We start from the raw sequence: 250,131 nt of genomic DNA, 5'->3' as shown, positions 1-250,131 counted from the left end.
TGAACCGGCTCTTCATAGCTGACATTAAATATAGTGCAATACCAGCGTATTAAACGTAGGCGAATCCCCTCTTTAACCAATTTAATATCATATAATTAATTTCATAAAGACGAAATAGCGTAGTCCATAACGTCTCATACTAGTAAGTTTGAGGTTGAATTTTTATTTATAAAAACGCACTATTGTTAAAAAAAAACCAGTCCCATCTGCAGTAACATCTATTGATTATAAATAGTATAAAAGATAATAATTTATAATTAATAATATAGATGTCACCGATTCCCAGACTTTCATTCTGGTGGTTAATACTTACTTTGTATGTATTCGTTATGTCTGATTGACTTACTCAGATGGTACAGATTTACCCGTTGTAACGCATTGGATTTACGCTTGTTAGATTACAACAGAAGATTTGATAAAAAAATTAAATTAAAAAAATATATAATTTTAATTTTTCATATTTAAATATATTATTCACAGCGGATTTATATTTTTATAAATATATTTTAGTTTCCTTAACTATAATTTTACATAATAGCACGATTGTTTTGATTATGACCCATCCAGGTAGACGGACTAAGCTTAATGCAAGATGAAAGTGACCGCACATGCTGTTATCGTAGCAAATCCGCGTTTTAGCTTTTAAAACTGTATCTATTCAAAAAAATAGTCCATATAATTTATGGCAAAGTGCTTTTTGAAAAATCTATTTTATCCACCAAGAACATACATTTTTCTTTATTCGAAGCATAAATTAAATATAAATACTTATGAAGGAGTATTTGTGAATGTGAAGTTGTAGGTGAAGGACGGTGCAATAGCGAAACCGGAACTTTAGTCACAAAAGTTCTGAAAGCGTTTTTATAATTGGAGAAGGATGGAATATTGGAAAGAGTTAATCGAAATTAAAATCATATTATTTCAGTTCAAACTGCTAAAGAAGTTTTTACGTTGATTTAACAATGTAATATTTTATCTTTAAGTTGATTGAAGTGGAAGAAAATCGTAAAAGACTTATAAGACTTAATCGATAAAATTTTAACATTTGGAAAACAAAGCAGGAATTTTAATAGACATACATAGTTGATAGTATAACCAACGAAAGACATTTTCGAGAGATTTTAAAATTAAGGATTCGAGCAGGAAATAAAATTCTTGAAAAATCATTTTAAACATGCATCTGCTGTAATATACATATATAATATCTAATATTTTTTCGCAGTTTCTAGACTTAAGTCTCTCACCTGCTTGACGAGGATTGGTGTCTGTGTGTGTTAACACGCATCACCTTTTAATTATTATTTTATTTATTAAAGTTTAAGAAATATTAACTGGAATTAATCAAACAAATCAGCTATTAAGCCATTTGCATGATTTTGTATTCGTTCGCGGTGTCTATTATTAAGCCTTTCGAAATGATTTTTAAGTGTGTCTATTTTTAGATCCTGATGCAACATCGAATTGCGAACATACCAAGGAGCGTTTGCTGCGATTCTCAATGAAATATTCTGCTGGGCTTGTAATTTTTGAGGGTATTTGCGAGTATTTATAATGTATCCCCACACAGGGGATGCATAAGACATTGCGGGTCTGATTATTGCTTTATAAATTAGCAGTTTATTTTTTATACTTAGTTTACTTTTGCGGCAAAGAAGGGGGTAAAGCTTAGCTCTTGTGTATTTAACTCGATGAATTAGAGTGTCTATGTGTGGTTTCCACGAAAGTTTAGAGTCTAAGGTAAGACCTAAGTATTTGGCCTTATTATGCCATTCTATCGGTTTATTATACATTTTAATTTTGGCTAAATTTTCTATAGCAAAGGCTTTTTTTCTTCTAAGAGAGAACATTACTGCGACGCTTTTTAGTGGATTTGCAGTGACCAGCCATTTGTCGAACCATTTTTCAATATTTTTTATTTTATTTTGAAGTTTAATTACCGCTCGATGAGGATTTTTATAGGTACACAAAATAGCAGTATCATCAGCGAATAGAGCAGTTATGTCGTTACCGCGGTGCTTGGTTGGAAAGTCGCTCGTAAATATAGTGAATAATAAAGGACCCAGTATTGAGCCTTGGGGCACTCCAGCAGTTATAGGTCTGGGATTTGACAAATGATTTTCAAGTTTTATGTTGAAATTTCTCCCATTTAAAAAAGAGTTGATTAGTTTAATTAAATTAGCAGGGAATTTGAAATGTATTAGTTTGAATATGATGCCTGTGTGCCAGACACGATCGAAGGCTTTGGCGATGTCCAGGAACACTACTCCAGTGGACATTCTCTTGTCAAAGCCCCTTTGGATATGTTTCACCACTCGATGAAGTTGATCAGTAGCAGAGTGTGCGTTTCTAAAGCCGAACTGTTCGTCGGGCAAGATTTTATTTTCTTTAACATGAACTAATAATTTGGCTTGAATAATTTTTTCGTAAATTTTGCTTGCAGCGGGTAGCAAACTTATAGGTCGGTAACTAGAGGCTAATGAAGGGTCTGTTCCCGGTTTGCGAAGGATTATTACGTTTGCTTGCTTCCACACCGTCGGGAAGTATAGGCACTCGAGAGAAGAATTAATTATATTTAAAAAATAATTGATGGCACTTGGGGGGAGGATTTTGAGAGCTTTATTTGGTATGGAATCATTGCCGGGTGCTTTTCGATTAGGAAGTAGACGGATGATGTTTTCTAGTTCAGGTAGTGTAATTTTTATATCAATATTAGTATCCACTGTTTTTTCAAAAAAGGATTTTAGGCACTTTTCTGTTTTATTTTTAAATTTACGTTTAAGTTTACTTAAATCGACCGAGCATTGATTTTGAAGACTGTCCGCTATAGTTTCGCACTTTTCTTCAACTGTATATACAAAGTTACCCGTTATTGTTTTAATTTTACATATGCCAGTGGATTCGCGGCGAAGAATTTTTGAAGTGTTCCAAAGTGAATTATCTTCAGGTTTTAGATCTCTTAATTTGGTTTCCCAAGTAGTATTATTATGTTCAGCAATAGTGATTCTAATTTCTTTTTGTAATTTGTTAAGTTGTCTTTTAACCGATTTTTCGTGATAATTTTGCCAAAGATGTCTTAAATGATTCTTTTTTTTAATTAATTCTTTAATTTCTTTGGGTAGGGGGTCATGTTTATTAATTTTGTTTTTAACGGTGCACCGTTCAATTGAAGATTTAATCACTTTGTTAAATTTGATTATTTCATCGTCGATATCAGTTTCAGTTCTTAAGATGTTGATACCAGGAAGGGATTTCTCAACGAAGTAGGGGAAGAAGTCCCATAGTATTTTATGCGATTGTGGGGCTGGATTATTATTTCTTAGATTAATTTCAAGCGTGAATATTACCGGGTTGTGGTCTGATGCGAGACTATTATGGACTTCTATTTCACACGCGGGCAGATCTTTGCAGATGGCAATGTCTAATATGTCCGAGCCTCCGCGAGTAGAGAAATGAGTTGGCACGGACGGTATTTCTAAGTGTATGTTACTATGAGAAATGTCATTAACAAAATTATTCAAAGTTCTACCGTTGCGATTGGTAGCTCGGCAATTCCAATCTTTATGTTTGGAGTTAAAATCACCTGCGGCAAATATGGGTTGTGAATAATTAAACAGTGATTTAATATCTTCTATGGGATATTTCGGTGTGGGAGGAGTGTAAACGGAATGTATTATGACTGGAGAATGCTCATCGGTTTTAATTTCTATACTCGTTACTTCTAATTGCGCGTACGCGTTTATTTTCGTTTCATTATGTTTTATATTATTTTTAATATATACTGCTGTTCCGCCGCCAGCGCCTAATAATCTATCCGTGCGGTAAGTTGTAAAATTGGCAAAGTTAATTTTTATCGAGTTCTTTAAGTGTGTCTCGGAGATAAGAGCAATATCTATATTTTGATCTAATAAAAATTGATGGAGTTCACTTTTCTTATCACGTAGGCCATTTGCGTTCCAGGCCATTATTCTTAGTATTTTACGATTTGGGTTTTTAATGTCATTAGGATTAGTCATAGGGGCTTCTTTTTTTTTTAAGTTAATTTCTATATTTTTGTTCGCGAGTTTACTCTCGGTCTTAGGATTATTATTATACTATTGTTATATAAGTCGTACTTCATTGATTTATGTTAATTAAGTGTTTAGTTATAAGCGCTTGTATTTGCTGCTGCATTTCAATTATAGTTTTAACTATATTAATATCCTGTAGTGGTGCTGGGGTATTTTCTACTGGTTCAATAGGTACGGACTGAGTGGTCGGTATTTCAGAGTTTAGGGACTGTGAATATGTCTTTTGATTTTTTGTATTATCATTTTGTTTACTGTTTTTTGTTTTAAAGAATTCACTTTTTTTATTATTAGGATTTTTAATGCATCCGCCATAGCTAGCAGGGTGTTTACCACCGCAATTACCACATAGTGGGTTATCTGTTTTATTACCGTGTGGACATTCTAATGCCACATGAGGGCCTGCACACTTAACACAAACTGGTGCTGCCCTACAATTCACAGCAGCATGTCCAAAGACTTGACAGCGGTGGCACTGTAAAGTATTTTTTGGTTTATTTTGAATTTCGATTGAAACTTTTTGATGTAACAAATGGGTTAAATTATATATATTTTTATTTTGCTCACTTTTTTTTAATGAAATGGCAAACAATAACATCGGCTGGTTGGTAGTTTTATTTATTAATTGATGAACATGGAGTACATCGAAATTTAAACGAATTAATTCTTCTTTTATTTCATCTATTGTGAAGTTGGAATTTAATCCTCGAATTATAACGCGCAGAGGCTTATCTTCGGGCAATGTATAGGAGAAGAATGAGAATTTACGTTCGTCCAAGACTTTTGTAATTTTTCTAAAGAGCTCTATAGTAGGTGCAATTATTTTTACATTGTTTGGTTTTTGAACCGAGGTAAATAAAAGACCGTTGTTTAATAGGGTCTGACGAGCCGCTTTAAAGTCGGAGGGTTTATTAAGAACAATCGGAGGAATTGATTCCTTTTTAGTTTCGACTGTTTGTTGAATTGTCACGGGCTCGATTGAGCGAACAATTTCGGAAACATCAGACATTTCCGGAGAATTTAAGCGTGGTCTCTTTTTAACTGGGGGCTTTTCTACTACTTTAGGAGCTGCAATTTGCGATGTAGTAGTCGCAGGATCGGATAAGTTATTTTTAATGTTAATTGGCGATTGGTTAGTACGAGTTTTAACGTTAGTTGGCAATTGGTTAGTAGGAGTTTTAACGTTAGTTGGCGATTGGTTAGTAGGAATTTTAACTTTAGTTGGCGATTGGTTAGTAGTATGTTTTTTAGTTTTAATTTTTTTTCGGAGATCTTCCATCTCCTTTTCTAAACTAATCCTAAGGCGCCGCTCCTCAAGGAGTTCATGGCGCAAGGCTTCCATTTCCTTTTTAAGGTAATTAATCGATACATGGTCACTCACCTGCCCGGTGTCCATAATAATGGAATCGGACGATGTTTTACCAGTCGACATGTCGTAGCTTGCGAAGGCGGCTGGTGAGTCAGCGGGAATTCCCACTTTTTATCACAAACACTAGTTATCAGAGTGACAGATAGCGCGCGCGACTAACTCGGTCGAATGCCAAAGCAAGACTAATATACATATATTGTATATCTAATACAATACAAAATAGTATTATTGATTGTTGTGGTAAGGAAATAATCGGAAAAATAAAAAAATCATGGTTGAATCTAAATATTATTTTGTAATATTTGAAGAAACAACAGATATGCCCATACTATCCTTAAAGGAGTGTGATAATTCGGTATGCTTACAATAATGAAATCAGAGAGGATTTTATTGATTTTTTTACTTACACGAGATGATTTTATTGAATTCTTATTGAATATGCGGAGTTTAACTCAGAATATATGACTAAAAGTACACTAATAAAAAAAGTCTAATAGTCTGGGAATATCAACAGGTTGTTATTTGAATACTTGTTCTATTATGGTAATAGAGTTACATTATTTGTTAATATAAAATGATAAAATGGTATTTAACACATCGTACACAATGAGCTAGTATAAATCGGTGTAAAGAAAATAATATAAATATAAGATAAAGAATAAAAATAAATGTCTAAGATTCATTGTTGTAATTTTTGTTCCCGATCGTTATCGTTTTTTATTAAAAAAAATATAAAATAAATAATGTTTTTTATTTTCGAAAAATCAAGGGATTAAAGAAAATACGTGGTAAACTACAAAAACTACTGAAAAAACAAAGGGTTATTTTAAAGTTTGCCACTTATAGAATTTGTATTTCTTATTAAATAAAAATCGTTGACAAAATGGAAAATCTAGCATCTTTGCATGTTGATGAGTTACAAACAAATTACAAAAGTCTTACCATACATAATGATCAAATTTGTAATTTATTTTAAATAAACAACATTGGAAAATTGTTAACATATCTGCATGTTGATGGCATACAAACGTTATATACACAAATTATATTACACAAGTACCATTTTTAAATATTTAAAAAATAAACGAGAAATCTACTTTTTCTCCTCAATGCCTATACTGCTATCTATTTCGAAGGATTATATAGCTTTGAAGGACATATAATATTAAGTTTATACGGATGTTGTTTTTCAGTATTGAATCGAATTGATACACAATTATTAAAGGAGATTGAAGGTGGTAAATTATTAAATTGGAAATGGTAGTGTCAACAATTAAATTGATTGTAAGGAATAGGATTTGGAAAATATATACATTGAAAATTAGATTCTTATTTGAAAAGGCAATTTGTAAACGCCTAAATAATAATTGAAAACTCGATTCAAATTGAAAGCATATTCTAAGAATTTAGCTTTTTACCTTTATATATGTAAATTTATAGCTCAAATATCACAAAAACAACAGCGCGACAAACGAAACATCTGACAGCTGTATGTTTGTCGCACTGGCAACACTTGTCACGAGTAGGCGTTTTTTTACGTATGGCAAAGAAGAGGCAACCGGCGGCCGTCAGCTCTAGTTCTTTCTCGAAGTTTAATCCGCTTCGATCTGAAGATGGTGGCTCCGGGAGCTCTTCGCGCGCCGCGCCCTAGCGGTCCAGCCCCACGCAGCGGTAACAGCGTCTACAAGGACAAGAGCAAACCGACGGATATCCGTCTCAGCAACATCAACGCCGCCAAGGGTTAGATTTGTATTTGTATCCCTTGCGCAAAATAAACGTGTCCTTGAAGGGCGTTGGATTATTTGTTTGGATGGTCAAACTGTACTTTTGTCCGTTTTCATATATATTTTTTTGTATTTTCAAAGTTATCGATGAGTTTTAATTCGTCTTTTATTTTATACACAGTAAAGTTTTGGCCGTAACAAATACATATTTTAAATTATTCATTTATATTTATTTCACTAGCGAAATATCCGGCGTTGTTCTGGCTCTGCATTTAGAAAATGTGACTACAATTATTTTTATTAAACATTGCAAAAGGTTAAAGGCACATTTTAAAAACCTCTTCGCCTTTTGTGCAGCTGGCTAAAATTGTCGCCTCAATAACATTCAATGTGATGATGCTTGAAACATATTAACTATTAAACCCAAATTATTTGGCGTTATTCTAGAAGATTCTAAAATAATTATGTACAATATCTTAAATGATATCAATCGATATTTACCCCCCCTTTCGCCTAAACTTGACCATATTCAAAATTACAGGTTCCTGTCTGAAACGGTATAAAAGTAGTTATGTATCACAAAACAAGACAATATACCAAAACTGCCTTTTTCATTTTGAATAATTACTTTTTAATAAAAATATTAATGCAACAACTAGCGAAGATAAGTCAGTAGTGTTGACATGTACTTAACTCCAGTTAAAGGGCCCTAGGCCATGAGCTTTTAACGGACCCGGCTCCCTGGAAGAGTGAAAGCAAATTCTAAAAAAATATTGCAATATAAGCGACTACAAGGATTTTAAGATCATTTAATTTTAAATACATAAATTCTATGCCGAACGGGGGTTCATCTGAAATATTAATTTCCTGGTATATAAAGCTAATGTTATTAAACATCTACAGTGTTCTTTAGGTGTAAAATAAACATAACCATCTTTTTTTTAAATATACTTCTTTACTGTATTTAACACATTGGGACCCGTAAAAATCCGTTTTTTGTAGTCTGTTGCTAGAAGTCGGCTCACGTGTTTATCACAGTTCCACCAAATGTATTGTACTAATTTTGATATTGAATTTTTATACCGTACAAAAAGTTAAATAACGAACTATAAAAAATTCCTGTTATCCCAAATATCTTCCATTATGTTCAATCGAATTGATACACAATTATTAAAGGAGATTGAAGGTGGAAAATCATTAAATTGTAAATGGTAGTGTCAACAATTAAATTGATTGTAAGGAATAGGAATATTCTATTCAAGATGCTTCGAGGAATTACTTTCTACCTGTTGTAAAAGAAGGGATTGTCGGGAGTGAGAAAAAAAACAAATTCCAATGAAACTTGATCTGGAGTAGATAACAAGCAACGGTCATTGCGACATCTGTCACTTGTTATAAAAAAAAAACATCATTACAGTTCCGCGGCTGCTAAAAAATAGCCCGCGCCAGGCTTAAAACAATGCGCGAAATCACCCGACAACAATGTGTTAAAAAACAATATAAAGTAAATTATTAAATTAGATGAATGTTAACTCCAAGAAATTTCTATCTGACTTTTTTGTTTGCTTAGCACATTTGTTACACATATACAATAAGGAACAATAAAAAAGTGAATATAAATACTTTAATTAAATAGGAACTTTCCTGCATTTTACTGAGACAAATTCATTGATAATATTATTACAATTTAATTGTTGCGCAGTATCGTTTTCAATGTAAAGCAAAGATAATGTCAACAACTTTTGTTGAGCTAAACTGCTCCGTAAATAATTTTTCACTCTTTTGAGGGCAGAAAAACTTCTTCGTTGCTAACTAGCATCATTAGAAATATTTTTAACAAAATTTCTATGTTCAGAAATGTACTAGATATATCATTTTCTTTAAAAAAAAACACAAATTTAAGCATATCGTTTAAAAAAAATATTTATCGAACAGGTTTGATGTGTTTCATTAATTATGAAAAATAATATCAATTAAATAGCCGTCCCTGGATCTTTTGCAGCAGCTGATCCTTTCAATGCAATTTCGATGACTTTTTCATACATTTTGGACGGTATATCGGCTATAACTTGGAGAATGTTGGGTTTTAAGTTCTCCAACGTTTCGGGATTGTTGGTGTAGACACGATTCTTAGCGTAACCCCACACTACATAATCCAACGGCGTTAAATTTTTTGATCTTGGCGGCTAGTTAACGTCACCAAAACGTGAAGTAATGTGACCTGGGAACTTTTCACTCAAAACGTTCACAACATTGCATCCGACCACATGTTTTCCACATTAATATTTTCGATTTCGTGCCAAAATTAATCTTATTATTAATGCGTCTATAGCGCTCATCATTGACTGTAAGTCTGACCTTCATCGTTATCAAAAAGAGTAAGGTCCAATAACGCCACCTGGCCACAATGCGCACCATACCCACTTTTTAGACATGTAATGGTTTCTCGTGAATCACATGAGAATTTTTTCACCCCATATGTGGCAATTTTGCTAATTAACATACACAGAGAGGTGAAAATGTGCCTCATTAGAAAAGATTTTATTTGAAAAATTGACATCAACTTTCTGCTGTTCTAACACCCTATCTTTATATATTCTTCGCTGTCTTTGGGCTTCAGTTCTTGTCTTATCTGAATTTTATATGGGTGTAGGTGCAAGTCCAGATCCAAAATGCGCCAAAGAGAGTCATAAGAAAAGCCCAAAACGCCAATGAATTGCAATTTTGCTTCTTTGGCCACACTTTCTTACCTCCAACTATAACTCTTCCAGTCTCTTCATATTTTTTCACTACCTTTCGAATTGTTAGCTCTGTAGGACGATGAGAACGTCCATAATCTTCCCGTAAATTTCGATACACAGTTCGTATAGAATTGTTATTTCTATAGAACAATTTGAACGTATTCACCGGTGATTAAATGATTCATTTCGTAAATATGTTGTTGCAAATTCACATTTGCCACTTTGAACGCGCGTGATTATTGACAGCTGTCGAACTTACAGTGCTGTCAAAATAGGAAACTCAAATTGGATTACTCTGTATTTTATGTTTAATATATCAAACCATTTTATCTCTCTTCTGTAAATTTTAATTGAATTTGATGAAAATAAAATGTTGATCTGGTTTGAATTTTTAAATTAAATATCTAATGATTGTAAAATCATTGTCAGAAAGTACAAACAATTTACAATTTTTATAAAAAACATTATTTTTTTTCTAGCTATATCTGATGCAATCAGAACTAGCCTAGGGCCACGCGGCATGGACAAAATGGTATTTTTATTGTTTTTGACTTAATTTAGAATAAAAAAATATAGATCATTTGTTATAATGTAATATTTTTTAGATCCAAGCCGGTAACGGAGAAGTGACGATCACAAACGATGGTGCCACTATTTTAAAACAGATGAATGTCGTACACCCAGCAGCAAAGATGGTCAGTTTTTTTTTTAATTTTACTATTGAAAATATGTTAAAGATGTTATACAATAATATTTTCGACAGTTGGTTGAACTTTCACGTGCTCAAGATATCGAAGCTGGCGATGGTACTACTTCCGTAGTCGTAATCGCTGGAGCTCTCTTGGACGCCACTGAGAAATTGCTGAACAAAGGTCTCCATCCATCGATCATATCCGATGCATTCCAAAGAGCTGTTCAACAGGCTGTCGTGTATTTGGAGAAGATTGCAACTCCAGTTAAGATGAATGATGAAGAAAGTCTCATTCAAGCTGCGGCAACTTCATTGTGTTCAAAGGTCGTGTCACAGCACATCAGCTTGCTTGCGCCAATTGCTGTAAAAGCTGTGCTTTCAGGTTTTTATAGATTGTTTTAAAGTACTATTTTTATAACATAAATCTTATATTTATGATATCTCTCAATTCTAGTCGTGAATCCCATTCCCAAAGGAGGTTTAATGTGCAATTTGAATGATGTTAAAGTTATTCAAAGACTCGGCGGCACTCTGGAAGATTCTGAACTCATTCAAGGATTAGTGTTGCCAAGGGCAGCAAATGTGGCTGGCCCGAAAAAAATTGATCGGCCGTTGATTGGTTTGATTCAATTTTGCATTTCTCCACCCAAGACTGATGTACGTAATATTATATATATGTGTATATGTATTTCTTTAACGTTACACTCTTTTTTAATCACTGGAAACATTTATTTAAATATTCAAATATTGTATATTTTTAGATGGATCATAATGTAGTCGTTTCGGATTATGCCGCCATGGATAGGATTCTTAAAGAAGAACGCGAGTATATATTGAATATTGTCAAAAAGATAAAGCAGAGCAAATGCAACGTTTTGCTGGTGCAAAAATCAATTTTGAGGTAATTTTACTTGATCAAATATAACTCAACATATTACCAGTAATTGTAAAAAAATTTGTTAGTATGTGGTACTCATGTCAGTCATGGTTATTACACTTGAACCAATTACATGGGTAAAATCAACACTAGCTACAGATATAAATAGTAGTAAAAACTTATTTGACTAAATATGCGTTGTTTTGTAATAAAAAATAGCTATCTTCGTATGTTTGGTTTGATACACTAGTTTGGCATGGACGAAGTATACATGTTATTTAACTTTTACTAATTTATTTTCATATATTTTTGCAGAGATGCGCTCTCCGATTTGGCAATTCATTTCTTAGATAAGATCAAAGTTATGGTCGTAAAAGATGTTGAACGCGAAGATATCGAATTCATCTGCAAAACACTGGGTTGCCGTCCAATCGCTTCGTTGGATCATTTTGTACCAGAGAATCTTGTCAAGGCTGAACTGGCTGAAGAAATTAGCGAACCCTCCGGAAAGTTTGTAAAGGTAGGTGTCTATATCATCTTAACCCCTTGAATACGGATGACTTATATAGAAGCCATCAAGAAAAATCTCCAGAATTAGTAATTTATTGAACTATAGTATTTAATTTAATTGAGTATAAATAGGTGCCCACCACATATTTGCAAAGAACTAAATGGCGTTACAATCGTTAGTATTTACATTAATATCGATTTTACATTATAGATAACTGGAATCGCAAATCCCGGCCGCACTGTGACAATCATCTGCCGTGGATCGAACCGACTGATGTTGGCTGAAGCGGAGCGTTCTCTTCACGACGCATTGTGCTGTGTACGTTGCTTGGTGCGAAGGCCAGCTCTATTACCAGGCGGAGGTTCTGCAGAAAATGCTGTGGCTCTTCATCTGGCTGATGCGGCTTTACATCAATCGGGAGCTGACCATTATTGTTTCCGTGCATTCTCCGACGCTCTGATGGTCATACCTTCTACACTTGCTGAAAACGCCGGTGATTATCGTTTAGATCGAATGAATTAGTTATGTATTAAAAAATGGTGATCATAACACTTGTTCTTTGGTTGTTTTTATAGGGTTAAACCCGCTGGCGACTGTTTCTAACCTGCAAGTGGCTTTCGCAACCGGTCAGACAAATGCCGGCATTTCTGTCAGACGCGGGTGCATAGCTGATATGGCTGAAGAGCGCGTTTTGCAGCCCCTACTCGTCACAACAAGCGCGTTAACGTTAGCGACAGAAACTGTTCGATCAATCTTGAAAATCGATGATATTGTAAGCATTTTGGTGGTGTTTGTATTTTTTTTTAATTTGAATGAATTATAATTCTCTTTTTATTACAGGTTAACACAATGACTTAAGATGCTACCTCAATGGTTTAAAAATCAAGTATTAATTTTTGCTTATTTTATATTCACGAGCATTAATATAGTTTTTATATTGTATTTAAATTCTTAAATGATTAAAAACAAAAAACTGTAATAATTTTTAACCTAGCACTGACGTCTTATTGGAAATACTATTCAATCAATATATTGCATAACATGTACTGTAATGGAATTTTCTTTCCATAAGTGTGAATCGTAATATTTTTTACAAGTTCCATCTCACAAAATAAAGCTTTACTTATTATTATGCGTTTATTTTAAATTTAAATTCCACAAAATAATACCCTTTAACCGCCCTACCCATACGAACGTACGTGATACGTTCGTATTGGTATTATAAAAAATATTCGGCGACATCTTTTTTCGAGAACCTCAGACTGGCAAAGGATACAAAAAAGGATCACAAATGAGTCTATTGCGTATTTTTTTCTGTTATATTGTAAACAAGTATTGTTATTGTGAAATCTAATGAAAAAAAAAACCAATGTATTTTTTAACTATCTTTTGAATAATAACCCAAAGGTAGGGCGATTAATCCATTTGCTGACATAGTGAGGCAAGGTGATAATATTAAAACGAAACAAATATATTGTATTAAAACAATATATAAGACTCAACCAGTTAAAAAAAAGTAACCGTCGAATTTTTGAAAAAAATGTATGTAATCGTTATTTAGCTAAGTTGTATACCTATTTTTAATTATCAATAGTTCTGATACGAAAATACTATGTAGTTTCTCATAAAATTTTCTAATTTACTGTAGTGTTGCCACCTGAGGCATTATTTCTTCACTACTATTGAAATTGTCTGCTTTTCGTTTTTGTATGATAATATACAATATTTCATCATTGGGAAATGGTCCTTTAGGTCTACATGATGGAACACTTAAACTTAATCGTTGATCATCATCAGAGACAATCCAACCAATATAATTTCCCAAATCATTTTGAGCAAAAGCAGAATCAGCTAGTAGTTGTGGATATGTACTAATCGACGGTTGCATTGATCAAATCTTGAATCGGAACCAGTATGTTATGGTCGATTGTTTTGTTGTTTTCTTCAATTCTACATTGTTTCTTTTAGTATAAATTGGTCAAATTTCGATAATTTATTCAATGCATTGTGTTGCTGTTTTTTGTTTCTTTTTTGTTCAATTGTTATTATATTCAATTGATATATTTTATAAAATTTATAATTTTTTCACTAATTTAATTTAATGAAATTATAAACTTAAATGTTTTTCGTTTATTTAACGAAATTATAATTATAAGAAATCTAAAATAAAATTATACTATAATATTATACACCCATACCTCGCTATACGGCCGCTCTTTATACGGCCTTTCGCTATAACGGCCCTCTTCAATTAAGGCACGTTTTCGCTATAACCGCAAAAAAACTTTTCTTCGATGTCGATTTTTAAAAAAATTTAAAAATAGATTTAATTTGCATAATTTTAAAATGAAAGGTGAAGCAGCTAGCGCCGATGAGGCCGCATCTAAGGAATATCCCAACATTTTAAAGGGAATTATTGAAAGAGGTGGTCATAAACCTGAACAAGTGTTTAACGTAGACGAAACAGGGCTTTATTGGAAGCGAATGCCTGATTGCACGTACATTTCAAAAACCGAAAAATCTGCGCCTGGTTATAAGGTGTCTAAAGAACGATTAACTTTGCTACTTGGTGCAAATGCCGCGGGTGATTTTAAGCTAAAACCACTTTTAATATATTTGTCCGAAAATCCAAGGCCTCTTAAAGGACTAAATAAAAATCAATTACCCGTCATATGGAGATCCAACAAGAAAGCTTGGATGACTAAAGCTACTTTAGAGGATTGGTTCAAAAATCACTTTTGCACAGAAGTGAAAAAATATTTGCGAGACAATAACTTAAGCAGCAAGGCTTTGCTAATTTTGGATAATGCACCAGGGCGTCGTACTAATTTATCCGAACTATCTGAAGATGTCATGATTGAGTACCTTCCGAAAAATACAACAGCCCTGATCCAACCAATGGATCAGGGTGCAATAGCCACTTTTAAGACATTACCTACGCCGAACTTTCCGACAACTTATAAGGGAAACCGATGGTAAATCTTCAATTAAAACATTTTGGAAAAACTATAACATCAAGGATGCTGTTGACAGCATCAGTGAATCATGGAAGGAATTAAAATTAACAACAATGAACCATGTTTGGAAAAAAATATGGCCAGAATGTGTAAAAAGTACTGAAGCAGAAGTTAATTGCCTTCCTGAAATTAGGCAAAACATTTTGGATCTAGCACATGATCTCGGCTTTGAAGGTTTGAACGAACGTGATGTGCTTGACCTATTTGAAGCTGATAGGGAACCCCTTTCATATAAGGAACTCATTCAGTTGCTAGCAGAACCGGCATTTGATGAAGAGACAGAGCCTGTTGTATTCAAACAGCTAACATCAAAAAAATTGTCAAAAGCTTTTTCCTATTTCGAACAAGGAATAAACATCTTCCTTGAAAACGATCCTGACGTCGAACGTAGCGCTAAAGTTTCTCGAGGAATTAACTCAGCCATTAGCTGTTATTAATCACTAAAGAACGAAAGAGACAAAAATGCAAGACAAACAACGTCGGACAATTTTTTTAAGCCAGGCCCATCCTTACCAGCGAAAAATGAGAACGACAGTGATCTGCAGGTTACCATTTTTTCATCGTCTTCAGATTAAAGCCATTTTAAAAAAAATATGTATGTATTCATACACATATTTTATGTAACATGAAGTTGTTTCATTTTTGTTTATGGATTATTGTTGGTTTTTGGAGTCTGTTATTATTTTATGTACAAATGTATGTACTTGTTATGTATGTATTTTTGATTTAAATGAAATAAAAAGATAAAATGCATTTTAAATGATAAACCATGTTACATATTTAACAGATTTGGAACCGATCCCATTGAATTTGTATTATAATAATTGATTCGTTATACGGCTTTTCGCTTTGCGGCCAAGTTTCGTGGAACGTATCTAGGCCGTAAAGCGAGGTATGGGTGTATTATAAAAAATTCCCAAAACAAAAACGCATAACTCATGTTTCAAAAGCGAGAATGTGCCACTACTATTTATTTAAAAAAACGTAAAGCTTAGAAAGTTATAAATATAAATGCAACGAAAAAATTGTATTATTAAATTTTCCTCTTTTGAAAGAGCACTACAACAGATGTTTTCAAAATCATATAAAATTAATAATTGTCAACATAATCCTAGATCTCTAACCCTAACATCAGGCGGTGACTGAATTAATGCATATGTGATACTGTATCACTGATACATAACATTACAAACCAGCATTATTTATTAATTCAATTTTATTTTTATTTTAATATAAATTAATAAACGATTGATTGAAACAGGAAATTGACAAAAATGGATGTTGATGTGAGAATAAGTTAACGTGAGGCAGAAAAAATACCGACCCGTCGTTAAAAGGTTTTAACATAGAATGTCATAAAATATCCAGGAGTCAATGATTCACCGGATTCAGGCCATAAAGAGCTTTTGATTAATAATTTAAAAAAATACAATAGGCAGACGTATCAAAGGACATTTTCCGTTTTATATTAATTTTTTGTTCAGGTTTTATTAAAACAAATTATAATTTGCTGCTTTATCGTTTTTATTAACTATTACTTTTTGAAAATGAAAAAAAATATTTTTCTTTACTTTTCATATTTATAATAAAGAAATGACTGCAAAAAAATATTTTTCGTTTGTTAAAATATTCTTATGTTTTGTGATTTATTATTCGATATTTAAATAGTTGGATCAGATGAATATTTGGAATATCTACCCTGCGGCAGAATAGTTACGACACCATACACCATTTTGGGTCATTATTACTTATATTATTGGGTGGAAAAATAAGTAGTATAACATAATCAAATTTAATTTATTTAAAAAATACACATATTGGAACATAATAATATATACACATTAAGTGATTCGGGCACAACTAGTGACAACATTTTATGTAACCGATATTAATAGAAAAGTATGAAAATTATTTTTAAGAAGTGATTACTACAATTAGCCACATATTATAAATTGAAAGGTTAACATTACATGAGTTGATTGGGAGGAAGAAACTAAATATTGATAAAAAAAATAGATTAATATTGACTGGGATGGAGTGTATGTTTATGAGTTGTATTTACAGTACATATTTAATTACTCTTAACATAATGAATTTTAATAGGTTATTAACGTTGATAAGGATGAATTTGTGTAGCGGCTTTGATATTAGTTTTAATGGCTGACGGAGGTTTGGGTAATTGCGGAGCCGGTAATGGCGGAGGTGCAGCTCTCGGTGGACCAACGACTAACGGTACGTTACTAGTGACTCCGCGCAATCCTTTTCCAGTACCGACTGCAGCAACTAAAGTTTGAGTATCTGTGATACTGTGGGTTTGCTGTATGCCTAAAAATTAAAAAATCATAAATCTCTATTTCATTACTATAGAAATTAATACATAAAAATAAGAACCTGATCTCAAACCCTCTCCATCCCAATCTTCGCGTCCTTTAGAAATAATCTCCCAAACATGTCCGACGACTTTATTAAATTGGCCAGCTTGTTTCTAAAATATCAAAAGATTAAATAAATTGAAATATAAATTATGCTTATTAATACTACCTGTGCTGCTTCGAAATTTAAAGTCGTCGCTTTATGCGTCAATTGTAACATTCTCTGTTCGGCCTGCGGTTCCGGCTTTGTACGTAAATAATCCGGTACTAAGTCGTGAGCGAAAGCCGGCACTCTCCCTTCAGTTAAGGTCACTAAAGCTTCGTCCCTGTCACACGACAGTAATAAAGGTAAAACAGCTAACCCTCGGAGCATTGGCGATAGTTCCATAGATAAGATTTTGCTTAACCCTGTAAGCTATAGCGAAACATATCAATCTCTTCATAATTTTATTAGTAAGTTATTTATTTGTTAGGTACTTGTGAAGATAACAATGCATAATTGTCTAAAAACGTGGGCCAATTGATTGCTTCATATTCAGTCTCTAATTTATGAATCATGGCGGCTATGGCATTCTTCAGCTCGTTCACTTTCTGAATAATCGCAGTCAGCGCAGTGTCTAATTGTTTTTCTTCGCGTTGCATTTTATGAATTTGTCACGCAATTAATAACTGACGCACAACTGACAACGTTAGTCGTAAAGCAAAATGGCGCTTGGCCAAAACACTGGTTCGCTTTTTAATGTTGTCCATTACAGTGAAATTTAAATAAAACGTTTATTAATATATGTACATATAAATAAAAATTACATGACAGTTCAACAAATGACAACTAAACACACGACAGTTGAACACAGAAATCACAAATTAATTTAAAAATATTTTGATAATAATAATTACATGTACATAATATTATTATATTCAACTCAATTTTATTAATAAAACGAAATAATCTACTTATATATTTTTTTATAAATTTTAATTACGTTGAATCTCAATATGAATTGATATTTTAATATTTAAGGCTAGTTTTTGAGGAAAAGGCAAACGAAAATCTAATGATTTCCTATGTATACGATTACTCAGTTCAGATTAAAAAAAATATTGTCAATATAAATGTACTATAAAGCTACTAAAAACTTGTCTATGAAATAATTGAATTTGAATTGCCGTTGACCAATATGGCAGATTAGAAATCTATTTTACCGAATAAACCCTTTTTTTTCTTCAACGGTTAAAACGATTTATCACAAGTCGAACTGGTCTTTTTTATAATTAATATTATGAGTTAATCCCTCCAAATATAAATAGAAAAGTGTTTCAAGGCGAGGTTTCGACGGTTAAATGCGCATGAGACAGAGCCGGCCTTTTATATCTACCCGCGGCGGAATAATTTTATACTAACTGATTGACACCATGCAACATACACCTACAGTATATCATATCGGAACAGTAATGTTAAATTATAATAGTTTCAAGATAACATTTAAGGTTAAACGAGAAAACATCTATAGTGCACCATGATATTCAATTTAGAGTTAGAACCACAAACCCAACATCAGGGATTTTATAGGATGAAACCTTAATGTGTGTTTATGCTAAGGTGACCAGATTTTGAAAATATTAAAAGAGGACACTAAACATAAAAAGCCATCTCGATTTTTTTTGTTCTAGGAGAACGAATTGCTACGGGAGCTAATAGAAAAGGTTATCTCAGAAATTTTTGTTTGAGGAGGATAAAGGAGATCAACATTTTTGAGGAGGATAATCGTCTGGTCACCTTACTTATGAGGATAATATGGTCATACCAAACCGGTCTCAACAAATATTGCTGGATCACAGGCGGATCTTAGAAGATATTTGACAGTAATACATATTAATAAAGTTAAAACTAATCACTTGATTAGCACCAGAGAGCAAAGTATGGCAGACAGTGGCGTAGCTATGGTGGGGCGGAGGGGGCGGGCCGCCCCGGGCGGCACTTGCTTGGGGGCGGCATATTCGCGATAGGATCGTCTAGTGTGGTTCTTAACCCTGAATGCACTAAAACATATATAAACTCACGAATAACAAGATCCTAATAATAACCAATTTATTATTTTAAGAAATGCTGATTTTATGACCCTGCAAAAAATGTATGGGGGGGGGGGGCGGCAATTTTATGGATCGCCCTGGGCGGCACATGCCCTAGCTACGCCACTGATGGCAGATAATTGACAACATATACTAAGGAGTAAATAAATTAACTTATGTAGGATCAATTTTGAACCCTCAAAATACCAAATGTTACCGTGTTAGTAAAGGCCGGGTAGGATACTGGGGAGAAAAAATAAAATCTTAAGACTAATCATCACATATGACTGTGAAACATGGGTTTGTCATTGGCGAAAGAGAACAGACTGGCAATTTCCTATAGAAAATCTTGAGTAAAATATGTAACTTATGGAATAAAAATAGATTTCGGATTAGGAAAACTAATTAATGAAACCATTATCAAATTATGTAGGTCACAAATGCCCATGATAAGTAGACTACCTCTAAAGAATGGACGAAGCCATCATCAGGAGCGAATTAAACAACAAAATGCGTCAAATTGCATTTCAGAGGACAGTTCCGTGTGAGGGTTAGTGATTGAAATGACTGACCAACGCTATAAGGAAGCATAGAGGCTAATATATATTTTACTACAGGATTACATTTGATGTTTTATTTTTTTGTTGATCGAAGTTTAATAATAAAAACGAGCAAGGTTTTGTATGCATATATGATTATATTGTGTTTACATAATGGTGAATTCCAACATTAACTATATAACATATTTGTAATTAAACATTTGATCTATAACAATATCAGAATTACATATATATCTCAAAACGTATAGATATACATTAATATTATGTGAAGACCTTACGAGTGATATAATGCATTTAACAAATTTGATCATTCAACATGTTACAATAAAAAAAATATATCTCATATTTTGCGATTTGTTAAATAACTAAAAAATACAATCTAGAGAATCAGTTTCAACGCTTAAACATTTCATAGTATTGGAAGGAGAACTTTGTTCTGGTATTCGCTTTTAACGGTAGACTAGATGCACAATAAATTTAACGTTTCGCAATATGTAGTTTAATAAACATTACACAATATCATAGCATTCACATTTAAATAAAGGAAGAAACAACAATTAATTTAATATTCTACTATAAGCAAGTTAACAATTATTGAGTTAATGGTACTAAATAAGAACAAACAATGTATCAATCAGTATGTTCAAATTATATAGTTTATATAAAATATTGCAAAACAATTATTTATGTGCTAGTAAATAGTTTAACATTGCTTATGATAAGTCTTTTTAAAACCAAAAACAGTTTTAAAGACAAATATGAAATATTAGAAAAAAAATCATTCCATGAAAACTTTTCATTGAAAAGTTTACATATGTATATGGTGAAATACAAATGAAAAATATGTACTCATAAACGAATAGCAATAGAACTTCTGTATGCGGAAACAACCTTTTCCTGCACACATATTTAAATTTAATTTGATTTAAATATTTATTTAAACCTATTTGTCACATGATTCATATATGTATACATATAAATAATGATAGATATATACAATGATATTTTTTAGCTATTTGATTGGATTCAACATTTAAATATATTTATACTCTCAACATATTAGCTCCGAGTGTATATTTGTTTAATAAAAAAATATAATATAAAAGCAGTAAGAAACATTAATTTCTTATTCATATAAAAGCATTAAATCATATTTTAAAATCTAATAACGAATGTGGAAAGCAGATAACATAGGATTTTATAAAACACACGTGAGTACACAATAAACTTGCGCCTGAATGATATAACACTACATATTTAGATTCAGAAGTGAGGATGTTTGAAGTCTACATCGCAATGCATTTGAGTCAAATTGTATTGAATGGGTAGTAAAATACAATCGTGGTTTTACATATTTTTTACTCTATATCTGACGATACCAACCTCCAGTCTATTTAATCAAACATTAACAATGCTTAAATAATAATAACATTGCAATAGGTGTTTATGCTACATGTCAATAACTTGTCTTTTATGTAAAATTGCACTCTGATTTAAAATGTTATTAGTTTTTTGAAGTTTATGATATAATACATGGTTTTAAGAATTATGATCGATAATGATGCATAATATACATTGCATCAAATTAAAGCTGAGTTTGGAATCTAGATTATGGTTATGGATTTTTGAAAATATTTATTCTAAAATATTATATGCTCAGTAATTTCTAGCAATTTACAAAATTATAATTTTTGGCATCATGCATATTACATATTGCTGAGAGTTTCATATTACAACTTTCAAAACACTTCAATGCTGCTTCCTTGGTTTTCATAAATTTCAATAAAAAAAAAATTAGTTACAAAGCTTTTTTTATAGTCGATTTTGTAATTTATTATGATAGCGTGCTATACCCATTTTTACACAAATGAATGAAACAAAATCGACTAAAAAAATACGATTAATAATCTTTACAAAAATGTGTAAATTTAAAAGAAAACTATTTGTGCTAGCAAAATATGAATTTAAAAAATAGACAATATAAATTGAGTAGTAAAAATTATTAAATAAATAACTAGCAATTTTTCTACCTAAGTAATTAACTTTTGGCTTTTAAAGATCCTCAATTTTAAGATAGAGGTTGAAACTTAGCCGTAGTATGTAGCATGCATCATATCGATGATAAAACTCTTCGCATTAGACAAACCTAATAACATTTGAAACCAGCTTGGATTTTTACATACAAACTTAAATTTTTTTACTTTGTGTAAATAATAAACATAAACGAGAAAAAAGATTCCTTTTAACTTAATATCACAAATAAATTAAAATTAAATAATTTTTGGAAAGCTATATGCATATTTTTATGACGGAGGTCTCGGTCTCGCCGGCAGAGGCGGCGGTTGAGCTTGGCGAGACGGAACTGGAGGAGGAGGCGGAGGACCGCTCGGGGGCGCCGCAGGCGGAGGAGCCGGCCTCGGCGGCGGCACTCGCGCGGGAGATGGCGGCGCTCGCGCCGGTAACGGTGGCGCCATTCTCATCGGAGTCGAAAGCTTTCCCTCGTCGTTCAACGGAATGGTATTATTGGAGCAAAGTTCAATTTCTTTTTCGATAATTTCGGGCCAGTCTAAAGATTTCAGCTTAATGCTTAGATTTTCGGAGCAAACGGTTATTTGTTCAGCTTTTGCCGCTTGCAAAGCGCTTTGCCCGTCTCTGAACGTTATCCATAACGAATTTTCATCGCTGAATCTCACGAGAGTCACTTCGCCGAACGACGTCAGATCTTGTAAGAGAGCGGACATCAGGGTGTCGTTAAAAACGCCAGTTTCGTCGTATTCTTTCGATTCGCTCGGTTGAATGATCACGGTGGCGTCGGAAGGACCGAGATCTTCGATGACTTGGTTCAATACTAACTGACGCCTCACCGGATCGATTTGGTTGACTTCGACATCTAGGATGGCTATCACCGGTCTGTGATCGCTCTGCTTCAACTCAGCACGACCGTAAAATAAAAGTTTGCCGATCCCGTATTCCGATACGGTATCGGGTTCGGTCACAGATTTCCGACTCTTCCACAATACTCTGTCGGTCCAGGCGGGAGCTCTGCATTTTTCGCTAGTGTCAAATTCGTCGCTGAAAATATCATATTTATACGTGGGAGGAAATACAATTTCGGCTTCGAAGCAGTTTTTGAAAACATTTCCGGCATTTTTTTGCTTATTCAGCTGGTCGTGCTCTAAGATCTGCGTCAGATTATTTTCTTTCACCAATTCCTTAATCTCTTCTTTGTCCATGTCGATGCGATAGTTGAAATCTCCACACCAAAATACGTAATCGTGAGAATTTAACGTTCGACCCATAGGAAAAGCGATTTTTCTGGTTATTTCGGAGTAATCGGCGTTTCTTTCGGTGACTTGCGATTGACCGGCGGCGAAATGCGCACAGACGAAACACATCGAAGTTCCGTGTATGACCATTCTTATGGCAGTTCCGCCTTTATTTCCGGTAGCTCCGCCAAGACCGGTTTTCACAGAATCCGTCGCTACGTCTCGGATGTGCGGTATCAACTCCGGACGGACGAAGACATACAGGCACACCCCGACCAATTGTTGAGTACTCAATAATACGTAAGGACGATCGCGACAAATGACTTTCTCCAGTTCTTCGGCCCAAGCTTTGGCATTGTCCGAACTGGCAGCCATTATATTGCTAGCGTTCAAATCGACGATTTCTTCAAATCCTATCGCAAATATATCGGTGGGAGTGTCTCCGCTGTCCGCCGTGGCGACCAACGACGATCGAGTACAATCCAACAGCCAGTCCGATAGAGACAAATCCTTATACACGAGGGATCTGAACTGTTTGCCGCCGTTGACGTTGTAAGTTCCGATGGATATTCTCAATTTCGACGGTGTGACGTATTCGTTGTATCGTCTGCACATTTCGCGTTGGATAGGCGTAGATATGTGAAGCATGTTATAAGGCAGTAGAATTCTCGTCCTGTCGGAGAGTTCGGAATTTAACGTGGAGCCTAAAAGTAGAATGTCGATGGCTTCCTGCTTGGAATTATCTAATAGATTGTTTTGAATGGTCCTAGCGGCCGATCTGGCCCCGTCGATGATCTTCGATCCGCCTTGGATCGCTCCGGTGCCAGCGTAAATTTTACTAACCTCGTTGCCGTTGTTGGACCACATCTGGCGAAAGACTTCCTCGAATCTCGATACGCTCTGTTTCTTTTCGTTTATATCTAAGAACGCTAATTGATGGTTTAAGATTTCGAGTCCTATAAATAATTGGACGCAATTTGTTCTATCTAAGCAATCGAGACAGTTGGTTCTTATGGTGCCTCTTTGGTCGGTTTTGACAGCGCCGTTTTGATTGCAAAATAGCGACATATACTCGAAGTACGGTTCGATGATGGTTTTGAATCGGCTCAAAGCGCCGGGGATCCCACCTCTGGCTTCTTGGTGATAGTCGAATATTATTTGACTGATATCTCGATGACTAGATTCGCTCAGATGTTTTTGAAACGCGTTGCTGAGCATCGCTTCGCCTTCGCTGCTTCCGATCAGACTGGAACCCAAAAGGTTGACTACGGCGACGTTGCCGTAATTTTGTTTCATCTGAGCGAAGTGGCGTTCGAACGCAGACTGAGAAGCGCCGAAACTCCTCGACATTTTGACTTTATGCGAACCGACTTGTATTCCGGGCTGCTCCCAAAATAGAGGGACGGAACCGCGGGTTTGGACGTACGAGGTGACGTCGTTGTCTAAATAAATGGCCTGTTCGGTCTCGACGAAGTTGGCGACGTTGCCGTCGTCGTTGGATCCCCGGACGTTGAATCTGGTCCCGGCGCGTTCGCAGCTCAAGCGAGACACTAAAACGGCTCTGGCTTGTCTGTGGCCGACGTACATGGTGCGAATTTCGACAGACCCGCACATCGCTTTCAATAACCATCTGTCGCAATCGACGCCGAACCTCAGCAGGTGGATGAATAGAGTGCGGTTCCAAAAGAACCTGTTGTCTACGGAGTCGGTTCTGCTCTTTCTCTGGGCGCACAGAGTCAAATCGAACGAGGGTTGTGGACTGGCGGTGTTCGAAAAGTAAAACGTGCCCGAATTGAGCAGCTTTCTCACTTCCGATATCCTGTCTTCGCTCTGGGACTGGTAAAACAGCGGAAAGAACTGAGTCTGCGTGATGCGAAATATTTCCACATCGTTGACCTTGCCGACGGAGCAGCATCCCGTCGCCGTGACCAGATACAGTAGAGTGGCGTCTCCGGCGTTGAGCTGCAGCACGCCGAGGCAACCGTAAGCGTCTGCGACTTTCACGTATTGCTTTCGCAGCGTTTCGGTCTCCTGAGGCGTGAGGACGACGACGGCCTGGGACTCGAACATCAGCGTCTCATCCTTGTTCCTGTGCTCCAGCAGGATGCTGTGCGGGTTGGGCGGACACGATTTCTCCAATATGCGAAACCCCTTGGACATCGCCATGTCGAAGCCGGGGGGAGAACCGAGCGGCTGCTGGAGAGGACGCCGCCCGCCGGCTCTCCTGGTCGTCCGGTCGTCCGGTTATCCGGTCGCCTGGTCGATGCCTGACACAACACCGCACAATATGGCAACACTGTACAATTCATCTGCTTTTCTTTTCAGCGTAATAAAGAACTAATTAAAAGTTCGGATTATATACTTAATACAAAATACAAAGTTTTCAAAGGGTAACAAAGACAACTGAAAACACGACAGTTTCAAACGATATGAATAAAATAAATTATAAACCATTCTTTCGTATCATTTAACCATAATGAGGTCCTCTATCCTTTCATAACATATTTTTTTATCATGATCAATTGCTACATTTATTTATTTATGTAATTAAATAATTTAAATGTTTGTGACAATAGCAAAATGAGCATTGTTAAAACCACAGAATAAAGAATATATAGAAGCGGCGTTCGCGGTAAAAAACAAACTTTGTCCATGTCGTACAGGTTTTTAATTTCAAATTAAACCTTTTACAAAATAAATTAAACATTTTAAAAATTAATGTAAGCGTGTAAATTTGAGCACAGTGACCCAGAAGATCGGCAATTAATAATTTTAATCGACGAATCTGGATTAAATTGTAATCTTCGGTGAACAAAAGCGCGATCAAAGATTAACACACTGAACTGAAGGAATGTTGTGGTATGAAAAAATTGCGCCCCATACCCAGAAAGTGCGTTAGTTTGTTGAGCATAAAAATCATATTCTAATTTTTCTACCATCGTATTTGCCAATAATGAATCCAATTGAAGAAGTCTTTTCAAAAATCAACTTGTAATAAACAGTATATAAATAAGTGCATGAAATAACCTGCAGCTGCTGCAAAAAATTTATAAATTGTGAGTATTTAAATATTACAATGTTGTTCATGGCCAGAGCAATACAATACGCTTACTGTAGACCAGTATTAAAAAATAACGTCCGGCGTCGGCTGTCAATATAGCAAGAATGTGTTATAACGTGTAACGTAATTGTAGTGGTATAGCATCGCAAAAATCCTCCAAGAGAGACACGATGAGCACGCCGCCGCTGATGCCCCAGTCGATACCTCCGATGCCCATGCCCCCGATGCAAACGATACCGCCCAACTTGGCTGCGATACCACCTCCGATGGGATACTCCCCCATGATGCCTGCCTTCTCCATGCCGCCGCCGGGTTTCGCTTCGTATAAACCGGTAAGACAAATTGCCTTTTGAACTTTATCTACTAAATTAAAATCCCTTTCTTTTTTTTAGGAAGGAATCAGTACATCGGGAGAGAATGTAACTATGGATAAAACGTGTCCGTGGACTGAGCATAAAGCTCCAGACGGCCGTACATATTATTACAACGCCATAACCAAACAGAGCGAATGGGAAAAGCCAGACGAACTTAAAACACCATCAGAGGTAATTAATTTATAGTGGGTTAACGGTGGCGTTGATTATTTTATTTTATTTTTTTCGTATTGAAGCATTTATTATCGCAATGCGTTTGGAAAGAATACACATCAGACACTGGAAAAGTATACTATCACAACGTAAACACCAAAGAATCCAGTTGGATCATACCTAAGGAGTTGGAAGAGATAAAAGCCAAGATCGTCGCCGAAGAAAGCTCTTTGTGAGTTACGATTGGAAATTCGTTCAAATATTTATATAGTACTTTAGAAATTCTGTCATCAGTATTCCAGGTACGGCCAATCCGATGGTACATATCAATAGCAATCAATCGGCTCTCGATCAAGCTATGGCTGCTACGTTAGCAGCTATCGAAACACCAACATCTGCACCGCCTCCGGCAGGTATTTTTATTAAATGTGCGACTTTTATCTATTTTTCATTTATATTAATATTATAAGATGCCGTTTATTGTAAAAACATTTTTTACAGCTGTCGAGCCCGAGATCATTAAAGAAGATCTAAGCTCTGTTCCTGAACCGCAAACCGAAGCTCCCGAACCTAACTTTGTTTTCAAAGATAAAAAAGAAGCTATGGAAGCATTTAAAGAGTTGCTCAAAGAAAAGGTATCTCCATTATTCCATATTTACAGACGTGTATATGGCGTATGTGTTATGTAATTGAAAATATTTTTTAGAATGTACCTTCGAATGCTACATGGGAACAGTGCGTAAAATTAATATCTAAAGATCTTCGTTATCCCACTTTAAAAAAGCTGAACGAAAAAAAGCAAGCTTTTCATGCATATAAAACTCAGAAGAGCAAAGAAGAGAGAGAAGAGCAAAGGTATACTAGAAACGTTTATTTCAAATTTCAATTTTTTTTACCTTATTATATTACTTTTTAATAACTTATTAACTGGGTGTTTCTACGATTGCATCGTTAAAAATGCTGATTTAGCGCTATGACGTATTATTACATCCCGTCCCGTTCTATGATACCAGTTGTAAAAAATGTCATGCAAAACTTGGAAACACAATTCGAGTTTTACAATTTTTATTATATATTCAAAACTTAGAATTTATGTTTTTGAATAAGGATCAATAAATAAAAGAAGAAAATATTTAAAAAAACTTGTAGCGCAAACTTTAGAAATACAATAAATAGAAATTAAAAAAAGAAAAATGTAAAAAGTCACTTCATAATTTGGTTTTCGTGTGGTAAATTTTAAAACAAATGTTCACACCCAATGCAACCCCACAATCAGGACACCAGTATCTGGATTCTCTTCTAACACCTTTCTTGTTACAATCCTGGCACTTTCTAGTGGTATTCTTTTTCATTTGACTTAATTCATTCATAAATAACTTGTATATGTAATCTCATGGTATTAACCATTTATCACGGCTGATATTTTTGTGGGCCATTTCAAAATTTGTTAATGTTAGGGGGGCACCTGTTCATGCCATATTTTTTAAAATAAATAAAACTTCTATAGAAGCCATCCGCGGTGAAAGGGTTAAATACAAGTTTTGCAGCACTTAGAATGTGCTTAAATAATTTATTCTAGAACTATTTTTTGCCCATGTGAGTAGTTATTTGTGCATCCATCCTCACTGCATCTCTGCCTTGGATTTAAACGTATTTCCTTTCATCACTCTTCAACGATCCAAAAGGTGTGAAAATTACCTGGGCCGAGATCTAGCAAGTACAGTGAATGTTCAAATTGTAGATCTTGGATTTGTTGCAAAAGTTGAATGGGCAGTACGGGACCGGTTTTTATATCAGATGCTTTCTAGAATTTTTGGGTATTTTGTCAAAAATTTTCAAATATATAAAATCGACTCCATAGGAAATAACTAACTAAATGTAATTTTACATCAATTCCTTGCAATTAAAACCTTTGCATGATTAAATCTAAAAATTGTCTGTATTATCACGAAATTTAATTTACTGATTTTATCCAAACTTCATTATATCTTATTAAAATTCGTATTTTAATTATGTTTCAGATTAAAAACGAAGAAAAACAGAGAAAATCTTGAGCAATTTCTACTCAATTCCGAAAAGATGACTTCTCTGACAAAGTATTATCGATGCGATGAAATGTTTGCAAATTTGGAGGTAACATTTGATTGTTTATAGATTTTCGATTATGTTTTATCCAATTATTTCATTTTAGATATGGCGCTGTGTACCTGATGCGGACCGTAGAGATATATACGAGGATTGCGTATTTTCGCTTGCCAAGCGCGAAAAAGAAGACGGCAAGACGTCGAAGAAGCGCAATATGAAGATGCTCGGTCAGGTGCTCGATAACATGACTGAAATAAATTATGCTTCAACTTGGAGCGAAGCTCAAGTGATGCTTCTGGAAAATGGTGCATTCAAAAACGACGTTAGCTTGTTGGGAATGGATAAGGAGGACGCTCTGATTGTTTTCGAGCAACATATCAAGACACTAGAGACGGATTATTTAACCGAAAAAGAACAAACAAGAAAACGGAACAAAAGAGGACAGAGGAAGAATCGCGATAGTTTTTTGGTATGTTTTTAATGTATATAAACTGTATCGTTCAACTTTAGCAGAGGCCAACTTAAAACAGCTGATATATTCCTTACAAACTAATTAGATATTTATAAAATGTATACGAGAAATTTATCTTGTGTTGAGTATTGAGAAATGCGCAGGCTAGTTATAAAACTAGATATGCACATATAGCATGTAAACTTGGCGGTAACATACACATGACATTACATGACAGTACATAATGACCGATACAACAGCGGGTCTTACATAGTGTTCATCCTCGCGCTAAAACCTTTTGGGAGATGAACGCCTTGTAAGGCCCGCTGATATATTATTTTGCTTGAGTTAATAATTCACCTTGCTTATATTTTAATTCATTATATTATAGGCCCTACTTGATAGTTTGCACGAAGAAGGAAAATTGACTTCAATGTCCCTGTGGATGGAATTATATCCATTGATTTCTGCTGATATTCGCTTTTCGGCAATGCTAGGTAAGGGTTTTAAATTATTTTATATTGTAAGGTCAAAAAATTTTCTGTTTATTCCATATCTTCTTAGCGCTTACAGAACGTTTTAGGTAACTAATTCTTATAAATTTTACCTGTATGAAACAGTAATACCTAAAAGTACATTATCAAATCGATTTTAATAGGACAAAAGACTGTTTATTTAAAAAAAGTGTAATGGTATTTACTTTCAAAGAATGGAATGATAGTGTCTCGGTGAAATCAAAATTAAAAATAAATTTACTTCAATTTTTATTGAAGCTAAACATATCTTTTCATTTATATTGTAATTTAACGCAAAATGATCTTTTTTAAAGCAAGTATGTGAGAATTTTAGCTGATAGAAATGGGTATGTTGTAAATGCATTCAAACACATTTATGAAAAACGGGATGATATTTACAATATATTAATACGAACCCTTATCAACAGATTTCACTAGTTCATCTTAATTTTTATCACAAAATTAAATGTGGTCCTCACGCAACGCATTGATCCTTGAGCATTGAAGGATCTTTCTACATTCCATATCCTTGACCGAGTATGATACTCTCAACTTCAGTTTTCATCTTTTTCAAATCGGTTTGAGTGTCAATTTTATAATTTTTATTCGTAAATTTGTCCTACTATTTTTGCTAGAGATCCTTCTTTCTTGAAAGTAGCAGGTTAATAATATTAATTATTTTGATAAAGAAGTGGCTTTTTATTTGACAATGAAGATTTATCATGACAGAAAAACATCTCGAAGATTATTTGTTTAGATTTGATTCTAGTTATAAAACACAGTATACAAGAAGTCAGAATATTACACTAGGAAGATAAAAAATATACCTTCTGGTTTAAATGCTATTCATTCAACCTGGTTGTAACTACATCTGAAGCCACTATCACGACACTGGTGTTGCTAACATATCGTTCATGGAAACAATTATATCTGTATTGCACACTATCCGCATAGCGCTTTTGTACATTCCATAAAAAAGTGAAGGAATAAAATATTGTATTAAAAAATAATACGATAATGATTTACATCTAAATCATACTGTTATCAATATAGTTTCGATATGATCCATTGCAATTATTAATAAAAAATATGTTTTTATATAGGTCAAAGTGGTTCTACTCCTTTAGATCTATTTAAATTTTACGTTGAGGACTTAAAAGCAAGATTCCACGATGAAAAGAAGATAATAAAAGAAATATTAAAAGAGAAAGGATTTGATGTGACCACGAAAACTTCGTTTGAAGATTTTGCTACAGTCGTTTGCGAAGATAGTAAGTCGGCATCTTTGGATGCAGGAAATGTTAAATTAACATATAATTCGTTATTGGAAAAAGTAAGTAGAGCCGAAAACAACATTAACACTCGAATCGGGCAGAAACTTATTAATAAGTGTTTCGTGGCCCAAACGTTATCGGCCGCACGCTTATTAGTAAATGTTTAGAGATCCATTCACAAACCGCTGCACACTTATTCGTCAGTGTACATTTGAATAAGTTAGCCAATGAAATCTGAGATTTGAATTGTATACCAACAATTTTCTTTTTATTGGATGTCTTTATTGTGTCGATAATAAATTATAAATAACCATTAAAATTCGTAATATTTATTTTCTATTCAGTGTGGGAATTTGTTTTTATAAAAAAATATTTCGCTCGATTTGGGTCTATGGTTCAATGTCTTGCACACATGTTAAAGCACTAAAATTGTTTAACGACCAAAAATGGAGTTCAAGTGCACCATGAAGACACTCAGGTGCTTGTTTTGGTGTATAAGGTCCTTTACGAGTCTGACACTTGGCATATATATACATATATTGTTTTTTATAAAAATAAGTGAAGTTAGGTTTACGCTTTTATTGTTTACAGCTAATAATAAAGAGTTCTGATTATTTGTTCAACTAAAGAAAGTTCTGATTAATTTTTTCAACTAAAGAAACCCATGTGACACATCTGGTGCATAAATATGAGAAGTCAGAGCAGCCAAACCTTTTTTTAAATAATTTTTTTTTTCTGTTTTTAATCTTTTAATTATGTATGTTTAATGATAGATAAGTACTATATTATACAATTATATATGATTAGTTATTTTGATTAAACAAGTAAAAATAATGGGAATTTAAAAATTATTTTTGCAACTAAAAATATAAGACCTATGATTTACGATTCATGTAGTAAAGAAACTTGAAAAAAGATAGTAAGTATCTAGTTATTAATTCACGCAAAAACTATAAAATAAACTATCGTAAGCAATCGCTTTTTTTTTAAAAGTGCATATTTTGAGGGTATGCTTCGAAATTTTTTGTGCTGGAACCAAAAGGTTGTCAATCTCTGAGATTAAGAATACGGAAGAAAACTATTTTCTGAGTGCCCACATTAATTCTTATAATTATTAAAAAGGTAGTTTTAGTAATATGAAAATTTAAAATTATAATAATTTGTCATTTTTTTCGATTGCGCAAAAATGTGCCGGCTGTAGGTTGTTTTTTTCGCGCGAGCGTGCGGCCGATTAAGTGTTAATATATATCTAAAATGTTCGTAATTTTTGTATAATATGCATTTTTTTAAAAAGCGATTACTTACGATAGTTTATTTCAGGTTTTGCGTGAAAAAATAACTAGATACTTACTATCTTTTTTCAAGTTACTTTACTACAGGGATCGTAAATAATAGGTATTGGTCTTAAATTTTTAGTTGCAAAAATAATTTAAAAATTCCCATTATTTTTACTAATTTAATTGAGATAACTAATCATATATAATTGTATACTATAGTACGAATCTATCATTAAAAATACATAATTAAAAGATTACAAAGATAAAAAAATATCTTATTTAAAAAAGGTTTGGCTGCTCTGACTTCTCCTATTTACGCACCAGATGCGTCACATGAGTTTCTTTAGTTGAACAATGAATCAGAACTCTTTATTATTAGCTGTAAATAATAAATGCTTTGGTCAATAAGCGTAAATCTAACTTCACTTATTTTTAGAAATAAAAATTTATGTATATACATGCCAAGTGTCAGACTCGTAAAGGACATTATACACCAAAACAAGCATCTGAGTGTATTTTGTGGTGCACTTGAACTCTGTTTTTGGTCGTTAAAACAATTTTAGTGCTTTAACATCTGTGCGAGATGTTGAGCCATAGACCCAAATTGAGCAAAATATTTTTTTATAAAAACACATTCCCACACAGAAAAAAAATATTACGAATTATAATCGTCATTCAAAATTTATAATCGACAAAATAAAGACATCCAATAAAAAGATAATTGTTGGTGTACAATTCAAATCTCAGATTACATTTGCTAAAGTATTCAAATGCACACTTACAAGTAACTGCGTGGCTGTTTGTGAATGGACCTTTAAACACTTACTAATAAGTGTGCAGCCGATAACGGTCAGGCCACGAAACACTAGTAAGTGTCCGGCCGATTAAGTGTTAAGATATATCTAAAATGTTCGTAATTTATTAATAAATTTAGGCCGAGTCAAGAGAAAAAGACCGCCAGAAAGAAGAAAACCGTGCCATAAAAAAAGTTGAATCAGCTTTCAAATGGGGCTTGAGGCAGTTGCAAATCAATCCCCTTCTTCCATGGGAGGAAGCGAAGGATATGCTGAATGTTGAAACCAAAGAACTGGAGGCTGTTATTAACGAAGAAGACCGAGAGCGACTATACAAGGTATATGGTTGTGTATAATTTAAATTCAAATACATTTATTAAAACGTTTAACATTCATAGGAATACCAACACGAAATGGAGGAAAGTTGCACGCATTATCATTCAAGAACTAAAAAATCTAAACGAAACAAGAAGAATAAAAAACGATCAAGATCTGAAAGTCCACAAGTAAGTTTGTTATATAATTTAATAAATTGAACTGATTATAAATGTCTATTAAAATAATTAGTAATTCAATTCATCAAATTTTGAAACCATTATTGAAATATTTACTATTTCGGTCATTGGTTTCACTTTACAAGGGTATTTTTGCTAATTTACGTTTCTTTTAAAATGGTTTCATACGAATTTTAGTCCATGTTTAGTTCTCCGTGGCTCATAGTGTTTTTAAATGAAAAATTAACAGTGATTAGCTGACCAGATTTTATGTTTAATGTTGAAAGATTTTCTTTCTGAATTTGTAGAACCAAAATTATGTCTTCCTCACTTTTCTGGTTTTATTTATGAACTTTTAAGCATTCAGAAAATAATCTTATAACTTCTTGAAACAATTTAATATGTTGCTTATAATTATTTAGAATTCCGAAAGTGGAGGAGAAAATGCTCATGTTCCAAGATCAGGAAGACGTACTCCCCAATCTCCTACGGGCTCCATTACTTCTTGGAGTTCTGAGGAGGGCGAGAGACGACCTAAAAAGTCAAAGAAGTCAAAGCACAAGAAACATTCACCCGTTCCGGTATTTGCACATTTGAAAATGTAATCTTACACGATTATTTTTTTTTAATAATTATTTTATAGCGTTCTCCTAATGGATCGCCGCATCAATACAATTCTTCTGGAGAAGAAGTAAAATATAAATCCAAAAAATCTATGAAGCGTTCAGCACCTCAATCTCCTGACAGAGAAGAAATTGTATATAAATCTAAAAAGAAGAAGGATAGAAGGAAGAGCAGTGAAAAGAACATAATAAGGTTATTAGTTGTATTATTTCCAAAGAATAAAATATAGTTTATTACCAAGATATTAATTATGATATTATTTAATAATTATGCTTGTAGATCGCCACAAGCGTTGGAAACATCCGGGTTAAGCGAGACAGAGCTAGAATCGCAAAGAGCTGCACTTTTAGCTCAACTCAACGAACATGATGCCGAATAGTTTATACATTTGTAACTTACATATTGAAAATAAAATATTGACTTAAGCTATGGTCTTTTTTAAATATGAAAATGGAAACTACAATATTGTTTTGCCATATAGATAAGGTAACTCTAATTATATATGTAAAATTACACACTAAATTTAAATTGATTAAAAATATAATAAATATACTAGTAAAAACGGTAGTACTAAACTTTAACATCGCCCATAATAAAAAAAAAATACCTAAAACACTGTATAAACCAATGACAGTGTGTGTATTAAAGTGATGAGATTTATTTCACAACATGATTTACAATTAGTAGGAAGAATGCACCGCTTTAATGTAAACCAATTATTAAAAATCAATTTTTTTTGTACTTAATTGTCACAGAAAACGGAGCAATGGCGCTTCACTATGTTAAAAGAGAAAAAGGGAATCAACAGAAGTGCTTTATATAGGTGAAGTACACCCAAATAGTACTTTTTGAATATATATAGGTCCCATGAACTCTTTAAAATTCAAGTTATAAGCAATAAAATCGTGCTGTCAATGTCGCAGTATAAACACTCGTTTATCTAGTGTTCATATTAAGACTATATATTACAATATTACGACAATAAGTGAGAATCGAATGAAGCATATTTCATCAAAATTTTGGCTAATAGGAAAGTGCAAAAAACAAAACTCATTACCAAGCATTCCCACTGCAACGATGCTGACACGATTTTATTGCTTTTAACGTGGATTTTTGATTTCTGGGAAGTGATTATTGTTTTTGCGATCTCATATTGACCAGGTGAGATACTCTCGTCACCTAACATGCGAGCGAGGGAAAGTGACGAGAGTGAGTGAGAGAGTTAGTTTTTCTTACTTTGCTTCATATAATTTTGTATGAGACCATTTTGTGCAGCAACATCATTACTACTTCTTCCACTTGTACTCACTCCATTATTAATAGTTTGCTCTGAATCTAATTTTCGTTTAATAACAATTTTATCCATTGTGGGGTATTACGATATTAAAAAAAATCTAAAACAATTTAGATTGATTAGAAATGAATATTATAATTATACAATTTTAAAACACACTATAATAAAAAAAAGTGATTCACTAATAAAAAATGTCTCACCTGATATTAATGTACGATATCATCTGAATTAAAGATATTATAAAACATAATGTTATAAACAGCACACAATCCAAATAAAAACACATTAAAGGTAGGGAGGGAGCAGATATTCGGGGAATTTCAGGAAGTAATTAGAAAGAGAGCGAAAGAACGAATGTGCTATGCCGGCTTTACACTCTTGTCGAGAACTTCACGAAAATAAAAGTATCACTATACACTCGCGATTTCTCAGTATCATTTACGCACTAGCACAAAATGATTCTTAGGTTTTGTTTGATAACCCATCGTCTCCGTCACAAAATACTGACACCGATCTGAGAACGAGTAAGAGCCAGAACGAGAACACTGCAAGAATAATGAACCGTGTCTTTTCTTATGTTCTCAGCGAGAGTGTAGATGATCTGGCATTCAATTTCGGCTTTCATCATTTCGCGGTGCACTTGCAATAAGTTCAAATTAAAACGAACCAAATAAAAATTTGTGACTTAAAATAACTAAGTAAAAAGTATTTGCTTTTAGTGGGAGGGTTGAACCTGGTGCTTTGATAATAAAATTTCAACCTAAACCTACTCAAGTGAGATCCACTATAGTTGACCCTCATGTACATCTCATGGACCCCCAATTTTTTTTCGCTGACAGGACCCCTTGCAAGTCGTCATTGACCCCTGGTGGTCGATATTGAGCACTTTTAGAATCACAGCTCTAGAGCACTTTTTTAAAACATGACCACTCCCCCCTCTTCGTCAATGGTGTCCCGCTTCACTAATGTTAAAATCTGGTCACCTTATATATATACGTATATATTGTTTTCAGTTAAATTAAGTTAATTATATTAAAATGCAAATAAAATTAAATTAAACTACAATGTTAAAAAAATACATTAAAAATGGTTTATCACAATTCATAAAAGTAATAACATTTAACATACATAAAAACGATTTATTGTAAATATGAAAACATTCTTAATTACCTGAATTCATATGTAATTTCGTACGATAGCAATATTTTTAGGAATTTGCTCCCACTCTATTTAAATTATTATATTTATAACCTTCACGGATTAGTAGTTCAATAGTAAGTAATTTCATTCATAGCAGGTAGGATAGCATTTTGACTGATAAAAACGAACACCAAATGAGTAAAATTTAACCATATATATTCTTGAGCCTCTCATTCATAAAAAAATTTAGACAATATGTACGGTACGAAACTATGTGCACCAAATAAAAATCAGTTATACATACAAAATACTAAACTCAAGCAAAGCTCACGAAGATAGATTACATAAGAGTTTATTAGCTAACAAGCAAACTTTAATAAAGTTAAAGGGCAATATTGTCCAAGTATTAGAGTATCGCTCTAACTTGTTAAGGAGAAGGTTTAAGAAGTAAAAAAGAACAATAATTGTTATATTATATCATTTATTCAAATAGTAAAAGAACAAGATAGATTCGAGAGGTTTTTAATTTATTTTATATATTTAAGTATATATTTGTACTCATAACAAGCGAAGACTAATGACTAAACGGTAGAAATGGCTTCGTTTACTTCTTCTTGGATGGTCAACAACTTTTTCCACAGGTCGACCGATAAGCTAATGCCCTTTCGTCCCGGAAGTAGTTCTCCTTTCTGCTCGTAAAACTCTCTAATATCTACGTAAACTTTTCCCTTGAATTGCCTAACTTTAACGAGCTTATTTTTCTGCAGAACCCACGTTGGTTCGGCATCTTCGGTCCTGGTACCACTACTCCCTTTAGCTTTCTTCGAAGGCGGAGGATTCCTCTGAAAACATATTTTTAACAGGTTTTAATCTATGTCGAAAGAAGAATATTACAACTTCAACAATTGGAAATGAATCGAAATTTTAATATTGAAAACAGTTGACAAAAATTTACGAAAAAACTGCGACAGCATTTATGAACGAAGTCACAGGTTTACGGCTGTCTGGCACAATGTGATACGAGCAGAGTAAAAAATTCACGAAAATGCCATGCCATAATTTATTATGCCAATAATCAAATTCAAGATATCGATTGTATTCATATAGTTTATTCATTTTGTTAACGGTAAAAAACAGTTCTGGCTGCAAATTTGCATAAAAATTCGCACCGGCAAAATTTACTTGCCGCCATTTTATTTCGGCATTGTGCGTAAATAAGCTAAACGAATGTCAGATGGGAAATTAACTCTAAGCTTACATCTTCAGGTCCATTATCGCTGTCGCTGGATTCGCTGGCTGCTTTCTTATTCTTGGGCATCTTGAGAAGCGTTGACCAGACTGAAACGAAACTTGTTTTTAAATTTTGGTCCTAACAACTTGTTTACCGTTCATTGAATAATAATTAAAAAATAATGGTAAAAAATTACATAAATAACAATTAAATAAATTTATAAAAACGAGAGCAATTTTAAAATTAAAATGGGAAAATACGTTAAGATAGTAAGCAATTTTCTATTTCGAAATTTTTAATTTCTTGTATGAGTGATAAGTATTGATATAAAAAAATACGTTAATATATTTAAATAGTTATATTTATATTTTGTGTGTATATTACGTGTATTTTAAAATTTACTCATTAGTAAGAACTAAGACAGGAGCCACCCATTAATTAAAAGCACAATTAGGATAGCTTCCATAAATTATGTCACAGGTTTAGAAAAGGGGGGTCAGCCGAATTGAGACAATGAAACAGGGACAAGCGATTACCTGCGTTCATGCGATCCCCAGTTGCAAGCCCCAACTGATACAATCAGGTGTCAGACTACTATTGGGTATTACCTAAGTTCTGGCACCATGCGATAGCTAGAGCGAGCGTTAACATTCACACAAGCCCATTGATATTGAGACTCTACGAGTCCATCCCTTCGGGTGGGCTCCCGAATTTTTACATACAGTAAAACGGTCCACACTTCTCCGTAGTACTATTTATTTTTAAGAGTTTATCTAGTATATTATCTGAGTATCAATGATCGGGCATTTGTTAGCTTGTATTATCATAATCGTTATATATCGTAATTTAGGTTTAATTTTTATGGATATCTTTTTTATCATTTATTTTTAATATTATTATTTGTAAATAAAAAATATATTGTGTTTTATCGCAAACGTTTGAGAAGCCGCGCGGGCTTGACGTCATCGGATCTGAGTCTGAAATGCATTTGCGTGCGCGCATAAGCAATGACATAAAGGCATAGCATGGCCTCGTTCTGCGCTCGATAAAAAATATTTTTGTCTCTGATATGCCTTATTTTACGAAAATAGTTTATAAAAATTATGCGACTGCTTCAACTTTCCAGCGGTACTTTACAGGTTATTCATGTAGTTATTTGTGACAATTGTGTCGTGGTAATTTTACTTTGCCTCGATTAAGAAAAACAGTAATATTGTGATAAAGAAAAAATACTCGAAAAATTAACTATCCAATATGCTGTATATCATTATCCTTTCCAAGTATATTGGCTTACGATGGTTATATCGGGATTGTCCCGGTTTCACAAAATTACCAAGATGATCTTATATTTTAGCTCTCGCCAGCATCTCGCATTCCAACCCACACATATCGGCTTCTTTCAAAATAAACAAAGATTACCATTACGACCTTTTTTTAACTTCATAAATATTCTGCATTCCAACTAAGTATATCTTAACATCCCAGAGTGTAAAAATGTATGATGAGATGACCTTTTTTAGCTGTCCCGGCTTAGAGATTCATAAATATGGTAAGCCTATTGATTCCGATACATTTATACATAAATATTATTGTTAAAAACCAGCAACAGCTGCAAAATTACATATATTAATTGTAAATTATATAGATGGCACTGATTAACCAGCCATCATTGGCACTAATGTACCCAGTTGTAACGCATTAGGATTACGCCTGTCAAGTTGCAACAGAAGATTATTATTTTTATATCATACATATAAGCAGGGCCTTTTTTGTTTGTAACGCGGTGGAACGGCGTTCCGGCACCTATTGTTATGGTATTAAAGTATTTTTTTCAATTAATTAAAAAAAATGATAAAAAATCCAATTATTTCTCAATTGCCAGTCCTATTAATAAATAATCCAAAACAATAACAAAAATGATGACAGAAAATATGAAAATATTGGTGCAAGTTGATTGATTGAGTCTTAAGCTGATCTTGAGGAAAAAGGCCGAATTCAATATGATTGGCCGAATTGCTGGCCATTAGATAAAAAAAACACCATTGCTCAAAAATGAATAGTTGAACATACAAAAAATGAAACTTAACACACCTTGCAGAAACGTTGGAACTCTTAGAACTGAAATGAGGATGGGAATGAAAATTTCCGAAGAATGGGCCAGCAATGAAATCACCTATTCTGGGAAAGAGAAAGTTATAATTGTTAGATGCTGTTTCGAAAGTATTGGAATGAATTCACTAACTAATTTATTTTTGGACTTAAATGAACTTGAAAACGTAACGGCAAAAGGAATATTTGAATTCTCACTACAATGTCTTTATTTTTATGGGATGACAGTAGGTTATTTAAAAAAATATTATGTTTCTGTATAATATTATTACCACGCTACTGTGATGTTAGGATGTAAAAGTAGAGTGAAAAAAATTCTTTTATTATAGTTTGGAATTGTGCTGATCACATTAGAATTTATTACCAGTAAGTGATGTAAAGAAAATTTTAGGGATTAATATATTCAAATCATTTATTTATAAACTTTGTTTTATACCATATGTCGCCGAAGAATAATAAAGATTTTCACTTTGTGCAAAATCACTAAGCGTTGAGATGCTGAAAATTAGAGGTGTTTTAAGTACCCGATGGGTTGCATCTGTTTCGGCTGTGTGGAATAGTTTTGAATCTATTGTGCGTCATTTTGAAGAAGCCATGAATGATAATACAAGAGATATAAATGGTTAGTATACTTATGATGACTGAAAGAAAAAATATCATCTACAGCCTTTTTATTAGATTGACGTACGATACTCGACAAGAATTGTCAAAACTAAGTTTGGACTTACAAGATCGTAATGTGAACCTTACACTGCAAATCAAAAAATAAATGCAAAAGTTCAAGAAGTTTTTGAAGGAAGGTAACAGAATTTTGGACCCTAGTATAAATGTGCTGCAGCAGCTGTACGCGATCTATGTTTTTGTGGAATTTTCCTTCATGAAAAATTTTCAAAAAATGATACTCCTGACCCAAAAACACTTTATTCCACGTTAAAAGAGTCAATTGAAAAAAAGGATGCTAGCATCCTTTTTCTTAACATTTGTCTCATGCTCGAGCTCGTAAATTGTTTGCAGGTTGTGGACACAAACATTATTGTAAGGGTATGATGTTTTTACAAGATATAAATGTATGATTCAAATAAAACGATAAATTTTGTCATCATATACATATATTTTAATTAATTAATTTTTTAGTTCAAATACATAAAATTAATATTATTCTAATTAGTCACTAAATTATATCATATGAAAATATATTTTTTATTAATGTTAAAATGTTTATAATTAAAGTAGGTAGTCAAATTATCGCCAGTTTGAAAATGCAGGTGATCTGAAAATAAAACTATTTTATTACCAGAAATTATACTTATGAAATAAAATAAATAAATAATACTAACGCTTGAAATTGTGAAGCAGGCTGAGGAAGCGAGGGTGTCTGCTGAGCGAGATTTCCAAATGATGGACTACTTTGTGTTGCTAAATTTTCAAACGTAGTCGACTGTTGATTACCTATTCCGAATGCTAAAATAATAATTAATTTCACTAACTCTCTTCTGTATATTAAGATAAGAATTATTAATACTTGATTGCATTCCGAAAGCAGGAGTCGTGCAGAAAGCAGGTGTTGCTCCAAACGTAGGAGAGGAACCAAAAACAGGAGCTGCGCCAAATTCAGGGTTACTGGCAAAACCACCTGTAGAATTTATTTCTATCAATATAACTAATCTTGAAATTATGAATATTATTAATATACCACTTGGTTTTCCAAATGAGCTCGGAGATCCAAATCCTGATTGTGTTACACTTGGTTGAGAGCTATTAAACATTCCAAATGATCCAGAAGGCGATCCAAAGCTAAACAATGATTACAGTTAGTTAATAAGTATGTATGAGAGATATTCAGAAAAAGGATACATTGAAAATGAGTTTCTCAATTCTTATATCTTTATTTTCCGAATATGGCGCATAAATAATTTAATTTACATAATTATTTAATTACCTTGAGGATTGACCAAATACTGACTTGGAGCCAAACGATGGAGATCCACCAAATACAGGTGTAGCTGAAAAAGCAAATATTTTTTTTTTTTATGTATTTAACCTTTTATCACTAAATGGGGGAACGATGATATTGCCGCGCGAATTTTTTGTCACTATCGCAAGAAACTATTATTTATGGCTAACTCAAATGAGCTTGCGCGCCATATACGGCCCGCAGATCGGAGGTTCCCTATAACTGTTTTATAGCGTGGTTGTAATTTATTTTTTCTATATAATATGTACCTGGAGCAGCTTGAGTTGATCCAAAAATGGAAGACGATTGCGTCGTGGGAGATCCGAATGTGTTTTTTCCGAAAGGATTCTGGTCCGCACTAGGAGTTGAGCCAAAAGTATTTATGGATTGCGTGGTTTGTCCAAATATATTCGAATACTGGGTAGTAGCTCCTGTTCAACACAAAAAATTATATCCTATAATATGTGCTCTGCATGTTAAAATATGTTTAAGATAAAAAAAACAAGCAAATACATCAGTATGCGAATCAAATGAAAACCTTAAATATTTTTTATATTATAGAAGAAAAATATTTTGGCTGATTGCTCATCAACTTGTGCACTATCTACTTCACCTCTAGTATATATGAGGGATATCTAGCAAGTTTTGTGAATCAAAAAGCACTGTGTACTGTTGGATCGACCGATTTAAAACGGCGAAACAAGCCTGAAAAACGATGCAGCGGTGTACCAAACTAGAAGCAAATATTACTGCTGTGGAAAATCTAGTTGTGGATACTATATGTACCATTTGAAAGATCTCTAACGAGGTGAGCATCAGTTACAGAAAAGTTCAAGATATTCTGCATGACCACTTGGGAATATATAAAGTTTCCGCTAAATGGGATTACATCAAAAAACTAACTACAGCATGATTATCTAATAAATAAAGTTTTTGCAAAGCTGCGATGGGTATCACTTTCACATGCACCTATTGATTACCACCTTATTTGTAGAACGGTGATATTATCTATTTTCAATCTCTCAACAAAATGAAAGATGATTGCACATGAGCTATTTGATGGAGGTTTAAAAAAAATGCCCGTTTTTCATTGGGTAAAGCGTATAGATTTAAATTTGGAACATGTTGAAAAAAATGTGGAATTAATATTGAAAATATGAATAAATGAGTTACTAAAATATGCAGGTGTAAATTGCATTAACCACTTCACCCTTTTATACGCACGGGCGCGTTCAAAATGTTTTTGGCGTTAGACGCATGCACGCACGGGCGCGTGTGAACTCTATATTAAAAAAAAAACACTCTGCGTAATACCTTGCGTTACTACGCATTCTCTCATATATGCGTTTGTATCGAAGACATTTGATCCTCATAAATTAAATAAAAAAAAATGATACTTTTCGACAGGGGTGGCCAACCCGCGGCTTGCTTTGAACATTTTTATATTTAATTACTAGTGTTATATATTTTTTACAATTAACGTTTAGTATCATTATTATTATACTATCTATGCTTACATGTAAGAATAATAGTAAACACAATAATAATAACTCATTACGTTTTAATTTTTTCGCTCCAAAAAATGTCTATAGTGTATCAAAATCAAAAATATGGGGATATATAATTTTATATGTGGCTCGCATTTCCGCTATGATGCATTTCCAAAGTGGTTGCAAGATCATTTGGGTAGGTTACCCCTGCTTTACGATGTTTTACATGTTTCTATCTATGCATTCTCTCACATGTGCATTTATATTGAAGACATTTACCCCTCATAAATCAAATAAAAAAACTGACACTTTAAGATGCTAGTATTTATTTTACATTGATGTCATCATAAATTAGGTAACAAAACAGAAACTGTAAGTTTCAAATATTTTCTCAGAGGATCTATTCATTCAGAACTGCGTATTATAACCAGATGGTAAAATATATTCGTGTAAAATCCACAAATATCAGAACCAAAATTTAGTTTGTTTGACGCGAATGGGGAAAAAATTAGAAGAGACACACAATACCATTGTCCAGAATGCATGGTTGCTTTATGCGTTACACCTTTTTTCAAAAATCACCATACTGTATTATAAGATAATTTTTTTTTATTTGACAACAAACATTACGTATACATACACACACATACATATGTATTTCTATGTTATGTTTAGAGTTTGGATGAAAAGAAACAGCAAAGAAGGCAACTTCTAATTTTTATTAATTTTTTTTTTTTTTTTTAAAGTGTAATAATAATAATTATAATGAATAAATAATTTTAAACTGATTTTTTTCATCATTCTCATAACACATCGCATAATAAATCGCAATAAAAAAAGGTGATTATTTTTGACCATTTTTTTAAAATAATCCCGAGGATGAAGTGGTTAAAACAAATCAGTAGAAAAGATTGTATAAAAAATAAGAAATAAATATTACAGAAAGTGAAAAAAAAATAGAGAATAAAAATCGGAAATTTTCCATCAGTACAATTACTTACCAAATCCTCCAAATGTCGCGGCTCCACCGAATACGCCGCTTTGAGGCTGGGCTTGTCCAAACGCCGAAGAAGCACTACCGCCGAAAATTGAACTGTTTGTCTTGCCAAATGTGGTTTGGCTTCCAAACACTGCGCCTCCTCCGAAGACGGCAGATGCTGGTTGAGTTTGATTTTTGAACACGGAACCAGCGTCGGATGTTGTTATACTTGTGCTACCAAACATGGAAACCACGGATGTATCAATAGCTGCATTAGCTGCACCGAATAGTGAAGAAGCGCACGTGTTAACAGGAGCCGGTGCTCCGAAAACACTCGAAGTTGTAACCGGTGTCCCGAATGTGGGTGTTTCGGTGGGTTTGCTGAACATTGGTTTTTGAATGGCTCCAAAAAGGGGAGGAGTAGTCGCCGCCGATGCTTTCTGCTCTGAAGCTGCTTTGATAAGGCTCAGAGTTGCTGCTGGTTTAGAAATGAGTTGATCAAATGAAAATACAGCCGGTTTGTTGGTTGAATCTTCAGCAGCTGATACTGCAGGGACAACTGCTATTTTTTCGGTAACTACGGGTTTTTCAACTACTGGGGATTTTTCTTTAACTTCAGTGATGACAATAGGTGAGGCTACAGCTTCAACTGGTTCGACTTTGTGTTTCGGTAAGGTTACCTCAATTGCAAGAGTGGGCTGTGGTACTTTAGTCACTATCAGAGATCCGCTAGTTGTAATATCATTATTGGAACTGATAGCAGTGAAGGACGTGTTGCTGGAAGGCGACCCGAGGGGTGTTGCCTGAAACGTTTTGGGAGTTTCAGGTATCGTCACAGTCGTTTGGGTTATAGTCATACTATTTAAATTCTTTGGAATTGAAGCAACGGTTTTTTCGACAACATTATTGTCACTGGACAAAACTGGAGTGATGGTCACGCCAAAGTTTTTACTGGCATCGGAGATCCCAGCTTTTTGAAAATTGAATGCGTTTGGCACGTTTGTCGATTGGGTTGTGGTAGGGGTTTTAGTAGATATGTTGAAGAAGTTGAATTGATTAGCAAAAGTTCCACTTTTATCTTGAGATGGAAACACCGGAGCGGGTGGATTGGCAGTTAAACTACTCTGAGTTTTGAAAATGTCCTTAGAGATTGTTTGATTAGGCGTGGTATCCTCTTTAGCCGGAACAGCTTGCACAGCAGAAGTTGAAACTGGCGCATTAATGGGTTTTTGTAATAGCGCTTTCAAATCAAAAGTGGGAGCTTGAGTAACAGCTGAGACATTTGACGGAAAAGTTGGTACGTCAGATTTTGTATTGAAGAAAAACGATTGAGCTGGTTGAGTATCAGCTTTGGTCGGCAGATTAGGAGTATTTTTTACTGCAAGTACATTAGGTCTCATCTCAGGTTGTACAGGCTGAGGTGCGGTGATATTTGGAGTAACTGTAGGAAAAGCACATAGATTATTGTATACATATATTCAAATTATAGTATAGTTTCTAAAGAAAGATTGAGATATGGTAACATATATTAGATGAATATTATAAAATGCTTACTTGTGATGGGATTTTCAATTGGCTTTTCAACTTTTGAGGCAATTGGTTTAACTGTGACATTGGTTTGGTTATTGGTGTTGAGATTGGACACAAAATTGTTTAACGTAAACAATGGGTTGCTTTCATTGATTTGAACTGCTTTGGGTTCGACTTTCGGTTTTGGAATCGGAGCTTTCTCAGGTGTTTCTTTTTTGACCTGGCCCACAGATTTAACAGAATTACTGGTAGGAGTCGCAGCTTTATTGACAGTCAAACTCTTATTGTAGAATTCCAAGGACTGGAAAATTGTCGGTGTTTCAAATTTGGTCGGTTTAATGACAATTGTGTTATAATTTTTCAGTGACTTCCTCAGATTGTGGTGTTTTAGTTTTAAATCTTTGTATTGGGGTTTAGTCACATTGGATTTTAAACTTAAATTGAGTAAATCTTTGGTCAATTCAGGCATTGGTATGCTGAAATGAAGTAAAAATAAAAAATTACATTGATATTGATTCAAAGTCGTTTTGCAGATATTCTACATACTTTTTATTATCTTTAGACGATGACTGCTTATTGCTGACATTTTTTGAATAACCCAAAGACTCTACAGACTTTTGCAAAGACGATACGATCACTTGCTGTTTGGCTAATATGTCAGATTGTTTCAAAAGCGGTTTATATATTTTGTCTAGAGTAGGCATCTTCATATAATCTTTATCGTTGACACCTCGTAATGCCCTAAATACATAAAATGAGCATCAACATGTTTAAAATAATGAAAAACTTTTTTGTCATACATTGCTTTCTTCATGCATTCGTTTTGAAACATTTCCCAATGTTCGTCTAATGCAGAGTTGATTTGCTCCAGTTGTGATTCTATATAATAAGATGACACCTTTATCGAAGACATCTTTTCAGAAGATACTGGATCTAGCTGCGCTAATTGTTCGAATTCAAGTGCCCTGTTGATAAAATTGTTTCAATTTAATTAATTGTAGAACATGGGGCGATATCTAATGGAAACTTACACAGGCTGCATTTTGGCCTCGGCTAAGAAAGCGCAGGTCTTAATCAAATTATGTTTCAAGTAAATCATTCTGTTTTTAATTTCTTGTTTAGACCAATCTTTCTTCAATGATTCGGCGCTGTTCTCCGATAAAACAGTGGCTATTTTATTCATCTCTTGTGCGTTGCCTATCTATATATGATAATTAATGTTATAAATTTATAATGATGTTTTAATAGTAATTTACATCAATGATTGGAAACACATAGTACACACTATAACACTTCTCCATCAAAATAAAAATCTATTCATCACTTAATAATTATTAACCATTTGGCTGCAGAGTGCCGATTTTTCGATCTTCTTCATACCATTATTAATATGAATATCACATTTATAGTCACATTTATGTGACGTCTGTGGTTTTTCAATACAGATTAAGATAGTGTGGTGCTATACTGTTTAATATTTTATGCATTGAAATTATATCAAAATACAAATCTTTATACATTTAAAAATGTGTATTTACAACAGAAAAAAGTTAGTGGTACAATTTTATTTTGATATAATTAACTCTTTTTTAGGACATATTAGGTAGGTCAGTATAGTTACAAAAAATATCTCCAAATATACAAAACTGCATAAGTATCAAACTAGGGGGCTGTGGTGATCCTAACAGGACTATTTTTGCTCACCAGCCTCTATGCATGGTAAATATTTTTTTAATCTTTTAACCGAGCAGTTTCTTATTACGTTATTAAAAATAGACAGTTTAATTTGTCAAATTTAAATGCATTAAAATTAAAATTCATGTCATAAAATAATCAGAACGCAGAGAGGATCACTTTAAAATTTGTCACAAAAAGTTTCGCACTGACTGTTGTGATGATAAGAAACAATTTTTTTTTAAATTCAATGACAATGGAATATTATTAAGGTGCCTTTAGGCGTCATGTCAGGTAAAGAGGGCAAAACAGAAGATGCAAATAGATTATGGACACCAAAATAATCCAAAACTATAATAAATTTATGGGAGGTGTCGATACTTGAGAAAATTGTCCTCATGTTCCTTTTTTATGATTATTTTTCTTTTATAAATAAGTTAAATTAATATTATAGGATAATATTAAAGAACTTTCGGCTGATTCCAGGACTGCGGAGTCAGAGTCGTAAAAAATCGACCAATTCCAACTCCTTTTTAACCCTTTCCAATATTTTTTTAATTGTTTGTCGTGCGCCATGCGTTTTAAGTCGGTAATATGAAGTAAACAAAAGTTATTATGTACTTAATTAAATACTCAACAACAGCCACCACCCGGCGTGATCACATGTAGACAATGGCGCAGCACTAATCGAAGCGAATGACATCCAGGGTCAGGTTTCTACACTGGTCATATTTACATATGACATATTAGAAATAGCATGTATTTACTAATTACTTTCACGCCTAATTCGTTAACACATCATCTGATTCACATCCTGTCATTAAATTGTGAGTCGGTCCTTGCGAAAAAGACAGAGACGGGTAAAATTTTCAACGACCGATTCGATTGATGTATACAAATGTTTTACAGATTTTTTCTTCTAAAATTTCAATTTTTATAGTGATTTTTTGAAGTAAGAAAGTATTAAATTTTTAGTGATTTTTAAATTTATGTTAAAAAACATTGAAAAACATATTATTGAAAAAATCAACTAAAAATTACTATTTTCGGTACATACTTGAAAAATACGCAGTCAAAGGGTTAAATAGATTTTTATGTTGTATCGACAAAAAAAACCTTAAATCTTTAGTCAATGTCGTACTTTGTGAATTGTGGACTAAAAGGACACGAGTGTAAATTTTGAAAAAGACCAAAAAATTGATAGGATTTGAGTATTTTAGTACCCAATGTTCCTATTTATTATACTATATATTCAATATATTTGTATTGAGTGAAAATTAATATTAGATTATACACAACTCTATATATGCCACTGTAAATACTAGTACCTTACTTTTCGAAAATTTATAAAACAGACAGAATTTTTTTATATATGGACCAGTGCCGGTCGGTGAAATACTTACCCTCTCGATCGCTCGCGTGTTAGTAACTAGAGTGAGAGTCTCTCATCTCTTTCACTCTAGTTGTTAACACGCGAGCGATTGAGAGGGAAAGTATTTCACCGACCGGCACTGATTGACCTATTTTCAATATGAAATTAAATTAAATTTGTATTTTTTTAACATACTTATTAACATTAAGGTATGAAATTAAATGGTTTTTGAATAAAAATAGCATCCAGTTAGAATAAAAATATAGGACTATCAGAATTAAAATAATGGTCATAATTATATTATTCAGGGTTAGAGGAAATATCAAATGGTCAGAATAAGAATAGCATTCGAACAGAATTAAAATATAGGACGATCATAACTGTTGGACAGGTTAGGTTTGAACGCTGGTCTGAACATTGAAAACCCAATGAATCTGCAATGAATCAATTTAATTTATGTAGGACGCAAAGGTATTCAGATGGAACGAACGAATGGACAGCTGTGTTGACATCCGACAATGTTTTGAGCCCAACCGAACTAGTTGGTCCTAAAACACATTTTGCCAGATGAAAAGAATGATTCTGACCATCTGTCAAAATAATTCTTACCATTTAATATAAATTCTGACCCCAAAAATACAACCCTTATATTAATACAACTGAAAAAAGTATAATAGGTAAATAACTTCAAGCAAGTTTAAAACCATTAATGAAATATTTATTATTTTATTAGTTGCGTTCCTGTATGTGTTCATTATATTATTTAGCAATATGCTATTCGTATTCGTTTCTATACCGTTTGTTGAATTCTTTTGAAAATAGTTATATCTGCTTATTTGTTTAATTTATCAGAGGAACTATGTAAAATATCTGAATTTAATAATCGACTAAAGTATTTATTTGTTAGGTAAATATTTATTAGTGTGTTGCGGCTTGAGAAGGTTGGGAAATACTGCTTTATATTGTCACGACTTACGATGGTTTTGATATTTTTACAGCGATCCACCAGTTCATGCAGCTCCTTTTGAAAATTATTTACTTCCATTATGATGATAGGTTTAATCATCTCACTTGGCATAGTTTCAATCAACTCGTTAGTATTTGAATTACTTTTTGGCTTTTCTACGTTTGCAGGCTAAAAAAACAGATTATTATGTATGTGATAAAAACAAGATTTGGCATAACATGTTATACTGTGTAAGGTTTGGCTATAAAATAAACTGGACTGTATGAAATATATGGAAAGGTTTATTGCATTTGGATATAGATTCAACGCTAATACTGCAGCAATTGATAACAATTCTAGCTTGTAAACAAGATAATTGGTATTGAACAGTTAAAGGCAGCGGTTTTCAAACTGGGGGGCAAAAAGATTAACCTTTAGTCTTATATTATAAATTTATTACTAATATTTTCAAAGAATGACATTTTTTGACTGATTACAAGAGAAACCAGTAATCGATAAGATACTGATGTTATTACGAGCTAGTAGGACTAAAATAAGAAAATAGAAAACCTGAAGCAAGAATATATGATTTATCTTACTTATCATTGGGATTCGCAAATATTACGATAAAATGTCTTTGAGAACACATGTTTGGTTTGAAGGAAGGTTTTGGTTGGAGATAGTATGAAACTATGTAAATTAAAACGGCACATTGCAACTATGCATTGTAAATCCATAGATTTTTAAAAATAAAATTAGACCAGTTTAATAAGCAATAGCGAATGTGCAAAACATATTTTTTGTTCTATCGAATGTATTACGAGCATCGTATCAAGTTTCACTAAATAAATGCAAAACGTAAAAAGAACATACAACAGAAGAAAAGCTTATTTTGTCAGCAGTTATTGATTTGTTTAAAATAATGTTACGTGAATCATATGCAAAACAGTTGTGCAGATACCGCTTGCTGATAAAGCAGTTTCTTGGTTGCGTACTACGAAATTTGCTATACAAGTAGATATGGCAATGTACGTAGCAAAAGATGCTTAATTAATTACAGTATCATAAAGTTTGGAATCCACTGGTTTAATGTGTATTATGTATAATAAGAAGGTTTTGAATTTATTTCTCGATTTGATTTAAGTTACAAGTCACATAACTTTAGCAAAAAATAAATCTTGTAGAACACGGTGCATATGTCCTTAGACCTCACCGCGCTTGACTTTTATTTATGAGGATATTGTAATCAAGTGATTTAAAAATCTAAGCCATGTCCTACTAAAAGTGAATATTTATTATGAGAACTGATAGCAATATACTAGTGAGAAGATTGAAAGCTTCCCTTCAGTCCTACTCCAGTTTTTTACTTGCATGTATGTACAATCCAGTAATTTAATAGCCACACTTCCTATAACTTACTTTAACAACTGCTTTGGGCTGTTGCTGGCTCTGCATTGAAAAGCCAGATATATTTGAAGAATTTGTATCTATATGAAAATGTATACACATTAATGAGCTGTAATTGTAGATTAGAAAAGATATGAACCGACCTTCGTACACTGATGCACTAATAAAGTTCGCTGGTGCTTGATTGAACGTTGTACTGTGTTGAAATTTATTCTCGAAGGATGCGGAAATTTTTTCCTCTTTCACTGCTACATTGGTTTTAAACAAATTATTGGTGGTAATACTGGGTGCCGGAGCAGCAGGAACACGTTCCGTTTTAGGAACCTGAAATAAACATAATTATTTTCACAAACCAGATCAGATATAGTATAACTTTAAAATACGCACTGTAGGAGTGGAAGTTATTAAGTTTTGGTTCGCCGCAAATGAGAAATCTTTCTGTGGGTTCGATTTTGCATCCGATATATTTATATTTTGACGCACAACAGGAAAATCTCTGAAAAATAGACATATTTTAATTTACCCATATTTAAGTTATAATTTTTTTGCTGACAATACGTACTCGGTGAGAGAGTTTGCTGGTAAAACGAACGGATTTGGTGTGTTGCACAGCTGTGGTGCATTAGGGGTAATGTTGAGAAAGAAATATGTGACGAGAAGTCCGGTGTGCGATAAAATATGTATCATTGGCATGTGAGGAAGCGTTGCACTATCACCTAAAAAATATACACGAAACATAAAAAAAATTCAGCAATAGAGACGTTGTGGAATATTCAGTACCCCAAGGTAATTGAACTGTGGCCGAGTTATCGTAACACACTCCGATAGGATAATTTTCCAGCTTATCGTCTGTCAATGGTAATTCAGCACGTGCTTCATCCATCTGTAACCATTGTTGCCAATTTGTTTGATCAGTCGTACCGAGTTCTCCAATTTCTATACTATTTGCCGACGATGCTAGTATTATTCCCCTAAAAGTATTCAATGATTTATGTAATGGTCTATTGTTCAATAGAAGCACTTACATTAGGAGAGATGGTCCATAATTTTCCTTACTTTTATAGAAATATAATTCCAAAATAGGTAAATTTCAATAAAATATATTGCCCAAGAATTAAAGTGATTATTAGGTTTAGAACTCTCATTCGGTTAGGTTTGTGTTTGAACCAGGGCTGTGGAGCATTTTAAGCGGAGTCGTAAAAAATCGAATGACGTCGCATCTTGCATATGGCTCCATAGTTTGTTGTTTTAAAAATATGATAGCTATCCTTACCGATATTACTACAGACTTTTAATTTGTTTATTGGTCAAAGTGTATTCAAACCGAATTTTGGTCAATAGGAGGGCGCAAAATAAATTATCACTTCTCAGAAGTCAAAAATTCATGTCAAAAGCAATAATAAAATCATGTCGGCACTATCGCAGTGGGAATGCTCGGTAACCATCGTTCCTACTGCATTGGCACGATTTTTTGTTTTTGTTGTGGATATTTGACTTCTGAGAAGGGGTAATTGTTTTTTGCGCTCTTCTATTGGTCAAAATTCGGTTTAGATATGCTTCATTCGATTCACACTTATTGCAAGTCATAATATTGTTATATAAATCTTAATATTAACGTTAGATAACTGAGCGTTTTCACTGCGATGGCAAGATTTTATTTCTTTTAAAGTGAATTCTAAACATCTGATACTGAATTCTATATGAATATTAGTATTATTCTTTTGATAATAATTAGTAATCATGCCATAAAACTGTTAGAAAACAGCTCTTTTGGCTGAATAAGTTATAACACTAGGCATCTAAATCCAAAAATAGTGAATTTCTGCAATGATAAATATATACAACAGGAATTTAGTTTCGTCTCCGATAAATTAATTTAACAAGGTATACATTAAAAATTATGGACCCTCCCTCTTTGGATTTTTCTTACCAAGATGGTAAATGTACTAAATAATAGTTGAGCTCTCTGGCTGCACTCATACTGTAACAAATATCTTCATAATTCACGCAGTTGGGGTTGCCCGTCTTTGGCGTATTTATAACCGTCACGCCTATTATTACAAACAATATTACATTTTAGTAAATATGTACACAATTTAATAACAATATATATAAAACGATGATTACATGTTCTGCTCTCATTTTCTGAAGTGTTGTTGAATACGACGCAAAACTGATAGTTTGATATCCAATGTATGGCAATGGCTTCGGTCGTATTGTTTTGATTGAGTTGAGGAGCCGGGATGTTCTTGACGAGAGACAGATCCGGTTTGTATTGGCTGAGAGTGCCATTTACATTGCCCGTTACAATTTGCTTTCCTTTAGGACTCCAAGATAAACATCTATATTTAAATAAATTAAATTAAATATAAAAAAACATAAGTGTGATATATTTTTAGGTGAATTAATAAGTAACCTAGCTGCGGTAGCTTTAGTTTGCACGTCGATTGAGTTTGGTTTACATTGAAAGATCGATAATGAACCGTCTGATGTGCAAACGGCCAAAGAATCCTCCTGGCAAGGATTCCAAATAAGATTGCACAAATTGGCATTGAGAGAGGCATTGAGTTGTATTTCTTTGTAAATAGATAAACCCTGGAAAATGTCATCGATTATTTTACGAGTTGACCATGTGATATATACATATATTAAGGTATACCTCAGACAGAAAATCTTTCGTTTTGTAAATGACGATTGCTAGAGTATCGTTTTTACACAAAACAATGCTGAGTAATTCGTTGGTGCAGTTTAACGCGACGTGAAGAGGCGTCGACGGTAGGGGTATTATTCTCCTCGCGCATCTTTTTCCGCTTCCATTTATTATATCCTTTATTTGAAGGACTGATCAATAAAATACGTTAATATTGTCGGTTTTACACTGATTAAATTATCGACTCAAAACATACTATGTAAATTTTTATCAGGCGCTCCTACAAAAACGAGTCCATAGACGCTGGCGGCTGCGACCAAACACAGCTTAGACGGCGGGACGCTACAAGAAGAATCGAAAATCTGCACGGATCTTTGAAGCTTGAACTGGAACTCCTGGAAAGGCGAAGTAAGTTGATCTAAGTAAACATAGACAGCGGTCGAAGTGAGGTTATGAAAATCGATGCTACCTGAACGTCCACGGCATCGGCGGCCATGTGGGCCTCCATCGCGCCGCTATGACGTGAGAACAGTTATAAATGGAGAGTTTTGCGATTAGACACAAGCCAGTGGGAACCGACTGTATTGGAACATACAAACTGTACAATCAAAACACTTGGAACATAAGGTGAAAAACGACGGCCATCGACCATTGTCCGCTCGTCATTTTTTTTATGTATATTTTGAACATAATACAGAATAGAAATTGTTCGTTTTGCACATAATCATATCTCTAATATTTCTAACTTTATTATATTGCAATTTATTAGCTTTTATAATAATATAAAAGCGATTGTTAAAACCTAATATTAATAATAAAAACTTATTAACTAACCTTATATTTATTTTTACTTTCGCATTTGTCGACATAGTCAGGGCGAAGCAACTTTAATATCACAAACAAAAACGCGGTAAAATGTTTTGAGATTTATTAGAATAGAGGTAAATAAATTAACTTAAAGAAAAAACGCGATTTATTGAGTTCATTTTCACAAAAAAATATTTCAAAAGCTGGTATTTTTATTCAAGAAAATCACGGGAAAAATAGTACAAAGAGTCGCATTAATTTATAACTGCATTTGTAATTCAAATGTCGTTTAAAATGAGCATATTTAACAATTGCGGATATTAAATGTATTGAATGTTTTCACTTGAGCAAAAAGCCTACAATTCAAAAAATCTATAAAGAAAACTTTTGTATTGATTTTGTAGTTCTGGTTTAAAGCGATTGGGGTACGCAGATTACTAATTAAATATGTGTGAATGTTTTTTTAAAAAGTTCGACTACTAAAGTTTAATCACTTTTATACATTATGTTTAGCTTTTTGGTGACGGATGGTGATGGGTGGCAATTAAACACAGATTGAGCCATTTATTGAGAAGTAGTTTAGTTTAGATAATTTTTATAATATTAATATACAGTGAACGAGAAAGCAGGCCGAACTCAAAAGTTCGTCCGGCAAAGTTTTCTAAGAAAATGTGCCTACGTCACTTCAGTATTATCAGCGTGCCGCCAAATTTTTAATACATAAATGTGTAATAAAATAAAAATACTTTTTTGGCCCCAGGCTCCATCTGTTTCTATTTTCACCAGCCGTCATTTATTATAAAAAATGTTTTTCTATTTAAGATTCATAATGTGTACATATGTCTGAGATATTTTGTTATGACAACACTGTCGTAAAGTGTCAAATGTATCGACGCCGGATAGGCTAGTCGCTAGTGACAAGTGATAAAAGTAAAAATGGAGCAACGAGATTCGCGCAGGGAGGTAGCTACGCGAATTTTGCGCGGCTATGGAAAATTTTTAAAACAGCAAGAGGCTGACATAAACGAAGTTTTGAAAAAAAGTGACATATTCACTCATGAAAATGTGAAAACGTTCACTCCGATAGGTTTAGCCGTAGAGCCGCGCGAAAACATATCTGTATTAGACGTGATCGAATCTGACAATCGGATGTTGAATAAAATAATAGCCGTGTTTACAGTATTGTGCGAGGAGATAAAAGCTTTACAGCAAGAAGCCGAAGATAAGTATGTACACTTGTATTTAAACCATGTTCAAATTATTTTAATTGTAATGTAAAAATAAACTGGTTGCAACCAAATTATGATTGAGTATTACGCTTTTTTCACTTTTTAATAAACAAAATACTATGATTACTGTAAAACTGAAAAATAAACCTTTCTAAGAGAGGAGCAAATACAAAAAATAAAAATTCTATTATATGTACGAGGCGTTAAGTGCTGCACAAAAATAAGTTTTACAAAATTATCCCTTGTTCATACATTACTAAAAGTTTCTCAGCACTTTCTTTCCTGTAGATTAAAATGCAAGTTTCATTTTTAGTAACAATTCTTCTCAGGAAGACGGCATCTTAATGCATTTAAGGTTAGCTACAACTTTTCTGCTCTGTTTGTAATTGACTCAATATTTTGTTGAACTTATCGCCAGCTGGAGGGTATGTGCCATGCAATTTATTGCAGTGAAGTTAGCAATGTGTCTAATGCTACCTATGTATATTAGCAGCATATGTATACGTCAGTTCAATAGTATTATCTGCTGAATAAGCTTAACCCTTGACGAGTGTGGCTGTACATGTACACCATGCTGTCCTATTTTTAATGTTATGCTTGTAATTTCTAATAGAATTTTATAATTTCTTTCAATATATATACTAAATATTATTTTTATTATATCATTACTTATAAAAACTCTGTAAATAAATATATTCACTTTGCCACATCGCACAGTAGAGAACATCTAATCACTAATATAATTGATTATAACAAAAAACAGTATATGCTAGAAATAAAAATAAATTAATATTTTAAATTAAGTTATAATTTTACAATACAAATTATCGTATCTTTATAGCAATAAAACTTATACTCCAGTGTTATGAATGTTTGTAGAGTCTAATAATGAGTTTTTTTGTAGGCATTTCATTTTTTTGGTTTTTTATGGAGAGAGCTGCAAAAAGAGTGATGTACTACCTGAAGAATATATTGGAAGCCACATAAAAAATTTGCATATGCTAACTGTCTTTGTTAAACGGTGCTATGAAGTAATATCAAATTTTTGCAACCAGCTGGTCGCTTTATACGGAAGCAATCTTTTAAATTTGAGTAAGTTTACTTTCAACGCAACTTGTTCTTGTTTTTTTTTCTTTCTAATATTGATTTAAATGTTTCAGAAGTAATGAAGTTGGACTATTTAGTTTCTCAGCTAGGCAATTTGTTAGTTACATTGATAACGATTGATACATTAGTGAATTGTTCGCCATTGCAAAGTCACTGGTCAATGTATCGGAAAGCGGTTAGATCGATGAACTTTCACAGCGAGGAGTATAGCAAAACTATGAGAAATTCAAAATCTTTAGAGGTCGTTTTGAATAACATAGAAGATAAGATATTGTGCGATAAAGCTTTTCAAAATTGCATCGATACATTGACCAATGTTAAAATTATGTTGAATAAAAGCAGCTTTCCAGTCGCTGATGACTTTTTGCTATGCTTGAAAAAAAAGATTAGCGATTTGGAGAAGACTCCGGCAGATTTATGTGAATCGTCACAATCCATAGAATGGGTGAAACTTAATGCGTTATTCGTGTTTCATTTTCACGTATTTGGTAGTGCCGATAAAAAACTCTTGAGGAATCTATTCGATGTAAATTTGAAGGTATTTATTTATTTACTCTAATAATGCAATATTATTAGTTTGTCTTTTGTAAAGTGAAGCTCAAGAAAATTACATTTTAATCAATTATATTTTACTACATTATCTACCACATATAATTATTAGTAGATATAACAAATCAATATAGATAGTTCTGTAACTTAACAAAATATTATTTCAGTTCCGGTCAAAACCAAAACTTTATGTTGCAAATACAAATTTTAGTATACAGGAGTATGAAAATTCTAATCAAAATCTTACATATATTTTTATCTAACATATATAACGAAAAAAATATATTTTTTATAGTATATAATATGTACAAATATTATGTTTAACATCTAATTAATTTTGTAGGTACACACTGTCCCACTATTTGGTACAGCAGTTTGGCATCCAGAAGAATTTTTACAGCGTCACGCAAATATTCTTTGCAACACGAGTAAAATGACACAATCGCTGATGAAAGCTCGACAATTGTACGTGCTAAACAAAAAGCAATCATTGCTTAAAGAAGTTTACAATGCCCAGGTCCAGAGCTGTCGATGGACGTTTGAATTGATAGAAACGTTCAGCACGGGCGAATCTCAAATAGACGTAATGAACATGAATCACAGAATGGAACTGCTCACTCAAGGCGTTAAATTTGTGTCTCAGATAAACTATCTAGTGACCACATTTATGAGCATACATTTTTCGCAAAGAGCGCCGATCACAAAAAGTTCGCTTATGTCTATTTGCAAGCTGATCGAAATCCTTAAGGGTATGATGTCGGTTTTCATGAACCACTTTGCGGCGATTGTTTCGTCAATCAATCTGATTGTGCAACATTTATTATATCAAATTATATCTCAACTCACTTTGATCAAAAAAAAGTTGATGGCTGATAAAAATTACTCAAATCGTTTGGACGAACTCACGGCGGTCGTTATAGCCGAAAGATCGCTGCGCGGCCCTCCTACGTTTCAAAGAAGGGCTGTAGCCAACGTAGCTTTATCGATAGTTTCTTTGGCATTGTTTTCTGATGAAACTATTCTTAAAATTACGACATTATTAGACAAATTAGAATACATCTCAAATATTCACATACAAATTAAATCACTATGCAACTGTTTGTTTATGTACTGGCACAAAACTGTTATACCTGTATATTTACAAAACATATACAACACAAAAAAAGATGTTACGAGAATGAAATATGTTATCAATGCGTTGAACGATTGTGCCGAATCGATAAAAATATACGAAAACTGCTTTTCGAGCAGTGATAACTTTGATAGTTTTCGCAAAGAGATAAAGGGATATCTTAATGAAGATGTTTTGAAACCGCTGAGTCAACAGATTGAAACGAATTTGCGTTTACACGTCCATTCACATTTGCAACTGGACTCCATGAATCCGTTTACAGTACCAGTTGAAAATAATTACGCTTTACTGAGTATGAAACAGATGAAGTTTGACAATACGTATTTATCTATAAACTGCGCTGTAGAACATTATCTTTCGTACATGTTTTATAATTTAACGACTGTTGTCCTTCATGATTGGAGGACATACGGAGAGATGAGACAGTTAGTCAAATTTAAATTTAATTTGACTACAATCGAGGACCATTTACCAACGCAGACGTTAGAACAAGGCTTGGATGTTCTTGAGATAATGAGGAACATTCATATATTCGTTTCGAAATATAACTATAACCTAAACAATCAAGTGTTCATTGAACAGAACAGCAACAGTAAATATTTAAATACTATTAACATTCGCCATGTGGCGAATAGCATCCGAACACATGGAATAGGCATCATGAATACGACCGTCAACTTTACGTATCAGTTTTTGAGGAAAAAGTTTCATACGTTTTCGCAGTTTATGTACGATGAACAGATCAAATCGAGACTCATAAAAGACATGAGACATTTTAGAGATGTCACTTCTATGTCTGAACAAATGTATAGTTACAAAAAAGCAGAGAAGTTCAACAAGGGTATCCGTAACTTAGGTCTGAATGAAAACGGTCAAAGCTATCTAGATTTGTTTAGACTTTTGATCTCGCACATTGGAAATGCGATGGGATACGTACGTATGATACGGTCTGGCGGTTTGCACTGTTGTGCGAACGCCACCACGTTTTTACCATCTTTGGATGAAGATTCTTATGGTGTTATATCTGTGAAAGATGATGCTGACGAGTTGGTAAAAGAAGCTGTGGATAATTTGTCTTCAAATATCAGGAACCTGACGTCGAATTTCTCTCAAGGCACGGATTATTTCAAGTTGCTGGTCAACGTGTTTACTCCCGTTTTTAGGAATCCTGATAATATGCATTTAAAATCATTCTACATGATTGTGCCTCCATTGACAGTAAACTTTATAGAGAACATGCTATTGTCTAAAGATAAAATGAGCAAGAAGAACAAAACTGGAGCTGGATTTACCGACGACGGCTTTGCAATGGGACTTGCGTATATTTTGAAATTGTTAGATCAGGTAAATCATATATGATCGAGGTATCGCTATTTAAAAAACAAGGCTTTCCGAAACTGTCTTTTACTTTTGTCTAAAATCGAACCGGTTATTGTGTTTCAATTTTGGTGGAAACTGAAACTACCAAATGCATTATGGATACAAATAGTTTTAATAATTGTTACCATTAATGTAACGGAGTTCACCTTTTCCTTACATTTTTAGTCTTGTTTTTAAATAGAAATATTCTGTATTTGCAGTTTCGAATCAATATCAGACATGTCAGAATTAAAAACAAATAATCGGAGATCAGTGCTAGGTTATAAAATTAGTTTAACCAGATAATAGTTTAGTCAATTTTGTAAAAATTATTAAAAAAATAGATAAATATTTAATGATTGATAATAGAACGTTTTTTTAAGAAAAAATGTAAATGCGACATGATTGATATTGATTTTAGATGGCACATATTTATATTTTTTTCAAATGTACTAATGTTCTACAATTATGTTACAGGATGAAGGTATGGATTCTTTACACTGGTTCGAGTCAGTAAATATGCACATAGCTGAAGAAAGAAAGTCGATTGCAATTCAATTAGCCAAAGGATCGGATCATATCCAACATGCTCTAGCTTTAACCGAAAAAAAAATAACTGTTTTAGAGCAAGAATTTCAGTTATTACATTTTAGTTTTAGCAGCGCTAGAATTTTTTTCCAATAATGGTTTTAATTAATTAATTTATTTTTATTATTTATAATAACACATATATTCTTGAGTTTGTTGCTTTATTAGCTCTTACTTTTAGAAGTATTAATGAAAATAAATGCATATTATAATATATAATTTTAGCTTTCGCTTACAAATACATAAATAATATATTTTGGAAGTATTATGTATTAATAAAAACTTGTTAACTATCATTCCAATAGTTGAATCTAATTTTTTTTCTTCAAAGTATTCTTCACAATTTTGTTTAGATGAAAATGCTTTTATCTTCTTTTTGAGTATTTTTTTATCAGTTTAAAAAGCATTATGATTTGTTTTTTTTTCATCAAGTTAATACTAATATACTATTAATTACATGATTCTTTCATTAACATTAAAAAAGTTGCTTTGGCCGCACCGATGGTAACTAAAATGAAGTTTATGATCATTTAATGATAACTTATTTTAATAACAACTGTTTAATTATTGTATATATACATGTGTTGCAATCATAGTTGTCATAAAATTTCTAGACTAAAGTTACCCAATAGGTCAAAGTCGACAATATTGTGTTTTTATTATTATTTATATTAACGTAACATATTTACAATGTTCTAGAAAGCTTATGTTATAATATCAATCGTTAAACTTGTATGTATTATGTAGAGAAGATAAAGTGCCAAATTTAATTTAGAAACACGTTGAGCATTAAATATGATTTAGGTCACGAGTTACGACTTATACAAGGGGAGTGCCTTAAATCAGACGTCGCCTTAAAATTAAACTGGATGGAAATAAAGTCATAAATCTGGGTAAATAATCTTGTTGACTACTGAATGTATCTAGGCTGTTTCGGTTTCAGGGTATAATTAAAGAAATATGAGAGATAACATCATTTTGGATATTAAGGTGTGAGAAGGAAATTATTTTTATTGCTATTTTGTTTGTGCATATGTAAAATGTAATATTCTATATTCACTAGTCAATTATTGCAAATTGTATATGTTTATTTTTGTTAGAATACTCCTCAAATTGAAATTAAAAACAGTCAGTTCTATGAAAAATTATATATGTTAACCAAAGATTATTTTTTTAGTAATAAATGTTTTTTGTATCTATGCGAATGCGTTAATTTTGTATATATTACATTTTGTATTCATTATTCTATTATGTTATTTACACATAGATAATGTTATCATGTTTTTATGATATTCATGAAAAAAATATCTTCACATTCAATTATGTTTCGGTGATATTAAATATGTACATTCCAAATGTTTTTTAATACTACTCTTCAAAAATAAAATATTTTATAATATGAATATAATTTTAATTCTTAAACCCTTTGGTTTTACAAAAAATGTCATTATTTATTAGATATTTTAAAACATTTGATCTTGAAATGATGACACATCTGTTGTACCTAAAACGGAAAATTATTATACATTTTCAAGTAAAAGTATTTCAATAATATGTGTAAAAATGAGCTATGTTATTTTATCATACAAATAATTCTCCTGCAATTTTATGTTATATAACTTATATAATTTAATAATTTATTTAGCAGTTAATTCAATATTTTAGACATAAAAATAATTAAACCATATTGATAGTAAATCTATCATTATTTTTACAAATCATGATCTACTGGGTAGATTTTAAACAGCATGTCTTTATAAAATATATATATTAATATAATTTGAAACTCATTTATACACCTAATATTTTATCGTTGTATTTTACTCACAACTCTCGCTCCATAATGAATATGTGCTATTGTCATTGAAATGCTCAATGCATATAATATTAACATCTCTAAATATTTTGATATTGGCATCGTTAAACATACAATTGTTGCTAGAGTGAATGGATAAAACATCATATTGGATGCTTCACATCTGGTATTACTCATTTGAGAAACTATTAATCGGCACTGAAAGTAATTTAAGGTTAAAAGTAACAATGATGTACATATACATGTGACGCCTAGAATTAATATTAGAGATGCCCATTTTTCTATGTTTAATTTTATTTTTCAACATTAAATAAATACATGTACGAAACAATAATTCAAATAGAAATAATAATATATAAAAAAAGCCCACCTATATCCTTGTATAAGGTGTGAAGATAGTCACATAACATATGATTATTTTATAAATGTTTTTAAGACTCAGCTAAACTATTTAAGAATATTTTAATAATTTTTTGAATATATCTATTTAGTATAGGTAAAAATGAAAAATATTTTAATAGATCAATATAAAAAAATACTGACCATTTTTATAAAATATAGATATACAATAGTAGTTCATAAATATTTTTCTTTTCCTTTTCAAAAATGAAATTTGATGATATACAATATAAAAAACCTGTATGAGAGGATCTGCTTGTAATTTTACATATAATTCTAGATAACCTGACATTTTGGTAAAAGTATTAAAGTACAGTGTAGTATACATTATTATATTAAATTTTACTCTAAATTAAGTATGTGACATAACTAATATTGATTCTAGAAATAAAAAATATTTATAAAAAAACATTCATTACGCATATATTTGAAAATATGGTTCCTGTCAGTAGATAAAACATCCTGGGATCATAATCAATTATGTTATTCGGAGAATAACTAGCCCATAGACAACTGATTATTGCAAAGTAAAACAGTGGTACTAACGGTCGAATTGCTTCTGTGAAGCTCCTCATTTTACCAGTTTTATCTCGATATGATCTGAAATTTAAAAATGTTTATTATACAATTTAAAAACATACATATATAGATGTATGTATGTTATATAATACTAACTTATATATGTTCCATAATATTACAGTCTGGCTTGTGATCATGGCCGATGTATAAAGAGTAAATTCAAACACTTTACCGAATGATATGTTTCCGGTTAGCTCAAAATCCCAACCACTTGGACCTATCCAAGCAGTCACCAGCAATATTAAGGTAGTTCCCTAAAAATAAGTATCTGTTTGTAATAATATATATAATTAATAATTTGAAATAGGAAAACTATGCAAGATAAATATCCGTTCATGATCAAACAGAGTTGAATTCTCATACTATCATGGTAAAATCATATCCCCACGGTAGAAATAAAACTCCTGTATTGTATTTTTCCCAGTGTGTCAAATAGAAATTGATGAAGATATTCCAATTGAGAAAGTACATTCGTAATGGTGATATTTCATTCCTTCCAAAGACGCTGTACAGGCACGCCGGTATTAGCACCGAGGAGTAAGAATCTAATCCGTGGTCAAAGAGCTCTCCGAGTGGACCACTCCTGCCTGTTCTCCTGGCTTGCTTACCATCAATACCATCTGAAAAGAAAGTATTAAGAATAACTATATAAAACTAGATATCTAGGTCTATTTCATAGAAATTCGCGCTATGGGTTCATAATCTCGAGCCGAGCACTCGTAATTTTGCGCTCATAATTTTACTTCAATATAAGTGGTAAAATATTTATAATCTGCACGCATATAATGCGATTAGTTTAATTGTTGTTTATTTTGTTGAATAATAATTAAAAATAATCGTATCGAAATATTTGCTTGACATTACTTTCAGTTGATAATTAAATTCATTCAGAAGAGGTTATAAATAGGCTACATTTTGGAAATTGTTCTGCGAATTTTTACTCAAGAAAAGAGTGGGATAATTTTCTTTTGTAATAGATGATTAATCGATAAGTCTTATAAATAATGTATAGAGGTATTTAAAACTGCCTTTTATGAACAGGTCACCGAAAGATTTGGCTATCGGAAACATCTGGATCCGAAAAAGAGAGCATTCGCGAGATTATTCGAACTTCCAGATTAGTCGAATGCATTGTGGCCATATTGACTGTGTCAAATCAAGAGGTGCTATAACACAATTTATTACTTTAGTCAACAATGCCAATATACGTGAAATGCTTTATAAATATTTTATGAATTTTGTATATTTACTTTCTGAATTTACCCTTCTATATATATGTATGTATATACTTTTATATGTAGTTTTTCGATTTATTTACTCACCGAGTGTGTAAGCAAGGAACATGTTAAGACCCGACAAAACCCACACCCATGTCGGTATAAAGTCGCTTTTGCCTCCTAAACTTTTTCCGCGAAAGTCATAGTCGTACCATGAAAATATGACAAAGTTTACAACGGTAAGCAAGAATCCCACAAACGTAAGCATATTTGGCGCCAACCACAGTGGACAAAACTGAAAAAAAGTTTTTTTTATGAATACCTTTAAATATTAATTTAAGTTTATTTTTAATTTTATTTACTTTGACACATTGGTTCCAGAAAGGGTGCATCACATAATTACTCAAAACACTCGTGTCGACTGAGCTGTACTGAAAAAAAAAGTTCAGAAGGGTACTTATTATAGTCATATAAAAAGGGTGTTGCTATTTTTATTATTATTATTTAACCTACGCTAGGGATGAATTTATTACAAGGTGTAATTAAACTTTCACATAAAGATAATATATACACAGGTCTCATTGGGTGCTTCTCTAGTTTTTATAATGGTATAAATTCTAAATTGGGAGTGGATTCAGAAACACTTATGAGACGTTATAATTAGGTTAAAAACTAAAAAATAATACCTTATATTTTTCAAAGCCTCTCAGTTGTTCCTTGGATAAATATTTAGTAGCCATCTTGTATTCGTGCGTATCTGTGAAGCAGAGATAAAAAATGATTACATTTAGTTATAAAATATATGTGTGTTTAAGCAAATTAAAATATTATATAAATGTATGTTTTTTTGTGTACGCGAACAAAAAACGTTATCATTCAATATATTTTAACAGTTCAAGGGTGAATGAAATCAAGTATTATAAATTGTATCTGCAGATAGATTGAACCCTATATACAAAAATAGTCATTTAATAAAAATGCGACTAATATTAAAATATATATTCATACATGTAAATATAAAGCATTAAAATTATACGTACGAATTAAGCAATCATCAATGATTAAGGTAATTAAATTTTATTAATAAAGATTACAGCGACGTTTTTTTTACTGATCATTAATATTATTAATTCACCTTTAATATTTATTTATTAAAATAAATACCAAAAGAAATTACAGTACAAATATTCGCGCATTAATGTGCGCAGTTCAATGTCACTGTGTGTTTTAACTGAAATGGTAAAGATATCTCATAATTTCGGTAAATAAACAATCGCAGTGGTGCTTTCAAACATACTTGTTTGAAGTATTCTAATTTGTTTTTACTAATATGTAAAAAACATGAAAATTTTGTCAATGATTTTTATGTACATATATATGTATATGTCGTTAGACATTTATGTATATGGCTATGTATATGTGCGTCGCGCACGCTAGCCGAGTCATTGCATTCTTAAACCGGTGTGCATTGTAGCAGAACAGATTGCGTTTTGAGTCAGAGTGTTTCTCAAATTGTGTGTTCATAATATATTGCTTTTACTAAAACAACTTACTATTAATTAATGTCAGCCGTTAAGTTATCTATATTACTTGTACTTAAATGCCTTATTATTGTTGCAATATACAGTGCTAAGGAAGTTAAGCTATACTATACATCAAAGTTTGTTATTTGTTTGCCTGTTTTACTAAGAACTAGCGAGTGGAACACTAGTCACACGATTTTTCCCAGACAATGCGTTTTATTTTTTCTTTGTAGGTAAATACTTATATAATCATTTAAATTACAAATACAACATATAAATTCTCTCCAAATACAAATGATTTTTATTATTTTGTTTCCTATATTTTTACTTACACCAGTCAATAGAAAAGTCTATGTAAACAATTTTTTGATTGAACAGATTAATCCAGTTGGAGCACGATCATTTTATTCAATTGACAACAATGGACCAAGAAAAAGCACACTTTTTTATTCAGTTATATTATTGAAATTCCACGAATTCAAGTGGATTATCTAATCACAAACTAGCCCTCAATGAAAGTATTTTAATTATGTTAGTGAGGAATTTGGATACACCAATATTGTCAAATGAAACGCCATTGCTTATATAGAAGTTTACTTGAAAGATGAATGCTTTTCTCATGATCAATTTTATGACTATTGAGTCACGAGTGGAGCATCCGACACTTGTAGCAGCAAATACAGGGCCGCCGGAAGCAAACCTGGGCTCTGGGAAAATAATGATTTCGAGCCCCATGACGTAAAAAGCAATTTATGTGTTTCTTAACATCGTAATATAATTTTTTGAATAAATATTTGTAGGTGCGAGTTAATTAACAGGAACTTGTTTGAAACGATGTGTGCATTAAAAAATATTTAGCATTAAATAAATATATACGTTTATGAATGTTATTTATTAAATAATAAAGTAATATTTTATGGTTTTAACATATAGTTGTTATAAAAACATTCTTAATCCTTGATAAGCTACTAAATGGTTGATCAACTTGAGCCACATCTACCAGGAACGTCTTTTCAGCTATCAGGGAAGTAGGAGGGGGGGGGGACAAAAGTTGTCCAGTCAGTAATTGTTTTTTTTTATTATTTTCATTTTATTAAGATTCATAGTATTTCATTGAATAACATTAATTTTCCTGGCTAAATTCAAGGGGGAGGCCAAATACCTCTACCTGCCCCCTCCAAATGACGTCTCATACAGTAACTGGTAATGTATAAAATAATCTTAAAGCAATAGCAATATTGAGAGCTGATTTATTTTATTTAGCAACTGCATATTTAGGTATTTGATCTAAATTTTCAGATCGATGGAAAAGGAAGAACATTTCATAAAGTTATATAATATTTCATTATAAGGTTCAGCAAGCAATAAAAGCAACAATAATTTGCAAACAAATTTTAATACAAACGGAGCCGCATCAAAAAATACACTAATTGTGAAAATATTTCTTAGAATATGGGTGCTTTTGAAGGCAATGTCCCACTCCTTTTATTTCTTGTATGTATTTATGTATAAAAAATGAAAAAAATACACACATCACAAACAACTGGTTTAGTTCCGATTCCTTTTTTTAAAACGGTTTTTGTTTTTTTTTATAAATGTATTCTTGATATGATTTTTTCTAGAGTCGGGTCCCTCAAGGTAAACAGGAATTTATGTTCTCTTCCCCCCCCTCTCTGAGCAGATAGCAACATTTCGCAGAAAGCATCGTCTATGTTTTTAAATAATATACTGTAACTGAAAATAAAACTCACTGGCGAAAGTAGGGTATGTAAACTAGTTATATGTTAGAATATGTTTACATTAAACTGTACAAATACCAAAATTAAAATCACTATAGTATATGAATACATATATTATAAATAAAAATATTTTTTTACGGTTGAAATTTACATTACACATGAGAATATTAATTAATTTGTGTACCAGCCGTAAAATGCTAATGTTGGCATTTATATTTTACGAAAAGTATACTGTTCTTTGTTTCATGTATTTTTGTTAATTCTCTTAATATCTTGGAAAAAATATTAATTAAAATAAGAGATAAATTTTAATTAATTTCGAGCGAATTTAGAGGTCCTTTGCTTTATTCGGAATAATTAAGAGTTATCTCGTTACGATATGATTTCGTTCATTATTGTTGTAACCTATGATATCTTATGGCTCTTGGTGTTGTAAAGTAGAAACTTCACGATAGCTTGAATAATTATAATTAAATTTGAATTAATTCAATTTTAACTTTAATTATAAAAAAAATTACCGTAAAATAATAACGGTTTAGTAAATGTTTACCTATTTATAAAACTAAATTTGGTTAGATTTTTTTTGGTTTCAACATTTGGTATTTTTGGAAAATTTAATAAAATGACAAGAAGGCAATATCTGTTTATGCAAAATTACTTTTTAGACTTTATTGACAGCTTAAAAATTCCATACACTGCCTAATTATTGCATTCGGCAGATAATATCGCTCTAATCTACTAATGTCGGATTTTTTATGGTTAATTTTATACTAATGTTTTCAATTTCCTTACTATATGTTTTTGTTAACCCTTTACGTGCGGAATTAAACTCTTAAATCAACTACTTTTACTTGATTTAAGAAACCATCAATGAATAATTCCTCCAAAATTTCGGGTGTAAACTCGGGTTCGGAGCTTCTTTGCTGTTTATTGTCCTGGTCTGTTTTGGTTATAGTAGTTAATCTGTAACGATTCTCTTCAAGGACGATTTTCTATTTTATGGGAGAACTAACAAGTAACAGACTTCAAAACGATGCTGTTTTTCCCTTTCCGTCAATTTGTGTGGTATCCATTTATTATCACATTCATCCAGATGTAAAACGGTTTCTGCTGCGAGAATCAGAACAGTTGTTATTTAAATTCAATAGTCTTTCTTAATCTCTTTTATACAAAAGCAGATGGAGGTCTTCCACTGGGATCATTATGAAATATCTCGATTCAACGCTTTACAGTTATTTTACTATGATGAACTTTTCGTGTCCGCATAGTATTTGTGGAATAATATAAAATAACGTAACATAATTATTTCCTATAAACTTATTGTTTTAAGATAAATTGCTATACAAATTTAAGATGCTGATGTATCGATTCCTATAGAGATATTGACAGACGAAGCGAAAACAAAATTATGACTTGTATAGATCGGCACACTGAATTTTCCGCACATTTTTATTCGATATTATCCAAATTACACGCCATTCTACAAAAATAAACTGGATTGAGTCATAGAAAATACAATAGAATAATATATTTATGCCACAAAATTTATTATTAGATGTTATTTTAAAATGGTGGTAATAAGTTTGAAATTAATTAAACTCTATCGGAACTGTTAGAAAATTAATTCCATAACACCAGTATATAATAAATTATTATTTTTAATATGAGTAACGCTACTGTGAACATTTATAACGGCTGATAAATTAAAAGATAAAGCTCAGTAACGAAATATAGCTTACGAATTGAACACAACGCTTGAATGAACATACTGATCTGACTTAACAATAAACACATTTATATAAAAGTATAATAAAATAAATTATAAACGAAAATGTATGCACTTCAATGTCCTAAGTATAGGGCTTACTTAAAACGACTGAATTTTAGATACAAACACGTAAGTTTATTAACCATACGCTTAACAATTCAAATGTTTTTTAAAAATTTATTCAATTGTCAATTCATAAAAAATACTTATTTTTTACGCAGAGAACTTGGTTCAATTTTTGTGTTACATTTTCTGAAATTCGTTTGAATTTGTTTAATCTCATTTTTCTATTTTTACAGAGCGATAGAGTAATAGCCATAAGACGTGAAGATCAATCAGTATGGGAAAGAAGAGCACCCTTTTCACCTACAAATGTAATGAGACTAAGGAAAGAGAAAATAAAAGTGATTGTACAACCATCAAACAGAAGAGCTTATCCTATGCAGGTATAAATACAATAGTAAAAACATATTTGTTATTAATTAAAAAATTAATTGCTTAAAATTTTAGTACGTAAGTTAAATTCGGCGTAAATGTGACGTCAATGAAATCGTTTTATTGGCATTTCAATACTGTTTTTTATTATTATTAAACTAGTTTATCTCTGTTTGTTCTCAGTATTCGGAATAGTTCAAGGGATTTTTTATTTATATAAATTATATAATTAATTATTATATGGTATTTTAAAAAAATAATACAATTTATTTGTAGAGTTGCATAGTATAGATTTTTATGTTAAAAAATTATAGCACACACATTTACATATAAATTCTATGTAAATAAATATTTTTATTATTTATAAAAGTATGATGTGAAAAATAAACGCTAGAAAAATAGATATTGATCATATTGAGTATATCAGAAAAACATTCATTAAAATTATAGTATCTTAATTAATTGAACATATAATTACCAGTAATATAAATCATCTTGGTTCAAATTTCTGTCGTGTCTGGGAGATCGTAATTACTCATTATTATATAATAATAATTACGATCGATCATCATAAATTCGGTTTTCCTAGATTTCCCTAATCTCGCGGATGTATATTATGACGCATAATTAAATTAAAATTGATCTAGTCCTGCATAGTAACATTTGCGTTCCGTTGATTTTGAAAGTGGGGCAAGTCCATTTTGTTAAAAAAAGAGTTATATCTAATTTATATTAAAAATCTTAAAATTTCTGTTTTTAATCAATTTACAATCATATCTATAAATAAAAGTGTAATTTTCTTACTAGTAATTTATTTTGATCAATAATATTTGTTGATTTTGAAAGTGAAGCAAGACCACTCAAAATAAAATAATTTTATTAACAAATAAAAAGCTTGCTGTGTCCATAATTATGAGAAAACAAAATTTTAGATTCTTACAGACTAATGTTTTTACACAGAAGTGTGCTAAGAGAAGACGCGACCAAGAAATTACAGGAGAACGTAAAGGACTTGCGGTTTTAAATATTATTTAGAAATTTTAGTATGCAAAATATATTTTTGGTCTACTGGACCCTATTAAAAACATGTTTTTTGTTTAAATAACACGAATATAATAATTGCTTATGAAATTTTTATGAAAAAAAACCGTAAACAATATAAAACAAGTCTATTATTGCTTACTAATATTTTTAAATCAATTCAAACGCAAGCCATTAATTATCAAACAATAACATAATATGGACTTACCCCACATTCAAAGTCAACGGCTCATTTATTGATTTAAGCTGTAATAATTGTTTTAATACATAAAATATATAAAAACAGAGAGACTTTTTAAACTTAATTTATATTAATTCTAAGCACTTGTAACATTTGTATTGATAAAAGTAATTTTTTATTTAATTTTATTTTCTCATTAGCTAAAAATTACTGTATCTTATAATTTTATTTATTACTACAATAACATCAGTAATTTCATAAAAAACTAAGCACACATACGTATAAATAGTGAATAAACATAATGTTAAAATATACTATAATATTTAGTAAAATATTAAACTTCAGTTTGCACAAAGTTAAATACATATTATATATTTTTAACTTTGTGTATGTTTAAAATAACCATATACATTACAAAAGTTTGTAATGTATATGGTTATAAATATATATAAAATAATAAAAAATATTGTATTCAATTTGAAATGTCTCTTTTAATTATTGAATTAATTGTTATAGGCTTATATAAATGCCGGAGCAGTCGTCCAAGAGGACATTAGTGAAGCGTCTGTAATTTTTGGGGTTAAGCAAACCCCAATCGATCTACTGATACCGAACAAAACATATTGCTTCTTCTCGCACACCATAAAAGCTCAAGAGTCCAATATGCCGATGTTGGACGCTATATTACAAAAAGTATAATATACATACATACACATGCGTATAAAGTTACTGCATAAGTCGTTATAATAATATATTAAATTAACGTGCGTTTTTATGTTATTTTTATAACACGTTTGCATATCGCGCCTTTTCTTTCTCTAACCTTGTTTGCCGAAGTTTCGACCACGAATGTTGAGATCATCATCTAGACCGTAATCATATGCTGCATCGTCTTTAATTCGATCTTGCGATTGATCACCAGATCGAATAATGTAGATCAGATAAATAATGGTGGTTAACGTTTTTGTAAGGATTGAGCTATTCGGTGTCTATGTAATATTTTTTTTGACGTTGGTCTTTTGTAATACATATATCTCTCTTCAGTTGTGTATTATGTGAGGTTTAACTTTCGTAACGGAAACGATCATTCGTTGTTCTAGTAGTTGTTATGGTGACCTTTAAATTGTGGAAAGTATGTTAGGAGTATTTTACTTGACTTTTTTTATTAAGGCATGTAACCAGAAGAAAAAAGTAAAGATTAACTTTTTTTTTATTCAATTGTTAATTGAGTAAAATAATCGTGACTCAACTGGTCGCATATATTACTTGTTTTTAAACGATTTATTGTAGATTTTAAGGTAACTATTAAAATTATATATTCCAGAAAAATAAATAAAGTTATCTATTTTAAATTAATATTACATTATTGATATATAAAAATATATCTATGTACATAACAATAATTATATAAAATATCTTTGGGCTGAACTTGAAACTCGTAGAAGAACGTTCTGTAAATAAATCATATCGCTTCAAGTGCGAGCAGTGATCCTATTTTTAAGGTCAAAGTACACCATTTAGCAACATGTATTATTTTGCTATATTTTTTTGTTATCAGCTTTTGTCGTTATTACATACTTAAAATAGTTCACTCTTTCTTTTTTGTAATTCACTTTAACTGATTGCTCTTTACCATATATTTGAGTTTGTATATATTCATTTCTAAAGCAAACTGTAGCTCTTATAAAAGAACCACTGATTTAGATTTCTATATTAGTATATATCCATAGAGGCGTATATCTCAAACATTGTATTACGAGATTTTTGAGAGATTACACAGAAAGTGACTTATGCAGCAACATAATAAACATATTTAACCAAGTCTTTTATGAGTGTATGAAGTATTACGTAACACAATTTTAATCTGGTCTCCCTACAGAATATTCGTTTAATAGACTATGAAAAACTGGTGGACGGGAACGGACAAAGGGTTGTGGCTTTTGGCAAGTATGCCGGTGTGGCCGGAATGATTAATATTTTACACGGGATAGGACTTCGTTTGCTTGCTTTGGGGCATCACACACCATTCATGGTAGGTAATAAAGGGGTGTAGAAAAATACATTATAATCTCAAATGAAATATATATATTTTTGATAGCATATCGGCTTGGCACATAACTATCGCAATTCCATGATGGCCAGGCAGGCCATAAGAGATGCTGGATACGAGATATCGCTAGGTATGTTTTATTGTATATTTGAATAAATTTTTAGTTGTGCGTGCGAGTGATATAGTAAATACACTTGCGTGTGGGTAATTTGCGAAAGAGCTAAAGGGCAAAATTAAACTTAAAGTTCTTCATGTGCGAAGTTAACTTCGGCGGTTTTAATAAATGAAAATGAGAAAGTAAAATTTGGTTCAGCATAAGGGCTGTATTGTTATATGCGAAACTGATTAAAACTATTACGCGTTGGTAGTTACTAAAATCGCTTTTACAATTTGCGCGCGTGGACCGTGAGAGCAATTATTACTTTCTAATTAAATTTCAAGATAGATTTTTATGATATTAAATACGTAAGTGATAAATGATATATTCATTATTTAAATTTTGTTATATATCATACTATCAGTCACAACGATGTAGACTTGGTTAAAATTATTATAAATAAATCAAATGTTGGTTATTAAACACAATTATGCATTTTTTAAAATGATTTTTATCTTAATAATTGCATAATTATCTTAGTAATATTAATATTTCATAACCGAATAAACTTGTAATAAGGATTAATTTATCAACAATATTTTCGCATTTTCAAGTGTATTATGGATTATAATTCGGGTAAAAATTACATAGTAAACTATTAATTAATAGCCCCTAACAATCCTACTTTTTATTAGAAAAAGTGCACAACCACTCAACAGAAAAAAATTAAAAATATTTCATTACTAAATTGTTTTTTTTTAATTTTTCGGAACTCAAGACTATTTTTTCAAAGACAATACATTCAAGACACTATAACTTAAACGCACGTTACATTTTACATACATATGTAGATTAAGTTAGACAAAAAAAATTAAACGAGGGGAAGTTCTGATAGTTAACATAATAATATTGTGTTATTGAAATTAATATCATAAAACCAAAGACAGCGTTTAGAATTTTATATAGACAATAAGAAAATGCACATATTTTTATTTAATATTATTTTATTTTTGTAGGAATGATGCCAAAATCCTTGGGTCCGTTAACTTTTGTCTTTACGGGCTCCGGTAACGTTTCTCAGGTACGTTTTTGTCGATAATATTATAACGTTGTATTTTATGTAAATTAATTTTATCGTCCTCACGATTTAACACTAAGGTAGTTACTATATAATTATATAATATGCAAATCGAGCAAAACCTCAACTAAAACCCGGCGACCCTCTGACAATGTATTTCGATACACAAAATGCGGGAGCTTCATTATGGGAGCTTATTCAAGCTTTCGGCGGGAAAAATTTCACCCCCAACCCTAAAAAACCACCCCTACAGCCGTAAGTCCGACCTTCATAAATAATGCTGCGTTACAATATCCAAAATGGAGTCCACGCACGAACAGCTGCTATCGGATGCCACAAATTTTGAAATTGAATAAGGAAAACGACAAAATTTACCATTTTATACTAATTCATACTTATCTATGATCAGATAAGTCGAATGTGCACAGTATCGATATAATGCTCCAAATAACACAACCACATGTTAATATCTGATACTGGAATGTATACCTTAACCCAAACTCGGTTTATTTAATATTATAATGAAATACAGAAAAATATCACTTAAAAAATATTTATGACCTGATTGAGATTTTTATTTTTTTTATCAACTATTGTATTAAGAAAATTAAAAACATTGAAACGTACTTTTATTCATAATATTATCAAAACAGTTTAATATGGAAAATATAGGTATTGTTTATGTGGATGTGCTAAAGAAATCTGCGTTAAATAAAAGAGAGAGAGAGATAAACTGAATAATGAAAAATATTTCTAATTAAAATCTAGTTAATTATGAGTCAGAAACAGTTGTGAGAATAAGTTTTGTGTGACGTTTACAATTATATTTAACAATAAACAAATTCTTATTATATATATTAAATATTTTAATTTATTAAATAATTTACAAAAGGCGAAAACGTAAATGACCTAAATGTGCAAATGCAAATTCTTTCTTTTTTTCACCACGGAAAAAATTACTTGTGGTTTCAATGCAGTTTTTAATTTCATTATGTTTCGTTTTTTTAGATCAATATTTATAATTATTACATTATTTATAATAAAGGATTATATTATAATAAACGATTATTAGAACATAAGTTCGTCATTTCTTCTGTTCTGGCATAAAGTGATGCTGCATGTAAATATTTATTATTGTAGTATATTTTCCGAATAACTGTCATATGGAACTATCTGGTTTGTGTTTCAGTTTTAATTTTAAGAAAATAGGTAATTTGTTTTGTTCTAGTTCTGCAGTTATTTTTTGTTAAATGCGTTCATTGAAAGTATAAGTTTTCATTTGATTGCTTATTTTAAATGTAGAATTTACTTAAGACGATAATCTAACATAATAACTTTTATTAAACAGCAGCTGTGAGCCAGAAAATATTACTTTATTTTAGTTTTTTTTATCATTTTTAAAAGCAATAACGCATCATAAGATTTATTCGGTTTTTCGACTAACTTATATATTCGGGTATATTTTTGTTAAAATCCTTATTTCTAATGTAGTAAACGATATTATAATTAATTAACTACATACCTGTCGTTCCACTGTTAACGAGCTATGAGTTATATTGCTATTGCTATACTGTGTATAAATGTATTAATTTAATGTTTATATAATATTTACAGGGTGGTCAAGAAGTCTTTCAGGAACTTCCTCATGAATACGTTCCACCTGAAATGTTGAGAAAAGTAGCTGAACATGGAAGTAAGTCAATTTAACTTTTAATAATCATATGCAATTACAATAAAAAATATATAATATAATTTTTCGCAAATTATTGAAATATTTAGGTATTAATAACGTTGCCATCGTTACACAATAAACGTTAAACTGAAAAAGTGTGTATTTAATTTGTGAAATTAATTCTTGGAGGACTGTAGTTATGTGAAGGCTCTATGTCGAAACCTTTTATGTAAATTTTATTTTGCGAATACGAACGAAACGAAACACAAGATTAATTATAAACAATGGACGAGAGTGGAACGAATGTTAGCTCGTATTAAAGTCGTGACAGACAGGAAAGTTTATATTTGGGGTCTTATTCAAATTTGGGTTGAATCTATGCAATTTCATATGTAATATAAATTTAATAAGCAACCTACTTCCAGTCTTTATGTTTTAAATATATTTTTAACTTTTCCGTTAGTTTTCATATCGGAGATGTGCAAACGATTATTGTCTAATTTATCAACTTCATGGTTTTCCTACTTGAATCTTTGAGTTTTAGAAAATATTGACAGAGGGACATTTCCGTACTTATTTTGAGTTAATGCTATAAGCTTTCCAACATGTTCCATAGAATATTGAATCATCGTTTATGCGTCACTAATATCGTCTACGCTTCGCATCCATGAATAGTTATCGATCTAATTGCTTTTACATTCAGAATGTTTATAAAGTCGCTATATATTCTAGTGAAGTGACACAGATTTAAAAATAATGTTTGGAAAAATATATATGATTATTATTGTTTGATAATTAGAATTGTTATAAGAATTCATGTATTTTTTTTGTATGTTCACATTTATTTTTGTTATCTTTTTGACGCACATCAGTGATGATGAATTAGCAAGAATAATTTTGATAGTATTATGAAAGATAAAATAAATAAAGAACAATGAAAAATATGAAAAGTTAAAGTGAAAGAGGAATTAGTATATTTTTATATAATACATATTAGTTTGCTTAGTTAAATTTAGTATAAATTAAGCAAAAAATTTAAAATTAAAATTCTAAATGCATATGAAATCGTTATGTTATTGTATTTTTTAAAATCATTTATTTAAAATCGATGGTAGCATATTTCCAGATATATTTTTCAGGGTTAACGTAGTAGGTATAAGGGGTTTCAAAATTATATAATATTCCATTGTTTTATTTTTATCAATTTCAGTAGAAAAAAACACTGCAGTTCGCTCGAAAGATTTAAGCACGTTTAAAATCACAGTTATTATTAATTTATTTTTTATTTTTTTGACAAAGTCATACTTTAGTAACATTTATATGTAAAGGTATTGTGTTATAATAATATTCCGTTTCTTTATACAGGAATTTTCAATTTTAAGTGCAGTGGAAACTTTTTCATTTATTCAATTTTAAAGCATTCCACGTGCATTTTGGCTCATGCTGTTCAACATCATGTGTCCAACTTGTGTCAACTCGAACGAAGAATTCGTAACAAACTTCCTCGTTTCGAATAAAGGAAAAATCTTACATACAAATTGCTTTTCTGCCATGATCCTTATTTTAAATTTAATATATCGAAATCAGCTGTACTATTTATATTTTATATGTATCTTAAGAATATAAGGTATGTTGCTGTTTAATTTTACAAGTGTACTTTTTATTTATAGGCCCAAATAAAATATACGGCTGCGAGGTACGCAGGCGCCATCATTTAGAGAGGAAAGTTGGAGGCGGATACGACCACCAAGAGTACGATGAACATCCAGAAAGATACATATCCACGTTTAGCAAAAAGGTAAGAGTGACTATTTCCATAGTGGCATACTATGTAGCTCTTTTAATCCACAGGAGATTCGCGATTCTTTTAAACTTCTAGAACGATCTCTTAAATTGCTTAAATATTATCAGCGATTATACGAAACAAGAGGAAACTAGAATATTCTTGAGACCAGTTATATTTTAAAGTAAAATTTTGTAATCATTGAAATTTATAAAGTTATCTTATCATACATATTTTTTATAAAGATCGTTTTAGTCTGTACGTTTTATAAATTCTTCGAATATTATTCTTTCAGAAATTATCTCACATCGTGAGTGTTTACGAAAATTATCGTTATATTCTGAAACTAAAATCTAATTTTAACACGTAAATATCTATTATTGGCATACAATTTTAGTATTGAGAATATGTTCCATTATTTATATTTTGATCGTAACGGTAATTTCAGATTATTAAAATCACTTTAAAATAATAAAATATAATGAGCAACTAGAAAGTCATACAGAATGGATTTTATATGTAAAATAGTTTAACACAATATTATTCTTAAATAGGTAATTATCAATTACACCGTATTATTTAATTAATAAAATATTTTTACAAAACGAGTTAAAGCACATCATTTTAAATAACGCTTTAAAAACAAGTTTAGTATTGTTGTTATATTTTAAATTATTATGTACTTTTGTGAACTTTCAAAAACATTACATTTTAATAAGGTAAAAATGCAACTCGGGTTTCTGGACACTCTGGACATGGGTCATTATCGAGAATTTTTAGCATGATTGAAAAATAAAGCGCTTTTTTATTTATATCCAATAATTTTTTAAAAATAATTTGTAGTTTTTTATAGGATATGTTTATTTTATAAATATACTCTTTTTGCTAATATTAATAGACATTTGATTTGAGTAGCCAAACGGGTTACAATTTCCACAAGCGATTTCCTTTATATAAATTCATATCGACATTAGAGATCCGATTTTACTTATTTTAAATGGATTACACTCTTTAACTTTAGATCATTAATAAGTTAAGCCTTGATATGAGTGACCTTTCATTAAAGTGGTACTTCGACTAACGAACCGCTTAACATACAAACTTTTTTATATGTTGATCAATCATTTTGACTTCTACATACGAACTTAGATTCGAGACACGAACCGTGATGCATTGCGTTCAAAAGTTTTTAATTATGTTGCTTAGGTACAAAATAAATCCTATCTATCGATATTCAAGTAAAGAACCAGCTGTGTGGTCATGGTTTTTGACTAGCAAAATAGTGACATGAAAAAATTTATTTTGCAAAATATTTTAATATATTTAATTAGATGAAAAATGTTAAAATAAAACAAACACAATTTTTTTTCACAGTTTAATGTTAGCTATTTAGCTTACCATTTAGTGTTTCAAAATGTACTTTGCTCGTTTTTAAAGATAACCAATAAATTATTGTATAATGTAATGAGATGAACATTTTCAAAATATGTATCTTGTATTGCCTACTCTTTAGTATCAGCTATGTATTTTTTATTACTGAGTACTTTTGATATCATTCTTATAAACAATGTATCTAATTTATACGTTCGGAAGCATGTAAATTTTTAAAACATTATTTACGGAAACCCTCATATTTTCAACCCTTAAATATTTCTCTCATGGCTATTTAATATGTTACGTATTCTGGCGTAGTAAATTTCCTTTATCAAAAGTACGTAATTCATTCTTTTACGTTTGCCTTATTACTATATCTACTATACGAGCTTTCTTTATTTTTACGATTTCCACTTATTTTTTTTTATTGTTATATTATACTTGAACTCGATATTTTTTGTATGAATAGTCGAGATTGATAGCGAGCAATCGAAGATAATTGATATTTTCGCAACATTTTCCGTGCAATAATTTTTTACTATAGTACTGTTACTCACGAAAAGCAATCGTCAGATCGTAGGCGATACTTTGGTACGCATGCCGCAGTTTGTCGAGCCCTACCATAAAATATTGCACTGTATAATATATTATGGTATATATTGTAGAACGCCGCGTTTTAGTTAGACGCTGTTTGTTCAATATATTTTTATTTTTCTCTCACAAAAGTACTTTTATAGAGAGGGAACAATATTTACGACCATCGCGTTCATAGAAACTTTATGTTACACCGGCAACGCTGGCTAGAAAGAGGGTGTAAAATTTTGTTTCGCGAAAGGGTTATTCCATTTTATGAATGTTTTCTTGAGGAGTGGCAATTTAACGGACGCTTCGGTTCGGCTAATGTACGTTGTGTTTACGTACATCGCACGTATCGGGTCAGTCTGTATTTCAGTGTATCTATAATAAACTTGGAAACATAGTAACATCATTTTAACAATTTTTCGTCGAAATGTCGAAAGACATTTTCATATATTACACTTCAAATATAAAACAAAAACGTTAGTTGATTCATTATTTTAAATTGCAAAACTTGTTCATAAATATCAGTGATCATGTCAACTCTTGTTTAAAAGGATAGACAGCCACTGGTTTTCGATTCTGATGAACCATGTATTCAGCGAAAATAGCACCGTGTACCGATCATTAAAAGTCACTAAGCTCGTAAAATAGTTTTCGTTATATTTTTCATTCGGGAGTAGTTTAAATAAAGCGAGATCGGAGTTATTTCGGATTAGGATACAATAACAATAGTAAAAATGAAGCAATTTGCCGTACTTGAAAGAATTATTATAAATAATTTGAGCTCGAGTAAGAAAACACAGGAATACTCCTCATAAAAATTAGATATTGTATAAAAATTGACAAAATTTATTCGCAGCCGAAGTGGAAAATTTTCTCATAAACAATAAATAAACATTCACCCTATCAACACCCTTCGACCAATAAATAATTAGTCTTCCCTTCAACAAGGGCAATATCTGAAAATTGTTTTAATTACGCCCAAAGTACAAACGAAAATTCGCGCGTATTTATTATATTCAATTTTAGGTGAGGGCCACGCGAAATATTGGAAGAAATAATTTATTATTTTCATTACACGAAGTGCTCACGCCAAGAATATTTCAACATTTTCATTTTCAATAATAACCAAAATGTCTACGTCAAAATTGGCCATTATAGATGCGAAATAAAAAAATAACGCATTTCAAGACGATTGAATTTAAGATAATTATAATTTTTTTTTTGATAAAATAGAGTTTAATTAAAATTTTTAATGCATACTCGTTACATAGTCAACCGTGTAATTATATGAAAAATATAATTAAAATATTATTAAGAAAAGATATTTTTATTATTGAATGAACAATGTTTTTATTTGATGAAAAAGTAAAATAGCGATTATATTAACAAAAAGTAAAATAAAATAAAATCAATATTATATTTTAGTGTCAGGGTGCATACTTTTATATAAGGCAAAATTATATAATTATTAAATTATTTTTATTGCACAAAAAATTATAATAACGTGAAATTCTCATAGCCAAATCTCACCTCCAAATTGAGAAACGGCTGCTTTTTCGATAGTCTCAGTCTTTGTTTACGATCGGCATAGCTCAAATTGTTTTGGTGTAAGTTTGAATAAAGTCAATGATATCAGAAGGATGTTCTTCATGAAGTGCTGACGGAAGCGAATTTCGAATGGAAAGTAAAGTATATGCGCTTATATACGTCTGTTCTAATCGAGAAAGGGTTCGTTGCTCGGTTACTCTTGACACAACTGTCAACAAGATTTGAGGCTTGAAATTGGATTTGTTTATTTTCGTTTGATTTCTTGTTAAATAGTTACGTAAGTAGAGATTTGGCAACATTTCACTTAAAATTTAATATTTTGTATATATGAATTAAAAGCATCAAACGGCCGTTATGATGCTTTTAGCTAATCTTTAGGATTCTCATCACGTACTTGCAGGCAAATCGTAAAGACTAGTGACATTTTTGTTTATTGCGCTTTTAACGTGAATCGCGATTTTTTTGTTCACGGTCAATGTGTTCCTTACGCAAGCATAACAATTATATATATATATATATATATATATATATATATATATATATATATATATATATATATATATAATGTTAAGATCTGAACAACCACATGCTGGGCTTTGCCCACACCGGATGTTCATATTCTCAATTTTCCCCTGAGGATGGCTGGGCGAATCTGGCCGAAACGTAGGGACCATGATTCCACACGGAATCAAAAAAGTACGCGGAGTAATCCGACTCCTAGAAATATTAATCATATATATATATATATATATATATATATATATATATATATATATATATATATATATATATATATATATATATATATATATATATATATATATATATATATATATATATATATATATATATATATATATATATTTGGACAGCCAGTATATTTATGTTATATATTATATTTAAAGTTGTATAAAACAAAGACGCAGCAAGTAAAACGTGCAATATGTTAAACGTCAAAATTAACCCGTAAAATCATTCCATTCAGAAAAGGGTTAATCATATTATGAACTCATAAATTCGCCATTCGGGTTTATTGAAAGCCCCGCTCGGTTCAGCGACTCTCCGAGTCCTTTTGAGAAATTCTATATTTTTATTTTCGGAAGAGAGAGAGAGAGAGAGAGAAAAAAATACTGAGAGGGAGAGAGAGAGAGAGAGCGCGAGAAACATTCACTCATCTCTTCGTATGGCTTCCCGGGACGGGTTTCCATTAATTGTGCCCAGGGGCGGACTGGGCGGCGGGAATTATGAATATTCGAGGTTTGCACAGTGACTTTTGGTAATAATTAAACGATTGCCGTTCTGTATCATACAAGCGATCGGTTTAATGACAGGCTTTCGTGTTTTGAAACATGTAATACTGTAATGCATAACCAAATGTCAATTGGTAATCTAGTGCCTATAAATACTTTCATTTTTTCTTTTATAAAACATTGACCGCACTATAAGACGTGTTATTTAATTTTAGATTTCCTGGAATTTTCTCATATTTATAATGAAATAATGTTGCTTTATAATTCTGTGAAATATTATTTTTATTCTTTCATATTTTTCTAATAAGGTTGAATTTGCTTATTCAATAAGATTTAAAAAATACTTTTTTGTATATATCTATATCAGTTTAAGTAGCGAAGTATTTATAAATTTGATACTTAAAATAAATTCGGTGTATCAATTATTATTAATATTTCTATGATAAAAAGTTGTATTTAATGAAACATACAAACATACGCTAAAATTTCTTTCTTTAGTAAAAATAATTTTTTAAGAATTTCTATTAAAACCGGAAATTTTAGTAAAAAAATGTAGATACAATTATACAAATTTGTAATATTTTGCTAGTATAATATTATTCAAATTTGCAAAGCTAGATATAATTAAAAAAAAATCCTAGTAATAAAACATCAGGGAGTGATATGCAATAAAATTTTTGTATTCCATAAATAGCTAATAGAGAGTACAAATATGAGAATTTATTAAATATTTTAATCATAAATTGCCACTATATATCAAATAAAATTGAAGGTTTAGTTGTTTGCTCAGTAAATGAAAATATTTTTTTTTATCTAGCTAGTTTTAATAGTAGTCTTCACTAGTGTTAAAATTACTTCAAACACCAACTCAATTAAAATTTATTAGGATGTAACCATTAAATTGATTCTTACTTCTATTTTTTTTATATATATTTTCAATAAGATATATGATACAATGTATCTAAATTTAAATATTTTTTCAATATCTGTTTGTATATATGTAAATAAATTCCAAGATCTTAATCTGATGAAGATCTCGAATTTTTATTTTTCCTTGGCTTGGAGAATTTTCCGAAAAAATAATTACGAAGGAATCTCACGTCGTCAGCCGTATTATTGTCGCGAAATGTTTCTTTTCGAGATTACATATTTTCTTATTTTCACTGTAATGTTTTTCATTATATTATATAAAAATACACATATTAATAATTCCGTTATTAAATTTATTATTAAAATATATATATATATATAATAAAACTTAATATTTCTATGAAAATGCCGTTAATGACATTGAAAGATCACTCGTTTTTACTCGATGGTTTTTGATTTAAAAAATTAAATAAATAGTCAATATACAGTCAATATTTTTATATAATATTTCGTAATAATTATATGTTTAATATAATAATACATAACAAAATAATTTTATTGTTTTCTCTTGCTATTTTCTTGCCATTTAATTATTGTCATAATACAACATATTAAATTCATGCTTATAGTATTACTATTTTAATGTCCTTGTTTTAAACACTCCTTATATACGCAATAATTAAAAAATACTGTTTAGCAGATATGAACTAATTCGCATATTCTCACAGTGGCAATGAATCTTTTTTGCAACAAGGCCATACACTAACCATAGCCTTTGTTAGGGGTTTCTCTATAAATATAGCCATAACGGGCGTGGTCTTTCGCTTCGACGCGTTAAACGCGTTCAGAAATGCACGGTGCATCTGGACATGTGCGCATTTTCTTCGACCGCAAAGTGTAGTAGAGCTTTCGCACCCTGTAAAGGCACATGGTAGTTTTCCGGCCGGGCGCAAATCCCGAGACCTTATGAATATAAACCACAGTGAAATATGCACATGCAAATCCACAGAATAAGTCCTAGCGCCCTCTGAAGAAAATCTCTTTCAGTTGAGGACTAGCTGAAAAATATAACAATATGAATTTTATGAATATTAAAGAATTATTATTTTAAAAATAATACAAAATTAGTTTTGTCGCAATTATTCTTTAATTAGAAAATTTAGAATATAATTAAAATATGAATAAAAATAAATTAAAGGGCTTTTTACTATTTATGAGTTAGGTAAAAACTAAATAAATCGTGAGAAGTTATAGTAAAAACAGAAATGTTATTAATATTTTCGAAAGGAATTTTAGTTTGTTAGCGTTATAAAAATACGATATAACGGTTTTTATATTGAATTTCGGTATATAAACATGGTTTCGGTTACTGGCAATGAAAGCTCTGTGACTGGTAAATACCGATTTGACACTCATAAACCCAACAAGATTTGCCTGCCACTAGAGGTAGGCAAGCAAATCTTTATTTCATATAAAAACCGCGTTCAGCAAATCCGTGTATAGTAAGTTTTTGCGGATATATACATAGCATGATTGGTTTTACGTGTGAAAGCAAGCTTGAGTAACGATCGTCGCACACGGCATACGAGAAATGCATTCACAGTGGGCGTAATTAATTTGCTCGGTCGATTTACACATTTGCGCAAATTATGACCGCAAATAACCGCAACCATTGTTCTCGAATGGTATAAATGTTCAATTATTACGATAGTTAATCTAGAAATGTCTTTTAAACAAAATAGCCAATATAAATTTATACAGTAAAATACTGCAAAATAACTTAACAACACCTTATCCTATGTAGTGCAATTTTTTGTCATTTTCTAAGAAGAAAATGTTTAGATGTAATTAACCCTATTTATATTTTATTAATAAAATTGTTAAATTTGAATAATAAAATAAAATATTTAGGTTTTAATTAATGGCATATATTGCTATTGGTGAATCATTAAATTGAGTAACAGAAACGCGGGAATAGTCGTTAATTTGTTAGGTACAACAAAGCACGCATATCTACAAGTGAGGGTACATGTCGTATACGTATTCCTATACTAGTGCCTTTTTGCTAGGAGTAATATGAATAATAACTGTTTTTTTATTAAAAAAAATGTTTATATAATGACCACGATGGCGCATTGAAAAATCCTGTCAAGTCATAATGGTCAGATTTGTTTAAAAAAATGTGTGTGTTATGTTACCGCAATCAGTTACTGTCCGGTGATACAACCTATGTGCCACGTTTTCGTTAGATATTATTAGTCTATGTTCACAACCCATTTAGCATTTATTTTTTTATCTGAATGTAGGGATATTCAACCTTATTAATTAAAATTTTATTTAAATTGTTCCATTTTTAAAATAAGTTGCCAATTTTTACACAAAATACAGACGAAATATTTTCAATAAATGAAAATTTTTATTTTTCTTTACATATTTCATTTGAACTATATCCTGTTTTATTCTTGGTTGTTGTTCACTGTTGTATATTTGTATATTTTTACACATATATCACCTAATGCTTTTAAATCGTTTTCATAGCATTCACACTGAGATATTTATGACTCGCTATGGAAACCGCAACATTGCTCACACTTTCAATGTTAATAAAAATATGATTTTTTTGTGTTGCAGATAGCCCCTTATGCCTCGGTGATCATTAACGGGATTTACTGGGCTGTGGATAGCCCGAAATTGTTGACGATACCCGATGCGAAATATCTATTGAAGCCCGCCGACACACCATGGCTACCGACGAGTGTGGGTGCACCTGCTTTGCCACACAGGTATTTTTTTATAAATTTTATGCAATAGAACCTTACTACACACGTACATAAAATATAAAGCATTAAAAATAGTATGGGCAGACTAAACAATATGTATATTTTTTTATTAATAATATTCCTCAAACTAAAAAAAATATCAGTAAAATATTAGTTTAACAGTTTAGGGATTGAGAAACTAGCGAACGCGCTGGTAATAACTCAATTTACAATTTTTGAAATAAATGGTTTAAAAATGGTGGTTGATTTATATCGAAAACTACCAGGTAGACATACGTATATTCAAGTTTAATTATATAGTTATAGATATAACGTTAAAGAATATGATAATTTGTTCGAAAATAATTCAGAAGTAGTATAATATAAAGAAAATACTTAAATGTAACGTTAAAGTTACGCAAACCATTTTATTAAATACGATTCAGTGACTTTGGGATAATTTTAAAAGTTGTTCTACATTGCTCTTTAGTCGTAAATGAATGATCCGTTAAATGCGATAGATTTTTGGCTAGGATCCTGAAGAATAATATTTCAGCAAATGCGACAACTTTTCATTTTGGCGACGATGAAAGGAGCAGACGAAATGTCCGCAAATGTAAAAGGCAAATAACGGTATTCTCTTATTTTTTACAACCACTCATTTTTTTAATGATCATTGTGCCGCAATCCATCAACGTCGTCGGTCACAGGGAAGGTTGAAAATTAACCGAAAAAATATTTACATTACAGAAATTTCATATTCATCGTTATGTTGTATAATCTGCAAAAATTTTTGATCGATACCTCTCGCACCACGAGAGTAGATTCGATAAAAACACGCTTGGGCATTAGTATGTATGTGGACTGTTCAAAATGTTCCTGTTCCTTTAGATTTAGCTGCTATTGTTGCTTTTGAGCATACCTCACTCATTCATATTCTTCCGCTGATACAACTTTTAAATAGCTTAAGAACAAAAGGCCCGATAAAAAAAGCACGCGAATAAAATAGCCCCAGCTATAAAGTCGAGTGCAGAACGCGAGTTTATGAGCTAAACTAAAAAAATAATTGAACAGCTCTAAGCAGTGGTTTTCAAATTTTATGATACTGCGTCCCATATTTTAGGAGAGAAATCTTGGCGTCCCCCCTGATTTCCAAAAATAATTCAGGTACATTTATAAATAGTAAAAAATGTTTTTCTTTAAAAATGACTTGCTGTTAGACTCCACTTTAACAGCAGTTGTGATCATTTGTCAAAGTTGTGTTGAAAAAAAGACATGGATGTTTTTATAAATTTATTTTTGAATTCATAATTAGTATGTTTTGTTTATATAACAAAGTTAAGTTAATATTTGTCTACAACTCATTAGACTTCACTTTCATAGCAGTTTTGTTAGGTTGTAAAAATTGTGCTAGGACATCGTTTGCAGCATTTAGATAAGTTAGGTTGTGCTAGCACATTGTTTGTTGTTCTCTTAAAAAAAGGCAATTAAACCATAACTAATTGGACGTGGGTTTTCCAGAAATTGGATTGCAAAATGACATACATACATCCTCTATTTTTTATATATTATTTTAATTACCATATCAAACATAATTTTTTTATGAAAAGTTTAAGGTGCGCAGTCGAGAAACTAGTTGATCGCAAATATTTTCAGTTCAATCAATAATTCATTTTTTACTGAATTTTCAGCGAGCGGTATCTGTCACAACAAAAAATCATCCTAGAAATATAGGGCAGCTAATTTTCGTACGAATTTATTTATTATTAAAATCAATGAACAGAAACAACTTAATAAATACATTGAAATGATATTTAAAAAGTTCGGAAACTTTTTGAGCGGCATATGTACATATTTCTCTTATAATTTGGGCTTTCGTTCATATTTAGAGAAAGAAAAGGAGAGAGAGAGTGAATGATGAAATTGTAGCGATAAAAAAAGATTGAATTCATGGCGGGATTCTTTTCTGTGGAGAGTTTCCATTGTCCGAAGACAAAAGATTTATTGGCGATGCGCCCTCTCTGCGTTAACGTGTTGCCATAAATCAAGGGCGTCGATCTTAGATATGAACAAACAGAATAAATTATGTTAAAACATAGCTCGATACTCGTTTGATAATATGTACCCTATATTTATATAATATCTACATATTGTATATATCAAACCATTTCGTTTTTGCAAGATAAAATAAGGATGTTGTGACGAAAATATTCATTTCATTCGGTATCTATGTCTCCCAAATCGCGGAGGAAAGCTTGTGTAAAAATATTTATAGAAAATTGTGTCAAAACTTCTATGGCAATAAGTAAGTCGCAAGAACATTCCTTCATTTTAATTGCAATTCATTTTAGATATTAATTGTTCTCTCTCGGTCAATATTATATCGTAATATTTCGAACAGAGCATCTAAAACATCTACTATATGTTCTATCAGATAATGTAATATCTTATTGATAGTTAAAAGTGATAGTGATAAACAAAACGCAATCGAAGCTGGGTACGATAGAAAATATTTTAAGAATCTAAATAATTGTTGAATTATTGAAGCAAAATTTACATTATTAAAGGTCGTTATTTTTATATACAATTGTAATAGATGTAATAGATTATGATTTTATAAAAATTAATAATTACATAATTGTCTATAGTAAAAGTTCCCAATATCGTTTTTGATTAAATAATAAATTAATTTAGGTGTTTTTATTTAAAAATATTTTTTTGCCAGTTTATAGTATGTAAATTATATTATTAATAGTGATTGAAACATAAAATAACTTGAAGAATTGTAAAAAAATATTATTTATTAAAACATATTAGTAGGTACATTATCACACATTGTTCTTAAAATAACTTTTTAAAAAGCACATACCATCTAAAATTAAATCGGCCATATTTTTTTCATTTTTTTTTGTAGAAAATTTTGTCTTTTCGTTTTGTGTCGATATTGGTTTATTTAACAAGAGAGCAGCAATCCAGCACCGTTAGTTGTTTGTACAGTTGCCTGTCGATTTAAATATTTTTAATTCTTTCACCATTAATCTGGTAAGCGGTTTCTTCTGATTATGAACGTGATTCATATAATACCAAAGCAAATATAAAGCCGAATAGAATAGTTGAGAAAAATGTAAACAATATTTACCATTCAAATAACCCGTTTAATAGGTTCCGTTAAAACACCGTGTAAAATGAAACCATGTAAAGCGGTACTACAAATGAGAGGGGAAAAAAGAGGGATAGGTTATTTTTTAGAAAAAATAAAAAAGTTTATTTGTACTTTTTTATTTTTTCCGCATTAGTAAATCAGTAATCTGTGTTCATATTTTTTAAGGATTCTTGTAAATCTCTTCGTATCTGGTTAAGCATTGTTTAATTTCTCGTTGAAATTAAAAACCACGATCCATACCTGGGTCATTATTTAGGAAACACATTTGCATATTTTATGCGATTTGCTTTTCATCTTTTATTGTTTTTACACTAATCGTAGAAATTGTTGCTCTGGATGTCATTTGAAACTAATGAAGCTATATCATCCAAATATTCTTCAGTTAATTTATGTTCTTCTAGCAATTTATCAATTTAGTTGATTTTGAAATCCTCCAATCCCTTATCTCATATTCAACATGTGATGTTAAAAATTTCCCAGTTTATAGATTCTCTTGATTCAATATTATTATTACTCGAAACTATTGCAAGATATATTGATTTCCAGTATGCATTTAAAGTGAATAATATTAAGATGATCGCGAATATTCAGACGTTCAATATTATAGGAGTGTTCTGGTGATTTTCAATCAGTGGCAAAATTTTGAATTCAGGATTATTTTCTCTCGTGTAGATTTCAGCTTCAGAAACGATGTGTTGATAAAACCAGTTTTAATAAATAATACTACTTTCATCCATGATTGAACTGAGAGTCTATTTTTATTTAATCCTTGATTAAGTATACGGTTTATCAATATAAGCTTCATAAGTTAGTCATCTGACGCGTTACTATTATACATAACAATAACGTGATTAGATCTTTAGCTGTTTTAAATCTGCTCGCCGTATTTTTAGTCTTGGACACAAAAGTTCTTCTCACCATTTATTCCAAAGGAGACCCGTTTTATCAGCATTAAAAATCTGTTCAGGAGAATAAGACTTATTATTTTAGCTAGTTTTGGAGAATATTCTTCTGCAGCTTTAACGTCATCTGATCTTCTTTCACATTTCATTTTGATGTTGTGTAAATAATTCGCTTTTTAAATTTCTCAAGCAATCCCACCTTCATTAAAAATTTGGTGTGTTGACTTAGTGATGGTTGATTGTCTTGATCGATCATAATGTGATTTAAAACTGTTCTTTTTTTTGTTGTACAGTAGAGCTGTTTATAGGCAATCCTTTTCAGTTATTATCCTCTATCCAAATCACTAGAGTCTTTTCCATCCTTTCTATGTTCGCATCATGTGTGCGATTTGTATGTTTTATTAATAAAAAAAACTAATTGTATAAATACAGTTCGTCAAAAATAAATTGTTTAGACTGATTTACATATTTTTCATTTTAATTTTAGAAATAAAATATTATATTTATATACACGTGTTCAAGCGAATGTATGTAGTATTTTGTACCGGAAATCTTTTGAACCGATCGTTGTCGCAAATATACATTTTTTCTATGATGTGAGTAAGGATTTTTTCTCACATATTGAAGGCCGGTCTGAGGAAGATATAAAAGAGCGCCTTGGGCACCCCTACTGAGAGTATGAAGGTAGACGGAAAAAATAATATAAAAAGCTTTGTCTAAAACACGACACCATTTTCCGCATATTGGTTCGGATCTATTTGAGTGTTTCCGTAATATCAGTTTATAAGCCCGCGAGAAAGGAAATATTTGCATGGATTTTGCGCCGTGCATATTTGCAAATATTATATACGAATGTCGGTTTTTATAGGGGCGAAGGGCTTTCGATTCGATTATATGATAAAAATGTTATTTTTCATAGTAAACAACGAAAAATAAGAGGCTTTTGCGGAGATTGTATAAATTTCGCGCCCGTTTGTACCGTCGGTTGTCCTTCTAATATATTATTCAATGCTGATATGAATTTTTATAAGCGGAGTCCGTCGAGAGGCGAAGGTTCGAATGTGAACCGTAAAGGGATTTTTTAAGGCAATATCCATCTATAGTCGAAGCAGTGTCGTGTTTGGGCGAATAAAAAAGGGACGCGAGATTCGGTGGGCGAAGCTGGAAAATCGCAAATTGAGATTTTTGCCCTTTAAACGGCGGAGAGGGTCGATCTTTAAAAGATGCGCTTTAAAATAGAACCCACATAAAGCTTTTTTACACGTCTCGTAAACGACTTTATTGTGATAAATTACAGATTTGATTTTATAAAGAATATATTTTATAAGAATATATTTTTTGGTTTGATTGTATGTTTCTATTTGAGTAATATATTTCAAAGAATCTTAGGCATTAATTTTACTAATATTTATTGATTTGATAAGTTTTTTTTGCAATATGAAGGTACTCAAAAGCTTTTCATTACAGTTTCAGATATTTTACGAGTGTGCTAATTTACTTTTTTTTCACATAGCACCATAAAAAAATGAAAGAAGTAACTTTAAAGATCAAATGATAACAAGCGCAAAATTATTTTATTGCAATAAAGTAATTTATGCCGGCGCGTTGTACTAGATACTAGGCCACCATGGTAAAACCATGTGCTATAAATACATTGCTTTAGAAAAAAGGTAGTTTAGAACCTGGCATAATGTAAACTATTGTATGTTACAGTGAATAACTTGGTTTCTATTGGACGACATAAAAAATATTATATATACACTCGATAGTTTTATTAATTACCGAAACAGTTAATGAGATTCTACGCTTAAATTTTTCGTTAACTAGCATATATTTAAGAAACATAAAATCATGTAAAGCTGCTAGCTTTAACACACAATTATGTTTCTAGATAAAAACGTTGAAAATTAGCGTTGTGGTAATTTTATTTAATAGTCACGATGCTTAATTCGCTTAATGGTATTTTACAAACCAGAATGTACTTTGACTCCTTAAATACAAACCAGAGGTGCTTTTTATGTATCTAGTTGCTTAGTTCTTGGGGCTTAATATATATACACGCATGTATGTACTCACTATGTACGTATTTTATTAACGTTGAATACGCACCGTAAATAAATACATAGTTTCATTTTATAAGGTTATTAGTGGTCTGTGTTTAAACTTTGTGTTATATTGTGTGATTTAGAAACTCTATTACACAATATGTTTGTGTTTGCTCTCTAGTGTATTTTTGGACAATGTAATGAATTAACATACAATTTGTTTTATTATAGCAGTGATTGAAATTTCTATTAAAACAGTTTTTATAAAGTTTTATGTATACAGAAAAAGAGACTGAAATATGATAATTATGTATTTGTAAAAATATATAAAATTTCCCATCATAAAAAAATACAATAGTCAATTTAAATATGTATGTATGTATATAATATAAAAACTGTTACTTTTTCTATATTGTAAAAAACTATTATATTGCCCCTATTTCAGTTTTAAAAATGTTTGTTTAATATTTATTTTTATTAGTGGTGGTGAAATTTGTTGATAAAATACTTCCATAATATTAAAAGTTCTAATAGTTGTTAGTAAATGTAGAAAGGAAATCACTGGTTGATTAATGGTTTAGTGCAGCTGTAATATACGTTACACTTTTCTTATATTATACAATAGTTCCAGGAATTATAGAACTCGTTATTAGAAATTAATTCAATTTTAATGTTTGTTCGAGTAAGCAAAAAACTAGTATGGGAAAAAAATAATCGGAAAATGTAATGTAATCTTTATTCGATACTCTAACAAGTTTATCTGAAAAAAATGTGAAATAAATTCGAATATGAAATTCAAGTTACAATTAAAATACTAGCCATCATCATTATTCGAATAAACATGCACAACATTACAAATATGCTTTTTAACTTCTCTCTCGCTTGAATAGGTTCTATTTAAAACGCATTAATATATTTGTTATAAAAATACGTTAATGCTATTTCGTTTGTGCAAAATTAAAAGTCACTTAAATCAAAATGCTGTGAATTTATTTATTTTTTAAATTAAATTTTTATTACAAATTACACCATCATGAACTAGCAAGTTTACTATTATTGATTAAAAAATGGACAAGCAAACATTTAAAAAATAATAATAAAAATAGTTAAAACACATAAAATATATGAGCACTATCCCACATACATTTTTCCGGTTTCTAATAGCTATCGTTGAGAACATCCCTGTGTTTGGCAAGGTCGATGAGAAGCTGGAAAGCTCGTGCAAGAGAAGTATTCTCAAGCACTGTCGATTGTGTCTTTAAGGCAGCGGTGTCTAACCGAAATTGTTTACTAGGGCAAAACAAAAAAAAATACACTGTGGGACACACATATTTATTTACACAAAACATGCTATGTATTTTTTAAATTATATTAAAAAAATTATATTTCAGAAAAAAAAACCTTTATAATACAGTAACATAACATTTATAACAGAGTAATATTTTTATGTGAAATTCATTTTTTTTAATTCCCACTTAAATATTTAATATTAACATGTATTTTTGACGTCATACAGTGTATTTTTTTAATGTTATCTGTCAATTTATTACGACTCTTAGATTCCATTATCTTTAATTTAAGAAAAAATATTCACACATAAGTTGTTCCAATTGCAGGTGTAGCGCTCATCGCCATTAATCGTTTTTTTAAGTTAGGGAATTTATCAATAATTTATCACTTTGTCTTTGGTCTCAAACATATATTTTAATTTAGAAGATAACTGGAAGTCTAATAACTCCATCTGTAAATTTAATGGAACTGATTCCACAGTAATGTGCGAATGGACATTCAATAAGTATTACTTTAACGAATACTATTAATAAAAAATATTAAACATATTCTCATCATTCTCTAAATATAAAAATCTCTACTGAAATTCTCGCAATAAATTAGGAGTAGTATTTTCTTTATGCATATTTAGAAACAGGTACAATATTGTCATTTAAAGCCTTTTCTATTACAATAAATCTTAAAATGCACCTTTGTAATAAGTATTACTGTAACAAATACTTTTTTTAAATATAGGAAGTGCCCACTTATTTTATGAAATATTCTAGAGGCTTGATATTTTCACACATATGTCTGTAAATATTAAAATAACAGTAAATAGTTTTCAAACAGAAGTTTAAGATACTTACTATTAATTTCATGCGTTATACTCATATCAGATTGTGAATATATTAATTATTATTATTCAGGGCATACAAGCTCGAAAACGCTGTTATTACATAAGTCATCTAGTTTCTTAACGAGCTTGTCAGACACAATGCTGTTTTCAGTGATAGTTACAAGGAGCTGGATCAACCGTGAGATGGTGAACTATAATTGGCGTCACTATAACTTTTTTATTTATTTTATTTTTGCAAATATTTTTTTGCGCTTTTGTAATTATATATTTTTTAAGTCGTGTATACATATATTTAAATATAAGTGTGTTTATACGCAAACCTATATGTAAATAAAATATTATGTATAAAGGATATTATGACGTATTTGAGAAACCTGTAAATTTTTGATGGTCAGATTTCTTATACATATTTAAATAAATTTCAATTTTCCAAAGTTTTTGGGATTCATATAGTATTTTGACTCATGACATTTAAATTGTTAGGCAATGATTTTTACTATTGAAACATTAATATTATATATTTATGAGCCTTTTGATACACAAATCAAAATGAAGAAAAAACGTCTTTAATTACAACATCAGAGTAATCGACAATTGCGAAAAACTCGCTTCACTTATCAGTCCTTCGTGGATAGCTCGCATTACGCGTACGCGAGATAGCTTTCGTTATAAATCAACGATACGTTTAACGAGCCGTGAATTCGGGCTTTCGTTTTTTGTATTCGATGCCAATGGATAAACGTCAATATTTTTTGATTAATATCGTCGTCTCGGGCTCCGAAACCAAAGGAGGTCCCCTCGCGCCGACAAGGGGAAGAAGAATATTTTATTAGTTCAATCAATCACCGCATGCGATTCAATTCACCCTGTCGATCTCTGGCGACGCCCACGGGGTGGGTCATTAGCATCCCTCGTCATCGAAATATGGCCGGCGTTGTTATGGATGATTTTTTAATGAGGGCGGTTTTTTTCTCTCTCTTTCTCCGAAGCCGGAGTGTTGAGTACGAAAATTAATATTGACTGTAATATAACGTTACATATACCCTTTCTAAATGGAATGACGCTTATACAAACATTGAAAATCTATACTAAATATATTTGTAATTATATTTAATTTTACCCATTAAAAAGCTTTAATCTTTTTATTTATTCAGGTGAGATGTTAATAATGATTCTCTTACGGGTGTTTTAAATTGAGATTATTATATTTGTTGTGATATTTAAGTCGTTAGATAAAATCACAACAGATTATACATTATTTATTTATAATTTGAACGCAGGCATTTTACACCTCTCCTTGTTGAGTTGCATTTTGGAGTGCTCGTGTGTCGCTAAAAATTTTTATCGCTTACTTTATAATTTAAAGAAACGTTAAAAGTATAATACTTAAATATTATTCGATCATTTTATTACAAAATTTGTTATATACCTCGATTTACACATTTAAAAGTGCAATTTATTTTTATCTAACTAAACCTCAAATAAATTCAACCAATACAAATAGGGAAACATATAGAGAGATTTATCTGCAAAGGGAATGATCTGCACTAATTTTTTATTGACTCAGTTTAACCCTTAAATGTATTGCAAATCTGCTACAGTTTATTTAAGCGCTTATAACTCAGTCTTCGTTCAATAAAGGAACTCTATTGCATAGTGTTACATATGTGTAACAAACGCCAAGCCATTGTGTTTTAAAATTATTCCGATAGATGTCTCTGTACGCGTGATAATGCTCGTTGGGTGCAGGTGTGTCACATTTTTGGGAATTTCAACATTTGTTTTCATTGGTGCTAGTGGATTTAAAATGAAATAAAATTAATCAATATACTCCAAAATGGTTAGTCTATCATTGTTTATTTATTTTTGATTTCAATTTTTTGTAATAGTTGCATAAAATAAACAAAATATGCAGTTGTAGACACTGGCGCATATTGACCAAGAGGAACAGATGCAAAATACCAAAATGCAATGGAGTTTCATAACCAATGTGTGAAAACTGTGTTGTGGTCTTATGTTTTAATAATAAGAAAAATTGCTTTAAGAATTTTCACTTGTATATGTTTTTAATTAAAATATATTTGGTCGCGTTCTGCATGATATTGCATATTTACGACAAGTATTTTTTTTAATAAATATAATCCGCAAATAAGCCTAAATATTTTTGCCGTCATTTTTAGCCTAATTTTAGTATAATTTTTTTTTTATTTTTGAATTTGAAAAAATCATGCATTTAGGGGTTAAATAATGATGTGTTAAAAATGTTATGTAATTTAAAGGTTCACTTTTATTCCATTTATGATAATAACTTAAATTTGTTTTGTGTAATAAAAGATATGTATATATATTTTTTAAATATACGTGCTATTTATAATTAAGTTGTTTTATACTGTAGTAACAAAAAAAACAGTTATACCTCTAAAATTACCGGTAAATCTATATTTACTTAAAATTTTATCGATTTACAGGTAATGAAATTTTCCGGTGAATTCTCAGGCAGTATCATAACGAAAGTAAAATATAATTGGTTGTTTTAATTATCTGGTTGTATTATTTTCTTGAAATTCATCTGATTTTGGATTAACGTAGATAATAAATTTAGCTTTCAATATTCATCAATTTTACATTCCTGATTTTATTGTATTTATATGTAATAGATAATCTCTAACTTAATTTAAAATTAATGTTTATTAGAAAGCATTACTGCGGTAACTAAGCTATTATTAAATTATTATTTGTATCACCGCATATAAATTTTCACATTGATTGTTTAATCATAGATTTATTTTTCATATAATGTAAATGAGTCTTTTTATTAGGTTATTATCAAAAGTAGTTTTATTTATTAGATTAAATCTATTTATAACTTAGTATATACATTATTATTACATTGTAGATCAAAGGCTTTACTTTAAAGTACAATTTTCGATCGTCGTCATTAATTAAATTTCAAGAACCCTCGAACTTTTAAAGTAATTCAAAATGGCGTAGAAATTACGTAATATAAAGTCGTTAATTAAAAGACAATTCGTTACCTAACATATTTATTTAAAAATGTGTTTTTAGAGGATATATTAAAACTGAGATTTTATATATGTATTTCTGTATTTATATATTATATTGTTGTCAGTTTTTTTTAACTATAATTACAATATGATTTAAAAAAGATTTAGAATCAGGGATATCACATTTACTTACTACTTTGTAAAATAAAAAATATAAAACAATCGAGATATAATATATGTATATACTATAATAAAAAAATGATCACAGTCAATTGATTGCTTATTTTATACCATTTTTTTTATTTTTTATTTGCAGAATGTTGGCGATATGTGATATTTCAGCGGATCCAGGGGGCTCGATCGAGTTTATGAATGAATGCACAACAATAGACACTCCGTTTTGTCTCTACGACGCAAACAGGAACAAAGACACAAAGAGGTATTAATTTTTATTTGTAAAAGCAACTTCAAATATTTATAGCGTTTTGTAAAGATAGCGAGGTACGTACGAAAGAAATTTTGTTTATATAAAACGCGTTTAATATTATATTAATCGCATTCCCAGTATTCTTCTTATTTCAATTTTGTATAATAATATTTAGGTATATATAAAGCAATAAGTAGTGTTTAAATAATCTTCAATTAAATCTTATAAGTAGGTACCAAACACTAGGATTATGCTCTAAATAGTAAAGGAGAAATGATTTTTCTTGAAAAAACTGTATTCGTTAAAAGCGATATTTGCAATAATAGGAACAAGTGGGTTATAATGATTATGACAATAGTAACTCGTTAATGTTAGCACAGTAACTCGCTTTTTTGTAAAAATATTGGGTAATATAAATTAAAACTTCTGTCGTATAAATTTCTTAAATAAAATAATATATTTGTCCTGTTATCTATAACAATAATGATCTAATATTTTTTAGTTTTTGAGTTATCTCTAAACATTTATTACGAGAATTCAGAAAGTATTGTTTTGATAGAACATATCTTGGTGCAATTTTTTTTAAAAGTAGTTTTTTCTAACAAGAAAGGCTTTCATAAGGTAGTTCTTTCTAACAAAAATAACAAAAAAATATTCAAGCATCAGTAATAGTCTACCAAAGTACATAAAGTATTAATTTAATTATATTTCTTACAAATTTTAAAAATAATGCCTTGATTTTGTATTTCTCATATAGTAATACTCGCAATATAAAGGCTCAATGGACTTAAGAGAATAATATGTTGTATTAAAGCGTCACAGATTTAAAAGCTTAAAACTTTGTCGATTTATTGGAAAACCAAACATTTTAAGCAAGTCCATGAACTATAAAGCACCGTTAAAACAAATACCCAAAAAAGCCTTACTTCGTTCAACTATAAACTTAATTTATTTTATTATGTCGTTTTAATGTCCTTACATATATATTCTGCGTTACAAATAATATTATTATTAAAAAAATAAAAGCGAGATCATAAAACTAACCTTTTAAAAAGATCATTTTTAATACACATCGATAAATATATTATATACAGGTACTCCTCATTTAACAAAGTAGTAGTCATATACTTTTATATTTAATATTATTATTTATATTTTAATAATTAAGTACATAGCGAGAAAACCTAGACATGGTACATTGATTATTAAAATGATTTACCATAATTTTGTATATTTTAATTTATATATATGATCATAAGTCAAGTATTTAAATATTTATTTTAAAAATATTACAAATTTATTGCTAGGGTTGTGTTATATACAATATGTATATGTACATGTCTAACACAACCTTGGCAAAAATTGGTATTATTATTTTCTGAATTTTTCGGAATATATTGATATAAAAATAATATTGAAAGTTGTACACGACTTGGCACTTACTTTTTATTTGCTTATTAAAGATCAGAAATGCTGCATTTTCTTTCGTAAAATACACAAAGAAATAAAATCTTAGAATAAATTTCCGTTAACCGTCAACGGCACAAACGTGGGATAAGTTAATAGAATACTTCATCTTAGAATATATCTGTAACTGAAAGCTTATGTTGTTGATAATATTATTACAATAATATTAACAAGAATATATAAATATTGCTTATGGTGTATTTAATCTATCTTATTAATATAAATTTACTAAAACAAACACAGTAAAAACGCAAATAGGAAAATTGTGATTTAAAGTCTTGTCAATAGGTTTTGCGGGAGAGCAATAAATCACTTAGAGTTAGTATTTCCTCCGAGGGAAAAAGGTGCATTCAAACATTTTTCTGTTTAACAAATAGTCGTTTAGGCACTGCCTCGGTAATTTATTCCAAGAATTTATTATTCTTATAATAGATTTATTAAAATAGGTATTGTAAATGTCGCAAGTCATCTTTTTTTATCCGCCTCATAATTTTCTGGTTTAAGGTATTCTTTCGTCGATCAATCTCTTTCGATACAAAGTGGCCCAAAATGCTTTTTAGATACTGTTACTGCTATATATGTATAATAAATAAAATCGTTTAATAGCTATTATTTTATACATTTGATGACATAAAATCAAAACAATCGGCACAAAAACAGCTTAATTTTTTTCTCAAGTATCAATGATAAACTGTTTTTGTGTGAAATTCGCTAACATAAATTTATATTTTTACCCATCTAAGATATTATTTTGTATAATATATTTTATTGCAGCTTAATATAAATTTTTTGTAAAAATATTTTTAATTGTAAGTTTATGGATTAAAATGTGAAATAGCTAAAAGTTTAGGTAAAAACTCCCGAGTTTCATAACATCAAAAATTCTTTGAATATCAACTCAACGAAATCGTTCGATTTAAAAAAAAAACTTCTGATATATATTATTAAGAGACTTCTATGTTTTCGTTCTGTGATAGAAAAAATAATTCATAGAGGACCATATTTTTAGGTAGTATCGATTGTCATCAATGTATTTATAGAGTCATTGACACATTTAAAATTTTATATCAAGCTGAAATTTAAAATAACATTTTAATTTTAGTTATGTTTGTGCAATTTTATGCAGGTAAACAATAAAAAGACAGTCTAGATTGGGGTTTTGCCCCAAAACGCCACTAGTATTTATTATATTTGAGTGCGAACGATATAACGAGATGTCGGCGATAAATTTTGCAGAACGAGGAGCACTTTCAATAACGGCAGTTAATTTGATTTGTTGAGGCAAGAGAGTAAAAGGAGAGTATCGGCCGTGCAATCAATGTCATAAGATCGTACATAAATCATGATTTGTTTTTCTCTTGTTCTTTCGACTCGAGGATGCGAGCTTTATCTTGGGGTTAGAAATAAAAAAGCTCGGAAAATCTTTTGTTCGCGACGTGAAAATCGAGTAATAGATAAGGGAGGGAATTTGTGTTCGTAAAATTTAATAAACAAATATCTTATTGCATTGTACAATATGTATATACTGAATTATTATATTATTTATTAGCTGTACTGTAAGCTGTTTGTATTAAGTATTGGTAAAAGTTGGGTCTGCGTTGATATATTAGAAATATAAATTTTAAATTATTTTATGTTGTTTCTACAATTATAATGTATCCGATAAAATAATCAATTCTTAATAAAGATGTTCTATCTCTAAATTTGTATGCAATGTAATTAATGATCTATCATAGCTCATAGTTCATGCGTTTCTTTGTTCTCAAGCCGTTCAGAAAAATGTCTCACGAATAACGTAATTGGCAACCATTCACGATGACGTACGACTAACCAGGGAGTAATTCGTCAACCGAGCAACAAGTTGACTACCAGTTTGATCATCCGGGAATTTATAAATTCAGGACGTAATCTGTTTACGATGTTAGCGACAAAGGACGGGGATTTTTCCCTTTCACCTTTAATGTTTCACACATATGCGATCAAAGGAGTGTGCCGACCCCGATAAAAGTTTCAGACGTCTGTGGCAATAGTCCAACGCCAGATGCGAGTTTCGCTTGAGAGTGATATATCAAATTGCGGATAGGGAGAGAGAGAAAAAAAATAACCAGTTAAAATTTTAACCGAAGTTTTGCGCGCATGCGAAGTCTTATCGCGCGAAGTTAAAGAACTTTGGGTGATTTGTCAGCGGTGGAGAAAATTAGATGTGCCAAATTATGTGATTTTATTTATGCTTTAGTTACAGATGCGAGAATAAAGCCGAATTTATAGTTGAATAATTTTGAAGCAATTTGTTTGCTCTTAAGTTGCTAGGTGAGACGTTAATAATTAATTATTTGACTGAAACCATTGAAAAATTAAATATAATGAATGAAAACTAAACGCCCTTCATTAAAATATACTTTTAATAGCTTCGTTAAAAAGTAATACTGTTTTTTCACAACTTTATAGTTTGTATAATATTAATAATATAATAATCACGTTAAGTTAAGGTTAGATGATTACCAATGAATTAACCAAATAAAAATATGCTGTAAATATTTATCTTCATTCAGCAATAATGTTGTATAAATATAAATATTTATTAGTAAAATTTAATTATATATTACAAATAAATTATAAACTATAAATGATCAATAGACTATACATCAATATGGTAACATTAATGATTGAATTGGAAAAAAATGATCTTTAATGTAGGTTTATATTTTTTATTTTAAAAATCCATAATTATATTTTAGCAACGATCACTTTAACTAGCTTAATATATCGTATAAGTCAGTTACTTAGTGCTTTTTACATTTTTATTGTCTTGGAGGTCGGTATAAATGATTATTATATAAATTTAATTCTGATAAATCATCATAGATTTTCTTGATTTTCCTAATCTCACAGATAAATACCGTGATGATTAATTAAAATCGAGCTATGTCGTACATATTAGGTATTGAATATTTTTTGGAGGATAATAATTGGTTATTCATATTTTCTTTATTAAATGCTAATTTTGATATAAGTAATCAATTTATTATTATTATTCACACTCATGGAAAAGTATATGTGCATATAATTTTAATTTGCAACTAACTAAGCTAACGATTATCTTGTTACAGTTTCAAAGGTCCCGGCGTGTTAGTGTGCTCCATAGACAACATGCCGACCCAACTTCCTCGCGAAGCCACAGACTTCTTCGGCGATCTACTTCTTCCTTACGCCCTAGACATAATGAAGTCAGACGCTACTAAACCTCTGGAGGATCACGAACTCAACCCGTCGGTGCACGGAGTAAGTTATTACTAATTTTATAGAGCATAGCACTCGTAACATACTACATCACTATTAGGTATAATAATTTAATAAATAATCGCTTATAAACGAAATTATTAAAGTTGGACTAGTAAAATTAATTACATCCATACACCTGTTCTATAAGTGTTCCATGTACGTATTAATATCGCAAGATTTATTTCCGGATATATACACGAATGAATCATTACCATGAAGAGACACTAACTTATAACACGGTTACTAATCGATAGACAAGTAAGTGTACGTGGTGTAGTGGAATATTGATGCAATTTGCTATTCATGTTTAATTATTAAAAGGATATTTAAAAATATATATAAATGATCTAAAATCGTGTATGAGTATATATTATTAACAAAATAAAATAATATACTAAGTTCATTCTTTTTGAGGTTTTAAAAATATATACACCTTTATTGATGAAATGCGTCTTATAAGTGTTTAAAATTTAAGCTAGCAAATACATACTCGAATTTTAATTAAAAATAATAAATTAGAGTAGTAGTATCAACGAGGCACACAGGTGCTATTGCGAGAATTTGTCCGTTTGACACGCTTGTTATAGATGCCAAAGGAGGTTTCAAAACTTTTCAAATTTTAAATAAATTATTATTTTTTATTTAATACTATTGAGTAATCCCAAAGTTCGTTTTTTCAATGCAGGATAAAAGAAACATTTATATTTTTTTTTTTTTATTTTAAAGATTCAAAAAAATTTTTTTTCTAAAAATATAACATTCTCTCTCCTCTCAATTAGTATAAACTGTTGAAAAATTTGATGCAAAATTTCTGATAGTCCATTTTATACATCACTTTGAGATGGCAAAAAATATTTCAGAATCACTCTTGTCTTGCCTTTTGTTCGTAAGCGTGCGATAATTTTAATATATGAATTTGCCTATCGTAAAAACACGTAAAACGGCTCACCCGTCCCATATTGTTGACAAAAAGAATATGTTTCTACTAGGAGTCAAAGAATTAACAGAAACTTTATGAAGTGCCGAACATTGTCAACTCTCTCGGATTTTCAACTTTTCAGGTTGGAATGATAATTGTATAATCTTTTATTTATGAATCACCTAATTGTACAAGCAGAATTTGCTCATTTCATATTTGAAAAAGTAAAGAATAAATATTTTTTGGTACTTCTAAACCGATAATAAATATTAATCACCTAATCAAATAATTTATTCTGTGTAATTGATATCAAAATTGCATTGCATCTCTCGTTAAAGAGCTAACCATCAACCGATGGATAAAAAGCGGTCAAGACTAACGATCATAAATCATTGATGGCAAATAATAACAATAGACTTAAATGCCGTTTTTTTGTGTACGACCGTCCTCCATGTGCAATAAATGTTTTTTTTCTTCATTTTATTAAATTCATATAAGTATGACATGTTTGATTCTAGACTAATATATAATTTGATGTTTAAAAGCTTGGGAAACTATGGTTGTTCGTTACCAAATTGTATGTTATACTCTAGTGCGAAAGGTATGCTTCAATTGCGAGTATCGCGCTTGACTTGCGCGCTGTTTGCGCGTTCGAGTATTAACACCTTATCGTATACACACACCTATAAATTTTGCAACACATTAAGGTCGTATCTAGTAAGGCATAGTTGATCTGATGATTAGTTTCAACCGGGGAATATAATTGTATCGATGCGAGATTTGCCTCGACATAACCGTTAACATAAAATTTTATTATTTCCGAAGAATTTAGATTTATTGGTTTCGTTATCATAATTAGCAAATGTGTATATTATGATTGAAGCCACTTTGAGGTCAAAATTAATTGTCATATAAATATATATATATCGTGATAGTAAGCAAATCTCCAATTAATTTGTGGTTTAATTAAAATTTGTTAACCAATCAGGAATCTAATTTCAAAGCTCGTGGCGATGGTTTCACTTATGTATTATATGTACACTAAAGTGAGTATACAACTATACGTATACATATTATGTGTATTATACATATATGCAATATAACTGATTATTTTCACCTTTATACAATAGAAAATTAATTCAACATAACAAAGGATTATTGCAATAGAGATTGAAATATACGAAAAAAAAAAATAAATGATAAGAAAAATATTAAAAAAGTACGCGATATTATTGCTTTAAATTTTCATGCTAAAATAATTCTTACAGAAAAATAAGAATGTAGCTTTGCGTCACATATATGTGAAAAAAGATAGAATGAACTCAATCAAATTTTTCAATTTTGTAGTAACATATTAAACATATTTTTACCAATAACTTAACTTGTTCCAGTAACAGTATTTTTATAATTGACCTATATTATGCACTATAATAAAATATGTCTTTATTCTTTTCGCAGTACTGTGTGGCGTAGTCTCAAAGACTCGGGTTAAACTGATTATTTAGACAAAGTCGACGGCTGGCTAACATAATAGAAGTTTTAAAACAAAAATATTATATAAAAAATGACGTAATGTTTGTTAAAAAATACCAAACTTTCATTATTTAAATTTACATCATACATTTTTAAAACCATCCTGTTATTGATAATTCTTAAAAATAAATATAATTAGGAGTCTAAAAACATGTTTGAAATACTATGTTCTTGCTCTCACAATAATTTAAGACGTTAAAGAACATCAGCACCTTTGAATTGCAGACATCTCTAGCTTATTTCGACAGTTACTTCAATTATGAAGTTCGGTCAGGTATATTATCTGATCGTTTACCACGACATTGTCACGCATTTATAATTAGCATCTGAACATAGTCGCAGTCGTTTGGCTTCAATTCCATTGGTATAATAGAGAGTACGTGCGAAAATTTCGAATACATTCTTAAGGACAAACCGTCACGTACCGTAACTAAATGTGTACGCAGTTGGGCGACAAAAGCTCTCGGAAAGTTTTTCTCATTACACGCGTCCGTATATGGCATGCGAAAAGTTCGCAACCGTATCAAATGTTTTCTATAACTCGCGGCGAAACTTGGATGCGGAATTGATATGGCTGTAATTCTGCGGAGCTACGGTAATGACCGTAAAAGTGAACGAGAGTTTCCTTTCGAGGCCCAAAATAAACTTATAATTGAATAGTGGCACGGAGAAATAAGCCAAGTCATGTAATGGAATATGAAATTCTGCGATTGGCTTATGCCTCAAACGTGATTATGATTAAACATATTATTGGGAAAATAATATAAGGCGTAGTAAAGAAACGCGATAACTCAGTCGCAATTTACATTGCACATAATAAGTTAAAAAATATATGGGTATAAGAGAGATGTGACCAAAAATCTACCCCTATTGTACTATTAATTATAGAACACAATGTGAATATATAACAGTAACTGTGAATAATAGACAAGGTCTTGTCCCACCATTGTTATGATAATTGCTTTAAGAGAGTTCATATTTACATTTATATCAAAGAGAAAATTATAAGCTTAATTATCATAAACATTACAGATTACAAAAAATATAATTAAAATATTTGTTTTATGGCTTAAACAAGTATTCAGTTCAATTCTTGTGATTATTTTAAGGCACATTTTCTTACTCAATTATTGCATTTAGTTTCTTACGATATTTGTTTTTAATAAAGTTGTAATATAAAGCTCTCTTCACCAGCTCTGTACTTGAAAATAACAACAGAAACTTAAGCGCCATGCTTAAGTTTCTGTTGTTAAAGAAAGCTGCTCACATTCCCTGCCAATGTATGTTCAAAACTTATTGTATAGTTTACCTTAGAATTCTGCTTTTTAAAGTAGTATAAGTTACCATTTCAATTAATACTTATCTTCATTATTTGATAATTTAGCTGCAAGGAAATACGGGGAAGCAAAACACCCCTTTTTCAGCTAATTTTTTTAACATCTTTTGGTAATACTCAATCTTAGTATTTATTTTTCATTAATTACCGTTGGATATACTTTAATTTCAGCTCGTAAAACTATTTCTTATCCTAAGTTATTTGGTTTACTTCAAGGCTCATCCTTAAAATCAAAAACGCCAGATTTAACTTTGTAAACCATCTCGAGCTGACATCCAACATTTTTTAATCATTAAAACTGGTTTTATGATAAACAATTAATTATACTCTATATTTAATTATTTATGTTTTAAACACTATGTTCACCTATTGCTGTCACAAAGTTTTTTATTTTACACTACGCAATCACTAATAGTAAATTAATTCTAGTAATGATAACTAGATTAGTTCAAATAGCTTAGTCCTCTTTAGCCGTCTATTCAAGTTCTCTACATTAAGGAGTTTGTTGCTTTGATGTTGAAGTGCTCGTGTTTAGCAGTAAAACATCTTCGACACCCAGGTCACGTTGTATATCTCCATCGCGAGCATTCACATTGATTCGTAACATTTTTATATGGCATTGTTTGTCACATCCCCAGAGTTGTATGCTGTAGCCCTAAACTGTATTATATTGGAATTTGATTGTATAATCTAATTTTAATATATATTGATAGTTTATAGAGTTTCTTATTAGAAGCCAATATAGTTTTCTATATTTTATTTCAAGTTTATTCCACCGTAATTTGGTGTCCAAAGTCATGCCAAGGTAGCTGTATTTACAAGTAGGATAGTGTATATTTTTTAAAGTGAAGTTGATATGTACCGATTTTAATTCATTAAACTTTATTTTATATATTTTGCTCCGATTGGTGATCTTATTAGCGGCTTGTTGATTTTTTTTTTAAATTCTTTCCTTACTGCCAGGATTGCTGTATTATCTACAAATGTTGCAATTGTGACATTCTCTATTTGCCACAAATAGAGAATGTCACAATTGCAAATATTCTGGGTATTAGTAAATAATAATATTTAAAACATATAGTTTTTACTTAATCGGTGTGCTAAAAAAATAATTATAAATATATAACGTAAACGTGTAAGCAGTTTTGTATCATATTACTTAAACTATATTCATTTTATGGATAAAGTTTAATAAACTATATTTTCGCATTTTATTAAATCTAGTCATGGAACCAATGCGATGGAGACTGGATATCATACATGGAGCGTTTCAAATGTCCGTCTTCATGTTTGTCAAAGAAACTAGATTTTAGAGAGGAGCGGAAATCAAAATCGTGGCTTTGGGTAAAGTTTCTTTTGAAACGACGAAATTATACCAATCCAACGACTGAGAGAAATCTCCGCGTCGTACGAGGGTTAAAAATCATCAAATCTGATATTCTATTATACGAGGTATATTTTTATTATATAATATATCGATTTTATTATATTTTAATATTAGAAATGGTTGTTTTTGGTTTGAGTATATTTTTGCATAGATTTTGAGATAAAACTTTTCTTCAAATATCATCCCAAGTATCTTTAGGAAACAAAAATTACAATGTGCCTCTCTTGTATGTATTTCCTGTTTTAATTTAGATTAATAAAATGTGAACAAAATAAACTGTTTAATAGTCACTTATTACTACACATAAGGAGTTGGAAATATTAAGAACGAACGCAACAAATACCTGTTTCTGACCATTAAGACAGGTTTCATTACCAACTAAACTTATGGGTCTAAACATTATAACCAGCACGACTAATAAGTCGGCGACTAATACCTATAATACACGGGTTTGAATCCCATATGAACCCTAGTGCTTTTCAATTTATATCGTATCGTATCGTTATAAATTAAAATATAAATTATAAATTATAATATAAAGTTCTTGGAGAAGGCAAAGACACATTTTGGATTGTCGAGTCAAACATGAAGACGATATAATTTTAATTATGATCGATCATGACAGATTAGCTATTCCTAGATTTTCGTAAACTCACAAAAAATATTGGTATATAGTTTAAAAAATCTAACAAAGCCGTTTTAGTGACATCTTTTGATTGTAAACTGTAATAATAGTTAATAATTAATAAAATAACGGCATTGATTTACAGTTTTGATTTCAGTCTGCTGTCTTACAACTAACTTAGTAGTTGCTGATTGTGCTTAGTCCGCGATAGAGCATTAGGTTAACGACTGCAGGTTGCAATAAAGATTTATAATGAGTAAATAAAGCATCAATATCGAAGTGTTGAGACGTGGCTAAAATCACGCATTTCATGTGAGTAATTTATTTGCCTTTTAAATTTTGTAAATTTTCAATATCCACCTGATATTGTGAAACAGCAATGGGTAGTTATTTTATATTTTATATACTTTAGAAATTTATTAGGTATTATTTTATTATACTAAAATTAATTTAATAATTAAATAATTACTGAGACATTGTTGAGTTCATACAAACATTTTAGAACCTTTTATTAATATTGCACGTTTAATTAAAATTATTGTTAATCTTGTGTTTCAACAAGATTAGCATTATTTTAATGATTAACAACGAGCCAACAATCAACACGTAGGGGTAGGTATTGAAATAATCTAGTACTCAGCCCCTTCCAGATTACGCTATTTTGGTTCAATTTCTAGTAAATAGTATATACAGTCCAGAACGAAGGGGCTCTAAAATAATATTGATTAAAATATGTAAAATTTATATATGATAACATATTTTATATTTCGGCAAAAAAAGACTTATAATCTTAATTATCTCAATAGGTATAGACAAGATTTTATAATAAATAGAAGAGCTAACCTTATATAAAAATGGGATCATGAGAAACTAGAAATATATTGTCTTGGCCAATTTTTTCTTTCTTTATGGCTCATATTTATATATTATTATATTTATGGCACATATGCATATGCAAGCTAAAATATGAAATTTGAGGCTTTAAGTTTCAACAATAATACAAAACTTCAAAACTGAAACTTTGCTTGATATTTTACCCTCTCCATAAACTTGTTATTAAACATTATTAAAATTAGTGTATATCTAATATTCATTGTTGCTCTACAAATATTTCTTATTCGTTCTGTTTCTACAATACTTCTTTGCGTGAGAATGATCATCTAATAGGTCCATATTTTTTTCATTTATTGATATTCTGATATTAAAATAATTTACATTTGATATTTATATATTAGAATTTTAATAGATAATTTTAAGATATGCACTGATCATATATCCGCGAGTCATACAAGTGTTCACTATTGTATAAAAGCTTATGTTTGACATTTCTCCTAGTGAAACGCCATATGGGAAAAGACCTTTTATCTTGTGGGCACATTGGACCATAAGTTATTCAAGAAGGCGGCCAGTCATTTCCCGGTAGAAATGCCCTTCATCCGAGCCGGCTAATTGAAAAGTTTACCGGACAACTTTCAAAGGGGAAAACATAAGGCTTTTGCTTTGGCCTCGAGCAAATCTTACAGCTTTAACTATTGCAAATTCAAAAGCAAATGTTTTTGAGTTTATTAAAATATAGAAAAATATACTGTTTATAGCAAATTAAATGGCGTAACTTATTATTTATGGATAATCGTTGCAGTAAAAGTGAGCATTTAAAATATATTTCTTTTAATGGATTCATTTGCAACGCTATTCAGTCTTAAAGGTGTCGTTGTCAAGCGCAGTCGTGAGTTAATTTTTTTGCCTTATTTCAAACTGTATTATTTAGTAAAAAAAATATTAAAAAAATATACTAAGACAGTGAGAACAAAAATTATGTTTTGTTAAGTTGGAAGCACTCAATTTTTCACCGTTGTACTCAAACTGAATATGCAAGGTTCGTTCAATGATTAAAAATGCCATACAAAATAGTTTATTTTACGTTATGATTACTACAGTTAAAAATTGGCTCGTAAGGTTTAAAATAGTGGGCATACTTTTTCACATTGTGCATATGTGTACACTTTACTGTTATATTTTTTTCAACGATGTCATGATTTTTTTAGTTTTTGATTGGCCACCATTTTGTAAGAAGGTGGCATATTTTATATTTTTACCAGCTAAAATCGAGGTATTTAGGAGTTCTATTGCCATTATTTTCAATATTCGATTTCGTATTTTTTTTTATAATATTCGAATATTATAATATACCTACACAATTTCTTTTTTGCAATAAATAAAATGACAAATAGTTATAAATTATATGGTTTATGTATCGCTACAATGTATATGTACATATATACAAAAACATCTAGGAAATATATTTACATAATTTCTTATATCAAATTGCAAGGAATACGTAAAGTTACAAACGTATTTAAAAACGATTACAGAGACATCCTTTTGAGTTTTGTTATCTTCAGCTCGAAATCGATTTCCTCATACACTAGATCCGAATAAAATATTAGAATGCTAATGGTTGTGGCGAAAATGCCCGCAATTCACAAGTCCCGGCTTTTAATACACTTGATAAACGATTTTGGAGTCATTTATCAAGATTAAGTATCATTTAAGGATACGCCTAAAAGACGTTCTAGGAGAAAATCGAAAATCTTTTGTACACGTAGCTCTCTTCCTAATCACGCAGAAACGATATCAGACTTTAAAATAATGTAGATATTTTACCATTGCTTTTGACATTTGTGTAGTATTAGTATTATATAATTAAATATTACGCAGGGATTAATATATCGTATATTATTAAACTTTTATAAAACATGTATATTAATTAATTACGTTGTAAAAAGCGATACCAAAAATATATTAGTTTTAATTTTCTAAGTAAAACAATGTAACACTAAAATAATGTTTAAGCGCAGAGCATTGAAAATCTTGTTAAATGAAACCGAGTATTTGTTTATGAAATGTTTTCACTGATAATAAAATACGTACACACATTATGACCACATGTACGAATATGCGTGTATTTTTTAAGCTTATGTAATTAAACTTCAAACAAAAAAATGCCTTAGGAGATTTATAAAGAGCCGCTGCGCATTTAAATTTACTATGATACGAAATTCATGTCGTGGCTTTTGAAGAAAATTACCACAACACTTGAATTTGACAGCTGTCATCTAGAAATAGCCACTAAAGTTAACGTACAATTTGAAGCGCCTTACTTTTGTTAATTGGATGTAAAAAATAAAAAAAAAGCACATTTTAAGTGGAGCCATTTTTAACTCAATATTAATAAAGAAAACGTTTAAATGGAAATATTATATAAATTCCTACGCATTTGATAGTATACTGTATAGACTACTTTTATAAAAGCAAATTTGGTACAGCTTCTATATGCAATTTTTGATGCTCAGTATAATTATAAGCAACTTTTTTTGCGATATTATTAATTTAGACTTATCTTTGAACCTCATTTATTGCACACCTAAAATTTGAATTGTATTAAAAGTAAGAATTATTTTTATATCCCTATAGTGAAGACAAAAACTTTTGCGAATTTAATCATGTTCGTAAATTCTAGCTATCCACAAACGATTTTATTTGTTCAGCATAGTCAATATTCCATTACAATGTAAAACAAGATTGATTTATATTTACATGTTTAATTTAAAATTAATTTATTTGCGATCTATGACACGCTATTTTTCTTCCATTATGGTGTATTTTTTAGATATAAATTGTAGCGTTATTATTAGTGAGAGTCACTATTATGCGAATATGCTATACAAAACTAAGCTAAAATTATGACATGTTTCCAGAATAGTGAAGGCATTCATTTGTCTCATATTGTATTCTGTGTGGAATACAATGTAATTTGTATAAATATATTAACAATTTTTACGAAATTCGTGCGCAATAATTACAATTTAAAAATAACATTATAAAAACATATCTCATTACTCAATTTTCAGTAAATTATATTATGTCGTATGATCGCGCTACGCTATTTATTTCTGTAGTATGTGTTTGCTTTTAGGTCATGATTCGTTTTTTGGACTTTATTAAAAAAAGCTCTTTGATACTGTATCGTGAGCCCCAAGCTAAATCGAAATTGAATATTCCGAATAAATGAGTGGCACCAAGCCCCGTCTAGTCGATTGTTAGCCATCCCTGCCGCACCAAAAGTTATGGTGATTTCGTAAATTGAATTTGTGAAAATTCGCGTCACGCAGTCGTGGACTCAGACTTTGAGGGTCGTTCTGAAAAAATATGCCGCGACCGTCATTTGACTTTTGATTGTGCCATTGTATAGTAAATGTTTGTTTTTTGGTATCAATTTATATATATATATATATAGATTGCTATTAATCTGGTAAAACTCAATATACATTAGCAAGTGAAAAACCTGAATCAAAGTAATTATATTTTATTACCATCTTTGCTACAAATAATATAATAAACTATTATATATATATATAACCTTAATATATTATGGTGAACGTTTGCAAACGAACAACGTTTCTTAGAACTAAATTTTAAATTACCTTCCAACGGTTCTCATAGATGTTTTTTGCTATCTACAATATCATTAATACTAACCTATTGCAAGTTAATCAATATATGACAAGGTCAAGGATGAGAACGTCAGTTTCTGAAATTTCATGACCATGGTAGGAGTATTACTGTCGAAATATCTAACAAAAAGATCTCATCGGGATGAATCTCGGTATTCTAATAAAACATTTTAGCATATTAAATTTTTAAAATGCATACACAATAGTTACGTTCATTTAAAAATAACATTAAAAGTTATTTTTAAATGAACGTAAATTAACTGATTTAAATGACTCTTTACATAGCTAATTACAACAGCAATACTATTTTTTTAAATACAGAGCAACTTATTTGTAGCTATATTTGTAATAAACTTATTTTTCTACTTAATTTAGATCCCAAAAAATTATCGCATTTTAATAAAAAAAAACCTTTAATATCGAATTAGAAAAAAATCATAAATTTTATTTTTTCAAAAAACGAGTCCTGTTTACCAATAAAATAATATCTTCATTAGTTTAATTATCTAATTTCATATTATTAAACTTACTTTGTAGTCTGAAAACTTTAAATCAATGCAATTTGTATTAACTATACAATAATAAAGCAATTTAAAAAGTATTTGTTGAATCAAAATATAATAAAGAAATAATGTAATTAATATTCATAAAGTTACCCACACGCTATTACGTAATTATATAACTTATATTAAAGTTAATTTGAGTATGTTTAACATGGAAACGTACAATTGTATTAACCAAAGTGATACATACGCAAATAAGTCCTTACACCAAATACAGAAAATTAATTACATATAAAAGTGTTTATAATATATAAATACGTATAAAGTGAAGCTTTTCTATTTATTTAAAAACATACTGTCTTATGGTATATAACCTGTATTATTATATTCTAAATATATATTTTGTGACATATATTGTAAATGCATATATATAATGGCAATCTGCCCTTTTGACATATTGAATTTGATTGCTTTCACTTTGCGTGATCGAAATAATAAAGCAAACAATCGGACCTTACAATATTATTTGCCATAAAATAACATAATAATTTGGCAAATAAAAATGTGTTAAGTCAACGTAGTGCGTGTTGTCAATAAATCACAATCATAAATTAAAAAGGATGACAAAAACCGTCTTGAATATTTCAACATCTCATAAATTCATTCAGTTTATACAAATACACAATTTTATATATTTATTATTTATGGAATATATAATGTGCTCCTTATACATAATTTAATTTAAATTTATGTATTGTTTTACTTTATAAAATAAACCATATGAAATAAGCTTAATCGAGTATGACTCGTGGGAATAGAAATAATTATGTTTATTTGATTAAAAACCTTCATTACTAATAATATAGTAGTAAAATGCTTCATTAATTAAAAATATATGATATCATTGCACATTGGAAAAAATAAAACAATTGATAAATAATTATTACTTACAAATCATTTCTTACTGACTTCATATCATGTTTTTATATACACATGGAATACGCGATTTAGCAACAAAATGCAATAAATATCTATGTTAGTGTTATCCACTAGCAAAGTTATACTAATTGCTACATTATCATTCCCATTCTTCAGATCTAGCATAGCTACATCATATTATCATATATTTTGGAACTTTACAAGAAAACAAGAAAGGGCAACTATTTTTGAACACTGAAGAAACATTTTATTAGACAGAAAGCATGGCATTACAGGATATATGGATAAGTGTAGATAGTATCAAAAATAGTAAAACAAAGTTATTACCGATTTATTATTATTATTTATATATTCGAATATTACCGTTTCTGTTAAAATGTTTATTCTGTTAGGTTGTAGGTTTGCAATGGCGACAAGTTCTATATTTAATACAAAGGTATTTAAAGATCGCATTTCATTTTATTTAATTTTATTGTTTGGGTTTAGAAGAGATATTAGTGATTCATGGTGTATAATATCTTTTTAAATTTTGTTGAAACGTTTGGTAATAATTTTTCTGAAGGTATTCTTAATCATGGATATACCTATATGATATCTGTTATACGTGAGTATTACTTAAATTCATTACCTAAATGGAAAATGTGTGTAATTAAACGATAAAACGTTTGACTTGGACGGATTAGTGACGTACATAACAAACGCTGTGTGGAAACGAACGCTTACAATGATTTATTGTGTTGGCGCACAATGTGTATAATAATAAGAAAATACAAACGCGATTGTTGTGTTCATTTTGCAAGTTTTAACGTATTGTATTATTCGTATGCTTTATGAAATGCGACTCGAAATTGCATGTAATAAACATAGGTACAGACAATACAAAGATTTACTTAAATTATTCAATATTACACGTCTATTATTGTGATTCATAATTTTATTGTTATTTAAGCAGATATACTTAGCGTCACTCGAGACGAAATCAGTTATGTATATTCTTATTTTATATATAGATATTCATTATATCTGATACTTACTCTGTTGGTACATTTTACCACGTTGTAACGCATTGGGTCAGGTTACAATGTAATATTTAATAATTAATAAAAAATAATCATCAATTAAAGTTAGTAAGAATAGCAATTTTTAGGATAGGTTTTGGATGAATACCTTAACATTAAATTTACTAGATTTAAAAAAACACAATATTATTCACATTGCTGTTGTTTTTATTTTATTTTAAATAATACATTTTATTTTCAAAAAAATTTTTGGATTTTGAAAAAATATTGTTTAGAACATGCTTAAATAATTTGCTTTTGTAATATTATATTGCGACCTGGTATAATTGAATTGTATGTCAATATAATTAAAAGAAAAGCTTTATTTTCTTATATTTTTTTATTACGGATTCACGCGAGTCTCTTCAATTCACAACTTCTTGTAGACCGATTTTATTATAAATGGAAGCGTAAGTTCCGTAGCCGGTTTATGAATAACTCTTGCGGCAGCTTGCTTCCAAGCTGTTGAAAAGTAGACAGGCAAGAAACTTGTTTGAAATGATTAAAAATATTAATGGGTTCATTACGTTATCACTTTATTATTGTAAGTATCTAGGATATCGAATTCTTAGTTGGAATAAATTATAAGTAAACGCTCAAAACGACTAACTTTTATTTGTGTGTTGGAAGTCACGTGATCATTCGTGTCACGTAATCCGCTCGTTACTCAGCGTATCACCGCCGTTGAGGTGACAATGACTAACTCGACCCGACCGCACACTCCTGCCATAATTCATCTTACGTCCAGATTTGTCGGTCGGATAGTCTGGCGTTTGAGCCGGTAATCCACCGGGCGAGTCTGTGGGAAATTTAGAAAAGCGCCTTCCGATCACTTGTATCGTCGTTTTTCTCCGTATTGTTTGAACGGTGCGCGTGACTTGGTATTTTTATTCAGCGAACTTGGAATGCCGCCAGCGTATGGGGGTGTTTATCGTTGTATGATTGTCTGTCGGAAATCATGTGTCGTAAATATCACCATCGCGATGGATCATGAAGTATTCCATAAAATTAATTGCGTGAAATTGTAATTATTTTTTATTATTATTCCATAACTACTTAAATCTTATTAAGTAAAAATTTCACATTAATAAAATAAGTTCAACCATTTTTTTAAATTGGATTTAAAATTTAAACGTAGGAAGTTTTTAATATTTTTTTTGGTTTGATTTTTTAATAGAAGATGTTATAGATTTTTTAGCAGAAAAAGATGCGGTTCGCATGTCCTTATCTCACACTCACGCGAGCGATCGAGAAGGAAAGTATCTCACCGTCCGCGCCTGAGTGTATATATGTATTTATATTATTGTATTTTTTGTTTTTATTTGTATTTCCTAATATTTGTAGTATGGATGTTCAAAAGTATGTCAATTTACTTTATGCTTTTGATTGATTTTAGTATTCTGAGATTGGCGCCACTAGCGGCGACTGGAATGAGGTAACGAACACTTGTTTTTAGAATTGAATTGTCACGAATAAATACGAAAGCTTTGTTATGCTTACTGGTACAGTATTTTTTTAAAATATTATTATTTCTGTATGTATTTAATACAATCAAAGCTTTTAACTATTCCCCTTATGTGAACATGTATTATATTGAATGCCATTTGTTTGTTATGATTTGTTCTTAGTTGCACTCTAGGAGCAAAGTAAAGATATAGTCACTTAACTCTAGTCCTTAAGGAAAAAAAGGAAAATAATTGCATCATTAAAATAAAATGTAAATTGCTTTGCCGTCTGTCTACCCTTTTTGAAGAACTGCAACTCATTTATTACTGCTTGGTTTGAAAATCGAAATGCTACTATTAATGCTATCTTAGCTACGATGTCGATATCGTCTACCCCTACATATACGGGCATTTAGATTGATTTATTCAATATAGTGCTTAACTTACTCTATGTAAGGCGGTCATTAATCACTCTGAGATATTGGACTAAATTTATGCATATAAATGATTGTTTCAAAGCAATTTAAAAAGTGAAAAAACTAATGGCATAACCTGTATATCTGAGAGTATAGTATTAGCTGTAGCTAACCTAGTTGTTAGAGTGTTGATTATTTATGTAAATGGTAAACTTACTAATCACACTATAATTAGCAGTCCCCGAACTGTGCATTAGTCTATGAATGTGTGTTGAAATTAAAGGCATACGTTTTAAAACAAATTAAAGCAATTTATCATATACTCCTCTCTCATGAATTGTGAGAATATTCGTCAGTCGTCCATGCCACCTGAACTACAAATCCAAAACCACCCAACTCCGCAAGTATGGTTAACACATGGTTGCGAAACATTTTCACTGTCGGCAACAGCACGCGCAGGCCGTTCGTTACAACAATTGCCGAGCATGGCCCGGTGCCAAATGTTTACGACTGCTGCGATCGAAGATAACACACGGTGGATAAGCCGCGGTATCTCTGTCCGAACGTGTTTTTTCCACGATCAAACTAATTGGATCAAAATAGTGCAGCTAACGCTGTACGCCGTTTTACGACTGGATGACAAAAACAAAAGCAATCTGCATTGCGTACACTGGTGCAATTTTATTCGCGGATAGTTCACATATCAATATATATTTTGTGTTAGGAAATTTTCAATCGTGCAAAAGTTTCTTTCGTTTTGTGCCAATGTTGCTTTAATCAACAACAAGGCATTAAACAAGCACTGTTACTTGTTTGTTCTCTTTAATTAAAATATATTTGTTTTTCTATATGATTTATCCTAATGATTCTGTGGACTCGCGAGAGTTCATAGAATCCATAGAATCATAAATCGATTAATAAGTATTTCTCCACCCATCTGACACATTTTTGCTTTGGAAGAAAAACTAAGCAAATTTTATGGCGTTACTCTGTGGAGAGTACCCATAGATTTTTACAATCTGTCGATTCTCATGCAAAGAGGTTTATAATTCTTTTATTATTACTGTAGTTTCTAGTTGTTAATAAAACGTGAACAATATTTTGCTATTAAAATACTTCCGGCCTTTATTAAAAGCTTTCAAGAAAGCGTTCATATTTCCAAAAATCTGGCATAGACTTTTTTATGCAGTAGTATATAATTGTAAAACATTTGAAATTTTCGTAAAAAAATATATTTTAATCAAAAAAAGGCTAGCATATGATTTTTTTTAATTTTTGAGAAGAAACACAGATTATAGGAATAGGTTGTGCTGAAGTAAAATAGAAGAATTTGTGAAAAACAAAATTATTTAACATGTAACATGTGGTTTTTTTCCTAATAAGAAGCTTATTGATATATTAAAGTCTTAATAATTTAAATAATTTTAACGTATAGATACGAGAATAGGTCAATAAGTCCTTAGAAAATCTAAGAGTAGCGCTAGTAGTATGGAAACAAGTTTGTTTCTGAAATTTAACGTTTCTCAATAGATTGCTGACAAATTGTTAGTCCTCGCGTCCTTTTATTTTTACAATTACTTGAAGTAAACAACGTTTGATATTTTCGAACAATGGAAAAAACAAGTTTCGTGTAGTGATGAAACACTTTCATTTGGATGGCAAAACAGCGGAAGAAATCAATGGCAAGTTGGATGAAGTTCATGGCACATCTGCACCAGTGTTTAAAACTGTTTATTATACACGTTCGGGACGTTCACTTGAGGTGACTACGCCAATAATGATCGACAAAATCCAGTATATGCTCTTGAATGATCGACGAGTCAAAGTGCGCAAACTTGTTGAGACCACAGGCATGTCATATGGCTCAGTGATTGCAATTTTTTACGAAAAAGATATTGGAAAGATAGGCACCGCGTTTCTTCACAGTGCATAATAAACGCCATCGTTTGGTCGATTCAATGGCTGGTTTGGCGCTTTTTCGTAGCAAATCTAACAAATTTCTGCATCAATACATAGCCGTTGATGAATGAAGAATCCGCTACTATACTCTAGAGACAAAGAAACAGTCGAAACAGTAGGTTTCTGGAAACAATCCGGCTCTAAAGAAGGCGAAGACGGTGAAATCGGCCGGCAAGGTAATGGGCACGATTTTTTGGGATACACGTAGATACGTCCGCATTAACTACTTAGAAAAAGGACAAACAATAAAAGGAGAGTATTATGCGTTGTTATTGAATTGGTTGAATAAAAAAAATCTAGAAAATATGTCCATATTTGGCCAATAAAAAAGTACTCTTGCGTGCGAAAATGCGTGAATTACGCTTCGAATTGTTGCCACATCCACCGATTTCTTTTCTAGTGATTTCCTGTTTTTAAACGTTAAGATATAGCTCGCCGGAATAAGATTCATGTCGAACGAGGACGTCTATTTTGAGGGCCTTCCAGAATCTTACTTTTTGGATTGCTTGAAAAAGTTTCGAGCTAAAATAATACTTTGTTGAGAAATAAAAACTAATTAACCCAGAATAATGTGTTTTTCTATTGTTTTTCAGGGACTTATTGACCTATTCTCGTATTTAAAATTGTCAACGAGATATTTTTTAATGACGATTCGAAGTCAACATAAATAACCATTCGATAGAAAATTATCGTTGCCGATAAAATTAATTATACATGAATAATTATTAGGATTCGATTTTATATTAAATTCATTAATTTATTTCATAAGCATACTTCATGCATACAATCCCATAAATTATATATGTGTGTGCGAATATTGCGCTAATTATTTATGTATAACTTTTTAGGCAATTATTGCCAGCAATGGAAAGCTTACTCCCGCCTATGAATACATTAATGATTTGCGAAACGCCAACAGGTAATTTATTAATAATAAGCAATAATATTAAATGCTATAGTTTTAATTTATTTTATAGTGTTATACAAATGCAAGGGATGTATGTATGTTTTTATTGTAAGTACAGTTAACGTTCAAACAATATGTAATTTGACTATTGATAATATAATTAATTCATAACGCATCAGCGAAACGATTGAATTTTAAATGATCATTTACATATTGTGTTTTTGTCAACATGTGTAATAAAATGCCATTAAAAGTAAAAATATTTTTAAGTAACTACATATATCTTACTTTAGAAATGAGAGCGTTTTAAAAATAATTTAATCAAAATATAAAATTTACCATTCACGATTCACATACTAATTTATATATTAACTCCTTTCCTGTTAAATAAAATAAAATGTTAAATTTTATTCATAAGTGATATTAGCATAAATGGATTTTTTCACAATACAATTTTGCTACATTCTGCAACTGATAACCGCCTACTAATTTTAATTTTTCTTCACTTTTGGTTTATGGTGTATTTAGGTGAATTATGGATATATTAAGTATATTTTTACGTAATGTACTACTTTTGCATAGCCCCGAGGGATTGGAGCGTGGCTTTAAATCCGTTTCGCTGCGAAGATAAATCGACTTTGTTCGCAAACATCAAACAAAAGTTTGATCTCGTCGTTTACGATTTTACAATTGATCGCAAATAAAATGGATGCGTGGGGTGCTTGAGTTTTTATTTTATTTATTTTAGTCGTACGCCCACAATACTCATTGGTTTCAATCATGTCGCTTCACGTTTCAGGCAATCGCGTCACAAGACAGAGGGTGAGATTGGGGAGACTGAGAAGCATGTGCTAGTCTTAGGAGCAGGTTTCGTCTGCGCACCCTTGGTGGAGTATCTTCATAGAGAGAAGAACATTGCCATCACTGTTGGTAAGTAAAATAATGACGTGTAAGAGTGAAAAGGCAGTATTATAACATTAAACGCAACTAAATATTCCATATACATTTTTTATGTATTAAAAATATTTTCAATGTTTTCATCTAAATTAAGAATATGATTGTCATCGCGGAATTGTTAGAAAAATAACTATATTTATTAAAATTAATTATATCCGTATACATAATCTATGTATATTTTAGGCATGAAATATGTGGGATAATAATAGGAGCAGGAGGGTAAATAAAAATAAATTTGATCGGGTTACAAAATATTTTCTCATGTATTTATATTTTAAGAATCCATATTTTACTTATAAATTCAAACTCATGTTATATACATAGTCCGAAACCTCAGAAGGATACCCCAAAAACAACATTTGGAACATTTCTAAATTTAACATACAAATTTGTTCGAATCATTTATACTAGTGATACATGTAAATGTTGTACAATAATAAAATATAGCTATAAATTATCTCAAATAAATAGGGCTTCTTTTCATTAATGGCATCATTTTTATTATAAATAGAACTTCGGTTCTGGTGCGGGAATCAAATCAATTACCATCGAGTCTTATAGCACAGTATCTTGCAGATTTCGTATTTAATATTACATCAACTAATTTTATTTTATTATTATTAATACTTGAGAAGCTTTCTCAGTATGAAAATTATAAAGCAATTTATATTTAATATAATAAAAAAAAATGTCGTGTCATAAAAAAATATTTAATTGATTTTTAGAGCAATTTTATTATATTTCCTTAAAAAAATTATTATGTTATTATTCAAGTTACTTTTAAATAAAATTAAATAGGCGTTGATTATGAAAAAGTTTCTAGTTTTTGCTGTAGTATAAATGTTAAACATCAAAATATTTACAAGAGTTTATGATTCTCAGTACTATTTTGATTCTCTCATTTTGATAAATCCCAAGAACTCGTTCCATATATAAAATTACATTTTTTTAATATTATTAAAATGTAGATGTGTATTCTTAAATAAATATTATTATTGTGTATTTTTATATAAATACTAATAAAAATATACGTAATAATTATGGAACAACTACCGAAAATATCTATACATTTATTTTGAGTTTTATAAATTATTATTTTATATGTTTTTCATCAAAAGTCTGATACTTCAGCAGATAATATATAAGCATTTCTGCGATGAAGTACTTTAATAACAATTTTAACTGAGGTTAGATTTTATATTTTAATCATTAATTTAAATTTAAATAATATTGTGTATTTAGAAATAATTTGAAATATATAAATGTATTTAAGACTGATTTTTAAAACATTTATCTTTTAATCTCGATTGAGAAATCCTAAGATAAAATTTCAAACTTAAACTTAACTGATCATATTGTCGAATCGTCCATTCATAGATTTTTGTATGTGTATTTAATAAAATAAGGAATGAATAACCCATTTTTTATTATTATAATATACATATAAATCACCTAAGCTGGACTTATAAAAACTTATTGTTCAATATCACATTATAAAATGTATTACCTCATTATGACGAGCGTTGCTAAAACTGCGAACCGTTAACTCAACTTTGAGTGTTACCGCTCGTTTTGAGAGCTTTCTCGTGTATGCCCACACTTTGTATTATTATTATTATCAAGTTGATTTTTTTCAAGTTTTTTTAACCACTAATTGCGGCGAATGCTTTGTGTGAAATTTTAAAGCTTCGACGGTAAAGTTTATGCAATTATCGCTAGTTGTTCGAGCCGCGTGGGGACCCAACAAACGTAAAGTTTTTGCGAACAAAAAAGTTGTCGCAAATTGACAAACAATGTAATTGGGTCAAAACCGACAAAAGCGTTCACTTTATCAGCGTTCAGGTAAACAACTGAAAATTGCTGTCGACGCGGGAAAACTTATACTGTATTGGAAAATTTTCTTTATCCACTTTTTTTTTAAATTAATTAATTTAAATAGGTCTCTAACTTAGCTCTATTGCAAATAAAGTAAGTCGCTCAAAAAATATATTTTATGCAACATATATAAAAAATAATATATTCAGATCTCTTTTAATAGTAGTAAGTAAATTATTTTAATTGGTTATCTACGTGAACTGTAAGTAATATATCATATGTATTTTTTGAAACCCTTTAAACTGGTGATAATATTATTGAAACCATGACATTGAAAAACGGCTTAGGATATGGGTCGGCTATTTTTTAATTCATTCGTTGAATAAAAAATTGGTGATTTTTAGATGTTTTAGATTATATTTTTATTGCTAAGTCAATCTTAGACATTATCCGTGGATGTTAGAAGATATTATAGTAATATTTCAATATGTTTTTTAACCACAAAGTAGCTTCTTATTTTTCACTGCAACTTCTTTATTTCCTAATGCTATTTTTGAATTCTTCACGTGAATATTAAATATGTTTATGTAGATGTTCTCGCAAGACTAATATGATAAGATTTAAGGCCATGGATTTGAGTCTTTGTAGAGGACTCAAGTTTTTATTTACAAAAATGCACTATTAATAAAAACCATCAACATCTGCAAAGTTATATATCGAAGCTATGTATCCATAATACATATAATAATTTATTAATAATTATATAGATATAAGCGATTCCCAGACTTTCAGTCTGGTAATTAATACGTACTTGTCGGTATTCGTTATGTCTGATTGACTAACCCAGTTGATATTGATTTATCCCGTTGAAACGCATTGGGTTACAATGGAAAATGTGCAGAAACATGTCTAATATTTAATCTAAAATTATGGATATCCTTTTAATCTCTAAGGCTTTTCGGATGAATATATGGAGTTCAATATGAAGTTAGGGTAAATTTTAGCGTTTTCATAATCAATCTTCGATAGAGTAGATTTAATACTCTGTCTGATCCGCCATATTGTTGCTAGGTGGAGTTATTGTTTTTTTTAATTCCGGTAAACTGTTTTCTCATTGTAAAGTATAATTTTTTACTAGTTTTTTCAATTGTTAAATTTTTGCAAAGCTCTAAAATTATTACAAATCGATATTTAATATTTTAAAAATATTAGTATAATAATAATTTAAAAAATGTATGGTATTATGTATAGATTAATGTTTGGGTACATAATTACTGGCACTATCTTTTACAACGATTCTGAAAATTCTTTTGAAAGTCACGTTTTGGTATATAATCTCTCTCATTTGGTCGTGCTAATTAGTGAAAAAACTCGACGAACATCAGCCGCAGGCATTTTAGCAAATCGTTTAACGATTTCAACTTTTTCACTAGAAAAGCATTAAAAATCATATGTGTAGGCTTTTACATAAATATGACTTTTAGAGATGAAATATTAAAATTTAATACCTGTTTATTCGACTCTTTTAATAAGAAACAAATATAATATTTTAAGTTAACTTGATAAGCACTGAAGCTAAAATTCAAATTATTTTTTTAATGCATTCGTAATTCAGTCAGCGTTCCTATTTAGTTCTCTATGAAACACCTTAATTGTAACTTCGTATTACCCTAAACACTGGTCGTAAAAAATCTATATTTTCTTCTTCTTGGTCGTTGCATCGATGCCTTACGAATGTCGCGATTGGGTTTTGGATAAAAATTGGATAAAGTATTTGAATATATTTGTAATTTTCTCTCGGTTTTTATCGACATTGATATATTTAACCAACTAGTGCAAAAAAAATATTTGCCTGTAAAATATTTAATTAAAAAATATTTATTGGTTAATATTAATTATTCATATTTTCACAAATGTAAAACTTTTTAAATTTTATAAAATATGGATAACATAATGCTGCACAATCAGTGGTGTTGTCAAAAAAAAAATGTTTAATTTATTATTTTACATAACTTTTGATCAGGGACGTCATTTCAGATTTTTCTAAGGTGGAGTGAAAGTTAGCCAGTTTGTAAATTTATATATAAAATTAAAAACCCTCTTCATGTTTAAAAATTTTACCCCCTTGCGTATTATAATGAATATATACGAAAATTCCTCATGTAATTATACAGTAACGAAATTTAAGAAAATATGATGCACGTATTCCAAGATCTATAATGATAAAGAATGAACAATTCCATCGTATATTTTACCGAAAGTGCACTTTAGCTAATGGCTAATTCCAGGAAATCATATTGAATCACTAGGTTATACTTATATTTTAACACTTATATTTTAGATAAACTGTTGCCTAATAATTTAATAATAATTGTTAACATTTCCATCAGTCTCTTTCTTCATTAAAGAATTTTATTTGCTTTTTACTTCATTTGGTAAATGGTTCGTTATATTATCAATAACTTTCTATTTCTTTTCTAGTATATAATTTGCCTTAGTTTGTCCTATATTGATTCTACAGAAACTAGTGTTTTCACTGAACTAATAACTTTTTCTCATTTTGACTTAAATAAACTATATCTCCATTGTTATTAACCAATAGTTTACCAGTCTAACAATTTGTTTTTATGAATTTATTTTTACAATGTTGCTTAAATCATTATATAAGATTTCGCTACAATTGATGAAATTGTAACGAAACAAATTTTATGTAGTTAGACTTAAAAAAATTTCATAGTAAACTAACGAATAATTGATAACCAATGATGGGACGAGTTGTCGTAAAATTACTAATTATTCATCAAATATGTATATGTTTATAAATTTATTATTTATAATAAATATAGTATAGTATAGTACAGTGCAGCATAATATAGCTAAACTCGGATTATTTTATTTTCACTGCCATTGTACATTTAGGGTTGAAAATAATGAAAAAAAAATCCGTCACTAAAAAGCATCACTGATACGACTACTGTTAACAAAGACACAAAGAACACGAGCACTATTGACAATTTACTAAAAGTTATATGTTTTGCAAACGTGAGAAAAACTTTTGAAAGGTTAAATTAGTATGAAGTTTAATTTTAATTATACCTGGTGCTACAATTTCGTAAAAATATATTTATATATTAAAGTTCTTGGGACAGATTTTAATTGAAAAAATATTGTATTGATTTCAAATAAATAAAAAAATAATAACAGTCATTGAGCAAGTCTATTAACTTGAAAATATAAGTAATTTCTGGAATTTCGGCTGTTGCAAAGTGTTTCTTCCAAATATTTTGTTTGCCGATTGTTAGTTGTTTTGGCCACGGTAATAAATAATATAAATATGAGAAGATACATTCCGTATAACAAAATAGGGCATATTATGGCTATAGTTAATGCTTGGTACAAAAAAGAAAAAATAACTACCTCAAAAAGTAATACACACTGTATTTTTAGACTAATTTTAAAAACACAGTTATGTATTATTTCTTGAGATAGTTATTTTTTATTTGATGTACCGCTGCATTATCTATGGACAAATTATGCCCCTTTTTGTTATGGGAAAGGTATCTTTTCATCTTTATGTTTGGGTTTCGGTATTTTTAGAAATTAAATATTAAAAAATATTGCAATGCAAATATAAGCAAAAATATTCGAATTAAAAAACAGACCAATATATTTGGTATTGGAATATTTGAAAAGTAGTTGTGAAGTCTCTAATGGTTACTTTCGATTCTGGAATGCCATTTATTTATCTGGTTGTTCTTTATTTTAAAGGTCGTTCTTTTACTATATCTTTCGCAATACAGCTCAATCAAAAAGATATTTTTCTTCTGCGCCTCACAGTCCAAGGGAATCGCCACATTTATCGCCATTGATTGATCTAAGCTAACAATGATACAAAAAGAGGTTCTTTGTTTTTCTTTTATTTTTTAATAGTATACGAGACATATATAAAAGAAAACATTATAATGGTAGAAGGAAATAAGCAGTCTGAATTAAATAAAAGAACATTTATGTTATAAATTATTTGTTCTAAAAAGCTATTGCGACATTTGTATTAGTGAAATTTTGTGCAGTAGTCTTTTAAGATATTGTTATATTTTAATTGTCTGATGCTTTAAATTGTCATAAATAATACTTTATAACATCTCTTCTTAGTAATCATTTGTGTTGTTGATTGTTTTATCCATCCAATGATTTGATCATTATGTCCTTTGATATATACGTATACAACTGTCTGACTGCGAGCATAGAAAGCGTCTTTAATCATTTTAATTATTATTTATTAATTTACAGTTAATGTTTCTTGTATGTAAATTTATCTAAAAGTATGTCTGAAAATATTATATTGCCTTAATTATGTCAAGAGTCAGGACGAAGCCGTTCTTTGGCGCTTAATCACTGGCGTATCTCGGGCCGCTTTTGAACTTTCGCCCACTTGATTTATACCAGTTATGAAATTTCACGGACAAAGAGTTCAATCTCGACCCGGAACAATTCGCAAATTGCCTCTCTCCAAACGAACGATCCGACCCTGTATCGCAATGCGGATGCGACTCAGAAGAGTTAATTGTTTCCAGTCCCGCGGGAAGTTTCCGTAGGTGAGCCAGTGGGTACCGAGTGTAATGTGTTACTTCAACGCGGCTTGTTCGGTTCCTATGAGAACCAATCCAACTTTAAGCAAACTATTCAGTAAGTCGATGTGGTGACACGTTCGCTTGGAAAACACACATATACAGACTAATTTATATGAAATTAATAATTTAACGCGGAGAACTAACTGTTGTGCCAGCGGCAAGCGGCAGTCGAATTTATTACCGCAGGCGCCGTGATGTACACAAATTTGCTACACTTGGTGTATGATGCAAATGACGCGTGAAAAATTAAAGCATTTGTTACTTGAATTAACGTTGAACATTAAAAAACTTGAGCGGCTCGTACAAAGAGCTGATTTATCGTCTAATAAAATTTTAACAGAAGTATTTAAATTTTTTTTTCATGTACTGTATCAATTTTGAACGTTCAACGTGTTTTTAAAAATATAGTTTGTTTATTTTTTCAGGCAAACGTCTTTAAAATTAATATTATTATTTTTTGTCGCAACACATTCCTTTATCTATCTTATAAAACAAGTTATATTCCAATAATCTCAACAGTATTTTTTTATATTATGAAATTTGAGTAAGAAATGAAATTTGTGGATTTTTTTTCTGCTTCAAAATGGCATTGTAGTATTAATATTTGTATTCAATATGCAGCAGGCGCGTACGGTAAGATATATTTCCTTTCGCTCGCTCGCGTATTAAGTGACGAGAGTGAGTGAGAAGAATTGGGCGTGCAGAATGTATATGACGCACGATCGTATCTCTTATTCACTTTCGTCACTTAACACGCGAATGAGCGGAAAGGAATGTATCTCACCGTACGCGTCTGATATGCATCTAAATTTTCTTTTAATATAAATATTTTAACCTTTGCTTTTATTTACAATTGAATATTATATGTCAAATGTAAGACTGTCTAAAATATGTTAAAAATAATAATTTTATTACAAAAACAGATTAACAGTCGATTATTGTACTAAAAATAATTTGATATTAAACTATTTATTTTGTTAAATTAAAAATACTAAATCATCTTCTGAATCTTATGCAATAGTCATAGTACAAGATACAATGTCACGAGTATAAAACATACATTATATTAGATTAATCGCCATCATATGTGTGAAGATCTGCTCTCGTTTCGGCCATGTGCTTACTCGTGACCGACCAACAAATCGTATTAGGGGAAAAGTCATCCGGAGCGGATTGCGAAGAGACAACAGATAAAGTTAAGCGACCGCGATTATTTTCTCTCCAACTTTTTTGTTCGGTTTCATCTTGGTTAGGTTCAGACGACGGGTGTGGTCGTTTGGAAAGAGTTACGAAAAAACTTCTCTTTGGCAGTGGTTTCAAGGATAAACCACAAAATAAAAACACAACAACGTATATAAATTACTTAAGAGAGTTCTTAATATACAGAAATATTAATTATTACTACTATCATTTAAAAAATATTTTTTTCATGTTTTTTCAATAATCTGTTTATCATCATAATTTACATTTAATATAAATAAATTTGAAATTCTTTTTTTATATTAATAAAGCATAATATATTGTTGATATGAATAAAAGATACCTTGATTGCTAAAAAATACTTACTAACATACTCTCAACAAGCTTTAATGAACCAGCAACAGGTTTTTTTTTATTCACTCTGTTTAATGGTTCTTCAATATCTTTTGCTTCTCGAACGCACAATTAAAGTCCCTCGGTAATATTTTTTTTACTTTTATTACTAGTTTTGCATCCGTTATATTATATATTAAGTAGCTTCGGTTTATCTAATGGCCTTGCCAGCAGTGGCAGCAGCCAATACTTTAACTAAATATTCGTCTTTATATTCAAAGCGTTTGCCGTCTACCAAAAATATATAAAGTTGCTGTGAAGGCGGATGGCTTGGAAGTAACGTTCAAGCAGGGATGGAAATTTTGTATGCACGAGTTCGAATATGCTCAGTTTTGTCATGCGGATCGCGTCTCTTTAACAATTCATTGGCGATTCAGGCTCTGTACGATATGCTAGTTCGTAGTGTCTGAGAACATAGCTCTAATTTTTAGAATTCCAGCGAAGCTAAGTACTCATTGTTGTTGGACAGGACTTAAAAAAAATTATCAGTAAGAGTTGAATTTGTATTTGTTTCGTACTGCCTTTTTGCTAGATGAGCTATAATACAATATATAAAATTCTTAGCGTAAAATCTATTAAATGAATCACTAATTGAATTTATGGTTACACAAAGACAAGAAGGTTGAAACGCCTTAATTATTACTATATTAAACATAATGTGTGTTCTGATTTAAAGTGTTGTATGTTTAGCATCCCATTTGAAGGAAGAAGCTGATGCTCTGGCAGAGCGTTATCCAGGCGTCAAGCCAGTGTACTTTAACGTGCAGGAATCGAATGGCAGCTGCCTTGATGAGCTCACTAAGAAGCATCACGTAGTTGTGTCACTTTTGCCTTATCATCTTCATGCAACAGTAGCTGCCACTTGCATCAGCACCGGGACGCATCTCGTTACGGCATCGTATGTCACTCAGGGCGTTCAAGAGCTTCATGCGGCGTAAGTCTCGAATATTAATATTATTATTGTAAGGCTATATAATACACAAAAGAGTTTTAGCGCAATAACGATATGCAGACACTAATTAAAACATATGCTATTTGTAGTGACTATAATCAATATCAGATATATACATTTTTATAGCTTCTTTACGCATGCTTAAATGTGGAGCAAATGAACATCTATGTAACTAATCGTATAAATCAGAAAATCACACTATAAGCATATATAAATTATATGCTATTAATATCATATTATATCTAAAAAAGAGTTCGAATTTGATTACTTTATATACCATTGTTTTATGGATTCAGCTTTTATTTGGCCACTCGATATTAACTGATTTTTATTTTATTTTGGTTTTATCAAAATATTTTTAGATTTATTTTCACAAAGTTATAGATATATACACAGATACGTTGACGTATCAGAGGTGTGAATCAATCAGGCACGTACGGTGTGGTACATTCTCTTTCGCTCGCTCGCATGCTAAGTGACGAGAGTGAGTGAGAAAAAATGGGCGTGCGGAACGCATGTAACGCAAGCCCTTATCTCTTATTCACTCTTGTCACTTAACACGAGAGCGAGCAAAAACGCGCTTGTAATCAATACTGTTGCAAATACAGTTTTTAATTGGTTGTAGTAATTTTAGATTTGTTGTGATATTATTAACTTAATCTAATCTAATCTAATTACAATTATGCAGCGATTGTCCAGTCAATATATGTGATTTATTGTTTCCTGTGACCGTTTCACAAGAAAGAAATGTTCTTTCAATGACGGAGAATATTTACAATAAGAACACTTGCGTGTTATTTATGTGATCCTTTACGCTACAGTCTTGTTTCCTTGTTGATGGATAATTATTTTGGTCACAGTAAATTTCACATTTTCATATAGGCTTTCGACAAATTTTCCAATAATAAAAACATATACAAAGTAATGTCTACACGAAAATCTGAACCATGTATAATGTAAAATTAATATGATTTTTTATATAATACACCTACAAAATATAAAGTAATATTCACTCAAATATCAGAAAATAAAGTCTATGTATAGTGAATGTTTTATTAGTAGAAATTATATGAAATTCAAACAAATGTGTAAATACTCAAAGAGTTTTTGTCTTTCTTATAAAATATATTCTAACAATGTTAACTAACTTAAACGTTAGTCAATTAAAATTACTTTAACAGCTTCACATATGTTGGATTTATTTAAAAAATAAAAAAATAACAAAATGATCAAAGGTGTTGAGATCCATCCCTAAATGAAACGCCACGGTAGGTCTCTGTTTCATTTCGAGTTTTTAATACTGTAGCTAGTTTAATAGGGTGGTTGCTTATTTGGCGGTAGCTGTGTGTGCACCTGACAGGTTATTAATGATGATATTGTGGCCGGATAACTTTTTTGTTTTCGTTTCTTCCATTTTGCCTTCCGTGTTTTATATCTACCCTCCCTCGTTTCGTAATATCATGTTTGTATATTATAAATCACGAAACTGTGCGTAAGTAACTTGAAAAAATTAAATTGAATCCTGACGTGTCACGGTTGCGTTGTAATCAAAACAGAATTTTAAATTGATCGATATGATTTTTTCAGTCATAAATATATAATTTTATTCGAACACGTACTCATTATATTTATTTTGGTATGACGCGTGGAATTAATTACGTTATAAATATTTTTACTATTATTGTGCTATAGTTTTATTAATATGAGCAATTATTATTAGTTATATTTTGGATGACTGAATATTTATAATCTTGTCTAGTATGATATATCATACACATATTGTTTTAAGAAATAGTAATTTATTGATGTTTTATATTTATTAGTATATCGGATTTATAAGTACGCTGTACAAATGTTTTTATTTTCATAAATGGTATGAGTGGTCACTGTGAAAATTTGCAAGGTGTGGTGGCGGTGTGCCATCATATCAATTACAACTGATTAAAGCGAATGCCGTTGAAAGCATAGTGTAAGATTATTTTTTCTTTGTCTTGATATCAGATGTTCCTTTCTTGAAAATTGTATTGTATAATTGTTAATACGTTTTGATATAATCGTTTTTAGTATGCCGGATTGTTCTACGTATTTAGCAGCAAAATTATAATGGTTCAATGTTTGTATAACTAAGAAATTCTTTCATGACAAAAAGTTATCAATCAATTTAAAAAGACACTTTTAAAAATATATAAAAAAGTGAAGCTTTACACTAATTTCGAAAAATCACTTCGAAGATAAAAGCCCTCTTCGCATATGTAACAAGACTTATTTAGGCCGAAACAATGTTTTTATAAACCTAATTTAAATTTAAATTAAATTTAATTTTAATTCAATTCATCGTGACCTAACAGGTTGCTCCGCAATACAATGGCTTGCCGTGACTTTTTAAACAGGAGACTAGGTAGTTTTAGACTTCAGTAGCTTAAAGAAATGCTTAGCGACGTACAACTTTTTGTAAGAATTCAGCGAATCCTATCCCAAGGCTTCAAAAATATAACAGCCAAATATTCTCTTATAAAGGTATTTAACATAAAGGTATTTAACATATAAAAACAATTTTATTGTATTTTATGTATTAAAGATAAAGATGTAGTTTTTTTAAATAATGATACATGAAGCTAAATATTGATTGCCTACTTTTGCTTAACTCTGCAATACATTTTTACTTTTAGATTATTCTATGAATTTTTGTATGATTTATATTTTGCATTTTAGAGTTTTATTTGAAGATTTATAATTGCACGAAGCTTGATAATGTTTTTAAGGCTTAACATACATACATATAAAACGCCATGTTCCTCTGACATGTGACCTTACATAAATTATTTTTTAATGGTAATAAATAATAACACTCGAATAATTTTATACGCATATTTTAAAAACCAGACCGCGTAAATGACACTTTTGCGACGTTATCGGTAGTGTATTAAATATTTATTGTCGGAACACTTGATAACGGCGTTTAATAATCGCATCACATACGCCATTAAAACTTTTAGATGTCATTCTATATATATGGCAAAATAGTATTAAAAGAGAAAAAGAACACAGACTTGGTAAAATTTGTACGTGGAATAATTTTGGCTATGATAAATAGCGCTCAAATGAAATGAAGTCTTATCTGGAGGCAGCTTATGCTTTCTGGTTAAATTGCGCTTATGATTTGCTTTAAAAATTATGAAGACAAATCATGAAAAATAATAAAATGTATGTGAATATGTTTCACTAGCTTTATATACTAGTCCTATAATACACTTTTCATTATTTGAAACCTGAAAATTGCTAAATTAGCGTATTATTGTATTACTTCCATCTATCAAAAGTAGATAGTAGATAGTATATGTAACATATATTTATATAAACAATTTTACATATGCAGATTTTTGTTTATGTAGGCATCAAAAAAATTTAAAAAGCATTAATTATACAATATTTAAAAGACAATCGAATAACATTTTTCGTATTACATTTCAAATTGCGTCTATTCTTAGTTTCTCTCTAGCCACTATATATTTTGTATTTTTACTTTTTTGTTTTTTAATATTGTTTGATAAGTACTAGTCAAACGAAAAATAAATCGGAAAACGGAACTCAATCAGGCGTTTGATTGTGTGAACAGAAGTGAAGCAAAAAATGTTTATAAATGAAAAGCGATTACTCCTTTGGTGCTACAGAGAGAAACGCTATGTGTGAAAAAAGGGGGAAACAAAGATGGAAACGACGTCTAGCTGCAATTTATTTTCCATCGTCTCGCTTTTTATTATGTACAAATTCCTCTACAAAAAAGGCTTTAAAAGGATTGAGTTTGATAATAATTTGTTTTTTTTTGTATGTTTTAAGTGCCTCCCAGGCGGGTGTCACGATTCTGAACGAGGTAGGCTTAGATCCGGGCATTGATCACCTTTTGGCTATGGAGTGCATTCACGAGGTGCAAAACGCTGGTGGCAGGATAGAGTCCTTTGTCTCGTATTGTGGAGGTAAGTGCTTTATATATTTGCTTCTTTATACATTATGTATTTGGAATTGGTTTATTATTGAATGTGGAAGTAAGAAGCGTATACAATTTAAATCAACGGTATATTATTGTTTACGTATTAAAAATTAAGTTACAAGAAAATATGTACACATTAGAAATTAGGTCAATTTTTATCATTCCTTATATTTTTTAATCGTAAAGTAATATATTTTAATGTAACATTACAATAAAATATTACACAATATGTTAAAATGCATAAAGTGTTTAATTTTATTTAAAGTAAATGTGTAGTGAGTGCTTACATTTTTAATAAGTATATTGTAGATTTAAAAAAAATTTGTGTTTGTTAGTTAAAAAAATATTATTTACATACAATAAAAATATCTATACAAGTATGTGATAAAATTAAAAGTTTGCTACTGATCAAGGGGGTAATTGTTGTTAGTAAAAATATTTTAAAGATATAAAATAATAAAAATAGATGGTAGCTGTGCTAAAAGTAGCATTACCTATATATTTTATAAAAGTTTGAGTTTGTAATCACACTTTATGCGTTTCAAATTATGCGCACCGCACTTATAATTTTTGGTTTCGGTTTAAAATCTCAAACTTTACACTCGAAATTTCGCCCTTTATACTATCTTCCTGACAATTTAACGATAAGTATAAACAGGGCAGCTTATTATCTGTACAGAATTATATCTACCTGTAACATATTATTATAGTCAACGTAGATACAAAACCACTATAAAATTATCACACTCAATATATTATATATATTTTAAAATTATTTTTAGAACATTGTTTTTTAACTCACAATTAAAGAGTTTTAAGACTTTTTATTCGTAACAAACGTTTATATTATACATATATCTAAATATTCACACAAAACATAAAACACTGGTTGAATCCGATTTACTACGATAAACTTGGGAAGCTTGCGGGAAAGTGCTAGAATTTACTTTCGACAAGCTAAGATTTTGTTAAAATTTATTCTTGTATTTCAAGAAGCGATGCGAATATTGTTATTCACGATTTATTTAAAAATCTGCTTTAATAATGGATTTTACCATCTACATTAATACGTGATAATTAATATGAATTTATATATAATTTTATTATATAATAAACGTCAAAGATTTTTTAACATTATAACTGATATTTAATAAATGTTTGTTTATATTTAACTAAAATAATAAGTGAGCTTATTATTTTAAAGAAAAATATTAAATTTATGACAATTTTAGTAGAGCTTTGATAACGATGTTCGCAATGTATCTTGATATTTATTAGTATAAAATTAAATACATATAATAAGTAAGTTTTAAGAAACAAAATAGAAACGCTTGATAAATACATTTTTTCTGTAAATTTATTATAAAGTATACGAATAGGGAAAAACTTTTTATTTATAGTTATTTTATATTGTGACATTCAAGTGATTTCTATGTCATGGTATTTTCGATGCGATAGTAACATACATAAATTAAAATATTAACTATATTTACTTACTATAAATTCAAGTTAACTATTTTTTTATTATTTTATACATATTTATTATGTAATAGAAAAAAATATTTATATTTATAATTATTATAATGTATTGTCTTCTTTATTTGATACGCAATATCACCTAATAACTTATTTAAACCTACATCGGTAGACCATTGATTGAATCATAAAAATACATATTTTAAATTATAGACTTTTTGTTTAATACTGTAGAATTATAATGTATCATTAATACGTGAAATCTCAGTATAACAAAGCTTTTCGTTAATTGTGAAAAATTTCATTAAACTGAAAATTCGTTTTATTGACTGTAAGGAAAGATATATTTTTATTTTATTTTTACTTATCATATTACTACAGCATCAAAATAACATTTTAAAAGATTCACAAATCGTTTTTTGTCCATTTTCATGGATACAATAAAACTTGTTTAAAAAGTTTTATAAAAAAAGTTTGAGGGTCAGCGAAACACCTTGAATGTTGCTTGTGAAACATCCGCCACGCACCAAGTCAAGGACTATAAACGCATATAATATTTTAAATATTAAAAAAGTATTTAATATTTTATATTATATAAAAGGGGCTATAGATTTTTTAAAAAATAAAAAAAAAACAATTTGAATTATGGCTACTAAATGTTAATTATGATGATAATTATATAATATTATAAATTAATAATCGTTCAAGTAAAAAAATTTATTAGTTTCTTGTATTGTTACTCGTGTTAATCTTATTTTATTTTTTATTAATTATTAAACTAATGTTGGTTTATATATTTTTTACAAAAAATATTATATATATAACAGAACACGAATGTATGATATAATATATTGAGATGTCGAATTACAAAATTTATTACGTTAAAAAGACTTTTGCCAAACTTTTTTTAACACAGAACGGTTCGGCGAAACGCCTCGAACAAAAGTCAGTAATTCGACAGAAAAAATCAAAGGATAATCCTGCAAAAAAGTTTCACTACTCAATCAACTTTGAAAATCTTCCACCGTGATTTGCGACCGCTGGAACAAAAAAAACGAAGAGGATGAAAAGCGCAGAAATAAAATCGGCAAGTGAAAAAGCAAAGAGGAAAAACCTACGGTGACATCTGCGTTTGCACTGATGATATTTCCCTGAAAGAGGAAAAAATAATAAAACCCGTCCCTAAATTATGTTAATATAAAACGCGGATAAATTCGTCGGTAGCGTTTTGAAAGAACCGGATATTTAGATTTTCCTGTTCCTTTGTGGAGTGTACGAAACGAATTTCGCCATGCGTATAATTCCATGTGAGCCTACGTTTCCTGTACGTGTACACAAAACGTACGAGAGTAATGTATGTATGCCTGTTGTGTATTCATAACTCTGAAAAAATGAATGTAATATAGCCGTGTATAATTGCCACGCATGCGTAATGAAAAATACACAAACATTTGGAATATTTAGAATTTAAAATATAGCCCTTGCCGCAAGCAGAATTCTCGCAATTTTTCAGCATAAGTCATTTAACAAATCAAGATTTTTTTATGAAATAGGATTTCAGACCGAAAATGTTCTTATAAAAAATCTTGGTTAATTTAATTTGTAAGTAAATAAAAAAATCAGTAATTCACGTAGTTTTATTTTAATTTATTTTACTACTTTTTTGTGATAATATATTTTAATAATTTATTTTGATACTTTTCTATTATAAAATTTTGTTAATTTATTTATTGTACATCTTTCAGCTTTTGTGAAGTTTTTTTTATATTTCAATACAGAAGCTTTTAATATTTTTTTTATTAAGTAAATATGAAATATTTTTTGCTATGTTAATTTATTTCGTAGTCTTTAATTTATTGAAATTATTTTCAATAATTTAAAATATTTTTTTTTTATGTAATTAAATTTTTTTTTGTATATATTTATATTTTTTTAGATATATGTATATATAATATATAAAAATTATATTATAAGTAAATTTAACTATCTGGAGGTACCTCAAAACAGTAAAAGATCGACCGCCGTACATGTACGGCGATACTCCTCAAAGGGATATAGGTTTCAAACTGTCGACGATTGCTCAAAAAACTCGTATATACTGATTTTTCAAAATCTGTATATACGAGAGATTTCGTGACAGTTTTGTTGAAAGATGGGAGATAGTAACATTTATAGGTAACTTTGTTAGTCCAACAAAACTTGCCGAAAGTGAAACTATGGATAATTATTTTTAATAATTTAGCGGGAGCGACTGGTCTACAATTTAAACATAGCTGTTAGCATTTAATAAATAAAGATGATTTTTCAAAAATGTGTATTTCTAAAAGTCAGATAATTATGATGTCTCTATCATCAGATCAAAATATGCTTAAGGGAAGCAGCGAGACTGACTTCGTAACCCTTAAAAAATGTAATTAGTCCCAGTCTTTTTTATTTTATCTTTTAAAGCAATATGTAAAATAATATCTAAGCGATTCAATAATAAAGACCAAGCAAAGAAGAAGAAAGCGACTGAGCGGAAAGTATAAAAGATTCTTTGTAAATAAAATGGAAATATTGCGTGAAACTCTTAGCAATATTTTGTAAGCCGTTTAAAGTCCTTCCATAAAAAAATCCTTTTTGGCGTCGACTAATTCGACGCCCTTACTCAGAATGAATGACGATTGGTATGAATTATCTAGCTATACAGACTGTCGCAATAATATTTAGCGATTACTATAAGAGTTTCAACTTAAAGCTCTCTTAAATGCAAATCTATTACCATTTATAATTTTTTTAAATTAAATTTTATAAAATACACAGTAGTCAAGATCTTTATTTAAGCCGACGATGTGAGTTAAACAATATAATTATTTATTGGCTAACACGTATTTGAATAAATAAGCCAAATACTTTTAGGCCTACTTTATACAATATTTAACATATTACTATTTGCGCACTAATTATATTGTTGCATATATTACATTAAAAAAACACTTTTATTTTTGTACTATCGACGATCCAACATCATTTGTAGTTACGGTTTTATAAATAAACTTCATGGGCTAATTCTATTTATGCCATATATTCATTGCCATCTAAACAATATAGCTAATTTTAAACTTAAATTGAAAACTTCACAGCAGCGAAGTTTCTCGCACATTAAAGCCCACCGGATCCATACGAGAATATAGAGCCTTCTAGTTTAGTTAATTATAAGCATAGACCCGATCGGGCACCTGTGAATAATAATTGTATCGAATCGGCCAACGGATAGGCGCCAAAGTCTGATCATTAATGATTCATGACGTCTAAAAGGTTTTCGGGTGTATATAATTAAACGCGCAAATACATAATATACTGCATAGAATTTATTCAAAAGTAGTAAGGTCACGGTACGTAGAACCTTTTAGATTCTGGGTCACTTTTGTATTAGGTATATCTTGATATATGCGACGCCTCGTCTGAAGCCCGATGAATAAACCGCTGAAAACGTAAGCAGTGTTGTTATACACAAGTGTCAATTATTAAAATGGTACGATTGCTACCATTGGCAGTGTATTAATGCGTGGATAATGTTTTGTGTGGATATGGTATTACGGTTCTTATTCAGATGGAATTCATCAGATTTTGCGGTATACGCTCTCAATTGAGCTGGTTATGTTGAATATATCCATTTGCAAAATGAAATTATTTTATACATTCAAGATATTTAAAGCAATTATTTAATAGAAAATATTTTGTATATTTATATATATATAACATATATATATATACAAATATGTGATATTTATTATCTATGAGCTAAATTTAGCTCATTATTAGAGAATTTTTCATACCATCGACCTATCTCGATTTCAATTAATTATTACGATATTCATTTGTGAGATTAGAACAAACAAACATATTATTATATAGTAATCACTAATTCCGAAACACCATGGTTCGTGTAGGATTTTAATCCAGGCCATTCAGGTGTTTTTCATAGATTTAAACCACTGATCTACAAGTGGTTTATTATTTTAGTATCATCACTAAGTATAAATGCGAAGGCTAGAAATAATATATTGCTTAATATGCAAGTATGCTATTAAAATAAGCAATAGAAAAACTTTAAAGTCACAAAAAAAAACTTATTTTCTAGATTGATTTCAGAATTGATATCACCGCTCGCTTTGGTGTAAATAAATAATATTATAACCGATATAACCATTTTATTTATTGATGACACATACATTTATTGTTAATATATAAGTATCCAAGGAGTGATATAAAAGTAAAATGATTTTATAATGGTTCGATAAATAAGTCACCGCAAGTCGCACTAAAAGCTTCGCAGTAATGTTTTTCCGCACTTTAATTAGTTAAATTAGAATATACTATAACCTTGAGCGCATTTTTAATTCATAACTTTTACGGTTAAATCACATAAAAAACAATACAAAGAATTAAAAACTAATGTAGCTAAAAACCGCATCCCATTTTTTTTTGTCCCGAAAGCATAATAAATTTTAAAAACGAATTACTAATTTACAAAACTAAAACAAGACCTGCTCTTTCGCATGTTTCTCCGGTCTAGGGGATACATAATTAACACTCGTAAGTACATAATAAAACTTTTAAGCTAGTAAAATATTTTACTAAGAATTGTGTCAAATGCTCCATGGTTAATTTATCATATTTTATGAGACATAATAATATACTCTTAACTGACACTCCAGTGAGATTAACGTCAAAAATTTGCAACGAATTTATTTTTACAAATTATTATCAAATTTAAAAAACTATAACTAATAATTTATCATTCTAACAACCATTTTGAACAAATAAAAATATACACAAGCCTTGAAAGTTAGTTCTTAATAATGAAAGAAAGTGTTTGGGACGAAGCAATTGCGTTAATAATTGTTTTTATTTTACGGAACATCTATTAGCAGATCTGTCCCGAGACTTTAATCATTCGTAATATCTAATAAGTACCGAAAAAAATTACCCGTCTGTGCGAAAAGAATGCGTAAAAATACACGATGCATTCTACCCTGCGCAAAACGACGATTGTTATTCTTACCCCATTGTTAATGATCATCGAAAGTAGCCACCGGACAGTTTTAATTTTAATGCGTAAACATATTTCGTGGGTGTGTTAAAAAATCTTTATTAAAACTTACGTTGCAATCAGTAACTACTAAATAATACTGAAATCAGAGCATTAGGTACATATATTTTACTAATTTTAAACTTTTATTAAAGCTCGATTTTATTATTTATTTTTCATTACGATATTCATCAGTGAGATTGCGAAAATATAGAAAAACCTAATATGGTTTAATCGATCGAAATTATAATTATATAATAATTATTAATTCCGATCCCTCAGACACGATAGATAATTAAAAAAAACATTAGGGTCCATATGGGACGCAAACTGACCGACATGAACTCGACTCGTGCTAGTATAATTTATTTTCTCAACTTGTGTACGTTACAAATGTCTTTCATTTATGATGTTTATTCCTATTATTTGATTGTCATGCGAGGTTTGCTTTAATGTGAAAGTCATAATTCGCTGAATTTTAGTCGTAAAAGATTCACGACAGAATTTTAAAATGAAGAGTCATGTATATAAAATACTTTATATACATTGTTAGATAACCCTTAAACTCCATGATTCACTATTCATTTCTAAGTAGTAAAGACCATTAATGTCGATAAGCGGGGTCGTAAAGTTTGAGAAAGAGAGACGTTGAACGTTTTCTGAATAGCAAAGGTTATAAATTGAAAAAAATATATATTATACCCGCTTTTATGGAAACGGTAGATTATATGTACTAACAGAAAAAACATTACTTTTATATACGATTATATTGTTGAAGGTATGTATTGTATGTTTATGTTATATGAAAAAAATACTATAGTGAAGCGATAGAAAAAAATAAACACACCCTGCACGAAAAAGGTTCTTTCCATATTTTACATTCAAATCTCGATTGATTTGTTGCTGTTTTTCTCTCTATTTTTTCCCTCTACTTAATGGTGTTTCTTACCTTGAATTTTTTCTCCCTTTATCCACTAGCCACAGCGGAGCGAATGTCTGCGAAGTTCTATTTTTTTCTGTCGAACAAACGGCGCTATCGGGAAATCTATTATTTTTGTGTTGTATTTATGTCCTCGATACCCGAAGGTAATTCAATATCTAGTTTTTGATTACGTTTGTTTTCAAGAGCAGCAAAATCTTATCACAAACATGACGATCGTTTTATCGGATTTGATATTTTCAATCGCCAGAATTTTTTTGCATATTTTTAATCAATGAATTGCTGAATTTAGAAATAATTAGACGAATCAATATATCGAGTATGTATTCAGTAACAGGTTAAAGTGGTACACACAATATCAATTAATCGTACATTACCATCTGATGAAGACATTAGAGATATATATTATACATATAAAGAGCACTACATAATACAGTAATTAAATGAATATTGTACATATTTTGCATTCACTGGGGTTGAAATGGGAAACAATCAGCCAACGAAGTAGAAACGTAACATTTAATCTCGGGTTCATTAGGTACGACCTGCATATAAACGACTTTTTTAAAAATGTTCCCTCTGTTGGTTTGTATTCTTGTAAAAACGGTCATCGACTATGTAAATTTATAGAAAAAATATTTGCCTGTTTGCATACATTTTTCCATTCTTTCGCTTTAGTGCTTCAATTGCAAAATAAGAATTTCTTTCATTAGTATAAAGCAAAACATTAATTTGTGCTCTGATTTTATAATATGTATTTGTTATTTATTATAAATAATTAAATTGAATAATTATTAAAAAATACAAAACATTTAAGAGAAAGAAGATGAAATTTAAATATGTATCATTAGTATAATATTTCAAGTTTAACTAAACATAAAGCATTTTTCATTTTAAGTTTTACTATTATATTTATATTTTCAGTATTAATAATTAAACATTATCTCGACTATATTTATAATAAACATATAAAAATATTAAATTTAAATTTATTGTTTTTTAATTATTTATTTATGTAACATTTTCTATGAGATAATATTATATAAATAAATATTATAGATACATATATCAAGCACTTCACAATTAAAAAAAATGTTTGTTTTAGCTTATTTGTTAAATATCTGAGTACGTGACTATTACAGTGTTAAAATAATCTATCAGTTATTCATTTTTAATATTATTTCGTAATTCATTTCCGTTTCAAATTAATACTCTCAAAGATAATATGTATTTCATTATTATCTATCATAGATTATGTTTAATTATAGGACTACCAGCACCTGAACACAGTGACAATCCACTTCGGTATAAATTTTCCTGGTCTCCTAGAGGAGCTCTTTTAAACACAATGTCAGCTGCAAAATATCTAAGCAAAGGACAGGTATGAATTTTGTATATTGTAATTCATAATTATTGCCATAATATATTTCAAACATATGTATTATAGATTGTAGAAATATCTGGCGGAGGAGATTTGATGTCTTCTATTAAAGATTTAGACTTCTTACCAGGCTTCGCTTTGGAAGGATATCCAAACAGAGATAGCACTTTGTATGCTGATTTATATGGAATCAGTTCCGAAGTCAGCACAATAGTTCGAGGAACAATTCGTTTCAAAGGTAATGTGTACATTTTAGAACCATAGCATTTTTTATCATAGAGTTATTGACAAGCTATTAAAAATTCATACACAATATCGTTAAAACAAGGTGCGATCATAAATTTGAGTCAAACGTTAAGAAAATATTATTTTTGACGGCAGATGTCAAAAAGCGATATCAACCAACGAAGCGGAAAAAAATGGTTTACAGACGAATAACCGTCTTTCGTGATAAAATGAATGTTTAATCACAGTGTCGCTATTGTCTGTTTTCGCAATATTGGAACAATATAGGTAGGGTTTTTTTGTTTATTTTCGCAAGAAGTGAAATTCCACAAAAACTTTCGTAGGGTTGAAATACTTGACATTTTGGACATGACTGAAATCGTAACAACGTCTGAAGAATTTTTGCGCTCTCTTATAAAATTTATTTATTTATGTTAAAAGTATCTATATATAAAAAAATTCGCCTCAGGAATAGTAATAAAATAAACATATAAGCTATTTAAACTTACCCGATTTATGTGGTTTTACTAATTGAAAATTTAATTATTAATAAAATTACTATTGCTTTGAATTATCACTAAATTGCTGTATTAACTATTCAGGTTTATGAAGCTTACAACGTTTTATGTAATATTAATTTTAGTAAAAGTAAGATTCGACTATGTATACATTGTGTTAATTAATTAAATACTGAAAATAATATAATACATACTTAAAATTCAATAAAAAATATTAAAACTGTATTTTTTCGTGTTATTTTCAAATTAATTTTTATCGGTTATTTATCATTTTTTTTAAATAGTCATATGAGTTCAGAAAGCTATTTCTTCCAAGAATAAAAATATAGTATCTACCTTCTTTCTTGTGTTGCGAAATTAAATTGCATTTTTCTCACTTCAAATCTTAAATTTCATTAGCAAGACCTATAAATCTGAAGTTCCATAATTCTTTAGATTTAATGCTAGTTTGTTTACTTATTTTAAATTCTAGGTATCTTTGCATAAAAGATTTCTATGTATTTAATATTGGTGTCCTAAGTTAATCAGTGCTCGTTAGGACTTTGCTTTTATAGCTATATTAATATAATCCTTCAAAATGAATCAATCTATTAAAAATCGATTTTAAAATATAATTAGTTAATAGTAATCAAACACTGAATCATAAAATCCTATTATTGCATTATATTTAAAAAAAATCGCAGATAAATAATTATTAATAATTATTATAATAAATGTACACATCAATGGAAAAAAATATAGCTGCATGCGCACAACTTAAGAGCCGCATGCGGCTCGTGAGCCGTGGTTTACGAAAACACAGATTTAACCAAAAAAATCAAAATGCAAAAGATGTGAAAAAGAGGCTATTAAAATATTTCGTATCAAAGCTTCTAAAATTTTAAGCTAATGTTTAAAAAAAATGACCGAGAATTGGGAGAAGGTTATATCTTTAGAATGAAATTATATTTTGAGTTTTTCAAATTAAAATCAGTTTTTGATTCATTCAAAACGACATTCATTTTAGTATTACATAATAAAAATTTAATTTACTTAATAAAATGGCGATGAAAATTTATTTATTTTTATGAAAAATTAATTTTGCGATAAAAAAATATTACACAACTGAAATCAGCGTGAAAATCTAATAATTTATGTTATTTTATCATTATTCCTAAAATTATCATATAGTGTTAATATGTTTTACTAGTAAAAAACGAAAAAACTTTTTTATTTATTAGGTTCCAATTATAAAACTGCAAGCAAAAATCAATTCTGAATTGAATAAAAACAATATATGTATGTATACGCATAGTATTATATTATATAATATTATTTAGCCTGAATATATATAGATCGAAATATGAATTTGACTCTGCTTGTAGAACAGCTTCGTTTTTATTATTTGAAGCTGTTCCAAAGATTAAAAAATTAAATTCAAATTTATATGCATAGTTAAAAAAACAGAAATATATTTTTAATAATTTTATTTTTGAGCTACCTGTATACTCAAGTATGATTTAATATGTATTCGCAATACCAACCCAAAGTTTAATTATAAAATTTAAGTCCCTTCCGAAAAGTCAGAGCACATTTTTTAATTTGTAGAGTATTATAACTGTAAAAATACCAATTAACCTTAAATTAAACTGTTGTTTTTTTTGACAGGATCTTTGCGTGATAATAAAAATATTTATTAATTTAATACTATACGATATGCTTATGTGTTTTTTTTATACACGTAACACGGACCTAGAAAATTATATATTTACATCTAAACTGTATTATATGTTTCACGTAAAATCAGGTTATGCTGAGTGCGTTAGGTGTATGCAGCTGCTGGGTCTCATAGACCCCAACCCTCATCCGATGTTACATCCGGACGGTCCCGAAATCACTTGGGTGAGTCAATCTAATGCTGGATTACTTTTCTTTCTTACCTCTCCTATTTTTTTCCGCACACTTTCGCTAATCCAATAAAATGTTTTTCCTGATGGAAAAGCGTGTCGATTTTATTTATTTATTTTTAACGTTAATTTATTGAACTGACGTTCCGCATTGTTTGTACATATACACGATGTTATAAATCAGATGGATAATATTTGTTTTAAATCCGACAGAGAGAAATGATCTGTGAGTGTCTCGGACTGGCGGACAGCAATATATTTTATGAAAATTTGAAAAACAGACTTGTGGAAATCGGTGGTCTGACCAGTGCTGCAGCTTTGGAATCGTTGGGACTTTTGGACGAAGCTCCGGTGAAAAAGCTCGGTTCACCGCTCGATACATTGAGTCATTATCTGTCGAAGAGACTGGCTCTAGGTAATTTAGTTTAATTTGAAATTTGTCAATTGTTGTAAATATACTTTTTATACGAATTTTTTTTGTTACAAACAAAATTTCATCAATATTTTGTAAATTATTATTTTAAAGAAAATAATATTTTTTTTTATTTTACAAAATTTTGGATTTTTTTTCTTTTTCATAATAATTGAAACTATTTCTTTTTACAGTTATGTTTCTCATAATAAAAATGGTTTACTTTATATAATGTTTTTAGAAAAAGATGAGCGCGATTTGATCATTCTTAGGCATTCATTGGGGATAATGTGGCCAGACAGCAGAAGAGAAGAAAGAGGCATAAACCTGGTGGTATACGGTGAAGTCGGTGGTCATTCAGCGATGGCTAAAACTGTAGGATTTCCTGCTGCCATAGCCACAAAGATGATTTTGGACGGTGAGCGTTTTCCTTATTAATTTTTCAGTAAAGATTTGTTTTTGGAATTTTCGTTGGCCCCGCACGAGCCTTGCCCTTGAATATTTAATGTAAAGCAACACCGAAGGGCGTGTGTGTCGCCCGTGGTCTTTTCCAAGAAGGTTTATTTGATAAACTTGATACAAAAGACCATAGGATGAATGGATAAAGCGTAGTACGCACCTGGGTTTCGTTCGTTAAAGATTAAAAAGGTACGTTCGGAAACGCCTCATGAATATGTATGGCGAATGTATGCAAGCGAACGTTTTTTTACATCTTTCGCCGACGACGCATGCAAATGTAAATATTTACGCTAAGAGTAGTAAACATTTTTAATATGAATTTCAGGCGAGATACAACAGAGAGGAGTCGTTTTGCCGTTCACTCCTGATATCTACGGACCTATGCTGTCGAGGCTGAGAGCTGAAGGCATAAAAGAAGTGGCTACTTCTACTTGGCTTTCTTAAGAATTTTAATTATGTATTGACTTAGTACTACAGAATTTTGAATATTGCAAGTACGTAAATTTAAATGATGGCATAATATTTGCGATATAAACATCTTGTATTAAAATTAAATAATATATATAAGTTGTTTTTTATTGTAAAATAACGATGCATTATTATTTTAATTTGAATAAATATTTATTAAATAAAATTTTATTTATTTCTAGTAGTTTTTGATACAAACTAAATTTTGATGCTAATTATTTTTATTTGATAATAAAATCTATGATCTGTTTAAATATAAAAAGTTATCCCCGCAACGTTTAACGATAAAAAATAAATTTGTAGAAATTTTGATAATTGATTTTTGTGATATCAGGTATTAATTCTATCAAATTTTAGATTAAGGTTTGGTATATTATACAGTGATGTATCAAACATTATTTAGCAATAAAAGTATATTTAAAATACATTTCTATCCATGTCTATGTTTATTAATGTTTCATGCAATAAAATTGAAATTGTAATATATTTTATAATTTTGGCCATCGTGACGCATAAGGTTAATCTCTCAGGTCACGATGGTTATAATTTTAATAAATAAATAAAATAAATGTTTTTTTATATAATAATACATAAAAACATATTTTTATTTAAAAAAAAATAAAAGTTAGTTATTTATGTTTTTTGTACCACACATTGATGTATTTATTATTTTTTATGATTTTTTTGCAGTTTTTAAAATATAAAATAAAAGATTTAATAAAATGCGCTATTTCCTTTTATTTATAATTTATTTATTAGAAAGTCGCTTATATATAATAAATTTAACAAACATATTTACGAGCCTCCGAACTGTGAAAAAAATAAATGCGTAAATATATCTATTTATTCAAGCAAAAAAAATCTGGGCAAAGCGGGATTTTTTCAAAGTGTTTTATTATTCTTAGGCAGAGTTATTATCTCATTTGGACGAATTTATTTTCGATTGCGGTATCTGGCGTTTGTTTTTACAGGGGGTGAAAATTTGGCACAGGGGTTGCGCGAAAGGGGGCGCGGACGGCTATCGCCGAAATTGATATTTATACCAGAATAAATATATTTTTATTGATTCAACGATATTGGAAAAGCGTTTTTGCATGCGAAAAGCCGTAAAAGTTAATATACTGGCGTAGCATATGAACTGACTTTTAAAATGTACAAACAACGTTTAAAATTGATACGTAAAACGCCAAACCGTTCGATATACATACATATGTATATTAATCGTATTAATTTCATTTATTTATTTATTATGTAACTAATTATCAAGCCTTATAAAAATAAACAATGAGTATATGAAATTAGCATTTTTTTGATATTACCATTAAAAATAATATTGATACATAATTTTATAATATATTAATATTATTGGCTGATTGCATTTTTAAGTTATGTAATATATTTTGTTCATCTCTATTCAGAATAAACATTTAGTTGCATTTCAGTCATTCTCACTTATCGACCTAGTCATAGCATCGTGAGGGTATCTGTATATAGTACGTTATCAGATTGTTTACCGTTGATTTACCAACAGGTGTTAAATATATATCATATTATATAAAAATACAATATTGGCACATTATTGAATTGTATTTTTTACTATCAATTAAAACAATAAATTTAACTTCACCGTATCTACGTAAAGCCGACTTTATCGATTTGTTATTTTCTTGTCAATCTGATTTGTTTTTATCGTCGCTGATATTTCGTGTTACTCTTGACACTTGAGAGGTTACGCAATCTCCGATTTATAAATACAACGGTTTACGTACGCTCTAGTGAGTTGCTCGACCATTTGCCGTGCACTTGTGGCAAATTGAGCAGAAAATGTTAGCAAAATTAATTGGAATCTTGTCTGTGTTTATTCTGGCGGCTTATGGCGCCAATGTCGAAGAATGGTGGGAGCACATGCAGTTGTATCAGATTTATCCGAGGTCTTTCATGGATAGTGACGGCGATGGAATAGGAGACTTAAAAGGTAAATTATATTGCGGTTTTTATGTGTATTATATTTATGAATATTAAGATCAACTTTAAAATGTGTAAACATATTAGGAATAAAACAAAGAATTGCGCATTTGGCTGACATTGGCGTACAATCCACATGGCTGTCGCCTATTTTTAAATCGCCAATGAAAGATTTCGGCTATGATATCGAAGATTTTTATGGGATCGCTGAGGAATACGGCACATTAGAAGATTTGCAGGAGCTAGTAGCTGAAGCGAAAAAACATGGTAATTCATTTATAATTAAAGTTTACTGTCTTGTCATAATATATGTATAAGTAGAAATGTATAGAGTTGATAACCTATTATCTAACAAATACTACAGTAACAACATATTTTATTTTTTATAAAATACAATTTATCTATTTAGACAATAATCAATTTTTATGGTATATGTATATCTTTCATTCTCCTTTTTCCCAGCAATTATGCATTTGAGGAAGGAAAAAAGATAAAGATGTTTTATTTTAATTCTATAATTAGCGCTATTTAATATATATTTTTCAAGTTTTTTCAGAAAACTCCACACTACTTATAATTAAAAACATTACACATAATTTTGACTTATTAACTGCATAAAAATACATTATTAAACTAGTGATTTTATTATGATTCTAGGCGTCCGTGTATTATTAGATTTTGTACCAAACCATTCATCAGATCAATGTGAATGGTTCATTAAATCAGCAAAAAAAGAATCCGGTTATGAAAATTATTACGTATGGCATCCTGGAAAGGTCAACTCATCAGGACATAGAGTACCACCTAGCAATTGGGTTATTATACAAATAGTTTTTTAAGATCCGTTATTTGTATTTAGTTTATATAAATTTACTTATTCAACATTGTAAATAGGTATCAGTATTCAGAAATAGCGCTTGGACTTTCCACGAAGGACGCCAGGAGTATTACCTCCATCAGTTTTTGCCAGAGCAACCCGATTTGAATTACAGAGATCCCAAGCTGGTTGCCGAGATGAAGGTTTGCGTCAATATAAACCACTATCTATTTATAACATATATTATATTTAATGCATATTATTTGTTTGTGAATAGAATGTACTTACGTATTGGTTGAGTAAGGGAGTAGACGGATTTCGTGTCGATGCTATTCCTCATTTAATCGAAGTCGATAAGGATAAAAACGGAAATTATCCCGATGAACCGCTATCAGGATTGACTGATGATGAAAGTAAATAAAAACATATATAATACATATAATACAATATTTATATTTTATGATTAAAATATATTATATATAATAGATGATTATAATTATTTGGATCATATATACACTCGCGAGAGGGAGGAGACTTTCGATCAAGTATTTCAATGGAGGAAAACTTTGGACGACTTTGCTAAAGAGACGAAGAGCGATTCAAAGTGAGATTATATTATTTATAAAGTAAATGAGCAATGTTGATATATTTGATTAAATTCAATAGATGTTGTATTGTATTGTTTTAATTAATTTCGATGTTACGACAGAGTCCTTTTGATGGAGGCAATGAGCCAGATACAGATCGTGATGCAGTATTACGGAAACTCCACCCACGAGGGAGCACACTTCCCATTCAATTTCGAACTAGCTTTTCTCAACAAGGACGCTGATGCGGCAAGGATAAAGAAAGGAATAGACACGTGGTTTGAAAATGTACCCTCCGGTCGCGTTTCAGATTGGGTGGTAAGTCATACAATTTAAAAACATTTATATAATTAACATATTAATTGCAATTTTAAAACTTTATATTATAAAATTACAATAATTCATACATTGAATTAGTAATACATAGAGATAAGGTGTGTGATATAAATTTAATATGTATTATAAACCTTGAGTGGAAATATGATTAGATCTTACACGCGTAATTTAGAAAACTAATTTATAACGCTCGCGGGTTTTGGTCATTAAGTTGTAATGCGTTGATGACTTTCTAAAAGTGTGATTATCAACTTTATTTATTATACAGTGAATATACTAGTCTAGTAAAAGGGTAGCTGAAAAGTAATTTCTTGTAGCCTACGGTAGAATAACTATCAAATAAGTAAACATAAAATAAGCAAAGAGTAATGTGGCATTGATAATGTAATTAATTTGCAATTTTAAATAATTTCTTGATGTGTTATTTTATTTAATCAGTGATAAATAGGGCTTAACAATTTAGTTCATATTATGACTGCACTATCCGAATTAGATATCTTCTTAAAAATAAAAATCTATACAAATACATATATATGTTTCGATATTACTAGTACGATAAAAATCTGGGTTCGAAATCTGTACATATATTAATTCTAAAACTCTAGACTACTAGCAAACTATTATTATTATTTATATACAAGCAATTAAAAAAATATTTTGTTTCATAGATATACTTTTAATTCTATACATATTATATGATGCATATAAGATAATAAAACGCAATTGTAAAACACAATTATAAATTGCAGGCTCAATAAAATATAGTACTTTTAGTAATTAAAAAAATGCCAGCGGATAGTTTTATACATGCGTTACAATCCTATTATTAGTAAAATTGGCATTTAAACCAATAAAAGTATACATTTATTGTAGAATAAATATGATGCCACAACCTTTGTAAGATAGAAGTGGACAATTAAACTAAATAAACGTACGTTCGACAATGGGCTTTGTACATTTTTTATTTTGCGACTTACGCTCTCGCATAAAGGCAGCGCTCTGTCAAATTTTGACCAAGGAGAGCGCAAAAACAATGATCTCTTCTCAGAAGGCAAAAATTCACGCCAAAAGCAATAAAATCATGCCGTCGCCGTCGTTACACAGGTAATCATTTTTTCTTTCAATATAATCAAGTAACTAGTGCCGCTCCAAAATCTATGGTCTTGATACGCTTTTATTTTGTTTCGAAATGCATGATAATGAGACAATTTTTCTCAAAAAAATATGATTTTAGTCCTTTAAAAAAATTGCAATCCGATTATTTATATTCAGTCAAATGACGAATTAATGAGAATTATTGTCGCGTAGCAAAATTTTATTATTAAATAATAATTAATTACAACTGTTGTCACGGTACTGTCGGCCATCTTGTTTTATATTTGAATGCTTATTTTTCATTGGTCGAAACAACAGAATGCGTTACCGGTGCCTCGGAAAGCAATGAAGCAAATTATATTTTTGTTTTTATTATTATTTATTATTATAATTAAATATATTTCCTTTATTTACGTGTATTATTATAATACACCGTTCATACAAAACGATACGATTTACAGAGTAGAGAATTAATGGAGAATGTTTCATTTTAAGTTATGTGCGTCCGGAACAATTATATTATACATAAGATAATAATTGACAAAAATGCAGCGTGTGATCTCACACACTCGCATTCAATAACCCATGAGTTCAGTTACCCTTAACTATTTCATTTCTTAAAAATATTCAGAAATACGCATTTGGTAATTATATGTAGTGGAATATTATTGTTAAAATTGTATTAATACTCTTGTATTATTTTCCGTTGTGTAACGTGAGTAAATTTATATTTTTCACGTATAATAAATAGTTACAAAGTAGGACATCTCTATAAATTAGTTTATTTTTAAAAATATATTCGTTATATTTCCATTTAATAAAAGTAATATACAAAGGTTATATAAAATTGTATCAAAGTAGTGCACGTTTTCCATAACATACAACAAGAGCATTGTATAAAAGTCGTTGAAAGTCGCATCAAGTTCAAACTCAACGATCCGTGCCATTTCATATCTAATATATTGCACTTTATTGTTAATAATATTATATTTATTTTTATAATAAATATTACATTACACAATAGGCAGGAAATCACGATCAACCGCGTGTCGCGAGTCGATTTGGTCCAGAGCGATCTGATGGTATCGTCATACTAGGAATGACTTTACCCGGTGTCTCAGTTACATATCAGGTTTGGAAATATTCATAAAATAAATATTTAAACTCACCTTTATTAGGATGTAACAAAATCCTTTTGATTTTAAGGGTGAAGAGATTGCCATGCTTGATCAATATCTGAGCTATCAAGATACTCAAGACCCTCAAGCCTGCAAAGACGGCCCAGAAATGTATAATATTACATCGCGCGATCCACAAAGGACGCCGTTCCAGTGGGATAGTTCCAAAAACGCAGGTATTTCGATAACGTTCTAATTACTTTGGGAAAATGCTTGTTATGTGCTTAAGTAATAATATTATCGTTAATAATCTCAGGGTTTTCCACCGCTGCCAAAACTTGGCTGCCTGTTGCCGATAATTATCTAACATTGAATTTGGAAAATCAGAAAACGGCCAAAAGGAGTGCTTATAAGGTTGGTATTAATATACAATATATTGTATGAAATATAGAAATACAAATATTATTTAAATACTATATAACATTTAAAATACACATATTAAATAAAAATTAAAACATGTATAATTTATTTATAGATGTACAAAGCTTTATCAAAGATACGACGCTCTAAAGTGATGAAAAATGGGAAATTTAATATAAAATCTCCAAATAGTGATGTTCTTGCTTTCACCAGGTATTTTAATTTACAATGAACAGAGTTAATAGAGTTTATAAAATAAAAATCTTATTATTATTTTTAGAACTATGGAGAAAGAATCGAGCGTTGTGGTGGTATTAAATACCAGCAAAAAATCTCACGTTGTAAATCTGAGCAAATTGTTTGACGGCCTAGGTGTTAAGCTCGAAGTTTTGGTTACATCCGTCGATTCGCCTAAGAGCCAAGGGTGAATACAATTTACGTATTGTTTGACGAAAACTACATTTTGACGTCGTTTAAATGACCCGAAACATTGCCTAAGTTTCCATTTGAATAAACAGTCAGTTTGAAACTGTGCTTGTTTTGGTTTACGCGTAATAGACTTTTAGTTTGCATACTAAGCAATTTCCGCGCGAAGGGAGCGTAATTATTATAGACCTCAAAAAACTATTTAAACCGATTTAGTAAATATTCTCATTTCGGTTAAACATGTAAAACAAAGCTCATTAAGATTTTATTAGGGTTAAAAGTGAGAAAAGCATGTAATTTAAACTATTTTTTTTGCAGAGATATTGTGGATACCAATTCGCTGACGTTGGCGCCGTACGAAGCTTTAGTTTTTAAGAGTGTATAAAATCATATAGCTTAGTTTTTATAATCATACTAAAATCTAAAGCATGTGTATATATTACATACTTATATAAAATACAATATTTTAAATCAAAAACTTTTTTCTTGCAATTCCCACAAATTGCTAGCTTTATTACCCGACTTTACCCGAGAAAAAAGTTGAAAGTTGAAAATATCACCGCTCACCATGTGGCACCTATAAAATATAGTCCAGCAATTAATAATGATGTTAAAAGTTGCAAGTTGAAAATAGCTCACTGATCTAAAAATGGCAGCCAGAATGATGGTGCAAATGTCACGTCACTACTGTTCACCGTTTGAGTTCTTGTGACGGGCAGACTAACAGACACATATATTTTCTGATTTATAGTAAAAGTAGAGGACTTTAAATTATAGCGTACATTATACTAAAACAAACAGTCGATTCAAGATATCAATATCGCATTGTTTTATAAAATCCCGAAAATTCTCAAATATTCACAATTATACCCCAAATATTCCCGAACTTGATTTACGAGTTTGACCTAATTTAAAATACACAAACAAATATTGCAGGGACAGGATATGGTCATAATACTACCGGTAATTTTGAGATACATTTAAATAATAAATATAAGCGCAGCATCATCTCCTTAATGACATTGTTTATTGATGTATTGAAAAAGTAATTAAAAACACATAAATACATTCTAGATAAACATTGAAAGTATGACAAATCTACGAGATTTATAAGGAGTTAGAAATTATCCTGTCGTTAGCAATTTTGTAATAAAAATATTTTTGTACTACTCTTGAATATGTTAAATTATTAGTATCAAAGTAGTGATATTTATATTATGTAAATATTGTTTTTTAAACATTGAAAATAAATCTTAATTTGAAAAGCTTAAACTGTAACTGACATTATCTTTTAAATTGAAAAATTGAGCTTATCTGCATAAGTGAAAAGTATTTTAAAAATTATAAATAATTGAATTTAAAAACCATAACTTGTAGCATAAGAAAGTTATTTTTCAAAATCAGTATTTACATATTATGCTATTTTGCGTTAATCAAGAAAATAATAAAACACCATATAAAAATAGATTTTCTATCACTTAAGTTTTCCATTTAAAAGACAGTAAACATAAAGACTAACTTAGATTATCATATTTAATTCACGCGTTACTTATTAATTTTTTATTTTGTCGTTATTTTATGAATCAAGTTCTAGTTATTTATTAATTATTTCAGAGTTGATTAAATATTAAAGTATTACTCATGGGACTATTATCATACCTTTTTTAAAGTTAAATTTAACAACAAAGCAATAATCGAACAATACATGAATGTCATTATTAAAGTCATACACACTTGATTATGATGATTCATGAAATATTATTGTTTTAATGATTTGTGCCGAAGATAGCCTAATCTTTACGATATGTTGTTGCGCATGTTGAGCTTATTTAAAGTCAGACATACGACACATCTGTATCAGTTTATTTAAAATATTCGGTCGTTATTTGACTACAAAGTAAAACGTAGATAAAATGCAGCTGTTGTGGTATACAGTTTTCCTTGTGTTTTTCTCTCATTGTAAATGTGAGGAATGGTGGGAAAACTCTCAAATTTACCAAGTTTATGTAAGATCGTTTAAGGATTCTGACGGCAATGGGATAGGCGATATAAATGGTGAGTTTTTTTTAACTTAGGTTGGGTAAAACATTTTTCAGGGCTTCAGTTACAACAAATTTGCGAATATATGCATTTTCGTAAATTAGCCACATGCCTGCTAAGAATTACTTTATTGCCTTTATTATTAATATTATTTAATCTCTATGAAGTTCAACTTTTATCTTGCTAACATTTAGTTTAGAGTTACTTTTTTATTGTCAGTAAAAAATATGATTAATTTATATTTTAACTCAATATTTTATTAATTTATCGTCAATATTCCGATAGTAATCTCAGTGATAAACCCAAGTAAACTCAGGTAACAATTTAATACTACTTTAAAATATCCAAGACCATTACATTTCTTTGTTTGTTTGTTATATGCTATTTAACCCTTTTTATGTTTATAGATAATAATTATTCTAAAAATAGAGTTTGCACAACTAAAATTAAGGACTTCTTAATGTTTATCACTAACTTTTTAAGAAAAATGGTAATCGTTGCAAGGATTTAAATTTGTGTGTAACGGTACTAGTTAATACTAGGTTAAAACATATATCATTAAAATACTTTAATGGGTTGTTGTTGAAATTGAGCCTTTAAATAAAGTTTTTGCACTTAGAGGATATGACAATCTGAATAAAAAACAGCCAAATTTTTTTAAAAAGATAAAATAAACTACATTTTATATGCTTATAAGTTTTACCGTTTTTATTTATGTATTTTGGGAGCAATGCTAAATGACAAAATTTAAAATAAAAATAGGAATAAAGTCCTTGATACTAAATAATTATACAAATACTATATCATTTTTTTTCTAAGTTAGATCAATATTTATAATTTAGAACCTAAAACCAGTTTAGGATAAATGAACTATTTTGTATGTAACCGACAATTACGTTATTTTTACATATTTTTTTATTTATATTTGTATTCAGTTTAATTAAATATATTTATTTCTGGGTGTTCAAGCTAATAATCACTTTTTTATCATTGAAAAATGTAAAAAAAATAATTATCATGGTAAAAAAAGGGGTACAGATCCAATTTTACTACTTAAGAAAAAAAATTGACTGGACGTTTACAAATGGTTTTGTTTTGCAACCATAATATATGTGATGAGCAGTGAAAACCTTTGAGGTAATTCGATACGCAAAAACTATTTTTTTTATAAACGATTTTGTAAATTTGTTATAGAATTTCTTGACTCATTGTAATTGATGTCATAAAGGGTCGGATGTGTCGTATAAATTTCAAGTACATACTTAACTGCGGGATAATCGTTAATTAACCCAATATAATGGGCCGTTTGATGTATGGTTGGTTTAATTTTAAAATAATAAAACGATCGTTAATCATAATGCGAAATGATGACATTAAATTTTGTGTTCGGTCGACCGTACTTAAGGGTTATGGAAATCAACCCTTTAGTGAGTATTATGTTTGCGGAAACGCAAAGCTCGTCGCTGCGAGGTTAATCAACATACGTTAGCGGTTAGATTTTATAAGAGGATATAAAATTTGTGGAATGTGACAATTAAAATCGAATGAAAACGACAAATTACATATCATCTGATAACACACATGGGTAACGCGATTAAGGAGTCTTCCGCCTCAAATTATACTCGAATTGCTTTAGTACGAAAAGCATTATGATTGTAATTATAGGTCGGCGACGTTTGACTGTTCGTTAACATTGCCCGTGGAATATAATTTGTAAGATGATAACGGAATAGCGGTTGGATTTGATGTTGAATTGTGATAAAAAATATGTGACATATCAGATGCAATAAACTTTTATATGGTTATTTATGATGCTTAAATATTTGTTTTCCAAATTTCGATTCGATGACAGAACGTCAGATTAAATTTGTAAATGTTGTTGATTTATTTATTGCAGGAATCAGAAAGGAATTAAATTACTTTTCCAAAATAAAGGCGGATGTTTTGTTGTTATCTTCGATATACGAGTCACCTAGAAACGTATCTTCAATTGGATACGATGTGAGAAATTATTTTGCAATATCTCCTGAATACGGAACCATTGATGACTTTAAAAAATTAATTCAAGAAGCAAAAGCAAAAGGTAAGTAAATACTATTAATTAAATAAAACATTTTTTAAAATTATTTAGACAAATATGAACAGGTAGTGTAAAAAATTAAATGCTCATAGTTTATGAAAAGAACAAGATAAAACACTTATTAAAAAATCTATATTAACATTTATTTCAGTGTTAGGAATATTTTATAGATATTTTAAAATAAATTAAAAGTTGCTGGTTATATTTTTAATACAAAAAATTAAATAAAAAAGATATTCTTACAACTATAGAAATGTAAGAATAAAATATTCTTGTAAATTCTTTATATTTTACTTTTCGTAAAATGTTGCTATAGAAAATAGGTAAGAATAAAATTAAAAAATATATAATTAATCATTAAAACTTATTTTTTATTAATAATCCTATATTTATCATAAAAATAAATTTTTATTTGCAATATATATTTCAAACACTACACTAAGCAATGTATTAAATTTAAATTAAAAATCATTTCGACCATAAATTAGATTTTATAAACTATAATCTAAAGTTTGGTTAAAGTCGGTGTCATAAATTTTCGTTATCGCAGATCCCATAAATTTTGATAAGCAAACATGTACAACATTGTGAAAACTCACAAAACGTCACTTAGACATGACATGACATTAAAAAATCAACGACAAGTACATAAATAGAATTTTATTAAAAAAATAATAGATTTATTACTCATAAAAATATCATCTATTTATATTTATATTAAATTAAAGTAATTTATACTTTTATCAATAAAAGCAAAATAACCATATAATAGTGATTTTTTGATTTAATAAAAATAATATAGATTTCGGGAATACTTAATATATTATGTATAATTATATGTTATATTGATTTTTAGAGAGTAAAATATATCAAAAATGGCTTTTGATTAATATTTTTTCATAAAAATGTACATTTTATTGTGTTGCAAATTAGATATTGTATCTTAATAAAATCTCGATCGTTTTTGTAAAAAATATTTTGTGAATGTGATACTGCATTTTAATCAAACATACACATAGAAATATATATATATTTTTAGGAATTAGCATAATATTAGACTTTGTTCCAAATCACACAACAAACGATTGCGATTGGTTCTTAAAATCTGTCAAAAAGGACCCAAAATACAAAGACTACTACATTTGGCATGATGGAAAAGTTTCTAGCGGTATCCGAGTGCCACCATCTAATTGGGTATAATTAGCATGTCTTAAATTTATATTATTTATTAAAACAATAATTGTATTGTTATTCTTAGAAATCTATCTATGGCAATCCAATGTGGGAGCTCAACGAGGAACGAAACCAATTTTACCTGCATCAATTTTCTACAGAACAACCAGACTTAAATTTCAGAAATCCGGATGTCCTTCAAGAAATTAGTGTAAATATTTATCAAATAATATGATTTACGATTGTGATAATAAAATTTATTTTAAATAATTTGTAGAACGCTTTGAAGTTTTGGTTGGAATTAGGCGTAGCTGGATTTTCCATAGATTCTGTTTCTCATTTAGTAGAAGTTGCAGATACTGTAAATGTATATCCTGACGAGCCAAGCACTGGATATATACAAGATCCAAGTAATTTTTTTTATATATATTTACATTTTTACCTTGACTTGAAAAATCTTACAAACAGCGAAAATTCTTGAATTTTGCTGCTTGTAGAATTAACTAAGCGTTACAGCTCATTTAAAAATATTACAAAATTTAATAAATTTTGAGATTTTTACTAGCCTTTTTTTATATGTATATTTGTTATTCTGCATTTATAATTCTTTCGTTATATATGAAATTATTTGCTATTTTTTTATTATTTTGTACAGTATTATTATATTTTTTTAAGCCAATTATGATTTTTTGGAGCACATTTACACTCGAGATCAGTCAGAGACGTTCGAGATCGTCAACAGCTGGAGAAGCATATTAGACAATTACACAGAAGTGAATAAAGTCCCAACAAGGTCAGAGGTGCAATCTTTTAAAAAAATTCTTTGAGTTCTGTTCGCATTTAATTCATTCGATTTTAGATTGCTCATCGTCGACGTTAACGCCACGATAGAAACGGCAGTAAAATACTACGGAAACAAAACACACGAAGGAGCACATTTTCCATTAAATTACGAATTGACCTTTCTAAATAAAGAGGCAAATGCTGGAGTATTGGAGAAAAGAATAAAGACGTATCTCAATAGCGAGCCGAAAGGACGAGTTGCAAATTGGGTCGTGCGTAGTACCATTGTTTCCGTTTTATTGAATTATACGCATACACTTAGGCAGTTGGATACTATAAATATAAATACACGAGGAGAAAACGTTTATTTATATGCCATATATGTAATAATATAATGTGTTTTTTCAGACTGGTACACACAACTATCTGCGAATAACAGATCGTTATGGGGAGCAGCTATCTCAAGGCATAATTATGGTGCAAATGTTGCTGCCTGGTATTTTGGTTACTTATCAGGTGATTATGATTACATTTATTATTTTTATTATATCAGCGTTCTATTAATTATATTTAAAAATTATATAGGGTGAAGAAATTGGTATGATGAGTCATCCTAATATAAAAACAACCGATCGTGTGAGAACACCATTCCAATGGAGTTTTGATACAAATGCTGGTATGTTTTTTTATTAATATAATCTCTTAGGCACATTATTATATACATAAAAATCGTGCGCAGAATATTTATCGTCTGAATGAATTTGAAAAACTGAAATGTGAGGGAATAGAGATAATACAATTGTGAGACGTTGAACCATGTTTTTTGATTATACTTATGTAGGCGTAAGTAGTGATAAATAAACATTTAATTTGATTAAAGAAAAACTACTTAGTTATTTTAAAGAGAGTTTCAACATACTGTCAAACATCACATAAATTGCGTATTTTTGTTTAATTTAGAAAATATTCCTAAACATATACTTAAATCTTAAGGGTAGAGATAATTGCGAAATATGTATGACAATAAAATATAAGTGATTTAAATAAATAGTGCAAAATAATTATCACTTTGTTATCAGCTGATAAAAATATTACCAAAAAATTCCTAAATTTTATAAAAACTAACGAGTCAAATATTTTGTCATATTAATTGCAAAATCAATTAGCAATTGTCAAATATTAGTCAAATATTTTGTCATATTAATTGCAAAAGCATAAAGCAATTGAAATACAAAAGTATTTCAATAACCGTCGCGTGAACATAATTTTATCAAACCTTGTCAACTTCATCAAACGAGCTCCTAAATTTATTTGCCATATTAACAATATAAAAGTAAATAGCCCTAAAACTTGACATATCAAGTAATAATAATACACAAAGCAATATTTTAAATACTAGAAAATAGTTATGTAACTTTTTAAAAGATATTTAATTTTAAATCATTGTTCAAAATTATTTTGTAGAAGCATGCAGATGGTATTACAAAATACCCTTTATTCATTCGAGCTTATAAATGTTATTACATAGCAATATTAAAATGTAGATTGCCCTGAGGTCTTTGTATATTGAAAATTTATGAATAATAATAATAATATATTCAGTATGATTAAATTTTCTGATGAAAAAAATATATGAAAATAATCTTATAATCTCTTAAAAGCATTTAAGAACACAAAAAATAAGTGGTTTTTATTTATGTTTAAAACTAAAATACACTGTATTACCTTTTTTAAGCCATATATTATTATTAATTTTACATCTATTAAAAAGTGAATGCATTGAAATTTATAGTATGTTTTTAATGTCAGCATAGCGACTTGACAATAATGATAATAATCTTAAGGTAACTATATATATTAATTAATCTCTGTACCTAATCACTCTATTATGCACACTTACGTGCTTACCATTGTATTCTTAGTTCTGTGGTTACCATACAGTTGTTTCGCCACTTTCTTTGTGGTGCTGATCCGCTATATTTTGAATCTTATATCTATAAATATATTTATTAATTATAAATGCATTTATTGTAAATTACTTAAGATTTTAAAATGATTATTAATCGCAAAAAATATTTAACGACGATTTAGAATATTTTTAGTTTACGATTAATATGTAATGGGTTAATAAAATATATATAGAAAGAGAAAGGAAGGAAGCGAATAGCACATATATATTACGTTATTTAAAGTTGATCTTTACTCTCTTAAATGGTTTCGTGATATGGCAGCCTTAAATCCACGAAAAGATTTACAAACTTAACGATGCAAAGAATTCCCAGCACGCAGTTTTAGCGTTAGCACAATATGATAACTATTTAGAGTTTCGCTGGGTTCTAATGGACCCTTAAAGTACAAAATGCGAGGTAATTCGGTACACTATGAATGTAAACTATTCATAGCAGTATGTTAATGGGGCGCGTTACGTGTTTATCACTATATATCGTTTTTGTTGCAAGGATTTTCGACTAATGAGAGCACGTGGGTAACCATACCGGATAATTACATATTTATAAATCTGAAAAAGCAGGAAGAAGCCGACAACAGTGTTTTCAAGGTAAATGGTATAACGTGTGGAAATAAGTAATATAACAAAAATTTAATTTACTTGTTATTTAAGATATACAACCAATTATTAAGTATAAGAAAAACTGTCAAAGACCAAAAAGACGTTGTAGTGGAAACTTTAAATTCGGACGTCTTATTTGTAAAAAGGTACTAACATGATTACTTAAATTTTAACGGTAATCAAATAATATTATATGTTTGTTTATAGGACGTTTGAGAAAGAAAATTATATTGTATTAATAAACACTAACGACACTGGAAAACGAACGGATTTATCTGAATTATATCCACATAATCGTATAAAGGTTGCGTGGACTTCATTAAATTCAAGAAAAACTATAGGGTTAGTTTACTTATAGAATATCATTATTAAATTATTTTGTAATTTATTTTTTACAATTTCAGAGAGGAGATTGATCCAAAAAATATATATTTAGATCCGCATGAGTCTATTTTATTGAGAAACAATGCGATGCTTTCAAACGTTTCAAATATTTTGCTGCTGCTTTTGATAGCTTATAACTTACTTTAAAATGTATATTAAACTTTAATTAACTTAAACGTGTATCTAACTAAATAATAAAATATTATTTTTTAAATTTTATGTTTTTTATATGGAATTTTAATATTGCAATGTTAGATGTTGTGTATTTTTCAGAAAGAAAGCACTATCCGCCGAGTGGACGAGGCTCAGGGGAAAAATATTGAATCGTTTTCCCATTGTGTAGCTGCAGGAGAAATTTTGCAGTTTTGCTAGAAAGTCAAGTAAACAGCGTCTTTATCCTTTGTAAATTGCAGAATTGTAATATGTTCTATTGTTGCTGAGAAAAATCCTTATGTATTTATTTATCGGGATAAAAATATAAGCATCGAAAAAGAGACTATATTGCAATTTTTTTTAATAAATCAAGTATTTGTTTAAATTTATAATATAATGAACTATAGATTTTTTATATAAAAAATAATCTTATTATTGTTTGTAAATTTTTATTATTGTTATTTTAATTTAATCCAAAAATATTGTAAAAGTAAATAATGTAAAATGTAAATTGGCAAAATAGATAATCAAATTATAGACCCAGATTCAAGAAAGTTGCGAAGTTAGGAGTCATAGAATAATTGACGAGTCAGCAAAGTGAAACATGTTCTTCATTAAAAAGCCAAGCATCTTAAAAGGTTTTTTGCAGAAATCATGTACGTATAAAAGGAACAACCTCTTTATTTCAAAAGTAAATCTGATAATAATAGTTAAAGTTTTGCTAGACAGAACGTTCCCACCAAGATCATAGAGTATTCTAATGGTAAATGAGATTGGGAAAATCTAATAATATGGAATTTTCAAATAATGAAGGGCAAATGGTCGACGAAAGTCTATCTCTATAGAGAATCGAAGTCACTCTCTTGAGAAAGCGTACAACAGATGCAATGCATCTAAACAATTTTAAATCATCGGCATGCTTAAAAAATTCTGGAATTTGTAGCAGCCTTATTTATGTCATTGATAAATAATGTAAAGAGCAGAGGGCCCTGGTTGGACTCTTGAAGAACCACCACCACCAGGGTGGAATATTTTTTCGAAAAGCAACATCCATAGGATATGAACTAACTTTGATCGTCCAAATAACTCAATAATAATCGAGTTAGATCATTTGAGCAACCGAGGTCAGACATTTTTTTTTCAGTATATATGACGTTTACTTGTATTTCCATATTAAAATCACTATTTTGGTGTAATACTTGGGAGTAATTGATGAAAGTTTTTGACGAAGATTTCTGTGGGAAGTGGATTCTGAATAAATGTGAATGATGTGGGCACTTGGCAATCCCCTGTTGTTGATGCATTTGCGAGGGTTGCTAATCCCTCGGAATCTCTAATCGTCACGTACAAATGCTTAGATTGCAAGTGAACTAGGTAGGAATAAGATATTGTTTAAATACAATTTTATGTTGATTGAGAAAAAATATGGCAGATACTCACCAACGTTGTATTTGCATAAAAAATAAACGGCCATCTTGCTCGGATAGTTATAGTGGCAACTTTACAGTCATAAAGGTAGTATCCTAAGACTACTCCAAAGGGCTCCTGGGTGTGATACGGATACTGCTAGGATAATTAAGGCTGCGAAGAATGATGAGATACGGAACCGTTTCACGTTTCGAACTATCCGTTCCGCGCGTATGCGTTGCGAATATATATGGAAGCAATTAATTTTTATTCCACACCAGTGGGTTTCGATTAAAATTCTAAATAATGAAAAAAGCGATTTGCTTCACATGTGTATGTACCTTTATTAATGGACTGGCTTTTTATTACGTTTTTGTATTTTTTTCGGCAATCCCATTGTTGTTGTTCCTGGAAACGTAAGAATCGTACGGAAATCAAAGTTTGACGCTATATGGTTTGGAAATTATTATTAACGATTTATATTTTGCTTTCGCGTGGATATTTTAAAGGTTGATGCTTTGATGAAATATAATAAATATTAATGCTTTGTGCTTCTGGAGAAGGGTATTGGATGCGCATGAAATTACAATTGTTACTCTTTATATTAAGCTCGACTTACGTGTAAAGTGAAAAGAAAAAAAACGATTAATATTGCAAATATTTTTCATTATTAAAACAACATTTTGAAAAGAACAATTTTCACATAAAAAAAATCATTGTGGCATTTATATTGTGATATATATTGTATACTGTGCATAAGTGCTTCGTTCAGAATGATACATATGACAAAGCCATTTGTTTTATAGCTATCATCGATCTTTTTATTTGCAATCTCTAAGTGGCAATGACAGAAATTTATTTAATATAATATAAGCTGGCTTTATCTTATGTTTGTGGCAGAAAGTGATAACTTGTTTTATAGGGTAATTAAGAACACAAAGTGTGTTTGTTAAAACTTTTTCGTAATACATTCTCGCTCATTAACGTAGAATTTCAACAGAGCTGTGTATACTACGTAAAACAGATTAAATAAAATGTTCATCGATCGAATTAAATTCATGCAAACTTTATCAATTAATATCGGATTATCGAACAAAACAATATAGTCCGAGCTTAACCCGTATTCCGGCAGTCCTGTATTTTAAAGTTTATTGCAACCAAAGCGTTCCACGGTTCGACTCTATTATCAGCAAATTATACAGGTAACTTTTTAATTATCGTTTGCCGTTCGGCGGTGTAAGCTTTTAATGTTTTTCGATTCGCTTGTCTGAAAGTATAATATGAGAGTTTTGGTTACTTTTCGCCTCTAAATAATAAAAGCAAATATTTTTAACCATGAAATAAGTTGAAAATATCTGAATTGAAAATACATCGTTTGTTATGCTTAGACCATCCTGTGGTTGATTTATTTTATTTTAGAATATGTATGATTTATAAACCCTTTTTAGTGTACTGCTTTACTTGTAGGTAAGAAATACGATGTAATTCAATTCGGAAAATTGTGGCTCGCGAGCCGCATGCGGCTCTTGTCAATTTTTTTTGTCAAATTCCCAATTTTTATTTTTTGCCATTAATGTGTACATTTATTATATCATATAATAATGTTATCGCGAGCCTAATTATTAGGAATTCTTGAAAAATATCGTAATCTGCAAAAACAGTGAAAAATGGAACCGTTAAATAGCGTTTTTTTCAAAATGGTGTATAAATTGGAAGTAAAATTTTTTGTCTTACTTTATGATTTCTTTAAAAATAAAAGCATATTTTTTGGATGTTTTAAACGAAACAGAAAAAAAATGGTTTATTTAGAAACTAATAGCCGTATTAATAAAACCCGCCTATTCATATATTTTCCTTACTATGTCTTCCGAATATCTTTAATTATGAGAAGCCATTGAGGTTACTTTCTCGACAAAATCATACGTATATTAAGTCTACCATCACCATAACATAACAATAATAGTGCCTTATAAAAATACTATTCTTTGTTTGTGTCTAAGATCATAAATAAATAAATGGACTGCGGTTTTTAAAATAGTTTTAGTTACGGTAATTAATGATAGTGGTTGTCTTTAAGTCTACGTGAGAATTGTTTAAACTGTTTGGGTGTTCCAAAATGACAAATACTTTTGTTATATTGTCGCTTTTGACTAAACCGCAATTAAAAGCAAAATAATAAAAATATTAGTTATATGAGAGTTTTACAGGACCTTCTATTGTATTAAATAATATTTTGTAGTAAGCATTTTTTAAATGGAAGCAAAACAGTATATATTTAGTAACGATTTTTATCGATACTTTATTTTTAAACACCTATTTATAAACGTAGAATAAATGGCTGGACAAATATAAATGATTGCACTATTCAATGTAAAATTAGAAGCATATTTTTTTTTATTCAAGTAAAGACAATTGCAGACACGTACATATAATTGACTCACAGAAGCTACTACTTAATTAGTTATGTTCTAATATTCTCTAAATCTATGTATATCACTATTCTAACTTTATTGGTTGGAACTTCTATTATCTGGTTGTGAAATTTGCTTTCATCAAAATTCTGCAATAAAAAGCGATTTTTTACCATTAAATATACACATGTGTTTGTGTTGAGAAATTGATATTGTATTTTTTCCCAGAACGGTTTGCGCTGAAATTTTCCTTTTTTATGACACTAAATAACTCATAAGGACAGTTGTATAATGTGAAAGGAATTTACTTGAAAGAATAATGTTTTTTCGTGATAAATAATGTGAATGATAGCGATATAACTATATACAAAATAAGTTTGACTTGTGGAAATTGTTGTATATAAAAGTTGATTTGAATGATTTCTGTAAATTCTGATTCAGTCAGTAGAATTTATTTAAAACTATTATGCATGGCATTCAACGCATGCTAACTTGTCTAAATCGACAAATTTTATTATTTTATATCGATATCCAATAACGCTTCTCTTCAATAAAAGGATTACATCCCAAAACACAACTTGAAACGTGTTTATTAAGACAACAGTCGTTCTGACGTACAGCTAATGGTCTTATTGTTTTCCACCCGTCGGCACACCACGCTCGAATTAATCTCCGATAAATGCTCGAAATGTATTTCTCGTTTTCCATCTCATTAGACAAAACACACAATATAGATTTACACCCCCTGTCGGCCACCCACAAGCATTTTCCCGGGGGTGATCTTTGAAAAGGTTTCTACTCCGTAAACCTGCCGGGCGAACAAATTTATTGCGGTGTTATTTGCACGTTGCATCGACGCGATATGCCAATATTGGCACGCTATATTTGTGCAATATGTATTCAGAGACTAAAAACGTGTATAAATTAGCACGTGCTTTCCTCCCACAATAAGTTTAGCTCAAACTACCGAGCTTGAATCAAAGCAAATATTGTTTGTTCGTGGCGGTTCACGTAGGACGTAAATACTGCACGCCCCTTAGTTTTTGAGTATGAGTATAATCCTAACAACGTATAGAATAATTATTACATTATTTACATATGGTAATATATGGATCATTAAGTTTTTATAAAAAAATTGCAAATATAAATACATAAATAATTTAATTATGAAGCTTCTAAATAATATATATTTTTATTATTGGACCTTGTATATATGATACAAAAAAGTATATTTAATAAATTATACATAATAAAAGTATGTACAATTTATTTAATTTTTTTTTATTATATTATAAAGTAAAGTAAAGGAACCCTTTTCACGTTGGAAGGGAAGGTTAGTTCTAACCAAAAAGGTCGCATTTAAGAAATTGAAATTAATGATCTTAAAATCAGTAGAAAAAATTTGGAGCCGCCGTTATTATTATATCGGCCTTCTACAAAAAAATAACCAATTTGGATTTATTCAAAAGGCCGCGCTTGGAGGCCTGTAAGTCCGCAGGTTCAGGTCTTTAAGATAATTTGTTTTAGATTTCTGACCGCTGCCTGACCTACAAAAATTTAGTATATAAATTGCTCAGACTGTCCTGAGCCTTTGAAGATGTCATAAAGATAAAAAAGTTATACTTTTTCTTTACTAAACTATTGATGCTGTCTATTTCCTCCAAGAGGTTGCTTCACATTACTAAGCTGCAGGTAAAGTTAAATTGATTTAACATAAGTGATTTTTAATTGTATCAACATATTTAAAAAAGGCACATATAGGCTATCAATAAGTAATATATAAAGCATACACACATATTAGTGTACTATTCTAAGCATTATTTATCCAATTGGTAAACCGTTGAATGTAAATAGTTAATTTTTGAGTGGCACTTAATGCGATATTCGATAGTTAACTTTAACAGTGTAGCGATTTTATTGAGCGTTTCGATAACTTACTCCCCGCTCTTAAAATGCGAGCTATTAACTACAGTTTAGGCAATAAAATACTATATTATATATATTATTATTTTTTTTAGATTTACATAATGGATTCGTTTAAAATAAAACGTAATTTAAGACTTTAATTATGCTTTTTAGTTTGTAATACGATGTTTGTTAAAAGTTGCTTAATTTTAGTAAAGAGATATTTCGTTGAAACGTCAAGTTAAGATTGTATATTTTATTAAGATAACATCAGCATTTTTTAAGTGAAACTTTATGAAAATTTGTTTCAGATTCTTATTATGTTAAATTTGAATACAAGTAAAAATATTTTTATCAAACTTTTATTAATTAAAAAAAAAATTCACTATAAAAATGGCTAATTATAAGTAATAAAAACAGAAAATAAAATAATTAAAACTAGTATAGCGAAATTTAACGGTTTAATACTTTGTTGTCTAGCATTAAAAACTATTTTTTTTACATATTAAGTCTTTTTCTATCACTTTTAGTGTTTGGATAATGCGTGGTTAAATTTAACGTGTCAATAACTGTCTTAACTTGAGGAGTGATCGGTGGCAAGTTTTTCTCTAAAACTTAGTTTTAACGAAAATATTTCACGTTTTATGGAAACTTTTTTATTTTTTATTAAACTATTAAATAATGAAAACCTAATAAAAGTTCCAAAATTGTGTTGACACCGGTTACAATTCCTTTTATGAAACAAAAAGTATTATACATATACACTTGAAAACTAACTAATATATTTATCAGCACTATATAATGCAATATAACTGCGTATTATTTTAAAGACTGTGAATATAGGAACGTAAGTTCCTAATAATATAAATTATTATTATTTTTGTTTCGTAAAAGTCAAGATATTTCGGCATTAAGAGTTTCTGATATATTTTGACATAGCTCATTTGTTTGTCTAGGGACCTTGATAAGTCCCAAAATTATTGACAGTAGCCAGATCAATTATAGAAAATAGGTGCAGTTACACTCTTAATGGATATAATGGAAATGTGTAAAAAATGACTTCACAAAACTATAATTAGAAATATTTATTATATAGTTGCATAATATAGACCCTGAGCATTAGCAGATTCCAGTAGAAACATACATTTAAGCGAAAAGTCACAAATAAGATTTTCATTCAAATATGTGTATTGTATCGAAAGTATGTGGCCGTCAAATGTATTAAAATACAACATGTATGTTAGCCGGACATCTTCCTGGCATGGACGACTCGAAGTCTGCAAAGCGATTAACTTTAAATATAAGAGTTTAAGTAGACTACGACTGCATTAGTTGAATGGGATACAGAAAAAACTAACAAATATTTAACATCAGCAACTGCCTCTGCGTAGCTTTTAAAATTATATATACGTAATAATTATGATATTATGTATATACAATTTTAAAAGCAATCGAACGCGTCAGCTTATGTACAATATATTTTTATCTACGCTCGTTTTTAAATAATAAAATAATAAAGTAAAATATTTGTATGTCTTAGCAAAAAAAGTCATACATATAATACAAAATAAATAGTTTTAATTTAAATAAAATAAATATACTATTCGCGGTTACTTGAGATAAGTTGTCGTCTCGGTTTTAGAATTTAATTCATAAATGACCGAACACATTAAGGCTGCAAAGCGATTTGATTAACTCTGTGGGTCTAGAATTCGTAAACGAATTCTCGTTTTAATTTCCATCAGCTTAAAACATTTACGTTTGCGGCCTGCGAGTTCAATTAACGAGATTCGATCGCTCCTCGTTCGTTTGTGACATTGTCCCAAATCACGTTAACGCATCTGATAATGTTCTAATTCCACCGAATTCCATTACTTTGTTTTACAACGCTGTTAAGAGAGACAAAAGATGTAGCCCGTAGATGGCGACGCAGCATCGCGTCGGTCCAAAGATGAAAACGATAAAAGCCAAACGAATAATGGTCTATTTCGAATCGAGATTGTATTTTACGATTGCACGTTTTCAATTTTAACGATTAACTGTGAAAAAAAGTTGAAATTAACACCGATTTGGGACGTCTGCGGGGAAATCATTTTTCGCGATTTTATTTAACCGTTAGACCGTTACGAGGAACTTTATCCATTCAAAGCTCGTGTAAAACACATTGTTATTTGTTGTTAACGAACTTTCACTTTATACATTATATAATACCTCTACGTTTTTAATTTATTCATAAAAAAATGTTTGTGTTCACATAGTTGATTTATTTATATATATTATTTTATTATTGATTTATTAAAAAAAATGTTGAACATAATAAAATATTCTAATCTTTTGAACAAACAAACAGACAAAGATTTGATTTTTGAATTTTTTAAAGTATATAAGGAAGATAAAACACCAGTTTTAACTAATTTTATAAAAAAAAATTGTGGTTATTTTGCATTAAGTATTTATTAAAAATTGCCATAATCAGATGAGTATGTTAAAATAAAATTGAAATATTTATTTACGTCCAATTAAAATATTAAATAATGCATAGAAAAAATATATTTGTAGTACAGAAGAATCTCGATATAACGGACCAAATATCCTATCAAATGTGAAAATTGTTGAAAATAACCTGTCATGTTTAAATCCAAGTTTGTCAACAATGTTCTGCGCATGATAATCGCGTCATACCTCTAACTTTATACCTGCATACAATTAATGTGTATTTTATGTAAAGAAAGTTTGTTTATTTATTTTAATTCAGTAGAAAATGTCTCATCAATATTTATATCACATAATATTTTCAATCCATATAAATGGATTAACTAAGAAACTTCACTGAAATTGTATTGCGCCGTTTATTTTCTTAATAAAAAGAAATATATTAGCGAAACCTACTTTAATATATAGGACGAAATTAGGACAATTATTATATTTGACGACGGAAATAGCAGTTTTTAAGGGCAATAAAATTGCCAGATATTTTTAGTTGTAGAGTAGACTTAGACGACTTAGCGTATCATACGAGTTCTGTCATAAAAAAATGTAAGATCAAATAACATTTAAGAAAAGTTTTAGAAAGATTTTACTTAACCAGAACAATACTTCTAGCATAGTAATTGCTTTTGATCACATTATACAGGCGGCCCTCGACTTTCGCACAATTCGATATTTCGCACATTTAAAAAAAAACAATTTTTTTAAATTTATATTTTTTTAAAAAACGTTCTGATAGCGGTGAATCTTTTGCTTCAATCGGACGTTTGTATGATACAAACAAATCTACGATATGTTTAATTTTGCAAAATAAAAATATAATTAAAGAATACGTTAAAAATTGTGGAAAATAAAGATATATTTCCACAATCTTTAATGATATGTTTCCAAAAAAACACAGCAAAAAAAAAAACATAGATGAAATGGAAAATCTTTGTCATCATAGATCGATGACGAACATCAAAAAGATGTCCCTCTGAGTATTTCAATTATTCAAGTAAAAGCTCTTAGTTTGCACAAAGCTTGGAAGGATAGATTAAAAAAATATTTTAACACGGTTTTTCAAGCAAGTAACGGTTGGTTTTACAATTTTAAAATGAGCTATTCATTTTATAATATAAAATTTACTAGAGAATCAGCTGATGCGGATAAAGATGCTGCAAAAGAATTTATTTCCTAATTATCCAAAATTGTCGCAGATGTAGAATATTCCTCTAGCCAAATATTTAATGTAGATGAGACAGGTTTATTTTGGAAAACTCTTTAACAATGAAAAATATGAATGAAGCCTTCACGCACCTTGACAAATTTTTAAATATTATGGAAGATTTAGATCCCAATGGAGAACGCATATCTCAAGTGCGTGGGGCGATCAATAAAAACATAGCATGTTATAAAATACTATATGAAGAAAAGAAAAAGAATAGTGGAAAACAGTTACCTCTTGATAACTTTTTAAATGAAACACCCACAAACCCCACCTAAACGTGTTTCTTAAACGCCTCTTAAACATCTTATATTTACTTGATAAATAAATATTTTAAAATACACACAATTTCAATTTTTTTACTTCCCTCGACTTTCGTACATTCAACATTCGCACACATTTTCAGGAACCAATTATGTACGAAAGTCGAGGGCCGCCTGTATATGCTTTTGTAATAAATTTTTGATTCACGCATTAATCAATTAGTTTTATTGTAATCTGCTTGTATATATAAATAATAATATATGCGTTGAATGTAAACTGAATGAAGTATTAAAATATGTCATCGTTTTAGAACAGTATGGCGGTTGGGTGAAATTGCAACGTCCGAATGCGGAAATGCGCATATTGCATTCTTGTGGACGGACCGGAAGTGCGGTTTGTTGAATTTTCCGACTGACCGGTAGATACATTTTCAGGATACGTTTACGCTGCTCTTCAAACCAGCAATTTCAATATTATCCTAATATCCGACCGTATAAAATAACGGTACACATTGCTATACATACATACATATATGTTGTATATACATGGCCTTTGAGGAATCTGGGGAATGGACGCGAAAACTAATAGTCGATTCTGTAAAATATGCGCGAAGGTATAAGGATAAGGTATTTCGTAGAACAAATTCCAAACTAAGGTCTAGTTTTCGAGTAAAAAACACATTTAAATTTATACTAGCAAAACAAACAAATAATACTAAATTTCTTTTTTCGAGATAATAACTTGTTCCCTTAAATCTTCTATCGTTCTCGCTCTTGTCTTGTTAATCAATGTTTGATTAATTTCATCACAATCATTTTTCACGTGTCAATAATTGCTAGCACAATCGATCTTCGTTATCATTAGTAGCATCTTACAGGTTGATTTTTTTTCATAATGTAACCTGTTTCTTTTAATATTTCCTCTTACTTCGATAGCTTATTTAATTATTTCAAAAATAATTTCTTCAATTTTTTATCTTTGTGACTTAGTCTCTACATTTCACGTTGCACATTTTAGCGGTATTTTTAATTCAGTTTTTTCTCTCGTATTGATGCCCTGAATCAAGGTTTTTTTTACCATGTGTGGTATAAACAGCAGGTGAAAGCGCACACCTTACCACTACAGGCGAAGTTAAATATGTGTAAATGTTTTTCGTATTTATAAACTAATTTGATGCCGAAAATCTAAAAATTTTTACTACTACTAATAATAATAATACAATTTAATTATACACAAGTTGGAGAAAATCATAAAACGAGAGCGTAATGAAAAAAAAGAGCGTGCGTATGCTTCGCGCAAATTAATTAAGATGTTTTTTCGCAATTTTGTTATTTTTAATATTGCTTTGAAGTGAAACATACAACAGAAACAACAAAAAACTAGCATTTGAGCATATTACTATTTGAAATAATTTTATTAAACAAACTATTCGACTTTCAGTTATGATATTCGTTTTATCATTTATCACTGCGCTTAGTTTAGAATTGAGATTTTTCGCAGCCAAGCATCATACAGTAAGTGAACATCATTTCTAGATAAGCAACATTTTTTATTTTTGCTACACCTGAGCGATATCATACCTTATGGCAAGGTTTGCAAGATGCAAGACGTTCTGTCAGCAGAAGAGCTGGCGCAACTGCGGTAAAACAAAAGTCATTCTATCATACTTCCAACACTTCTTGTAATCAGACCCTACAGCCAATATGATAGACAATAAATATAACAGTTCTTGAGTATAGGCTACGAACCCTAGCGTTTCGGCCAATAACGACAATATAGGCGAACAATAAGAGCAAAAACAAAATGTGTAAACTTATAGTTTTATATGTTTTGAAAGACGATTTTCTTAAAAATTTTTGCTATAAGTATTTAAAAATTTGCGAAGACTAAAAAAAAATTTATGCAGATCGGCGGTTGGAAAATACTAATGTTAACAATATTAAATTCTATGGCTACTAAAAATATCATTAAAACATGTCAAAGAAATACTGCCAATGAAGCAGTCGGAAAATAAAGTGTAGATGGATAAACTTATGTAAAAATAATAAAGAGACATTTCTATTACTGTGTCCATGAATTATAGTAAACTAAGCAGTTTATAATCTTTTCTGTGTTATAAAAACTTTTTTTTAAAGTTATGAAATCTTTATAGGTCTGTATATTATTCGTTTTTTTTCGATTAAATGTCAAATGTTGCAGTTTTTGCCTTGGTAAATAAATATGGTACCAATTCATCTATTTTTCACTTTTTTGATCCAAACATCGCAAAATATTTGTGGCAAAGACCTCTAAGTATATTACGAGTGTCCGAAAAGTTTGTATATTAGCATCAACAAAGTCTCTCAATTGTAGTTCATAAGGAACAAATGGTATATTCTTGTTTAAAGTTAATGTTACAAGTACGAAATTTCTTGAACTAACGCTAAATAGTTTTCTGGCTAACCGTACCTTCTTTTACACCCACATTGTCATTATTGTGGCTTGTGTTGTGTTGTGCTTTGAGTTGAATTTATATAATACTTGAAAGTATTATTTATTATTTTGTGTAATAAAAATTTAATTGTATTGGTATCCTAATTTATGTCCCTTTTCAACTAAATAAATAAAAATCTATCACACTATGCATTAATAATTAGTTTCAAAATAAAACCGCAAACTTTTTTCTTGACTAACTGTGAATTTATTTCAGTAGCAATTATGCACGAAGGCTTGACCTGTGACCTATGATACGTCGCTATTTTAACCATACCGCGTTTAAGCGGTTAATAGTTACCTAGAAGGCACACGAGTTTGCTTGGCTAACTCACCGAAACGTAGACAGCGGCTAATTCAATTACTAAACTAACGAAATTATTGTTAACCCGTGACTTGGCTTCGAATCCAACTTTTCGATTCGAAGTTTTTTTCACGTATTATTTTAGTTGCCGATTTCGGACTTATACATAATATATTATACAATACATGCATTAGTGCTATTGTGGCAAGTTTAAAGATTGAGTGACACGTGGGCCGCGAACCAAATGTAGCCCGCGGACTGCGACTAGCGCATTGCGGACATTTCGAGCGCTCATTGTTGTATCCAGCGGGATGGATTCAAATAATGTACGTACTCATTTCTTTCATCATTTTTGGCAACGATCCTTTGTAATCCTTTTTTTAGACGCCACGTGACGCATCCTCGCTGCTTTTATTAAATTGTTTCGACCTTCGCAGCATATATTTTATAAAAGCTCGACAAAGGATAAACGGGTACGGAATGATGGGTTCAACGATCTTCCATGTACATATAATAAAGATGGAGCCAAAATAGTCATTATCGTCAAAATTACTCGAGAAAGTCTAGCAAGACCGCATCATAAAGCCTGCTACATATTTTATATTATATATAATATTCAACGCAGACAATATATGAGCGCTCAAGTAGCAAAATATATGAGGGCGCCTCTACAAGAATACATTTTAATATTAACATTATATTATTATTAAAAATACATGTTATTTGATTTTAGATCTAAGAATACACTTCCTTTGAGGCATCTACATAATATACTACATTATTATTCACCTTATAATATGTACAAAATATTTTAATTAAATCTATATAATGTCATATATGTAAATACTGGGGATTCGATTCTCGGCAGTTGGAGTTTTAAGAAATGAGATTTTATTTTGGTAAATCTCGAATATTCACGATTTTGTGTCAAATTAAAGTTTTTAACTATCATTATTATATTATTCTAAAAAAAGTTTAGATGTATAATATAAATACTAGAAATTAATTAATTTAAAATTAATATTTTGGTTTTTCAATTTTAATGTTTTTATTTGTGCTGTAAAATCACTTATACAAAAATAATGCATTTATTTATGTAATACTGCAGTAAACATATACATACATTTTACATATAAGTACATATACAATGTTTCATACAAGCGATCCAAATTTGTTGTGATTGATCTATTTATTCCTTCATTAAAAATGTGATTTGTAGCTTTACATAAATTAATAATGCAAAAATAAAGCAAACAAAAATTTACCATCAACCGAAATAGTCATGGTATTTAGGCAATAAACGATTTAGGGCAAGACATCTCTACCTTTTGATAAACATTGAGAAAATGTTTTTAATCCATACTTTCTAGACTTACTGACTGAAGTCAATAAAAAAATTTCAAAGCACTCTTTAAGTTCAAAATTAAATATATCAAATCAACAACACTGAAGGGTGTTAGTACAAAAATAGCATCAGGGTATGACTTACTTATGTGAAAATTTCTAAAGAAGTTACATATATTTTAGATATATATTTAAAGGCAATTTAACAGTAGCATACATTCCATAAGGTTTTAGAATTTAGTACAAAAAAAAAAGAAAAATTAATTGGCAAACCGGAGTCTTGACAAAATCGTAAATTTTATTCAAAGATTACCACTACAGTTTTAAAGCATTTTGCTGTTATATTTAAATGAACAAAACAATTTATTATGATCTTAAATAATAATATGATTGATAGATTCCAATGCAAGTGCTTAAGAATGATTCTCAACTCACCATTTTTATGATAAAATTTTATGCTCTATAAAAAGCAAAATTAAAAAATGCCAATAAAAATATATGAATAATTTAATAAATCATCATAAGCAGCTTACTGCAAGAATCGATAAAAAAATATCAATCATGAATCACTGTCTAAAAGATTTTCATTTAGTGAAAAAGTCATCAATTCATTGTTCTATAAAATTAATTATAATTTGGAATACCTTGAAAGGTCACTAGTTTTAAAAATCAGATTTGCTAATTTTTTTTAATGAAGTAATGTCATCCCTTTTTCCATTTATAAAATTTTAAAACTATCAAATATTTTTACGTATAATGACGAATCTACGACACTAATTTTAACTTTTTAAAAATGGTATATACCTTATTGTAACATATTACTAATTATTAGCTTATATCTATTAATTGCACATACAAATGTAAATATTAATTTGACAAAGACAAAACTTTTCCTTAAATATAAATAACTAATTTTTAATGTTTTCTAGGAATTCTTAAAAAAAGTCTGAGACAATTGTTAAAACACAACTAATTGTTCTTGACAATTAGTTGTGTTTTATCAATTGTTAGAAATGCAACTGAAGTTTGACAGACAGTGATTTTGAAAATCCAATCTGGTATTTTTCATTGGTTGATTACTTAAGAACCGAGCTATGTTAAAAACTTGACAGTGACTATACTATATTTGCGTTAACACAGTCAGTTCAAAAGCTATTCATTTCATCATTATCCATAATTAAAATAGGGATGGAAAATTTGGGTTTATGCCCCAACTATTAGCTCTAAAGCATACGATACGGATATATGTTCGATATACTTATCATTACTCCGATTGATTAATAAATATAAAAAATATAGTAATAATTTTAATTTCCCTAATTTTGTTCAAAATATATATCAAAATATATAATATATGTATCGTGTGCTTTAGAGCTAAAAGTAGGGGCGTAAATCCAAACTTGCCATCTCTTTTTCAATTATGAATAATGATAAATTGGATAACTCTTGACTGACTGTGTTAACGCAGATATAATATAGTTATAATTTATTCTGGCTAGCGTTCAAACAACATTGAATAATAGGGACTTAAAATTACTTTTACCTGTTACTAAACTGAGACGAATTTTTAAGTTTAATTCAGAGAAATATATATTTAGAAGTGTTTTAAGAACACTAATAAATATGAAGAAAATATTAAAAAAAATGTACTTAAATTAAATTCAAGAACATTCGACCTAAAAATTAAATGAAATATTTATTTTAATTTAAGAAAACCATATAATTTATTTGTTTATATTAAATTAAGACCATTCTGACATAATAGATTTCTTAAAACACCACTATGGTCAATCTACAGTATTATTACAATATACAAAAAATATAATATAAGCTAGATAAAAAAAATAAAAAAAATATTGTAATTAAGAAAAAAATATTATGTTAAAATAATACGAACTGGACCAGCTCTTCGTAGCTGACATTTCAATGTTAATGCCAGCGTATTAAGAAGCTGAATAAGGAGCTGCTAGCTAACTCACCCATAGCGACAGCTATGGGTGAGTTGGCTAGCGTGGTTGTTCTGGCTGTAAAGTCCATGATACGAGGATGCAATCGTGATTCTCAAAGTAGTTACAGAACCCAAATTTGGATTCCTTGATATTAGTGATTATCAACAGCACTCTCTAAGTCTAGTAGTTTGAAGAAATGCCTAGCAAAATGTAAATTTCTGCGAAAGCTCGAAAAAAAAAAAATCGTATTCTAAAGCTCAAAGTGCTGAAATACAAGGTACAACATTGAATAACCATATATACCCATATAAAAGTAAGACCAAAATCTTTTTTTATTTTATTTTGATTAAAAGGGATTATTAATATTTAATTATTCGATGATTCCAAATTATAGATCCTGATTCCAAAATTCTGGGATAGAAAGTGTGATAGAGGATACGACTAACAGATGAATGATCAAAGTGAAACACGTCATGCAGACGTCGTTTACGTGTAGAGAGGACATGCACTTGCTCCCTGAAGTGATTCCGTGCTCTTTTGCAGAAGTTTCTTTATCTAGAACGTACCCACTAAGATCGTAGAAATAATCGGATGGCAAACAAAATCAAGAATATGACACAATATGGCTCTTTCTGACACTAAATGACAGATGACAGTCCATCTCCATAGAGAATCTAAATCACATATAATAATATAACTAATATTAAACAAGTATTTACTTTTTATTTATTTGGCTTTAGCTCTTCTAACGATAAGAAATATTAGTTTTGTTAACAATGCGTATTATATCGTTTACAAAAATGTATGGTTAACAATCAAGAAAATAAATTTAATTATGTTGCATGGAAAATTAATAATTAGCCAAGGAATCGATGTTAAACATAAATTTGTTAAATCAAAGCTGAGATTATATGTTGAGAAGCAAAGAGCGATCTTTATAAATCGTTTTGGAATACTGCGTGGGATGTTGGGAATGTGTTACATATTTGGCCAATTTTTCGTGATATTCCTAAAACAAAAACTATTATCGGATCGATTGTATATCGGTATCGGACTATTTGCAGCAACGACAGTAAAGTTTAAACCTTTCCTCTTTATATAGACGAGAAAGAGCAGCAAAGGGGGTATGTATGCAAATGGCGACCCGGAAAGTGGAACAAAGCGTTCACGGCTTACTTTGTTGTTGGCTGCGACGACGTAGATTTACGTTCAACCGGATCAGGTTTTCCCTCGCTAGCTCTAGACACTTCAGAGCATTCCTGAAAATTGCCACTCATACACAGTCGGCTAGGTACTTGAATGTGTTGTTCTTAATGTGGCTGCTCTTACCGTTCTTGCATTAACGATGATCCGAAATGGAAATTCGCGTTATTAATAACATAGATGCGCATTTATAGAAGCATGGGGAAAAGTTAATATGAAGTGCGTCGGGAGAACCAGATAATAATAAGATAATGTAGAAAATATACAAATTTATTAGTATGGGAAATATTCGAAACGTAAAGCTTCAAAATAGGGAAAATATTTCTAAAGTAATTTATTTTTGGATCACAGTGTGTTTATTAACGCTTAGGAGTATTTAACCTATTTTGAAGTATAAAGAAGATTAAATTTAGGTTTTCTGTGTTTTTATATCAACGACATACATGTAAAAATATTTGTTAAATGCTGATGTTTCAAAGTATTTGCACATATGTGGATTCGCTGTCTTCAAGAGACTTAAGAGTTAATCAACAACCAGCTGTCTTTCAGCATTTCCAAATATCTCGTCCAGCGTAATTATTTTCTAGTTTAAACGGCAGTGTTTTTAGCAGAAATACTTTCGGCAATGACTTGGGAGTGGCCTCCAAATAAGGGTAGATATTTTATTTGCACATAATCAAAGTTTTTGATAAGGCATCATAAGAAGACTCGGCGTCAAGCGCGTGTCGCTTTAACGATTTATTTGAATTTAAAAATATACTTTAAAGTAAAGTAGTATTGCGCGGTACACAGATTCATTACTACTAAAATGCCATTAAATAATCACTTTAATTCTATTTCCCCATCTGATCGAATTCAGATCTCCCAAAAATGCGCGATTCTCTATCACACTCTCCATTTAAACTTATTGTACTAAATATATTAAAAACTCAAATTACTCTATTTTTTAATTAAAGATCATTATCTCTTGCAACTTTCTAAAGTATGTACCACTGAATCACCTTCAAAAATATAGGCTAAACTGTAAGAATCCTAATTAAAATCGGTAACGTGGCACGATTTTTTGTGCGTTATCATTACGCAAGTGGTCTTGTGACCTTTCGCCCCGTATCCGCCCAATCGTTTTTCTTGGCGCGAATTTCCTTTTCAGACCCTAATTAATTTCTCGCACTATCAATATTTAATTCGAGCAAGGCGACGCCCACCGGCGTCCGTTTCCCGCTTGTTATTCAATAACGTGCGAATAAAAATGCTCTTTTATGGCCGAATTTGCATAAATTCCGACGCTTGCGTGACCTAAGGTGGTGAAAAATCGAAAAAAATCCACTTTGATATCGGTATTAACGGGAAACGGGGGTATTATCTATTACATTTTTTGACACCTACGCAAGAACAACTGTTATTTGAAGGTCAGGTTGTGATTTATTAGGTTGATGTTTTATTGTATGAATTTAAATCTGTTACTGTTTAATTAAATTTATTCTTAGGTATCAGATCATTAGGAACACATGGTATAAAAGCTGATATTGTTTTTTAATTAGGTGAAGTATCATATTTCTTTCTAGAAATAGCGCTATAAGTTGTTAGAGAGACATTGTACAAAGATCCATTAAACAATGAAAGTTTATTAAAAGTGACAAAAGATGTGAAGATTATAAAAAGATAATGTTAATTTTCTAGTATCTTTAGAAAGTCAATGAATTGTTGTCGGTGAACTTTCCGTTGGTAAATTGCAGTCGCTTTTCTAGAATCTTTGTCAGGCTTATAATACAGAAAAAAAATCTTAAAAATATTTTGGACTTTTACAATAAAATTTGATGAAAACTGAAATTAAGAAAGTTAGTTAAAATATTGCTACTGTAATATCAGTAAAATTATTCTACTATGGAAAGTTTTACTGGCAGTGTGAAAAAATATAGTTGAACGTTGAAATGTAAAATTAATTACAATATTAATATATTCACAAACAGGAAATGCTCCTGTGAGCATTGTGCATTTCTAGCATGTACCAAAAACACAACAATATATTTTGTTTTAAGTTCATAACAGCCATAGTTATAGCAAAAATTGAAAAAATACTATATAGTGAAAACTACAACCATATGCTAAAATTTAAAAAAAAATCGAGACAGATTTTAGAAACTTAGGTGCATTTAAAAAATAACATTTGGACAACATAACATATTATTGACAGTCAAACAAACATAAACTGAATCTGAAAGGGTATTTTTTTCAGTGAGGTTTATTAAAACTAAATAAAAATTTAATGCGTTCAATGAAATACTATTTTTAGTAATAAAATATAATTTATTAAATTCAGTATATTTTGCTTCTGTTTTTTTATAAAATGGAAATAAATATTGTACCTACTGTATTTATCATTCGAAATACGTTTAATATTTTTTATTTCAAGAATTTAAATTATGAATATATTATAATATTTTAGAGACATGTACAATATATTGCTGAAAATAAAGTCTACGTCAACTGAATGAGCCTTTGTGATAGCAGAAATTATTGAAATCAAATTACAAATTAATTTTTAGTGTGAAACATTAAATGTTTCATTATGTTTGAATTAGAAAATAAATTGTCCTGTTACTTAAATATGTTCATAATAATTTATATTTATCTTTAATGTTGAATATATTAAAATATTTAAGTCATACAATTATCATCAGCAATATGATAATCGAATAGTTAAATTTAAGGGGTGGCTTTAATATTTTTTTATAGAACAGGCTATTTAAAATTCTACACAATTTATTTTAAGATATATTCTGGACTGTTAAATATCATATAAATTTATTATGAGACAATATTATTTTTAAAAGATAAGCAATATTACAGATAGCGAAAGTTATATCAGGCATTATGTTAAAATATCTTTATATAATGTGTATAACTACTATAACTTTTCCATTTTCCTTTTTAATTATTTTGGATTATATAATATATTTAAAAAAATATAATTAATTTTAAATGAAGTATACTAATTATAATAAAAAAAATGAAAGGTAATTGATCAGGAATAAAGGTATAGATAAAACCTTTTCTATAATTCAATATACGAATAAGCTTTTTGTCTCAATTTATATTTATAGATTTATTGGGGCAAATATATTTCATTATAAAAAGGTTAATACATTTTAACCCAAATTAATAATATTTAAGCGTGGTACAATGTTTAGTGTTACATGATAATGCATTAGTGAACAATGTCACATCCCACCAGATGCCCTTACTTAAGTACATAATTTACAATATCTGCCAAATGTTGTTTTCTGGCGTGTGTTTTGCCGTGTTATAATTTCCATGAAACGAACATAAAACGCTAAGTTAATTTCGAACGTGTCACGGTTTAGCCGCATTGTGGAGCTTTACAACTTTATACACAGGTGTTTTCGTGCACTTGGGAAGAAAAACCGTATCGTTAATTTTTCTTCTTCGACAAAAGGTCGATGTTTTCCTTGGGGAGAGCAGAGAAATCCTCGAAGAATAACAACTTATGTGTTGTTTTTCACTTACGCTTCATCGCGCTTTTCCAAATTTTCATATAACTTAATCTAATAAAGGAATCTCTTCCACGCATAACATCCGAGCTTTTCGTTGAAAATATTTTTGAGCGATGTTTTCGCAGTGGAAAATTTCGTATGCACATATAATACACGTGTTACAATGTATGCAAATGTTTAGTTGTTTTGAAAAAATCTGTGTTCATATTTGAAATAAGTGGGTTTATTAATTCACAAATTATAAACTTTTACAAAAATGATATAAATTTATCGTGTGAAATATCTTTTAGATAATATTTTGACTAAACATAATTAATAATTAAACATATATGTGTATCAGTATAATTTTTGTTGCAGTATATTAAAAAATACAGACAACACTAACTGTAAGTAGTGCTAATAAATTTTATCTTAAAAAAAGAAATAAACGATAAATTTTGTGCATCATAAAAAAATAAGTAATGTAAATTCCTAGTTGGATTATTTAAGTCATTACATTCACATATGATTATTTATTTTTTTAAATTATAAACTATATGAAAATTTTTTACAGAACCGCAGTAGAGCCATAAAGAATTTGACACAAAAAAATGATAATAGCTGTGATAATACTATGACATCATTAATGCAAAAGTTAGTATATAATGTGACATTTACATCGTTCTAACATTACGTTATTCAATTGGTTAACCACGAAGGACTCAAACGAAGGTTCCGCGAAACCTTCATGAACCTCTGACATTCGCAGAAACCGAAATTATTCACATCGAATTTAAGTATAATTATTCAGACCGCTTACTTTGTTCGGTCTCAGAGGAAATTGAAACTATGCTGGATTTTTCTTCGCCAAAGCGAACGGGTTATTCATGAGTCTTGTACCGGTTAGAAGATAACCCGTACTAGCTAGTGTAGGGAACTGTGCGCGAATTGACTTTTGAATCAGTTGAATTGTATTCTTGACCCGGTGAATTTATCGTCCGTTGGGGCTTTAATTTTGTTTCTACTGGAACGTTGCGAATCCAATCGACCGGCGCTTACTATTGCCAATCTGCTTTAGATTTATATTCATCGCTTTCAATTTTATGTACAAGATATTTGTTGAGTTTTTGTCTACAATAAGTAACAAGGCAAAAAATATGTTTGTGGTAAAAAAGATTAATTTATTCTTTGGTAGAGATTTTGTATACACAACGCCAAATTTTGCAATGAGGTATTGAATTTGTGGATCTTAAATTAATTTTACAATGTTTATAGTAATTTTAGTTTTAAGCAAGGCTATATATAAATTTTTGTTAATCCCAATGTGCTATTTACTTAAAACTGCTTTGTTGTTGCGTTATTAAAACCGATATTTCTAAAATTAGTTTTAGAACTGACTTTATTTATTAATTAATTATTAAAAATGTGGCAATAATAAAACTCATGGAGATGATTTATTTGCTTATGGAACTATCAGAAATGAGTCTAAAAATAATTACTAACATTTTCAACGCAATCTATAGACTCTAATATTTTCCAACATAAGGAAAGATGGCATAAGTTATATTTATTCAAAAATCAGGAAAGAACACACAAAAGACGTTTAATTTTACAGGCCAATTAGTAATTTGACTATTTTATCAAAAATATTTGAGAAGATTCTACATAGAATAAATAAATAAGATATTACACAATTATCTCATTAAATTTGATTTCAGCTAATTTATTATATATATTATATAAATAGCTTGTCGCTACATAAACTTATTCACACAATTACACAAAAAATTAAGTGATCGCTGTGAAAAATGATCAAAGGCTTTGCTAAATCAGACTTATTGTAAATCAAAGCAAATGTTTCTATCAAATTATACCACATATCAAAAGTCGGTTGATATAGGTTTATTTAATAAGTTCCTGTTTTGTTAAAAGCCTAGTTATATAATTCATTCAAAGCGCTAGTTGTATATTATAAAAGGGTTATTATCCCTTATTTCCATTTATAGATTATTTCCATTTATTAACCGGCAATATTTACAATATCACGCTAAATGGATGGTAATACCTAGCAACTGCTTTAATAAGTTAAAGGTTTCTTGAATTTTCTAGTTAATTCCATCAAATGTATTATTTATATTCAATAAATGGCACTTATTACATTATGTTCAATAAATTTTACTAGGAAATTCTTTATAGAAAACATTTTATTATTGACTAAAAATGATTAAAAATGATAAAATTAAAGGGAACTGAATAATGAGCATCCGGTACTGTCCACTTTAAATAGAACAGATTTAATCCTTTGTTGTTCGCAATGTAGATATATAAAAATGTGTATAAAATAATAAAATTTATACAATATCTGATACATGTTTTTTTAAAATTAGAAGTGGTTTGTAGTCAGAAAAGTGGTATTGTGAGAAAATGTTTTTGATTTACAATTACATAAAATTTTACAATTTAAGTAAAGCTAGTTTTAAAATACTTTCTATAGTCTAAATAATGATATGTTAAATAATTTAATATACTGTGCAAGCGTATATTAAATTATTTAACATATCATTATCAATTTTGTCAATCAAGTTAACAAGTATTAAAACTTTGATCTTCTTAAAATAATTGCATTTTGTATATTTTTCTCAAATTAATTTGTTGTCTGTGTTTTATGTTGTTTCGCAATAATAAAAAATAATAAATTATTACATAAATTGTAAAATTTAAATCATACACCTAAAGTCAATCTGGGGAACCATGTTTTAAACGAATAACAGAAAATAAAATACTTTTTTTTACTTATTTAAGCAATACAGCTATTTGTCTTTTTTGCTTCGATAGTAGTGCAATGTTAAAATAATTTAAACTCAAAAGACATTTCGAACTAAATGGATTAAAGTCACAATTTATTCTTAGGGCAAAAATATAATACATATTGATGATGATGTGAATAAACAGCTGTTATCAATATTACAATCGACAACATGATATTCAATCGCTCTCGATGAAACTACTGATCAAAAAGATACAGCTCAATTATTCATGGAGCATGGACCTCTGATTTTACCATAATTGTAAAAATTTTATAAAGGACCATACAACAGAAAATTATATATTTGAACAATATAAGTAAATTTAAATTACCAGGGAAAAAACTAGTAAAGGACAAGATTAATGAAGGTTATTCTAACAAAATCACTATTGACTTTCTAGGATCAAATATTAAAAAACAAACAGCAGTGATTTGGTAATTAAAGGTATGCATATCAAAGATAATTAAACATATTACAATGGAAGTAATAATAAAAAATCTCATATTCGTGTAAACAAAAAGTTACATTTTAATCACTATATAGTATCGTTTACAGTTAATTTTCAGAAGCAATGGTAGATCTAATAACATTTACGTACGGCAAACAATTAAACTATTACATATTGCGATATTTTAAAGTAGATGAAGGGATGCTAATCTACGCGTTTAATTTTATACAGTAACTTCCGGCAATTTTGTACTTTGATTGTCGTTTAAATTTAATTTATGGATAATATTAGTAGTAATAATATGTTCAATATTTCACTCTTGATTAAGATGTTATTGTTTTTAATTATTTTTCAGAAGCAGTGATAGAACAATGTGATGACCTATATGGCTACAACGTGGAATTGATATATATATATATAAACAAAGAGTGAATTTTCTCATGTTGACGTCACTGTCAGCAAGAATTATATTTTTATAAAGAACATACTACATAAGTAACTAAATATCTTGAATTTGGCTATTCCGAAAGAGGCATGATGGCACAGAACAAAAATTGATTTAAAACTATGACGTATCCATATATTGCCACATCGGAATTAAAAATAAGCCACTCTTAGATATTAGAGCTATCGATTATTCCAGGTATGCAATCACATATTTATAAACATTGTAAAATGTCGTCTATTAGATAACATCCAAGAAACTCCACACACGTATATTGCGCGAATCGCTCGGAACGGTACGATCTAGGTGCTGCAATAATGGTTTTAATTTTTTTTTTGTAACTAAACTTCTTCAGCTTACTAACCGACTGTATTACAATCATTGTCACGCAATTGTCGTGAAAGATAGTATACCCAAATATTAATAGATAAAAAAATACGTTTTATTAGTATTTATATGGTTTGATCGATATTATATAATACATGCTCACGTTTGAAACGTACCTGGTTTAGTCAAATCTAACGTTTATGTGCATTAAATCAGAAAAAATGATAATGTTTATGTATTATAAAAGAAAAAAAACTCACTTTTCAGCCTCGGAGCCCATCGACAGGAATTCAAAATTTGAAGATTTCATTACGAAGATTGTTTTGTGATTGTTTATCTAGTTTAATCCATGTATTCTTCTAATCCTCAGTACAGTATGTATATATTTAATTTTCATTGTTATACCACACTTAGTTAATTTACAATCCGATTATTTATATTCAGTCAAATCGAACAACGCACATAACGAATAAATGAAAATTACTGTCGCGTAGCAAAATTTTTCTAATAAATAATAATTAATAATGACTGTTGCCACGTTACTGTCGTTATCATGTTTAATATTTGATTGCTTATTTTTCGTTGATCGAAACAACAGAATGCATTACTGGTGCCTCGGAAAACAATGGAGCAAATTCAATTATTATTTTTAATATTATAATTAAATATATTTCTTTTGTTTACGTGTATTATTATATACATACACAGTTCATACAAAGCGATACGATTTACAGATTAAATTCAAGGTTTGTTAAAAAATTTAACTTATTAAAAATTTAATGTTATATACATTTATATATGTGATCATCATTCTTACAATTGCATTTTTATTTTATCTAGAATAGTAATTATAATAAAAATATTAAAAAATAAAAATTATACACTTTGATAAACATATGATATAGATGTTTACATTTTTTCTTTTAATTCTTTATGCACAATAAATACACGTTTTGATTTAAAAATACTTGTCTTAAATTTTATAAAATAACAACGCTCCTGACTTAAAAGATAGCCAATTTTTAATGTAGCTCGCGGGGCTACATTAAAAAATTGACATCTATTGGTGAAAAAATAAATCCATGCGCAAGGTAATCGATGGAATATTGATTTTTCTGAAGTTCATGGTTATTCGGAATATTCATGGTTATCTAAAAAATATTGTTATTGAAATAAAAAAATAACATTAAAAAGCTTTATCACATGAAACAATTTTCATTGTTTTTGAATTACATATTATTACAGTAAAGATTTATTTTAATCAATATAAAAACGCATTTTTGATAAAAAAAGGCATAAGTATTGTTATATTTATTTATATATATACGTTTTTTTATGTTTTATAAATTTATAATTTGCTTTCGACCATCGTGGCGCATTGGGGTAACCTGTTAGGCCACGATGGTCTTAATTTAATCGAAAAAATAAAAATAAAATAATTTTGAACTTATCTCAGCCGCCATAGTCTTTACAACTGCGTCACCTTTGATTCGATCGACGCACATATATATATATATATATATATATATTTATATATATATATATATATATATATATATATATATATATATATATATATATATATATATATATATATATATATATATATATATATATATATATATATATATATATATATATATATATATATTTTCATCCTTTGTAATCAACCCCAAAACAATTATTCCCGTACTAAATATAATCGAAAGCTCGCACCGAAACACCCGTAATAAATAACAGCAATAAAGTCCTCCTTTTATCTGCTGCGAAAATTTCTTCCTCACCAAATTGTACGTCGTCGCCGAATTCGTCACGTTTGAAATTTCATCAATTAAAAACACCCCTTTCATAACCTCCCCTTTCCACTGTTGCCACCGCCGCCTCTCAATAGGGTCCTTAATTCCGACTCCTCTCTATTAGTTTATCTTCTCAAACATTAATAAGTGGCAAATTAATTCAGCAACGCCGTCATTCCGAGCTCGGCGCCAAATTCAATTATTCAAATATTTGGTAATTTCAAGATGACACGGTCCCTAGCACAAGGCCGGACACTTTTCCCCAGGCCTACGAGACTTCTTTTCAATATTTAACGAAAGCCGATGCATAATTCATACACAATTTACATCCACCGCTCACCTGATCCAATTAATCCTACGTTCCTAACTACGTATGGCATATCAATTGAACGAAACTATTTGTTGACAACACACTTGGCTTTATCTTTCCTAAAAGGTCTAGGAACATTTTGACAATTACATAAAAATAATACATTTCAAAAAGCAGATTTTTCGAATCGTCTATTTAAAAATTGGAAAAACTTTTATATTTTAATATAAAATATAAACTCCTGATAAATTTTAAACAAACTCAATTATATAAGAGTAAATTGCTTAACATCGCAACTGTGCTCTTTACAAAGAGGACACATGACGTAGGTTCGAAAGCAAAACGACACAATCCCTGGTATCGATACTAGGCGATTTTTGGTTGCGGGAGTTGAGATTGCATCCCATATTCTTCATCGGCGCGGCCAGGATGTTAGCTCTCAAGAACGCTTCCCACACGAGCCACGTATTTATTTTATGTGTGCGCCATTATAATTTTTTGAAAATTTAAATTTTCAAAACAATATGTGTGCATATTTGGAGTATATGTATACATAGCGTGTTTGAAATGTTTGTTTTATTTTGTATAATAAATAAAATATTTAAATTATTTAATAGCCGTTTAAAATTTGGTATTAAAACATTTGTGAGAATTTATTAACCACTTGGTTTAAGTACCATTTATAACCGTTTTATTAAGTATGATTATAATTCAACTATTTATTAATGGTAAAGAAGCTTATAAATACTGTTTAATTTAAATTATGATATATTTAGCACTTTAATATTATTATATAATATTTCGTCCACATTATGAACTGAAAGTAAGGTTGATGGACAAATTGTAAATAAATAAATAAAAAATAGCATGTGAGTGACTGTTTATATTTTATAAGAATTTTCATTACATCCGTGATATCAACTTTTCTCAACAATTGTTAGAGCGGCCTCGCATAAAGAGATATCGCGAAAATTCTTTTGGGACGTGTAATGCCATAGCTAAAAGAATGCATAAACATGAGCGTGAGTAAGGTATTGAGGTCAGCCTGTTAAAATTCATTATGAAAATTCTTTTCTATATTAAAGACGTATATATTCTAATGTAAAAGTCTGATAAGCGAATTAATTAGCGGTTTCGCATGTCTCTTCAATGCGGTATACTAGAACTGAAGACCGTATTTGGCAAACAGACACGCAATGCAATTTTTTAGGTTCTCAAATGTCAAATTCTCCCACACGAAACTGTCGTTAAACTGGTTCGAATAAATAACATATCTTTAAGTATATTTAAGTAAAGTTTTTGAAAAACTATCTTATATTGATTTTGATAGGTATATTTAGTTAGTTGTATTACTCATATTATATATAGTTGTTAAATTTAAAAGTTTATTCATTAAAATTATTTATCTCAGTCGTATAAGTTTGGTGAATTTTATTTAATACAAATTATAACGTCTTTAGTCGCGAGCTAAACTTCTTGCTGCACTATGGTGACTGTGTAACTAAACTAAAACAAAAGGTTTTATTTGAATTGCTGTTCGGTTATAAAGACTGATCTCGATAGAATCTTTATCAAGGTGTGTCAAATATAAAAGAGAATTTTCATAATTAAAAAAATAATCGACAGTAGCATAAACTGTATTATTGGGAAAAAGCATTGAAATATTTAAAAATATTTTTTTATTCAATTTAATTTACATATTTATAATATTTAAATAAACATAATAAAATAACACTGATCCGCATTTATAGGTTTTTTAAGAATCGCTTGTGTTCGCACATATGTACATATTCGTATATCAAACGCATTCTTTAGCGTCCCGCACTTGTTTATATATTTCCCCGTGTAACAAAAGTTAACAGCTCCCCATTCACTTTACTTTTCTCTCGTCGTGAAAATAAAAAAAAGGTTAAACGGTTTCCAAGTCGCGAAGGGTCGGTCGGTGCACAGTACTCGCTCGACTAACTGATGCAGCCGCAATTTTCAGGGCTTAATCATCAACGTGCCCCGTTTCCGCCGAGACATTCTAATTTATTTTCCATTAAATCCGAAAATAGGGGAAAAAATAGACTTAAAAACGTTTCGGAGCGGTGCACATTTTCAGGTCGCATTCAAGAAAGACGAGGGCTTTCGAAACAAAAAAAAAGTATCTTCAAAATGGTGACCTGCAAAAGCAACCTTTCATCCGGGCGGCTTTTCATGGCGCTGTACAAACTAATTCCTTCAGAGCCGAAAATTCAGCTTTCGACCCTTTATTTATATATTTATTTATTATTAACAACATCACAGTCTTTTACAAAATACTCAACGACACAGATTCATATACTTAGTGCTGTAGTTAGCTTTACAAATATTTTTATTTATGGGCTTTAAGATAGATTGAAAATTATCAACATAACAAATATTATTAAGTTGATAATTTTTTTTTAGTAAAACAGGCAAACATTTTAGCCACCTTTTTGTGGCATTTTTTTTACACCATTAAATATTCAAGTGCAATTATTACATTTTTGTTTATCCTTGATCTCCAATAGTAGATGTTAATTAATTTTGATTTAATTTTATTAAACTTTACTCACATGAAGTGGTAGAAACGGGTGAAAAATATTGCAAAAAGCAACATACATATTCAGATTTGTCTCAATTAATGCAGTCATGAGTTTTCAGACTGTCATGCTGTGCAGTAGTTTTAAAAATTTATAATTATATGGAGGCAGCAAATCTCGTACATATTCACTATTGTAAACTAGCAACAAGCCATAGAAAAGCCCAGGTCATCAAAAATTGTTATTAGTTGTATTATTTTATTTTAAATAATTTTTTAGATTAAATATTATTTTCTTTGTCTTGTGCTTCATATATTTTTATTTTCCAAATTCTTCTCTTTCGTTTATTATGAAATTTAATACATATGTATATCTAAAAAAATAATCACGAGACAAAATTGCAGTTCTGATTTGGGATCGTGAAATTGCATGTATACTATTGTATATATTAATGATATTTATAAAACTATTATTAAATCGCACAGCTGCTGTTTCATCATCATTTTTTTAATTGATTCGAATTCTTAACGTTTTAGATAAAAATACTGAAGAGAATAAAGCAATTGCGTTTCGAGAGACTGAAAATTGTATCGATTTTAGCCATTAGCTAACCGTTCAATAACAATTTTTTTTTTTTTTTTTAATTATCGTTTATTACATAATTAAATAATACATTTTTATAAACATATATATTTACATTTCATTGGTTGCTGGTTAATTACCATTATCACAATTTACGATTGATTAGCTAAATTAAGAGGAATTACAAAAATAAGAATAATAAAAGAACATAAAATACGTTAAGTTTAGGTCAAAGTACATAAACACCTTTAACAAAAAAAAAAAAATTTAAATTATAAATATATATTTTTAATATAAAACTCGTAGACCTGGAGCTGTTAAATTAATAGATAAAATTTATGCGTCAGAGCAAGATGTGCTTTGGCATTTTGTGTTTATATTTAAATTTGAGTTTGTTTTTGTCGTAATCACCGATTCTTGAGATTAACGGGTTAGTATGATTTCGCGGTATTTTTTTATAATAATCATTAGTATGGTGGTGAACATGTTCTTTAATAGTTGGAATTAAATATTTATTATGAAGTTTTTTGAGGTTAGTATAAAAAGGTGTATTATAAATTATTTTTATAGCTTTATTTTGAACAACTTGTAGCTTAGAAAAGTTAGTATTACACGTATTACTCCACACTGGGCAGGCGTAAGTCATTGCCGGTCTGATTAATTGCTTGTATAATAGAATTTTATTTTTAGTATTTAGCGCACTTTTTCGATTAAAAATTGGTTTTAACGCCGCAATGGCTGCGAGCCCTTTAGATTTAAGTTCGGTTATATGTTTATTAAATTTAAGCTTGGAGTCCAGGTGAATTCCGAGGTACTTAACGCTCGCCTTCCATTCTATACATTTTCCCTGCTCGCTTATAATAGTCGGGGGCAAAGGTTGTCTTCGAGTTGTAAAAATTATAGCCTCCGTTTTGTCCTGATTTATTTTTATTTTCCACTTTTTGAAATAATTACTTAAGAGAGTTAAGGATTTTTGCAATTTTATTGAAATAGGCTTAAGACCGTAAGAGCTACTCATTATCGCCGTATCATCGGCATACATTGAAAGACAAGTATTTTTTAAAATAGGTATATCATTTGTGTACAAAATGAAAAGGAACGGTCCAAGTAAACTCCCCTGAGGAACACCAGCTGGGATATTACGCGGTATCGATTGTTCATTATTTACTGAAACAACATAACTTCGACGATCAAGGTAGGAGCGTAACAAGTGTAGCAGATAGTTAGGGGTTTTATATTTGTGGAGTTTGTAAATCAACCCATCATGCCACACAGTATCAAACGCTTTTTCCACATCTAACAATAAGAGTCCCGTTGATTTTTTCATGTTAAAATTAGCAGAGATGTGCTCTGTTAACCTATTGAGCTGATGAGTCGTAGAGTGGTTTTCGCGGAAGCCAAACTGTTCATTGATAATTTTATTCCCCAAAGATCCCTTTAAACGTGATAAAATTATTTTTTCAAATAGTTTACTGAATGACGGTAATAAGCTTATTGGACGATAATTAATTGCGATAGTGTTATCCTTTCCTGGCTTTCTAATTGGGTGGATCTTTGCGGTTTTCCAAATAGCGGGAAAGTACCCGAAAGATAAGCAGGCATTAAAAATATTTGTTAGATAATTGATGCTAATTCTTGGAAGTTGTTTTATCGTAACGTTATCTAATTTATCTATACCGGGACTTTTTCTATTCTTTAAATTTTTTATGATGTTATTAACTTCTGATAAACCAACTTTGTTCACTAAACTAATATCTACGCTAGATGAATTAATATTTCGTATCGCACGGGCGACTTTGTTGTCTATTTTTGAATCTAAGTAATTTACAGTAAGCGAATAAGATGTGGAGAAAGCGCTGGCTAAATTTTCTGCCTTATCCTTGTTCGTGCATGCGATGGTGTTTCCATTTTTTAATGGGGGTATTTCCGAATGTTTATATTTAAGTGATTTAGTTATTTTCCATAAGGAATTATCTGCCGGGTTTAGATTTTTTAGTTTACGCGTCCACGATTCGTTTTTTATTTGCTGAATTTTATCGCGAATATAACTAGTTACGCGGTTTATTACAGATTTAAGTCGCGGAGATTTATTATTTTGCCACTGTTTTCTTAGTTTATTTTTGATTTTTATTATTTCGATAAGTTGTGGAGTAAGTTGATTTTTATTATTATGATTTTTACGCGTCGGTATTGATGATATTTTGGCTTCTTCGATAACGGATGTTAAATAACTGATATCATCGTCAATTTGTTTAATGTTATGCGGAGTATAATTCTGTCGCTCATCTTGCAAACGAGACTCGACTATATCTTTAAACTTTTTCCAGTCAGCTTTTAAATAGTCAAAAAGCGTTTCAGAGACTACCTCCGCTGAACCCTCCAGCGAGAATAACACTGGAAGATGGTCAGAAGACAATGCCTGAACGCAATACATTTCTGACGTATTTAAGTTACCCTTAACCAAAGCAATATCCAGAATTGACGGCGTCATGTGATTGGAAGGGTAATGCGACGGTGAATTTGGAAAGTTAACAATCGTGTCAGAGTCGCTCAAGTAGTTAAAAAGTGACGCTCCAGATCGATTTGCCCCAGAACAGCCCCAATGCATATGACGGGCATTGAAGTCCCCAGTCAGAATGACCGAGTCTCCTAGAGAAAATATCGAATCTAGATCACTTCGGAGCAGTTCGTCACTAGGCGAATTATACCCCGCAGCAATTATTATTATTTTATTTTTATGAATAATTTGAATCGCGACGGTTTCTAGATTATTAGTGTTAGTGTTTATACGTGCGTGTTTTATCGATTTTTTAACAAATATCGCGACCCCTCCGCCTGGCCTTGAGGGTCGGTCCCTCCGAATGCAGGCAAAGTTAGGTAAATATACGTTAACATGTGGTTTTAGATAAGTTTCGGTGACTACGACAATATCAAGTTTGTACTCACTGATTAACAGCTCCAGCTCTCCGGTTTTATTACGGATCCCACGGGAATTCCACGTCATGAGTTGAATGTCTTCTTTAGAAGAGGTCATCGAGATACTCGACCATCATCAAAGCAATTTCAATTTTGCTAGCGCACTTTCCGGCCTTAGTTCGGATTTCCTGGAGGATAGTCAGCATCCTGCGAAGCTCATCAGTAGACATGACTTCGGATGAGGGCTTCTCAGACTGTCGCGCTTGGGGGCGTTGTTGCGTCTTAATTGGGGTGGCTTCCGGGACGATAGTCGGTTTTTTCACTGCTGGTTTCGTTGGCCGAAGGGCAGGAAACTGACTCTGTTCCAGAGCGAACGTTGGCTTGGGTGCGGTCAGTACGGCGGTATGTGGCTTTTGCTGCCTCTTCTTCATCTGCAGGAGATATTCTGTCCTGCGAGGACAGTCCTTGTAGTTGGCCGGGTGACTTCCGCTGCATCCAGTGCAGGTTGCTGGCGTCTCTCGGTCTTTTTTAGTGCATTCGGAAGTGGCGTGGTTTCCTGTGCATTTCACGCATCTGGGGTCTCGTTGGCAGTTCCTCGCAGCGTGGCCATACTGCTGGCATCTGAAACATTGAGTCGCGTGCGACTTATTACGCTTGTATTTTTCAAGCGTGGCCTTAGTGAAGCAAACGTACCGGATGCTTCTTATGGACGTCACTGTCGTCTCAGCGGAAAATTGCGTCAGGTAGAGCCGCGAGGAGGTCTCTGCCTTGGTGTTCATCGCCGTTACTTTGACGACGCTTAATCCTTGCCGCTCCAAATCAGCAGCGATTTCTTCAACGGGAACCTCAGGAAGCCCCCTCAAGACAGATTTAACTGTCTTGTCTTCGTCGGCAGTGAAGGTGTGAAAGGCACGGCGGCCCTTCAAACCATCCATCAGGGTCGCTCGTAGTTCAAGCGTCGCACACTGGATGGAAACATTACCTCTTCCGGTGTAGCGGAGGGTAAAATTACCTGATTTGGTCATCGACTTGATGAGGTCGATGGTCTGGAGATGTGTGCCAACCACCTCCATGATGACAGGTGGCACTCTTGCGTGTTTACTCCCGGCAACTTCGGGGAGTTTGTCATACCTGTTATGACTTGAAGTCGGCAACAGGTTGGCGTCAGTAGAGGGTCTTGCAGTTTTCTTTGGCATCTGCCATTCATGCTCTGCTGATGGCGATAGGTACGCTTTTAACGTACCCACCGCACGCTTGCGCGTAAGCGTCTTCTTCATCGCGCCGGCAATGTCTCTGGCGTCGTAGTTGTTGCAAATGGTCGCGGGTGGGGGGTCGGAGCTTTGAACGGCAGCGAGAGCAGGCGCGGATGCGTCCGTTCACCGCTGAGGTACAGAGCAGAGTGATAACAAATTTAATTGCTTCTCTAATAGTTGCTACTATGATAACATGGTATTATTAACGATGAAAATTAGTCTACAAAAAAATTTAAGGATATGTAATAATTTCGAGAGATTTCGCGTTAAGCGAAAAACCATGAGATAATAAAAGAAATAATTAAATATGTTTCAGAGGTATAAATCACCAGTGCACATGGGCATTATCGTATTTATAAAAGACGGATATAAAAAGAACCGTATCTATGACTCAAATCTAGCTCAGATCTCTTGCTATTAAGCTGGCTGAATATTTTTAGACGTACACCGGGAACTTAAACTTTTTGTCACAACATTGAATTACTGTGATATTAGAAAGCTACTAATTTTTAAATATATGTTTTTATCATAAATTTGTTTAAATATTAAATCAGCTATATTACTTTATTTAAAAATATTGACATAATTATCTATATCGCAAAATAAACAATTATCCAATATGAGAAACACTAATTAGTTGCTAGTGTTTTTTTTAGGTAGGTAAGAGTGTGCTTAAAAATTTTATGTACATAAAAAGTATATTATCTTTTTGTAGCATAAGCTTAAAAAATGCGCTTCAGAAGCGAGTCATGATAAATTAAAAACATAATCAAAGCACAAACGTGAATGCAACGCGCTGATGAAGGCTTTAGCGCGTTCTTGTGCCTGGTACACTTTAGCGATGAATGATGTTATTTTTTCTCTGCACAAAGCAAAAGACCTACGTTTCCTATTTATGGCTTTCGCTTGTCAGCAATTCCCTAGCCGAGCGTTGCTTTCCGACACTTTGCTATATGTTCGTCGCGTTAAATTGACTAAGAGTTACACATTATTTCACCCACTTTGCCACACAGTGCCGGGCTCTGCCTTTAATATTATTGTTTATACGTACCAAGGAATGCGTATAAAAAACACTTTATCCAATGACAAAAAACATCTATATCCTTTGAACAAAGCGAACGCTACGCGCCAGCCATAAAGGGAATGTTGTGGATGAGGCGCGTCGCGATCAATCTGTACAAGTGTAATTTATGGTGGTGGAAAATTGTGGATATATCTCAAACGCTGGCTGAGGATTAATCAATTTTTATTATAAATGTTTTCAATTAAACGCGGCGAAGGGAAATTATTGCAAGCGAAATGAAAATACGTTAGACGACATAAAAGAAAATCGAGCGCGGGCTAATATATTTTACGAATTACATGTAACAAGTTTTATGTTAAAAAAAGTTCACAAAAATAAAAACTACAACATTATTTTAAATCAGTCATAAGTTTTTCATTTATGAAACAATAAACACTATAGTCATTTTTATTACGTTTTTATCTCGAATTCAGTTACAAGTTTATAATTTTACAATATAAGTTGGCTTTGACAAAATTTAACATTTTTTATGTGTCCTCAGCTTTAATTTATGCAAAATTTCGCGTAATCTATTTATTGCACAAATTTAATTTAATTTAATGTAATTTGTATATTTTATTTAAATATTTTTTTCTGTAAAAAAAAATTGTCTCATAGCTTTATATTAATGCATGTTATAAATATGACATTTTATTAGCTAACTTATTTAATACTGCCACTTCACAATAATAAGTATAAGCTTAAATAATTATCTTAGACATAGAAAGTAATATTGAAAAATGTTTAAAGAACTCCACTATTTTTTTCGAAGATCTGGTATAATACAATAAAAGTATACGCGTATTAGTTAATGAAAGTCTTTCATGAAAAAAAACAGAAGTTATTTATTTTAATTTTTTTAAAACTATTAAAATTGACAATAAGGTCATCAATATTTTTTTAACGTGAAAATTTACATGCTTAGAAAAATAAATAACAGATTTTATCGCTGTTATAAATCTTAAAATTGCCTATAACGAAACAATCAATAAATAAAATAATGTCAGTAATAAACTCTTTTATTACGACAACAAAATAACCTTTAAAAAAAGTGAGGTTATTTTATAATATAATACATATCATAGTATTTTATATATGTTGGTAGCGTAGTGAGATATATAATTAGTGGCAATAATAATATATAATATATAGATATTTATTTTAATTGTGTTTATTTTAAAACGATATTTTTTTAATAATACATTATTTTATTAGAAAAATATCATTATATTTATATTAACGTTATTATTAAAACAAGCTCTCGTAGGCGTATTGTAATAACATTTAAGGGGTTATTATGTTTTTTATCACATCTCTTCTCAAAAGCGCTTATAGAACGTCATAAAGTTTGCACAAGGAAAATTAATTTATTTATAATGTTTATTCTAACCATATTATTATAACATTTAACTCTTTATTAATAACGTTTTTAACATTGTTAAAATAATGTTTAATGAAATTTATAAAGATTCTAAAATAACTCACTATATATGAATATTCATAATTTTTGCTTTGTAAATATAGCTATTTAGAAAAAAATGTTCATTTGCATATTAAAAATATATTACATATAAAAGCAAGCTTTTTAATATTTTTATTAAAATGCAAAATATTTAATATTAATTGAGTGTTAAAAATAAGTTTTTTTTTTAATTTAAAAATTAAATAAACATGTCTCAAGTATTAAAAATATATATTATAAATTTAAAGTATATTCTTAGAACTTGAGTTTAATAAACATTAACAATTCAATTACTATAATATCATGAAATATTTGCCGTATACACTATACACAAAGATCATTTTTCTTAAAGCGTGAAAACAGAAAAAAAAATATTTGCAAATAAATGGTTGTTGTAGATAAGAAAGAAATAATAATGAATTTGGCATCAGGGCTTATATAATAAATACTATATTATTATAAGTTGATGTTAAAAATACGTAATGTCTATAATTGTAAAATAACCCTAATAAAGCAAATTAAAGACTTATTTTTTTCTTAAAGGTTTTGGTAATTTTAGTTCGAAATAAAAATAAAACAAGAACATAAATATATATATACATTTGAAAAGAACAAATTAAATATTTCAGAAACAAGATTAGCTGAAATAAATATAAAGGTAAAGCAGACAATTTTTTTTATATTTTTCAAAATGTGAAAATATCAATTGGTATTCGCTCATGCATACTATTGTTTTTTTTTTCATTATATTACAAAGATTGTTACATCATCAAGCTAATATTTCAAAAATAATTTAAGGATTCTATGATGAAATTTTTCCGTCAAGTAGTACTTTAAGTGCAGAAAAAATGCAAACGAATGAAAGCTAAAAAAATATTTGTTTGTGAAAAAAAGTAGTAAAAAATGTTGTAAATACAATTTTAAATTGCATTTGAAGTTATGAGTAAGTAAATAAGCTAATGAAAAAATCCGAAGACACTTTTATTAAAGTTTAAGCTTGCACTTTTATTAAAGTTTGGAAGACTGAAATAAATAAAAATGTGTCATGTTTGTAAGCTACTGATTTCGCGTGCGGTTTTAATTGTCTAAATGTTTATTATTAAATACATGTTTTTTATTAAATTATGTTAAATATTAAAATGTAATTTACTATTTAAATTAATAATTTCAACATATATAGTTTCAACATTTGCTGTTTTAAATTATGGTTGATTCAAATAATTATTTCATATATTTCATTGCATATATTCGCTTAAAGATATTAAAAATATGACTTTTGTATTTATGAAAACACGGAGAGTTTTAATATACGTTATGTTATGTTATATAACAAGAATACGGTTTGGTTAGCGGCATTTTGTAACTTTTTCGTACCGTTTTTGACCTCGTTATAAAAATACAGATTTTGACTTGTGGCGCAACGCTGCCTATCGCCGTTCGAGGGTTTATCTTGGATCGAATAAAATTTTGAATGGGCCGTGGGATCGTTCGCATCTGTCCGAAACATTGTTTACTCTTCATCCACGTAGGGGCATTCATCATATTTCATCCCAAAAGGATTCATTGCTTTTTACTTCCGCGAATAACAATGCGAGGGCGGAGCTTTTACCCCGAGCACTGAAAAAAAGCTCTGTATTACCATCAATTAAGGCGACGACTCGACGCGGTATCATCTGTCCAATTCACGGAATTCTCCCACGAAAAGGTAACAGTTTCGCGGAAGAGAAAATAACGTGTACCAGAATAAATTCACGTGTACACACGCGGGTGTGTTTAGGATTTTATTTTTATTTCACGGTTCGGCGACAAGCGAATTCGTTGATGGAAAACGTCGTTAAATAACTTTTTGAGAGATTTGTTTTCATTTCATCGTTTCTGGGAAATGTTAGTTTATTCAACCAATCGTTTTCAGCAAAAAGGAAGTTTGCGCTTTCCATCGCATACCGGTCGTGAGTTGCTTTGATATTGTGATAAATATGTACATTATACATTTTCATCCTGAGTTATTGACATTAAATATATATTTTACTAGGCTTTCTTTATTAAAGTATATAAAAATAAAATATATTACAATTTATATTAACATATCATAGAACATGTTTTTATAGGATATATAGTATTTATGATAGTCTCCGTTTAGTACGACTAAATTAAATTTGCTAAATAATCGTTCTGCATATACGCTATTTATAGGACACCAAATTGATTATACAGCAGCATTACCGTTTTATTTTCATGGCAAGCAATAATTGTAGAACATTTTATTAAATAAATTTTGATAAGCTTCTACGGGGAACCTCTTTAAGAGTATCTATTATTTCAATTTTAATGTTATCTTCGGTTGCAAGGAGTGGCTCTTGGGTTTTCACAGGCAAAATGCCACTAATATTATGTTAAATAGAATATTTTATTCATATAATTTTATCCCAAAATAAATAGGAAAACGGGCAAGATGACCCTTTTAACATATTAGGAAAATTAATATATTTATCACATGTTTCGCGTACATATTTACATTAAATCTTGAATATAATTTTATCTGACCCATAAAATTCTATTTATTTTTGTATTAGAATTAAAAAAAAACTATTAGTGCTTTACGATACGTATCTAAATATTTGACAAATATAAACCACGATTTCGAACTAGGAAATAATGTTACTGGGAGATGTATTAGCTAAGATATTTTTAAAAATGCTACAAAAGTTGATTTTTAGGGTATACTTGATGACGTAATTTGAGAGGTACATTTGCCTGACTTAAATTCCGCTATAAACATGTTTGTCATTTTTTACAATACGAGATAAAGAGACACTTCCGACAAAAAATTGTATTTGTGCTAAAATTAAATTCTCTGCGTCTCATTATTTTAAGTAAACTACATACACTGAAAATACAATAATTGTCTTTAAAATAATTACAATAATAAAGTTACAAAGTAATAAAATCGGTTATATGTGACAATATAACATAATTTTTTTTTATATTTTTAAACATTTTTAAGTCTTTTATCAACTGCCTCTCGTTTTAAAAGTTGCTTTCCCATATTTCTTGCAGCATCTGCAGCAGACGTACCCCTACAATTTATACTTCAGTAGTGAGAATGCATTTCTTGAATGGCTTCTGACTTTTCCTACGCTCATACCGTTTTATTTTATAAAAGGTGCATAACTGTAATAAATAACGTCACATGTGTGTCATCCGCAACAATAAACATTAATTTAATTAGGTATGAAATATGACATACATTTAACCACATAATTAAATATTAGAATTTTTGTTAATAAAATTATATCCATCATATTAAACACCTTGTAATATCAGAATGCATTTTATAATAATATACTCATAGTTAGGGAAAAGAACAAAGGTAAATAATACAATGTTGTAAGATATTATCAATAAATGTGAAATGAAATGATTAATTGATGTTTTGTATTAACGACGATTTTAGAAAAACCAAATTTGCTTTTATTTTGGTAATAATATACAAATAACGACGTGTTTTATGCTACAAGCGAGTCGGCGAAATTTTTACAACTTGCGCTATTGCCGATTCGAATCGTAAAATTTTTACAACATAAAACTGCTAAGGATAGTCGTTTAAAATTCCATTGCTGTTATATAATTCTATTGCAAGTCAGAGACCGCGTACAGATAAAACTTTACGAACACTTAATTGCACAGAAAAGTAATAAACTTATTGAATATACGAAACGCTGAAATAGGAAACGAGATTTTTTTATAAATAATAAATATGCGATAATAAAATTTTGCTTTATTGTATAACGTGTGCGCTGGGGTATAAAATTTTGACAACCGATGTCAGAGCGTAAGTTTTTTTATTATTATTACGAAAACAAAACGAAGTGACGTGATATTTTTTCTCGTTCAAGATTTATTAAATTTTAAAAGACTTATAGAAAAAGTTTGGCGTAAACTTGCTTCCCCCTGTGATTTTTTGCATTTAAGTACTTCGAATTCATGGGGAGAAAATTTTTCGAGATTGCCATTGTGATTTTAAACAAAGGGACCTGGCATTTATAAAACAATTAAAATTTAACTTGGTTTGATGTATAATTTATATATTCGGCTAGAATAATACATAAGATAACATCAAATTATAATTATTTATATAAAATCTGGCAGCTGACTTATAATAAATAAATTGCCAGAAATCTATTGTATTTTATTCATTAAAATACATTTAAATGCTTTAACAAAATTAAAGACAGGACGACACTATTTTTAGCGCACAAAAGTTTTTATTTAGTTTTAAACCTAAACTAGCTTAACTATAAACATTTATCAAAAGGACCTTTGTACATAGTATTGCAAAAAAATGTGATGTTATTTGGACAAGTAAACAATGTGTTCCGATGAAATATTAAAATCGACACAAAATTCATTTTAGCGATATCACTATTGTGTATTTTGACACGATATTTTTTTTGGTATTGATTTATAGTATATTTTTTGGCTGTGCATTGTATTTGATCTATTGGAGTATTTTTTCACCAATCCACATTATTAGTTACCAATAATTTAATTTTTTTACCGTAGCAGTTTACCATAAAGGTATTTCAAATGCATTTTTTAGTAATGTCACCGTCAATATATCATACTACATATAGTCATTTTATTAAATATAAGGTGATTGATCGAATGCAATAATCATTAAAAAATTACTTTTAAATTCAAGTTTTATTGAATAACGATACTGTTCAAATAGAAAAAAAAGTAACAGTATCTTCATATTAAAATATAAAATAAGTTAATTTTTTCGATTTTCGTAGTGTCGTGTAGATAATTGACTAGATATTTTGTCGTGGACTTATTGTCGTTGAGCCAAAAATCCGTGGAGCTTTTGTCGTGAAACCAACATTCACAACTCAAAAACAACATAGCGTTCATTTCATAAAAGTGAAAAAAGAAACTGCATTAAATAGAAGGCGGGCGTCAAATACTTGGAATCCACGTTTAAATTTACTAAACGTCTCGTGAAACTCATGGCTAAAGAGCTTGCTGTTATTGCGACCCTAAAATCGATATTTAACAAAAGAAGCGCATAACAAAAAATATTAATAAAAACAGTGATAACCAGTATGGAGTAGCACTAGAATTATTAATAAAAATAAAGGATAATTTGGTAAATTATAACACACTAATTTCTTAAACTAACTTTAAAGAACACCACAGTAGGATTTTAATTCTATCAATCAAAGAACATTGCTCTAATCTTCCAATAAAAATATTATGCGAGAACATATTGAATTTAGACACGGTAAGACCAAATATGAACTTCCTGAACACGTCTTGATTTAAAGGCATACATTTTATTTATAGTTGCTTCAGAATCCTGATAAAGTATTACGCCTAATAATTAAAAAAATAAATTCTGTATTTTTATTTTACTTTTATCATTATTTGATATTATTATTAGTCTTATTTTTTATTTTTAACTTTCCTTCGTAAAATAAAAACGATATTTATATTCTCCTGTATTCATAATTTTGGAAAAAAACATTAATGAAAACTATTTCAGATTTTGACTTAATCTTTCATGCACATATTTTTTCGTGAGTGAGATTCTAGTTAGATATTAAAGTAAAAATAACGTTCACTTCCCAATCAAACTTCAAAAGAGTTATTTTTTTTATAAAAAAGCAAGGTTTCGTATGAGCGATTATTTTAGGCAATACAGCAACGTTTGATGTGACAAGCAGAATCGGGGGAATGGATAGCATCTCTTTTCCCGTCCGAATTATGGTCCCCCTCTTTTGCGTTGTGTATTCTGAATTACGAAATTATGCGGACATAAAGAGAAACATGAAATGTATGTAAAGGAAGCGAATTCAAAGGTTGCCGCCAAAAGTATAGTGGTAATGCCGAAATTATACCGAGCACAACATGCGGCGAGGCACTTAATGGCGGGTTGTTACGTTTGAATATTTTATTAAAGCGGATCCGCAAAAAATTTGAGACAATATTTTTTCTCGGCCGAGACATTTTCATATTCTGCGTAGCGGGTGGGTCTGAAAGTTTTTAAAAAATTGCAGCAATGCATATTTAAAGGGTACATTTACAATAGAAGTAGGTGCTTCGACTGCATCTAAGTCAGCTACTATCTATTCATATTTCATTATCCTACACTTTGCGATCGTAATGGTAAAATGGTTATTATATACAAGTAACATAATAATATTTATATTTATATAGTTTCTCTCAAAAGTTATTAAAACATTTTTTAAGAATTTTTTATTCATAATTATTAAATTTGTTTTCCTAAAGTTTTCCGGCTGACTCAATAAAAAATTGTGAGAGATTATTAAAATAATAAACTATACATTTCCTAGCTTTTCAGAAATTAAATAAAAAAATATATATACATAAGTATGTATAAATAAATTTAATAGTAGAGAACAATCAGAAAACATAATTAAAAGTTGCAGTTGCTAATGACTGATAAAATATATTTATATTATAATCTATTGATATCAAGCCACACTTACATATATTTTATAGTTCGAATTTGTTACATAGTTTTCTTTAATTTTGCTGCAAATCTAATTTAATTAAATAATTATAAGGGGAAATGAAGTAGAGCTTAATGTTATAATTTAAAATATACATATACATACATGTACTAAAAAATACAATATGATATAAATACATTTAATGAAATACAAACTTACGACCCGACTTAATATAGTAGATAATATAATAAAGCTAAAGTGGTCCAGGGCCTGAAGAAAAGTGCGACCCTCGAGTGAATCAGATGGCTCGAGATTAAGGTCACGAATCTCAAGCAATCGTTCGTCATAACGACAGAGACGAGCGCTCGCCAAACATAATGTAGCCTGTTATTTAGCTGCGATAATAAGAAAACATCCTTTTCATTACGACAAGAACGCTTTGACAATCTCGTTTGTATACAGTACATAAAGGTCTATTTAACATGAAAAATAAATGTGTACTCCCCTTTTCGGGGCTTGTTTGCGCCGATTCTGTGCAAAATTAATAACTAGCTTCTTTGAATTCCTTTTCAGATTTTCTTTACATGAGAGCCATTTTTGACTAAGTGAAACTTGAGATGTAAACTGATTTATATCTAAGAAAGATTTAAATTAAAAAATATCTTTCCTATGTATTATATATTAACAAGCCTAAATATATTTTGCGTTTTTATTGATCTAAATGTTTTGTCCTTATTCAACGCTTAATTATTTTGCTTGTCCTAACATGCTTAACTATATATCAGTAGTAATAAGACAACATATTGAAGCTTGTCTCGTTAATATATTACGCGCTAAATTTTTTGATATTAGATAGCAATAAAAAAAATATTTACTATAAATATATATTTTTTATAAATAAATCAAAATTTCATTTTAACCTGAATATATATTTAGCTAGTACTATATGTATATATATTTCAATATTATAATGTATTTTTTAAACTAAGCAAAATGATATATGCGGTATTTTTTTCAACACTATTTTACATAAAATATATGCACATTTTTTTTTCATTTGAATATCACGTATTTTTCCACGCTGTATAAAAAATCCATTTTCTTAGTAATGCATTTCGACTAGGCGTCATTTGCAATTTTTATTAGCGTCTAAAAAGCGCTCCACCGCATTTTTTACACTCCAAATGCGAATAGACGCGCTGAAACATTCTTTGAGGGTGTGAGTTTTTATATGTTGTACATATTTTAGCAAAATATAAATAAATCTCACTACCCCTCACTATGCCGCTGTTTTAAAAATTGTCAGATATGACGTTAGCTATTTTTGAACAAGCCAAATAATAATGGCAAAAATACTAACATTAATAAAACATTTTTCGAATGAATAATATATGTTTTAATACAGACCCTGAAGAACCTATGTATTGTCAAAGCAAAAGTTCAAATGTATACAATAAAAAGTAATAAGCTAAAATTAAAATCACAAATAAAATAAAATGTGACTAAGCCATATTTTTTGTATTCTATTATAATCAAAATATTATATATATTAATATAGAGCCACAGTAAAACATGCTGGTCGAGCTATCATACTAAATATATCAGCTTGAATTATTTTTGTATGTTTGATAATAGCTATAATGACGGTTTAATTAATGGTTTTCAGTTTAATCATTGATGTAATAAGATCAAACGTATTTAATTTTTTTTTTTAAATAAGCTTGGATATTAATTTTACTCTATTCTTTGCTGTTTAATAAAATTAGCATCGTACCTAAAAAACCGTTAAAGAATAACATGCGTCATTAGCAGCTATAGCTAATGTTGCTTTGAGACAGTTTTATACTCTCTTTCGATACTGTAAATATTTGTAGCGTTCTTTTTTCAGGCAAACATAATTTATAAAAACGCGGATATTTTAAAAATTAATTTAACATATATTCGCTTGCTTACTGCGTTAAAAATGCTCACTAATTTAATATGTCGTTATTTGAAGAGTACCACACAACCCATAGCATATGTCAATCGAACAAGCTTCTCTGTCAAATAAGGTTCATAACGGTTTTATTCAGGATTTTCTACATAAAATCAGTTTGTATTTAACCGGCGAGCGTAACTAACAAGACGTGGAAGGAATTAAATCATCGTATTAAATGGAATTTCCATAACATGAAGGTGAATAAAAAATGAAACAATATTTTACCAAAACTGAAACCAAATATTCTGCCAGTTTCTAGTTGTTATCGATATTTATGTCACAAGAACCTTTTGTATTTAGAATCCTATATTTATCAAGATGCTAATATAAATATTATTACTTTGCTTGACCTCTTGTTATAATTTCACAACAGTGTTGAACGAGGCTCGACCTCCACCGCTCTATGTTTATTCCGTGTGAAATATTAAGTGCTGAACCCGAAAGAATCGACTGGGCAGTCAGACTTGATTATAACAAAAGCTCTTAATTTAACCTGACAGTGCGTGGCGTGAAAAAGCGCCTCAAGTTCTCACGTCTTTCTCCAAATAAAACTCATTTCGCTTATCGATCGCGGCCGGTCGAAGACAAAGGGCCTGCCCGATGCCCTTAATGTTTTTAACGGAGGCCCCCGCGAGGCTCGTAACGACTAATGGCGTTTCTTATTCCGACTTTTTCGACGTCCGTCGAGATGGACGCCTAAAGACGTGACACACGCAAGGGTCCGTACACCACCCGCAGATACCGTGAAGGGTTTTCTAAAAAATAAAAATAATACTTCCAATGCGTGTCTTGAAGGGCGATTCAAATTTTTATTAGATTGAATAACCACTGGTTTTACAATTAGCTCGTTTCAAATTTATATTCATTCCTTTAATAAGGTTCTTTGAAGTTGCTCAAGTATCGGGTCGTTTTAAGCAAACCAGGCAGTCGAAATTGTAGCGAAAAAAAATAATTGGCAATTTTACGGAAAATACGTATCGAATTGAATTTAGAGAAAAAAATCAGCAATGGTTAAACTCGAGAGGTATTTAAAACACTTTTGAGAATATTTGAAAAATGTTTTTCAACGAGGGCAGCTCTCAACATAAATATATTATAATTTTATAGGACAAAAATGTACATATAAAATGTGGAAATACCAGTATTAATATTTTTATCATACAATTATGATATTGCCAATATGATAACCATATAATATGTATTTGGAATATTTTTTTTAAAATTAATTATATAACAACCGGATTTTTTCAAAATTAATTAAAGTGTAAATTTGTGAACTCCACTTTTGGGTTAAAATTACTCAAAAATGCCTTCTTATACCTTAAATTAAAATACAGATGCTTAAAAAATTACTATTTTCAAAAGTTTCAATTAAACACTTCAAACTTGAGATATTGTTTTATTTTCCTAAGTTTAATTTGTCTATTTAGTTTTTTGTTTCTTCTGTAAAGTTGTCAAAATAAAGTTAGAAATTTTACACTTTAACCCATCGATATACTGCTATATAATAGCTACTAAATTATTTAAAATATAATTAATAATTCTTACAATTAATACAATCTACTAGCGAAAAGTGTCTGATATAACAAGATCAGACTTGTGGGTAGTAGCGGGGTGTAAAATCATTGCTATGACATTGGATATAAAACTTATTTTTTATAAAGCTTTAGGATTAGAGACTCCAATTCATATATTTGAGTACTAAATTTGTGCAACTATTCATATCATATTTTACGAATATTATGTAATCGTAAATTTGGTTACGTGTTACAAGTTATAATTAACTGATTAGTTAGCTTGAATAATCACTATAATTGGCTGACTAGTATATTGATAATGAGTAAGTAATTAATATTAATCCATGCATTTGCTTTAGTTTTTTTACGCTCGTTAATTAGTAAGTTTATTGATATTATCAGCAGTTTGACATTAAAAAGCCTTAGGGTAGTTACAATGACGAATATTGAATTGTTTTGCATTAATAAAAAAATAAAGTTTGTAATTTTACTTTAATTCGAATATAGTATGTATATAGCATATAACACATATTGAGAATCAGACAAAGGCGCTGACTTTCACGCAATCTGTATTGAAAAATACTAAAGTATAAGTAAATATTAATTATATTATATATTATTTTAATATATATTTTTAAAAACGTAACCATCTGGAAAATATAGTGACACAAAGAAAAACCAAGTAAACAATATTATAAAACAAATCAAACAGTCGAAATAAAAAAACGTCAGCGGTTTTTAAAAATAAAAACCTCACAAACCGTTAAAATGAAATATACTAGCTAATCTACAAAGTGATCACACACAAGACAAATAGGTTAAATAAAAACTATAATATATAGTAACGTGGTAACGAAGCGTAGAAAGTTTTCCATTTTCCAGACGAGTCTGAGTGCCCTTGCTAGTTTGCGATGGAAATAAATACACGATGGAAATTTAGAATCGTTAAAAAACCCTAAATGGTCCTCTCTTTCACCCTTTTTATATTACTCCCCTTCGAGATAATATTTGTTTAATTGATATATTTTTGTACTGATATAATTAAAAACGAGTTGCTTTCTCCGTTTTATTTTTGTTTGCCGGCATTTATTGCGCTTTAACGACTTTCCGAAAGAACATTAAGCGTATAGTTATAAACAGGTAATAAAAACGGATAGTAACCGCTGAAAAATTTAATATCAAACTTCATAGCCGCAAAGTTCACGCACGTATACGTTATCTTTTATTTTGTATTTATATCGCATTAAAAGTATATATGTTATATTGTATTAAATATTTTATTAAGGTAATAACCGTAAACAAACATATATTCCTTTGCTAGGTAATTTTAATGATATTATAAAATATTAATACAAAATAATATTAGTAGTAATAAACTCGTCTACACGGTATTTATAATGTTACAGACAATAATTGATAATATTTGTAAATATACGATAAGGCAAACGAATCGGTAAATGCATTTTAAAATAGCTCATTGGAATACCACGGGGTTTTGCTAAGTTAAAGTTATTTTGTTTTTTTTATATCAGAGGCTAAGCTATATTAATAAATATGCAACAAATTTTGAATCTCGTACGGTGTGTTTGTATCTTAAATACAAGATGTTTTCGTAACTAGACTAGGGTTGATTTGAAGTGAGAAGCAAATGCTTCATCGATCTTTTAATTCTATCTCCAGGTTCTCGTCGGAAGTAAATTTCGAATGAAAGTGAACGATGTGCGTTAAATATAAATGCTCTTATATATGCTTAGTAGAGGTGAAGGAGATACTTTTGGTCATCCAATTACAGTGATTTAGAGAAGATATTAGATTTATTGTCTTTCTGTGAAAATTGATTGTCAGAAGGGTGAAAAAGTAAGAACATTCAAGACAAATGGTTATGCTTTTTGTAAAAATCAAAAAGAGAGAAAGAAAGGGAAAGCTTATAAAAATATGTTAAATGAAAAATATCCGATCAATTTGCAATCCCAGTACAATGCACATGTGGAATGAATGTTTTCTTTAATAAATTCGCATCGGACGTACGAGCGAAATTTATTCAGTGCTGGTACAGTAGAAAGTATTATATATACATTTACAATTATAATATGAAGTAAATTGAATTTTATGATTATGTAGAAGGAGAAAAAGAGTTTCTTAATAAAGTAAAAACTTTGGAAAAGTATTAGTGGGCAAAGAAAAGTGTCACAGACGGAAGGGAAAAATATTTTTTTATTGCTTTACTATTATTATTTATTAATTTACTTAATTTTAAAAATTTGTTTTATAATTATTTAGCAAAAATTAAGGTATGAAAATATCTATCTATATTAGTTGTTAGATTTTTATAAGTTGTGATATGATTTTTTAAATTTATTGGAATATTCGATCATCACGTCTAACAGCCTAAAATATGACTCGTCGACAAACCGTAAGGAGTAATATCATAGAATTTTTCTTTATTGCGCTTTTAACGCGTCAGCTTAAAATGTGAATTATAATAGTATGTAGTATTATTGTAAAATAAATGATTTAAGTAAAATAAAATATATTTAATTAGATCAGATCTTTGTAGTTATTACCGATATTTTTGGTTGGTCACTGTCTTAAAAGTATTTTACAGAAAAAAATGTGTAACAAAGAATTTAAATAACAGGTTATTATTCTGTAAAATTATGCGAACTAAATCAAAAATATCTAAAATCGGTAGTTTTTTGTTGATAATTTTTTTTTAATAATTTTACTAAATTGAAAATAAATGTAATTTTACTTTCATGATAGATTTAGATAGGATATGTAATATATTAGTATTATTAGGTAAGTCATTTTTTAACGTTTTTTAAACGTTTTACTTTGCGCAAAAGGACTATTGTTATTTTCACCCTATGTAACCGATCAACGAACTGCAATCCTAAAGTTTCACTTTTAAGGCGTAAACATTTTTTGTGGGTGTGTATAAGAAGCGACGCAATTGGACCACAACATACTCATCTGCAATTTGACAAAACTGTCTTGAACCACCAATATAAAATATTTGACACTTTGTTATAGAGAGGTAGAAAAGTAGAGAGAGAAAAAGAGAGAGAGAGAGAAGCAGACGGAGGAACACGCTCCAGCCTTTCAACAACACAAATTCATGAAAGATCACAGCCGACAATAATTCAACTCTCAGCGAGATCTTTCTGACTTTCAAGAGCAGTTATTTCAACTAAACAATACGTGACCGCACTCAATCTTCCACCGGCCTCAAAACTCTAAAGATCAATATCGGCATTTGAGAATCATATTGTCATACTCGTTTGAAAATTGTTAATATAATATCGCAGATACTAAGTAAGAACTGCTACAACAAAGGTTATAACAAAGTTCGAGTGCAGCTCTGTTTCATCTCAAATACATCGTAAACAATTTGTTTCCAAAAATAAAATAAAAAGTAGCATATATTACGTTACCTGTGAAAATAAACGTCAAACGAACGTTTTGCCGAAAAACGTTTCGATTTCAGAGGTGGAAAAAAGTACGAAGAAAAGCATTTAGAAGCGGCGTCGTCGTGTTCCGGGAAAGCCAAGATTGCGATCATAACTCGGCATGCGTCATAGTCGGTAAAGGCGTCGCCGCCGCGGCGCCTTTCTTGAAAGTAACTACCCCTGTGTGACTCAACCCCAGCATCCGTACCTGGATTTGTCGTGGCCAGGGGCGTCGAACTAAAACTCTGTTGCTCATGCAATGGTCATCCATTTGTTTACAAGGGATAGAAAATATTTCATGGAAAAATAAGTAATAAAGGAAGTTAAAATTGGACGGTGGGTCGTTTGGGAGAGTGCTTGTTTACCTGAGACGTTCACTTAGAATCTATATTTTGAACAATTTTTGTGATGGATGGGTCAAAAATATTTTATTTGTCTATCCATCATTTTTTCAATTAGCTGTTATTGACATTTTACTTTCGCAATTATATTTTGTCTTGGTAAATATTATATGCGTAGAAATATTTATTAGATAAGTAGATTGTTTTAGTTTCGTAAAAAATCGTTAAAGCTGTAATCCAATATAACATATTCTAAAAATACTCGATCTCTGCTAATGCGCTAATAGAGCCGTGTATATTAAACTATTATTAATAATATTCACCTTATAGTGAACCATTACCATTTTATTACCCATTTGAAATTCTATCTAGCAACATTAATACATACAAGGTATTGTCATAATAATACTGAAAGCATTTCCACTCAAAGTAAACTAAGCCAATCTAATGCTTTTCTAAGTTTAAGTGCGTATTTGTTCAGGTACATTACGCTCTGATTCCATCACTGGATATCCTCATAGTCATTATTTATTCAAGTTTTCGAATATAGTACATCGCGCGTAAGTCGCGTTAAAAACTTTTTTTTATAAATGCGTATTCGTAAATTGCTAAAGTTGTGTAAGCCGGATGTTAAGTCAGCAACAGAAAAGGAAAAGGAAGGCGAGAAGACACACGATAAGATCTGGTGCCACCATTTGTACGCGCCATTCTTACTGAGGTACTTACCAAAAGGGTCAACGTGGAACTTCATATAAATCACGCGACAAAAATCGACCCACAAACGAATCTAACCGGCTTATACCCGACAACGCTTACTTTTCATTTTTTTGATACAACTTTTTTATTATATTAGAGTTAAATATGGTAAACATTATTTATAAATGCTATGTGTGTATTAGTGTATTAGTACACAAATAACTCAAACAATCTTTGTAAAATAATGGTTTGCTTTCAAGTTACCCCAATGAACAAGGCATATATTAATATGTATTTTGGGATATGTTTATTTAAAAAGTCACAAGATTTTTTATATACGAGGTTTGGCAACAATACTTTGTCGAGAACTCTTCGTCTGGAAAAGTCTTAACGCATATATTAAAACATAATATATTTTGTTAAATTAACTTTTACGAATTGTTAATGTGCCCTTATACGAATTGTTTAACATTTGTCTAAAGCCATTTACAATTTTACTTATAATTTTTGTATAATGTTATGTATTTTTTATTCACATTGCGTGACAAAAGTCTAAAAAATATATTATAAATATAGAATTATTACTAATATAGAATTCAATTTCATAACTACCTATAAATTTATTGAATATTTAAAATAAAGATTCTGTTAATACCTATAACTTCACTAACGTTAGAAATTTTACACGATCTAGTCTATATACCAGTAGGCTTAATGACTAAAACCCGAAAGACATTTGCTCGAATTACATATGAACCTTTGTGTCAAAGAGGTCAAAGTAAGTGATTATTTTATAATTATAATTCTGATCGATCATAGATTATATTTTTCTAGATTTTTCAAGCTTACGGATCAATACTGTATAAATTAATTAAAATAGAGCAGAGTGGTACTTGTTAGGTTAAAAAAATATCTGTTAAGTATGTATAAAATATTTTTTATTATATTGTACGTCCTGAAATCGAATTTCTTTAAAAACAGTTTTTACATTATATGTAAAATTGCTCTGCAAGTAAAAAAATAGGGTTGGTGGCTCTTAAATGCGTCAAGTTTTATATTAAATATATATAAAATTAACGCAATCACAGTAAAATATGGATAAACGGTAGAACATGGACTTATAAGTGATTTGTGTCTTTACATAAAAGCAAAAAACATATTGCATTACTAACAAATAAACTATATTAATAATTTAAGTAGTATGTATTTACTATTTCAATTGCTATTAATCCATCTTAATATTATCCATTAAAATTCATTTCAATGTAGAAATTGATTTGATATATGAGTAATTTGAGGGACCAGCTTCGTCAACTCGTAAGTAACGGCACCATTTTATAGAAAAATAATTTAAATAAGTTCAGACATTAAAGCAATATTGAATATGAAATGTATATTCGAAATCCTTACAGGTTTTGTATCAAAAATACTTATCAATGTCGCTTTGTTGTTTGGTCTGTTTAGAAGCTGTGTCGAGATTAAATTTGGCTTCGCGAAAAAAGGGATGATATCCTTTAAAAGCCGGATATTTAATAACAGTCTAAGGGTAGTTCGCATTCAAAGGAACGGAAAAAAGGCAAAGATTTTTTCTCAAAGTCTTTAAAATATATATATTTTAATTTCCTCTTGCAGATTTATTTTTAGAATAATAAGGTTCGCCACGAAAAGTATTTTATCTATGAACAAGAAGGAAATGTATTGAATTGTCATTATTTATAAAAAAATTCATTTTGCTATTATATTACTATATATTTATTTTTTCATTTTATTAAAAAATCGACAACTATTTTCAAATATATAGCTATTTTTATAAAAAAATGTATCGAATATTATAGTAATAATTTGTTATTAAATTTAACAAATCTTAACAAATTATCACACTTTTCTTATCATATTTTTCTAATATCGAATTTAGATTTAAAAATAAAATTGTTTCACAGTAGATTATATAAGAACGCATAATTAAATAATTAACAGTACTTTTATTGTTTTTACAATTTTTGCAGGGATATTTATGTGTTAATAAATATGTCCAAATGGCAGATAAAAAGAGAGGCTGTATAAAACCTTTTTTGTTGTATCACGCATTGAATCGAATGCTATGGATGTACGGATATGTCTAAATTGTAAACAAGGAATGGACATCTACTACCGAAAGATTTAGTATTTGTCACGCGGTATTCCCAGTCCCTGGTCAAATTTACTAGATCGAAACAATTCATGGGAATTGTTTACGCACTCAAACAAATTTTCATGCACCTATAAAAATATTTCAACCGCACACCAGGGGAAATATAAATAATTTATTGTGCTTGCCGCAGACGGTTTACATTTCGGTAATTCGCTCCATCGCACTCGTCCCGAACGGGGAAAACGACATTGCAAGGAAAAACCCTTTTCCAACGACAAAAAGTCCATTTTGCAAAGGCTTTTATACAAGCCAAGAATGAATCTGTGTTTTTTTACATTTATTTGTTTTCAGCAACATGACGGAAAGAGAGAAAACTCTAGGTAATTCCAGAGTATGTCAAGATTTACTAATAATAGACATTAACATCTCATATAGATGCAGTAAAACCATTCTAAATACATTTTTAAACATTATTTTATATGTATTATTAAATTTTAAAGTTAAAAGGTAATCGCTTGTAAGAATCAATTATGTAATTTTTTTTTTTTTTTTTTTTTTAAATGTTTATTTCAAAAATAATTTAGTTTTATACAAGTTATAAATTACATGTTTCTGGCTTTTAGCCATTATCATGTTTACAAGCGAAATTACAATAGTTTAAATAAAAATAGAGGCAACAATATGCAATATTTAATAAGTAAAATTTAAGGAGAAAATACTAAAACCTTTATACAATAAGAAAAAGAAAATAAAATGTAAGATACATAATTAAAAATAACACTTACGAACTGGGGCTATTGAAGTCGTGGTTACAGATTTGCTATCAAAGCATTATGTGCTTAGGCATTTTATGTTTATACTTGAAATTTAGTGTGACTTTGTCATAGTTACCAATTTTTGCAATTAATTTATTATTATGTTCACGCGAGATATTTTTGTAATAATTTATCGTATTAGTAATAATGTGATTTTTAATTGTAGGTATAGAATATCGAGTGTGGAGTTTCTTTAAATTAGTATAATATGGGGTGTTATAAATTATTTTTACAGCTTTATTTTGAATTACTTGTAACTTATTAAAATTATTTTTACACGTATTACTCCACACTGGGCAAGCGTATGTTAATATCGGTCGTATTAATTGTTTATATAATAAAATTTTGTTTTTAATCGTCAACGCGCTTTTTCTGTTAAAAATGGGTCTCAGAGCTGAAATGGCGGCAAGCCCTTTAGACCGTACTTCTTTTATATGCTTTGTATATTTTAATTTAGAATCTAAATGAAGACCCAGATACCTAACACTCGTTTTCCATTCAATGTTTTTGCCCTGCTCGGTTTTTAAAGGCGGAGGCAACGGTTGCCGGCGCATCGTAAAAATGATTGCCTCAGTTTTATCGTCGTTTATTTTTATTTTCCACTTTTTTAAATGTTTATTTAAGTTATGCAAAGATTTTTGTAGTTTTGTTGCTATTGGTTTAAGACCATATGAACTAGTTAATTATGTAATGAGCTATATGTATAATTTATTTTGATAAATTGATATGTCATTTGAATAAATCTAGAATACAGTATATTTTACGTAAAAATATTTTTTAATTAATTTATTATAATAAAAGTATTTATTTTTAAATGGCATATTTTATAAATTTATTCGATACTATTGAACTTTTAACTTTAATATTTTAATTTATGCTGAAAAGACTAGTTTCAAACAACGTTTTTATTCTGATATTCCTTTTCGTCGCGTTAATGCATTGGTCGATCTCAGTCAGTATAATAGTATTAAATCGTTAAAAAGTATAAAAATAATCATATATGACAAACAAGTGTAAAGCAAGTATCCGTGAGTTTATTAAACCACCCAAAATTGCGACAATAATAATAAAAATAATAAAAAAATATGTCAACAATTGAAAAAGCTCCTGTACAATCAATACTGCAAGAAAACACATATCATGAAATCGGACTTTCACAGAAACAGACAACTATTTAAGAAAATATGTCGAGCCTTCAAGGAAAATGGAAAACAGCCTCGAGAAAAACAAAATGTTCTAGTCCTATAACGAAAATTCTAAGGAAGAAAAAATTCGACAACTGAAGAAGAAAAAAAAGATCTACCAAATAAGTTGATAACATTTGATAGAGAAAAAACGTTCGCTTTTGATTATTAAGGTCGTCTAATTTTCATTTTAAAATTTATTTGGATTAACCAATGAATTTAGAATGCAAAGTTGCAAGGTGCGGTTTTAATTTACATGGTTTCATACTATCTTTATTCTAAACTTTCATACAAACGAAATACATTTATTATTATAAAGTCTTTTATCATAATAATTGTGAATCGTATTTTTTTTTGCTTTAGGGTGTTAACTTCCTTGTTTTAGTAAAAGTATCTTCATTATACTTATCTATAATAAATTAATTTAAAATAAGGTTTAAAAATTTCGCACTTTGAAAACCGCTGGGTTAAGGCATGCACTGATGATATCCTGCATGATTGTAAATTTGCAAAGATTTATCCTGATCTGATTAAGAGCGAGAGTGCTCAGCCAAATCCACACCATTTCGCGTTATTCGAGATATGTTTAACTAAATTAATTCGCTGAATTACAAATGCAAATGATGTTTGTACCTCTATTTCATTATGTGTGGAAGGGTTAATTATGCGACAGCCCCCAACCCCTATATGAGAAAGCTTACGGCGACTCATTATGTCGAAACTCTTAGCGCGAATACATTAAGTTGTTATGCGCCATTAAGGTTTTTGTATACTGCCCTCACTTCACAGTTGCGGTATATATATTTTGAATAAAAATATGTTCATTATCCTGGGCATAACCAGGGATTGGAAAGCCTAACTTGGAATTGTGTGGTTTAAAAAAGAACATATAATAATAAGTACAAAATCATAATCAGTATATTTTATTACTGTTTATGTTATAACTGTTAAAATAAATAGTTTAAATTATGATTTATCTATAAACATAATTCATTCCTCTTCTTTCTCAACACTATAGATTTTTAATGATCTTGGCCTTGTCAATAATAAATAAACATACCACAGCATTATAAAAATAATAATCAGATGAAACGTCCTTCATTGACATAATTTTTTCATGCCGGGCTTTCTTATTCGTACATTTTACTATAATTATAGTCAGTAAATGGATTTTTTGAAGGCGTAGGAAAATTTATTACATTTAGATAATACAAAGAGCATATGAGCTGTGAAAAATGTAACAAACTATTATATTGTACATATAATAATAGTTCTAGAAATTACACCAGATATTAAAAAGAACTTTTAATATTGTCAAAAAATTAAATTAGATCAAAATTATTAAATCAAATAATTAAATGATACAAACTTATAATATTTTTATAACATTTAAAATAAATAACTCATTTAATGTGGTGAGCTATTTAAATAATAATCTATTTATTGTTAAATAATAAAAATATTTCTCAAGGTGGATTAAACAAATTTAAGCAAAATATTATACATATTTTAACTAATTAAAAGAGCACATATTATTTTAAAATATATAAACACAAAAGTAGTATATATTATATTAATAGCAATTAGGTAAAACAATAATGTTTCAAAATTGATTCTAAGAAAATAATATTTAGGAAAATATATTGAAATATTACGTAAACAATATTATTTTATGTTATATAATAAGGCAATAAACCGATATACAATAATATAGAAAAACATACTACAATACAAACAATGATGATAGAGAGCATAGACACTTCAAAAAATAATATTAAAAAATCAAGGATTTTTTGTATCGTTTTCGCAAAATGTCCCATTAAAATTCAGTGCCTTGTCTTTAAATGAGACATATGGGGATAAAGAGAAAACTTAAAAATAAGTAATTTTATTATTATTTAATAATAATAAAAGTATGACATATTGAATATTATAAAAAACAATGCTTTAAAACTATAATAAATTAATATACAAAATTGTTTTGAAAAATAATACAAACTCAACACCTTATGCGTGACAATAACTTGTGTTAAATAATTGTATAGAAAAAAAATATTGGTTTGTTAATATTCAGAAAATCTCTAATAAATTTAGTCATTATCTTTAAATATGCATTTTATTAATTGCGCATTTAATAGTCATAACAACCCACACAAGCATAAAGATAAAATATTTGTATTTTTAATGAATATTATAGAAGGAAAATGAAATGGCACTATCTGTAAAACTATTCTCTAGTAAGGTACTAACTGAATAGTTTCAAAATTTTAAGAGGTGGGATAGAGTTGATTTTGTATTGATTTTTGCAGGTAATACATATATTTTAATATTAAATCAGCTTGTATTTGTACAAAAAATAAAATAAATTTAGAACAGTTTTTTGCATGAAAAGATGAAACGTATTTTATCACTTATAGTTCAAAATTCTCCTATTGATTTGTTGTATCATGAACGCTTATGAAAAAAGCGTACAACAACAAGCATGATTTTATTACACACTTCAAGAAATCCCAATCTAATCCCTTATGGGATTTAAGCGAGCCGTAACAAATTCTCGCTCGGGAGAAACTTATTTCCCACCCTCGCCGGAAAATGCATCTAATCCTCGAGAAGCTCCAGACAGGACGTGTACGCGTTTCGCCCCACATCTTTCTTATTTATATTTTACAAGTAGAGCTTTTGTTATAACAATGACAAACGCTGCAAGGTACAAAAGCCGCAAAAGCGGGTGTGGCAAATAATTCAAACCAAGCTCATTTCTCACGATGCGTTCCGGGCCCGCGCGTGACTACAGTGTTAAGGAAAAAAGTCTGCCACAGCTTTTATACAAAAATTGTCGGGTAATTTCTGGAAGATCGGTTTGCATAATTATTTTAGCTATAAAGAATTATAAAATTGTAAAGGAGTGAAAATAACTTAAGAAAAAAAATATTAAAATTGTGAAAGGGATGAAAATAACTAAATTATATTTATATGTATTTTAAAGCTTTGTATTAATGTATTTTAAAGCGAGAGTATTTTCACAAATTTCAAAACAAAACATACTTCTAAAGGGTTATTTTTGGAATAATAACTATATTTAATTGGGGGTTTACATATTCAACAAATTAAATTTACAGGTTAAGACAGTGGTCGGCAAACTTATTAGCCAAAGAGCCAAATATGTACATTACAACGATTAAAAAAAAATTGAGAGCCAAATTTATTTATTAATTTAGCAAACCTTTATTATAATTTTCCAAATCAACACAAAGACGTTCAAATTTAGAGCTCCATATTTCCTTGTTTTTTAAATCCGGCGCGTAAATGCCGGTGGATATTTGTGCCAGAGCCGCACTTAAATGGCCAAAGAGCCGCATGCGGCTCCGGAGCCGCACTTTGCCGACCTCTGGGTTAAGATTATATTTTACGCATAATAGGCTCATACCATTTTGTTTTGATAAATTTTGCAAAACATCAGCAACACCAATCATAAAAATTCTCTTCAGATTTTTTCCTTAGTAATTGAAATACATAAAAAAATAATTTAACACGAAATAAAAATTAGGGAAAGTTAACAACGAAATTGCATAAAATAGAGAGTGAGCATGAAATATCAGACTGTTTAGACTGTGAGCTGAAATTTATTGAACATATTACGGAATTCGGATTCAAAGAGATTTACAGCTATTGCAGTATTGACATCGATATTTAAAATAAGAACCGTGTTCCTAAAAAAAAACATAAATTTTTATCATAACAGGCAATTTTTGACGAAAAATTTATAGTAAATTTGAATATCCTAATTAAAAAACATTATTTTAATCGTTCTGAAAATACTTATAAAATTTATCTAAAAACTAAGGGTAAATCTAAATAAAGACTTATGTTGGTTTAAGCATGTTTTGCTTTGGAGACATAAATTTAAAAAAATCAGTAACACTTATAGATCGTTTAGTATAACGTATCTGACCTAAATTTATCTTAATACATTTTTAAAATATTTATTTTTGTTTAGTAATTATATTCGTATATAAAAAACATTCTAAAATATAAATCTACATTATTAATAAATAAAAAATATTCATATGTAGATAAAGCTTTTTAGAAAAAAAAATTGTAGTTATTTTTTTGACATACTGCACTATATAAGGTGGCCGAAAAAAGGAAGATGGAGAAAATCCACTCGAAACTAACTAGGCACCGGTTCAATTTCCGTATCGCTTTGTCTTCGGCCGTGAAACGTGCCCGAGCACTGGGATCTCCCCTCAGTTACCCCAAAAACGGACCTGCGAAATCGGATATGAGCGCCGACCCCGCCGGAAATATTTCCCTGGGATCTTTATGAGCGAATACGACCTTCGTCCGCGATGCGTGAAGTCTTTGTTATCCACTACACGAATGCGATGCGATCTTTCGCTTCGATCGGGAAAACTCGTAAATTTGACGCGCAAATGTAGATGTACCGTAATATATTAAGTCGAGTGAAGACGATTTGATTTTATCGTTATTTTTAAGGATTTTTTAAACGGTCATGGGATAAGAGATACATTGGTTAGGATTAGGGTTTCTCATATTAGACACTATTGCCTATCCCGGAATTCAAAGCTAAAATAAGCATTCGTCTTAGATTTCCATATACCCCCAGATGTAATAAATTATGGTTAAATTAATTAATCGCAAATAATTTTAATAACATGATTACGAAAGCCAAAGTAAATAATAAAATTAGTTTAATAATTAATATCAAAACTAGCGCTTGTGATACATGTTTTCTATCTTTATTCACTTAGTTTAGTTCTTAGTAAAAAATCGAACTATTTCAATATTTAAACTACTACTATTCGAATATTCGTATAGTTTCTTAAGTAAGAAAATAATATTTTAAATTAAAATTTTTCGTATAACAGTGCTGTCCAATTGGCGGTCAGCGATCCTATTTTTGTATTTAAACTTATTTTTTTTAAACTTAATAACAGATATAAGCCATCCCATAACTAGTTAACGAACAAAAATATCTGAAGTGAGCTATTTTTTATTTAAAAAATATTTCATTAAAACTTATTACGAATACTATTTAAATAATTGATGAACTATTCAGATACCGAATTATTTCAATAATAAGGTTCCATCTCGAATATTCGAGTTGAAATCTCTAGTTCAGTGTACGCCACAGCTTCCAATTTTTACACACATACATTCGCGCCTGATAAAGCCGGGTCACAAGAAGAAAGTCGTATACATCGTACGAAAATACGATTGTGTGTTGTATTTGTTTTTACCTGTGTTGCAATAACGGTGATTATCGGGAAACTGCAGCGTATCGGTATTGCACAGTAAAAGAGAACTTCAACGTCATCTTAAAAATACGCTTTCAAGTTAATTAGGTAAAAGTAAGTTTATAACTTACTAGGATTCCGGAACTATAAAGAATAAATTTAATACACGACTGTAATCATTTTGGTAAAATTATAATTTTAAAAATATTCAAATCACGTATTTAAAATCAGTAATATTTTTATATAAATAAAAATTAGATTCTTCATGAATTTAACCCAATAGTATCAGGTTATTAGCCCAGTCTCTATTCTGGCCCTTATCTATTCAAATATGTATTTTATTCGAAGCCCTATGAAGGTTATTTGATACCCTTTTGAATTTATATGGTAACTAGTATCCAAAAGGTTTCGTAATATCTTTAGCAATTTATTTCTATATAACAACAACAATGAAAAAGGATCAAATTTTAATATGCACACGCATAACACAAAAAATGGAAAAGAAATTACATAAATTCCTTTTTTATAAATAGCAAAGGTCTAAAATTGAATTATTGAATCAAATATAGTGAAAAACAGTGACAGTAGTATTTTTGAAACACTCATAACTTAATATTTAACATAAATCTCATTATTTATTGGACAAAATTTACGTATGATATTTTTTATATGAATAGTACTATATACTGATTATACTTTGTGTTTGACAATTATATTTTTATTATAACTTCAATATTTAATTATAAAATAAAATATTACAAAATATATTAAAAGTGAAGAAAATTATGAAAAGAGATTACCTTTTGAAAGCTGCCAGTTAACAACACACCGTAGCAGTAATTTAAAATATCTTATATAAAATTTTCATATACTCTGTATACATATAAAATTTTATTATGTACGTATAATTAATTTTCAAAAGCACCTTTGAATATAAAACTTTAACTATTAACCATTTAAAACTAAAATAATATTTTTAATTACGAGAAACCCTTAACGCAAAATGTCGCTGTTAATTTAAATGCAGTTATTTTATTATGCATTTATAAAACTTCGCTAGTATAACCGTCTTTAATTACACTATAATATTTTATTTTATAATACGTTAAACTTATATGAATTAGTTATTATTAGATTAGTTTTATTAGTATAATAACATTAAGATATGTGTATATAATTCCTTCGATTTGAAAGACACATTGTACATTTCTGCGGTTCATAGAATAATCAATAGTAGTAAATTCAAATATCTATATTTTTGATACAAAAATTCAATACTGACTCAACCATAGAAAAACTAGCCGCTTATCATTTTATTAGTGGATGGCTATCATACATCCTGGAGACGTGACTTTACAGCTTTAATTTACATATGTTAAATAAGCTGTTCTTCGCCATTGATCAACGTCCCCTTAACAAAATATTATTATTCACGATTACCAATTTTTGTTGATCTTATTTATACCAAGCCTGTATCTTAGCATAAGCTAATTGAGAAGATTGAGCAGTCATTGGTATTATGGAAATTATTCTTGGCCTCAGATCTGAATCCTGAAGTAACATCTGTTTGCCAGCATGAGTTTTCTTTGATCATCTAGATTCAAATCAAACCAATATATTATATATAAATTCTTGGCGGCTTTGATGATATGTACATATATTATCTCATCTTACAAACGTATTTTGTTTAATTGAGACCCATATTTCTTGGATAAGTAATAAAATAGCACCGACGAAATAGCGCAAAATAAAGTCAACAGAAAAACATAAAAATAATACATTAAAAACATAAATACTGTATACGAAAAATTCAATAGAATACAGTAACGATAAAATAAGAACGATTCCTAGGAAGACTTTTTCTAAAAGTGCACTAGTGCTTAAAATTATGTACACAGGAATTATATAATATAATAATCGATAAATATTAATATAAAATAATTATGATTAGTTGCCAAGTAATAATTTCTCACTACAATACTTGATAAGTATTGTCTACACTAGGTACTTTGAGATTTTTAAATTTGAATATAACTGTAACAACCTCGTTTTAGGTATAATCTTCTTGGTGGTAAAATTAGCTTTGGGGTATGTATGTATGTATGTATGTACATATGTATTATTATAATTTTGTAATCCGGATTAAGCAGCGCGTCAAGTATCTAGCCAGGTTAACAATTTTACCATTTAGAAATTTTATAAAATAATATATTTTTGTTATTTTTTCACAATAGATCCCGTTTTACGTTTATTTTAAGATACACATAATATTTCATTTACCTGGGCTGCTAAAAGCTATTTTTTATGCACGTGCATAAGAGAAAAATCCATTAAATATTAAATATTTTTTAGCAGATCTTGTAATGCGATGATTATAAGTAGTTGTTACATTTCTAAGAAGTTTATTTTGTCAAAGAAGCAAATATAATTTTATGTAAATCAATCATTGTACACACAATATTATCGCTAATTTATTTTAAACAAATTACTGTTTTCTTTACTATCCATATTACTACATTCCAAAATGTTGTCATAATTTAAAACATCCTAATATTATGAAAAATTTAATAAAAAAAAAACGTTCATTTCATTACAAGATAAAAAAGTACACACTTAATATCAATGTTATGTTGCGGGACGATAAGTACAATCAAGTGTTATAAACAGATAAATAATTCCACCCTTAATCGCAAAAATATATCAATACGGACTTTTATGCAAATCACATGTTTATTCATCAGCATTCAAGTGTGAAAAACAGCCGAGGACCCTTGAGATTCGGCGATCGCTGAAATGGATTTTATTTTCGACGCGTCAGAAAACATTTTTTTTCGTTAGGGAATAATATATTTCTATATATTTTGAAAGAATTCACATACGAGCCGAACGGCTTCGATTCGCGATACAAGATGGTCAAATGGTCCAATTTCGCCCGGGGTCTCTCAAAGGTGGATGAGTGCCACCATGCGCGCAAATGAGGGTCAGTTCCCCTAGGGAAGGGGGAAGGGGAAGTACTCGTCAAAGGACTGCAAAAAAGTTAAGGGATGAGCCGAAAGCAAATTTGGACGCGTGATCGTATTTTTGAGCAAATATGATACGGGCCTCATTTCCCGTCACGGACAGGTGTGCCGATGATATGTTGGATTTTTTTCCAGTCGCTGCCAAGTGCGACCGATTCGATCCGATAACTGTGTAGCCAGTATGGTTTGGTTCATAACGACGTTTTTAAATTATAAATATGGTGCGAAATATTTTTTTAATCAAATTTAATATTGTAATTTTTTTTATTAACGTGTTTTTTTTTTTTTATAAAAGTTTATTTCTTAAATAGACATAGGTAAAATAGCATACAGATATATTAAATGTACAATACTGGTTCATAACCATTTACATTGTTTACAAATTGTTAAGTTATACAATAACATAAAAAGAATAATAAATTATACGAGAATATACTAAATTAAAGGAAAAATACATAAAACCTTTTACAAATTTAAAAAAAAATCCAAAAAAAAAAAAAAAAAATTTTGGAAAAGAATGAAGCAGATGAGAAAAACAAATTATACAAAATACATAATATACAAAATAAAACACATACAAAGGTAAATAAACCTAGCCCTGTAGACCTGAAACTGATGACACTGTGATGAGCTTAACTGCATCAAAGCAATATGTGCTTAGGCATTTTATGTTTGTATTTAAATTTAAGTTTTGCTTTGTCGTAATCACCGATTCTTGAAATTAGTGGGTTTGCGTGGTCTCGCGAGATTTTTTTATAGTATTTTTCGGTTTGATAATAACAGTATTCTTTAATGGTAGGAATTAAATGTTTGGTGTGGAGTTTTTTAAGGTTAGTATAAAACGGTGTATTATAAATTATTTTTATGGCTTTATTTTGGATTACTTGAAGTTTATTAAAATTACTATTACTCGCGTTACTCCACACTGAACAAGCGTAAGTTAAAACAGGTCTGATTAATTGTCTATAGACTAGAATTTTATTTTTTATTGTAAGCGCACTTTTTCTATTAAATATTGATTTTAGAGCCGCAATGGCGCCGAGCCCTTTCGACCGGAGTTCAGTTATATGTTTATTGAATTTTAGTCTGGAGTCCAGGTGTATACCCAGATATTTAACGCTCGCTCTCCATTCAATGTTATGCCCTTGTTCACTTTTAATGGGTGCAGGCAAGGGTTGTCTACGTTTAGTGAATATTATTGCTTCTGTTTTGTCTTGATTAATTTTAATTCTCCATTTCATAAAATATTTTTTTAAGTTTTCAAGGGATTTTTGAAGTTTAACTGCAATAGGTTTAAGACCATAAGAACTAGTAAGGATTGCAGTGTCGTCAGCGTACATTGAGAGTTTAGTATTTTTTAACATTGGAATATCATTAGTATATAGAATGAAGAGAAACGGGCCAAGTATACTTCCTTGAGGAACACCAGCTGGTATTTTACGCGGTGTCGAAAATGTATTATTTAGCGAAACAACATAGCTTCGATTCTTCAGGTAAGACCGTAACATGTGAATAATGTAATAGGGAGTTTCATATTTTAAAAGTTTATACATTAATCCATCATGCCATACTGTATCAAAAGCCTTTTCCATATCTAATAATAAAAGACCAGAACTTTTTTTCATATTAAAATCGGCAGATATGTGCTCTGTTAATCTATTAAGTTGATGCGTAGTCGAGTGATTTTCGCGGAAACCAAATTGCTCATTAATGAGTTTGCTATTAAGAGATTCCTTTAATCGAGATAATATAATTTTTTCAAATAATTTGCTAAATGAGGGAAGTAAACTTATCGGGCGGTAGTTAATTGGTATGTTATCTGCTTTGCCAGGTTTTTTTATCGGATGAATTTTTGCCGTTTTCCAGATTATTGGGAAATATCCAAAAGATAAGCATGAATTAAAAATGTTATTTAAGTACTTAAAGCAAACAAAAGGAAGGTTTTTAATCAATATATTCTCTAATTTATCTATACCTGGAGCCTTTCTATTTGATAATCGTTTAACAATACTAAGAATTTCTGATATGCCGACTTGGTTAATGGATTTTTTATCTATTGGAGTTTTACTGATATCTTTAATTGCCCGGTCTACTTTATTTTGGGTTTTTTGGTCAATGTAATTTTGCGTAAGTTGATAAGATGTAGAAAATGTCTCAGCTAAAATCTCGACCTTCTCCTGAGTCGTGTTAGCTACGTTGTTTCCGGTTTTTAAAGGTGGTATATTTGAGTTTTTATTTTTAAGCGATTTCGTCATTCTCCATAAGGAATTATCTCCCGGTTTCAAAGCTTTTAGTTTACGCGACCACGAAGCGTTTTTGATGTTTTGAATTTGAACGCGAATTTCATCAGTTAGTTTGTTAATTAGAGTTTTAAGTTGGGGCGATTTATTTTTGTGCCATTGCTTTCTCATATTATTTTTAATTTTAATACGTTTAATTATTTCTGGGGTGAGTTCTATGTTATTCCAAATATTTTTACGCGACGGAATTGATGATATTTTGGCCTGCTCGATCACGGATGTTAAGTAATGAATATCATCGTCAATAGTTTTAGTGTCATTTGAGGTATAATTCTGTCGTTTAATCAATACCCGAGACTCTACTATGCTTCTGAATCGCTTCCAATCAGCCTTTGCATAATTGAAAACGACCTCAGACACCATCTCGACCTCACCGTCCAACGTAAAGAATACTGGAAGGTGGTCCGAGGACAGAGCCTGGATGCAGTGCATGTTTGAAATCCGGGAATTACCCTTGACCAACGTTATGTCCAGAATTGACGGAGTCGTGTGGTTGGTAGGATAATGCGTTGGGGATTTCGGAAAATTTACAGTAGTGTCCGTATCGTGTAAATAATCAAATATTAATTTACCGGATCGATTCGCACCGGGGCAATCCCAATGCATGTGTCTCGCGTTAAAGTCTCCAGTTAATATCACGGATTCTCCAAGACGAAACACATCATCAAGGTCACCTCGAAGCAACCTGTCACCGGGAGAATTATACCCCGCGACAATTATTATTAATTTATTATCGTGTTTAATTTGTATCGCGACAGTTTCAAGATTAGTCGTGTTTGTTGTAATGCGCGCGTGTTTAATTGATTTTTTTACAAATATCGCGACCCCTCCGCCTGGCCTTGAGAGACGGTCCCTCCGGAGGCAGACAAAGTTCGGTATAAAAACGTTGACGTGTGGTTTGAGGTAAGATTCGGTGATTACGACAATATCAATTTTGTACTCACTGATCAGCAGTTCCAGTTCTCCAGTTTTATTTCGGAATCCGCGTGAATTCCACGTCAAAACGTTGAGCCCCACCTTAGAAGAGCACATCGAGATATTCGACCATCATCAAGGCGATCTCCATTTTGCTGGCACACTTTCCAGCCTTGGTCCTGATTTCTTGAAGGACGAGCAACATCCTGCGTAGCTCTGAAGTTGGCATTGTGTCTGAGAGGGGCTCCTCAGGCTGCCTGGTTTGGGGACGTTGTGGCGCCTTGTTTATTGGTGCTGGTGCGGCGCCAACCTGGGCGTTCCATGAAGTGGCTGATGAGATCACTGCTGGGGTGGTTGAGGTTTTTACCAACGCTGGTTTCGTTGGTTTCAGTGCAGGAAATTGCGCTTGCTCGAGGTTGAATATGTTGTTCGGCTGCGACGAGTGAACAGTGGGAGTCGGTCTCTGTTGTCTCTTCTGAGTTTTCTGTAGGTATTCTAACCTACGAGGGCACTCCTTAAAATTGGCCGGATGGTCTCCTCCACAACCAGTGCAGATGGCGGGTGCTTCTCGGTCCTTCTTAGAGCACTCGTTCGTGGCGTGGTTTCCGGGGCATTTGACGCACCTGGGAGCTCGTTGACAATTTCTTGCAGCGTGGCCGAATTGTTGACACCTGAAACATTGCGTTAAATGCAATTTATTACGCTTGTACTTTTCAAGCGTGGCCTTGGTGAAGCAAACGTACCGGATGCTTCTTATAGTGCTCGTTGTTGTATTAGCCGGAAACTGGACAAGGTAGAGCCTGGAGTCTCCTTGTTTCTCGGTCTTGGTCTTCATTGCCGTCACCTTGACGACGCTAAGTCCTTGGCGTTCGAGATCTGCGGCAATGTCTTCGGTGGGGACCTCTGGGAGCCCTCTCAGCACGGATTTCACTGTTTTATCGTCGTCGGCGGTGAATGTGTGAAAGGCGCGTTGGCCCTTCAGTCCATCCATTAACAACGCGCGTGCTTCAAACGACGCGCAAAGTACTGACACATTGCCACTTCCCGTGTATCGCAACGAGAAGTTCGATGTTTTTGTGATCGACTTAATTAAGTCGATCGTCTGGAGGTGTGTTCCCGTGATCTCTACGATCACAGGCGGTATCCTCTGCTGCTTCCTTTCGATCACTTCGGGAAGCTTTTCATACCTGTTTTGGCTCGTGGTCGGAGGCATCTTAGCATCCTGGGAAACTTTCGATGTCTTTTTGGGTACCTGCCACTCGTGGTCTGGCAGGCCTGAAGTTGATTGTGAGGCGTTTAGGTACGCCTTCAACGTTCCAAGAGAACGCTTGCGCGTCTGCGCCTTCTTCATGGCGCTGTCTTTGTAGCTAATTGCAGTGGGCGTGTCTATCGTTGCAGAACGGTAGCGGGGGTGTCCTTCGTACGATAACGGAGCGAAGCGCGAATGCGACCGCTCGCGTCAACAGCACAGAGTGGACTGATTATTAACGTGTTAATAACAGCTTAACGCCCGCGGACTCGTATACGAGTCTTGAAATAACATTGTTTAGTGGCCATGACTCAAGCATGAGTCCTGCGTCATGCGTTTTCTTTCATTAAAAAAATACTGGGATACCACCAAGTTTGTCTCTATATGATAATCAAAGATGCTAGTAAACTATTTCCACGTACTATCAAAATAAAAATAAATTATATTTTACTTAAATTTTTTGTAAAAAGATCCCATTGAAACAGAATGCAATAAAATGTTGCCTTTTTGAGGCACGTGAGTTTTTTTATGCAATATATGAACAATAATTATTTATTTCATATAAAAAAATAATATTTTATGTTACAATTCTAACAGAAATAAATTTCAAGGTCAAAATGTCTGGCTAGGTAAACATAAAATCGAAACATCTCGGTTGAAAGTACATCAATTAACAAAGTTTTTCATCTAAAATGCTGTATGTTATTGTAAAATTAAAAATTAAAATCGTTACGCTATATGTAGATATATTAGATAGCATAGTAATCAAAGAACTTTCAAAAAATATCATCCATTAACTAACGAATATTTTCCCGGTGTTCGTAATTTTAAAAAATTCTCACCACAAAAACCGCAATTATTCATAAATTAAAAAATCAGGAAAAAAAAGCTACATTTCGGATAAATTATCGCCGTATTAGTTTATTGTAAAATAATTGAAAAAAAAATATTGCACTAAAAATAATTTCTGAGGAATAAAAACATGAACGAATAAATGTGTATTTTTCATTCCTAATATTTTGTGTAAATTGAAAATGGTTGCAATATTTATATATATTAGAAAAATATCCGTTTAAAATATAATATAGTAATTTACACTCACCAAATTTTTCGACGTACTTTCTCTGCTTACAACTGTCACGGACACTTTTATTTTCACCATTACACTTATAAACCACACTATATCACTATATCACTATCTATTTTTATTATTTACACTTATCTATTTCAATATTTTTTTAACGTATAAAAACACTAATTTATATGAAGAGAAATTTCACAACTTCTGCACGTGTATCTTTCCTTATTCTATGTGCAGAACAAACACGACATTTTCTTTTCACATATATCTCCACACTTTTTATTTATATTGGCTGATGGTTTTTCAGTTTATCCGAAAGCCTTTCTGATGGATCGAGAGCACAAGCACGATAAGATGTGGTAGAAACTGATGAAATGTATTGAGAATCGATAGATTTCACTGAATTCTGCATCCATCCCTTAGCCTTACTCAAAAGAAAATCTTTGAATTTAATTTTGCCGTTACGATTCGAATTTCGATAGACACTGAACAAATAAAACAATGCGCATTAATATAAACAAAAAACAACATTTGTTTGTTTATTCCGTTGTTTTTTTTTAAATATTAGGTAACTATATATTGATCGGCGTGATCAACACTATATATTTATTACAGTCCATTAAAGATTGAGGCTTGTATATTGTAAGCTGGTAGTTCTTGTTTTTCCCCGTGTCTCATCTGGCTGTTATAAAAAGTAAATATAATTTTGAAACCTCTTTTCTTATTTGTTTTACAAATTTGGATAATTCCGCCATGTTTCATCTGTAGGGGCCTTAATTTTATATGTTTGACATTGTCTTAATTTTTGTACAAGAAGCTTCTTCTTCGTCCATTTTGGGGTGATTAAAAATATATTTTTTAAATTAAAATCACAATCACTAAAGATCACCGAGAGAAGAGCAATTTTCGCGATACGTCTCAGTCGATAATTCAGAAGAGACTAAATTTATTGCATTCCTTCGATTATAAAATGCATTTTTTTATCTGTGTGGAATTCCCGAATTCGAGGTGCATCATATACTCTAATAGATTAATTTTCAAAAGGTATATTTATGCGAAAAATCTCAATATATTTATGCGAAAAATCATAAGGAAGCTACATATTAAATTTTTCAATAAAATATCTTAATTGGTTTATAAGTATAATTGATAATTGTTTGTCATTATTCTGCGAAATTGCCCTGCCACCAAGCAAAGTTCGGCAAAAACAACGCGGGCGGTAAGCTGTTAATATAATCGAAAATTAAATACATTTATTGCTTTTTTTAAGAATATATTATAAATATTTATAAAGTAAAAAAAGAATGTATATTAATTTGATTATACAATTTTAATGTTTATCTTAAATTAACTATAATATATGTGTGTATGTATTTGTGCGGAAAAATTCTCTTTAAATATACGAGTATGCGACGTATTTGAGAACCCGTATTTATTTTATAATACATTTTACTGCCATAGAAATTAAAAGTTTAATTTCTGTAGACATATATTTTATATAATTATGCATATTCGGCGTGCGTCATTCATTGTTTTTTATGTATAAAAGTATTTCTCTTACCATTTATTTTTTGTACAACCTGTTCTATATGGATAATAAGCAGGCTCTGTGACATATAAATTCGACATGTGGGAGAGAAGCCCTTTGGCTTTTTTATTTGTTAAGCAACACTTACAACAAGCTGATTAAGGTGATCTTTTAAAATCGATATATTTTTTGTTATGACTGTCTATTTCCTCCTTCACGAAAAAAATTTTGTGGAGAGGGAAATAGGCAAATGGCAAAAAATAGACATTTTTTTTTATTTTTCATTCTAGAAAAATCACAGGGAATAAGCAGTCAAAACGAAAGCGTCACAAGCGGCGCTCTTTTTCGCTTCGCTTAAATATTAACATTGTACGCGTCGTCGCAGCCATCGCTGCGCTGAGGACTGCTAAACGACAAGCGAACGTCGATATAAATGTAAGTAGAAAAAAATGAAAACAAACGTAAAAAAATTTCATCGAGAGATTTCGCCAACACCGCTGTTTGGACGCGTCAATTTCGGCTTATAGCTCAAAACTATTTTATTTTCCCTTCGTTCTTAGTTGATATTTTTATTATTATAATATGTATTATTATATCGAATACAAACTCGCGTCGAAATTACAACATTATATTAATAAACAACGAATGTAATAATATTTATCGAAATAATAATAATATTTAAATTATTATTAAATGTAATTATTCGAATCGTTGATAAAAATATCGATATCCAATATTTAGAGTCCTTACGGCGTTGAAAATAAACGTTGCAAAACGGTATATTCAATAAATATTACTGATATTAATTTATATTTTTAGATTGTTAGGAAATGCGATAAAAATACAAATAATTTATTGATAAAAATATGTAGCTTGGAATACGCAGACTATGGTTTATGTGACAGACAAGAATGCGCTTCCTCCGGTCTGAAATGCGTTTTAATAAATATTGTATTTTTTTGTGTAGTCTGTATGTAGTATATATAAAATTAAAGCTTGCGTTGCATGCAATAATTGCACTTTTCATATGCGATTTCAATGTCCGCTGAATAATAAACGGCGCCTTTTCAACTTTTAATCGATCCTGTACACGTTGAACTTTTCATTCGGTCGTGTTGCGGTTTTTACAGTTAAATTTAATTACACTGTCAGAAACACAGTTTGGCTAGAAATATGCTTATTATTGGTGTTGGGCCAAAATAAATTCATAGCCTTTGGCTACAGAATTTGATTTTAGCCGCCTTTCTGTGTAATTTTGCGATACGGTAACTCGCAGTTTGAGTTAATAAATGTTTTGTAATGATTTTTTCCTTATATTTTTCTTAATTAATGGCGAAGTTTTTAATTGAAATTGAGAAAATAATTACGAGCTGTGTTATTTTAGTTAATTAAATTACACTTTTACAAACAACTAAAAAGTCGCCAGGGTCGACTGGTCTAAGGAATTCTCAGAAACAGTTCTCTTTAATATATATGTATAATAAAAGGCTTTTTTATTTTATGGATAAGTAATACGTTATCGAGTTTTTTTATTATTATCTTATTTTCGAAGGTTAGATAATATATATTTTTCAATATAACTACACATGTTCTTCAAAACATATATTTTTTCATCAATCCATATTATCTACAAAATATTAATTTTAAAAATAAAGCAGTTGTTTACTTATCGTATTTTTTGCGTATTAGCTTTTATGTTTTAAATGGATGCAATCTTCCTCCTTGAAATATTGTATAAACCATAAACGCATTAATGTAACTAATAAATATCGAAAATAATTAAAGCATTGAATGTAAGCAAACAAATTAAATATATCTTCTTTACTAAGAAACGCAAAAATTATTTAAAAGGCTGAATTATAATAATGTAAGTTTTCACGTGAAATGTAATATATGCGATGACTTTACACTACTATATTTATAAATAAATTATCTTTGTCTATTAAATTAATGTAGATGTTTTTATAATAATAAATTAATATAATTTTCAGCAAAAATCTCGAGTAATAACGGCAGCCTTCCAAAATAATTTCGTTAAGGGATGAAAGATGGTGGCGATCATTTTGCGCTAATTGAATTATATCTTCCTCACAATGGAGCGGCGTTCCTTGTTAAGTTATCTCGATCCTTAAAATTTCCGGCTCCATTGTCTTTTCGTCCTATATTTTTTCTCCCCCCTAGAAGCGAATCTGGGCGTTTAATGTGTCGCATAAAAAAAAGAACGACATGACTTACTGCCGATGGCCAATGGGGATAACGGGGTAAACAGATTGGCTCAGACGCTGAGACAGTGGTAAACATTAAAGCTTTGAATAAATTATCATGTTCGGGAAGTTGTCGCATTAGGCATTCCGACGCCGTTGAATATTGCGAGACCGTTATAAGTGACGAGTTAATTCGACTAAGATGAATAACTCTTTTTAATCCGCAACGCGGGTGAAAATTCTGAAGAATTATATATAGCCAAAGTCGGTTACAGTTTTTTATGTTAATTATCGTTAAAGTCGATATTTTTTAAGCCGAAAATTAAAAGATTACTTAAATCAAATACTTATATTGTTAAAAATTAATACTAAAATAAATATATGAATATGCAGCATATTCGTTTACAATATATCATCACAGATTAAGTTTACATAGATTTCCTAATCTCACGGATAAATATCGTGGTGATTAATTAAAATCGAGCTAAGTCGTACCTATCTGGTATTAAAACTTCTCTAATATTGAGCTAATACAGCTCGCAGAGAAGATCTTATATGTATAAAAAATAATAAAAATATAATGATATTAAAATAATCATATAATTTTATATATGATAAGGTAATTAATTTCACATTTATTACGAGATGCTTTTAACAAAAATTATGCTATAAGTTATTTTAATTTTTGAATTGTATGTACACTGAGGATATAATTAGACACAATTTTAAATTTTCAGAAAAAGTTTTTATCAGGTACTTTAAATTTTTTGTCTTGATGTAGTTTATTTTATTATATCAATTATTTTTTTTATCAAACTAAAACAATCTAGATATATTATACAATGTTATATTTGGGCGAATTTCTTTGTTGTTTATTAATATCAAATTGTTTATATACCTCATTGTTTCAATATAATATATACAAAAACGTAGGCTTATTTTATCTAATAAAAAAATAATCTAACAACAAAGAGATAAGATTATATTTACTATAATATGTATACTCTGCGTAAAATATAATGGATCACTACTTCAAAGTACTGACCGTTGTAATCCGATTACCGCTTGAGGTTTCTTAGAGCTTTTGTGCTTGAATGGTTAAGGGGAATTCAAGGATGGCTATAACACATGAGATTAATTAATAGGTACAGGTATGTGTACGTACTTTACCATCAATAGAGACGCTTAAACAATCTATAACTAATGTTAAAAGGATTAATTGGTAACTAAAGTTTGATAATTATTTCATTGTAATCATGTAATATATTATTACATAAAAAGTGAAATTTATAGATTTAAATATTTTGTGAATTAAACTTTACTCCTTCTTATTTCAGTAAATCTGATACAATTATGATTTTTTACATTCAAAAGAACCTTTTTATTACTAGGCACCGTTTGCCTTCTCTTCCTTAATACAGTAGAAGGCGATATTTAGGGCCACGGATTATATTGTCAATATATTATAAATATTTTTCAATGCCCTACGATACTTAGAAGTTAAATTTTTTTGTGAAGCAGCTGAATGTCAGTTTTCTTCCTCATGTGTTCCTTTCAATAAGTTATCTGCATTTTCCGGTAACACCAAAACTGAAAATTCGCAAAAACACTTTTTTAATAATTCAGAGAATTTACCATTTGCAAGAACCTGATAAACACGACTAGTTATCATTTTAGCTAAGCATTAATGTTGATATGTTATTAATCACGTATTTTCAGTTATTAACTGCAAAGTTATGTAGCAATTTTAATTTATTTAGGTGTACATAAACATTAATTAAAAATGCTTTTAATTATTATTTTATAATTTTAAAATTATTTGCCAGTGCATATATGTTATATTGACAGAGTAAATAAATGTGAAAAATAGGTTGATTGAAACCGTACTTTATAATTATTTATACTGACTGCTAATGAATTTAATATATTTGCTTTCCGTGTTTCATTTTATATCATGCAAAAATAAATAAATAATTTTTTAAAATAAAAATATATATTCAATTTCATTGAAAAAAAATAAAGATGTAATCTAGGTAACGTTTTTCAATTTCAATTTCCACTGACTATTATTAGTGAGATAAAATAATATTTCTTCAGTTTATTTTTAGCCGTCTTTTGAATACGCTCTCAGTATATTATACATACCTATAATACGTACGCATATATAAAAAGTTATAAGTTTCAATAGAAAGCTCATCAAAAAGCTCCAACTTCGAGAGCCGCGTTTAATTTCGCTCCATCTACACATTAATTTGCGTTTATTATTCGGGTCGCGAAACACTAAATGAATATTTGATTAAGTCGAATTATCGTTAGGGAATTGGGCCGAAGCCTCCCGCGACCATAAATAAGTCGATAAGGCATTACAGTTAACAATTATCACGTAGTCCGAAGATAGTAGAGAGCTTTCAGTGGAGTGGCCCGAAAGAGCGCCAGATGGTGGCGTTTGGCGGACGTGTCTCCTTCAGCAAACACTACAGGCTCTAATTAAAGCCTTTTTGGCGCCACTGACTCTCATCTGTCCCACATTGTAACGGGAATTATTGCGGTCATCTTTATTCGCTTTATTGACGACGGAAGAAAGCGCAAAAGTGTACGTGTGTCGCACAATGCGGCCGAATGTCCAATTTCATGTACCAATTTACTTGATAATATTTTAAATTTGTATTTTATATATACATACAAATCAAACATAACTATATTAATCAACATATTTAGCATTGAGCATTAATCTGTTTAATGATTTTTTTCTTTGCTTCTTTTTATGTATTATTTTAATTATAATTTTTTTGTGTATTGAAATAATACAATGTATTGTTTTTGACCATTGTGACACATTGGGGTAACCTTTGAGTTTACGATAGCCCTAATGTAATTTAAATAAATATGTTTTATCTGTAGATTATTAAATTGCGTGTTTTATTATATCGAATGTTTATGTTACATCTTTTTGCGTTCATTATTTAACAGTTACAATCGATCAAGCTTAAACGCAATCAAAACCTATGCATTAAAATTATTATATTTGTATTGAATTTACTATATCAAGCAATTTCTCTACCCGTTTTAACATAAAACGTTCTTCAAATTAAAATTTAAATTCGCTGATATTAAGTTAAATTGTATAGATTTTTAAACTAGATAAGGTATTTTTATATATGTGAAGTCACTAGCCTCCTTATTTATTGATAGCTATAAAAAAATATTTTTGACAAAATTTATGTCATTTACCCGCAGTGTGCATCGTCGTTTACTGGTAATTTATGACGTGCGGGAGAAACGTCCTCTGAAATTAAACAGTGAGATATATTTATTTTATTTGCTCTCGTAATTAAATTATGGAGGACATTATGTTGGGTTTATTATATACGGTCGCCTAAAATGCGATTATGACTTTGACCTATGGCATTATTAAATACGGTGGGCCATTACGATGTTTATATGTTTCATATCAATGTAATCAATATTTTTTATTGATTTTCCTGATAAGTGACCTAAAAATTAGGATTAGAGCGACTACAAATAATAAACATACATATGTATGTATGTGCTTATGTGTGTCCTCAGTTTCAAAAATCAGCATCCAATTTTAAAAAAGTAATGTGTACTTATGGTTTATAAATATTTTTATTTCAGATTACATTAATAACTTATTTATTTATTACATAGACTACAAAAAAAATTATAGATTGCCATTCCATATATTTAGAATTTTTATTACATGTTTCTAATTATCACGTTCTCTGTTATTATATCTAGGAAAAAAATGCAAAACACATAAAAGTACTTAATTAACGAATTCAGTCGCGTAAAAAGTGTAAATCTCTTCATTACATTCAACTTTTTACAACTCTTGAATAAATTAGCACTTTTATAAGCATTACCTAAAAATTGCTTCACAATATACATTTATTGTATAATTTAAATTATTTCACATTTTTTCAATAATTTTATTTAAACTTTGGCATAAAGTAATACCGTAGACAATATTTTTTTATAAACAATATTTTGATCCCACCGAAAGCATTTTTTTATGTTGTCATGGCTTCTTAAAAGTTTAGACCATATTTTACGTGGGAAAACTTAGCACTTTAATCATATGAAGTTTATCTAGTATACTTTTCGTGAACGATGTTATTCTAATATTATTCCTTTTTTACTTGGTCGTCAAAAGTTCCATATGTCTTTTTTTATAACAAATGTAGTGTTAATATTATATGAACGATAATTATATGGATTAGGGAATTTTTTTTAAGCCTTTTATTTTGATACACTTACTGTTCAATAGCTTATTATAAAAATTATCAAGAAAACAATTGTGTATTTTATATTACTTTATAATATTGGTGTATATTCTTTAACATCATAAGTATAAATTATTTATTTTTATAATTAAAAAAAACTTATATAATAAATTTAAATTTAATAGTTATCTGAAGTTTTTCATGAGTGCAATCAGTCCATTTACTTATCCTAAAAAATAGTTAAATCTCTATTTTTCTGTAATAATAAAGTTGTAATATTTTCTTGATATGCTTTTAAATAATTAGTTGTTATTTTTATTATGTAAAATTTACTTAGCACATACATACATATATCATAAATGTAAAAACAAATTGGCATTAATAAGGCAATTTGCCCTAATACTAGAATTATCAAATTTACACTTGAGCTTTTTAAAAGTTTGATGTAGGTAGCCTATGTTCCACGGACTTATTAGTGTATTAGTAGTTAATCTAATTAAATAATGTCAAGTAAATTAAAAATCGTTTCACATTTAATTTAGACCAAATGCTCAAATATGCAAAATTATGACATTACAGATCTAAAAAATGCTAAAATAAATAATAAATCAAAATCTTGATGAAATTTGCTGTTTTTAAATAAATGCAGTTTTTATGATTTTTTGGTTTTAAACTTATATGCGATAGCATATTTCTGTAAATCTTGATTTTCTAACGTGTTACTTAAACTATTAGATATTTTTAAAATAATTTGTTTTAATGTAACTAAAACATCACATTTTATAGTTTATTTTTACTTTACTGATTTCAAACATTATGATATAACCTTTTGTTGAAGAGTTTGCTTTAAAATATTTTTAAAGCTCTCTAAGAACTCTTTTTACATGTTGCTTCAATCAAAATAAATGGTAGTCAAATGAAGCAAGGTTTGGAGAATAAGGTGGATGAGATAAAACCTTCTAGTCAAATTCCTTGGTTTTATCGAGGGTTAATTTCTCTACGTGGGACTTGTATTTTCATATTGTAAAACTATTCGGCTTCCGTTGACAAATGCAAGCCTTTTTTTCTTCGTAGTACAAGCTATCAATGCTAATTACAATGTAAGTCAACTGTTATTGTTTGGTCAGGTTTAAGAGTTTCGTAAAGCACAATCCCTTTGCAATCCTACCATGCATTCAAAATATTTTTCTTACAGTGAGCTCGTGCTTTGAGGTAGATTTTGATACTAAATCTTTAAATAATCACTTTATTTTACGATAATTATTTTATTACAATGTCTATTTCTCATCTACGGATATCAAATGTTCGAGACAAGCCAACTCAGCTTCTAGATATGCGGACACGCGCCACTTGTTTTCTTCGCTTAATTCGCGTGAAATCCATATATATTATCTTCAGCATTTATAATCTTTTGTATGTAGCTAAACAATGATAAATTAAACTAGTTAAGTTTCTTTGCCGGCTAATATATAGTTTGAGGAGGTTCTACAGCCAAAACAGTATTGTTTTCTGCCATCGAGGACTATTCTTGATTTTGTAATTTCCTGTTCGAATTTTTTTAATCCGTATTTGATAATCGCGAATAGCTAATGAATCACTTACCATTAAAAAAATATTTTTAGTGGCAGTAGTTGCCTATTTAAAAAAAAATATATAACGTACAGAATAGGTTTAAATTGTTAAGTTGGCATAAAATCTGCTATCGTACAGTTTGAGACCCTATTTTTTTTAAAGATCGGAATCTGGAGTTCAGATGTGATCCAACACAGATTTAACAAAATATGTAATTAGGTATTAACGGACAAATTATTATATGACTGACTGTTAAATTTATAAAATCAACATTTATTTATGGATTGCCTAATACTAAATCAGTGTGACATTGCATACTAAACGCTTAGTATTTTATATGATTATCCTTAATTTAAAACTCTTATCGATCGTAAATAGTAATATTTATATTATTGAAGATTCTGATACTGAAGCCATAAGATATTTTCTATAGTGTGCAACACAATATAGTTTTATTTAACTCCAAAGAAAGTGAAATAATACATGCGATAGAAAATTAATGATGATAATCTTATTGTAAAATGTAATCGTTAAAAATAACATTCGTACACATCCATCGTTAACAGTCGTTAATTTGGAAACGTGTGTAATTTTCGACACAGACGCGCTGGTTTCGTTCGAGACGCTGGATTAGATCTTGTAATTGTCTCCAGAAAGTCCGGACTTAAGACCAGACTGAAAGTACTATCGCAACGAGCTTTAGGTGGAGATTCACTCTGACGCGTATTAAGTCGACGGAGCTTTGCTAGCTGGGAGCCATTTTAAAAATATTAATACTGGCAACCCAGTCATTAGGAGTGCGGCCCTGTCGGGCTAAACGTTCTTAAGTCTTCATAAAGTTGCGGCTTACAACTTAAAACAATTTTAATTACGACCGTGTGTAATTACCGAAACTCTAGCAAGTGTCCTCAGTGTGGGCACATCGTTTATGTGTACTCGCATACATACATATATTAGGGTACGGGTATTGTATAGCATGTGTATAATATAATAAAGCACGCGTTAAATGTATAATTTAATATAATATGGAAATTTGTGTATACCTGTGTGCTCGAGATGTTGTATAATAAATTAGGCGTGTGATAAAACTATGTACATAATAATCAACATGTACTTTGTTGAATTAAATTCTACAGTTATAAATTATATAATATTTCATGTGAACGCAAAGCGGATCTAAAAACTCGATGAATAAATCGTGAGTTGAGTGTCTTGACCTATGTTAAAATTTTTACATTTCACTTTGGAACACAATAGACACTTTTTTATTTTTTTGTGAATAAAAAACAATTAATATACATATATTAAATAAAGCATATCGCGTGTTTTATACATATTTGCGAGCCAAGAAAATTGTAATAATTCAGAGATACAGATTGATTTATATCAATTTATTTTATTGCTACAAATATTTTTTGGCAATATTATAAATTGTATATATTATATCTTAACTTTTTTGTATCCAAGTATACTGTGAAAACATAAAAAAATATCAAATATAGATGAGACATCTTTGTGACTGTATTATGGCAATAAAGATCTGGGCTTTTTTTCTTTGGCAGCAGAATTCAATTTTACTATTAAAAATTCACGCTATACATATAAAAATACAATGTAATATATTTAAGTAATATTATACATTCTGAAACGCATATTAATTAAAAACAATACATAAGTAGTAAGCGATTGTTGACACTTTGTAATCTATAACAGTCGATTATCAAAAGAGTATTTCACCACTTCAGGAGTTCTTCAAGGATCCAGCCTGATCTTATTTATCAAATTATTTATAATGGCATAAATATGGCAGTTACAAATTCAAGTTTTCAAAGAAACGGTCACGGGAAAGAGTTTATCACCGAAAGATAAAAAGCACCGTAAGGTCACAACATTCCAGTTGCACAATTCGACTTAGGTGATCCATAAAGCTAATGACACTAAAGGCGTTATTTATTTCGTTGCTCTAAGAAGCGAGTGCAATGATTGGCTGAATGATCGCTACATGATTGTGATTGGTCAGCAAGCTTTGCAGGCCGGAATATATAAGGCTGGTTTCCAGGGAGGACCTGGCAGATACCGGCAGACACCCGCACGCCCGCGGACAACATACGGTCATGGAAGCTCACATTCTGAGAGGAACTCCACCATACGAGAACCGCAGCAGAGAGGGATCAACCTGTCGATGCCACATCAGAGGATCTTTCACGGATATCATCCCTGCGCCAGCTTCTTTACGACCGCTCAGAGAATAACGATCTCGCTCATCTTACTAGTTTCCACCTGCACCTTACTGGCTGCAAAGTCACATCCCTCAGAGTTAGAACCCAAAAAATAAAAAAATAACAAGTCGTTTGCATTGTAATACGGTAAATAAATAATTTTGAGGAATAATTGATTTTATATTCCGAAAATATTGCTTTGTATCAATAGCCTGTGTCAAATAGTGGCGATGGTAACTGTATTTCTCAATCAGCGTAATATATTCGATATAAAAATGTGTACCATGCCAGTTATGTAGTTCTGTTTTATTTTTAAAAATAAAAGGTTTCCGTGACCTGATTAAATTGAGAAACGGTAATACAAGAAAAGTAATTATAGGGCTATTTTTGTTCAAAACTCATGTATACAATTTTTCTTCTGGAAACATTTTAATGTGGAGGTTTCTCTTTGTAAATCCAACGATTTTTTTATTAATAGATGTCTCTTGTATATATTATTTTTTTTTTATAACAATTGTTTAAAATTGTATTCGACCATTATTTCTTGCAATTAAAATATGTTTCTATGGTAGCGACCGGACTTTTAATTAACAATTTATGTCTCTTTGGTAGCGACAGATTTTAATTGGATAAGAAATAAAAGCTTTGCATTAATGTGTTGCTTTAAATTTGTAAAAATAATAATAAAAGTATTTCTTTTGTAAATACTGTAATTGCTGTCATGAAATTATGCTATGAAAGAATTGATTTGATAACTTATCGAATCAATTCTAAGTTCAAAAAAACATACTTTAAAACAATTGCAAAAAATATAACATTTGGGCAGTTAAAAATTTATCATTAAAATGAAAATATGTATAGATTTTATAAATTTTTTAAGATATTAAATACTTAACTTAAAATATAATTCTGAATAATTAAGACACTGATACAATATAGCTATCTGTAAATTATAGTTTGTTAATAAGTTTTGTAAATGACGGAGGCAATTAGGACTTTAAACTACTAAATTATTAATTGGATATATTTATAGCTTGTTGAATAGCTTTCAAAGTAAAACCTTATACCAAAACTATAGTCAATATATTATGAATCACTAAGGCTTTCAAAAATGTTAATTTTCATCCAATTCAGAGATCGCGACAATTTCGTGCATTATGTGTATAAAATGGAGTCTCATGAGACATTTTTACTGATTCCCAACAAGAAAAGGCTCAAGGAGTGGCTTGTATGGCGTAATGTTATATATTTTTAAGTATATAGTAAAACGTCGGCAGCATTTTTTTTATCATAAAAACCTGTCTAAAAATCCCGTGAGTATTTTTTGTATTCTAAAGCAATATCTCTTACTCTTAAAATACACAAAGGAACATAACATTAAAGAACATGCATAGCGTGCTAGAAATAATGAACATCAATTGGGGGAAAATACATAATAAAATATCCATTGATTAGTGTATATAATAATATATAATAAAAATACATTAGCATATCGTGTTATAAATCTATATTTTACGTATATTTAATAAAGAAAATCGATATGAAAATTCAATAATCACAGGTAATGTTCCTTTTTATAGCTGTTGTATACAGCTTTTATCTATTTTTTTCGTCTTCTAGACGTTATCGTTTTTCTTTAACTTTGTATGCGACTCGTTTATTAAAGTTGAAAAATCATCGACTTTGCTCACGTATCGCCCATAAAAAATAAACTTTTCACGCGATATTATCTTTTAGGTGTATTTTTATTACATTTTTTTTTCTTTTTACTTTATCAAATTATAATCTATGATGAGCAGCGTACATTGTAATTTGCTGAGTACGTTATTATTTGATATATTTGTGTAGTGATGTTAACCACCTGCACAATGTCTTATAGTTTAGAGGTCATTCTAATACCCATTTTACCCAGTCTCGAAAGTAAGATTTCAATAAGTGCAGCAATAATTAGAAATGTATTTAATATACGCCAAAAATTAAATATCGATTTATAGACGATTTTAATAAATAAATATATCATACCTGTAGTATTTAAATATGAACTTAGTAAGTCATGATATATTTTAGCGCTCCTGAAACGATCAATCAAATTGTCAATAATATTTCATCATTATCCCGTAATTATTATCCGACCTTACACGATCATTGCTTATTTGCGAGTTAGATTTTCTGCATTTAAGAATAGTTAATCATTATTGTAGGTTTAAGAATAGGCACCAAATACATATATTACAAGAAATAAGTTTTAAGGAACCTCATAATTTGGTTACAAGACAAATTTTAATAAAAATTGTGTAAATTCTAAGGTCAATTTTGCCGCCTCAAACCTCGTGCTCCAGCAAAATTCGATCGTCAATTTTGTGAGGTCTTTGAAACCATTTGTGTAAAAGAAACAAGGGCCAGAACAACTTGAATGTGTCATGTGTCATCAAACCGAATTTTCATTCAAAAACATTATGATGATATTTTGGGGGAACTATTTATCGATCGTTTTCTAAACCAGGTACGACTAATAATTTACATTTCAGATGCATTATTCTACATTTGCATCGACATAATAATAATCTAATCTATATTTCAGACGGTAATAATATTATATTTTATTCGAAGTGATACCAAGCTGATCGTATAAACCGCGACAAGGAAACCGCGTGGCACACGTTATTTGGTCTACATCTATACCGCACAATTTCGATTTTCTTCGAACTTGTAACTACTCTCGCGGGCAAAGTTGTCGGCAAGATTGGCGGTGGACTAATCAGGGCCAATTTAAATTGCCCCGGCCAAGTTGCGTTCGTGGGCCGCAGCCGATTCGCGGTGAATATTTCATGTCGGCCCATTTAAAGTTTGAGGCCCACTTTGTCGCCCGCGCCTTTGCATCATTCGTCTTTGGTTATTACTTTTTACCACCCTCACCTGGTCCCCGGACACCGGCAATTTTCCGGTCTCGCCCATCTTTTTTCTCCGAGACTTTAATGGCCCGCCAACTTTTACGTCTTTGAATACTTAAATTTTGTTTCGTTCCACAACCCGGATTGGCCAATTGTGAATTTTAATCCGCGTCTTAGCTCTTAAAAAGAGACCTAATGAACTGACATCAGTTTCATGAACCTTCAAAATGCTTATTCAACTTTTTTACGGCCCGCGGACACGGACTCAGAAACGTTTACGAGATTCCCGGTGTATTCTATATAAATGTTTGCGTTTGTTTAATTTACTGCAATATTGATCATATTGAAGATTATCAGATATTCTTAAATAACATATAATGTTACTAAAATAAATTTAACACTATTTTATATAAATACATACAAGTATGTAGTATGTGGCGAAAGTTTCAAAGAAATAGTTTCATATACGATACAACTTACTCTTCACTAAAATGAACTTTTTAATTTCCAATGGTCGCTTTTAAATATCTGCATGAATAAGATAGTTACAGTTAAAATATACATTAAAAACACGTTCACAATATATTCTGAAGTCTAACTTTATTATTTACGTACAAACGGCTGCTTTGCCTATTACAATTATGTTTACTTACTTATTCTAAGTGTAGCGTTTAAGTAGAATTATCTGTACCATTGTCGCATGAACAAGGTTCTGCCATTTCCCCCTATCTCGAGCTTCATCCTTTCACTAGCACAATCTCCGAATTGTAATCGCTAACCTTCAAGCGGTCTACTAAAACTCAGTTTTCATTTCGCTGGTTTATTAGGCAAACGGATGTCCTTCATTGTAGATATGTGCATAGCTTGCTTATTTGAGTCTTTGAACGCAAAAAATGTTGATAGTCAGACATTTTCATGGTACACCAAAATGATGGACCAGTGACTAATATCCAAAAGACCTGGGTTCGAATCTCATATAAACCCTTGTGTTTTTCAATGTATTTCATTTTCAATAATTAGTGATTAATTAATAAAATAATAATAGATCAGTTTTTCAACATATTTTATAATTTACAGATAAATATTGTGATAATAGTTTATAATTAAACGTCAAAATAGCGCAGTCGGTAAAGTCTCATACTGATAACACAGAGGCCGCAGGTTTGAGCCTAGCAGCTGACTCGAATTTTCAATTATAAAAATGGGCTTTTATTAAAAATCGGCCCTAGCTGCAAAATAAACATTTTAAATAGACTACATTTTTGATAATAATATTAAATTAATTATACAAATAACTCCGATTAATTATATATATGTCAGCAATTTTCAGATTTTTAGTCTGTTAAATAATACTTACTTGAAGGTATTTATTATGCCTGATTAGTATAGATTTACACTGTTGTAACACATTAAGTTTACGACAATAATTAATAATAAAATAAATATTTATTACAAGATATGTCGCTTATTTACAGACATATTTCAGTCTGGTAGCTCACTACGCATTTGTAGGTGTTGATTGTGTTTACCTCGTTGTGTAATGCATTGGGATCATACGGGTCACGTGTCACTATTTAGAAAAAATAAATACAAAAATCTTGATATATATACAATTTTTATTTACTCTTTTTATACAAATAGCGTCCCAATTAGCAATTTTCAAGTCACGGGAAGCACAACAAAAAAAATTCAACCTCCGCTTATTTCAAGGAATTGGAACTTTTATTTGCTTGTTGGTAAAATCATATATATTTTTATTAATATTTGTATGTACATATGTGTGTAAAAATGTATGTATGTTAACTTATTATTGTTTTCTTTTCTTGAAAGACATATTTAAAAATATATTTATATATTAATTATAACATACAGAAATAAATATAAAAATATTATTTTTGCTAAGCAAAATAAGTTTTTGAAAAGAAAAATATATAATATAAAAAATGGAATACATATTTTTGGTAAAAAAATAAGTTTTTTTGAGGACCAAAGCATTTAGAGACGAATCAGATAATTTATTTATATGTTTTGTAGTGAATGTTCCTGCCGTTGCGAATGCTCGCTCGCTTTCCGTTGATGTTGGTTTAATTGTGAGCAAATATTCATATATAAGAAATCTTAAATTCATTTTGGCGATTACATTTTTATACCGGATAACTATTATTTAATTATATTTTATTGACATTTTGCTGTCAACAGTCATTTTAATTGAATCGTTAACAGTATTTTTTTAACAATTATTTCAGGACCTTCTAAATTAAAAAAATATTGTAATAAATCTGTGTTATTTAAATATATTTTTTTGGAGCAAATTCGAAAATATTTTTTTATTGGAAATATAGTCCGACTTTTGTAAAACAATAATTTACTTCTTAAATTTTCGATTTCAGTGTTGCAAGTATTTCTATTGATAAAATTGTGTTGATTTCAGTAAAAAAATATTTTCTGGGACACTAGACGATACGAAGCCAAGAATTCCCGAAAATGAATATCTGGATTGTCTCGAAACATAATCCTAACTTCTAATATATGTCTATTAAAAACATTCTCTTTAACTTATCAAGATGCTGTTAATCAATCACTGACATTGTCCACGATGCAATTATAGGCTTTTATAGATATTGTTTAGTTCCATGTATTATTAATTATGTGTTTTTTTTGTACGACATTTAGTAATGAATTATATAAAATATTTTACTTTTTTCTTAAATTAATAAAATTTATAATTATGCCAAACCGAGGATTAAGCGATTGTACCTAACATATCTATATATTTGGATTTGTGTATATTAATTTATAAGCAAAATTCCTTTGCTACAGCTAGCCCACAAAAACTGAGCGTGTATAGAATCTCGTCGTTATAAGATTAACGATATTTTGTGCTAAACTATCTCCGATATTGTATACATGATGTGTTTTTGTCTATACTGTCGACTGCTAACAGTAAATAAAATAATAAACACTGATAACATAATATCATATATTTTTAGATATATATTAAAATAGTTTATTTTACAATTTTTCATAAAATAATATAAAATAATAAATGTGCTTTTATGCCTTAATTGTTAATTCAAGAAAAAATCACGTTACATAAAATTAATAATACTTGCGTTACTTATAATTAAACAAAGCATAGAACGGTTATACATAAGTGTATACATGTATATATATTTATACGGAATTTCTTTATTAAATCAAAAGCGTTGCGTTCGTAAAACAAATAAGCAACATGTCAAAATAAGGGCAAACAAAATATCAAATGCGCACTTTTGTGATGCTGAAATAAATTACGGCTGCCATAACGA

At 30.0% G+C, this 250,131-nt stretch overlaps 13 protein-coding genes across 26 annotated transcripts; 6 read left to right on the top strand and 7 right to left on the bottom strand.

Annotated features, from left to right (window-relative positions):
- Nucleotides 1-6,961: 6,961 nt before the first annotated feature.
- CCT4 (chaperonin containing TCP1 subunit 4) lies at nt 6,962-13,106 on the top strand. Its single transcript, XM_088190710.1, has 10 exons — nt 6,962-7,173; nt 10,378-10,430; nt 10,504-10,593; nt 10,662-10,971; nt 11,044-11,246; nt 11,351-11,490; nt 11,782-11,986; nt 12,188-12,470; nt 12,553-12,749; nt 12,818-13,106. The coding sequence occupies exons 1-10, from the start codon at nt 7,047-7,049 to the stop codon at nt 12,833-12,835; spliced, it is 1,626 nt and encodes a 541-aa protein (XP_088046836.1). The 5' UTR covers nt 6,962-7,046; the 3' UTR covers nt 12,836-13,106.
- A 3,666-nt stretch (nt 13,107-16,772) lies between these two features.
- Nucleotides 16,773-18,063, bottom strand: MED8 (mediator complex subunit 8). The gene is made up of 4 exons (XM_088189690.1): nt 17,844-18,063; nt 17,536-17,781; nt 17,386-17,479; nt 16,773-17,319 (listed from the first exon to the last, which is right to left on the bottom strand). The coding sequence occupies exons 1-4, from the start codon at nt 18,006-18,008 to the stop codon at nt 17,102-17,104; spliced, it is 723 nt and encodes a 240-aa protein (XP_088045816.1). The 5' UTR covers nt 18,009-18,063; the 3' UTR covers nt 16,773-17,101.
- A 2,050-nt stretch (nt 18,064-20,113) lies between these two features.
- Nucleotides 20,114-25,531, bottom strand: Synj (synaptojanin). Its single transcript, XM_088189213.1, has one exon. The coding sequence runs from the start codon at nt 25,426-25,428 to the stop codon at nt 22,300-22,302; it is 3,129 nt and encodes a 1,042-aa protein (XP_088045339.1). The 5' UTR covers nt 25,429-25,531; the 3' UTR covers nt 20,114-22,299.
- An 851-nt stretch (nt 25,532-26,382) lies between these two features.
- On the top strand, nt 26,383-34,789 carry Prp40 (pre-mRNA processing factor 40). Of its 2 annotated transcripts, none has more exons than XM_088190351.1 (15): nt 26,383-26,655; nt 26,716-26,868; nt 26,934-27,082; nt 27,145-27,278; nt 27,352-27,485; nt 27,557-27,705; nt 28,872-28,983; nt 29,042-29,404; nt 29,778-29,883; nt 31,005-31,234; nt 33,387-33,584; nt 33,645-33,752; nt 34,163-34,321; nt 34,384-34,556; nt 34,644-34,789. In XM_088190351.1, exons 1-15 carry the CDS (start codon nt 26,494-26,496, stop codon nt 34,741-34,743), a joined length of 2,430 nt encoding a protein of 809 aa, XP_088046477.1. In that variant the 5' UTR covers nt 26,383-26,493; the 3' UTR covers nt 34,744-34,789. The 2 variants fall into 2 exon arrangements, with proteins under 2 accessions (XP_088046477.1, XP_088046468.1); XM_088190342.1 differs by having other exon boundaries at nt 27,130-27,278.
- A 2,470-nt stretch (nt 34,790-37,259) lies between these two features.
- Ssb-c31a (single stranded-binding protein c31A) lies at nt 37,260-38,195 on the bottom strand. The gene is made up of 2 exons (XM_088183728.1): nt 38,057-38,195; nt 37,260-37,640 (listed from the first exon to the last, which is right to left on the bottom strand). The coding sequence occupies exons 1-2, from the start codon at nt 38,114-38,116 to the stop codon at nt 37,380-37,382; spliced, it is 321 nt and encodes a 106-aa protein (XP_088039854.1). The 5' UTR covers nt 38,117-38,195; the 3' UTR covers nt 37,260-37,379.
- A 3,034-nt stretch (nt 38,196-41,229) lies between these two features.
- Nucleotides 41,230-54,793, bottom strand: Nup214 (nuclear pore complex protein Nup214). 4 transcript variants are annotated; one of them, XM_088187003.1, is made up of 24 exons: nt 54,736-54,793; nt 54,610-54,655; nt 54,397-54,535; nt 54,150-54,331; nt 53,907-54,085; nt 53,618-53,832; nt 53,421-53,541; nt 52,271-52,461; nt 52,053-52,206; nt 51,878-51,986; nt 51,634-51,814; nt 51,503-51,570; nt 50,114-50,272; nt 47,123-47,292; nt 46,892-47,056; nt 46,638-46,832; nt 46,116-46,567; nt 44,584-46,002; nt 42,362-42,523; nt 42,078-42,141; nt 41,832-41,932; nt 41,661-41,771; nt 41,476-41,599; nt 41,230-41,408 (listed from the first exon to the last, which is right to left on the bottom strand). In XM_088187003.1, the coding sequence occupies exons 2-24, from the start codon at nt 54,646-54,648 to the stop codon at nt 41,381-41,383; spliced, it is 4,728 nt and encodes a 1,575-aa protein (XP_088043129.1). In that variant the 5' UTR covers nt 54,649-54,655; nt 54,736-54,793; the 3' UTR covers nt 41,230-41,380. The 4 variants fall into 4 exon arrangements, with proteins under 4 accessions (XP_088043129.1, XP_088043113.1, XP_088043103.1 ...); XM_088186987.1 differs by having other exon boundaries at nt 41,661-41,786; nt 54,736-54,776; XM_088186977.1 differs by having other exon boundaries at nt 41,661-41,786; nt 54,610-54,764.
- A 1,028-nt stretch (nt 54,794-55,821) lies between these two features.
- SWIP (strumpellin and WASH-interacting protein) lies at nt 55,822-62,298 on the top strand. Of its 2 annotated transcripts, none has more exons than XM_088190626.1 (5): nt 55,822-56,173; nt 57,081-57,268; nt 57,340-57,821; nt 58,176-60,308; nt 60,801-62,298. In XM_088190626.1, the coding sequence occupies exons 1-5, from the start codon at nt 55,884-55,886 to the stop codon at nt 61,005-61,007; spliced, it is 3,300 nt and encodes a 1,099-aa protein (XP_088046752.1). In that variant the 5' UTR covers nt 55,822-55,883; the 3' UTR covers nt 61,008-62,298. The 2 variants fall into 2 exon arrangements, with proteins under 2 accessions (XP_088046752.1, XP_088046744.1); XM_088190618.1 differs by having other exon boundaries at nt 57,337-57,821.
- A 2-nt stretch (nt 62,299-62,300) lies between these two features.
- LOC148238901 (ethanolaminephosphotransferase 1) lies at nt 62,301-116,725 on the bottom strand. 5 transcript variants are annotated; one of them, XM_088190696.1, is made up of 9 exons: nt 116,516-116,725; nt 65,609-65,679; nt 65,285-65,353; nt 65,028-65,217; nt 64,069-64,325; nt 63,802-63,959; nt 63,546-63,726; nt 62,740-62,925; nt 62,301-62,415 (listed from the first exon to the last, which is right to left on the bottom strand). In XM_088190696.1, exons 2-9 carry the CDS (start codon nt 65,660-65,662, stop codon nt 62,359-62,361), a joined length of 1,152 nt encoding a protein of 383 aa, XP_088046822.1. In that variant the 5' UTR covers nt 65,663-65,679; nt 116,516-116,725; the 3' UTR covers nt 62,301-62,358. The 5 variants fall into 5 exon arrangements, with proteins under 5 accessions (XP_088046822.1, XP_088046799.1, XP_088046815.1 ...); XM_088190673.1 differs by lacking the exon at nt 116,516-116,725 and adding an exon at nt 66,100-66,148; XM_088190689.1 differs by lacking the exon at nt 116,516-116,725 and adding an exon at nt 66,058-66,146.
- Nucleotides 69,903-147,573, top strand: LKRSDH (lysine ketoglutarate reductase/saccharopine dehydrogenase). 2 transcript variants are annotated; one of them, XM_088190638.1, is made up of 22 exons: nt 69,903-70,081; nt 70,252-70,398; nt 72,126-72,302; nt 73,489-73,641; nt 73,708-73,789; nt 74,773-74,837; nt 76,449-76,527; nt 78,177-78,304; nt 86,545-86,696; nt 98,232-98,354; nt 102,920-103,091; nt 117,302-117,340; nt 120,574-120,644; nt 121,432-121,562; nt 130,319-130,562; nt 134,418-134,554; nt 143,327-143,439; nt 143,506-143,677; nt 145,969-146,063; nt 146,282-146,483; nt 146,722-146,898; nt 147,265-147,573. In XM_088190638.1, the coding sequence occupies exons 1-22, from the start codon at nt 70,016-70,018 to the stop codon at nt 147,381-147,383; spliced, it is 2,844 nt and encodes a 947-aa protein (XP_088046764.1). In that variant the 5' UTR covers nt 69,903-70,015; the 3' UTR covers nt 147,384-147,573. The 2 variants fall into 2 exon arrangements, with proteins under 2 accessions (XP_088046764.1, XP_088046770.1); XM_088190644.1 differs by lacking the exon at nt 117,302-117,340 and having other exon boundaries at nt 69,904-70,081.
- A 1,564-nt stretch (nt 147,574-149,137) lies between these two features.
- On the top strand, nt 149,138-154,649 carry LOC148238899 (maltase A3-like). 3 transcript variants are annotated; one of them, XM_088190652.1, is made up of 13 exons: nt 149,138-149,382; nt 149,460-149,639; nt 150,030-150,187; nt 150,267-150,392; nt 150,467-150,602; nt 150,676-150,793; nt 150,899-151,094; nt 153,232-153,339; nt 153,414-153,561; nt 153,642-153,739; nt 153,861-153,958; nt 154,026-154,169; nt 154,490-154,649. In XM_088190652.1, the coding sequence occupies exons 1-13, from the start codon at nt 149,232-149,234 to the stop codon at nt 154,554-154,556; spliced, it is 1,728 nt and encodes a 575-aa protein (XP_088046778.1). In that variant the 5' UTR covers nt 149,138-149,231; the 3' UTR covers nt 154,557-154,649. The 3 variants fall into 3 exon arrangements, with proteins under 3 accessions (XP_088046778.1, XP_088046780.1, XP_088046787.1); XM_088190654.1 differs by having other exon boundaries at nt 150,899-151,098; nt 153,236-153,339; XM_088190661.1 differs by lacking the exons at nt 153,232-153,339; nt 153,414-153,561; nt 153,642-153,739; ... (1 more) ...; nt 154,026-154,169; nt 154,490-154,649 and adding an exon at nt 151,986-152,156.
- Nucleotides 154,650-156,052: 1,403 nt separating this feature from the next.
- Nucleotides 156,053-163,669, top strand: LOC148238898 (maltase A1-like). 2 transcript variants are annotated; one of them, XM_088187185.1, is made up of 14 exons: nt 156,053-156,226; nt 158,109-158,294; nt 159,331-159,485; nt 159,550-159,675; nt 159,742-159,874; nt 160,140-160,257; nt 160,324-160,519; nt 160,656-160,763; nt 160,833-160,923; nt 162,707-162,804; nt 162,868-162,962; nt 163,024-163,158; nt 163,221-163,350; nt 163,474-163,668. In XM_088187185.1, the coding sequence occupies exons 1-13, from the start codon at nt 156,085-156,087 to the stop codon at nt 163,345-163,347; spliced, it is 1,710 nt and encodes a 569-aa protein (XP_088043311.1). In that variant the 5' UTR covers nt 156,053-156,084; the 3' UTR covers nt 163,348-163,350; nt 163,474-163,668. The 2 variants fall into 2 exon arrangements, with proteins under 2 accessions (XP_088043311.1, XP_088043305.1); XM_088187179.1 differs by having other exon boundaries at nt 163,221-163,669.
- A 30,312-nt stretch (nt 163,670-193,981) lies between these two features.
- LOC148238897 (uncharacterized) lies at nt 193,982-197,371 on the bottom strand. The gene is made up of 2 exons (XM_088193557.1): nt 196,671-197,371; nt 193,982-196,598 (listed from the first exon to the last, which is right to left on the bottom strand). Exons 1-2 carry the CDS (start codon nt 197,252-197,254, stop codon nt 196,082-196,084), a joined length of 1,101 nt encoding a protein of 366 aa, XP_088049683.1. The 5' UTR covers nt 197,255-197,371; the 3' UTR covers nt 193,982-196,081.
- A 30,225-nt stretch (nt 197,372-227,596) lies between these two features.
- Nucleotides 227,597-230,682, bottom strand: LOC148238896 (uncharacterized). The gene is made up of 2 exons (XM_088191429.1): nt 230,579-230,682; nt 227,597-230,506 (listed from the first exon to the last, which is right to left on the bottom strand). Exons 1-2 carry the CDS (start codon nt 230,668-230,670, stop codon nt 229,939-229,941), a joined length of 660 nt encoding a protein of 219 aa, XP_088047555.1. The 5' UTR covers nt 230,671-230,682; the 3' UTR covers nt 227,597-229,938.
- Between the last annotated feature and the right edge of the window lie 19,449 nt (nt 230,683-250,131).

Source organism: Plectrocnemia conspersa, unplaced genomic scaffold (assembly GCF_051122295.1).
Source record: "Plectrocnemia conspersa isolate PC_06_02 unplaced genomic scaffold, ASM5112229v1 ptg000001l, whole genome shotgun sequence".
Taxonomy (NCBI): Eukaryota; Metazoa; Arthropoda; class Insecta; order Trichoptera; family Polycentropodidae; genus Plectrocnemia; species Plectrocnemia conspersa.
This window is presented reverse-complemented; position numbering and strand designations above follow the sequence as displayed.

Coding starts and splice junctions, on each gene's coding strand:
- CCT4 (XM_088190710.1), top strand. CDS start 7,047: ATGGTGGCTCCGGGAGCTCTTCGCGCGCCGCGCCCTAGCGGTCCAGCC. Junction 11,987..12,187: donor CCTCCGGAAAGTTTGTAAAG/GTAGGTGTCTAT, acceptor TTTACATTATAG/ATAACTGGAATCGCAAATCC. Junction 12,471..12,552: donor TACACTTGCTGAAAACGCCG/GTGATTATCGTT, acceptor TTGTTTTTATAG/GGTTAAACCCGCTGGCGACT.
- MED8 (XM_088189690.1), bottom strand. CDS start 18,008: ATGCAACGCGAAGAAAAACAATTAGACACTGCGCTGACTGCGATTATT. Junction 17,480..17,535: donor TAAATTTCGAAGCAGCACAG/GTAGTATTAATA, acceptor TTGATATTTTAG/AAACAAGCTGGCCAATTTAA. Junction 17,320..17,385: donor TGGAGAGGGTTTGAGATCAG/GTTCTTATTTTT, acceptor TTTAATTTTTAG/GCATACAGCAAACCCACAGT.
- Synj (XM_088189213.1), bottom strand. CDS start 25,428: ATGGCGATGTCCAAGGGGTTTCGCATATTGGAGAAATCGTGTCCGCCC.
- Prp40 (XM_088190342.1), top strand. CDS start 26,494: ATGAGCACGCCGCCGCTGATGCCCCAGTCGATACCTCCGATGCCCATG. Junction 26,656..26,715: donor GTTTCGCTTCGTATAAACCG/GTAAGACAAATT, acceptor TCTTTTTTTTAG/GAAGGAATCAGTACATCGGG. Junction 34,557..34,643: donor AGTGAAAAGAACATAATAAG/GTTATTAGTTGT, acceptor TTATGCTTGTAG/ATCGCCACAAGCGTTGGAAA.
- Ssb-c31a (XM_088183728.1), bottom strand. CDS start 38,116: ATGCCCAAGAATAAGAAAGCAGCCAGCGAATCCAGCGACAGCGATAAT. Junction 37,641..38,056: donor GCGATAATGGACCTGAAGAT/GTAAGCTTAGAG, acceptor ATATGTTTTCAG/AGGAATCCTCCGCCTTCGAA.
- Nup214 (XM_088186987.1), bottom strand. CDS start 54,648: ATGGAGGCCCACATGGCCGCCGATGCCGTGGACGTTCAG. Junction 46,568..46,637: donor TCGTCTAAAGATAATAAAAA/GTATGTAGAATA, acceptor ACTTCATTTCAG/CATACCAATGCCTGAATTGA. Junction 42,524..44,583: donor CGCGACATTTGGAGGATTTG/GTAAGTAATTGT, acceptor TGTGTTGAACAG/GAGCTACTACCCAGTATTCG.
- SWIP (XM_088190618.1), top strand. CDS start 55,884: ATGGAGCAACGAGATTCGCGCAGGGAGGTAGCTACGCGAATTTTGCGC. Junction 57,269..57,336: donor AAGCAATCTTTTAAATTTGA/GTAAGTTTACTT, acceptor TAAATGTTTCAG/AAGTAATGAAGTTGGACTAT. Junction 57,822..58,175: donor TATTCGATGTAAATTTGAAG/GTATTTATTTAT, acceptor TTAATTTTGTAG/GTACACACTGTCCCACTATT.
- LOC148238901 (XM_088190673.1), bottom strand. Junction 63,960..64,068: donor GATATGATTTTACCATGATA/GTATGAGAATTC, acceptor ACTTATTTTTAG/GGAACTACCTTAATATTGCT. Junction 62,416..62,739: donor TTCATTATGGAGCGAGAGTT/GTGAGTAAAATA, acceptor TTTCCGTTTTAG/GTACAACAGATGTGTCATCA.
- LKRSDH (XM_088190638.1), top strand. CDS start 70,016: ATGTATGCACTTCAATGTCCTAAGTATAGGGCTTACTTAAAACGACTG. Junction 120,645..121,431: donor GATTTGCGAAACGCCAACAG/GTAATTTATTAA, acceptor TTCACGTTTCAG/GCAATCGCGTCACAAGACAG. Junction 121,563..130,318: donor GAACATTGCCATCACTGTTG/GTAAGTAAAATA, acceptor TTGTATGTTTAG/CATCCCATTTGAAGGAAGAA.
- LOC148238899 (XM_088190652.1), top strand. CDS start 149,232: ATGTTAGCAAAATTAATTGGAATCTTGTCTGTGTTTATTCTGGCGGCT. Junction 153,340..153,413: donor GTGTCTCAGTTACATATCAG/GTTTGGAAATAT, acceptor TTTGATTTTAAG/GGTGAAGAGATTGCCATGCT. Junction 153,740..153,860: donor CCAAAAGGAGTGCTTATAAG/GTTGGTATTAAT, acceptor ATTTATTTATAG/ATGTACAAAGCTTTATCAAA.
- LOC148238898 (XM_088187179.1), top strand. CDS start 156,085: ATGCAGCTGTTGTGGTATACAGTTTTCCTTGTGTTTTTCTCTCATTGT. Junction 159,486..159,549: donor GAGTGCCACCATCTAATTGG/GTATAATTAGCA, acceptor TGTTATTCTTAG/AAATCTATCTATGGCAATCC. Junction 160,764..160,832: donor GTATTTTGGTTACTTATCAG/GTGATTATGATT, acceptor AAAATTATATAG/GGTGAAGAAATTGGTATGAT.
- LOC148238897 (XM_088193557.1), bottom strand. CDS start 197,254: ATGAAGAAGACGCTTACGCGCAAGCGTGCGGTGGGTACGTTAAAAGCG. Junction 196,599..196,670: donor ACGTCCATAAGAAGCATCCG/GTACGTTTGCTT, acceptor TCAATGTTTCAG/ATGCCAGCAGTATGGCCACG.
- LOC148238896 (XM_088191429.1), bottom strand. CDS start 230,670: ATGAAGACCAAGACCGAGAAACAAGGAGACTCCAGGCTCTACCTTGTC. Junction 230,507..230,578: donor AGCACTATAAGAAGCATCCG/GTACGTTTGCTT, acceptor GCAATGTTTCAG/GTGTCAACAATTCGGCCACG.